At 42.8% G+C, this 286,972-nt stretch overlaps 16 protein-coding genes and 1 pseudogene across 32 annotated transcripts; 9 read left to right on the forward strand and 8 right to left on the reverse strand.

Annotated features, from left to right (window-relative positions):
• Positions 1-1,985: 1,985 nt before the first annotated feature.
• LOC311013433 (uncharacterized protein) lies at positions 1,986-9,786 on the reverse strand. The gene is made up of 8 exons (XM_084009507.1): positions 9,563-9,786; positions 8,540-8,719; positions 8,017-8,205; positions 7,418-7,594; positions 6,699-6,840; positions 4,428-5,038; positions 3,678-3,819; positions 1,986-3,135 (listed from the first exon to the last, which is right to left on the reverse strand). Exons 1-8 carry the CDS (start codon positions 9,656-9,658, stop codon positions 2,417-2,419), a joined length of 2,256 nt encoding a protein of 751 aa, XP_083865633.1. The 5' UTR covers positions 9,659-9,786; the 3' UTR covers positions 1,986-2,416.
• A 2,664-nt stretch (positions 9,787-12,450) lies between these two features.
• Positions 12,451-20,282, reverse strand: taf7 (TAF7 RNA polymerase II, TATA box binding protein (TBP)-associated factor). Its single transcript, XM_084010167.1, has 12 exons — positions 20,096-20,282; positions 19,278-19,354; positions 19,108-19,186; positions 18,596-18,729; positions 18,137-18,257; positions 17,926-17,984; positions 17,411-17,483; positions 16,606-16,719; positions 15,354-15,548; positions 13,851-13,963; positions 13,228-13,287; positions 12,451-12,831 (listed from the first exon to the last, which is right to left on the reverse strand). The coding sequence occupies exons 1-12, from the start codon at positions 20,112-20,114 to the stop codon at positions 12,787-12,789; spliced, it is 1,089 nt and encodes a 362-aa protein (XP_083866293.1). The 5' UTR covers positions 20,115-20,282; the 3' UTR covers positions 12,451-12,786.
• A 621-nt stretch (positions 20,283-20,903) lies between these two features.
• slc9a6a (solute carrier family 9 member A6a) lies at positions 20,904-31,729 on the forward strand. Its single transcript, XM_084010166.1, has 16 exons — positions 20,904-21,332; positions 22,553-22,752; positions 23,380-23,457; positions 23,630-23,706; positions 23,926-24,038; positions 24,540-24,645; positions 25,692-25,832; positions 26,083-26,189; positions 26,611-26,699; positions 27,079-27,192; positions 27,436-27,547; positions 27,726-27,879; positions 28,097-28,127; positions 28,219-28,304; positions 28,796-28,901; positions 29,021-31,729. The coding sequence occupies exons 1-16, from the start codon at positions 21,044-21,046 to the stop codon at positions 29,291-29,293; spliced, it is 2,076 nt and encodes a 691-aa protein (XP_083866292.1). The 5' UTR covers positions 20,904-21,043; the 3' UTR covers positions 29,294-31,729.
• A 5,099-nt stretch (positions 31,730-36,828) lies between these two features.
• Positions 36,829-49,120, forward strand: fhl1a (four and a half LIM domains 1a). Of its 2 annotated transcripts, none has more exons than XM_084009307.1 (6): positions 36,829-36,934; positions 44,995-45,176; positions 46,211-46,388; positions 47,009-47,178; positions 47,325-47,511; positions 48,609-49,120. In XM_084009307.1, the coding sequence occupies exons 2-6, from the start codon at positions 45,021-45,023 to the stop codon at positions 48,761-48,763; spliced, it is 846 nt and encodes a 281-aa protein (XP_083865433.1). In that variant the 5' UTR covers positions 36,829-36,934; positions 44,995-45,020; the 3' UTR covers positions 48,764-49,120. The 2 variants fall into 2 exon arrangements, with proteins under 2 accessions (XP_083865433.1, XP_083865432.1); XM_084009306.1 differs by lacking the exon at positions 36,829-36,934 and adding an exon at positions 42,712-42,860.
• Positions 49,121-50,395: 1,275 nt separating this feature from the next.
• Positions 50,396-75,376, reverse strand: map7d3 (MAP7 domain containing 3). 11 transcript variants are annotated; one of them, XM_084010496.1, is made up of 20 exons: positions 75,260-75,376; positions 67,679-67,777; positions 67,263-67,343; positions 66,954-67,117; positions 66,553-66,664; positions 65,652-65,735; positions 64,850-64,957; positions 64,235-64,336; positions 63,698-63,796; positions 61,714-61,839; positions 59,821-59,936; positions 57,877-58,007; positions 57,537-57,757; positions 55,354-55,483; positions 54,981-55,266; positions 54,655-54,708; positions 54,500-54,572; positions 54,112-54,268; positions 53,376-53,668; positions 50,396-53,276 (listed from the first exon to the last, which is right to left on the reverse strand). In XM_084010496.1, exons 1-20 carry the CDS (start codon positions 75,303-75,305, stop codon positions 53,269-53,271), a joined length of 2,490 nt encoding a protein of 829 aa, XP_083866622.1. In that variant the 5' UTR covers positions 75,306-75,376; the 3' UTR covers positions 50,396-53,268. The 11 variants fall into 11 exon arrangements, with proteins under 11 accessions (XP_083866622.1, XP_083866619.1, XP_083866623.1 ...); XM_084010493.1 differs by having other exon boundaries at positions 59,821-59,960; XM_084010497.1 differs by lacking the exon at positions 65,652-65,735 and having other exon boundaries at positions 59,821-59,960.
• A 1,578-nt stretch (positions 75,377-76,954) lies between these two features.
• On the reverse strand, positions 76,955-78,759 carry LOC311013722 (annotated as a pseudogene). The gene is made up of 9 exons: positions 78,754-78,759; positions 78,555-78,662; positions 78,424-78,462; positions 78,326-78,378; positions 78,124-78,233; positions 77,783-77,884; positions 77,539-77,683; positions 77,286-77,453; positions 76,955-77,135 (listed from the first exon to the last, which is right to left on the reverse strand). The product of its transcript is annotated as an uncharacterized misc_RNA (transcript).
• Positions 78,760-80,714: 1,955 nt separating this feature from the next.
• adgrg4a (adhesion G protein-coupled receptor G4a) lies at positions 80,715-91,030 on the forward strand (the record flags this gene model as incomplete). The annotated part of the gene is made up of 23 exons (XM_084009904.1): positions 80,715-80,781; positions 80,998-81,624; positions 82,521-82,575; positions 82,958-83,106; positions 83,901-83,957; positions 84,118-84,201; positions 84,294-84,379; positions 84,461-84,528; positions 84,929-85,071; positions 85,145-85,274; positions 85,840-85,946; positions 86,020-86,145; positions 86,365-86,510; positions 86,699-86,851; positions 87,528-87,656; positions 87,737-87,782; positions 88,025-88,128; positions 88,396-88,517; positions 88,617-88,885; positions 89,456-89,555; positions 89,791-90,071; positions 90,433-90,534; positions 90,639-91,030. 23 exons carry the CDS (start codon positions 80,715-80,717, stop codon positions 90,785-90,787), a joined length of 3,300 nt encoding a protein of 1,099 aa, XP_083866030.1. The 3' UTR covers positions 90,788-91,030.
• A 3,040-nt stretch (positions 91,031-94,070) lies between these two features.
• vgll1 (vestigial like family member 1) lies at positions 94,071-97,454 on the forward strand. Its single transcript, XM_084009522.1, has 4 exons — positions 94,071-94,298; positions 94,929-95,125; positions 95,217-95,573; positions 96,233-97,454. Exons 2-4 carry the CDS (start codon positions 94,942-94,944, stop codon positions 96,268-96,270), a joined length of 579 nt encoding a protein of 192 aa, XP_083865648.1. The 5' UTR covers positions 94,071-94,298; positions 94,929-94,941; the 3' UTR covers positions 96,271-97,454.
• Positions 97,455-101,149: 3,695 nt separating this feature from the next.
• Positions 101,150-106,551, forward strand: tmtops3a (teleost multiple tissue opsin 3a; the record flags this gene model as incomplete). Its single annotated transcript, XM_084009979.1, has 4 exons — positions 101,150-101,534; positions 102,390-102,718; positions 105,375-105,608; positions 106,051-106,551. The coding sequence occupies 4 exons, from the start codon at positions 101,150-101,152 to the stop codon at positions 106,258-106,260; spliced, it is 1,158 nt and encodes a 385-aa protein (XP_083866105.1). The 3' UTR covers positions 106,261-106,551.
• A 1,238-nt stretch (positions 106,552-107,789) lies between these two features.
• cd40lg (CD40 ligand) lies at positions 107,790-112,895 on the forward strand. The gene is made up of 4 exons (XM_084009034.1): positions 107,790-108,074; positions 108,541-108,574; positions 108,665-108,760; positions 108,855-112,895. The coding sequence occupies exons 1-4, from the start codon at positions 107,874-107,876 to the stop codon at positions 109,232-109,234; spliced, it is 711 nt and encodes a 236-aa protein (XP_083865160.1). The 5' UTR covers positions 107,790-107,873; the 3' UTR covers positions 109,235-112,895.
• Positions 110,749-131,990, reverse strand: arhgef6 (Rac/Cdc42 guanine nucleotide exchange factor (GEF) 6). Of its 2 annotated transcripts, XM_084009032.1 has the most exons (22): positions 131,718-131,990; positions 130,587-130,670; positions 128,627-128,711; positions 126,006-126,127; positions 125,646-125,850; positions 125,441-125,493; positions 124,952-125,046; positions 124,723-124,818; positions 124,061-124,183; positions 122,360-122,498; positions 122,005-122,064; positions 119,902-120,048; positions 118,703-118,789; positions 118,443-118,524; positions 117,431-117,546; positions 117,095-117,274; positions 116,078-116,098; positions 114,284-114,380; positions 114,097-114,189; positions 113,900-113,999; positions 113,629-113,683; positions 110,749-113,271 (listed from the first exon to the last, which is right to left on the reverse strand). In XM_084009032.1, exons 1-22 carry the CDS (start codon positions 131,880-131,882, stop codon positions 113,149-113,151), a joined length of 2,328 nt encoding a protein of 775 aa, XP_083865158.1. In that variant the 5' UTR covers positions 131,883-131,990; the 3' UTR covers positions 110,749-113,148. The 2 variants fall into 2 exon arrangements, with proteins under 2 accessions (XP_083865158.1, XP_083865159.1); XM_084009033.1 differs by lacking the exon at positions 116,078-116,098.
• A 1,885-nt stretch (positions 131,991-133,875) lies between these two features.
• On the reverse strand, positions 133,876-137,684 carry rbmx (RNA binding motif protein X-linked). Of its 2 annotated transcripts, XM_084009777.1 has the most exons (9): positions 137,395-137,684; positions 137,178-137,303; positions 136,714-136,820; positions 136,461-136,626; positions 136,167-136,307; positions 135,930-136,047; positions 135,517-135,645; positions 135,301-135,431; positions 133,876-134,496 (listed from the first exon to the last, which is right to left on the reverse strand). In XM_084009777.1, exons 2-9 carry the CDS (start codon positions 137,284-137,286, stop codon positions 134,180-134,182), a joined length of 1,218 nt encoding a protein of 405 aa, XP_083865903.1. In that variant the 5' UTR covers positions 137,287-137,303; positions 137,395-137,684; the 3' UTR covers positions 133,876-134,179. The 2 variants fall into 2 exon arrangements, with proteins under 2 accessions (XP_083865903.1, XP_083865904.1); XM_084009778.1 differs by lacking the exon at positions 136,167-136,307.
• A 1,688-nt stretch (positions 137,685-139,372) lies between these two features.
• On the forward strand, positions 139,373-147,523 carry tm9sf5 (transmembrane 9 superfamily protein member 5). 2 transcript variants are annotated; one of them, XM_084009484.1, is made up of 18 exons: positions 139,373-139,660; positions 140,083-140,150; positions 140,277-140,370; positions 140,484-140,611; positions 140,766-140,895; positions 141,392-141,519; positions 141,624-141,738; positions 141,868-141,947; positions 142,058-142,163; positions 142,827-142,877; positions 143,229-143,361; positions 143,781-143,900; positions 144,008-144,065; positions 144,226-144,385; positions 144,511-144,662; positions 144,768-144,879; positions 145,033-145,204; positions 146,844-147,523. In XM_084009484.1, exons 1-18 carry the CDS (start codon positions 139,523-139,525, stop codon positions 146,909-146,911), a joined length of 2,013 nt encoding a protein of 670 aa, XP_083865610.1. In that variant the 5' UTR covers positions 139,373-139,522; the 3' UTR covers positions 146,912-147,523. The 2 variants fall into 2 exon arrangements, with proteins under 2 accessions (XP_083865610.1, XP_083865611.1); XM_084009485.1 differs by lacking the exon at positions 142,827-142,877 and having other exon boundaries at positions 139,375-139,660.
• Positions 147,524-147,676: 153 nt separating this feature from the next.
• On the reverse strand, positions 147,677-151,953 carry gpr101 (G protein-coupled receptor 101). The gene has a single exon (XM_084009486.1). It carries the CDS (start codon positions 151,258-151,260, stop codon positions 149,908-149,910), a length of 1,353 nt encoding a protein of 450 aa, XP_083865612.1. The 5' UTR covers positions 151,261-151,953; the 3' UTR covers positions 147,677-149,907.
• Positions 151,954-167,144: 15,191 nt separating this feature from the next.
• LOC311013442 (uncharacterized protein) lies at positions 167,145-253,009 on the forward strand. 2 transcript variants are annotated; one of them, XM_084009521.1, is made up of 9 exons: positions 167,145-167,184; positions 179,786-179,844; positions 185,210-185,258; positions 231,091-231,160; positions 233,978-234,090; positions 248,461-248,665; positions 248,784-248,799; positions 250,062-250,090; positions 250,449-253,009. In XM_084009521.1, the coding sequence occupies exons 6-9, from the start codon at positions 248,661-248,663 to the stop codon at positions 250,648-250,650; spliced, it is 252 nt and encodes an 83-aa protein (XP_083865647.1). In that variant the 5' UTR covers positions 167,145-167,184; positions 179,786-179,844; positions 185,210-185,258; positions 231,091-231,160; positions 233,978-234,090; positions 248,461-248,660; the 3' UTR covers positions 250,651-253,009. The 2 variants fall into 2 exon arrangements, 1 of the variants encoding a protein (XP_083865647.1); XR_014597125.1 differs by lacking the exons at positions 167,145-167,184; positions 179,786-179,844 and adding an exon at positions 173,642-173,783.
• zic3 (zic family member 3 heterotaxy 1 (odd-paired homolog, Drosophila)) lies at positions 211,137-216,326 on the reverse strand. Its single transcript, XM_084010296.1, has 3 exons — positions 215,121-216,326; positions 214,175-214,338; positions 211,137-213,626 (listed from the first exon to the last, which is right to left on the reverse strand). Exons 1-3 carry the CDS (start codon positions 216,109-216,111, stop codon positions 213,444-213,446), a joined length of 1,338 nt encoding a protein of 445 aa, XP_083866422.1. The 5' UTR covers positions 216,112-216,326; the 3' UTR covers positions 211,137-213,443.
• zic6 (zic family member 6) lies at positions 223,594-227,259 on the forward strand. Its single transcript, XM_084009699.1, has 2 exons — positions 223,594-224,720; positions 226,401-227,259. The coding sequence occupies exons 1-2, from the start codon at positions 223,763-223,765 to the stop codon at positions 227,000-227,002; spliced, it is 1,560 nt and encodes a 519-aa protein (XP_083865825.1). The 5' UTR covers positions 223,594-223,762; the 3' UTR covers positions 227,003-227,259.
• Positions 253,010-286,972: the final 33,963 nt, after the last annotated feature.

Genomic DNA, 286,972 nt, shown 5'->3' on the forward strand with positions numbered 1-286,972 from the left:
AATGCTAGCAGTAGTAACATTGGAGCTGAGGACACTGAATCTGGAAAGGATGCTGAGGAAGATGAGGCTGATGGAGCTGAGGATGCAAATGATGGTGAGGGAGTTGAGGCTGAGGATGCATCACCTAAACCATCACCATAGAACTCAAGGGAAAAGGACAGGCATTGCCCTGGCTTATAAAACAGTATGTAGAGTAGGTTTCCTTGCAGTAAAGCTAGCCATAAAAACATTCAGTGTAAGTTAGTCCTGGATGAATCGTGAGCAAGAGACTTGAGAATCTATACAGGAGAGTGAATTCCTCAATGCTGTTTTAGTTATGCATTCATAAATTAAATAATTTTATAGTTCACATGAAAATTTCACATTTCAATACACTATATTATATAGATTTATTCATTTGTTTATTAAATACGCTTCTACAAAAAATGCATGCTGTCCACCTGAGTGTACATGTAATTATATCTTTATTACATATGGGTTGAAAAAAAATAACGTTCAAACCTTGTATTTCATGCCTAAAGATGACTAAAAACACTTAGTAAAAAAATCCTGACTGAGGTTATCATAATTCATGCATGAAAGGGTTAATCCACCTTCTGCCACAATGCGATGTTTAACGCTCCACATCCATTTCAAACCCACATTCATGTAGGTGTAGCATGTAGCATGTAGGTTTCTTTCTCACCGTGTCTCCCCCGCGCTTGCCTCCCCCACTGACTGCCTTGTTGTTGGGAGCCAATGTTAAACGCTCCATCCCGGGGTTTGGTCTGTCAGCATGTTTGCCGTCGTTTGTACCGTTTATCGCTTTTAGCGCGCTTCGCTACAAGCATCCGCCTCAGGCGTCGCCATGTTGAGAGCTATTGACAGGCAATCAAAAAATGCTCCCAATCTCTTATTATGCACCTTTAAGGAGAAGTAAGAGAGGGCGCCCTTTTCCTCTTCCTCACTTCCACCTCCTCTGACACCTGTTGCTGTTCAGCTGCCGACGATGGTCATCATCATCTGTCGCATCCATCTCCATCGGTTGTTCTGAAGAAGCTCTTCAGAAGTCAGAACAATGAGCAGCAACACGGCTCGTGGAAGTGGGGGGAAAAAAAAAAGACATGACAAGCAATGTTTATTCATGGACATTAATTTATTGGTATTCACGCACCTCAATGATGATCACACGTTTATCTCCCTACTTTGTATGTGGGTACACGGAATGATGCAACAGTGACAGCGTGTGAATAAAAGAAGCGGAGGAACTCCCCACGGGGCCGCCTGTCAACACCCATCGTGTTCAAGACTATTTAGAGGAGGCAGGGTGAACTAAATACACCAGGTGGTTACACGACACACGCTTTGTCCCGGCGTTTCACTCTGCTGCTGTTTGACACAGGCGGCGGCATCTAAATTGACTCTGATGGTCATCCAGCCACAGCAGAGTGGTCGGTCTGTCATCCATGTGATCATCTGATCCATGTATTAATTTCCATACTGGTAGTGGGCCCCCTATATTCCCCACACATGCTGAAATACACCCTGCTCACTGTAGCGCGACTGAAGCTGTGTGATTTGAAGAAGAAGACTCGGCAGAGTCATCCCAGAGGACGCCGCTCTCTCTCTCTCTCTCTCTCTGTCTCTCTCTGTCTCTCTCTCCCTCTCTCTCTCCAGACTTCTGTTGCTGCATGTAGCCAGCCAACAGGCTAATGATCATCACTCCCCTGACTTTGTTTCACAACCTCCACGCTCACTATCGTGCATATGAGCTTCTGTGTCACCTCTCACACAATGACTTGCCTAACCTCAAACACTAACACGTGTATATATATATATATATATATATATATATATATATATATATATATATATACACACACACACTCATATCTTTACTTTTTTGTTGTCGTCTGGACTAATATACCTCATTAATCATTCAAATGTTTCTTGTTTAATGGTTTTTGGATTTTATGTTATTGTCCAGCACTCAATCACTTCTTGCCGTCTGGAGTTTTAAATCTGTATTTAAAAAAAAAAGTTTTCTGGAAAAAAAGGCTTTATACTGTAATAACAAGTGGGTTACTGGCTGCTTTCTACTCTTTGTGTACAGAAATAAAAACTTTGTATTTGGCAAACTCCTTGTCTGAGTGTGCTTTTTGTGTGTTTGACTGCAGTAACGGTTATCCTATGGGACCTGAAAGACAAAATTTAACTCGGAATGGTGCCGAATGCTGTTTATATTCTTGTTTTCTCTTTTTGTACTTGGCAGGATCAATACGCCCTGCTGTTTATCACTCGTCTTTCCTGCTGTTTCACTTTCTACATTCGTACTGATGTTAGTTAAACTACTGATGTTAGTTTAAGGTCCATGCATCTCCTCCCTCAGCTCCCCCCCATGTTTGTTTGGATGGTCACCTTACAACTCCAGCCCCCTCTATTCTGATTGAGCGCCACTGTTTCCCGTCTTATCACAGGTGGCTTCGTCGCCATGGCTTGTTGTGCTCGGGCCCAGTGCGGCACCTGATTGGCATTTGACCTTCTCCCTGACCTTATCCTGAGCTGATCTCTCGCTCGCTACATTATCTTCGCCTGTGCCGGTGGGCGCCGGATCGCTATCTTTATCCGCCCCTCCATTATCTGGTGCACCCTGCCCGTCCTCGTGAACCACGACACGCTCTATCTTTTCATTATCTAACCCCTCTCCACCCGCTCTCCCACTCTCTCGCTCTTTATTACTCTGTTCTGCCTTCACATCTGGATCCTTCTCTGTTTCTGCGTCATCCGCTCCCTCGGTCTCCGCAGGGGCGGGTTTCTCTGAGCTCTCTTCGCCTTCTATCTGATTGTCTTCAGTCTTCTCCGCTTCAGTTTTTTCTTCTGTGGCTTTCTCTGCAAATTTGACGCTCTTCTTACTCGCTGCAGACTTTGCCTTGCTTCCACCGGGCCCCCACTTCTCCTGCGCCGTGTCCCAGTAAGTCTTCTTCTGGCGGGCGTGCATGATGCGTACCCTCTCACCCAGCTTTTTCAGTTCCTGGCGGACAATGGGTTTGAACGCGGGGTCCAATTTCTCCACCCTGTCGAAGTCCCTCTGAGCTTCATCCTTGTTGCACAGTGCAGCGTGTGCTCGTGCTCGCTGATACACCGCCTTAAAGTTACCTACGGGACAAGAGGAGACCTCATGATGTAAACGGAAAATAGGAGGCCAGCATGATCAGGAGTTAGAGGGTAATTAAACCACCGTGGGGGGGAGGAATAACAGCGGTGAGACAGACAGTAGAAGGCAGAAGGGAAGAGGAAAAAACATAAGAACAACCATTTCACATGAGCCTCGACTATAAATAATTCAGTCATTGCAGAAACAAAAAAGAAAACAATGAATTCATTTCGACTGTGATGTCCATGGGTGGGCGCCGGGGGAATGAAAGAGAGACTCAGCAATGCGCTTGTGAATGTTTGGTTTCGTCTTTCCCTGGTAAACAGAGAGATCAAGGATTGTTGCAGCGAGAAGGCAGGAGTTAGCTGAGGGCCAGGCATTTGTACTTGCAACAGATATTTTTAACTCAAAAATGAAGGTGTGTGAGGAAAAAAAAATCTAAAAACCGAGCATGTTTATATATATATACTCATGTAAAAAAAAAGTCTTTTTTTTTCTTCCCTCCCCTACTTCAAACCCTCATCTTCACACTAACATTTATTACCTTTATGTTTCCTCAGCAGCTTGCTGTTGAGTTCCACCACTTGCTGGTATTGCGTGAGCTCCAGCAAACACTGGCTGAGGTTAAGTGTCAGCGGCAGACGCACTTTCTCCAGCGAGTCCCAGTCCTCGCCCTGTTTATCCACCTGGAGAGCACACGGAGAGGATGAGGTGGGTGGGAGGCAATCGGCTGATGAGGGTGTAGGAGGTGGTGGGGACGGACGGCGGGGGGAAACGTTGAGAAGACGAGAGGAGAGAGATGGAGATATGGGGGGAGGAGTGATGGAGGAAAGGACAGGGATGAGGTAAAGTGTGGAGGATTGTCAGAAATGAAGATGGAAGGGGGTTGAGGAGAAGGAGGGAGTTTGACGGCGAGGTGTTGCAGTGAGTGAGGGACAAAAGGAGCACAGGCGAGGGCTGTCTCAGTGTTATATTTAGCGCTCTTAGCTCTTCACTCGCTACCTTCAACGCCACAGCTGCTCTTCAGTAAAAAATAAATAAATACAAAAGAACAAAAGATGATTTTACTCTTTGAGCAACACTACTTTTGAAGGACTACTTTCTGGTCTACAATGCATTCATCACAGTGATTTAGTGGCCTAGTATGGTTGGCATTGAGCTGAACGTCCACCTGGACGATCGTTGTCATGGTAAAAGCTTTTATCCATTCTTCATTTTCAGTTTCATTTTCCCAGAAGATGCTACGGTTATTATTTGTGTGCCTTTGCTCTGCCATGTCATCAGTTACACTAACCACATTCTGAAGGAAGTCCACGTATTCTATGGCCTCCTTGAACTTTACAGAAGCCTCTTCAAATTGATTTTCCTTAATGAGGAAATTTCCTTCATCCTGCAGCAACATGACGAGTCGTAACATCTGCTGCCAGTCCTTCCCCTCTTTGTTATTGGCAGCGCTCAGATTGATCCCGGATTGGTTTGCTTCTTCTTCGTCGTAATCTCTTCCTTGTGTTGGCGTCACCTTATTTCCCCCGAGTTCCTCTTTATGGGTTTCGGCACAGAGGATGGATGGGGGTTCTTCTTGACTTTTTTCATCCCCCACTTCATCTTTACTCTCTGTTGTCACACTTTCACCGTCTTCTTGTTTTCCTTTGTCTTCCACTTCTTCTTCTTCCTCCTCCTTCACCTCATCATGTCCCTCCTTTTTCTCCAGCATGTTCCAGTATTTCTCCTTCTCCTCCCAGTACTTCTCCTTCATGCTGTCTGACAGGGTCTTCATCTCTCGATTGACAAGAGAGGCCAGAGTGATGTCCAGGTGGGCCACCATGTGGAAGTCTCTCCTGGCTTCTTTTTCATTCCACACGGCGGCGTGGGCCTTGGCTCTCTTGTAGAAGCCCTTCACACAGTCTGAGGAAAAACAGAAAGGCAAGCAAACGTACAGAATGATGAGAGAAAAGCATGAATAAAAACAGACTAATTCATGTTTTCACCTTGAGATATTGAATAATAAAACCTGATATGTCTGCTGAAGCTGAGTTGGCGATTTGTCTACATTAAAGTCAGCGTGTAGGTGTGTAAAATTCTAAATGAGAAATCCTTATTCCTCACTGAAGTCTTAAAGCAAAAGTGATTTTTGAATACACGCTTGTTTGCTTTAGAGGGGAATTTATACGTTGTTTAACGTGAAGCTGCAGTCGGTTGGTTTAGCTTACAAGCGTGAATAAGTTGTACCATTTTATTTTTTTTAGCGTGTGGACACTCATGCTCGCACATATCGATTGTGATTCCTCTGTTTCGGCAGAACGGGCTCGAGTGCGTGGTTCGTTACCCACTGATGGCTCAGTTTCTCCTCTTCTTCTGCATTTCATTTCCCTCTACACTAAATCTTCATCGGCCAACACTTAAGCAGTTTTCTTTGTCTCCTCTGGCAGAAGCTGAGAATCTGCAGCGAGCCACCAGTCGGGAGCTGGGCTGTGATAATATGGGTTTGATATATGGAGGAACGACCACACGAGTGGGTTGAGCTCAGGAAAAGGATTGAAGAAGGGAAAGTGAACACCTGGTGACGCTGGTGTGGGATGGATGACGGCGGCTCATTACTGGGACTGAGTTCAGAAACTCCTGACCATCATCCCCAGTTCAAAAACCAGTTTACACCCTTCCTTCTCCTTCCACACAGGCTCAAACACTAACATCATCCAGTTCACAACTGTACGCCTCCCCACCACACACACACACACACACACACACACTCTCTCTCTCACTCTCTCTCCAAGACCAATATAAAAATCTGGGCTGAGGGACAGAGTAAAATAAAGGCTGCCTCGGTGGATCCGGTCTCTGGGTGAGGGGCATAATTCATAAGGCTTTGAAGTGGAGACTATGGCAGCATGTGAGCTCCTCTAGGATTATATGAGTAGCCATGAGTATGACAGTACAATGCCCAGGGCTGCTCCAACTGTAAAACCCTTTGTGATGTCAGCCTCAGCCTCCCACACGCGCTCAGTGAATACACAGCAGCAACATACAACAGCCAGTGCAATAAATCAGAGCCTGACCCGTCAGCTTTTTACAACATTGTGAAATTAGAGGACGTTATTATCCAGTAATAGTAACTCTGTACAGGCATGTTTCTCGTCTCTGAGCAGATTTTCATGGACAAATAGTTTGACATTTTGAAAAACACTTGGTGTATAAGCGTCATTGTAGGTTAAAAATAATAATAATAATAATATTAAATGGACCTGGGGAAGGGGCTGCAATATTCAGAGAAATTGTACGAGAAAAAAAACTTGAATATTATAGAGATTATAAAGTCATAAACTCCAGACCTTGAGGATGGATTTATTTGATGATCTGTTGTATTGCGTCCTCCTCATACCCAGCAAGTGAGTTTGTTTTCTCGCAAATGTATGACTTTATAATGTCAGAGAATACTCTTGTTTTTTTCTCTTAGACTTGTGAGGTTTTTTTCTTGTATATTTACCCGTTAAATCTGAGTTCTTTTCCTTGTAACTTTAATCCAGAAAAGTCCGATTTTTTTCTCTGAATATTGCCAAATATTTACCTTTGTGTTTCTCCAGTAATTCGGTGGCGTGGTCTATGACCTCATAATACTCCTCCAGCTCCAACATACACTGACAGTAGTTCAACTCTAGGGGGATGATCATTCGACCCAAGTTAATGTAGTCTATGTCACCCGGCATCTCCTGCAAAGGCACAGATGGAAGAACAAGAACATGATCAGCATTCTTGTATTTGTTGGCATCTTCTACACATAATTGAATCATTTATAGGAATTCTGTAGGATTCAATATGTTCACACAGGCTCAAAGATGACATGACAGGACACTGGGACACCCAAAAGCATCAACTCTGACAAACAGAGCTTTTATAGCCGTTTGCACACCGGCCAATATCTGCAAAAACCTCCAACATCAAACTTGTGAATATGTCTCACACACAATAGAATCCTCCACACTCTCTCATCTAAACATCTCATACATAACTCCCCCTCATGTATTCCTCCATCCTTACAACCCCCTCTCATCCTAGACAGTGCTCCACAGATCTCCCCCCTCTTTCCTTTGCCAGCCCTCTAACCCTTCTGCCTGTAATCAGGGACACAGTGAAGCAGAGCAAAGCAGGAACACAGGAATCTCCCACTGGAAATGAGCTGGAGTTGCGTGTCCCAAAAACCTCAAATTCTGAGAAAACATCATCAACAGTGCACATCACACATTTTGCTCCCTCTCTCCTGTCTTTCTGCTCTAATCCTTCACTCACTCTGGACTGGACTGTTTTCAGCAGCAGGACGGCCTCTTTGTACTTGCTGGCAGCCTCTCTGTATTCTTTCTGCTTGACCATCACGTTGCCCTGCATGTGGAGAATCGGCACCGTCTGCAACTTCTCATCCTTTTCCATCATCCAGGACTCTCTTTGGTAGGACATGGGGTCTCCCACCTGGAAGCCGCAGGGGCAGGAGGCGAAAAACGGCAACAACAAAAAATAGTCAAGTCCACCGATGTAAGCACAAGAGAATAAGAGAATAAGTACAAAAAAATAGCTGTGGGGGAAAGAAAGGAAGTATACTCAACTCAAAATACTTGATTTCAAATTCAAGATACTTTATACCTCTATTGCTTGTTACTATGGCTTTACATGCAAAACATATGATCAAAACATGATACACGTACAATCAAGTACATTTTCTAAAAACCTTTGAGCCTAAATTCTAGGAATGCTGGCTGAATAGGAACATTTTTGCTGTGAGCTTATGTTTACGGATGTTAACCTCTGAGAAAAGCTGACAATTAGAAGCTGCTTGTTCTGCAATATCATCGTCTGCTATCCACTGTGACACACTGTTGGCCACTGGTGCTTACCTGCAACAGCTCCATGATAAATATAAGCGGTTGAGGAGTCCTCATTAGCTCATCCAGCTCTGGGAAACCGGTGGAGTGATAGTTGAACATGTTTCCCATGCCGCACATGTGTCTCTGGCCCTCTAGTGGGTCTTTCCCTTGAGCAATTAGCCTCATTCCCTTGGACACGATAGGGTACAAGCCTGTGTGCTGCAAAAATGAAGTCATCAACAAAAGCAGAAACAACTGGTCTGCAATAAGACACAGAAAACACTTAATCATGCTAACCCCCCCAGTGCTGTCAGTCCTAGAAGGAAAACACAAGGAATGGCCACAATTTAACTTGCAAATTGTGTTTTTTCTCCTGAAGGAAAAACCACTAAACTTGGCACAGATTCCTCTGTTGTGTTTAGAATACCGAGCATGTAGGCTTCAGAAGATTGATTCATAATGAAGAGAAAACGCTTCCCTTCCTTGCTCATAAACACTCATTAAGACCTCTTACAGGGGCCTGATATTCCAGCGTATGCGTGCGTGAACTCACAACGGCATCGCACCAGAACTCTGCCACCTCTCCGGTCCTCATTGACATCAGCAGGGTCTCCCAGACTTCCATCTTGAACATCTTTCCGATGAAGATTTCCGCCGGCCTGCCAGCCAATCGACTGTCATCAATGACCGTTCGCTCAAAGTCGTCCAGCAGCGTCTGGAAATGGAAAACCAGCTGGAAGATGGAAGGAGGGAGCAGGGGGACAGGAAGAGTTAGACCCCCAAGGCTTATATTGACCCATTATTGGAAAATCCTGGGATTGTCTTTCAGGAAATCCTGGAATAATACTGCCTATGTACATTTATGCATTTTTTTATTTCTCCTATTTGTTTTATATATCTGACATTGATGCATAACAGAGTACAATATATTAAAACATATAACTGTTTTACTATATTTCAGTCCCTCCCTGTGAACTTCTTACATACATGCTGGTTTTCATTATGTCTTCCATCTGTTTGGGTGCATGTGGAAGACTTAGAAAGCCTTCTCCATTGGTCTGACAGTAAAATGATGCTGGCTTCATGTAACTTTCTATTTATAGCTTGACAGATTTTTGTATAATGGCATGATAACTGTGTGAGCAAATGGGAATCACCCACCCACACACACACACACACACACACACAGGTGAATTCATGCTGGCATTGTCATGGAAAATGTTTGTCACAGTGTCCAGGCTTGGTGCCATATGGCTGGATTTGACTTGGAAGGGAGAAAAAAGTCGGCGACCAGCGGATCAGAGGATGAACAGAAACACAGACACGGTGCCAAAAACATGTTGCAATTTGGTTGACCAAATGTTTGCTCTGTGTGTGAGAGCCAGATACAGAATAAATTCCCTCACTTAATGAATAATTCAACAGAATGTAATTGCATTGGGCAATACAACATATGGCTAAAAATAAACTAGGAATATTAATACATCACAATGGCAATTATGCAAAAGACTAATTTCCTATCAAACTGAGTGAATCTATTACATTTTAGGTTATCAGATTAACTCTGACTTGCTACCTTTGTCCCAGGTGCAAAATGTGGCAGCGGTCCTTTTCCTCCTGCAAGAATCTTCTTCTTCACTCCGGTGTGATCGAGAAGGTATGTCTCCTCCATTATCACTCTGCCTTGGGCAATACCAGACAGAAAAAGCGTGTGGTTTTTAATGTGTTTTTCCTCTCTGGATCTGTGTTCTTCTGGCTTCCTAATTAGCCGAGTGGAGAGAGTCTTGGCTGGTTAGCTGCTCTCTGACAGATGGTGGGATTAGGCCGGGTTTGGAGGTGGACACTTTAATCTGGGGAGCTAATCTCTTGCCTACCCCTGTGATTGGTGGGCAATCCCCGCAGAAAGGAGCAGGACACGGGCGGGGATGACCGCTCTGCCCACGAGAACGGCCCAGATCACTCTCGAACAAGTTAAGATCATTCTGGAAGGAGAGTAATTATGGTTTAGTGATGCAGCTGGTGGGAGGCCTTTACAGCATAGAAGCGGGTGGACAGGAAGCAGCTCTTTAACCTGTAACAGTGACGATCTTGGTGTCATCACAACTTGAACAGTGATTTTGGGGGGGATGCTTGACATAAATGACAAAAACGACACACAGAGTTAATAGTTAAATAGTTAAACATTTGGTTGGTCACCCTGTCGATTATTAAACAAACTGTCTCAGCTCTAATTTGAACAGGAAGCATTTCAATATGTGAGAATATCACGTAAGCCATTCATACAATGTAGAAAAAAGACACATAATTGACATTTTGCTGTATTTGATTTGTTAAATTTAAGCAGCTCTAATGTTAAAATCCAGTAAGCTTACTTTGGACCAATCATGACTGCAGCCAGCCCTGTCTTCTGATTGGTTGAAAGGTAAAACATGCTGCCTGTGATGGTTGGATCATTTAGTTGAAGCTATGGAGCCTGGAGAGCACACTTATAATTAACCGTGCTTAACCCGCTTACTTTGCTTATCATATTTGTGCAGTGATGGAAAAAGTATTCAGATCTTTTACCACACTGTGATAATACTCCAACAACAAGGAAAAACACTGAATCCAAAGCCTTAGTTAAGTAAAAGTATGCAATAATTCTCAGTACTTAAAGTCATTGTGCAGTGAAATGTAATGTTAAGTATTTAAAGGTGCTGTGTGTAAGATTTGATGAAGTTGCAAATTTACTACAACTTCCCGGCTGGACATGCTGTGGTAGCGATCTGTCAATCATAATGTAGCCCCGCCCTAAAACATACACTGCTTAATTGTCTATTTTCTGTTAATGGGATCGTAATTTACCCAAAGAAAATCTTGCTATAGAAGATTAATGTTTATAATTTCATGATTACATTGTTTAGGGAGGGAATTAATCAACTGAGGGTCATTTTCACATAGACATCTACACAATCAAACTTCATTTTGCAACCAGAGTCACTGCCCCCTGCTGGTCATTAGAAAGAATGCAAGTATAAGTATAAGCCTATTGTTTTTGGAGTAATACTGCTGCACTGATGTATATGTTGCATTGCACTGCTGCAGATGTTTAAGGCTGTGCTGATTCCAACTCCTTTATATACTGTTGGGTAATGTATTCTAAAGAAATGCATCATATTCTACAACGGTAGTGCCGTTGTACTGTGAGAAACACGTCATCTTTTTAAAAGCTCAGAAAAACCAACCTGTTTTAAGCTTTGTGGCGATGCATTTCCCAGCTGATCAACCATTAAACAAAACTGGAGATACATGATTTTCACTGGAGGTGGAGAACTGTAATCTAAAAGGTCACTCAAGCTGTCGGGTTATTGCAGTGAAGAATATTTCCCTGAGATGCAAACTACTGTAATGTTACCGCTTCATGTTCATCTACTTTGAAGACACAGTAAATGTAATATTCCAAGTTCTAATCCTGTTCATGATCTTATTGCATGCATATTTTAGTTTTTGTATCAAAATGCTTTTTTTTTGCCTTGTAAAATGTAAAAATATATTTGATGACTCATCCTCCAGGTGAGAGGCCTCTGTGGAGGCTTATGCGGGGTGGAAGTAACCAAATTAATTGATAAAAACGGAGGTGGTGAAAATGCACGTGAGATGAAGAATGGAGCTTTAAAAATGAATGTAATAACGTTTCAAGTGATTTGATTAATTTAAGAGTGATGAGATGAACACAGTGGTGATATGATGAAAGCAGCCAGCGTTCATATTTCCCCCTATCTTACATTCATCATTCATAACACAAAAATTCCATCTATCATTTATGGAAAATGATCTCAAGGGTGGGAGTAACAAAAAATAATTGTAGAAAAGGAAAACGATGAAAATGTATGTGGACTATAAAATAGTGATTGATTTGATTGACATTTTCTTTCAGTGTTCTGCTAATCAACTTTGGACCATTTATCATTCGACATCCATCAGATGCTCTTTTAAATGAAATGTCAATTAAGTTCATCAATTCACATACACTTAATATTTCATATTAATAATTTGTAAGTATTGCATCACATCCCCTTTCTTTCATTTTTTTTACCACCCCCCACAGGCCACTTTCATTAAATCACGAATGGAAATTTTGTGCTGTGAATTAGGAATGTTAAAAAAAATGATGAAACATGGCTGTTTTCATTATATCATAACTGTTTTAATTTCTTGAAACACCCATTCACTATTTTACCTCTCCATTTTTAAATTCACCTGCATTTTCAACACATTTTCATCACTAATGCCTCGTTACTTATCAATCAACCAATCACATTTCATTTAATTCCTACAGCGATTAAAACATGGAAACATGTCACATTACTTTGGAGACGCTCTGACTTCCATTTTGAGGTATTTATCACTTTCAGCTCACGGGAAAAAAAATCTTTATTATGACCGTCATCAAGTTGGCAAATGCAAAAATAATGAGTTTGCAAATCTTTGTCCCATAATTTATTCGTCATACAGGCAATGAAATACAAAGATGAGCTGACTGCAAGTACGGTCACTTTAAGATAACAAGCAAAAGTATTCACAGTTGAAACCAAGCAAATACGCAAATCATACAATGATAAACAATAAATGTTCTCAACCTAATTAAAAAAATACTGCCTTTTAACACAAATCAGAATGCTGTATGAGTCATGTATGAAAACTAAAAGGAATGACGCAGCAAGTAAGCCAATAAAGACGTCCTCCTCCCTGGATGAAGGCTCTCCTCCTCTTCATGTGTGTGTGTGTGGCTGAAGATGACATGAGGCTGCCCCCTGGTGGTCACTTCTCTATCAGTGAGTCCAGCTGCTCCTGCAGGGAGGCCAGCTGTTGGAGCAGAAGATAAAAATGGTGATTGATGCCTGACAGCCCCGGGATGTAATTTGAGAGTAAGTGGATGATGATTAACATGTCTTTTCACATTAATTTGCTGCTGTCATTCGTCAATACAAACAACAACGCAAGACTGTGGGTGGCTACTATGCCATAGCTGCAAAAAAAAGGACTCCGCTGGTAGCTGCTGTCAAATTAAATTCCGTGTGATTGAATTTGCTATCAGGCATGAAAATGGTTGGGGTCTAAAAAGGACAGGGAGCACAATGCCCATCTTCTAGCATGGTATTTGACATTCAAGATACATTCATGTAAAGTGCTAAAAGCTGTGGTGAGCCGACAGCGAGGCGCTGATCCTCTGCATTTAAGGGGGGGAAAAAAGCTTCTTACCTGCTCCATCTCCCGTTCCTCCTGCTGAATAATCTCATCCAGCAAAGCTTGGAAGCGGTTCTGTGAGAGGAGAAAGACAAACGAGAGATTTGTTAGAGTTGACACGCTGAGCCTCATTAAGTTGTGATGGCTTTAAATGTGTGCGTCTGCCCGGGCCGCTCACATCACCATCTCCTCTCTGACAACTTGGAATGTCAGTCAGAGACAGCTGACCTTTTTCGCTGCAAATGTGATAATAACGACTGAAGATGGGGCTTTGATGGTCCCAAAGAAATGGTCAGCGAGTTCTAAATGCAACATAAAAAGCCCCAAGTCCACTCACGTTTCAATCATTGTAAAGTCTCCACCAAAAAATACTGATTTTTGGACATACATATATATAGTAAAGGGCTGACGGGAGAAAAAAAATAAAATAATTCACTGACAATGGCCTCCAACACTGTGTGTAATCAGCTGTTTTTATGTTTTCATTTCACTGTTGAGAGGACTTGTGCTGCATGAAGACTTCTGCCTCCAAGCTCATCTGCATGTTCTTGTTTATGTTTCTGTACATGCAGACCTAGTTTCTGAATTAGTGAGACAAAAAAAAAAAAAGAAGAAAAAAAAGTGTGTTGACTGCTTACTTTGAGGGCCTGGTTTTCCACTTTCATGATGAGCTCCTCCTGCTGTTTCTTTCGGGCACGGGTTTCCTGAAGCTTGGCCTTGATGGCATTGATCTGCACTTGATACTCCATAACTGTGAGGGAAAACAGCGGGAGGTTTACACGTTACCACTGTCACTCATACAACACGCAATATCCTTTCTTGTGCAGGAAAAGAGCAGACCGAACAAACGAGCGAGAAATGATGTGGCATAATTCGAGGGCATCGCTCCACTGACAGAGCCACGAGGATGAGAGAATGCACCTTAGCCCGTTGAACCACAAGGATGCCACCAATTTAGTTGACAAATTACGGTTAATTGGGAACAACAAATCCATTTAAAAAGGACGTGAGCCAGCAGTCCAAAGCTCGAAAAGACACGACTGAATCAGTCTGCTCTGGGCTCCGCAGAGGGTACTCATTAAATCCAACCAAAGTGATAGTGCTTCACAACAACAACCTGTGCCACCATCAACTATCTTGCAAACTAATTGTGTCGATAGTCCGCTCCCCTCCAAATGACTCTATCCTCTAGATATAGCCCAGCTAATTTGCAAAATGAAGATGCAGACCTATTTATTACAACTTTGCAGGGCTGCCAGAGACGCACACAGCCAGACTCCGTTACATCAGTTAAGGCTCTGCCGGGCTGCTACATTCACGCGGATGTGTTGCTGACTGACAGCCCCATGTATGTAGATAAGGAGGCATTGAGCTGTCAGGCTGGACAGCTGTCTGAGCCGCACGCTGAGCCACAACACCTGTCAGACTGGTTAGTTGAGGAGGAGAGCGGTCTGTGTGGGCGAGGGGCGCAGCATGTGTGTTTAAGTGAAAGTATAGCTACTCGTGAGAGTGTGTGCGTGTGATTTTTGACCTAAAAACCTCAGCTCTGATCAAGTCCAAACACCTGGTTATTTTTGACCTCCGCTTTGACAAGTATCCGAGGAGGTTTGACTTAATTTAAAGTCGGACTGTCTCCAGATAACGAGTCCATTTTGAATTCAGCGAGCATGTTCTCAGCCACGACCGCTCCAACTGAAAAATTTAAGACTGCAAGTTGTCAGGAAGAATCAACATTCACACAAATGCAAGTTGTAATGAAGTGCATGAAATGTTGCGTAATTCTATTGCTACTATTTCTTCCTCAACCTAGGTTTACGCACGCAAACAACTGGCTGCAACTAACAATTAGTTTTCAGTTACTACTAATCTGTCAATATTATTTCAAATCAATTCATCTAGTCTAAGAAAATGCTGATCTTATGTTCCCAGAAACCAACAGTCCAAAAGCCCAAATTATTCAATCCAAAATGAAATAAAAAGAAAGATCAGTGAGAAACTTGAACCAGCATATATTCACAAGTTTTCCTTGATAAGTGATTTAAATGATTACTCAATTAGTTGTTGTTCTTGTCATGATCCATAATAATAACACATTTTATGTTGTTTCCCAGCTCTGTATAGAAACCCTGACATCCTCTCACCTATCTGGTTGTTTCTATCACTTTCGTGCTGTGCAGAATCGGACTCGTTGAGTTTCTCTTGGAGCTGTCGGACCAGATCATCCTCCGTGTCCATGATATTCAGGTCCTCGTCCTCATGCCGGTCCCCTTCGTCCTCCTCATCCTCACTGGAGCTGCTGATGTCATTGAAGATCTCCCTCAGTTCGTCGCGCTGGGCTGGCCATGCGGAATGCACATTCGCGTTATTAGCGTGGACACAAAGATGGAAACGGAGAGAACACTTCCTGGGATTCAATCTAGGTCACAGAGACTACAGTCTAGTGAAAAGCACAGGTTAGGGATACTGTCTCATATGGCATGAATTAATGTGGACTTCAAACACCTAGAATGCCAACTATTACAAATAACAACTGTGCTCCGACTGTACTCTCACTTTGGTGCTACAGAATTATGAACTAGCAGATTGTTTCACATAGCAGGACATGAATCAGTGAATTTTTTAAAATAAATATGAGTCATGCCACTTATGCACACCCCTCACTGAAATACCAATAAGTGTAGGCACTTATAATGCACCTCGGAGCTAAGAAGGTCTTCTGAGGGATCCAGAGGCAGACATAATAAGAGTAAATAATGCTTGGCTGCGCTCTATTTCCATGCCAGACCACTGGGGCCGAGGCTATCGAGTGACACGGGTGGGTTCAGATGGAAGACTGAAAGCTTTGCTGGTGAGTATCAAAGAAATATTTGCAGTCGGTTCAATCACGATGGCAATCCATGCCATTTCAAAGTAGCTGCACATTCTTTAACCAGAACACAAACAGACGAGCCTAGTTTTATCGCAATTCCAAATTACACAGCAATCTATACTGAGTTTGCTTTGTAGAGCTCGACCAATCGGATGACATCTTACTGCAGAATATATTGATCTGTGTGTGCCTAATCATTTTAGGGGGATTATACACTCAAGAAAAGAAGACTTAAAAAGGTCATATTTAGTTTTCAGTGCATATATTGGTCATATTCTTAAAAAGAGTAAGGAACCTTAAATGTTACATATTCATGATAAAATATGGAAATGAGATCCTTCTATAATTACAAAACAAATGTAAACTCTTAAATGTCAATATCTGTATTCGCCTCAAAGAAACAGTATCGATCAGGCTTTATTAACACGGCCCTTTAACAGCTTTAACTGAGTGGAGGATCCTGCACGCACTCTGAGATCACATGAGCTTACTCCCTTTGTTATTATAAAACATGTTTCCCTTACCAGAGGACCCATGACCCATCTTGTGCCCCGAGGTGCCAGGTGAGGAGTCCAGGTTGGCCAGGGAGCTGTGTTGATCTGCTTCTTTGGACTCATCTTCCGCTATGATCTCCCACCCTGAACATCTTGTTTTAAGGACAACATCCCCTCCACTTTCAGAAGTCCTACATGAAAAGGCTCACGGTCTTTCAAAAACTTCTCTTTGAAGTAGACTTGAAGGGTGAAAAACCGAGTGATACGCCACGGGAGCGGCCTCAACTTTAACATTCATTAGTGTGTCATGTGTATGTCTGCTGCTGCTGCATGCATACGCTAAATTTATCATTAAAATCCAGCTTCACTGTGAGCAACTGAGCAATGATAATGAACAGTCCATCTCAATTAAAACACAGCAAGTAGGCACTCAGAGCAGCCCTGCTGTGCTCTTATTCTGTCAGGCAAGTTTAGAGTTTCATTAGAGCGCTAATAGCCTCCTCGCAAAGTGCATCTCTCTCACAACGGCATTGGACAAAGTCAAGTCAGGTGAGCCAGGCAGGAGTCAGGACACCCACTCGGGCATTAGCTCGACCCATTGCGGACGTCAGATGGGCGTGATGTTATGTTTGTCCTAACGCGCGAAAACAGTGGGAACTATCAGACGCTGGAGTCACGGCTGGAGGACTCCAGCTGATTCTGCATTACATGCTGTTCTTGCTGTTACATGAGATAAGCGCCAGTGTAGTTTTGCTTGGATGCACTACTGTTTGGTTATCTTTTTGGGCTTCGCGAGATGGCTTCGCCGAATATCGGTAGCCGTCTGAAAGGATACGGACACTGACGGCGTCGGCATCTGTGCTCAGCAATCTCTTCACCTCCTTTTCCACATCAGGAGATTCAATGTACTACGAGAGAGAAAGAGATTGGGTTACATGTAATGTTAGCAACACACACACACACACACACACACGGTAGCAGCTGGCCGCATGCCAGGAAGCACATTAGCGATTAAAAACAGAAGGGGCCAAATCAATATGGCTCGGCTGTGCACCCTCAGGAAGATTTATTCAAAAGACAAAGTAGAAGTGTAGTGCTCAACCACACTCGCTTTCACTTTGATCAAGGCAATAGTGAAATTGCTTTTTCGCATGCCTTTGGGGCAAACTAAGACGGAAGGCTTTATTTATATGTTAATCTTAGTTTTTCGCTTTCACCACAGTTCCTGTTTTATGAAATGTAAATGTCTTGTTGGAAGAGAGCCTAGGAAAGAGATGGATCATCAGATGGGATGCTAAAGAGATTGAATGGGAAAGGGGAGCGCCGAAGGCGAAATGGAAATGTCAAAACCTTCTTTTTTGCAGTTTTGCGAAACCTCCTCTTGCGTGTGTTCTTCAGAGGGCAGGTGACTGGAGACCAAAAATAACAGGATTAGTTAGGCTAAGTCAAAATGATTCAATCAGCTGTAGAGGGCAAATTAATCTTCTTGCATCGCTGTCGTGCCAAGGTTTCAGCACTGAATGCTCAAAAAGCGGTTGTGTGTAGATATTAGTCTACTTACTGCCGTGGTTCCAAACAAATTTCTTGTCCTTGTCTTTGTCCTTCTTTTTGCTCTTGGGGTCGGTTCCAGTTGGCTCCTCTAAAGGAGGGTAAAGGTCTCCATCTAGTGTACATACCAGCATCTGACCCATGGATGGAAACAAATGAATGGTAAATGACTCTGCATTCTGCCGATTCAGATTTTATTTCAGTATAATAACAAACAAGCTATAAAAGCTGAGATAAAATCTTAGTTTTAAATGTCAATGTTGAAAGAATGGAGAAAAAAAAGTATTTTTTATTTACAATTGCTATCCTAAACTTAACAAAAGTATCCAATTTAATAATTTTTTAGGTAAACTTCTAATGCCACGGTGCTGCTCTACCTGGCTTTTTATTCACAATCATATAATTGAACAAGAAATGCATCGTATGAAGAGGACGCCGTAAAGAGGAGGCCCCTGCCACTGCAGCGGTTTACCTGACAGACATCAGCCGTCTTGTAAAATGTCTTCTTGTCCACGGTTTTCAGAGACTCGATCATACAGGGCAGATCCACCAGTTTGCAGGCCAAAGGGACACGGTCTACTCTCACGATGCCATGACGACCATCAGCTATAAATTAGATGATAACATAGTCAATTCTAATGACATGTTGTGTGTGAGAAAAAGGTTACCATTGCCATTAGGACACTTCGGTCACTGTCAAGTTAAAAAAGCAAAGTAAACATGTTTCTTAGACATGTCAACTTTAAGAGTATTTGGCTTGTTTAGTAGTTTGAATTTGGAGTACGAAGATATATAAATGCATCCATAATAACAAACTACAAAGACTGAAAATCTTCGTTTCACTGATTACATTTTACTAGTTCTGGACTAGATTTCAAATCAGTAACAGCTTTCATACGATGCTGATTTGGTAAAACAAATTCAACAGTGACGTCACAAAGGTCGACATAAAATACAGCTAAGAACACAGTTAAATCAGCTCACGGTGCAACTCGATGGTCAGTCTGTCTTTTATGTTCATACTGCTTGACTGGGCGATCCTTCTCACTGTTGAGGCGTACTCCTGTAAAAAGAAAAACAATGACTCCAGGGCATTTTCACCAAAACGGTCACATTTGAATTTCATAGAAATATTCGGTTTCTTCATGTCTCACCAAAGGAAGCCTCATGACGAACTGGCTCTCCAACTCATAAGGAGCATCCTCCTTATTCTTTGAGCCGACCTTCCCAACTAGAATTAAATATCAGCATTAAACAAAGTACGGCTGTAACTTATGCAGCTATACAGTTGTATATCTAGTTTCAGTTTTAAAAACTTATTTTAACTAACATGAGAAATAAAGCATGTTACTGCTTGGATGAGTTGGTCTTTTAACCAATTTCATCTCAATTAAGGAATCGCTGAGCTTTTAAGGCCCTTTAACTTTTTTTTAAAATGTAATCTCTTTAGTGATTTCATTAACTTATTTCAAGTGTGAACTTGTAACTGTACTGGAAATATATGAGATTTTGTTTCTATTTTCTTAATATTTGATGGTTGACTTTTGATTCCTGCTGGTAAATAATAAAGTGGTCATACTAATCATTAGTACAACAGTCAAAAATGGCTTTCTCAAACGTATTACATGTACAATTACTTCAATAAAAGGCTGATTTAGATTGATACATCTTACTATGTAACATCTGTGTTTTGCTGATAGAAGTTAACGTGAAATCAAGTGTGTGATTTAGATCGAGTGACTAGGACACTGAGTAGCGTTACATTTACCCTGGATTACACTTCTTATAAAGTAGCATTAATAATAACATGTCAAACATTGAGTAAATACAGCTATTTAATAGTTATAACGTTGTTCACTGTTTTTTATAACGCATTAGCATGGGGCAGTATGTTTGTAAAGGAGAGGGCTAGCTATCGTTAGCTTTGTAGTTAACGTTAGGCTTAATCAATAGGTGCTGACTTTAAACGTACCTTTCAGTTTAGACGTCATCTTCGTTTTCCTAATTTGGACCGTGTGGCTGCAAAGATGTGCTTAAATCATGAAAAATAACACTCAGATATGTTGGTTTTGATGAAAAAAAAGCTTCGCGTCGGAGAAGACCGAGACGAAAAACGAATGGTGGTTGTATAGACTCTCGCCTCATTCAGGTACTCCTCGGAAATTTCTAACGTAGCTAGGATTTGGAACAAGCACGATGCTGTGTTTACCTATCTCAAACGACGAATTATTCTCGCTGTACACTGTATTTAACTTTTAAAATAGCTAACTCACTAACTATTCATATACCGTAGAGAAAAAATGACTATGGACTATAATTCGTTCATATATATATCTGCAACAATAATTTCCGAAAACTCGAACGCCACATTGATTCACTTCTTGTATTCTGTGTCGGAAACCTTGTTACGCAGACGAGTTTTGGTGGAGTTAACATGAAAATATTTAAAATTATGTTTTGTTTAACATAAAACTGTAATATCGTATAAAAGCCAAGTGGTCAATATAACAGAAATACACAATAATGTAACCGCTGTTCATCGCACTTCCTGTTGAGAATGGCGAAAAAACAGGTTTCACAATAAGACACCCTAGATGTAACACGTATCGTCAGCTATGGAAATATTCAATGAAAAACGATCATATTGATATATTTGTTCATGCGCAATCGAACACAACACGCAATGACATGATTTGTAAATCATAATTTGTTTTAACTAGCGACAACCCGCCATGATGCTTTTACACTGAAACAAACATCGTACACTTTCTGGAATACTAGTTTCACTTCCGGGCCAGAATCGATACCTCTGTTGCTGTCGTCTTTCTGCTCTGTACTCCCCCCCGTTCGTGAGTCATATCAGCAAAAGTTTGCCTTTATCTACAACGAGAGTGTGGCGTTTGACTGCGGGTGAGCCGATATGGGGTTCAAAGTGACTGTCAGCGGCGCCCGGAGGGCAACGAGGACGCTGTGGCTGCTAGTGCTAGTGAGTCTGTCCGTGAGCATCTGTGTTTGCCGAGCATCTCCGGAGGAGGACAGTGCCATGGAGAACATCGTTACGGAGAAACAGGCTGAGGAGAGCCACAGGCAGGACAGCGCGGACCTGCTCATCTTCATCATGCTCCTCACCCTCACCATCCTGACAATCTGGCTGTTCAAGCACCGGCGGTTCAGGTTCCTGCACGAAACGGGACTGGCGATGATTTATGGTGAGATGCTCCAGCCTGACTGACACAATCCATCTATGTCTGCTGCTATCATTTGCATACCGATACTCAGATTTGAAAATGATTTGCTTAGCAATAAGATGTGTCATTCGTCCAACCCCGGCGATAAGTTACTAAGATATGGCGCATTTTTAGTGCAGTCATTTGTAGATGCTGAGATAACGAGCTCAGTTCCGCCAGTATAAACACCTCCTTGCTCGGTCTTGACATTTACATCCAACCTGCAAACTATTTTTTTGGCCCACGCAGCACATAAAAGGCCAGTCCAAAATGTCTCTTCCCACTCGTGGTGTTCTAAGGCCAAGGATCGACGTGGTTTGAAGCAGACGTCATGTCGACCTGCGCAATGATGTGATTGACACCAAAACAAACCTTCATACAGCTGATCGGACAAACAAACACCTCTCACTCTCCCTATGCTCTGTGATTTCTAGGGAGTTATTAAAACTCTGACTTTTAAAATAAGCTTCGGAATGAATGAGGCAAAATAAATAATAATAAAATAATTGATTAATGCAGCAACAATTGGTCATGATTGATTGATCCCATTGTGGCCTGATCCAGCTATTTGAGTCACTATTGGCCTGATATCAGTATCAATGCATCCCTAGTTCGTATTAAGGTTTAGGTTAGGGTGCTGTTCATTTTCTCCATCCAGATTTATCCTGCCGGTCCAGGGGGACACATTTAAACGTGTCCGGGTATGACCATGCTGTCTCACTGGAGCACCTAAATGGAACAGAGCCATCATGCACAGTGTTAGCTTTTCCTGCTTGATAAGCAAAACGATATGAAAACTCTTAAAAAGAGCTGGTGTGTACAAACCGTGCTTGCTTGACATCTGAAGTCTCTGGTTAGTAGTGTTGCACCTTGTCAGACGTGAACTAAAACATTATTAGTTTCATGAGCACAAAATGTTTGGTGACATCTATTAATTCCTAAAATAGCCTCCCTCAACTTCCCCCTGAATAACGGACTAATCACAGCTAAGAGGAATTGAAAATACCTGCATGTATCCTCGGAGCACATAGTATTTCTAGTTTTAAAATCTGACGGGCTATTCATTCTCAGATGGATGTTTTTCAGACACTGGCACAGACACTCCTCTAGTAACACCTCTACATCAGTGTTGGCCTCCTTGTAGCACCCATTCACATTAATCAACTCTCCCCTATGCATCCCCCCCCCCCCCCCCCCCCCAGGTGTACTTGTTGGCGCAGTCTTGCGGTATGGCATCCATGTTCCTCGGGACATTAGCAACGCCACCTTGACCTGCCACGTTAACGCCAGCCCCGCCACGCTGCTGGTCAACATCAGCGGCAAATTCTACGAGTACACTCTGAAAGGAGAGATCGGTGCCAACATGGTGAACGACGTGCAAGATAATGAGATGCTGCGAAAGGTAACAAGCTGTCAGTCATGTTTGAAGTGTTTGTTTGTTGTATTTCTATCTATCTATTGGCAGGTTTAATGTTTTCACAAAGGGTCACGTTGATACTGTAAAATGTAGAGCCGAACAATCAGTTGATTAAATGGAGATTAATTGGCTAACTATTTGGAACTTTTTTGCTTTTGGATTGTTGTTCAGCAATTCGAAGACTTTACTTTGGGCCGTGGGAAATAACATAACATTTTTCACCTCTGTCATTTTATAGACAAAATGAATAATCAGTTATTCCAGAAAAAAAAACATTGCCAGATTAATTTAGAATTGGAGTTAATCATCAGTTGCATCCTCAGTAAACTTCAAACTTACTTCTGATAAAATAAGTGTCGGGATGCTGCTCTCTGAGAGCCGTACATATAAGAATGTTACAGAAACAAGGTGTTAGCCTGCATATAGAAGCTGTCATTTTACTATTCTAATACCTTTTTGTCGATTATGATGAAAGCGACTTTAAGTCATCTAATAATGCAACAGCCAAGAAGTATCCATTCAAATAATGCTGTCTTTTGTTTTGCTTAATGCCCAAATCTTGTGATTCAGAATTGTATTGTGATCAAGTTTTTTTGTTTCTGTGCCACTCAGGTGACCTTTGACCCTGAAGTGTTCTTCAACATTCTGCTGCCACCTATCATCTTCCACGCCGGCTACAGCTTGAAGAGGGTACAGTAGTATCTCAAGCATTCTCTCTACTATTCAAACTAAATGCTTATTAAATACAAAGTGAATACTTTTGACGCATGCTTGACTGTATAAAATGCTAAAATACACATATGTACATTAAACAAAAAAAAGAATGATGATGATTGATGTATTTAATCATTTTGTGTTTTAGAGACACTTTTTCCGCAACATGGGTTCCATCCTGGCTTATGCTTTCCTGGGGACTGTTGTTTCCTGTTTTGTCATTGGGTAAGAAAATTAATCTGCAAAAAACACAAAGAAAAACAACCGCTGTTCCGATTTTCCAAATATATGACTCACTGTTGTAGCCACAATAGTTGCACAAAGTACCTAAAAGCAGAGCCGTGTTTATACACGTCAGTTACTGTGGTGGCAAAGGGCCCTTAATGCCACTAAAGTTGATGTTGTGTTTGATGATGTGGGGACCGCCTGCTGTTCCTCCGTCAGGTTGCTGATGTACGGCTGTGTGGTGCTCATGAAGCAGGTGGGACAGCTGGCTGGGGACTTTTTCTTCACAGACTGTCTGTTCTTTGGAGCCATTGTCTCAGCCACAGACCCCGGTATGTCTGCTTTATTCTCACTCCTCAACGCTTTTCATGCTTACAAGTTACACTTCTTATAACCTGGATTCACTTTTCCCTGTTGAATTTCTTAATTTAACATTATTACACACATTTTTGCAAACAGGACTCATCATGAAAGTAAAGAGTTGTCATATGTGCCTACAATATAGAATGCCATAAAGAATAATTAATAATAACAATTAATGAATTAATAATCACTATTACGTCTCTTAGAATCGCTCAATTCTTGGTAGTTTTGATCAACTGTGACGTGACCCACAGCTCGGTTAAAGTCTGTTCCCTATTTCTATGAAGTACAAGTAAAGCAGAACTTTGTAAATCACGAACATACACTGAACAGTATTACTTTGTTGTATGGGATTGAATTTCTGAAATTGACACCAGTGTCAATCTGCTCAGTGATGCGTGTGATTATTTGGTTCAGTCCCAACGCGGAGGAATACCAGAGGGACTAAGTGTGTTCCTCTCTGTTTACAGTGACGGTCCTGGCTATCTTCAACGAGCTGCAGGTGGACGTGGATCTGTACGCCTTGCTGTTTGGCGAGAGCGTGCTCAACGACGCGGTGGCCGTGGTTCTGTCCTCGTAAGTCTCCTTGAAATCTCATCACAGTCGCGCCACGAGCCGGCATTCGTCCCCGACCAGCGTGAATGTGCAGCGAGCTGCTAAATTATGAGAGGAAAATTGATGAAAGTGCAAGTCATGCCTTCGTATGGATCAGCCAGTGGCCTTTCAACTAACCTAATATCAGATTCTCATTAAGGATATGCTAAACATCCCAACATCCCAAGTTTGACCAGAGGTATCATCGTATCCTTTTTATGTCTAACTTTATTGGGATTGTTCAGTCTAACTAATAACTTGATATATAACAGAGATATGTTAATGAGGTTGTTGTGTTGCTGCCTTTTGGCACACTAACCACATCCTTTTGAAATGAAAGCTACATCTCCTCATCTGGACTAAATTCTATTAGAGGAAGGAAATGGCTCTGTAGTCTCATTTCCCTTCCAGCAGATATTCCATCTTTTACAAAAGTATATTTAACAGCATGTAAAGATTTCCAATCCTTGTTTTTAATTACAACAAGCTGCTATTCTTTTCAGTGGTAGCTGTTAAGGTAATGGAGGTAACACCATACCATAGTATTTTATCGTATTGTTCCACCCCTGCACAGGATTTATGGGAATATCTTGAACTTAAATTTACCTGAATATATGCAATCTAAAGGCTTGATTACATATCTATACTTATCACTCCAGTAGACGTTCAAGAAAGCCACTTTGTTATGAATTGATTATTAACACTGAACTATCCAAACAGAGTCTGAGGCTCTTTTTCTTTCTACATTGCTCTGCTTTTCTCTTTATCTTGACTCTGTTATTAGTGAGAGTTTTTGCGATGAAAGCCTCTGAAAGCTGTTATCAACAGAACAATGTTATCCAAAAAGTCTAGCGGTGGATTACAAAAATGTGCCAATAAGAAGGCTATTTATAGTACAGCTCGGGCTGTTGCATCATATTATGCAAACGCCTAGTAGCCCATACAAATGCATATGTGATACTCTGTAAATGTCATGTTTATGTTAATGTTTGATGTGATTTACGCTCTCTGTCCACGTGTTGCCTCAGGTCGATAGTAGCGTACCAGCCACAAGGTGACAACAGTCACACCTTCGAGGTCATGGCGCTGCTGAAGTCCTTTGGGATGTTCCTCGGAGTTTTCAGCGGCTCCTTCGCTCTGGGAGTGGCCACCGGGGTCGTCACCGCTCTCATATCTTTCATTTATTCAGAAGAAATGGCCATTTTTGAAAACATAGCTAAGAAGTCATGTCCATCCACTGGAGCGTGTTTACAAAGTATAAGCAGTTAAATCAAATTAACTGAATTATTACTGTGTTAGTTATACGTGTTACCATTTTGGTAGCGTTACAGTTTTGTAAAAGTGCATGTTTTAAGAAAAGATGTTGTTATGAATTCATTCTGAAGCATCTCTGTTAAACTCCTTGACTTCTTGTCCGTACGTGACTAAGTTCACTAAACTGAGGGATTTCCCGCTCTTGGAGACGGCTCTGTTCTTCCTCATGTCATGGAGCACATTCCTGCTGGCTGAGGCCTGTGGCTTCACAGGTAAATCACACACACACACACTCACACACACACACACACACACGGCTAAGACAGCTCAGGCAGGACAGTAGACAGTATTTCATAATTAAGTTGCAGAGACGGTGCTGCAGCTGCATCTACATTCAAAATATCTTTGAGCAAAGAAAAAAAGCACAACAACAACTTAAAGTTACAATCTGGAAGAACTCCTTTTTGTTCTCTATAGCGGCTCCTGTGGCCATAAGCGGTAATGTAGGTGTTTTTGGATCTCACTTCCCGGAGATCACCGCTTGTGATGTTTCTGTGAATGTCACCACAGACAACCATTTCATAACAATGCAAACAAATGCAAGGGCTTACATCACCATCAGTCACCATTAATAATCAGTGTTTATTGATATTCCAACTCTTCTGTTCGACTGTCCCTCCTGGTGTGTTGCAGGTGTGGTCGCTGTGCTCTTCTGTGGGATCACTCAGGCCCATTACACCTTTAACAACCTGTCTCCTGATTCCCAGGACCGGACCAAACAGGTCAGACTGGACTACAACCACACCACTGCTATATATATTATATATAATTTTAAATTATTATATATTATTATATATATATTATATATATATATATTTTTTTTTACTGTCAAGTACAATCCAATTGTATAATTGTATTGTGTGTGTGTGTGTGTATATATATATATATATATATATATAATTTTTAATTATATATATATTTAATTTTAACTATTTTTTTTACTGTCAATTACAATCCAATTGTATAATTGTATTGTGTGTGTGTGTGTGTGTGTGTATATATATAATTATTATTATTATTTTTACTGTCAAGTACCATCCAAGTGTTTTTTTAACTGTTTTCTACTGTAAATCAATGTATGTCCTTTCTCTTATGTTGCAGCTGTTTGAGCTGCTAAATTTCCTGGCAGAGAACTTCATATTCTCCTACATGGGTCTGACCCTGTTCACCTTCCAGAGCCATGTCTTTAATCCCATGTTCATCGTTGGAGCTTTTGTATCTTTTGCACATAAGACTATCTGGTGATCACAGAACCTGCTATAACATCACAACGGTGACTCTTGCCGTTCTCTTGTTAATATCGGCATAGAAGAAGAACGTTCCCACAGCATTATAACTAATCATCAAAAAGCAAGTGGTAATTGATTTAAAGCGGCAGTAAATGAGCTTGGCACCGGGTGAGGAGACTTCGCTAGCTCTCTGTTTGGTTGTCCTCTCCTTAACCCCATTTCCACCAAGGTGGCGGTGTTCCTGGGAAGAGCTGCCAACATCTACCCTCTCTCGTTCCTTCTTAACCTGGGACGACGCAACAAGATCAGATCCAACTTCCAGCACATGATGATGTTTGCAGGTCAGTGGTATATGGAGAGAGGAAGATGTTAAGAATAAGGGCCCTGTGCATGCACCAGAACATTTTCTAGTTTATTGCAGCTCACTGTGTGTGGATTAGAAGATATCCAACACGGGCTTGTGAGTAATGATCTCCTGATTTTGTACTACATACTTGTTCTCCGTGCTGTACTCTGCAGGACTGCGAGGCGCGATGACCTTCGCTCTGTCCATCAGGGACACGGCAACATACGCCCGTCAGATGATGTTTTCCACCACTCTGCTCGTGGTCTTCTTCACTGTTTGGGTTTGTGGAGGTGGAACCACCCAGATGCTGTCCTGCCAGCGCATAAGGTCGGCCTCGCCTTCACCTGTCTAACCGAGTCCACTGTCAGATTGGATTTGCAGTCAGCATTTTGTTGAACACGTTGGTTTATTTCAAAGAAATGTCCACTTTCCAAAATACTTTTTTTGTCATTAGACTTAATAGCCCCCGTGTTCATCATATTCATCTGGTGAACGCTTGAGGCACTCATGACTGATGTACTTGTCCTTGTATTCCCTTTCACAGAGTGGGGGTGGACTCGGATCAAGATAACTCTGTAAGTGTGGCCCTTGTGAAATACTTGTAGCTGTAACGTGACGGCAAGAAAACACCTAAACAACTTAAAAACCTGTGTTTTTTTTTTACAGATGAGCTTCACTGAATGCCCAGAGAGAAGGAGCACCAAACAAGAAAGTGCCTGGCTTTTCAGGATTTGGTACAACTTTGACCACAAGTATCTTTTGCCAACAAAAATATTTTTTTATATATAATCGATGTCATTAAGACCAACTTGTTTTATTTTATTGTCTGTGCTGGACACACAGATGGCGAGCAAAATGAAGACCACAAGATGACTCATGGTGGCTTCAAACATCCAGTAGGGTTGACTCCTGTAGTTCACAGTGTCAGACAGAAGAGGGAGCACCGTGTATAGACTTGAACACTTTTATTGGCTGTGTTGTGTGAAGGTCATTGATGTATTTTAAGCAACTTATCTACTAACATGACTTAAGTTCTGAGAAATGCGTTTGTTTCACAACACTCTCTTCAAGATGAATGCCTTTGTGCTCTATTTGATGGTGAGAGAGTGCGAGACGGCCGGACTCGAACCCGGCCAGCTGCGATTATGACTCAGCGCTGCTCTCTTTAAGCTACCAAGGCGCCCCCACCACTCTCTCTTTGTGCTTGTTTTCTATACGTCCTTGACTCGAGCCCCCTCTCCAGCTACCTGAAGCCCATCCTGACTCACAGCGGCCCCCCTCTCACAGCCACGCTGCCTCCCTGCTGCGGCCCCCTCGCCCGCTTCCTCACCAGCCCTCAGGCCTATGAGGTCAGACACCGGTTCACACAGGAGCTATTTTTGGTTGAACTGTGTTCGTTAAGTTTTATCCGGTATTAACAGATGAAAAAACGTTATTGTTAAGTCACATTTCTCCTCCCTCCCACCAGAACGAGTGCCAGTTGAAGGATGACGACTCCGACCTCATCCTGACAGACGGTGACATCAACCTGACCTACGGTGACATCACGGTCAGCACAGATGCCTCGGGCTCCCACACGAGCGGCGGCGCAGCCTTCGCCGGCGGCGCCACCTCCGACGACTTGGACCGAGAGTTGACGTATGGAGACAGCGAGCTGGTGATGAGGGGCACGCGTCTGGTGCTGCCCATGGACGACTCCGAGCCGCCCTTTACGGACCCCCACCACCGCTTGCGGATGTGAAGATAGCCCTTACAACGGAGACCCAGACAACCGTCCGACTCGCACCGACCCAAGCCATCGAGCAAACGACCAGTACTTGACACTCCTCTTTTCACTCCTCTACTTTCCCCCCCTTTTGCTCTCGCTTCATTCTCCTTTTTTACCCCACTTCGTCTAGCGGCAAATCACTGTCTCTACCTCATTCTCGCACTGCTCGTTCCCACACCTGTCTGGCATCTGCCATAATTGTAATATAATCTTATTTATTTGCAAATCTTTTGCTATTCAAATGAAAGTCCGTTTTTTTGCTTAGTTTGGCTTAAAGTTGTGTGTCAGTCACCTTACAGTAGCATTGCACCGAGGTCTAGCAGCATGTGTTAGTGTGTAAATGCAAGTGCCAGCCACTAGCTGATTTGTGGATGTACAGTATATCACAAGAGTACTATAACTTTGGTATGCATGCTGAGGATGCTCGTTGTTTTTCTTCATGTGGGAGGTTGGGGGCGTTTTCGTGTTTGGGTCTGACCTTGAATGTTGCTGCGGATCAAAGGCACGCCGACCCAGTGGACAACTTTACTGTACATTTTGTTACAATCAAGTGCCTGGGAATTGTAGTTTTAAGCCTGGCAACCTATATTGGATCCGCTCTTTGAAGCAGAGCAGAGTAGATTTTCTTTGTAAAAAACAAAAAAAGAAGAAAAAAACTAAATAGACACCTCCGTCCATAAGGTAGCAATATACTCCGTGTGTGTCCGGGCTGTCGGTTTGTGCTATTCGCCTGTAAATACGGTGCAACCATGTGACGCCACTGAAGCAGTGTAACCTGGCAGTGAAAGTTGTGGATCTCTCCCAATGACCTTTGACTGTGACATAGAGAGGGACTTTACACCTTATTTTAGACGCTGATGTCGCTCCCAGCAGAACGAAGGGCTGTTGTTCAGAAAACGAGATCCAAATGAGTTTTAACGGAGAAAGATTAGTGCCATTTCTGTCCTGCATTATGCCATTTTGTGAAAACGGAACGCAGACGACCTTAAAGTGTTTTGTATTATTTTTCCAACAGAGCTTAAGAACGAGTCACACATTTGTCATACGCATACATTTGTGCATACATTTTCTATCACAATCTTGCATTAACGTTGAGAATTTGGATGACAAATTTCTCATTAAATGAACCTGAAAAACACATATAGATACATGAATTTGATACACAAGGAACTTGTTGTAGGTAAGAACATGATTCATTTTGTGCATATATCTTTGGCAAATGAGAAAATTGATTGTCGTTTTATGTGATTCTATTGGAGCTGCAACCAATCAATTCATCTGCCTGCTATTTTTTGTGTGTAAATGCTGAATCATTGGGCCTGTGTACAAGTGTAAAGTGTCCATCACAATTTCCGTGAGCTTAAGACATATCCCAATGTCTTGTTTCATCTGATCAACAGTAGAAAACATAAGAAATATCTTTGTAATCATCGACTAAAAAGTGCAGATATTTATATTTGAGGAGCTGGATTCAGTGAATGTGAGGCACTTTTGCTTAAAGGATTAATTGATCAAAATTGTTGTTTGTCGATTAACTAAAGTATGTAATTGACCAATTGTCCTAGCCTCATATTATACAATGAAGTCCATAAAGAAACCTTGAACAAGACATGAAAGGCCACATTATGATTATTCTCATCAAGAGCAGAATAGAACAATCGTTTATGTGCTTGATGTGTTTCTCTGCTGTACACTGTAGTTAAACAGGAGTATATTATATACTGAATTAATGCGAGTATATAATGTAATACCATTAATTCAGTGCGTGATAGCATTAAGATGCATTAAGCCATACAAACACTATTAAAAGTGTACCCATTGATAGGCGTGTTACATTTAACTTGTGTACTTAGCGGAAGAGTTTCTTGAGCTCCTTTTGTGTGCAGAGTTAAGCAGCTGTTAACGCGGGTTCAACAGGAAACGCTGATAGGGCGTCGCCGTGGCAACGCCGTGTTGACGTGGACAGAAGCCAGAAAACACTCAGAACATGGTGACTTAGTTGAACTGAGCGGTTTTGTGGTTCGACGTCTTTAGTGAGCCAAGGGGGGGGGGGAAACTTGGGTGTATGCGGAAATGGATGTAAGAGGATGATGACAGGGTTTGAGAGAAAACGCTGAAAGAACTAGATGAGAGAAATGGAGGATGGATGGTTAGGCCTGTGTGTGTTTGTGTGTGTGTGTGTGTGTGTGTGTGTTGGGGGTAAAATACAGAGGTGGAAGGAAGCGAATCTCTTTTCCTTCCACAGTTATCTTCTGCTGTGCAGGAACTTCTAAATGAAAATGTTGACATCCGGCCTCTTGACGCCACATTGTTCTTTCTACCATTTTATACTTTGTGTTTGTGCAAAATCTTTGGAATTTTATTTTGTGGTAGTAAAAAAATTTTTTAATAATTTGCACTCATCCATTATTATTTTGTTCATATGTAATCTCGCAGCTGCTTTTATATTATTTTGCTTTTTTATGTTTTTGAAGGTTGTGGGGAAAAAAAATCAACAAATTCCAGTCAGTTTGAGGAATCTATAATGAATGTTCAGTGACTTCATCGATGTTTCTTTGCAATGAATGAATCCCACGTTGCGGTGGCAGCCGAGATGAGTCGTACTGCTGTTCCGTCTCATCACTTCACCATTCAGGTACTTTGTGTGTTATGTTTGAATGCTGTCGCCATGACTCCCACAGAGCATTAATCATTCATCTGAAGGAGGGGGGGGGGTAGAAAAATATATACAAGCAGAATTGTGTGCCACTGTTTTCTTCAACTGACACATGAAATACTGTGAAACCCACCGCAAAAAGGCCGATATAGGTTTTGGTGTTTGCTCTGCCCGTGTGCGTTCTCTCTCTCTCTGTACTCTGAATGGTGACTTTTGATGAAGGCTTTGATCACTGGAAGTCCTGTCTGAAGTAGCTGACCAAAGAGGCCTGCTGTGCTTTGTGTTTTCAGACAGTCTTTATACCGCAAACTCTCTCTCACTCTGTGTGTGTGTGTGTGTGTGTGTGTGTCTGTGTGTGTGTGTGTGTGTGTATGTCAGGTACTGACTGTTTACATCTGTGTAAATATACTCTCACCTGTTCATGTGCGTGCAGCGGTCAATAAACAGAAGCCTGTGCTTTTGATTAAAGCCCTCACTGTAATGGACTTCTCATTTACCTCGTTTCCTTGTTTTACTGGACGACCTGGTCGTGTAAGAACGCAGCTGTCGAGCTCCGGAGGTCATCACATCCATCCTCGAGATAGGAAAGAAGCCGGGCGACAGAAGTGATTTTTATTTTCATCCATCCCTCGTCTACTGCTTACAGGATGCCAGTTTATCACAGGGCCGACATGTAGAGACAGACAGGTAACCAGTCTATCACAGGGCTGACATGTAGAGACAGACAGGTAACCAGTCTATCACAGGGCTGACATGTAGAGACAGACAGGTAACCAGTCTATCACAGGGCCGACATGTAGAGACAGACAGGTAACCAGTCTATCACAGGGCCGACATGTAGAGACAGACAGGTAACCAGTCTATCACAGGGCCGACATGTAGAGACAGACAGGTAACCAGTCTATCACAGGGCCGACATGTAGAGACAGACAGGTAACCAGTCTATCACAGGGCCGACATGTAGAGACAGACAGGTAACCAGTCTATCACAGGGCTGACATGTAGAGACAGACAGGTAACCAGTTTATCACAGGGCTGACATGTAGAGACAGACAGGTAACCAGTCTATCACAGGGAGACATGTAGAGACAGACAGGTAACCAGTCTATCACAGGGAGACATGACAGACAGGTAACCAGTCTATCACAGGGCCGACATATAGAGACAGACAGGTAACCAGTCTATCACAGGGCCGACATGTAGAGACAGACAGGTAACCAGTCTATCACAGGGCTGACATGTAGAGACAGACAGGTAACCAGTCTATCACAGGGCCGACATGTGGAGACAGACAGGTAATCAGTCTATCACAGGGCCGACATATAGAGACAGACAGGTAACCAGTCTATCACAGGGAGACATGACAGACAGGTAACCAGTCTATCACAGGGCCGACATATAGAGACAGACAGGTAACCAGTCTATCACAGGGAGATATGTAGAGACAGACAGGTAACCAGTCTATCACAGGGAGACATGTAGAGACAGACAGGTAACCAGTTTATCACAGGGCTGACATGTAGAGACAGACAGGTAACCAGTCTATCACAGGGAGACATGTAGAGACAGACAGGTAACCAGTCTATCACAGGGAGACATGACAGACAGGTAACCAGTCTATCACAGGGCCGACATATAGAGACAGACAGGTAACCAGTCTATCACAGGGCCGACATGTAGAGACAGACAGGTAACCAGTCTATCACAGGGCTGACATGTAGAGACAGACAGGTAACCAGTCTATCACGGGGCTGACATGTAGAGACAGACAGGTAACCAGTCTATCACAGGGAGACATCTAGAGACAGACAGGTAACCAGTCTATCACAGGGCCAACATGTAGAGACAGACAGGTAACCAGTCTATCACAGGGCTGACATGTAGAGACAGACAGGTAACCAGTCTATCACAGGGCATGACATGTAGAGACAGACAGGTAACCAGTCTATCACAGGGCTGACATGTAGAGACAGACAGGTAACCAGTCTATCACAGGGCTGACATGTAGAGACAGACAGGTAACCAGTCTATCACAGGGCTGACATGTAGAGACAGACAAACCAGTCTATCACAGGGCCGACATGTAGAGACAGACAGGTAACCAGTCTATCGCAGGGCCGACATGTAGAGACAGACAGGTAACCAGTCTATCACAGGGCCGACACGTAGAGACAGACAGGTAACCAGTCTATCACAGGGCCGACATGTAGAGACAGACAGGTAACCAGTCTATCACAGGGAGACATGTAGAGACAGACAGGTAACCAGTCTATCACAGGGCCGACATGTAGAGACAGACAGGTAACCAGTCTATCACAGGGCCGACATGTAGAGACAGACAGGTAACCAGTCTATCACAGGGCCGACATGTAGAGACAGACAGGTAACCAGTCTATCACAGGGCCGACATGTAGAGACAGACAACCATTCACACTCACATTCACACTTACGGGACATTTAGAGTCACCAATGAACCTATCCCCATCCTGCATGTCTTTGGACTGTGGGAGGAAGTCGGAGAACCCGGAGAGAACCCACGCTTACACGGGGAGAACATGCAAACTCCACACAGAAGGAACCCAAACCCAAACCGGGAATCAAACCCGTGACCGTCTCGCTGTGAGGCGACAGTGCTACCCACTACACCACCGTGCAGCCCAGGTGATGTAATTTAGGTTGCATAAATCTGGGATTTTCACATGATGAGAACAGATTTCTGATCTTCACAGCCTTAAGCCTTTTAAAGCTGGGCAAAGTGAACTTCAGACTGGTACTGATCAAAAGCATTTGGGTCACAGTGGTTTCCAATATGGAGAATCGGCCCCGGGTTACAAGGTAAACATCTTTTGAGACGATACGCAGGAAAGAACAAAACGTGCATTATTCCTTTCTAGGGAAAAAAAGCTGTCTGGTGTACATGATCGCGATATCTCAGGAATGCCTGGAGGGAATTCCACCCACATCCACCTGAACTCAAAGGTTTGGGAGGTTCAAGCATTCTCATGAACGTGATATCTCATGGAAAGCCTTGAGCGACTTTCTACAAATGCTCACTTGTACTCAAAGCTGAACAAATGTTTGGGCGTTTAAAGCTCACCGTGACCCCAGAAAAAACAATGTTTTTCACTCAAGAACGCAACAATGTCCCACTAAAATGATGAAGTGATGACATTAACTGGTTGGCAGAGGCACACAAAGTAATTAAAAAATGTTCTTATATTAAACTGGACTGTTTTATCCCCTCAGGCCTCTAAAAGTTCAGTAGACAGAAGAAGTGAAAGAAGAAGAAAAAGGGGAAAAGTACATGTTTTGGGTTGGAATTATGCACTTATGCAAGTAGTGACAATGGTTCACTTTGATTTGAAAGTTTGGTAATCACTTCCATGCTAGACCTGTGAATAATGATACATGTCCATGGATTATTCCTTATTATAGGCTGTCAGTTTTGACCCCAGATGCATCAAACCTTCGTTTGTATGTGATGTGAGGGCTAAATGACTCACCAAGTGTATATGTCATTGTTTATTGATCCAACATTTTCCTATCATATTTTGTTGTCAATTATGAAATGAAGAAATCCCCCCCCCCTTAAGTTGATATGACAACTTAAGTAGCAGAATGGTGTTGATTTTCATTCATGCGTGACTCACACAGCCAAGAGTGATAGCATTTTATTCTTCAGGCCCAAGTTGTGCCAGATATCAGGTAACGTGTTCCTAATATGGGCACAACTCCCTCCAGTCTGCTCAAGAATGTCTTTATAGGAGTTACAGTCCAGAGAGGAAATAGCAGTTTTAAAGGGCCACTTAGCTTCGGCTTGAGTAGATAACACGTCTCCTTTTGCTTTACTGTAAACCTGCTTTGCACACGAACGTTCATGTTGTGGGTTGTAACAAATCTTCATGATTATTCCACCACTCGCAAACTCATAATGAATTGCATAATTCTATTAAATGAAGAAAAAGGTCTTCCATGTTGTGAGAAAAATGACGCTCTTTACAACAGCAGATGAAAATATAGCATTTAATGCAGTCTGTTGCATTTGGAGTGGATTCTCGTTTGTTCGGTGTAAAAGCACCTTTCATAAAATGCTAACCTGCCTTTAGCCTTGCACAGTCAAACAGCCGGATGTGGACCAAACATGTGGCTCTCATCAGTGATGATCCAAGGTAACAACAGGCTTTAAGGTGTCTGTTGATTGTACCAACAAGTCCTGTAGAAAGCTTTCTTTTTGAATATAAAAAGAAGACAGATTTATTACACCCTTCATCTTAATTTATTACACCCTGACTGTAGAAACAAAAGCATCCTCCCTCTTACCTTCAGACATTGTCTCTGCGCAAGGATGCACTTTGGATGCGGCGCAAATGGCTGTTTAGTCTCAATGACCCAAAGCTGGCGTCTGTGTTGTATAAGAGGAACACCTTGTGGCCATTTCATCATCCGTTTGTAATTGTAATGGATTAAGTTTGAGGGTTAAGTTTACGGGCCGCGTGTGTTTACTTCGGGGTTAAGAATGAGTCATCTTGATGCGATTCCTCCGCTACCAAAGAAGGAAACGAGTGAGACCAGAAGAAGAAGGACCACATGTGTCAATTTACACAGCAGAAGTGTTAAAAAATGTTGCAAGGGTGATACAGACATTACACGGACATCCATTCACAGCCTCTCACGGAAAAAAGTGCCATTGTTGGGAGTCGGTGCTCGCGGATGCAGAAAGTAATTACTTTATTTTCTTCATTTTGCTTGGAGCGCACTTCCAGTGAAAACCTTACTAAGAGAGCTCGTGAATTCCTGGCTGAGGTCATTGTTTGTGAGAGAGGTTTGGCTCATGTCCTCAACTTCTTTTTTTTTTTTTTCCTCCTCAGCTCCCTCTGTCTTTTAAAGCTGCGCAGACTGCACCTCTCCGCTAAACCCACCGGACACCAGCAGACATCTCATCTGATCACGTTGGAGAGGTGAGTCCAGAGCCACAGCTGTGCGCCAGTCTAGCTAACCAGGCAGCTCTTCAGATGATGTTGGACGGGTTAGACGTTTATCACAGGGCGGCTATTTGCTCCATTTAGTTAGATCTCATGCGCCATGGTTCCGTTACCTTACCGGATGGGGGGTTCAGACATCATTTCAGTCCGTTGCATCTTCAGTTACACACGGAGGGTCCTGACTGGAAAGTAGGGCTAAGCGCGACTTTAATTTGCCATTTGACCAGTTTGGGCACGGTGGTGTTTCGCTGCGCAACAGGTGATGCGCTTTGTTTGGCACTGCACGCTTCGGACTGTCTATCAGTATTCACATACATCTCTACATCTCCACCTTATGTGTTGATGATCATATTGTTTTGACCAAATTAACCTTTGAGCTTTTATTCCATGAATAAACCTTGATCTGAGTCAGTGGTTGCTATCCCCAGAGGGTTCCTTGTAAAATACAAACGATGCTGTTGTTTGTGACCAAGTTGCATTTTCATGTGATGCTTATTTATACTTCCATGCCACGCTTGAAAAGTTTACCTTTATTTATTTATTTATTTATTTATTTATTTATTACTTAAACTGAGTCACAGCTCTTTCTTTGTCATCCGTTTTATTTTTATTTTTAATATCAATAAACATGTTTTCTCACGGGAAAATGGACTTTTTAGTCTATAAACAGCTTTGTCTTAGTAACTTTTCATATTAAGGTTCTACAAACAAAACTAAGATTAATTTTTATGATGCACCGTTACAACCAAAATCAACCAAAAGTATATAAAGGAGCAGCATCTTACTTAAAAATATTAAATATATAAATATTTGTACATCAATTTATATGATCCAATAACATACATTTTGATTGACTCATTTTTGCTACTTTTACTAAAGTAAAGGAAACTTCTGCCTCAAACAGACTGCATACAATGTACTCCAGCACAAATACTACTCAGATATCAGCTTTACTTATCCGGTTGATCAAATATACAAGTTATATTATGATGGCACAGGCGTCTGTATAATGAGCGACAGAGCCCAAATGCACCATGAAACTGTTAAAACATGCATCGGTGCACAGTCTCCTCCCTTTCTGGTTTGAACCACTGCCAAACCAAATGCATGATGTCATTAAAGAGACCTGGAGATTACGGTCCTTGCTCTGGCACACTGGTCCTCCTTGTGGCTCCAGTATGACTTCACCATCCTTCAGAAGCCATAAAAAACTTTGTACTTCACTTCACAGCAATAAATGAACCCACTTTCAACTCGAATAAGACGACTCTTTCTTTGGGCTTCTTTTTCCAGATCTATTTATGAATCACTTTGAAGTCTTTTTAATTTAAATGTTTGATATGAATTCAGCTACAAAAGCAGCGTGAGCTGCAAACAGTTACATATGATTCATTCATGTGAGCCTGGTGTGTAGTGTATCATTGATATCGGTCTTCTGTGAAGCTGGTCTGTCGGTGCCTGTGAGCTCTCCTCTCTGTCAGACCAGCAGTGGGACGTTTGCCACATTAAGGCGACCGAGATCTTTTTGGTGCCTGCAGATTCAGGCTTCTGTTGAGAGGACACTTTCATCACTTCTTTTACTTTTGCAAACGGAGCAGAGAGACGGACAGAAAATCCGAAAGGGTGTGCCTGAGTGTTGGTGATGAAACACATGAAACGGCGCTCTCACCAGCCTGGTGCTCCTAAATAGGCAATGCTGCTTGTTTGTCTGTGTGGGCCGAGTGGGGGCGATATTGTGGATGTCAAACTGCTCCCCCCCCCCTTCAAGCAGAGAAAAGCTCATGAATTGCACATGATTGCTTTGTGAATAAAAGAGGAAGAAACTGAGAAAGAGATGATGAGAGAGCAAGAGCCACAATAAGGAGGAGTGAAACAGAGAAGAAGAATTTTAAAAGAGAGGAAATGGAAAAAATGGTTAGATCCTTTACTTCAGTAAAAGTAACAATAACAGTACAAGTTACTGTAGTCATGCATTCAAAATGTGTGTAGTGTATAATTATAGATTAATTAATGTGTATGCAGTATTTCACTGTTGTAGTTTATGTAGATGGAGCTAATTTGAACTACTATACACATCGTTAGGCTGAAGTATATAACTAATAACTGTAATGATACCAAAGTACAAAAGTATAACATTTCCCTCTGAAATGTCAAAATATAAATACAATTAAAATAAAGTAGGAGTACCCTTTACTTAGTTACATAACTTGAATGAATGTATTTAGTTACTTTCCACTACTGATGGCTGTTAGTGGGAGGATACAAAATCATTTAGTTTTGACCATTTTCATGTTCAAACTGAAAATGTGACTTGAGGGATGCAAGAACCTCACATCACAGCAACTGGCATGCACTGTGCATGAAGAATTCATGTTTTCTGATGTTTTATTTGCATCCTTACTGACATTGAATCCATATCAATCCATCAAAATAAGGCTTCACACATCAGCAACAGGGACGGCTTTTTTCTGCGTTTCGAGGTTGGAGTCATGTGAGACCAATGAGGTCTGAAGTGCTCGCTGGCCTACAGTGAGGGCTTTATCTGAAAGTGTGTGTGTGTGTGTGTGTGTGTGTGCCATATCCGTGGGATGGGAGTGTTACTGTGTTGATAGAGTTCCCCTTGTGACCTTTTGTCCACACATATTTGACCTCAGAGTGTCTGGGTCTCGCAGCCTCTCCACTCGATGAGTCACCGTTCCCCTGACAGAGATAGAGCTCAGCCTGTCACTGCTCTGTCGGCTCACTAACCAGATTTGGAGGATGACCGAGACACACGGATGTCCAGGGCAAGAGGTCACGTTGAGAGATGAGCTCTCAGACACGCAGCGGTAACAGTGGTAACCGTTGGTAACAGTGAAGTGAGAGCCGTTTGCTCTCATTTGTTCAGGAAGTACATTCGGGTTTGTGGTCGAGAGGCAACACCCACTAAATACTAAATAATGAAAGGCAATATCTCATGATGGGATGTATGTGAGAGAGCATATTGACTGTTTGTCTGTCTGTTTCCATTTGAAAGCTTTTTTTAGATGTCAAATGAGACACATCATCAGCGGTTTTCTTTTTTGGCCTTTTTGCCTTTATTCAGAGAGTGAGAGAGGAGGCGCCGGTCAGGCTCGAACCTGCTGCTGTGAAGACTTTACCAACTGAGCTATCTGGCGCCCCATCAGGCGCGTATTAAGCCATGATTCTCCTATTCAGAAAGAATATATTTATAGTTGTATTTGTTGTTGCTCTATTACGATGCAGCTTTGGAGGAGGCAGGTGAGGAGGTGGTCAACAGCTGTCAATCAGGAGTCACTAAGTAACTTGAGTTCTCAGCAGACTGTGTGAAACCAGATGTACTTTATATTAGCGTTGTCAGAAACTTTAAACAGGAAGAAAATACATAAAAACAAACATGCTCTGCAGTAAAAAAAAAAAAAGTTAATTTAAACAAAAGTGATGTGACAATTTTTCAAGTGAAAACATTATTCCATCACTGGACCTTTGCTGTTTATATATAATGTCAAAACAGGAAATATGTAATTTTCTTTTAGATAAATAAGAGATTCTTTCATTTTTGACAAATAGCCTAATTAATAATATATTAATAATAATATTAATAATTTGATAGTAACTATTCATGATAATTATACTGCCATTTTGGAACAGTAGTATACCGTATATCAACAAACATTCCCTCAGGAAAAAACAAAACAAATTTATTTCCGTGTCATATTGAAAATACATACTTGCCATTTGATTATGGACCCTTATGTACATAAAGTCTGGAAAGTGTGTCATAAACCTACAATGTATTTGTGTGTGTGTGTGTGTGTACACACACACACACACACCTTTTCTGTACACACACACACACAAATAGAAAAGGTGTCTGGTTAGAGATTAAAACCTTAAAACAAGAACAATCTAAATGTGAGGAAACAGGAGTGGGAACAGATTTCCTGAAACACAAAGTACACCGGGGAAGTTTTTTGAAGGCCAGAGTCACGGCGCCTTCCTGCTCATTAATTAGCCTTTATGGGTTTAGAGTAATTGGGTGACCGATTAGGAAAGGACAAACGCAATGCTGTGCTCCATGGTAATGGAGCAAATCAAATCTGTAATTACAACCAGATGCCCTTTATACAACCAAGCACACACACACACACACACACACACACACACACACACACACACTAGCTGACTGCATTGATTTGTCTTGTGTCTGACATATGAAGAGTTTTATTTAATATAGTTAAGAGATGAGTCCGTAAGAAAGGAACGAATTTAAGCTTCCGAACTGAGGTCTGAGTCTAACAACTCTATTTCCTTTCTCTTGAGGCTCTAAGTCTCCTCTCATTTCCATTATGATCCTATACGTCTGTATTAAAGCTCGTCTGACACCAAAGGCCCAAACCAATCAGAGTAAAGTGCCATCTGTGGAGCATTCGCTCTTCTGCAGAGTAAATGATGATGACAGTCAAGATGGGTTTGATCATTATTGATAGTTGGCGGTAACAGAATGATACCATTTAGCTGGATTTAAAGGAGCTATAATCCGTACAGTAACAATGGATGAATGGCTTTAATGCATATAATGTGAAAGGTGTTGCTTGTCGTGAAGAAGCCACCAATTCTTCCTTTTTAGCTTCTTTCAGCTCATCGTTTGTGATTTTTCAGCCTAAAACTATTCTGTTTAGCTGTTTTAGCTCAAAATAAATCTAAGAACATAGAATCTAAATACATCTAAAAACTCATTGTACGCGACCTGCTCAGCACCAACAGCAGACAGACACATAGCTGAACATAGTGGAGCTACAGAGACCCTCCGGAGTTTAAAACAGAGCTAAAAGAGAGGGAATCTTGACAAGAGACACAACTGTGACTGTGCTATTGTGGTCACCATATCACCTTAAATGTAATTATTTGTCAGTGTTTTGTTCACCACTTATTTCTGCTGCCCCCAAAGTGACCAAAAATGTGTTATTGCAGATGTAATTACATGCATTATTAGGAATTTAAACCCATTATTATTAATATTTAGCTGCAACATATAATATCAACTTTGGAATATTTAAAGTTGCGGCTCAATGCATCATATAGTTGTCAGTCTGAAAAGATTGTACTGATGGAGGAAGTATTTCCTTTGTGAGAGTATTCATGATGCCGCTTGCCTTTCTATCAGAAATGCACTGGATGTTTCCTGCAGCTCAGAAAAGAAATATTCTCTTTCGGAATAAGAATCACAATAAAAAAAATAAATAACAGAGAGAAAAATTCATCACTGACAGTCAAAGAATGTTGGCCCACTCTAAAATATTCTACTCTGACTCACTACAGTTTAGTTTTGAGCACACACACATTGTCTTCTGGAACATCTGACATGCCGAGTACATACACAAACAGAGACATGAACATATAAACAGAGATACTTACAGTAACCACCGCGCTTTGTCTCTCCTCGGCTCGGCCAATAACATCAACTGTGAGTCATCCCTCTAAGTTACGATGTGAGCTGATCCATCATGTCATCTGTACATGAACACAAAACATTTTAAGTCAGGGCAGTGGGAGTATCTGTGATCCCTGATGGCCGTCAGTCAAAGCCTTTTTTTTTTTTACCTTCCGCTGTGAATTCCAATCTCTATCACTTAATCTATCTCTTCATACTCTCTCTCGGCCGCTCTATTCTCTAATGCATACCCTAAAAAGGAGCGGAGGGCTAGGGTTAGGGTTGGATTTGGACGTGGGTTTCGGGACACAGAGGGGTATATACAGCCCCCCATCACTTAACGAGGGTTATGGTCTCTGAGCTTGACCCTCTGTGGATGCTACCATCTCCTCCCGTCCTCCAGACTGTCTTTGTTTGCTCCTTTTTTTGCCTCCTGACTGGAACCAAACATGGCCTACAGACACTCAGGTAAAAAAGTTCCTCTTCTATTGTGATGTTTCCATTCAAAGCTCAGGATGAAGTGTCTTATAGATTTAAAGGGGATTTGTCAAAGACTTTGACAAACATGATATTGTTGTCAACTATTTATGAGCCTAGAAAAACTGCCCTGACATGTAAAACCATAGAATCTAAGCTTTTGTTGACGTGTAACATGTTCATCAACCTCTTGCAGCAAAATGAATGGCTTCACTGCTAGAATATCCAAATATCTGAATATCTCTCGTGGTAGAGGACTAATTTAGAAGTAAACCGTATTATGTTGTCTTTCCGATGAAGTTCATTCCAATGAACACCTGCATTTTAGCATTAATTAATGCTTCCCCCCCCCCTAATGAACAAATGAACTCATTTTAGATATTGGGAGATCTCTTACATTTATTATTTCTTGATGCATGTTGGAGAAGGGTTCCAGGCTTTACTCTAGTCGCTTTGTTTTCCTATAAAGCAGTTCCGATAACATTGGATTATATTAAAATGATCTGATTTTGCAGTGGACCTACTTTTGAAAGAGTATTGAAAGTGTTGACAAGGTTGCTGTTGATTTGGCTGATATACCGTTGGGGTCACTCTGCCTTTGATCACCTCACACCACTCTGACTCACCTCTCAAACTGGTCTCATGCTGACCTTTCCTGCTCCCCAAAAGGGACGACAGCGGTATACTACCCTCCACAGCTGAGCTGAGTACATTCCACGGCTGTTTGACAGGGAGGCAGCTGTCACACTGTCTGTAACAAAAGATTAAAGTTGCTGGACTGGTCTTGACAGGAGCCACAATAGCTGCATAGTCCCAGTAGTCATCACTCTGCATCCCAATCTATTTGTCCCCTCTGGAAGGGCAGCGGGCTTTAAATAGAGCCTGCATGTCTAAAATAGATCTCGGAGCTCAGTAAACAGACCCGAGCCTCATGTGTGTGACTGGACAGTGTGGGAGTGGGTGGGTTTGTGTTGATATAGTTCCATGGAATGCTACAAGGAAGTGAGTGTAGGCAGATAGGGGTGGTGTCAGGTCACTGTCTGCAGCACAGCTGCAGATAGAAATCCCTCTTCCCTCCATCCATCCACCACACACACACACACACACACACACACACACACACACACACACACACACACACACACACACACACACACACACAGGCACCAGGGGCACATACCGCGCTCCAGGAGGCTCATCTGTTTCACAGGGCTGTTTGCCACACCCCACTTAAATAGCCTCAGTCTCCTATCATAAATATTGTCCTTGTTCCCATGGTTACTAGGACAAACATGCCATTCCACCCATTGTTTCCTCCATTTGTGCTTACCGGATTAAAAATGATATACCGATCACTTTTGCCAAAGTTCAAACGCCGCTCAGCTGCTCTCCCCTGACATCCTGAGAGAGAGAGACGCTTTAAGGTGATGGAGATAAAACACACACACACACACACACACACACACACACACACACACACACACACACACCACCCAACGTTCCAGGGAACTTCTCAGGCTGCTCCCATGTGGATGAGCAGGAATGTGGATGAATGAAAAAACAACTTATTCTGACGGCCAATAAAATGACCGGGCTAAAATGCAGACAAAAGAGAGCTTGAGCCAGACTAGGGGGGGGGGGGGGGGGGGGGTTGTTGTTCTGGAAGGAGTCAGACAGTCTAAAAAATATGACTTAAGCTTTCCAGGGAGAGCTTGATAAAAAAAAAAAACAGGCCAGAAAGCGCACACAGACAACAAGCAGACATTTGTGGGCTCACTCGCACGTCTCTCATCAGTTTGGTATGCTGCCCTTAGAGCTGCAGCTCACTGTGTCTTAATGATGTGGGAAAAAATGCAAAAATATGCTGTGCACAGATTATTTTTTTGCATTTAAAGATACAGACATCAGATTATTAAATGGTGATTTTTATAGTTTTCTGTTCCTTTTGTTTGTTTTCCCTGAGCTCTAAAGCACTTTCAATCAACTACGTGTTGTTGTAAACGCTATATATATCACCCGACTTCAGTTGAGACTCATGAGGACGATAGAAAAAGCAACACTGTCCCCATCTGGTGACTTGTAGTCATGGAAACTTTAAGTCTGACAGCGTCTTTTGTTTCTGCAGGTCCCAAGAGTTATCTGTCCTCCACCATGACGGACCGCTTCGACTGCTACTACTGCCGGGACAACCTGCACGGGAAGAAGTACGTGAAGAAGGACGAGAAGCACGTGTGCACCAAGTGCTTCAACAAGCTCTGCGCCAACACCTGTGCAGAGTGCAAACGCCCCATCGGCGCCGACGCCAAGGTGACAACAGCATAATGAATGAGGAAAAAATAGTGACCAAACTCAAATTAAAAAAATAAATACGAGAGAGAAATCAACACTAAAGAAAAGGTAAACAAACACAAATCATTTACTTGGAATCCAAACTGTATTTCTACAGTATGCCATATTTATACTGTAGATACCAAACCCTCATAGTATTTTATTAAACACAAAGGAGAATTTTATTTCACAATAGTTCTGTTTATGTGAAACATTCTAAATCACCAAATTTGGAGGTGCATAATTTTTGTTTTCGAAATAAAAAACCCACTAAACTCACAGAAAAAAATCAACGTTAACCTGAACATTTGCTAGAAATCCTGATATACCGGTAAGTAGCTTCATGTTTATTATACAGACTCACAAAGACAACATTAGAATAAAGGCTTCGATTTCACAATAAACACACGTGCATCTTTTAACACACAACACCTGAAACTTTTGTGACTTTGACCCCCTAAAAATGTGAGTAGATTTAGAGTCTGTTCATAGGCCTTTTTATAATATTAAAAAATGGCTTTGTTGCATTCAGTGTCTCAGTAAGCCGTCACAGTGAGTTAATAGGGGGGCCCTGAAACTGAAGCATCTAAATGGAATTCAATCATCACTGCTTCTATTATTTACCTGTTTTTCCTACTGTAACATGTCAAAACGTTGTCTGTGAAAAAGGCCGTTCTAACTAGATCACACTCTCAAGCTGCTATTCAACTTGTCTCTCATCCGGCTTCCAAAATACTCTCATCACTCAGTCGCCGGCAGTTTGAATGTGTAAAAAAAGATGTCATTACTGCTAATGAATGCTTCATATAGTCTCCTAACTCCTTGGTGGCTGGCCACATTCCAGTTCACTCCATCTCCACTTCAGCGCCCGCCACACGGGCTCGTCCGGCATCCTGGCCCCGAGCCTCGGTCCACATGGAGAGCAAACAAATGCCACTTTAATGAGGTCTGCATGAGGACTTAGCGAGGGCACCTCAGCTCACCCCGAGCCCACCTCCCCCTCTGTGTTTCAGGAGCTGCACCATAAGAACCGCTACTGGCATGAGGACTGTTTCCGCTGTGCCAAGTGCTACAAGCCGCTGGCCAGCGAGCCGTTCAACGCCCGGGATGATGGCAAGATAATGTGTGGCAAGTGTGGCTCCCGGGAGGACGGGAACCGGTGCCAGGGCTGCTACAAGGTGGTCATGCCAGGTGGGATTGCTGAAATACTTTTTAAAACTTATGTATTTCTTACTGGTTTGAAGTGGTTCGGGGTCTGTTGGGAATATTTGCCAAATAAGAATTTTGATCAAAATTATGATAGGACTTTTGTCCCTCATGTTACCAAACACTATCAGTTAAAGCTGTTTGAAACACCCCTGATAAGCAGATTACCTCAGAGTTTCATATTATCTGAGTTTTTTCAGCAGGATTTTCACAGGAAATGATACATGTGTTTTTATCTAAGCTTAGACTTTGACTGTTGCTTATGTTGTCACAAGTATTTCCTGTTAAAGAGAAATAAGTAGCATTTGAAAAACACATTTGTAATGGCTTTACAGAGAGAACAGGAAGATGTTCACTGACATCAATTTTATAAACATTCAGGTTAGGTTTACTAAAATCTTAGTTATTTACATCTGGCTATTCTCATGTTATTTTTGCCTTACTTAACCTCATATATCAACCTCTTTTAGGCGATCCCAATGATACAAAATGTGTTACACTTAGAGAAATGTGTTGTATGTATGTACAAACTGATGAAAATGTATGTGATACGTCCAAATGATTTTAAAAACCACAACATTATATCATTCATGTTTGTATTTTAGGGTCCCAAAACGTGGAGTACAAGAACAAGGTGTGGCACGAGGAATGCTTCACCTGCTTTGAATGCAAGCAGCCAATCCGCACACAGAGCTTCCTGACCAAGGGCGAGGATATCTACTGCGCTCCCTGCCATGACAAGAAGTTTGCCAAGAAGTGCTTCCACTGCAAGCAGGTACATTCAGTGGTTATGTACATTACGGTGTCCTGTCTATCCAAAATAAAGCTGTGGTGCAGATGGTTGATTTCCAGCAGAATGCGTTAAGTTCCAGCTCTGTAGTATTTGAGATTGTGATCAGAGTGATCCTCTGTTCCTCTAAGCCTATCACCTCCGGAGGGATCAGCTACCAGGACCAGCCCTGGCACTCCGACTGTTTTGTGTGCCACACCTGCCGTAAATCTCTTGCCTCAACTCGCTTCACTTCCCATGAGAACAACGTCTACTGCGTGGACTGCTTCAAGACCGATGTGGCCAAGAAGTGCCATGGATGCAAGAACCCAATCACAGGTCAGGACAGCATCGTTGTTGGTAGCTTTCTGTTGCAAACACACATCAGATTCTTCTCAACCATAACATAATGCATAACAAAATAATTGTGTAGTTTAGTATCCTTTCTTTCCTGCACAATTATAATGGCTTCTGACTGATTACAGCCCAATGACAGATGACAAAGTAGAAAACAATATCCTGACTGACTTTTTATATGAATTATTTTTGAAATAGTATATACTGACTTCTTATACTTTATTATTTTATGACATGCTAGACTATGACTTTTTTTAAAATTATTTTATGACATACTAGATTATTACTTTTATATTATTTTATGACATGCTAGACTATAACTTTTATATTATTTTATGACATGCTAGATTATTACTTTTATAATATTTTATGACATGCTAGATTATTACTTTTATAATATTTTATGACATACTAGACGATTACTTTTATATTATTTTATGAAATGCTAGATTATTACTTTTATATTATTTTATGACATGCTAGATTATTACTTTTATAATATTTTATGACATGCTAGACGATTACTTTTATAATATTTTATGACATGCTAGACGATTACTTTTATAATATTTTATGACATACTAGATTATTACTTTTATATTATTTTATGACATACTAGATTATTACTTTTATATTATTTTATGACATACTAGACTATTACTTTTATAATATTTTATGACATATTAGACTATTACTTTTATATTATTTTATGATACACTAGATTATTACTTTTATAATATTTTATGACATGCTAGACTATTACTTTTATATTATTTTATGATATACTAGATTATTACTTTTATAATATTTTATGACATGCTAGACTATTACTTTTATATTATTTTATGATATACTAGATTATTACTTTTATAATATTTTATGACATGCTAGACTACGACTTTTTAGTTACTAAGCCTCCTTGTTTAAATATGCAAAGAAAACATTCAAACTTAATTCCAGATTTAAGAACGCCATTTTTGTCATGATTTAAGCCCATCTGTCTACAATATCAGTACAAAGCATGATTATGTTTCTTGTACTGCTGACTGACAGACGTCCTTCTGTCTCCGTGTCCGCAGGGTTCGGCCACGGCACCAATGTGGTGAACTATGAGGGATACTCCTGGCATGAGTATTGCTTCAACTGCAAGAAGTGCAGCCTGTCACTGGCCAATAAGCGCTTTGTCATCAATGGAGATCACATCCACTGCCCCGACTGTGCTAAGAAGGTGTGAAGTGCAAAACAACTGTGCAGATAATGCAGTTTAAAGTGGAATTACACCAAAACTAACTTTCAGGCCATATATTTTGCTGAGTAAAACGTTTCTGTATCTGAATTAGCAGGAAAAAGTACAAAACTGTTAATTTTGGTGAAACTTCTCTTTAGGTGAACAGACTATAGAGGTTATTTACGTTTAATATGCACTAGCTTGAATCATTTATCTACATATGCGTTACTGCGACTTGATTTGGAGTTTGATACTAACATGGCAACAGAATTTAATTGTGATGTGCACTATTAGTCTAATCTAATCCAGGATTCTGTGTAGTTTTATGAGAAGAAACAGCCTCATAAATGCCTTACTGGAAAATATCAGAAAATAATATGCTTTCTACGTGCATAATGCTGCTCATACATACTAATCTATTACATTCAAGTTTGAATGGACTATATCTTGACTTTAAAATTAGGGCTTTGAGATTGATGCAGACATATAAACTACTCCTGTATTCAAGACTTTGTGGGTGAAGTTATATGTTAAACAAAAATAAAAGGAGGAAGTGATGTGATGTCTTTTATTTCTTCTTTTTTCATGACATTCTGTACAATGATTTCTATGAGATTTTCATGACTTTTATGGTATAACTATGACTTTTTTTTCATGGCTTTTTCGACATTCTATACTGACTTTTTTTTATAACTTCTTTCGACATATTGTACTATGACATCACTATTTTTTCAAAGTACTGTGCTATGACTTTTCAACATACTATACCAACTAGACTACCGTATACTATTTTGGACATGCTGTATTTAGACTTTTTATTTCTTTCAACATACTAGATTAAGACTTTTTTCATCACTAGTCAACATGCTATACCATGACCCTTTTTTAAAACTTTTTCTGACATACTATACTATTACTTTTTTTGGCGCTTTTTTTTTTACATACTATATTATGACTTTTTCTATCACTTTTTCGACATACTATACTATGACTTTTATTCATAACATTTTTCGACATACTACTATCATACTTTTTTTGACACACTAGACTGACTCTTCAATACATTTTTTGACATACTATACTATCATACTTTTTTCCGACAAAATATACTGACTTTTTTATCACTCGACATACTATACTGACTTTTTTGGATGTACTATACTTTGACTTTTTCGACAAACTATACTACCGGTATACTTTTTCTCCAACATTCTACTTTTTCAACTTACTATCCTGACTTTTTTCGACAATACTCTTGACTTTTCCATCACGTTTTCCAACAAACTATACTATGACTTTTTTCATCACTTTAGTCAACATACTTGACTATGAATGTTTTCATCACTATTTTCAACATACATACATTATACTGAGTTTTATCACGTTTATGGACATGCTATACTATTTATTTTTCTGACATACGACATACTTGCCCCCCAAAGGCTGAGAATTTTCAAATTAGTTTTGGCTGACTTTGTAATAAGGTCTTTGAGGTAGCTAAAATGTCAACTGTAAAGCCCTTGTGCATTCAAGTTTGTGAGTCAAGTTAAATGTAAAACAAGAATTAAAGGAAAAAGTGATATCTCTAATGAAGTCTCTAATTTCTCCTAGTGAGAAATTAAAAACATGGCAAGGCAGTATCTTTGCAAGACTTTATTTATTTTTAACAGTTTGTATCATCACAGTACACTTTAGATATATTTACAGTACAAATTTTACTTGTGAACAGGGCGTTGTTACGTTTGTAAATCTTCCAGAGAAATATTCACATTCACAAAGTCGCCCGGTTGGGTAGACTTGATTGTCGAGGCCGAGTTAAGGAAAAGCTTTCTTAGTTAACTGTGATACAAAAACAAAAAAAACCTAAATCTCAATCTAAGGCACCATTCTATCCTATTGTTATAGACAACATTGAGGACTCAGAGCAGTCAGCTCTGTCCTCAAAGATGCAGCAGGACCTGGAATAGATACAGTATCTGTTCGAGCAGCTACAACAGCCCCCCCCAACAGATGCTACTCATGAGTGGAAAGAGGAGTAGGAAAGGCTGCAGGGGAGATTGGGTGTAGGCAAGTTTTAGATTACAAATGAGACCTCTAAAAACATATGTGAAGGAACAAATAACTTTATTTTCTTCCAGAATATCAGATAACTCTCTTATGAGTCTGTACAGTAAAGCTACTCCTCTGCAACCATTCTTTAAACACAGCGAGTCATTTGTGACAAAGAGTAATGAATGAATGAATGCCAAAAAGGCGGGCAACTGAGAGACGTGGTAAATAATGAAGGACGGTTTATGGAGTCTGTTACATTCTTTGAGCGTATAAATCAAAGTTTAGATCTAAAGCTCCTAGTCTTTAAGTACAAAAAGATTTTAGTTAGCCATCAGAGAACAAGGCAAAGATAAAAGGTCCCCAAACCTCGTGCTTGGACTGTACAAGCATAGGGAATTTCAAGATTTCAATACAGTTCATGGAAATTCCAGAAGAGACAGACAAGTCTGACCCATGTCATCTTGTTTAGTGGATATGCCCTGCATCCTCAAACTACAAAGAATAGTTAGCTGATCAGATATGTCTACCATAACTATCCTACAGCATCCCCACAGCATTTGACATCATACAAAACAGATTTTGATGACATTAAAAGCATCAGGAAGAGGCACTACCTTGTCTCAGATCATGGGTCAGACATGTTGCTGAGGGCTGTAATGACTGGCCATCAGAATGTAGGCAAATATTAAAAATCAGGCCTTTGGGATATGGGGCTGAAAGCGCTCAAACATGCACACACCATATTTCCAGAAACATATAGTGGGTCCCCACTTGGCCCCCTTGTTTTTTTCAGAGCTCCTGTGGAAGAGGGCTTTATGTAAATGTGTCCAGGCTGCTCAAATGTAACCTGACAGCCCGTCACAGGGCATGAGTCGAACATGAAACCTAACTTATAGCACAGTAACATACACAGTGACTTCAATTATCCACATCCTGACACCACTCCATCCTAAATATGGCTTAGTTTGCCTAATACTGATTATATACACAATGCAATAACACTTAAATATATGTAGAAATGTATTTTCATATATAAACAAAACAGCCAAATTTTATATCATAGAAATGAAATGCATTTTGTCGGATGTAGCAGCTGGTGTGTTGGGAATTTTCAAAGACTGTCAATGAAGGGGAAGAAAATTTGAATGATCATTGAATGTGTTGGTAAAGCTCAAGTTAAAACCAGATAATTGAAAACCTGATTTTTAGTTTCAGCCTAACATGCAAGTTCAGTTCAGTAACAGACACATGCTGTCTCAAGAAGCACCTATGAATGAAACAAATAGAGTTCACCGGTTAAGATGGCCTGTTGCAGTTATTGTTTTTTAAACAGTTGTGTGATGGAGATGCAGTAGAGATGAGACTAAAATTGAACACAACTCATATTCTGATGAAAATTACAATATTATTAGTAAACATATATTCTATATACATATGTAAAAATGAACAAAACCTAAACAAGCCCCTAATGAAAAAAAACTGCAGAAACATTGCTTAACATGTGACTTCACTAAAGTGTTGTGAATGAATCTCAACACTGTTCAGCTTCAAATTTAATAGCTGTAGTTTTGCTCCAGAGGCCCTCCTAGTGGCCAAAGAAGGAAACACATGAACACATGGTGAGGGAAGCTGGGAGATGGAAAAATGGGCTGAAGGACAGAGCTTTACAAAGTGAAGTATGAAAACAGAATCCACTCCCAAGTGTAAGCACATGACGGGCGATTGTTGAACTGTTCAGCACAAGCAATTTAGTATAGTCACACTTAAAATTAGAAGATGGGGGAAAATGGTAAGGCCATAGTGCTGAATGCTGCAGTAAACAGCCGGTCAAGTAAATTTAGATAAATATAATGTGAAGCCTGGGACACTATCCCCAACAAACCCCCCCGACAGAACAGAATGTATTAACGTTCCTTCCTTCAACTCACAATATTCAATTCAAAAAGCCAAATGTGCATCTGTCCTGGAATATTCTCATACAAGAGAAAACAAAATGACTAAACATATCATAACAATAATTACAATAACAAAGAAGCCAAAATTAATAAATTACAACAAATGCACCCCTGACGAAGACAAAACTCTTAAAAAACATCATCAAATTTGGACACGACATAGAAAAAAAAAAAAAATCTGGAGAACTAAACACAAGAGGAAGAGGAAAGAGACCTGGAGCAAGCTGTTGAAGGAATACATGGAATTTCCCTGAAGCAAAATTTATATATATAAAATGTATATATATATATATATATATAAATTTGTTTCCTCATAATGTAGGCTGCAAATGTAGCACTTTGGGTGGTCTTTCCGCTTCATCTTGTGCTCCTCCCTCTGGAAGAGGAGGAGGAGAAAGAGCAGGAAGCTGTAAGGAACTGGTAGAGGACATTTTTTAAGGAGCTCAGCTGGACAGGAACTTTATGAGTGCAACAGTAAGAGGCTTCTCTGCGACGGCAGCAGCATCAAATCTCTACAGAGACACAGGAGAAAGAAGTTACGGCCTTATCTTGTAGAAGACTATGTGAAAAAGTACACACCCCCATACTGGTGGACTGCAGCGACTCCTCACCTGACAGGGCTTCTATGGGTTGATTCGAGGAATGCAGGGTGTTGACGGGGGTTCCCTTGTCCTCGAAGGCTACCCTGGTCCCATCTGAGCTCCCGTCACAGTTGATCAAGACCTGGTTACAGTCCTCTGCCTTGGTGAGGGGCTGAGTCTTGGAGTGGACGTTGAGGTCAATTAGTTCCTCAAAACTCCACTGGTTGGATTTACCATTGAGACCTGAGACCAACCCCACCTTGGCGGAGTCCTGCTCATTCAGGAACTCTGAGCCCTCGACAAGCCGGCCCTTTGGGACTGGACTGGAAAGGGGAGGGGGGAAGAGGTAAGTGGTTTAGTAAGTGATGTGGAAGGTGAAAGACAGATTTCTCCTAAATAAATAAAAAGAAGCTAAAAATGTGTTGTCCATCTCAGTTACAAGGCCCATCTTACATACTGACAAAGATAATCCTTAAAAAAAAACAGGTCACAAATATGTATGTTTGTTTTTTGTAAAGTTATTATGGGAAACAGCGGGGTGCTGTAGTATTTCAACAAATGATGAAAAACAGAAACAAAAAAATGCTCCATTAACATGCATCTGCTGTTAATGGCAGTGCTCAGTTTCAACCCCTGTTCGTTATTTCAGACTACATTGTTTTTCAGCAGATAACACTGAGAATATTATCAGCACCACTGAGCCGTTCCTGTGAGTGATAAATGATCTTTTCTACAGTTCCTCGTTATCTTTTTTTTCTAGTCGTACCTTACTGCCTGAGGCTCATCTGTGCTTAAGCCATTGTTATTCTCCTTGTCGTCCGTCTCTGGTTTTCCATTCACGTTGCCATGGGGCTCCTCTTGTTGTGCTGCCAGCTCAACACACTCATCTTTGTCATCGTCCATGGCGATGTCATCTGTCTGGCCTAGGATGTCACGGGAAGAAACAGAATTGGCCGAGATGATAAATAAGTCACATTGAGAATCATGTAAATTCTCACTAACAAGCCAAGTATGTAAAGTATATGAAAACAAATGCAAAGAGGGGGAACACGCACAAGTACCACATTCAAAAATGTATTGATGCATTAATCGTCAAGCATTCTGATATCCTGAACCTTCCACCAGCGTGAAAGCCTGGAGATGAGAACACTTACTCTGGGTGTCACCGTCCTCTCCCTCCTCTCCCTCGTCTTCAATCTCCTGTCTATCGTCATCTCCTGCATCACTCTACGCAGGAAACACAAACAATGCGTTTACAAACACTCAGTGTAGATGATGTTCTCCACAGGCTAAATGAACGTGAACTCACCTTCGAGTCACATTGGTCCCCTTTTCTTGTTCTTTTCATTATTTCTTCTATTCTCTGAAATAAAAAAAAAAATAGCATATCTTTTGTAAATCATTTGTTTAATTGAGATCTACATGATGAGGGGACACTAAGAACTCTGTTTATGTTGGTTATTGATTAAATAATGTAAAATAGTGTTGCCAATCAGGTCAGGATTTAATTTGAAGAGAGCAACATGGTTAAATAATAAACCGTGTTTAAAAAAAAGTGTGCAGTAAATTCCTGTTTCTGCTAGTTTTCTGTGACCAACTTATTACGTCAAGTATCCTTTGTCAGTATATCCATACCTTCTTCCTCTCAATTCGTTCCTGCTGGTTCTGCTGCATGACGCGGTCTCTCTCCTGACGGACTCTCTCTGCCTCTTCCAGGGCCTTGGCCTCAGCCTCCTCACGTTCCTTCTGGAGCTCGGCCTGTTTCACTGCCTCCTCTTCTGCCATTCGCACCCGTTCCTCCTCTGCTAGGCGAGCGTCTTCCTCGTCTTTAATTTTCCTCTCCTCCGCAAGTATCTTCTCCTCCTCCAGGCGTTTCAGCCGAGCCTCCTCAGCTAAACGCATCTCTTCTTCCATTCTCAGCCTGGGAATGTGAAGAAACGGCAGCAAATGGTTTGAAAGCATTCTCACAAATACATACAGGTTAATTTCTAAACGTTGTTGATCTTACTTCTCCTCTTCCTCCTTCTGTATCCTGAGCTGCTCCTCCCTCTCTTTCTGCTCCCGCATCAGTCTGCGGTTCTCCGCCAGGATCTTGGCTGCCTCAGCGGCCGAGTTGGTGCCCGTCGAGGTTTTAGAGTCTGGCAGGTGGAAAGACAAATATAGAAAATATGTTTATTGATACGTTTTTGTCTCCATGTCACCCATATCTTAATGCAGTGCTGACCAGGGCATCTGGCCCTCCATAGGAAACAGTGACCGGAGGACAACTGATAACTAAGAGAGGAAAGAAAGCCAGAGCAGTGGAGGAGATTAGCTTTAAAAGAGAAAGACAGGAGCAGAATAGAGAACCGAGCCGCCTGATACCAAGTAGTGCAACTTTCACATGATCTCTGTACCCTTTGAAAGAAATCCATACAGTCACATACATTACATGGTGTTTAGCAATAGAATAATATATACCATAGCAAATTTAAGACAAATGGTAACAGTTTTTCATGCTAAACAAACAGAAACTTACTTACTGTACAAGGAATAACTTTCATAAATAAAATTGCCTAGATAAAAGCTTAGGCCAGCTGCCCCTTTCTTCCAGAAGTAAGTCTCTGCTCTCAGTGACGACAAGAATAAGTTCAAGGTATACAAAAAAAAAACTTCTGTTCATAAATAAAATTGCCTAAATAATAGCTTAGGCTAGCTGCCTTTTTCTCCCAGAAGTTACAAAAATAAACTGTACACAAATAACATAAATTGGTGTTTTGTGTGATTTTTCAAAATAGAAAAAAGCAGAGACTGGGGAACGTTAATAAATGAAATCGTTTTTTGAAGTTTATGAATCGATTCAGAATTGTGGATGATTAGAATCACGATTCTTATGTGAATCAATTTTCCCCCCACCCCTACTAGCCAATGTTGCATACCGATGAGAAGAACTGCTACAAGGAAATATTGTGCTTTCTATCTGATTTTTGTATCAAAGTCTGGCATTTCATTTGGTTGATAAATCAAACCCAGACAGACATCCCTTTCTTCCTTATGTGCATACCAACAACACGTTTTTACATCTTTCTGATGCACAGCGGACAACAGTATTTCTCCAGTTGCGTGTAGCATTAAACCATTATCTTGCAGAGCATGCTGTTCTCCAGGAGACGGCAGCAACAACACCCACAGATCTGTAACAGGATGTGACTCCACCTGGAACCTAATATGTCTCCTGCTCCACTGAGATTTATTGCAAACTGAGCTGTTGCCACGTCAGTTTGCAACACACACACACACACACACACACACACACACACACACACACACACACACACACACACACACACACACACACACACACACACACACACACACACACACACACACACACACACACACACACACACACACACACACACACACACACACACAATTCTGTACATTAGAGGATCATATTTTTTCTGCTGAGAGTCATCATGTTTAGATCGAGAAATTGCAGGAGGTCAAAAGGAAACAAGGAGTTTTCATCATTCTGCTTTGTCACTGTGCAAAGTGGCTAGGTAGGCTACCATCATGAAAAGACAATAGTGCTGAAAATTAAATGATGGCAATATTCAGTCATTTCTACAGCTTTAATGGTTTGGTTTACCAAATAAACTTTGTTGTTCCCTCCTTTCATTCCCTTTTGCACTCCCTTAGATGAGTAAGTATAGTATACAATGTAAATGAGAAGGTGGCTGGACAATGAATAAGTGGAGAATGACCAGCAAGAAGCCTTTGTGTACGAACAATCTCTACTTGCAACAGAATAAGGGACACAATATTATTCATATGTAATTATCTGGAACAAGATATGCCTCAGTAAACTGAAAATGAAGTAATTACTTAAAGCTGTTTGGTGAGACTATGTAGGGTTGACCTGCATCAGTAATAATTATATAGTATGGATGAAAAAGATAGCTCGCTGCGTCACTTCTCTGAAACAAGTGCAAACATCCTGGTTGCCAGAAGAACGATCAGCCTTGGTAAATATTGGTACTAACTAATTAAAAACCGTCAGCTTACCATGGTTGTTAAGCCTTTATATGGACCTGTTGTACATGTTTTGTACCAATATGAAAGGCATTCTATAGTGTTCAATATATTTTTCAAAGTACAAAAAAAAATGTATATTGGTGGACTGTATTCTTATCCCTGAGAATTGCTCACCATCTTTCTCTTTAGTCTTGCTGGAATCAGAGGGCTGAGGAGACAACGCCTGGACAGGACACAGATCCTTAGACTTGGAGTCCCTCTTTCGCAAGGTGGGCGGCCCTGTTGGAGTAAGCGCTGGTTTCTGGATAGGGGGAGGTTTGGCCGAGGGAGGCTGGGGGGATGGGGGGCGTTGCTTCATTGCACCCGGTGAAGGTGGGCGTGTTCTGGGACTTTGCCTGTAAGAAGACATTGTGAGTTATGTCCATTTGTGTTTTAAATTAAATCAGAATGAAAGACTTAAGGTAAAATATGACTAAATCACTAAAGCTCCATTGGAAAAGGCTTGTAGTCTTACTTGGGTACTGATGGGGAGGGGGTCCTCTTTGGGGCTGGATTGGGGGCTGGGGATGGTGAGCGGTTACGCCCCAGGGTTGTAGATGGGGAGGCGGGACGTTGCCTTCCAGGTGGTGTAAACTGCTTGTCCTTCTGAAGTCCCACAGAGATAGGACAGAAGTGAGGAAATCATTCACGACAATCACTGAGCAGGGATCATTCAAAAAACACACAACATTTCTATTTGAACTCTTTTTTAAATCTGCCTCTGTTAGTTTAGTAATACAAAGCGTGAAGGAGCCATGGATCAGGTTTTATTTCATCTAATTTTAATGCTCATCATGTGCTTTGTTTGGCACTGTAAACATGATGACAGAGGGCACAGCAAGGTTAGCCATGTGACACTCAGGCAGACACAGACATACAGTACTGTCCTACTGCGTATACCCCTTGAACAAAGGAGAGGTCCACAAGTCATCTCAATGATTTACACAGCAATAACTTCAACCCTTAACTCCTAATAATACAATCTGATCAAAGAAAGGAAGCTTGCAGAAATCATACTATGTATTTTTGCACACATTTTTTGATAATTTCTTAGAAGTAATACCATGACTGTAGACAGGCAGCGTAACGCAGCTTACTTAAAGATCAAATTTCAACAAAGTGTCTTGCAATGCCTGAATGATAGTCTTAATGTCTTAATCTTTGCACCAATCTGTGCATGTGGTGGAGATAAGACAATGAAACCGGCTCCAGGGTCAGGGCGGGGTCTGCTTTGCATGGACTGATCTATCCATAACCAGGCCACTGTGGATCCCTTTGTCCCATGCTGCCACAATGAGGGCCTTCACAGCCACAGAAGAGGACGGGCAGGTTATGAGAGGGAGAATGCCAGGCACAAAGGGCCAGGCACAACTGGCCACCAAGAGAACATCTGAGACATCACGTATGAGTAGCAGTAAATAGGAGAACATGTTGGCAATGTATCAACAAGTTCATATTATGAGTGACCAGCGAAAGCCAAAGAACAGCTGGAGGAACAACATTTCCCTATGGTTACCATCCGGCAGAAGTAATTTGACAGGCAAATGTAGCCGGATATGTGCATATAAATCAGAGTCCTTGGTGCCATCTGCTTATATCTCTAACATTTAAATGTAGGAAAAGAATGCAAGTATTTTCACTACGATATCTGGTAATCTCTGTGCCCTCATTCCCTGCTACTAACAACTGAATTGTGTGTCCACTATTAAAATGTTTTTATTTATTTTCTATCCATATTTTTCAAGTCAAATTCAAGGACTTTCATATGGAAATAAAAGCATAGTATTGCTGGCAATTAAAAGGCAACATGGTTCTTCAAACACAGCTCTATGTTATACCTTGCACTGTATAATATTCTCTAAATTGTGCTTTTCCACAACATTTTTGATAATATAAAATATCTATCATCTTCTACACCAGATGTCATACTGCCTGATCAAGTTCTCCCCATCACACACATGATACTAACTTAAATGTGTCCATTATCACTCAGTAGTTTGAAAACCAACAGGTTTGAAAGCTAGGTTACTCCATCAGTAAATGCAACCTGACTGAATGACACAGTGCTGTCAAATAATTCAACGCTATCCTTCTGAACACATAGTTGTCTGAAACTGAGAAATCACTGTTAATTGTTAAAATCTAACTAACAGATGTCATGTAAGAACAAGGTCTTTCAAACTAGACTCACTAAATGAAACATTATCAAATTGTTGCATTCCCTTCCGATATTGAACAAGCAAAGAGAAACAATTTCAGTCTGTCAGCTACCTCATTCATTACCGTTTTACACACACATCTCAAGTCTGCAGTGAAAGTGTTCACTTTAGGTAATTAACAGCATTACACATGTCTTTTTTGGAAATGTCTAATTCAGGCCCGTGGTATTAGTTACATTAACGTCAAGAGAGGTTCTCACCATTGAAGGGTCTAGGGCTCCGTCGGCCGACACAGAGGTGGTCATGCCGCTCTTCTGTCGGTCAATGCTGCGGCTGCGCACGGGTCCCCGCGGTGGGTGCAGGGGACTGGCAGAGGCTGAGCGAGGACACAGGTGACACTCTGGTAAAGGACACAGTGATCGCAGGGCCAGGGGAGCACAACCAATCGGGAGGCGTGATAAGCGGGCAGCAAAGCAGAAAAGAGCCAAAAGAATGAAAGCAGAGGGAAAGAGGGAGAGAAAGAGAGAGGAAGGGAGGGTAGATGATGGTTGAAAGAAATGCAGAAGAGAGTTTTTGTTGTTTTTTTAAAAAGGGAAAAGAGCACAAAAAGGGTGATGTGTTAGATATAGCACTTTAGGCAGGCAACAGCTTGATCTCTGTAGCTTTGATTGGGCTGGAGATTATAGAAGACATGACGAGCAGAGAGCAGCAATCTCACAAAAACCCAGACACTCCACAGGTACCAAAGCCGCTGGACACAACATGAACACACCCGAACACCAACAACCAAAGCACAGCACACACTACACAAAACCTAACACCGACACAGTACAAACACCGACACCGCAAACAGATATCACACAGATTTATTAGTACACTAAATACACAATGAATCTTGATAGTGTCGTTTTTTGTGTTTTTTTTCCCAGTTATGGTAACTAAAACTGAGAATCATTTGTAATATTTCAATATTATGTAACATAAAATGCTGCTGGATAACTATTATGGCTGTAAGACTGTCCACTCCCTATGATCTTGCTGTGTCAAATCGAGGGATAAGCCATGATAATCCTGAGACCTGGAGAACTCTCGCTGCCACAGCCTGGCCACAAATGTGTATTGTAGGAACTCTGAAAGTTATCCTGACATGAGCCACCACTGCTGCTGCTGATGCAGATGTGTCATGTTGCTACTGGGGCTATACTTAGCAGATCTATACCTGCTAATGGGTTTGTAATGGCCGCTCAATAAACACCACAACCTAAAACCAACATGGGGAATACAATTACAGCTTTGAAGTGAATCAGTGCTTTACAGTATCTTGTTGAGTTTAGGATTCTGTATGCCAACTGCTGCCTTAGGTACTGTAGATCACGCCCTTTGTAACATAACACAGAAACAATTCACTTAAAATGTAAAGCATGCAAGTCATCCGGTAAGACATAAAACCCCACCCAAACGGTTTACTGCAAATGTCAGACCAACATCTAGTGCCAGAGTGGGGACGTACTGAATATGATCAGTATGATTTAAATTCCAGTAATCTAAAACTAGTTAACAACGTGTACTGAAGTCCATAGCACTCTGGTCTCACTACCAGAACACATGCAATAGCACAAGTCTCATTCTGACGTAACAAGAACCAACAGGTAAGCAGCTTAGAGCAAATCTCCCAGCATGGACTCTGAGACTCCTCAGATGACGAGAAATGCTCTCAGCAAAGTCAGCCCTGCTCTGCTCAGCTCTGCACACAACAGCCAATTGTGTCAGCTCTGCGAGTGCATGTGAGCTGGACCTGTGTGTGTGTGTAAATATTTACTGAGTAACTATGCTCTCTCACATGAGTGTACTTTGCTGCAAATAATAACTGTACATACATAGCATAAACAACTGATCATTACAACAGCGGCTTTTAAAAACAAGGAGCTGTGCAGGGACTTCAGTAACCACCACCACCAAGAGTACACCATTAACTTTGAGAGGATCTTTCCGAAAGCATGAAGGTCTGCAGCAGGGCAATGGCATATGAGCTCAGCTCTAGTGATACTGGGAGCAACTCGGCTGACTATCTACTGATAAAAATGAGGGTAGATAGGGAGGACCAGGGTCTGTGTCTAGCCATCCTCTCTTTCTTTCAGGGTCTCCGAGGTTACCTGGAGCATCTGTTCCTTCAGCTGACAGGGCGGCGGCGCTCTTGCTCCTAGCTAGTGAGGCCTGGGTGGGGGTGAGCAGGCGACTAAGGACCCCTCCGTCCACAGTGCCAGCCGGTGGCCTGCGAGCTACACGGCCGAAAAAGCACCCGAAAAACAGAGGAGAACAAAGAGGCCAAGAAGGAAAGAGTGGATGAGAATGGGGGATGAAGGCAAAACAAAGAAAGGGGGAGGGGGGGTTGTCACCATGTGATTTTACCAACAGGAGCAGATCAACATGAACAACCAAAGGTTTGTCTCTGTAATCTTACATGGACTCCTTATCAACTGTCTTTATCCTGTTAACTGTCAGTGATAATCAATAACATGAGACTGGTCAGTCATAGACAGTAAGGAAAGGATGCCATGGAAGAGTGCTGAGACAAACCAAAGGCTGATTGTGTGGTAACTGAAGATCAGTTAAAACAGTAGTCAAAGTAGACAATAAGGTCAAATCAATGGTCCCTTGAGGTAAAGGGAGGTGTGCTGATGGGAAAAAACAATCAATTAGTGAAGTTCAAAGTCAGCAGAGGAGTAATTTGGGGTAGGAAAATCAAAGAAGTGATAGGGCAAGGGACTGTGACCAGGCAATAGTTCTTAAGTTTCTGCTGTGCAAAATATTCTATGGTTAATATAACCAATTTGATTACAATACAGAAGATGACTACAATAGTCAGAATGTTATGAAACATTATTTGGTGGACATTGATTCCACAACAGAAACAAAAGAGCTCTTCTTTCCATGAAATGAAAGTATGAAAAAAATAAATACCCATTTAGGCCATTGTTGCTACGTAAGCTACAAAGTAGAAGTCATACCAGAAGAGGCGTGTGGTTGGATTCATTTTGCCTAAATGCTAGCTCATACAGAGTCACACACTTCCCTTTAGAGCCCCTTACTGAGAAGACATCTGTTGCAGACAGACTTGTTTGTTAGCTGTTGAGTTCTCACCCTTGGGGCATGGTAGCGCGGCTCACTGCTCTGCAGCCAGGTATTAAGAATCTGGACTATTAGTCTGAGATAGGGTTATAGTCATGAAAATGTGTTATTTGTTGGTGCTTTGGGTGTTTAAACGGTTTAATAAAGTGTTATTTTTGCAGATGGGAAGTATTAAGTCAGTATGAATGATGGTATGTGTTTTGTATTAATGTATAGGCGTAACCACATAGAACAAACGTGTATACAGAACAGGAACATTCTGATCATCCGCACAAACGATGACATGGCTATAGGACAAACAAAAGCATCGGTGGTGAATGGCAATACACAGACTTCAGTGAGTTGCTGTAGGCAGTTCTGTGCTCTGGGATCGCTATGGTGGCATGGCACTGACACACACCACACTTAAGCACGAGCCTAGGGACTTAAATCCAGTTATGACGTCCTCGTGGAGGGAGAAAACAATCAACACTTTGTGACAAAAAAACAATACAGTGTTAGTGCAGACATGGCACACGAGAAAATCATTCCTGGGTTATCGCTTGAGAAGAAAATAAAAAATATGGTTAAAAGATAAGCTGTCGGTTAGAAACATGGCACAGTGCAGCACCTGGGAGTTTAAGACAGCAGAAAGGTTAAGGCATACACGGAATGAGCGCTATGTTCCCAGTAAATCACAGACACACAACAGTTTAGAGAGGCTTAGCGGCTGCCTGGGGGTTATTCAACAGTCGGTTAGCAAGACTTAATTAGAAGACGGAAGGACGGACCACATTGAAAGAAGAGTTCAAAGCTTATAGAACCATATAGCTGATGACAAGGAAATGAGCCAAGTGTTATCCCCAACACCTTTTAGTAGTCAAAAGTATTGAAAGGTTTTAAAACCCGAGCAAATTTCGAATGAGCAAGCAGTTAACATCATAGCAACATGCTTGTTATCCAAAATAGCGAGACCTGGTGCAGATAGGGGCATGACAAAACTGATTACTGATTGTTCATGCTAGCCACCTTGATCATCCGTTGTCCCCTTATCAGGCTTGGGAGGGGTCTGTGCTCTGCCCTCACTTACTCGTGTGAGGGAGGAACTTCTCTTCTTGATGGAATGGCCTATGGACATGAAAGTGGATTTAAAGCCAAGCATGCACTGCAAAGGGGTCAACAAGGGATCCCCAAAGACAGTGAAGAAGTCATGTGCACTTCGTTTAGCCTCATGTGAGTCACAGGGTAGGGCAGACAGCAGCTGATGTGAAGTGGCCTAGACATGCCTACATACATAGAGTGTTGTAACGGCCCAATCTGATAATAATTCAGGGCATAATGCTGGTCCCCTGTTGTGATATTTATAACTCTGGGTGTTTAATCAATTAAGGCATAAACGCACAAAGTCAACTTACTATGTGGTTAGCATAGCTGTGACAGAGCTTAATTTATAATGGAACATATTGAAGATGTTCTCTATAACCTGTGGTGGTTTGCTAAATTGAGCACTGTATCCCATCTTTGTTATGAAAGCATGGTGTGGGAGGAAGAGGGCATCTTTTGCACCTGTCTGTTCCACCTGAAGCTTTTTGCCGTCTTCCTTACTGGCCTGAGCAGCATTGCCATTGTTAGGCAACCGGTTACAAGACGAACTCCTTGGCTTAAAACCTGAGAAACAATAATGAAACACCCAATGGTGAATTTACTCAGCGCTCTCTTGTGAATGGTATAATGTCTCTTCGACTTTTTCAGAATAAAGTCATAGGTCGAGGAAAGGAAAAACAAAAGTATTAAAATGGTTGAGTGGTATATAGCAATCAACAATATCAGAAAGAAGAAGTAACACTGGCAAACTATGGAAGCCGTGGGGAAATATGAATCAACTGATTGTGTTGATTATTTTTACCATAAAAAAACTAAATGCAAAATCCTGCATATGGAGAGCACAAAGGTCAGAGTTCACTCCATGCTTAAGAGTCGGAAGAGAAAATGGGTTTGTTCAAGATAATCTACAGTTTTGTAAATATATTTACATGGCTGATAAGACTATTTAGAACATACTACTTTGGTTAAGACACAACAAAGGAATGCAAGGAGCGTAGGGAGGGAGGGAAGGAAGGAGGGAGGGAGGGAGAGGGGGTAGGAGGAGTAATTGAGGAAGGGGGAAAGAGGGAGACTTACGTTTGTCAGGAGATTTGATAAGGGTGGCAGAGGAGGAGGATAGGCGTTTGCTGATGCCAGCCTCGGACAGCTGTTTCAGGTTCATGGTGGATGTGGAGCGCTTGTCCACTAAAGGGGAGGAGGAAGGACAGACAGGGAGGCGGGGTTTACACTGGAAGCTGGCCAATGGAGGAGGGCATTTGGGTCCACACACACGGGAGCACAAGGTTCTGCAAGTGCATTATACCCCTAATATGCAACAGGCGATGTGCTGCTTCATTAATATACCGAAAAATAAGATCCATAAAAACTACATAAACTGAAACACTATCCCCATTAACCCATTCATCCAATATGCTGCTGATGCAGTGAACATTTAGTGACACTAAGTAAAATAAATGATATACAGCATGAATTTGCTGGAAAATATCATGTTTAACATGATGATTTTAACAAACCATAACAAAGTTGTTGTGGTTTTAGGTTAGTAAACAAGAGATGATATGTTTGAGCTCTCCAAAGTAAGCATCACCAAGGTGATATTAGTCATTCAATTTGCCTTCCATGCAGAGTCGCCTGTGTGGAAGTGCTCGACTGTGAGTGAGTGGAAAAACCTAAAAGCTGTACTTACAGCTGTTCACCCAGCACAAGGCACAATCAGAACACAGGCCCCATACAAAAAACGGTTAGTGAAAAGCTTCCAGTTAGAGTGCAGGTGGGGTGGGGGGTCGGTGGGAAGCATAGTAGGTAACCAAGCTAAATAAGAGTGCCAGTGCCAGTCCATGCTGTGTTGCTACATTGGTGAGCAAATTATCAACAAAACCTTGTCGACTCCTTGGTGGCTTTTCTGGCGAGGCAGGGGAGATAACTATTGTTACTGGAGATGAGGCGCTGGCATCAGAGTCTCCTGTGGGAAAAGACAGCTCTCAGATAGGAGCACTAAAACACAAGATGCTGAGGAACATCCTTCACACAAGGAAAGATAAAATACTGAGCTGAGGATTTACAATTTTGGAGAACAAGAGTCATCAGTTAGTACCTCGACATTATAAACAAAATGTATTTTAAATAAGTTATGTATTTAAAAGTTCTGCAGATTTTTACAGAAGACTGTGGTTTATTGTAGAAGTGTCAAACTGTGGGAGTGCTGATACCGAGGGGTAAAGTGATATCACATGCGTGTAGAGTCAGAATGAGAGCATGACAGACCGTTTTCAAATGGCATTTACATTATATTTTCGGAGTTTGCTTTACTGCATGAAAAACAGGGATTGTCAGTACTATTAGCAATATATGATTTTCTTTTTTTTTTTGCTTTAACTAAGTTACATTGTTGAGAAAAGAGCTGTCAAAAATAAGATGCAATGCATTAACACCGGACCAATAATAGCTTAGTGATTATAGTAGTTGGTGATCGATTCCACGCAGGCGAGGCTCTTCTCGAACGAGCCTAATGTTTTTTTTTACCATGACAAAGCACGTTTTGTCTAGGTGGCCGCATGCGCTCTTCTCCACCCTGTGGATCTGGCATCATCATCATCTGGCAAAAAAATAGTTTTAAATTGCTTTCATATACATTGCAGCTGGATTTAAACCTAGATGTGGTGAAGAAATTAGGCGCTTTTGGTGTATCCCAGCTGGCTCTTCATCACAAGTGAGCGAAAGTCAAAAAGAACAGAAGAGAAAGGATCAACTGTTAATTCAGGTGAAGAAAAGACCTCTACCTGTTCGTCCATCTGAGTCCCCGGACAGTCCTCCCCAGGACCATCTTTTCTGCCTCTGTTCCACTCGTTGACTACGCTCCAATGTCCGACGCATCATTGCCTCGTAGTGCTCCTGCAGCATTACAAAAAAGTTAAGTAAATTACAGCACAGCAACATTGGTCTCTAAACCAGAAGCAGTGAGGACAAGACCTGATGATGTCATAATTATACTACAATGAATGCATTACTGTACTGCCATAGCCATAACACTGTCCTTATTCCAAGTTCCTTTAAAAAGAAATTCTGCTACATAAGCCCGTGTTTATGTAAATGATATTCTTCAAGTCACAAGAGTCAAATCAACTGAGCAACAACAAGCACTGCTCTGAGGCTCTCAAGACTACAGCTGTATTACAGCTACCTTTTCCTCTTCCTGTTTCTGCTTCCTCTTCTCCTCCACAGCCAATCGTTTCTGCTCCTCTTTTCTGCGTTGTTCATCAACCTTTTTCTGACGCTCCTCCATCTGACGCTCCACTTGCACCTTGGCCTTGCGCTCCCGTTCCATGATCTGAGTGTCTCTCAAACCTGACCCCACATACAGTATGTGCGTGCATGCATGTAGGAGAGAAGTCACTTGTTAGCATGTTGTCTGAGGATAGAATAACTGGGGTCACTGGTATGTTGTCTTAGACAAAGTTATGTCACAAAGAAAGTGGGATTGCCCTCTTACCCTGTTGTCTTTCTGCCTCCTCTCGTCTCTCTTTTGCCACTCGTAGTCGGTCGTCTATTCTAAGTGAAGCACCGTCAATGACTGCAAAAGTATACATGTGTATACGTGGTTAAAAGGCAAAACATATGCAGCAATGCACATTCAGAGAACAAAAAGGGGGATTACAATGGTGCATAGTGTTACAACAGCTTTGCATCAGGCAGATGTGCGCATGTGACTATCATTAATGAGCTTTGTCAACTGTCAAAGTAATACGATGATGACGAAGGTTTACTTGCAGTAAGCTACACTGACAGGGCGGTGGAAGTGGATTGTGTTGCAGCTAATGGTTCAGATTATGGGAGACAATAGAGTGGTGACAGGGCAGTATCTGTGGGAACCAATCGGTTTCCATGTTACGGTCTGGAGTCATTTACCTGGCCTACTCCCCTGAGATTTAGATGCGTTGGTTGTAGGTCCTGGGCTGTTCCCTGACAGGCTGCGCCGCTCCTCGGCTTGTGCCTGTGCAGCTGCAGCTGTAGGCAGGATAACACACAGACACCAGCATTTTACACACACACCCACAGAGGAAACTAGAGTCATATCATGTCGTGGCTGACATAGCAGGTATATCAAATTATATCCAGGAAACAGAATTGCTTTGGGCACATCGTTTTTCTCTGTGCTTTGTTTTGCATAGGAATGCTAGTTCTAGAGGGATCCAACGGATTTGAAGCTACAGAACAATCCAGCTATTCAGCCATGTGACATAACCCCCCCACACTCATGGTCAACCCTGTAGCCAGCTATACACTGATTTCTGTGACAAGCTCAGAGGGATGGGCTGCTGTGAGAAACAAGGCTGGAATCAAAACTTTTGAGCTCCCTGGTATACGGCGTATACGCCCCGGGAGTACGTGATTTTACAAAACTACTCCATAAAACATCCAATTGGACAAATGGACAGTTTTTCTTTAGGGGAGTGATGTCTAGTACCAGAGAGAAAATGCAATACCCTACATTTTGTTTTAAAACCCATATTGAGCAATTTGAGATGAAGACAGGGGTTAAAAACTTTTACGATAGCAAATACAGCAACTCTTCCACCAGGACTACCCACAGGGTCATCAGCACTTTCTTCGGTTCAAAACTATTAACCGGAAATCATAGTTAGGAGACACAGGGGCAGGCAGGAAGGAAGCAGTGAGGACATGATCAAGCTTAATGCGCCCTGGTATCAGCCTTTTTCTCCCGTCTCTTTCCTTCTGTGGCGGTGTGTATTCAGCATTACAGAACTGCTGACAATGAGGCAAAGCGATAGTCAGGCATGTGATGTTAACATTACTGATGAACACTTCTGTGTTCTGAAAGTCTCTCAACGTCTCTATCTCAAACACAAAATCCTACAGAAAACAGATATTTGTGATTAACACTTTCTGGAAAAAATGCTGTTTATCATTTCATCTATACTTGAATGTCTGGAATGCCCCGTTTTCCTTTATTTATGGTACTACAACAGCTGGTGGCACTTCATGAAAGCAATGGCTTTGGAAAAGATTTACTTGTCAAGATGAAAACCCCACTGATATGTCAGATGTAGTGTCGCAGAAAAGCAAATCTAAAGTTGACCAAATGCACTCAAAACACAAGAGTACTGCTTCTCAGTCATCTTTCTGGGGGAAAACTAGATAAGAAATGACCCATTTCCAATGCTTGTGGGATGATGTGCCAACTCATGATCATATGCACCCTCCAAGCAACGAATAACCACACTGGAAACTACTCCTGTACTTTTCTACATTCCTGTTCTTTCTTTCTTTCCAACAGAAAACAAACTGTACTGGTTTCAAATAGACTCTTCTTTGCCATTAATAGTATCTTAGATAGGGGTGAAGCTAATTATATTTCACAATACAGATATACTGTATATTACAACATAACTGACGTTAAATAAAATGTAGTTATCTTTGTGTTATATTGTCACTTTTCTAAAACCTAACTGGAAAAGTTATTAACATGCTGCTGCTAACCAGATATTTTCAGCTACTTAACATCAAACACTTTCCAGCAGTGAATAACAGAAGGGTTTTCTTTGGAAAGCAGGCTCATAGACATATGTCTTCCAAAGAAGCAGCAACAGTGAATTTAAATATTACACAAAGACGCTTGTTGGACATCATCAAAGTAAGCAACACCTTTTACCCTGCTGTCTGAGCATATGGAAAACATTCATGCTGTGCCCACCACAGGCACTGATCATGGTACTGCAAGTCCTATCTGTATGGAAATGACATAGACCTTAGTCTCTGGAAAGCAGAGCGGACAAAGGGCCCTTCCCACATGAAGTGACACTGACAAATTGAGCGATAACATGTGTTCACTATCAAATATTGCTCGCTTGTGGCCTTGAATCAAAAGACAAGAAGGAATAAGAAACATGGCAGGGTATGTGGACAGATCAGATTTAAAACAGATTTTTTTTTTTAACCAAAAACTGTGACGAAGCTGCAAAACAGAGATATCACAGTTATCAGTAGCTGGACAAAACAAAGACAGCTGACAGGGCAGTAGTCATGCACTGATTTTCTGTATTCTGTAGCAGCATTGATGCTTTCCAGTCAAATAATAGCTTGGGGGTTAAAGTCTTCTGCTTACGTCCAGTGGGAGTCTACTGGTAACTCTACTTTAGCTCTAAGACTCCTTTCCTCTTTTATTTCTTTTACGAAAGAAAAGATCAACTAATTATTCTTACTATTTGTCACCAATTCTTTGTCATTAAATCAAACATAAAAAATACACTGACCTCATTGCAATCCATTTATTTAGTATGTTGTGGAGCATGTAAGCAGTGTACCACATTGTATGTACAGACAGTGGAGGTTAACCTTCTGACAACACAAACAATCTCCCTTACTCAAGAGAATAGACAAGAAAAACAGACGGGACACTGCGCGCTACAGGAGCTGATTTATGTTCAGAGGAAAAATCCAGCCAGTTCTGCATGAATGAATCGCAAAAAAAACCCAAGCTATTGAACCTTCATGGCTCAGGGATCAATTATGCAGATCATGTCATTGAAATGTCCTGGATCTAGCCCAGAATCATAACTCATCTCTCTTCTCATGTTTCTCTACACCCTCATTTAGAAAGGCAAAACATTTAAATAAATTAATGCCAAGCACACTGTGTGACAGGGAAACTGTTGCTAAGTGACACACATAGCAACTCAGGATGGATGAAGAGCTTCTCAAATATTACGCCTGTGTCTATGTAGACATGGACTCTGAAATGAGATTCTTCATAGTTAAATAGACAACAGAGTGTAAACCATTAAAGGCTCATCAGACTAATGTGTCTAAGTAACTACTTAGTTGGGGCTGTACAATATACAGTAAAGTATATAAACACCTTGTGAAAGACAAAATGCTGATATTGCAATGCAACCCATATTCGGTAGATTTAGGATTAAATGTATGAACGGGCATCTTAAACTGTTTTAACTTGCACAAAATAGTATCTTAAAGACAATTTTGTTGAGAATTCAAATATTAAGTGTCAATAGTATGACTTTGTAGTGTATAGCATGAGAGGCTTTAGACTTAATTCAGCATTCTTTGGTCTTTAGAAGGAAGTAAAAGCAGACAGGAAAGCAAAGGGGTTAAATCGGTAACAACTGTTTTTCTAAAACCATGCAGCCTCTTTCTGTAGGAGCAGGTCATTTTATGCGTAAAATAACTGGATGTAATATCCAGTTTAATAAGCCTTTCTTACTGAATTTATGGGTGCCGCAAGTGGATGTACCAACTCCCTGAAGTACATAAGACCAGGTCAGAAACAGCATTTTGAAATAAAATTAAGTAAATAAACAAACTCTCTGACACACACAATTAAAGTGCTTAATTGAGATGGGGGCCTGCTTTCCGAACAGCCCTCAAGAGAGCAAGATGAGCTCATAGAAATGAAAAGAGACTATCATCAGTCCATCACTATGGAGATATGCACACATTAACATAATCATTGCTGCTGCATTGACAGACTCAGCTAAATGCTTCAATAGGTTAGAGGAACAAAATCACTAATAATTAACCTGACCTCAAATTATAAAACTGGCTGATCAATGGTATTATCTGAGCTAGATAATTTGCTGTTGAGGTACGTGTGGCTAGTCATGTTGGATGCTGTTAAAGATCCAATGGTCCGACCACGCTAGCGGTGTAACGGTACACTGAAGTCACGGTTCGGTACGAGATCGGGGCAATGGAGGGGACAGAAAAAAAATGCATTGTGCATGTCTCAGGTTGTACCACCTAGTGTCATACAGTCTCTCTCCTGAGCTAGTTGTAACAGCCTGAACTGCGTAATATAAGATGTAAAAAGTAGCCAGGAGGCGGAGATCTGAATCCACTGAAAATGAGCACATATTCCAGGCCCTTATGTGGCGCTGTTTCTGCTACAAAAATACACCAAAAACGCAGAAGAAGAGACAGAGCTTGACTGGATGTTTGCCGTTACTATGGCAACACGTGAAAGCTACGGCTACTATCCACCCACCCACCCAATCAATAAATATCCATAAGATGACAATTTGGCCCGTATAAATAAAACCAACAATAAGCATCAACAGCCGTCACCCTAAGGACCTTAATTAGACGTTGTCACACGTTGTGATGGATTAATTAGAAAAATAAATGCGTTGGTTGTTTGTTAGCATTGTAAAAAAGTAGCAATTCTGCGACTTTTTCCCCCCGGAATATTGCCCCCCTCTCTCGGCTCCATTTTTTTCATACAGTGGCCCTAATACGCCGTCATACAGAGGAGCAGAATATCTGCTGCAGCACGTTCAAGAGCACGTAGGCCGTCGTTGTTGTTGTTGTTGTTACGAGACGTCGTGGGGGAAGAAGTCAGGCTCGAGGGTCGAGGAGCAGGGCGATGACGTCAGCGTATGCGTTTTTGCTGTCTACATGAAAACGAACACGAAACGGAGGGGTGCCGTTTTTTTTCTTTTTCACCCTGGCCCCGAAAACGCTGGATGCGTATGGACGGTCGCCCGAAAAACGTTTCCGTGTGGACAGCCTCTAACAGTAGTTCCGTAATTAATTTGCCAGTTTTATTTAATTTTATACAGTGTATTCTCCGTGGAAATCCACGCACCAAACCTAGACCCTAGAAATGTAAAATGACCTAAATGTAAATGTAGACCCCCGTACCGTTTCGGTTCAATACGAATACATGTTTCATTACACCCCTAGACCGCGCCATTTCAAACTCAATCATCCATTGGTCTGATTAATCATTTTAGTAACATTGTGACATATACAGTTGATATATTGAGTGCAGCTATTGTGATACTGATTCCAGCATCATCCAGCAGTTCCAGGTAGTAAGAGAAGCTAAAAAAAAAACTGAGCAGACTCTGTCACAGAGACAATGGTTGTAAAGTTGGGAAGCAAGAGTGGGTTAGGACTCTTTTGGTCCCTCCTTCCAACTGCAGTCTTTAATGAGCCCTGCTACATGGTACAATTAAGCTTGTTGCACAGGAAGTGTGTCTGTGTTGCTTAATGCATCGGTGGACAACCATGAGCCACCGAGTACTAAAGGTACGTAGGGATTTTTAAGCCCGTCCAAACACAACAGGTTACCTTAATTCACTGACAAAAAAACTACTTGAACCAAGCATTCTTGGCCATCTATGTCACACAGAGCTTCAAGATGTGGCTCAAGATTTCAGGTCCTCAGATAACACTGCTGACACACGCTCACACAACACACACACATTAGATCTTCTATGGGATTACTCAGACCTGTTCATGCAAAGTTAAGCCATGGCTATTTGCAGTACTGGAAGGATAATGATGACACAGTCACAGTCCCTAGTTTCGTAGGGAGTCTCCTCTGCCAGGTGGACGATATTCTCTTGTGGATATGGGTTTTAAAAAGATCTGATCATATACAATTACCAATACAGTTCTTGCTTGACATTTATCAATTTCTTTATGATAAGGCATTGAGGGAGTGTTGAATTAATTTTTTTGCAATCTGCCACTCAAGTATTACAATTAATCAAATACTGACGCTACACCTCATTGGCATTGTGCATCCCAGTGATATGTAGTTCTTTACAGTGTGCCAACATTATTTTTCAATAAAGGGATAATGGGGCAATTTGGAACTATCTGCAAATTAAAATTGATCTTCAAACCCCCAAATTTCTAGGCAAAGCAGTAATAATGACGATGTATAAACGTACCAACTGATGCCTTAACAAAACTATTCTGATGATAGACTGACCTTAGCTATAGCCAAAACAAAATAACATGTTTTGCTATTCAAATCTTTGGTGTGTGCATACACTCATACTGTAACACATCCTGTCAGCCAATTTAAAGGTTGAAATAAGACAGATATTGGAACTTTGGTGCTAGATCCAAGAAACTACAAACACACACTGAAATTGAGGCCGGTCCATTTCCTCTTTTGGTTAAATCAGACCAGCTCAGAAATACCTCTCATGCTTTTAATTCTACAGCAGCAATTGCTGAGCCAGGATCAGGGTAACCTTGTTGTGTGACTTGCAGTAGTGTGATCTCTCCTTCTAATGGCAGGGTACATTTTATCCTTGCTCACATTCTTGTGGAAACGATCACACACATGAGTTAGATTCCTAACATTATTTTATTATTGTCATTTCCCTGCCTTGACTGAAGGCCAAGCAAGCTGACATCCTTGTATTCCTTTCACATCACTGCAGATACTTTCATAAAACCACAGAATTTTGTTGGATTGAAAATACTGAATGGAAAAGTGAGGGGAAATGGGAAGAATATATGGACTACATATGGTCCAGTGGCTGCCAGGAGTAAAACAAGCCTACACCCACACTGGGTATGCAGAAAACTCCCTCTTACCCCAAAACACTAAAAAACTGTCAGCCCAGAGTCATGACAAACTGTCCATTCATGCCCACAGATGCAGACACAGCAAACATCGATGTCTAGGGGTCTCGATGGGGCCAGCTGAGGCCTGGATGAGAAGCATTGATAGTGACTTGCTGCTGCAGTTGGCACACATGGTGGCATTCACAAAAAAAAATGCAACGTGCTACAGCTGTCTGTGACATAGGGCTGCTGGGGCCAACCAAAACCCCCTTTATCACCTCATCGAGACTCTTATCAGATCTCTGTGTCTGTCGTTGGCTTCATCTCAAATCCAGGTCAGACATTGTTATAGTTTCCCTCCCTGGAGAGGGAGGGGTTGTGCCATATGTCAACAAATAATCATAACTGTCCGGGGGGACACAGGAGAAAAAAGACCACTTTTGCGTTAGATGAGGGGAGTTTGGAGCAGGAAGCTAACGACGCTGCTGATACTGTGAAGCGGCTGGTTTGTGGCGAGACAAAAGCCGCCTGTTGGTTTCAACTGGAGGCATCAACTGTGGCACATGAAAGCGCTTCCTGATTGGGACAGCGGATGATCACTTTTGACAATAATCCCCAAGTGAGCATGCGACGTTATCTAAGCGAATGTCAGTCACAACGCGGTTAGCTTCGTTAGCCGAGCAGTTGCAACCCAGTTCAACACCTTCGCACTACAACACTTTGTTTGACTTATAATACACGTTAGCTGGGCGCCAGACAAGTCAACGTTGGAACCGTCATGTCAACCGGCTCTCAGGCTACGATATGAAACGTTTCAACTTTAGCCAAGTTAGCTACAAGTACTTTACGTAGTTTAGCTTCTCTCCTCACAACGTATCGACACAGCTATCCGCCAAAACGGGTTGTTGTAATCCAATGCATAACGTTTAATGCGGGAAAAAGTTGCAGCTATTTTCCGCACCCATTGTCAGCAGATAACCGGACAGCTAGCTAACACCACTAGCCGGACGAGCTCCCCGCGTTACAACATGTTCAAATCACCCGGTTAGCGGCGGCAGTTGCCAGCAAACTCTACAAAGTGATTACGACGTCGTAAGACACGACTGTGGGTCAAATAAGCACGACTGCCAAGATGTTTCTTACCCATTTGGGCTCGCAAGCCTTTGAGAGTCGCAGTACCCTCCGCCATTTCTATGAAGTTTTCCTTCTCTGTTTTTTTTTTTCTAAAGCAGGGGCGCGTAACACATAGCAGCCGGTAGGACTCGGACACCAGCGGACGTGGACATCAAAGATGGGTCAGGACATGAAGAGGTCTCACTCTGACCCGTTTCTCGGAAACCAACAAAGCCTTGAAATGAGCTGCTCGTATGAATTCAAGGTTTTCATATGGTCAGAACAATTTTTTTCCACAGGCCTCACTACGGTTCACACTTAACACCAATCATATCGTACTGTGTCAATGACCCCATAAAATTAAACCATACACTGTGCCACCAAATTATAATGTATCCTCACTATCAAATATATAACATTACATGCATATACTTTAGGCTATAACCACCCACTTCATGTTTATCCAATAATTATTATTTTATTTACGTATGAAGTATTTGTTATACAATTTATAGGCTTGACTTAGACTATATTTTCCACCTACTCCTATGTACATTATAGTTTACCTATCTTTGTTCAACTTTGTTGTCCTTGTTATTAACTCTATGTCTTTCTATCTCTTTCTTTTATACTTTAACCGTGTGTAGCATTGAGAGCGACACAAGACGGAGACAAATTCCTTCGCCATACTAACATAAAGTTGATTCTGCACATAAACTTAACGTTGTGCAAACCGCAATGTATACGATTATTCGTGACTAGTCGTGATTTATCTTTCATAGACGATCTAAAGGGTTGCCAGTAAAATAATAGGTACGTTTGCTATGTAGCGCCCCCTAGCGTTTTTGTGGCGGTTGTCACATGCTAATAAATCGAAAGTTTATCCACATAAAACAGTTACCACACCAGCAATTACGTTTCGGCCCGAGTTCATATCCTGCATAATACTTGACACAAAAAGCTACAGTCAAATAAATTAATTATCGTCATGATATAAAATATTTTTCATTCGACTTCTGAGATTCAGAGAGTTTTCAGAGCAGAAGAAAATAGATCTCAGACAAGACATTATTTACCCCTTTTACTGAAGATTTGTTCAGCATTTTTCCCTATTGAGGTAATAAGCGATGGGGAAATAAAATGTAAACCTTACCGGATTGAGTGTGCTGAAGAATCTTCAGAGCTTGAGATCAGGGGGAAATGCAGATGGCAAAATTCTCCCAATGAGAGAATAACATTTTCTCAGGGCTCTATGCCCTCTATGTCTCTTGCCACGAACACTGTATCCTCTGTCCTGGTCTGTCTCACATGCTTTAGCCAGAGGGCCTCTCATCTATTTTACATGGTAAACAGGAAGTAACACGACATGTAGGGTTCAGTTTCAATGGCCTGGATATTCTGTTATGTAGCCGAACACTGAAAGCACAATAATGACTCATTCTCACCATTCAACCTCATAAATCATGTGACATACGAATGATATATATACTGTATATCCATACAAATACGGTACAAGGACAAGAGAATGGCGAGGACAATTTGGTGAAGGAAATGTTATTTTTCTTAGTTGCAAATACTACTAGCATTCATTATTTCCACTCAAAATGAATTAATTCTAGAAGAATGTCTTTGTGTCCCACCAATTGGGCTTACTGGGTGACAAGTGGGTCAGAAATACTGTAGAAGAGGTGAAGTCATAACGAATCCTTAGGGTCTAAGTGGTCACTAGCTCACCACAGCTCTGTGTATCCTAGCAACAACCTGAGAGTGAGGCAGAAGCGCTGCAGCCTGGGCCACTAGGGGCAGCAGAGTGTAGGTGGAGGTGCACAGATACTGAAAGAGGTCCTTGAAGCCTTGGAGAAAATCTTTGACCTGAGGTGGGACACCCAAAGACTGTCCCAGTCTCCTCAACAAATAAAACTAAAACCGTCTAGATACCACAAAATGATTCATATTTGTTTGTGATTTGGGTGAGCACCGTTCTTATCGTTTGTTTGCTAACAAATGGACCCTATGGCATATTCATTTAGAGGACGTGTTATTTGAATCTTCTGACATTGGAACCAACACCTCCCGACAGAACGATGAGTTACACCACGTTACCTCCTCCATGGAAGAGCAGCTCCGCTCCTCTTCCCATGTCGTGTCCTCCTCCTGACCGGAGGGCTTAATGCTGGTGGTGACATTAATCACAATAGAAGTAGGAGGCGCCTCATTCTCGTGGCTTCTGGGTACAAATCAAATTAATGTGAATAATTACATAGAGACTGAAAGAGGTCCATTGAATTAACTTTGTGTTTACAAATCACCTTAGGGGCCCTCGAGCTGGAACAAGTGTCTGTGAGGAGGCCTCTAATTGTTGGGCTGCTCCGTCTGTGGTGCCGGACGAAGGTGTGTCCTGAAGGTCGTCTCCAGACAGCAGTCCTTCAGGCCCGGGACACTCAGGGACCTGCTCTGAATATTGCAACAAGTGATCTCAATTTGCTCGAGCAAACAAAAGACAGATGGTGGGGGAAACTTGCAGAGACGTGAAAGATTAAGTGTTAAACTCACTGAATCTCTCAGCAGTCAGAAGGACGGCCCAAAGCAACAGAGCAATCAGGAAAACCTAGGAAGCTGCTGTCAGCCCCACTGAAAAGGTTTCTTCTTTTACACCTTGGTCAAACAGAAAATCAGCCGAGTCGGAAGGGTGGAAATAAAAAAAGCTACTTGTGATAGTCTGCAGGGTTACTCACTCTTCTCATTAGTTCCTTTGACATGTCCCCTGGAAGCCGTGATGGCACTCGCTATGAAAAGAACAGTTATAACTTTTCCTTGACGTCTCTGGAAAAATCGAACGTCAGTAAAACTATTAATACGAGCTTATTAACATTGTCATTCAGTCTGGTCCGTACCTCCCTGGGAGCTGTGAGCTGTCAAAAGCAAACACTCTTTATGGACTGTGTCGTAATTGTTACAAGGCAAACAGGGCAGCTCCACTTCCCCCGTCATGAGTTCATAATACCTGTACACACAACCACATTCACACACACACAAAAAAACAAAATGCTTGCACTTATCAGAGGACTGGTGTTCAGGCTGGGAGGTGTAGCTCACCCTCTGAGGCACTGACCACACTGGGCGTCGCTGGCAGGCGAGCACGGCATCTTCTTCATCAGCAGATGGCATTGGGTTCAAACTTCCCTTCTCCACACAGAGAGCAGACGCCTCTCCCCATCTCCAAATCCACAGTCCTGAGGATGAGGTGCAACACCACACTTGCAGTCAAGTGGCCAGACAATAAAAAGAAGGGGCTGTCTCTGTAATGTGTTATGATGTGTGTTACCTCTGAGAGCTGTTCTCCTGGTCCACATACAGGACATGCAACACAGGTACCATCAGTGTGGAAGAAGTCCTTCTGATCGCAGCTGGGCTCACATTTCACCAGCCAGACCTGAGGAAACATTTAGAAGAAGTTGTTCAAAAGCCTGACCCGAGTAAAAGTGGTACTAGTACATTATTAAAGTAAAGGCCCTGCAATGTACAGACATATTGCCGGCAAAATGTCAAGTGACATGTAGAAAAATGGCTTAGTGGTGCCGTTTTTATTAAATACATGTATAATATAACTGGGTTCTGAATACCTTAATATCCTCTGTTTCATTACAGTAGGGGTGCAATATTGTTTTGTTATTGTGTCTGTAGCTTAAAAGAAGAATGAATAATACAGAGAAGTATAGAAAATATAGAAAATAAGTTGTAAACTTACAAAATAAGTTCATAGGAAAATATAATAGAATATTCTTACTGTATTGGCAGATTCTCTCTCTTTTTTTTTTTCAGAAACTAGGACTTTAAGGAAATTAGTCAACACGCAGGTTTTGTGACCAATGCATCATATCATGTAGAATAAACAGTAAAGTTTATTGTGCTTGAGTATTGTGCATGATAATTTGTCCTTAGTTACCCAACATTGAAAATAATGATAATCTAGAAACAGGATCAGAGAGTCAAAGTTGTAAATCTGCAAAAAGAAATTGCTTGGAGGTCAGACAACAACGATCAGAGCAGCATAGAGACGAGCATCTATTGACAAACTTAAATACTACAACCGGTATTGTTGGTGGTTAAAAAAAAAAAAAAATCAGTTGCAATATACTGTTTGACCATTATGTGGTAGTATGGAGCCATAAAACGGACTAAAAAACATGTCCCTACCATTCACCACCCAAGCAGGATATAAGGGGTGTAAAAAGGAGATATTGACATACATGGTTGTTTGAGTTGTTTAGGCTTAAAGCAAGGCTGGCAATCTTACTTTAATTAGATTTGTTTGACTAGTTATCACTTGAGGAGAATTGTAAAGCACAAGAGTAGAACAAGAATATTACTTTTACTGTTTGCAGACCGGAAGACACACACACACACACACACACACTCACACACACACACACACACACACACACACACGGTGTCACAGTCATAATGGACATATTGAATCTAAAAAGATGTTCTTTTCATATCCAGCATTTGTTGAAGCCTATATGCAGATGATGATTTATGTTTAGATTCCAAAGCATGCCATCTCTAGACGACCATTAACGTCTATTAGAATCAGTTCTCAGCAGATGTGTCAAAAGTAAATGAGTAAAAAGTAGAAGTAGGAATTAAATTTTAAATGTCTTTACTCGAGTAAAAGTGACGGCTAGGCTCTGAAAAGCATTAAAACTAAAGTAATGATGAAAGGAACAAAGTAATATTTTGAAAATAGAGTAGAAAGGACAGGTTTTTTTAAAATGTAAAAACCTTGTCAGAAAAAGAAGTACTTAAGAACAGATAATGAAAATTCTCCTTAAGTACAGTCATGAAGTATTTGTACTGCATTACTACACACCTCTGGTTCCCAGAGGAAGTTAAAAAGGAAGCGTATGCACAACACAACATCCCTAATTGTATAGCTCGTTATGTATTGAGACAAGCCATTGTCATAATGTTACAGTAAATCTGTGTCATAAAAATCGATAAAAACAAGGGTGTGTGTCGAGTATTTCTCAACACCCTACAGCAGTATTCTTCAAACTTAACACCCGTTAAGAAAGGTATTACCACTAAAACCCCAACTGAGCCACTGGAACACTAAAAAAGGTGTATTTTTAAATTCACATGTGCAAAGGTTTTTTTTTTAAAGCTGGAGCGTAACGTTATCACGCCTGTTAGTTATGTTTATTGGAGGTGATTAATGAGTAACTCGGGGGAATGGGAAATGAAGTGACACTAGCAAGCAGACTCATGGCTCAGCCAGCGTCTCATGAGCTGACATTCATTTCATTTCTCACAAGTTAGCTTCAACTTTGACCATTTGAAGGAGATGCGGTGAGTCTAAATTATGTATTTAGCCACATAAAGATAAGTTACTGTTTATTTATTATTTCAAGGTGTTTCATGGTTTGTCTTATTGTCACCTTTCAGCCCTTGACTGGCATCGATAGAGTTTCTGTTTGCTGTCATGATCTCCGTCAGAAGCCCGTCTTCTCTCACTCTCATCTGTCTGTGTTTGCAGCTTCTGGGCTCAAGTAAGATTTCAGACCAATTCAATGATTTTTAAATCGCTGGATAACATTGAAAAGTAGTGCAAAATATCACATAAATTAATAGTTGTAAATATAAAAAGTGTGTGCACTAGCAGCACTTATTAATGTCTTTTTTTTATTCCCTTTGGTGGGACAACTTAATGTCTTTAAGGCTCTCTTTTCCATCATGGTTGTCTGTATCTACCCCTGTGGTTTCAGCTGCCTCTGCCAGTACCAGCCTGTGGGGTCAGAAGCTGCCGTTCAGGGGTCGTCCGTGTTTATGGCAGCTCCATCCAGATGCCGTGGTACCAGCCCTGGAGGAGCTGAGTGTGTGCATGCTGTTACGCCGCACCCTGACATCAGAATGGACAGGTTTTGACTATAAAGCCCCGAGGGGAGTCCACACAGAGCTGGGACTTGGGGGCACGGATATACAGCTGTCGGTGTGGCTGTTTGGGAAAAAGCACAGTTTGAAAATGGATTTGAAATTGCACGAATGGCACTCTGTGTGTCTCACCTGGTCTGGACGAGCTGGCAGGCTGCAGATCTACATTAACGGAACCAGTCGGCTCGAGGCCCCCGTGAGCCCCGACCTTCCCCGGCAACTGGCCCCAAACGGCACGCTCACTCTGGGGGCCTCTCACTACGTCAACACCAACGGTGAGGTGCGGCTGCAGGACGGGAGTGTTCTGTTTGGTGAGATCGGTCTGTTCAGGATCTGGGCCAGGGAGTGGAGCGCCGAGGAGCTGAGAGGTCAGAGCTGTGCAGACGGAGACGTGGTGAGGTGGGACCTGCAGCAGTGGAAACACAACTGTCAGCCTGAGCCGGACAGCAACCTTCAATGTGGTAAACATAGGATGGCATTTTCATTTTTATACAATTTGAAAGTTAAACTAGTGGGAAGATAATACACAACCTGTTAATAGGTCTAATGCAGGTCTAGTGCATCCTTTCTAAAGCAGCCATTTTTTCCTAGCATGGTCGCTCTACAAAATCAACATGTGGGCATTCATAGCTCACTCTACAACACCTGCAAATTGTTCGGTGTCCCTGGAAGAAGTCACAAGAAACTGGGTATGAAGCATTATGTGATTACGTAAAATTTTTGGCGTCAGGCGTGCCGATCAAAAATAATTCATCTCGTATCGTTTTCATCAGTTGCAGAGGATTTTCCCTCGCAACATTGCTGTCCATACGATCCTTGTGTCATCTCCAAGGTAACGTAACTGTTTACAAAACACTCCTCCCAGCAGCTGGCAGCTGTAGGAATTATTGTAATCCTTTACAATACTGCAATATAATGGTGCTTGATTAAAAGTCCTGCATTGGAAATATCACCATCAGATATCTCAAGTATACTCAATGGTGTGTTGTGCTGTAATATATTATATTATTAGATAGTTATTCAGAGAAAAATTGGATAACACTAAGTATTATATATGTGTGTGTGTGTGTGTGTGTGTGTGTGTGTGTGTGTGTGTGTGTGTGTGTGTGTGTGTGTGTGTGTGTGTGTGTGTGTGTAAATTAAAGCAGCTGAAATTTGAGTGTACACTACTTATTCATAGAAATGTGTTTGATTACTTTTCACCACTGTGTGTGTGTGTGTGTGTGTGTGTGTGTGTGTGTGTGTGTGTGTGTGTGTGTGTGTGTGTGTGTGTGTGTGTAAATATATACTGCGATCAGTGTTGCAACCCTCGACAACATTCCTGTCTGTATGTTCTCTTATCTGTGTTCCCATACAGCCGTACCTGCCATGTGGTTAATTATTCTGCTGCTCGACCTGCACAACAACTTCAGGTACACCTAGACGCACTATTATGTCCTTGGTTTGATTTTCCACCGAAAGAAAGAGCAATATCCTCAAAGACCAATTGATCAGAGGACAGACGAAAGGAAATAAATCCCTTATGTGAGCACTGAGGTCAGTTTAGAGGCAAGGTGTCAGTGAATTATATTAAGAATAATCAGATGTAAGTAAGTACAAACAAACAACCTTTTAATAAACATGTGGGAGGGGATCTGTTTTCAGGAATCAAGAGCAAACTCCACCTGTGACAAGTGGTAAGATGATTTCCAGACATAAAAATTATTTATAGTATATATACATATATATATATATGAGGGCTGAATGGCACCAGATGCATAAAACCATCCAGATATTCTCTGTCCCTGTGATTAGTTTCAGCTGTGAGGTCTTGGTGAACCTGAATCCTGCTGCTAATGTGGAAGTGGTTCAAGCAAATGTCGCCTCCCTGCTGAGTTCGACCTTTTCTTCTGACTTCCTCAACCTGACGGCGGACCCTGACAGCATCAGCGTCCTGCCTGTGGGTACGTACGGCACACTTCAGTCTTCCACTGCATCAGTCAAACATTAACCAACGGAGTTATATGACCCTTATAATTGTCTTAAAAGAGGACGTATGTTACATAAAGCTGGCCGTGGTGTATTTACGCACAGGGGAATATAGGAACAGAGCTTTAGGGGTGCTGAGCACCCAAAGATCCCATAAAATGTTCCATAATTATTTTTTTAAACCAAAAACTGTACATTGTAACGTTATTTTAGACTATTGCCACATTTGTGAATGAAGAACATCAGACTTTTAGGGTAGGGGAAATCACTGTGACTGGAAATGTTACTTTAATGATGAGAAGAAAAGACATCACTTGGTTTTACAAAGTATTACAACTTAAATTGTATTAAAATGAAAAGATAATGAGGTATAACGGGGGTGAACGGGGCAGGTGGGAGAGAGAGAGAAAGTGGATTTAAAAAACAGGCTAGATACGCCTATGTTTACGCACATCATATGATATTTGTTTAGTTCTTGGCTTGGCTACTTGGCTTAATGCATCAACATGAACAAATCCATTAAAGTGATTCAATTTGCCATGCACTTTCACTGTGATTAATTGGCTGAATCAAACGGATGCAGCATAGATACAGTAGATACATTAAGACATCAGTTTCCAAAAATACCTGATAGACTTAGTTATGCACTCATTATGAGAAAATTACAATTCCATAATTGGATTTCCATCAGACATCAGGCTGTTTCAATTATTTTTGAGTGTTCTTCTTGGAGCTTTTTTTAATGAGCAATCTCTATTGTGTCTTTCAGAGTTACTCCCTGCAGTGTCACCGCTACCAACCGCCAGCACTGGTGCACCTACACCAGGTGAGCACGCAACAAAGAATAACATCCATGGTGCTTTGCAGCAATATGGAATGAAGAAATCACAAAGCCTTTTGACAAGCTTTAATAATATGAATTTAATTCATTTCAAGACCACCTCTTTAGCTAATCATGTTGTCTTGTGACGTCATCTTATCCACAGAAACAGATCCAACTCACAGTCTGCCGGCTCGACCCGCTAACATGTCAACAACGGGGGAGCCTCTCGATCTCAACGAGACTGCCTGTCAGTTCACCAAACAACTCAGAGCGCATTTAATGCAAAAAATACACATGCATTGTAAAGATGTGTTATCTGTTGTCTTCTCACTCCTGTAGTCAGACCGGACACATTTTTCAGAGTGAATCTGACATTAAGTGTGACTGGCAGCGCAACAAAACCAGAGGATATTATTGAGAAATGGGTAAGAGACTCACATAACCGCATTTTAAAGCTGACTTTACTTAAAAAAAATGAATTAATTATTCTTTTTTGGGGCCAAAAGGTGAAACAACTGCAGGTGAATAAAACCATGACTGTGCTGAATCTCATCATAAAGGAGAACACTGGAAGGTGGGCTGTGTGTGTGTGTGTGTGTGTGTGTGTGTGTGTGTGTGTGTGTGTGTGTGTGTGTGTGTGTGTGTGTGTGTGTGTGTGTGTGTGTGTTTGTGTGTGTGTGTGTGTGTGGTATGAAATATCTGGTTAACTTATTACTCATTTGTAACTTGTAGGAACACGGAGCAGAACAATGGACTGATGGTGAGTGGACACTTAAATATTATAGCAATATAAAGTCATCAGAATAATATCTCATCCCACTGCAACCATGGATATTTACAATACAACTTCTCTGGTTTCCCTTCTTTCAGAGTTTCCACAGCCGACAAAAACTGTAGGTAACTGAAAAGAGAGGAGAATAAGGTGCAGAAAGGCGCCTGTTTTGTATTCCACTAATTGTGCGTTTCATCCACAGATATCATTGCACCTTCCACGTTCAAGAATACAACATAAACAGTGTGGCAGAAACTCAGACTTTGATTAATGCCACCTTGAGATCAAAGTATGAAAACGACTCTATTGTTCTCCAAACTATGGATTTGGCGATGAAGCACATAGGTGAGCTCAGCCGGATCATCATGGTGTTCAGTTATGGAATAAGACTTGACATCGTGTATAAATTCTTTCTCAGTGCCAGCAAACTGTTTAGAAGAAACCACTTCGACAATCTACGGATTATACATTTGGCCCGAAGCGTTTCCACAAGTCAACCAGGAAATGGGATGCAGAGAGCCAGTATCAAAGAGAGCCTCCAGGCTTTGGTAAGACATTAACTCCCATTGAATATTTGACCAGAGATAATGAAATTATCAAGACAAAATTATGAACTTAACACTCATATTATAAATGTCTTTCATAGAATAATAAAGCGCGCTGTGATTTACAATTGAGACAAAGTGTAATGATGTTCATATAGTGCTCTATTCACGTTCTCTTGAACCTGTTTCCATAGAGACAGCTCAGCGAGAGAAGACGATTCCCTCTATTACAATGTCCTACCACTCTGCACACAAGCTCTCACATGTAATACTGATGGATCCCTGCCAGCCGCAGCTCAGGCAACAACAAAAAATCAATTTCCTCTAAGGGAATTATTGGTGTAATGAAGGGCCAAATTTGATATAGAAATAAAAACGAAGGGACAATATGGGTAATCAGTTTTATGGTCTCTTAGTGGAATTGTTGCCGCTTATTAAGACTAAACACAATCATCATCTTTATCAGCCTTTGTCCGACAGTACACCAAGTTTAATTAAAGCAATCAGGAACGGAGCAGAAGGAATATTGTATCATCCTGTCGTTTCTGTTCCCTCTGACCCTCATCAGCAAGTTAGACATTGAGACGGACACGACCGGCTGGGCTCATCCTGATATGAAAAACTGCAGTCAGCTATTCACAGTGTCGGACCTCAACAACATCACCGTCACTACTGGTAACAGGATCACTCGTTGTTTTCTATTGCTTATTTTCTAGTGCATGACTGACACTGCTGATTCCTGCTGTAGGAAACGCGGCCGAGGTCGTGGACATGATTCGGGACCTCGTGGAAGTCCAGTTTGGTAACGGTGCTGAGCTCTCCTCCTCCGATCTGGATACAGTGGTGGTCAAACTCGGCCAAGTGGTTGACATCGGTAGCGTCAAACCTGCAGTTGGTGCCAATATCGTCAATATCGTAGCAGATATCCTGCTTTCTAATACTGACATCACTCCAGTGGCTGGCGTGTAAGTGTGTCTGGTTAATCTCAGTAAATGTAGATTACATTCCTTCGAAATCTTGTATTTTCTAATTGTATTTTCTTTGTTAATCTATGTGTCTTTTGTTTTTGGACAAAGTGTCCTGAATCTGACAGACAGGATGGGGAACCATATGGATTTTCCAGATAAATCTGTGAGTGTTACAGCTCCCTCGCTGGCCCTGTCGATGGTCAACGTAGATCCAAATGAATTCCAAGGCCTCACATTCGGTGTGTCCTCTGTTTCCACCGTGAATCCAGAGGTGAGATACTATAATATGTAACACGAGGTGCAGCACATGTGACTCAAAAGCTGTTTTTGTGAAGTCCAAATGGAAGATATCGACCAGCAGTTTTTCTTTTAACTCTGAAGTTCCATCAGACTGATCGAGGACAATTTCTGTGACATGACAAGAAAGCAGATGACAAGGTTGCTTTTTTTCCCCCACAGATTTTCGTCAACTATAGCTTTGTGAGTGAATCAGTTCCTGACACAAATGCAACAATCTCTTTGCCATCTGAACTCCACGAGTATTTCTCCCCTGGAGAAAGAAATACAACACGTGTCCAGTTTCAGTTCTATGGAACAAATGAGCTTTTTAAGGTATTTAATCTTCTTTTGGCATCTTGTACTTTGTTTTTTTGTTTTTTTTAATTTATTGTCAAATGCTGGAAAAAATCCAATATTATATGCAAACCACGTAATGCTTAGAGTTGTGACATTTTGGGAAATTAGCTAATTTGCTGACTGATCAGTCTAAAGGTAACAGATAAATACCCACTCTCACTATTTAAGCACTTTATTTTATGTTTGTTTAATCCGTTCAAAAGCCAAGCTGTAAAAATATCACATTATGGTTTTATAGGTTTTATAGGGGGTTATGAACCCCCTATAAATATTGCTTGGTTGGGCACAGCGACCTCCTTGGGTTTTGTCATCACCTTATAGTTGCCAGGCAACCAGCAGAGTTTGAGTGAGGATTAAAGAAACAAGATATGATGTGTTGACCTGTAATCTAACCAGCTGATGACTGTAGCTCTATATTTACCATACAAACATGAGAGTGCTATCAATGATCTCATTTAACTTCAATGTTAAAATATTCCTAAAATGAATGTGGCGCTACAATAATTATATTTTCATTTTTAGAGATTAAATTATCAATAAAGTTTAAATATGACAATTATGCTCTCTCTCACTGTCGTATATTTTATTCACCTGTGACCTTAAACGTATCCTGCCTCTTACTGTAATGTGAACATTGTTATATTTTTAACAGGATCCACTAATATCCCATGCAAGCTGGACACTGAATCCCTATATAATATCTGCAAGCATTAATAACAGCCATGTCAGCAACCTAAAGGATCCCGTGGTGGTGACCTTCAGCCACCGAACACCCAAGCAGGTGAGATATGAATATATTCAGTTCATTAGTAAGAACAAGGGTTTGCACGTCATCACTTCCCTCTTTGGTTTATTTTACAGCCGGGTGAAAAAGTGCAGTGTATGTTTTGGGATTTCCAGCAAAACGGTGAGTTCATAAATATTTATTGCAAGTGGATTTAGATGAAGTAATTAAGAGTCATAGTAGTTTTCAGAAACTGGTGACATCAATAAAGGTCCCTTAATGCAGGACACTGTGTATCTGTTAATAAACTTCTTAAATGTGTGTGTGTGTGTGTGTGTGTGTGTGTGTGTGTGTGTGTGTGTGTGTGTGTGTGTGTGTGTGTGTGTGTGTGTGTGTGTGTGTGTGTGTGTGTGTGTGTGTGTAAGGTGGGCAGGGCGGCTGGAACAGCAGAGGTTGTGAGACCCGGTGTACTTCTGCTCATCGAACCAGCTGTGCCTGCGATCACCTCACACATTTCGCCGTGCTCCTGGTGAGTCACTGGCCAGCTTTTTATAAACCAAACCAGGGAGAAAACAACTCCCACAAGCACCAGCATACCGTGTGCAATCTTACAGATTTTGTTTCTGCTAATGATGCAAGAAGTTGATGCGAAGTGTGAATTTTCTGTCTTATTATATCATAATATTTCAAATAGTGACGACGGGATGAGTTTTAACAGCTTGCACTTCTGGTCCCCTACTAGGAAGGTTTAAACATAAGCAAACAATAAGCATGCAGTTTGTCTGTTGTGTTTCAGGATGTGTCGAGGACACCCATCGGTGAAGTTGACAGCCAGGTTATGACAGTAATCACGTATATTGGTTGTGGTATATCCTCCATCTTTTTGGGCATCACAATTCTCACCTACCTCGCTTTTGAGTAAGGCGCTCAGACCGACACCAACATGCTCATCACATTGTAATTTTGTACATTCTGGGCTGAAATCCACAGAGTTGTCCCCCGTCTCGTTCACTTTAGGAAGCTGCGTCGAGACAACCCATCTAAGATACTCATCAACCTGTCAGCCGCCCTGCTGGGCTTGAGCATGATCTTCCTTCTGGACTCCTGGCTCTCATCCTTCTCCAACTACGGTCTGTGCATCGCCACCGCCGCAACGCTGCACTACTTCCTGCTGGCGTCTTTCACCTGGATGGGCCTGGAGGCCGTGCACATGTACCTCGCACTGGTCAAGGTCTTCAACATCTACGTTCCCTCCTACATCCTCAAGTTCTGTGCCGTAGGATGGGGTAAGACAGGGGTGGAGTTGGTAACCCTTTATTTTACAAAGGTTTTAAACATTTCCAAGAAGTATCATGGAAAGAACTATTGTAAGTAAAAAAGGCATTTCGTTTAAAGACAATTCAGCTGATCTACTGTGCTGTGACTACAAGACTGAATCTCATCAACTGGACCTGTAGACCAAAGTTTCTATTCTATTAGATTAGAATGAAAATAACAATTTAAAAATAGCAATTTAAAAAGATTTGCAGCATTTTTTGCCTCTCAGTGGCTCTCACTATGGCGATGGCTGAGCCTCTATATCTTTCCATAGCAAATAGTTGTTTGCTGCTATATTATAACTCTGAATGTGTTATATTCCACCTCTAAAATTAACTAAATTAATTGTATTTAATTTGAGGATTAATTCAAGAGCGCAAACGTCAATATACAGAAAATAGCACCGAACACTTGATTTTTCTTTTTCATTATTAGCGGCAGGTAGAAAAAATTAATTCAATGTTTAACAGTATGTGATTATGTTTAGTTAGCTTTGATTTGAATTTATTTTTTTATTTTTTTTCTGTGTGTTCTTACAGGTATTCCCCTGGTCATAGTCAGCCTGGTGCTGGCCATAGACAAAGACGCCTATGGCAGCACTCAAGAGGCTACAGTGGCGCTTCAGTCCACTGACCAATTGTAAGTACAAGCTGTGTGTCGTTTAAAGCAGGGTGAGTCATCATGGGAGCATCATGTGGTTGATGAATAAATAAATGGTATGATAGAACTGTGAGATTGGGTCATACGAGTGTCTGATAAAATGAATAAAATGACAAGCAATAGACTCAGCAGGGTCATACACAAGGAACGCATGCAGCTAATGACATAAAATCCCAGTATAAGTGACATGGTGACCCCCCCTCCCTCCCTCCAGCTGTTGGCTGCAGAATGACGTCTTCTTCTACGTGACGGTGGTGGCATTTATCCTTCTGATACTGTTGTGCAACACCTCCGTGTTCATCGTGGTCCTGATTCAGATCAGACGGATGGGGGCCAATAAGCAGTCGACAAACAACCGCAGCTCTCTCCATGACTTCAGAGCGGTGGCCAGTCTCACCGTCCTGTTAGGCGTGACGTGGTCAATGGGCTTCTTTTCATTTGGGCCAGGCAGAGTGGTAATGATGTACCTGTTCTCCATCTTCAATACCTTTCAGGGTAAATATGAGCTGCAGCTGGTCTTATGTTTCAGCACATCTGCAATTCCATTATGTGAATGCAAGAACATGTCTGAACTCAGCATGTGTCTGTGCATTTTCTACCATGCATTTTACAGTATTCTTGTTTTAGCGATTTTATTCATATCGAAGGATGTAATTTTTTTTTTTTTTTGAGATACTAATGTGAAGAAAATGGCACTTTAAAGAATACAGTTAAAGGTTTTGTGAAATTATGAAATGAAACAATAGGTGAGGAGAAACCAGAAACACATGACACCCAAACACATTTGTACTGCATTTTATTTCTATCATGTTGTAGTATTTTACAACTGTCTAACATATTTGCTCTTTTGTCCAAGGGTTCTTTGTCTTTTTGTTCCACTGTTTGATGAAGGAAAATGTGAGGAAACAGTGGAGGATCCACTTGTGCTGCGGACGTTTCAGACTCAATGATTACTCAGGTAGGCAACATCGTGGCAAGGTGGTTGGGGGGGGTCTATTTTCAAGATGGAGGATACATTGTTTTCTCCCCTTCTCCTCCTGTTTTTGTCCCCTTCATGTTCAGACTGGAGCCGCTCTGTGACGGCGGGCGGTCACTGCAAAAAGAAGCATCTTGTCAACTCTGACTCAGTTGCTTCTGACAACACTTCCACCCTCAGAAAGGTCTCTGACTCCTCGACAGGATTGGCACCAAATCACCACCAGGGGGCGTGAGAGGGCCTTTGTATGAGCCACAATGTGCCGTGGACGCCTCAATCAGTCATGAGCATTCTGATACAAATAAAATCATATTATATGTTCATAGAAACAGTAAAAAAGACTGCTCTGAAAAGTGCCCATATTTTTTAAATACTCAGGTTCATATGAGTAGAAGAGAAAAAACGGAATAACAACAACAAAAAGAACAAAACATGTGAAACAAAACAGCTTAATAGCTTGGTACATTCATGAGGGAAGAAAACACAGAAAACAAAACAAACAGAAAACAATATTTAGATATAATGCAGCTACTAGCAGAGAGATCTATTATAAAGCATTTGTTTAGTGTGGTTGTGAGAATGGGAAGGAAGAGAGCATTATAATAACAATAGAAATACATAAAAATGTACCATGACAATAACACACATAATACATGTAATGTATCATGAATATCATATAAAAGTATACTAGAACAGTATTTATATTGTGATATGCATCATTTAATTTAAAAATAGCATTAACATTCAAATCAATTGTAACAAAAATGAGATTGACATGGTATTAATAATACATGGAGAGGGAAATGAAAAATAAATACATCTATATTTATTTTTATATTATTATTATTATTAATATAATTGACAATATAATGATGTATGCCATCATAATGATAATTATATTAATAATGCATGTTTAGTAACATTGTTAATAAATGGGGAATGGATTAATATTAATATTTTAGAGGTATCTCTTATATTTATATTGTGTGAGGGCGGGGCTTAAGGGTTGTATCTGGGGGGGGGGGGCAACTGAGTCACCAGTAGGGGGAGATTCTTGTAGTTTATTGAAGGATGTGTATCTATAATAGACTATATTATAATAACAGATTATAATTAAGCGACCATCTGTGGTTTTGTTGCAGTATTGATTGTTTTTATTTATCAGGATGCCAGTTCCTCTTTCTTTAGAGTTGTATGATGCTGAGAAAATGTCATCTATCTTCAGTTTTAGATGTTCTGGCTCTGTGAGATGTGTTTCCTGTGGGAGGGAGAAACTGGGGATCTTTTTAGCAAGATGATTAGTGATTTTAGAGTGTTCCAGCTGATAAACTTAAGAGATGAGATAAAAATGATGTGGTGGGTTGGTGTTAAGAATCCCCACTGCCAGTCCCCTCCCACAGTCCCCTATGTAGATCAAGGGGGTATTTACATACGCATACATAAGACTTGTTATGCAGAAAAAGCAGGCAGTATAACAATCAACAACAATCAACATGAAATAAAGAAACAAGACGTAGTTACACAAATCTACACAACTATTTGGATGAGTAGTTTATTTTCCTTATTATGTTTCTGTGTGTGTTAATGCCTCTTTAAATGAGGCTGATGGAGGAGTCCCTTTTATTTAAGAATATGTGGCCCGTTCACCCTCGGGTACAGTCGTTCCTCCTAAACGCCGTCCCTCTTCAGCTCCCTTCCCTTCCTCGTAAGGTTTTATTGTGGGTTCATATGTGGTGGGACGGGGTCGGGTTCCGGGTCGGTGTATGCGGTGTGAAGTTAGTTTGTTTACGGTATTTACGACGGTTGCAGGGCGGAGAGCAGGACGTTTCTTTCCGTTGTGTTCTCGGGGATAAACGGGAAATATGAGATGGTCCCTATGCTACGTGTTTGAGTCTCCAGCACAGTCCCAGTCGGCAAGTCCGGCGGATCGAGGGGGGGTCCGGGTTGCTAGGTGTCCGGGTTGCTATGGTAGTAGTCGTCGGTGAGTCCGTCTAGGTCCTTCACTCTGAATAGCGTATTGTCCCGGATGTCTGGATTTAGCGGTTTGTTTTGATGTGTTTTCAGTCAGCAGAGATGTTTGGTGTGATCTAGCAGCAGCGCCCCGCCATGTTGAATTCCAAATCTCGCCCCAGTGGTCTCGCGATACCAGCCCATCAGCGCTCTTGTGCCTTCTCTCTCGGCTTCTCCTCACTCTCACTATAAGCATCCCATATTTAATCTGCAGTTCGCCGTCGAGGTGAACGTTATTGCTTTCTCTGTAGAATTAATATAAAATAAAACAAATATTTAGTAATTTTAATTTTTTAACTTTAACTTTTAATAATAATAATGAGGGAAGCAGTGGAAATAGTATTTTATATAATTATTTTATTGTATTTTTGACATGAAGCCATCTGTCTGCCTGTTTCTAGTCTGCTTTAAAAGTCTGCTTTTTGTTTTCCCGATGTTTTCAAAGTAGACTTAATGTCAATGATAATAAAATATTAATGTAAGTTTCTTGAAAGTCTGAAGATTCTCTGTTTCAAACCATCAAGTGCACCTGTTTTTTTTGGACTGACTGGGAACTCAGCATGTTGCAATTTTATTATTAATTTGTTGTATTGATGTCCTGTATGAAATGTTTCAGCAGTTAAACTAATATGATCATTTTCTAACATTACATCTACAAAATTAACAAACATGGTTAAAGTACAAATACCTTATGTAGAATTTTCAGGTATCTGTAATGTAATTATTGATTGAGTATTTATTTTTCTGACAACTTTTTACTTTTACTCCATTAAACACAGAACCTATAAAGGTCATGCATTCTTCAGATACTCCACTTTTACTACATTTTAACACATGTCTGTACTTTCTCCTTACATTTTCAAAACAGTTACTTAAATTTGAATGCATTTGAGGGGAATTATAGATTTTTCTTATTAATCTTGTAATAAAACAGCCAGTAGAAATGTGTCATGTCTCCCCTCATAGTGATACTTTGTACTTTATACTTTGAGTATATTTTAGAGCCTATACTTTTTCACTTTCACTTGAGACGTTGAATCAGTACTTCAGTACTTTTACATTTTTTAATCTGTACATTTACTTGAGACTACAATGTCTGTGATACAGCAAGCATGAAGAAGCAAAACAGAAACATCACTGTCCAACACTGAGTTATTGCACTGGAAACACAGAGAACAACAAGTTAACCACAGAACCTATAAAGGTCATGCATTCTTCATATAGGGAGGTCCATTTAAATAAATAAATAAAATGCTGTTTGTTGTATAGGTGACATGTAAATGAGGTTTAACTGTGTGTTGTAGTGTAATGAATTTAAAAAAATACACAACACATGAAAATTCTCTCTCTGGCTTGAGAGTTGTTGTTCAACCGTGTAGCTTTTTGACAGTGCGCTTGAGGAATGTTTTAATAAGGTGTCAGTCAGGTTCTGGAGGAACTTGCTGGTTGACATTCTGTTCATAGCTGTCTGCGTTCAGGAAGATTCACACACCCTCCCAAGTCAAACACATCAAGCCACTTCAGAGGCTCGGTGAGCAAAATATTCTGTCTGTGGAGGAACGCTGCCGTCGGTTGTTTGTATCCAGTCCATGACTCTGATGTTTAAACTCGAGCCGGGTGACACATTCTTCCAACAAATTTGCCTACTGCTCATGTAGGCGAACACATCGGCTTTGATCAACCGGTCAATGTCAAGGACGCACTTCCTGGTCGTTTTTGTTAAATCGTCAGGTCAGGTAAGGGAAGCAAGTTACTTAAAATATAACTGTGGTTCTTTATTCACAACAAGTAGATCAATTAAGTTAATCCACTACCGGATGGGTCTAATCTGATCATTTATACTCCTTCGTGTAGTTCTCAGTTATAGTGGCTTACATCAGGTTTTTTCCCAGAAATAGAGCACAATCACTATGCAGTTCATTTCCCTTTATTTAAACATCTGCCGTGCAAATCCATCCAATATATTTCTTATCAAGTAATTTTCTAGCTGACAAAGTGAATTCCTTGAGACATTAATGTTTCTCAGAATGGCTCATGTACTGCTGGAGTAAAATATATGAATACTGAGACGTACAATGTAGCAAAATGAAAGCTTTCCATTACACTTGTGTAAAATGTTTGTACACGTTAAGGGAAACACAAATCCATTTCATTCAAGGGCAGGTCAGCAATGAGTCACGCAGGGCAAATCGAGTGGAAATTGCTTCTGATAAATAAAAGGGGTTAAAGGGATCGCAAAGGAAGGCCAACTGAAAACGTGGACTGCTGCGTCGTCCTTGCAAACATCAAACTGTTTTTGTGTGACTGTAAATAAACAAGAAATATGAAATCTGTTGTTGCTCTGCGGTAAACAACCTCGTCTTCAGTCGCAGCTGACCCATGGAGGACCGAACAGACAGTCCTGTGAAGGTGGAGGAGCATTCTCGCTGTGTCATCCTGACTTACTTCCAGGGTGACACCAACAGCATGGTGGACGCTCACTTCAGCCGCGCTCTCAGCAGAGTCTGCAAGGCCAAGGCCCCGGCAGCGAAGGCAAAGAAAATTCGGAAAACTATTAAGCTGGGTGAGCACATGAAATCAACTGCGTATGACCTACTTGACTACAAACAGGATTCATCCTCACTGCGTGACTTTTCTTTCTATATCCCCCTCAGAGGAAGCCGGCCCCTGTAAGGGGAATGCTGTCGACTGTTACTCGGGGTCACAGGGCCTCCCTCCTGAACGTCTCCTGAACTTCAGCCCAGCGGACGATCACCTCGCCGCGTGGCACTCGTTCCCTGGCAGGGTGGGAGAGGGCCCGGGGCTGCCGTCCGTCCCCTACTCCCTGTCCTCTAATGAGTTGGGTCACACCGGGCAGCAGTACACCACATCCCTGCTCAACCTACTGCATACTGACCGGGGCGTGATGGGAGCGAGCATGGCCTCCAGCTCCAAGCCGGACCTGCATTCCAGCTGGACCGTGCCTGAAGGGTTCAGAGACTCCATGGACCCTCCTGTGGGCTATGAACCTGGTAGGACTACCGCTGCAATATAACATCTTTAATCTTCCAACAATCTATTGATGAGCTTCTGGAGATTTGTGAATGTGCATACTGATGGCCTTCTCACTGAATTCAACCTGTTTTAAGGGAGTTAGATGTTGTGGGGAGGACCTTTTACCAGACAGATTAGATTCCAACAGATCTTTAAACATAGAGACTAAAAGTGAAGCTATTTTGAGCCTCTGCTGCATTTTTGTGTCCCCTTGAGTGAAGTAGAGCCATCACTCACCAAACAAGATGACACTGATCTGCTGTTAGTATTTCATACAAATAATATATATACAGAGGCTGTTAATAGTTACACCCATTTGTTGCAATCATTATGCATGGCCACTTAACTTCAAGTGACACAAAAATAGCAAGTAATAATGTGCCAGGCTTACAAATAAGTAGGATTTTATTCGTCATAACATAGTTAATTAATAATCCTATTTAGATTAATTTAGGAACTATTTGTTGAATCCTTGACTTCTTGTTGCTTCTTATTCTGAGAAATCTAACTGTGTGACAAGGATTAAATTACAGGTATTAGAGTTCATTTTTATTCAGTCAGCGTATTCCGAACCAGTTCATTTACATCCATTAGAGCTGCTTAGAAACCGCTCACATTTTGTCTCCCCCTCCGCCAGGGCGGCGTCTGGACAAGAAGGACTTGTACTGGTATTAAAGAGAGAGAAGCAGAGCAGCAGAGACGAGAACTACGCCACATACTTGCGGCTCTGTAAAGCCGCCATGGCTTTCTGTTCAGCTGTCGGACGTTTCCTCGTAAAACAGGCCTCACCAAGTCCCACCCGCGAGGAGAGACACTGCATCGCTTCCATTCCCTTGTTTATACTTCTGAGAAATTACCTCAGTGCATCAGCATGTGCAAAGTGGAGCCACCTTTCTGACGGGAAACGCTCTCCGACAAACCTGTTCTTCAACTCTGTCACTCCTCCTGTAGATCTCCAAGCACTGTATATTGTATGTCGTTGCTCCTGTTGGATGAAGGGCTTTTTCTTAGTGGCCCTACACCGTTATGGACCAGTATTACAGTAAGTTAAAGTATGAACATTTGTGAGTTTGTAAATATCGATGTTAATATCTACAGTTCACCCTTAAAACTCTTCAGATGCTACGAGAATATGCGATGTATTCAAACGAACAATGACCTAATGACTTGTTTGCTCTCTAACTTGTGTCATGCAATGCACACAAATGTAATCATATGCAATACTGACACATGATGATGCAGTGTACACAATCTTTGATATACAAATACATAAAAACATACGATCAGTGGTGGAAATGAACTCAAGAAGGACTTAAGTGTGACTTTACTTGAGTATTTCCTCTTGATGTTACTTTATAGTTCTACATTTCAGTGAGAAATATTGTATATTTTACTACATTTATCTGACACCTATAGGCCAACACGTTTAAATTAACACAACTAGAGCATTAAATGAGGCTATTACTTACATATTAATGTACCATTAATGATCCAAAAATATATTATTATCCTCTATAATGACTACTTTTACCTTTTTTATACTTTAGGTGTTTAAGTACTTTTTTTTGCTCATACATTTGTACTTAACTAAACTAAAACTTTATATGAAGGACTTTTACTTGTAATTGAGTGTATTTATATTATGGTATGTAAATATCTGTGACGTATGGCAGTGCAACGTGTTGTAATATTTAATAAATACATGAGACAAATAAATAAATGATGCTATGAAGAAATACATATAGTGAAGAGTCACCAAATGCCGATCACACACTGTAACTTGCTCTGCTCTGTTTGTCTTGATTGGTGGACAAAACTTGATGATTACAAATGGCATTATGAAATAAAAGGTTTTTGGGGAAAAACATGGCGTTGGGACTGGGACTAATTGTCCTATAGATGTATTCAATATTGAGCACTTAGATTGATATTTTCCTCCACAAAGTAGCTGAATGGAGCTCTGCTGCTGTGCGAAGTCAAAAGAGCAAATCCATTAGAGGTGCTGTACATTACAGTGCCATTCAGATGGCGGATTAACAACAACAGGAAGTGTGACTCTACAGAGTCTACAGGCTGCTTTTTGACAACTTCATTTCGTCGGCTGCATTCACCTGTTTGTTTCTCTTCACACCTCGAGTCTGGCTTGGTCAGTAAAAGGAACTTCGCTTGAGTTCTTTGTGAGGAGGGTTATTAAAGTTTCACATCTTGATGACACTTTTTCAAAGGTGTTAAAAGCGGAAGTGAACAAGACGAGCAAGACGTTTATGTCAGTTTCAGAAAAGAGGAAGCTTTGAAAGACAAATAGGTCCTGATCTAAAGCCGGATCTAGAAGGACACTGGTTATTTCTTTAGAACTTTATGCGATGTATACATTTGAACGGAACTATTCAGCCTTAAACCTGCGCCTCTCTGAATTGTTTGATGAGTCTTGGAAACTGTGAGGACATTTTCCTGACAAAATCGTGAATCTCAAAATATCTTAAAAGATGGGTGTTAAGGAGGTCAAACTTTAAAGATAGCTAGCAAACATTCTATCTATTCTTCTTCTTCTTCTTCTTCTTCTTCTTCTTCTTCTTCTTCTTCTTCTTCTTCTTCTAATCCCTTTTGTAAACCAGAATAAGCCATTATCAGTATTATGTATATGTTAGTATGTATTTGTATTGATTATAGGATTATAGTTTGGATGTTTGTGTATTAAAGTTAGTGGTCAGCAGTGTAAGGCTGTCAGGGTTTCTATATGCCCATGTTGGAGAACAAAGTGGCAGTGTATCCAGTAAAGGATGCAGTGGCCCCATTAATACATTAATATATGGGAATATAATGGTTAAAATGATTAACCGTTGGATAAATGATTGAATTAATTAATCTTGGCAAGATATATATATATATATATACAGTATGTACCATTTTCGCTGCATTGTATTTGGTTGTGGACCAGGTGGTAGATGCGTTAATGAGTAGATGTTGTGCAAATCCAGCTTGCCATAGGATGTCAATATGTGGTCTATTTATAGACTGGGCAGGCATCCGATGCTCATTGGAAAGAACGTGTGTGGTTGACTCACATTCGTTGGGAATATAAAAACTTGTGTCCATGTTTACAAATGAATAGATTCAATTTCATGACTATTTCTCAAACATCGAGCATGTTAGCACGCTGATGTTAGCCTTTAGATCCTGACATTGTCCTTAACGCCGTGAGAGCTGGGTAGACGATGTGCACAACGCTGTGATAAATGCAACAAACACACGGGGTTTAATATCTCGATAGGTGTTACATATCCCTCTTTTCTAAGCGTACACGTCTGTTGCTTAACAGTGATGTCCTTGAACACAGAAATGATAACATGCAATTATAAAAACCATTCAGCTGATGTTTTACAGGCTTTTCATGCTTCTATTATTCTGAGAAAACACTGCAGAATAATAGGGTGCATATACATGATAGCAGCAACTAGACCAGGGTCCAGGTAATGTTTCTATTTAAATGGTAATTGGTCATTTGGCCGCACTGGAAAGTTATTAAAGATGGTCTTTAAAACTCTGTGATCATTAAGACACTATAATTAACTGTCCTTGAAAAAGGTTTGTTTTCCGGCTGAATACTGGATCAATGTCTTCCTGAGGCTTTTCAGAGCCAACTCAAACAATATAATATATGCTTGACAAAACAATCCAGAGATATAATCTCACTCAGCGGCTGCACTTTGTAGGCATTCAACTGCTATCCCTCTGAAATGATATGGTTCTTCTTATTATTATTCATTTATCTCTCCACTCTCTAAACTTTACTTTGGTATCAGCCAATATCTCTCTATTGATCTGCTCTGTATGTCTGAAAAATGTTCATTTTATCGTTGCACAAAAATAGCTGAAGGGCAAGGGGAGGAAATCACAGTGAGGCGCATTTTTGTTGTGGAAGATTAGTAGTGGTGATATGCAAAAGACTCATGAATGTTTTTCATATCTTGTTTTCCAAACAACTTTGCTGGATCTTGTTCTTTAATCGATAGTCAGCCCGATGAGTGTATTCTGTTAGGAACGTAGAGGGAACCAGTCACACAGAAACCATAATCCCTTCTCCACACTGGTGTCAGCCATAATCAGACTGATCTGAGGCCCATATGGAGGGGAGAAGATGATGCCTGCATTGATGACTGCCCATTGAGCTTCCACTAAGCCAGGGATGCTGGTTCCAGAGTGAGAAGAGGTATTAAGTGTTTATGGTCTTTCCATGTGGGTTCCGGCTGACACCAGGGACTAGTTGAGATTTACAGATATCTCCCCCCGCGACGACACGGTCGACTGACGTCAGTCCCCTGCAGCCATGCATCCGTTGGAATTGTTGGATTTCACATGAATGTATTTTGTCTTTACAGTAACAAACTTGAACTGAGCGATGTCTAGAGGAAAGCATAAAGTGTGGTGTGTGGTGTGTGCTGGGTCAGATAAAAGGCAAGGAAACAGAGGAAACACATTGATTTAATGTGCTATCAATGTTTGTTTCCTTTCATTTGGGTCCAGTTTCATTTCCGTTTTGATGGAAATAATAAAACTTTTGCTTAGGCATCAAAGGGGCATACTGGTGTTTCCATTTACTACAACTTTCTTACAGCCAAACTTTTCAATGCATAGTGTTTTATATTTTTCATGATGTTTGTTTCTGCACTTACAGACGTCCATAGGTTTCCATTCGCTTCACTGTGGTATATAAATGCAGATTTGTAACTTGCTTGAGTCAACTGATCCATCTATTGTGTCTTATTGAGCCGGATATGTAGATTACTTCACATCATCAGCATGAAGCGTAACTGAACTGAACATAGACTTTAAATGCTAATATATCCCAAGTGAGCATCATCACAACACAGAAGTTTAAACTAGTGTCCTTAAAGACTATTAGATAAAACTTGAATGGTCCTTTACTGTTTTTGTAGAACTTGTTAATTCCTTAAGAGGCTGTGCAGAAAAGAAACAGGTGTGTCTTTGGTGACCTACTTTGTGCTCAATTGAGCCGTGTGCAGCTATATACACAGCAGGAACAGTCTGGCACAGAAAGCATCAGCGAATACAAAAGCAAAGCTTAGAAAATCATGCAACCAAAGTTTGCTTTTCTGGAGCGGAACGGCCTGACTAATTGTCTCCAGACTGGAAAATGATCATTTCATATTTGGACAATCGCTTAAGCTGGCCTATATCTTGAATGGAAAATCCTAAAAGCCGCTCCGCGCACCACCTTGAAAGGCATTTGCTGCTGGAAAGCAACACATTTGGGGGGGATTTACTGTATTTACACAGGCCACTGTGATCAGAAGGACTTGGAGAGCTTCTGAGAAAGAAAAAGAAAGAAAGACAAACAGTGAGTGTTTGTGCATGGCAGAGAGAAGGGTGGGTGGGTGGCTTACTTGCATACATCATCAGGGTGCAGGTATAAAGAGTGCACAGGGCATCAACTCTCTTCATACTCCCATAACTGATGTGGTGGCCCTGTAGTGACTCTCTATCTCTCTCTCTGTTAATTCTCTCCAGCCCTCTGCTCGTCTCACTCACTGCTATGGTCGTCCACACACGCGGTTGGAACTTCAGCACCACAGACAGCTCCCTGTCCAGCTCCAGCCTCGGCGCCGTCGCCACCCTGCGGGACTCCCCGGCGTCCCAGAGCCCCGGCGGGCTGAGCCGGAGCGGCCACACCGCGGTGGCAGTATGCCTCGGCTTCATTTTGGTGGCGGGAATCCTCAACAACTTCGTCGCCCTCCTCATCTTCGCCAAGTTCCGCTCGCTCTGGACGCCCATCAACGTCATCCTGTTGAACATCAGCCTGAGCGACATCCTCGTGTGCGTCTTCGGCACACCGTTCAGCTTCGCTGCGAGTTTGCACGGGAGGTGGCTCATCGGAGAGCACGGCTGCAAGTGGTACGGCTTCGCCAACTCCCTCTTCGGTGAGTGGGATCGGTGCAACTTTGTGTCCGGCGACTTTTTTTTTTTTTTTATGTAGAAAGTTTAAAAAAAAGGAAAAAAGTGTGTTTATTTTGCCCGTATGCAACTCATACCATGTCACCATAAATCATAACTTCCTAGAGGCTCGCCATATCATTCAAAAAGTAGCCTACTGCACAGGGAGTCATTTATTGTGCTCACCTTTCTTGTTCATTTGTCCTAAACAGCCAACAGCCGTATTACTTATTAGTTATTATATTAGTAAATCATCATTTTAAGGGCATGTAATGTCTTCTCATGTTCTTATCTTTCGCCTCCAGCCACCATTTAAATCAATTCTTTTTAAATGTGAATCTAAAATATAAAGAATATGATGTCTGAAAAAACATTTGGTCAATTTGGAATATATATATTGAATTTAGGGTATTTTTTATTGGGGGGGGGGGGGGGGGGGGGTGTCCCATTTAAACTTTTCTTTCTCCATGAAGAAGGAAGAAACCATTTCACACAGCTCAGCTGAACTGCAGTTCAAAGAGCTGTTATTCAGTAATGCCTGTCTCTCCTTCTCTGCTGTCGTGAACATATAACAAAAAAGTGTTTCCATTAGGAATAACATTACAGAGTCTCTTGTTTTTGACAAACAGTACCTACCTTCAAATTTAAAAAGAAACTTTAACAATGGATTCATTCGTTTCCGTTTCATTCAATTCAATCATAATCATTTGGTGAGAATTGTTTTTTGAAAAAGGTGAGGAACTATTTCTCACGTTACAGCGGGTTGGGTTAGATCCTCAACCATGAGTTGTATTCCGACAACTTACTGTTCTGTTCTGTCTTGGCCTCTCTTGATCTTTAAGGCATCGTGTCCCTGGTGTCCCTGTCTGTCCTGTCCTACGAGCGCCAATCCACCGTGCTGCGTTCCACCCAGGTCGACCTCTCAGACTTCAGGAAGGCCTGGCTCTGTGTCGGAGGCTCCTGGCTCTATTCCCTGCTATGGACCTTGCCGCCCTTCCTGGGTTGGAGCAGCTATGGGCCGGAGGGGCCCGGGACCTCCTGCTCCGTCCAGTGGCACCTCCGCTCGCCCAGCAGCGTCTCGTATGTCCTGTGCCTCTTCATCTTCTGCCTGCTGCTACCCCTGCTGCTCATGGTCTACTCTTATGGCCGAATCCTAGTGGCAATCAGGAGGGTGAGTGAGTTCATACTGTTGTTACACAAAAATGTGAATAATGTGATTCATACATTCACAGACAAAGAATATGAATTGAAAGAGTTCAGACAATTGTTCTTTCCATTGTGTTTTAGGGACAAAAATATACATGAAAGCAGGGTAATGATAGAGCACAAAACGTGGAATGTAAAACATGTAAAGGGCTTTTATTTGTCTATTTGTCATTATGCATTTCTCATTCCTTGGTACGTGGGAAGGAACACCCTTCACTGAATAGCAGCTCAGAGTTTAAAGTGTCATTCTTAGGAAAATGGTGCGTATTTCAATTATTTCTCTCGTGCTTTCCCCACATTTTCAGAGAAAATCCACCCATTAGAATTCATGTGATCAGTGGTCCCTCTTCTTCTGCAACATAACGATGCCACAGAAACCGTCACCGCTTACATCACCTTCAGGAACAATTCCCAGACAACAAACAATGCAAACATGTACAAACGTTCAGTGCAAAGCACAGGTCGCATGCATAAGCATCGTCATTTTCTCAGGATAAAGTGCTCAAAGTGCCACCTTTCACCAAGTCCATCTGCGGTGGAGCCTTAATAGCTCTGCTAAAGTGGGCTCTTAGGCTATTAAAGGTGTTCTCAGGACATATGAACGTGGCTCAGAGGTTGAGTGATCGGTGTCAGACTTGCATTAACCCTCGCTGTTGTGTTTTTGAGGTCATTTCAAGGAACATCAAACCAGATAATCCTAGAATAATCCTCCTGTGTTTACAAACTAACAATCAATTTATCCAGCGGGAGAGGGAATGAGGGCAATGTCTTCGGCACATTCGAGCTGCGTTCTTGGCTGGCTGTGTTCTTGGATGAGCGATGATCCCCCCCTTGGTTGTCAGTGACTCACCGTCACCCTGGTGGGGTCTTACATAAACCTGCCACAAATAATTGACAAATTAGGGCTCCCAATTGGTGTAGGACCCCTCCGTGCACGCCACGGCTACTACTCCTATCAATGAATCACCCTAGAAGGTATTTTTAGATCGGGGAAGGAAGCCGTTACTATTGGATACCTGCTATTGTATAAGCTCTATGGGCTTTTTTTCTTTTTTTTTAACTCTGTGCACCCACGGGAATCAGAGAGCTTTGCAGACTTGATTACTGTACCGGTGAATGGGGGGCTCAGCCACACACCCGTCTCCCTACGACTGCGAGACCCGCCTTAGGCTATTCCTAGAAACTGAGCAATCAGTCTGTGTAGCCACTGCTTGCTTCCCCGAGGTGGCTGAAAGTGACACATCTGAGGGAGAGATGACGTTTATATCAACAGCGTCAGCGTGGTTCAAGGTTGTGCTTTTTCTTCCTCCCCCTCTGCATCACAGCACCACATTTAGAACCAATTCATGACACTGTTTATAAAGCACGCACCCTTTTTGAGATTTACTGATCCATAATTGTGTCACTTGATGTATTTCAAAACAAACATTTTATTCATTTATTTCCAGTTCGAGCACAATTCCATTACACTCCGAAGTTTTATTGGTTCATATCTTATGCGAAGAGAAATGAGACTATGCGTTACGTTTGGCTGGTGTGATTCTTCTGTGATGCTTCTCAGATTTATTATGTCGACGATATTCCAAACGTAACACAAGTTCAGCCATCCAGAAATGATTGCTAATTGAACATTGTCAGGATACATATTACATGGCAGAGGAGCGGGGAGACGGGGCAGCAGGGGTTGTGACCTAATGCCACGCAGGGTGAAGTGTAATGGAGTGTGTGAGCGATGTGCAGTAATTTGACAGTCCTGTCCTTCACCAGCCCGACGTGCTCACGTATTTATGAAGCCCTGTGATGCTTCATAAATACCCCCGTGGTAATTACACACGACTGTGACCACAGGGGTATGAAATCAATACCGCGGAGGTGACAGTCACACATGACATGCTGCTGTAACCACTTGGCTCATGATATGTGGGCTAATTTTAGCACCTCGGTACATCAGGAGAAACCGGCAGGACACATGTAATGAAGCATAAAGTAGCACTTTGATATGAATATGTATATGGTTACTCTAACGTGAACCTTGTTGAGTCGTAGACGTCGGATCTGTTCTACTGATCAACCAGTCATTATCAAGTTTTACTAGTTTTAAGTGTCAACCCTCATTTTGACAACATTTAATAAAAAGTGCAGAAAGAAAAAAGTAAAAATGAGATGAAGCCCTCATAGATATCAAAGGAGTGCTCCATTGATTTTATACATATAACATTTCACATTGCTCTGATGGGTAAAGCTTTACTTTTTCATAAAAAAATCAACAATCTCAGTGAAGAGCAGTGCTGTCTATCTCCTCCTTTCGGCCGATTCTTTCTTCTGAGTGTCCCAGCGTTTGATCCATGAGGGAGGGGGAGGAGTTTCTGTCTTTTCCTTTCATACTACCACTGGATGGTGCCATAAAAGACAAGTTCAATCAAAATAAAAACAGAAATGCATGCGGGAGAGGCATGAAAAACCTACCCTATCTACCTTTTCTCCTGGCTCCACATACCTTAGACCCCATCCGTGTTGTAAATGACACAACATGATCCATGCCTTTTCTTTAACTACAGTATTTAAGTCAAATTATTGTCACAACCGGGTTTAACCTCTGCATCTCCCTCCTCCTCCTCCAGGTGGGTAAGATCAACCTGCTGGTAGCTCAGCGCAGAGAGCAGCACATTTTGGTCATGGTGCTGTCCATGGTGTCCTGCTACATGCTCTGCTGGATGCCCTACGGCGTCATGGCGCTGATGGCCACCTTCGGCAGGGCGGGACAGATCACTCCCATAGCCAGCGTGGTCCCCTCCGTCCTGGCCAAGTTCAGCACCGTCATCAACCCGGTCATCTACGTGTTCTTCAACAACCAGGTGAGGGGGTTAGGGGAGAACCAGGTCCCAGAATGTGCCGTCTCCATTGTATTTGTACAAGTGCATACTGCTACTCAGCTGTATTTGAATATGAAGCAGGGAGGGAAATAGAGTGGCAGTAGTTCATCCACAGGCGCCTCTGTGACACTGAGGATGCGGTTCAGTCTCAGTAATTGTTATCACTCTCAGTGTCTCTTCAATACCACTTCCCCGGTTCTAGATGCAGCTCAGGAGATGGTCTGTTCCCTCCTGTTGTATATGGGCCACATGTTGTTAAATGTTGAGTATGCTTACTGATTTGTAGACTGATTATATTGAAATGTAACTTTTATGTCCAATTCTTTTCAAAGCAAATGAATCCCAATTTTGTGTTGAAGTATTTTGTCCTGACACTCACCGTGCTTCCTGGATATGACTGTAGACCTTTTGTATTTTTCCACAGTTTTATAGATGCTTTGTGGCCTTATTGAAGTGCAGAGTCGAACCCCAGTGCGTTCACGACGAGGAGCACCCGACTCCAAGAACACGGTTCTTCGGTTTCTTCTCCGTCCAAAGACAAACCTCCCTCAGTTCTTCACAGCGGCAGATCCTCAGAGGCTCCAAGAGCCGGCACAATGACCACCACACTCTGGTTGTCCACTACACTCCATGAATCGACCCTTTGACCCGACAGACTGCCGAATCTAAAGCAAATGTTTGTTCTTCTGAGTCGTGCAACTAAAAGACACACATCTCACCCTGCTGTTGATTTTACAAGAGAAGATGAATGTCGGTGCCATGTCGTGCTTTAATGCATATTTTATTTGGTCGACCTTGGATACAGTGTATGCAAGTGCCAATGTTCATGTTTTCAATGAATGTTCTGGAAATACATGTGTTTGCTGCAGGTTTGAGGGAGTTAAGTGTTTTTTTTTTTATTATTATTATTATTTTGATACAATAAACAACCACAGCAAACAGGAGTATTGAATCCAATACTGACACAAGAACTACAAGATCTTCACTTTATACTATTAATAAAATGATGACAAAAATTATACAATAAACTGGATGTTTATTGATGATTCTGGGATTTGTTATCACCATTTTTCATATGTAGTGCATTTATATATGTAAATATAAACATATTTACACTTGAGAATATGTTTAACCACTAGGGGAAGTTATGAGCCGTTGCATAAAAAGACAACATGAAACATGAGCCTCATGGTTGCATCACCATAACTATACATACGTGCTTTACATATACGCTGTATAAATAACATCATAATTATGTGCATCTGGAGTGCATGTGTCATTTGGCAGCATCGATTTAGAGAAATTAAGCTTTTATGAAAATGCATGAGTGTATTCTATTGTATACTCAATCCAATTTGCACACAGTAAGCACACATAGTGTACATTACTGGAACATAATTAGGAGGATTGAAGCACAAACGGATGCAGGACAAAGACAACACTAAAAAGGTAACCCAGTGTGGATTGCCATGGCACTTACGCAATACTGTGTTCACTTTAACTAATATCACGGGATTGTTTTGACCAGGTGTTCATGTTATCTCTTAAAATTCCTGTTTAAAAAATGTAATGTCTAAAATATTGATTGAATAAGCAAGCTTTCAGCAGGCCATTATTCTGGACTTTACTCACTGCACACTTGTTAAATGACTTCCCATCTGAATTCCTTGTGAAGTAACTGCAATAATCAAACAAGGATTGGGAACATTTTCAATACAGTTTCTTCAGTGGTGACTGAGCTGATGTTTTATTAAGGGGAATGAGCGGTAAATGTGTTATTTCCTGCTTCCGGTATTACTCTGTAAATCCACCTCTGTTTATTTGCTGCTGTCTCAGAAAAATACCCACAGCATCAAAACTGCATGAAAACACCATTGAGGCATCAGGAATACTCTTTAATGTCGCCTACTTTAAATATTAATATGGTAACTAATCGTCATCGCGAATTATATACTAAACGTCTTGGGAATTTATTTAAAAATAGAAGTATTGAGATAGAAATACTGAGTAATACAAGGCCTCATGGCATTGTGTGGCATTTAGAGACAGACAGGTAGGAAAAAATGCAAAGAGCTATGTGAGACAACCCGCACACATGAACTCACCAGAGGTCACAGATCTGCATCTCAGAGCTTCCAGGAAGTAGAGAGAGAAAAACTCAGTTGCTCGAGAGAGCAGTGGCTCAGAAGTGCATGGGATGTCACGGACCCCAGGCCATCATAGGATTCACCACTCGCCACCACCACCATGATCAACACCTACCAGACCAGCCTGGCTCCACCGCCGGTGCCTCCGCGTCTTAGCGGGTCCCATCCGATCCTCATCCCAGCTCCAGTTCCACCACGAGGCCACAGCAGGTCTCTCACCAGGTTCTTGGTTGGTGTCGTGTTGCTGCAATTATTTCTGTCAATTGCAGGATTCATCTTTCTGTACCACAAAGAGCAAATGGTAAGAAAAAATATATATATTTTGTTACTTCTATTATTACAGTAATAATCATCCAAGCAATTACAAGCTAAAATATTTGACTTTGACAAAAGGTAATTAGTTCAAGAAAAAAAAAGCCATATTATTTTGTATTATTATACACCGCTTAACTTAAAAACTTAAGTTTTAATTTAATTATAAATCAACAGATCTTTGCATTTCATTGTGACAAATTAAATATGACGCAAATCCTTCAAACACTTGGCTTTGCAGCGTTGAACGAAAGCAGTCGGGCCAATAAAAGGAAGGAAATGCTCTTGAGTAAACAAGTGAACTGTGAAATTCACACCTTGGGGTGAATTTCACAGTTCAAATGCACATTTTATAAACAATATAACATATATCATAAGTATCGTAAATACACATTCAACATATTGCATGTATTACATTCCTTTCCCTGATCTTCCCCTTTTTTTCATTCCATCAGCTTTCATTTCAACTTCCATCAGATGGAAAAAAAGGTACGTTCATTTAATTCCTCAGAGTAACAGTTACACACAAAAACCCGATCTCCACAATGTCTCTGACCAGATGTTTGTTCTCTTCTCTAGATTACATCTCATCTGAAAAGCAGGAATCGTCCACCAAAGCCTTGGCACGCATGGTATTCAAGATGCGACCAAACACATTAGTTCAAGACCCTGCAAGTAAGAAATTATGAAAATTACTCAACAAAAAATATCTTTTTAGAAGTTCGGAGCAAGAACGATTCTCAATAAACGTGTCCCTCTATCTGTCCAGCGGGTTATCTCCAGTGGGACATCCCCCACTCGGTTCTCAGGAACATCGGCTACTACCACAGCAACTGGTTGACTATCGAGCACTCTGGGGACTACTACGTCTACTCCAGGGTGACCTTCTCCAAGGGCAGCTCCGAGCAGCCGCTGGTCAGCCGGGTGAAGCTGAGGGAGGACGTGAAGGGGGAGGAGAAAGTGGTGATGCAGGCCTACTGCAGCCTGGACAGCCACAGTGGGTCTGCGTTGGTCCCCCGCCTGTGCACGGCCACGCAGGGGGAGGTGATCACACTGGAGAAAGGAAACCAGCTCACTGTCTGGGTGGAAGACCCTTCACTGGTGAACTACGTGGAGAGAGCCACAACCTTTGGGATGTACAAACTGTAGGGCTCCTGTGTGAGCATGTGCACAGATCCGACAGCAGGAACTCATCAGACGGATGTACTTGGATTTCATTCTGCCGAGATCGCTGTTAAACACACTGGATCAACAATCAAACTAATGGATTCTGATCTTTTATCATGGAGATAAAGACTACGTTCCTCAAAATTTAATTTATTGAATAGCATGCAAATGTGATATTTTTTACTATTTTAGTGGCATTTGTGAATGGTTGTACTGTATTTATTTTTTTTATATATATAACAGATGTCTAAGTTCTGGAGTTGGTTGGAAGTAAAGGAGATTAAATATGAACATTCAAACTAAAGCAGCATATTTGATGTTGTACTGTGTGCATGTCCAAGTATGGAGCAATCCATAGTATTTTAAATGGTGGAAAGGAACGACGTGCAGATATTTTCTGCAAGTTTTAGTCAGCATTGTTTGATAAATCAGAATTACAAGAGGTGATCAGGCGACCTTATACAATTTAAAAATACCCAGATTCATCACCGGGATTAAAACAGCAAAGACTTTTCGGACAAAATTATGGACTCCCCAGAAATCGTGCTGCGTTTTCAGTCTAGCTCAGCACGTACCACTGATTCTCAATTTCTAGGACACGAGAAACCACATAGCAAAGACAAATTTTCTCATGAAGCGAAGCCACAAGAAACGAGCCCACTTAGGATGTAGGTTACCACTCGAGAGGTGGTCAGTTTCATGCACGTAAAGACATGCATGCATCAAACTGCAGGTTGTTTTCGGTGGTACATGAAATACCATTTGGGAAGCAAATTCACACTTCAATTAAATCCTTGATTACATATCGTATACGCGTTATTGAGGGCGCGTTTGTTTTCTTCCAAGCGAGCTGCAGACATTCCACTTTTGCGCTGGATTTTCCTTTCTTTCTTTCCTTCAAAGCAGCCATCGGTTACCGTTATTTTCCATAAAGTATATGAATCATTTATCAAACTCCTGGAACATGTTGAAGGTGTGAAATCCATTACAGTAAACCCATAGGTTTCATTTCTGTTTTGTCATGTGGTGATACATTTTAAATGCTGATTCATTAAAAAATATAGTTCCTACCTTGGAATAATAAAACTTTGACAAAATGATTGTAGATGAAACATTGACTACGATACACTACACACCTCAAGCATCGGCCATTGGATTATTTATACTGTATAGAATTTAATTTAGTCTAACGGCCCCTAAAAGGGAAAGGAAAAGAATTCAAAAAGCAGCAGCATGGTTTGAATTATAGCATTCAGCAATGTCATGCAGGATAGTAGTAAATATACTAAAAGACAGGCTCACAGGATGTCATCTATTCTAGTCACGGCTTCCATCCTGTGATGTTAACAACCCACAAATTTCTGAACTGCACATGCCGAACGCTCTTGGTGGATTTTCCGGTGTGAATGAGGAAACATGCAGTTCAAGCTGTGTGGTTTACACACCTTTGGAGCTTTCCATTTCTCATTTGGTGAAATTCATGTCAAAAACCCATGTATTATATTATTTTTTTAATAAAAGAATGACCATACCAAACACAAGGTAAAGAGTGTCTAGAAAAAAAAAAAAAAAGCATTACAATACTTGCAACAACAGTAATTGCATAGAACCGTTCAAAAACAATACACACAGTGGTCTGGAGTTAAGCGAGCGCGCTGAAGCTTTTGGGAATTGAAAACGACAGCGTGTGGTGCTTAATGAAAACTATTTAGGATACAGGAACGGCAATAATGTTAATCCCGACATAGAACCAACAATGAGACGGAGTCACACATCTGTACAGGAAGCAGAGCCTCTGTAACGCTGAAGAGATTCTGGCTGCCGATTCAGCGTCACATTAGGAATTGAAGATCAGCTTTTTTTTTTTCTTGCCAAAGTGTCCTTGAGCAAGACACTGCCTCTGCTGCAGATGTACCACTGCCACCTTGTACCCTACATGGTGCTCTGACCCCTCTGGAAAGAGGTGCACGCAAAAAAAACAAACAGCAAAGTATTACAATATTATTACATTTTGGATCATTTGGGATGAAAACTGGGACCTGGACAGTGATCTTTAAACACACATCAACACCAAGAGACTTGATTAAATAAAAGGTGTAAGGAAAATAATGACTAGCCTAACTGTGTGGTGGCTTAACCACATGTTCCGGCCCTTTTTTTTTGGTTAATAAATTGGGTTAATTCATTAATTATTATTGCAATTTCTCCAAATCTGGCCTACCACGCTGGGACGAATCCAGAGGTCAGTCAATAAAGCAGTCACTTATTGCATTTCATTAGCATCCGCTGCTGCTCTGCAGTCCAGCAGATAACAGTGTTGACAGTGCACACACTCAACCTCATGAGGAAATGTACCGTGGTGGGTCTTTTTTTTCTTTTTCTTCTTTGTTTTTTTTAAAAGGCTGCATCTTAAAAAGCACACAACACCCTGCATGTTTCTCAAACCCAATATAAACCCATGAAGCTTGAGCCATTCTTACTGAAATATTACAACAAACCACCTGTGACACTTTCAGTATACATCATGCATTTAGTCCCAGTCCGGTCTTAAACTCTGAGTTAATCGACCCCTTCGGGAGGCACTTAAACAGGTGAGCTCTACTCTACGCCCACAAATACATTTCTCCGTTGATTTCCTGTCTGCATCAGCCCTGCGGGAACCTGTTAGGAGACCACAAACAAAAACCTCCTGACGGACCCGACAAAAAAAATCATCTTCCCTTGGCCAAGGACGCTTTTTTCTGCCTTTACACGCCAACGTAGTTTCATAAAATTCCAGAAAGATGTAAAGGCAGCAAAAACTCTATCTTTAAGGCTAACACCACAATTAAATGCTTGGGTGAACAATAAATAATTTTAAAATTCAAAATAAAGCAAGGCTATGGAGTTAATACGTTAAAATCATACTCGAGTATATTTTAGTAAGAAGGGAAGGGGGCAACACCTTTGTCATTACTTGCGTACTCGCGTATAGAAAACGATACATAGTTTTTCCCATTTCATTATGCGGCTGCATCCCTGATAGCTTTGGACTATAGATCTGAATATCTTGATTATCACGTCTCTGAAGCAGAAGTCCTACTGTAGAAACACTGTACATTCATGCAGTTTTTAAATAAACAGGTGAGGGCTGCATCTGCAGACAACAGGATGTAACACGATGAGCGAAGCTTGTTTGAATTGCTTGAACGCCGACAAAAGAGGCGTGGAAAACTTGTAGCGTGAATGTCCACAATGGTACAAAAAAGAATGCCAATCGCACATGACAGCACATGGATGCATTTCCCCCCCACTGGGTTGTTCTTGTGACGAAGATCATGACAGAGTCGGGATGTGAGGTGAAGAAAATCAGTCCCCTTAGTAACAGAAGTGCATGCAAGAGGAACGCCTATTGGACTTGATGGCTTCGTACTCCTTATTCCATTTCCTGCTGTAGCAAAAATATCTTTTTGTCCAAAATGGTTCCATCTGCTTGTGGGGAGCGTTCACAGTCGCCCGGCGGCGAGAGGCAATATGTTTGAAACATCCCACTTTAACGGTCTTGGGTTGAGCCGAGCTGCTTTGTGAAGAAAAACATATTTCTGGTCTCGTTGAATGAGGCTGGATCAGGACGCCGGATTAGATTTCATCATCATCATCATCATCAACAACAACAAAAAAAAAAAACACACATCAAGCTCCAGCACTCGAAGTGAAGAAAACTCCAAGCATCGTCGTGTCAGCGAGGAAGTTCAACTCTGCTATGTGTGATTGAAATATGGAGACGCAACATAGACGGATACACACACACACACACACACACACACCGGACCCTCCACAAGCACGCTTACATAAATGTACACACACACACACACACACACACACACGCTAGGATGAAGGCGACCGTGTGGGCGTGTTCAGTGGCCGACGTCGTCCCAAGCACAATCGTTCTTCTGCTTGGCCAGTTTTCGAACCACCCTCTCCAGCTCTTTGCGAGACTTCTGTTCCTCCTCCAGAAACTGCTTCATCCACTTATTCTCCTGTAAAACACACAGACCAGTATTTAACCCTTTCCCCACTGGACCGGAACCCCACTAACAACCCACTAACATCTGGCAATGGGAAAAGGAGTCCATCGTCTATTTTTGGTTTCCCCCGTTTAAAAAACCTGCTAATATACACTCGTTTTGGTGGAAAAGGGTACGACATGACTTATATAAATATGACTTTTTTTAGTTCTCGCTTTAAGATTTTCATGAATTTACCGTTGGTATTTTGCCATGATATGGCATATGAAAAAATAAATTGATATTGATATCAGTTGGGTACATAGTGTCTACGTGAACTGCGTTATTGAAACACATTCAGTACATTCGTCAAACTACATTTACTCTTACCTTTTTCAGTTCGTGAACCTCATCCTTTAAAGCATACACAGCATCGACCAGGCTCCTGAAAGAAACACAAAAAATGCTTTATTATTAGACGATATAAAAACCTTTCAAATAAGCTGCTCATGTATCAAGCAGGTAAAACAAACTATTTGGATACCAAGGTTACAATGGCGTTTTCATTCACGCCTCAGCAACATAAATATCACTATTTCAAAGCCCCGTTTGCCAATGTTAGTATAAAAAAGCCTATTTTCCAAATGAATAACATGCTTACTTTTCCTCAATAACCGTCTGCCCGTTGCTCTTCATCTCCTCCACGATGATCTTCTCTTCCTCGGGCAGAAGCACCTGAGGGACGCACTCTTTCCGTACCGCTGCACAAACACAAGTTTTACGAGGAAGCGTGAGTCGTGGGTTGCATCAGCTGCTAAAGACGTGCAATCTCGGCATAAAGAGAAACATTCTCCTTACATAAGCGCACGCCGCTGGTGGTCAGGCTGGCTCCCGTGCAGTACGCCTCGATCACCCTCAGTATCTGAGCGTCCTCCTCCAGCGCGGCCGTGCCTGAAAGAAAAGCCCAAAGCGGGTAAACATCATGAATACACACTTCATATTATAGTCCCGCACATTTCATATTACAGTCAAATAAAACTCCTACTTTTCCTCGTTTGGGCCTCGTCGTCGGAGGGCTTCCGCTCTTTCTTCCTGTTGCCTGGCAGGAACTTCTTCATGGGCCGCGGGCTCTTGCTGGAGTCCTGGAGGAGCGGAACATCAAATTCAGCACGTCGCTCTCTACACACACACTCTCTCTCTCGCTCTCACACACACACACACACACACACACACACACAGCTACAAAACACCTGTAAAGCCACGGCTCCAAACCAAACAGAATGCAAGCTTACGGGGACGCGCGTCCCTCATGAACGAACAACATCGAAAGGACAAAATTCCCATCAACAAACAAGGCAGCAAGCATGTGGTGATGGCTGAGACCAAACCAGCCAGGTGATCTATCTTTGCTACCCTGCCTAACAAGGCATAAAGAATATCAAACACACATATTTTCATGGTATCATATAAAAACATTTTACCCCCCACTGACCACCGGCAGGGGAGAGGTAAAAAATGCTTGAAATATTCAAGCTTTACAAAGCTACGGGAGAGGAAGTCGAGACTTTCTACATTCTATCACATCAAAATGATGCGGTTTTATGAATGAGATATTTTCCATTGCTGATGCCATGTTTAGGTTTCAGCTCTAAAAAGAAGCGCAACGTCTGTTTCCTCCCCTGAGCAGAATAAAAACTGGAGGTGTGAAGAAAAATTAACGTGCTGAAAATGACAGTTTATTCATAGTGAATTCCAACGCAGACGGGTGGTAAACGAAAGTCCTATTCTTAGATTACTTTATATGAAGTCATTTGCTCCGTGCCCTTCGCTGGAATAGAGAGGCTTAGTCGAACACGTAATGAGAAAATAAGTTAGTAATTAAGACATTGAGCATCCACTCTCACAAACTCCCTCATGTGAATCAGGAGGAATAATTATTAGCATTATATCTCATAGAGCCTTTGAAGTAACTCCCCCTAGTTCCAAGGATGTACAAGAGGGGGCGGAAAGGTCACGAAGGCTGGTATGCAATTAATAGCACACTGCAATTTGTGTGTCAAGATTTAGCTCCACCCACCTGCTTCAGGAGTACATTGATCGTGCATTATGCTTAGTGCACACATGTTGGGGTCCTTCTCCCTTTCACTGTCTGGAGCGGCTCCACACATTACGCCTGATGACATCACAAGTTTGAAACTTACCTCTGGTTTCTGGCTTTGAGGGTAGCCCAAGTTCACAAGTATCGATAGAATTTTCCAAGGCCGGGAGAATACAATTCTTAATTTAGGTGGCGTTCCCCTTTTAAAAGAGATGTGATCTGAGCGATGACAGCATATTCTGGCAGCTGCTTGTTCAAATAAGGCACGTGTGCAAAACTAGATTTACTAGATGTCCAAAAAGAGCAGGACATATAGAAATGACGAGGCTGCAGTTGTTGCATGAGAACGTTTTTAACTTGATTCCCAAAAGGGAACGAAAAAAAAAAAGCAGACACGCAGGGCCACAGAAAACAGGAAACCAACAGATGACAATGAAAGAAGTGAAAGAACAGAGCAATGGCATGCCAGCTCAACACTGGGGCAAACACACACACACACACACACACACACAGGCAACCCCATCCCTCCCCCACCCCTAGGCCACATCGTTAGCCACACACACACACACACACACACACACACACACACACACACACACACACACACACACACACACACACACACACACACACACACACACACACACACACACACACACACACACACACACACACACACACACACACACACACACACACACACACACACACACACAGGAACTGAGTGAGATCTAACCTTACCTTCATGATATAAGACATCCTCTACAGAAGGCAGGATGGAGAAAGAGAGAAAAAGTGGAAATGTGCATGAAAAATACGACGAGAGAATGGTGTGATAGCGAGTTAATGGTGAACATTTTTATACCCCCCTCTGCCATCCACCTACTCTTCTGTGCAGAATAGGGTAATTACTTAAAAAAAAAAAAGACGAAGAAGAAGAAGAGAGCTAGGCAGGGCAGAGAAAAGGAGCCTAGATGCATGTTTACTGGACGGTCCATGTCTGAACATTTCAAAGTCGAGCTGAAACGGCATTTCATTCAACTCTGAACGATTGGAAGAATTGGATTTGATCATTAAAAAAATTGCCCCAGCTGTCTTCCAACGGTGCAATACCAAAGTTGTAAATAATGTTGGATAGATGTAATGATGTTATTGGTTGGTCATCTAAGCATTAGTCATATTTTGTCTTCCAGGAAGAAAAATATTATATATATATTTCAGCTCAAATTTAAATTGCTGACACTGATAACTGTGTTAAAGTTTCTACCTCCCACATGAACCACAGAGTGAGAGCACCATCGCACTCAAAGCCAAGCTCATAACCCCCGGAACAATCAATGCCAGGGAGACTTACTGCATAATTAATCATGTTTTCAAATATTCGTTGCTGCGTTTCAGTCACCGTGGACTGTGTTTTGCTGTGCAGAGTATTAATCTACATATGAAGAGTTTCCCTTTGTCATCATGGTACAGGATGTTTTTAAAGATGCCGTATTAGTGATTGTTATTAACATGTCACTAAGGTGACGAATATGCATCAATATTTGTCCAATTACTGGATTAAAGGTGTGTTTGTCAACTTCACGCATGTTTGGTGGGAAGTTTGTGTTAAACAGGACAGTGGAGGTAGAAAAGGGGGGCAGAGGGGGACTTGTATAGGAGGGGGGACTTCTAACCAACGATGTACTACATGACAGCTTGCAGGAGATGCATATAGAGCTCGTGTAGGTTTGTCTGAGCAGCTCTGCGGCCTCCTACCTCTTTGTATCCCAGCGCAGCAGAAGGTTTGAGGGGAGGTGCTGGGCGCAGGCAGCTGAGAGACCAGGGCTTGCTGACCTTTGGCGGCTCCAGGGGGCCGCGACTGATGGCGCTGAGGCTGCCCAGGTGGGAGAGGTGCGTGGGGGTGCCCACCATGCTCAGCGGCTTGCCTTCCACAGTCTACATGATGGGTTCAACGAAAAGAAGACAAGCAACTGTGTGGGAATCATATGTGCAATGAAAGATGCATCTGATGTGTTTTCACACCTCGGCAAGGTTTACTTTTGGTATTGTTTTGACTGTTTACAGTATATGATGGTGTGTGCGTGTGTTAACCTTTGAGATGGTGCCTGCAGGGCTGCCTCCTTTGGTGTAGGGCTGAAGGTGCTCCAGCCATTCTTGTAACTCCTGGCCACTACTGCAGAACACTGTAACACGATCGATCATGCCTCCTGGAACACACACACGGACACACATGTCTGACCGAGTTCAGCGTACCACAACTTGAAATGTTGAAATGCAGGTGTGTTCTACTTCACATGTAGCCCAAATGTTAGCAACACATAGAATAACGTGAACATAATGCTTAAATGCAAAATGAACACTGTCAAACGGATTCAGGAAGATGCCCTAAACTAAGAGATACGGCTACTCAGTGAAAGGCATGTAAAGCAACATGTTTTGGTGAAAATCATGGGGAGACCTCTGTTTCTTAAGGCCTTGGGAGGCAAATAAATGACAAAAGGCAAAATGTTCACCTGCAAATATTATATCTCTAGGGCTTTTATTGTGAAAGGTAAGAACAGAAGGAGAGGATCTGGTATGCCTTTTTAAAGGTTGAACGTTTGCCATCTTGTGTCAGACTATGGAGCCTTTGAGTTGATATAAATACAGCTGCGACTCAACCCGTTCTGCACCGTGTAATTGGTCGATGCCTTCAGTCGCTCTGAGAAAGCGCGGAAAAAACCAACCTTGTTTCGAGTTGGCTTTTTCACTGCGTAACATTCTAGTTCTGTGTGTACCGAAACAACGGTTCGGAAAAAATACACCGACGTGCAAATTAATCGATCAACAAAACAACGCCTCCAGTGTGTACAGGCTTTGATTGTAGAGATTATCTGAATCAAATGCTTTATTTATAGCAACTAGTTATTTTCTTCTTAGGGCAACTCTGATATTCTTTTATTGACTGTACAGCCACCAGCATGAATATTTCACAGAGAGAAGGGCGGCCTCGACAACTAGTTGGTAATTTAAAAATTGTCAGTGTTGTCATATGGATTAGTTTGCTGGGATTGGACACTGCACTCTTCAGCTGAAGGGAAGAAGATGAGCCTCGGATGCAAACCTGTGATGTCCAAGGCGTAGTGGGCATTGTCGGCATCCTCCGGATGTCTCGTTACTGTGGTTCCCGTCAGTGGCAGTCTTGTCTGAATGGGACAAACAAAGGGAGAGGAAATGAGACACACCATATTATATTAATATAGGTCATACTATGTCTCGTTATCGCCTGAAATGACACGGACAACAACACAGAAATGAAAGGTGACACAAATTTTTAATAATACTCATGAAGGACTGATGTAGGGGACGTAGTGTGTAGTGTACCTGATAAATAAAGCCACTCATCCGGGGACTGGCAGAGAGCATCACTAACATATTCGGGAAAAGCATGAGATAGCGCTCCTCCTTTTCCTGCAACAAAGACACAAAAACAACGGCGTTGCAAGGTGGCAAAATGTGGTTCATACAGTCACCGAAAGGAAGGTGGCTAGTCATAAAATCATTCCCGTACTAGTTTTTGTCACACCTACTGATGTGAAACCATCGTTACTGCTGACACTAGCATATTTTAGGTCAAGTTAGCAACTGGAAACTAGTTTGGGGAGGCTGTTGCTTATTATTTCAATGGAAAACAGGATGAAGGCTGGTATGTGACTAGCATGGTGGTTGGAAAGAGGGTGACTCCTTGTTGGGCTGTCTTCCAACCACAGACCCCTACACAGAAACCACACCAGAAAGACGAGATGGTTTTGCAGTACGTGTATGGCCTACATAGGTTTTTGCTTTGACACAGATATGCAGGGATGTTGATTTTTGCACACATGGTTCGTGGACATTGGGAACCCTATAACACATAGAGGCCAAGATAAATGCTTTGCATATGTTTTACATAATGCGGCATCGGCGCCTTTAACTCGTAATAGCAAGACTAGGCATTAGTCAAACAAATCTAGGGCACTTCACCTCAAGGTGTCCGTGACACTTCCTCCGCCTGCTTACCTGCATCGAACGACGCACACTCAATTCTCAATTGAGGACAGCGTATGAAATATAATGACCCAATATATAGCACACATGATATGTGAAAATATTAGCCATTGGAGGTCTGAGACACTTATCGCAATCATAAGAACATAATTAGCTTTATTGCACATTTCATGAACTAATGAAGGTTCTTGTAGCTGTCTGGACTGTAGGCTAAATTTCAAGGCAAACATTTTTTTTTTTTATGTGTGACAACTGCATGTTTAACTGCTAGTATATGTGATAGAGGAGGAATCCAATAGGCGTCATTGAGAAATGGATATGGTCATTTTTATGCTACAAGGAATGACTCCACTTTTCTATAACTTTTAGAGTTGGAAAAGAAGCACATGTAAGTCCTCACAATCTGTTTTGCTTAGCAATGCAATAACTCTCGTCACAGTTTGCCTTATATGGCGCTCATCTATCCCCTTTGACTGAATGGAACCCTGGAGACTCTAGCGCTTTCTGGACTGCGTCAAACCCGGCGTGTCTCTCACCTCACTGGAACCATTTTTCACGTGCACCTGGGACATGTAGGCCACGTGACCCAGGCTCTTCATGCTGTCTCCCTCCCAGCCTCGCACTGGTTCCGATAAGATCTGGAGCTCCAGGTTCTTGCGTTTACGCAGCTCCTGGCACTGGGTCTTAAAACACACACACAACACTCAATTTACTGGAACAGTAAGATACATAGGGAAACTTTGGATCAATTTTGAAATAACTTTTGGCCGATGTGGAAAAGCTTTGCTATTCATATCTTTTTCTAGATTTTACAAAGTTCAGTCCACATCATACAATGACGAACATGTGACAGGTACTCTTCCAAAAAGGTGGTTTCTCGTTTCTTCTTGGCTTCTTGAAATGTTGAGTAACGAGCAGCAGAGTTCCACTATGGATACGGCTTTAGACAATGGAACCATTTACTGTGTACCTGGGTTTTTTTTTTTTTTTACTTCTTTGGCACAAGTATATGAAGTAACCTGCAACTTAAAGTAGCACACTTTCAGGTGCTAGGCAGGGGCTCTCCCTCTTTAAACAGGAAAAGTGACAATGCAACAGTTGCCATTTTCCGCTGCACACAAATGAGATTCTGAACACTTCACAGGAGATGTAACTAGCATGTCTAGAGCGCCTGCCCACCCGACCACACATTCAAACACAAAGTGAACAAATACCAACGCGTGTATGTTTTTTTTTTCTTTTCTCCCCACTTTCCTGTGCAGCTCTGCTGCAGAGACATGTGTGAGTCACCCCGTCTATTTTTACTAGGAACTCCAAGCTAGAACGTGGAAACTGTGTCTTGGGGTTATGTTCACTCAGGTACAATGCGGTTGCTCATTTCTAATCACTCTTGGCATTTCAGTTCGCACCCACTGTAGGAACAACATGATCACTCAACATGCAGTGCACACTTCCATTATCCCCCCCCCCCCCTCACCCAAGCTATGCTTGATTATGAAGCGCTATGTTACATTACACTGTCATTTCATAAACTCTTAATAGTTAAAAATAGCCCACATGAGACTGATTTAATTTGAGTGTTTTAGTCAATTAATTAACATTAGAGACAAAACATCAGTATTCAAAAAGCAAATTTACTTAATGCTGGGGAAGGCAAAATTACAGGCGGGTAGGTTGGAAAGAACGTTTTGATAATAGTTTAGCTAACTGTAGCCGTGAGCTAGCTGCAACTGTGAAACACTTGTGTTTTGTCAGCGCTTGCATAGCAACTCTTCCTGCGTGGTGCAGGCTTTTCCGCCACAGAATCAGGCTTTCCCCCGTCGTGTGAGAGCATCTGCATTTGTAGAAGTCAATAGGAATGTCTCTCAGAAATGACCTGTGATTGGCTTTACCATGATGGGCTAGAAACCAGTAAAGAGAGCCAGACGAGTGCAGAAGTCTAGTTTTCCCTCAGACAACCTGACAACCCCTTATCCACTAATGTCAGAATCATACTGCCCACTCCTGCTTAAAGCAACATCTTAACCTTTCACACAAAAGTGTCGAGGATTTAGTTGGGAGGATAAATCAATAAATGGTTAGAAATGGGAAATGACAAGGAAATAATGGACAATTGACATGAGAGGTTTAAAGGATGTTTCACTTGTTCCATTGTGAATACGCCTAATCCCTGGTGGAGATGGACAAAGAGGATATAGTTTAAAAGGAAAGGTGTGAAAAACACCTGCCGTTGTTATTAATGTTCTCTTGTGTCTCTGGCACAGCTGCAACATCTGTAGTCCTTCTGAACCGGTGTGACATACTTGGTCTACCAAACAACTACAGTGTTGCTTCAGCTCTGGTTTTAGTGGCGCTCCTTGTTCTCGTCACTTGTGTTCTGTTTCCAACAATTAAATGGCATCCCAAATATGAGTGCAGAGGGTGTTGTCGACGCAGATTAAAAAAATATATATTTTATTTTGTTTCTGTTCAGTTTGAGCAAAGTGTGTTTTACGATGAGTTAATAAGGTAGTTCAGCCTGTCTTAGTTCGGCGTAAAGAGAAACTTGAATTCAGAAAGTGCCCGGTTTTATTTTTCAGTTTAGGTCTGAGAATATGGTGGCAGATGTTCCCCTTAATGCATGGATGTCCCAGACTTACCACTAGGCTCCTAAATGCTGCTGTTGCCTTTACAATGTCAGCATAGTCTGGGTGGGCTTCCTGCGGAGGAAAAAAACAACACAGCCGATCAACAATAGCAGCCTAAATCCTTGAAATGTTAAAGCACATACAGTACATGCGCTGGGATATAGAAAGGAGGTCAGAAACAGATGAAGACTCGAGGGTTTCTAACTTTCCATTGAAAAAGATTATAAATCAAATCCACAACATTTAAAAGCCGTCAAAATGTTCACAGTACGGAAATACAACAGCCAGTTAGAATTATTTAAAGAAACATATGGAATCATATATCAATTCAGTATGTATGAAAACATAACACATTCATTCTCTGTACCTCCACGTGTCGCTCCAGCTCCTGCAGCAGCGTGGGGTATTTGTCGAGCCTCATGAAGGGTTTACTGAGACTGGTGGTCAGGGTGAGGATCCCTGGAGCGCTGGCTCCTTGGCTCTCCATGAACTTGTCTAGTTCCTCACTGTTCAACACAGATAAACACTTTTTTATTCACAGTTAAGGCTTTTAGATTATTTTTATGGGGATAGATTACAGTGCACAGGGAAATGACGAGAACTTGATATTGTTTATTATTTTTAACTATTGTGTGCACGGAACACTTATTGGCAATAAACTCCTTTCTGATTTCTGTACTGTAAAACATTTTTAACTATAACTACCCTCATTCACTACAATAATGGTTTTACCGTGTGTGCCTCCAGAACATACAACATTTATATATCACAATACAATGCAAATAAACTTGTACCATAAAACTGAAAATCATCATTTAAAAATACATAACTTAACTTTATTCTGTACTCATTCACTGCATCACCCATGAAATAAAAAATAACCCACTTTCTAATGAGGCCTGGAAGGTGTTTCTCATATGCAACAACAAGGTTTCTATTAATTTGTCATTGCTGTGAGAACCACTAACAGTGATATAGTGACATAATGGACCGCAAGCGACTGTAATAGTGTTAATAACGTATTAAAAGATATCACAAATGAATCATAATTTTTGGCACTTTTCCTGTTGCAACACTTCACAGCAAGCGTGAAAACGTGCTTTGAATGCAACACCATTCATGAGTTTCCATGACCCAAAAAAATCAGTCATAGGGAATCCTGTAGCAACCAGAACTTTTAACATTGTCTAAATGTGAATGTCACCTTTAAAAAAAGGCCCCTGAAACCAGAAATGCAAATGTGCTAAATGTGAAAAGGTCTCGCTTGCCTGTCAACATGACCACAAGTCTATGTATCCTGTCAACAGTCAGTTTCCTGTGTGTAATTCAACTTAAACTGCAGCTCGCGATGTAGAATCAGACAATCACATCTGCATTTCTCAAGAACAACTCAATGCATGAAGCCATTTCACTGTAATCTATGCAATACAGATTGATAACACAGCCAGTCCCACTCAATGAGAACGATGCCTTTTAATAGCACACAGGATAAAGGAAACTTGCAGCAGTCGGGGAGGACGAGGTGTAACTGCTCACACGCAGTTTAGCCTCCTGCTTATTTACAGATGGGAAGCCTGACACCTTGTGGTTCAAAGCTACAGATCAACAGAAAACAACATATGATATGTGAAATTAATTACTGCAAAGAAGTCAGAGGACATTTAGGTCGGTTACATTAATAGTTCCCAACCTTTTGTCCTTTGACACCGTGACACAGGGTGCATGTCTGAGTTTTGAGCAGCTCAATCAAATATTGAGTTTTCCTTTTCTTAATAATTTAAAGGGGCAGCAAGAGGTTAAAGTAAATTCACATATTGTGTAATTATTTTCTTACTTTCTATCCAGGAAATCATCTCATGACTCCTTCAGGTTATCTTGTGACCCCTGCTGGTTTCGTTGTAACACTCATGAGCTGGGCGACTACCACCACGAGACACAGTTAAAGCCAATCAAAATGACTTCACGCAGATGCCATTTCGCAAAATAGTTTCATGGTTCAGAATAGGACTTGTCTTTGTTGTGGTAAACGGCTGTGGTATGCCGGATTTGTGTGCAGCGGCTGACTGACCTGTGGTCAGTGAGGATGCAGACAGCTGAAGGATGGCTGCAACAGTAAGCCAGGTACAGAGTCTTGATCTGGCACATCAGGTTTAAATAGCAGCTCGCCACTCGCTGCTGGCCCTCTGGGACTCTGCATGGTCAGAGCGACAGAGACAAGGTTAGAGAGCAGAACGAAGATGGAAGACAAAAAAAAAAGTGATTGGAGAAAGACGGGGAATAAAACGCATATTTGCCATTCAACTGATTTCTCATCAGATTAACACAGCATCATGAAATCATAATATCTTATATTTACATTATTTCTTAAACTGAATTTGAGACTAATTTAAAACATTTCAATGCCCTGAGCTATAATGAAGGCGGACGTTTGTTACTATTATTTTAGATGTCAGAGTTTCCCTTTCAGCGCATGAATGCACCAAATCAATGTGTGTAAACATAGTGAACTTGAGAAAAATACATGGGGCTGCATGTTTACTACGATGGTTTAACCATTTAAAAACACATTTCACTCATTGCAAGTTGGTGTCTGTAGTGAAGAAATACGTTGAGGGGATGTCTGGGAGGAAGGAAGTGATTACAAAATTAGAATCAAGTACAGTATGCTTTGCGAGGCACTTGGCAGTATCGTATAGTACGTGTGGAGTGGAGTAGTCCAGCATGACTTACTTGGTACAGTCCTCCAAAGCCACACATAGACCCTGCTGGAAGGTGAGTATCTCCTCCAGGTTTCCACTCAAGGTGGCGCTGTCTGCACTGCTCAGCCTGAACGTACAAATATTTAGCATAAGCAGAGGGAATAGCGACTGTTATAGAACATGCACGACGAAAGGAAGTGAACCATGAATGCACAGTAGCCGTTATCTGTCCATACTGTCACACATGTCGGTGCTCTTACTTGTCGCTGGCTTGCAGAGGTCGTAGGTAACAACTCAGCACCGTTTGTAGTTCTTTAACAAACTCGCGCTCATGCTCCAAGATGTCCTGTACCACCTGCAAAAGAAGCACATTCAGGAGATTCCTTCATGTTTGCCTGCGCTGGGCAGTAAGACGTTCCTCAGTAACACCTTACTGAAATATTATTATTAATTAATCCAAGCAATGCTGCGCTACCATAGTGCAATTTGTCTTTTGTGGCAGGTGGGCTTGTGTTACTATGGTCACGACGAGTCCTTTATACGTCTTTGCATCGCGTCGTGTTAAACAAAGTAATTATTAAAAAAAACGAGTAATAAGTAAAAAATAGTACACTTTACTGGTTAACTTGCCCAACACTGGTGTTGGCAGATTTCAAGAAAGCACAGTATTTCTTAAGGGTAAAATGTTATGTAAGCGAAGTGACATTATTAATAAATATTTTCACATGTTCTGCATCATTTTCACTCACCACGCTGAAGTAATTCTTGGTCAGCTGAGTGCCTTTAGGAGACACCGGCTTCTCTGTAAGAGACAAGTAACAAGGATGAGACAGACTAATAGACTAATAACACCTCAGTACATCACACTTCCAAAGTAAGGTGTTTATATATTATACAAAATGTCAATCTAATAAACTCAGGAATTCTTGATTGCGATGGCGTGGTCCAACTCACCGCAGGGTTTGATCTCTCGGACGTAGTTGCTGGGGAACCAGCCTGTCTTGCAGTTAAGCGTGCCCTCCCACCATCCTCCGTCCTCCTGCCGCATCACGTGGATCAGGTCGCCTTTATTGAAGGACAGCTCGTCCTCATTGTTCTGCTTGAAGTTAAAGCGGGCCTTCACCATGAACTGCCCACCTCCACCGTTCTCAGACATCTCCTGTCACAGAGATCACACACACACGTATTTTTATCGGCATCTGGGTAAAAAAACAACAACTAATATTCAGTGTAAATATGTACGTGCAAAGTGTGGAACGTCAAATTGGAGTGAACTTGAAAATGCAGATATGCGGGATATAGAAGGTACCATACCACTGATTTGGATTGTCGACGCAGAGAGCCTTTGGATTTGGCGGAGGAGAGTGTGTGTGAAGATGTCGACTGACTAGGAGAGTGGCCACCGGACTGCGAACATGACCTCTCAGCAGCACAGTCTATGGACACACACACGGGAAGCATTACATCATCATCATCATAATCATCACAGCTGAGGCAGGTACACAGTCTTTGGGTGCTGACATCTTGCAGGTATGATCCATTGCTCCAGGATAAAAATACACACATGGTGCGACACGCAAACGACGCCTGATAGAATCGTAAGAATACCAAGACTGGAACACTGCAGCAAAATAAGACAATGCAGCTTAATGAAGAAAGGCAGCACGCAGTCATTAAATTATAATATAAACACAGTATGCCTCAGTGAACCCTAATACCGTTTGCTGGTTCAGCAAATAAGTGATTTTAGACTACTCGGCACATATTTAACAGAAGTTCCTCCAGCTCAGTTTCTTATCCGTGCTGCAGTTTGGTGAAAAAAGCAAAGATTTATGTTAGAGACGCTCAACCCCTCTACAGTCTGTCATGGCTGCACCGCTGCAGAAGAGAAGAGTGATTTACGGTCAGTAGCTGCCAGCTGTCCTGCAGTGTAAGTGCAGTCCTTCAGGTGCACTGACAGAGGTATCAATTTTGTTGCCAATACTCGCTTGAAAACTGACACATGGCCGCGCTGCAACCTCTTACACGCAGAAACACATTCACTGAGGGCCGACTCCCCATTCAAATGCCAACTGGATGGGAGCCACAGTCTAATCCTCGAGCGAATCACAGAGGAATGGAAAATAAATATCGTGCATCGTTAGCCTCGGGAAGTTGTTATTCAGATCCAATTAAGGAGTTCAAACTCGATAAAACTGTCAAATGCGTTTGGGAACCTTCAATTAAAGGTGGTGTAATGTGCTAAGGTAACGCGTTGTGTAATTTTGTTTTGTCAGCGGATCAGGTGGAACCTATGTAATGTATGTTAAGCTGGAAACAGGCTGGAGATCTCCTACTGCTTTCCATATGCTGAGACATCAGGGAAGGCGAACCGATTTGATTAACAGGACACTGAAGGCAGCAGGGTAGTATGCATGTACTGCAGACGGGGCTCACGCTGGACCCCACATGCCACTCCCCACACACACAGCGAAGCCTAACAACCCCTTCTGTCACCTCTCTGTGGTTACTACAGCAATATGTGCATGCAGCCTATGTTCAAAAGCATTAACCCTTAACCAACATTCAGCCTGAGCAAAGAACCGTCAGGAGCAGAGACTTGGACGAGGACAATGAGTAAAACCAGAGGCCTCTTATGTTCAATCATAACAACTAACGTGACTAATCCACTTCAAATCAAGTTTACTTTTGAAGATGGGAGTACAGCTGCTGGGCATAACCAGCCTATAAACGATTTGCATATCCAACAGAGCCAGAGTATTGATCCACATCTCACATTCTGGCATAAATCCCTTCATTGAAGTGCATTAAATAGATTGATCATGCATTAACAAAGTCATACCAAGCATAACATCCCCAAAGGAAGATAATGTGAAACGACTGATGGGTCCAAAACTACTTAGAACATTAATTCATTTATTCATTTGTCAAGCAGACGTGCCAAATATTTGTACATCATTCTCAAAACGTAATTTTCAACAATTTTCTGAGATGTATAGAATAATCGATTCATCAGAAAATAATATAAATATATATAAAAATAATCACCGCAGACAGCACCGATATCATGCTCCATCTCTACCGCCATTAAAGCACAAGTCTACTACACTGTTTACATACAGGAATGCCATAAACACATGTTTATTCTCAAATGGCCTGGAACATCATGCATTTATCATAAAGCATGCAGAGGTGACTCAACAATGCTCTGATCCAACAATGCTGACTAAGACATTCTAAGGCCCCTGGTTCTCTGGCAGCTGTGAGCTGGAAACTAGAGGGCGATTGGTGTTACCACTTCAGTGCCCCAAACAAGGACTCCTGTGCAAAGTAATTAGCCTATGGGGATGCTGCACTGCGTAGCATTTTATGCTGTGTTCCTTATTGAAGAAGTGTGCATGCGAAAGCATGCACTCGCATTCAGTCACTTAAAGCATTTTACGAATGGAACAAAAGGACGCAAGATCAACAAAAGAGGAAATTATTCAGGGTGTATCAATGGATGCACAGGAGGAAACATGGCACTCAGCATGACACAAACACACACTGCCATGGCAGCTGGCGGAGGGTTACGCACTCTATCATGACTTACAAACAGTCGCATGGACAAAGTCTGTGAAAAAGACCACCATCAAGCACAAAGCACATGGATGTGGGGAAAAAACAAATCACCTGACATGTACATATGATGCAAGCTTGTTTTTTTTTGAATATTTCATCGATTTAAAGGGGAGGGATGAAAACCCAAGAAGCATTTTGTGCAGTATAAACAGATTTTCATTGAAGTCGTGATTTATTTTCATACCGCGGGATACCGTACAGAGAAACCTAATTCTACTGCTCAAAACGATTTGATTTTTTCCTTTCAGAAAGGACACATTGTTATCAAGCAGTCCTGAAAACGAGGCACAGAGAAGGACTGAAAAAACTCTCACCTTGTGTGGCAAAGTTGACTGCCAGCAAGGTGGTCAGCACCTTGCCGAAATTCTCACCGGTGTACAGCCACTCTGGTTCAAATCCCTGGATGGAAAAAGAACAGAGAAGATGAAATCAGACCTAAAAAAAAACTATTTATGCAAGATGGAATCCATCAGTTATGGAGGAAGAGCGTGTCAAAATTGGAAGTTTTCCGAGGATAAGTCCTCACTGCAGCAGCCCCGGGTTCAGCAGCACTTTCTGCACATCCTTCTGCCCTTTCAATCTCGCGCTGTCCTACGCAAATAAAGGCAAAAAGGCCCCAAAAAATATAAAAATGATTCTACTGACAGCAGAGATCGGAGGCGTAAGGCTTGCTAAGTGTATACAGACACGGAGGCAGCGAGAGGCTGCAGCACAAACAATAGATGGACACACAATGAAACACACAGGGATTTGAATAAGCCTATAACAAGACAGATAAAAAACTGACATGTTGAGCATGACCTATATTTTGTGACTCAGTGGTTTGTAATAAAACAGACAGTGCCGGACGCATTCGCAATTGTTGTGCACTTGTGCGCACATGTTGACACTCGCTCGCGTACACACACACAACGTGAGGCTGCTTGCTCACCGTCTCAGACAGCTATCTTCTTTCCTCCCGCAGATAAGGTTTCACATTTTAAATAAAACATCTTAAATATGGAGTTTGCTTTAAGGTTGTACACAACGCATCCCAAAGGCTGTACAACACAAAGAGTTAAAGCAAGTGTTTTTCTTTTATATCACATCTCTAGGTATGGGGCCAGCTGTGTAATCGACATGATTACTAAGTTTTAGTCCGCGTCCTTTTCATCATGTAAAAAAGTATCATTGTTTTTAAACTACTGGCTTCAAAAGCCCATTAACATTGATAAAACAAAATCGAGTATGCAGGCCATTCATCACAGTATTGATCTGGAATAATGGTTGCCAATATTGACATCTTGACCATGGCTAGAGCCCGTCGTTACAGTGAGTACTGTGGCAGTGTGTAAGGTCAGAACAAATACATCATGCCGTTTATAATGCGGCACAAAATATGTAGCCTTGAGCAGTAATTGATGCTTCCTCTTTATGCATCTCAGGGCAGAAGTGAAAGCAGTATGACTGCTGCCTTTGTGCAGTCATGGGACAAACAGGCACTATTTGCTATGTCCAAAAAATAAAAAAAGGAGAGAGAGAGAGAGAGAGAGAGAGAGAGAGAGAGAGAGAGAGAGAGAGAGAGAGAGAGAGAGAGAGTTCTCTAACCATGATCACATCACTGACCAAAAGGATGGGTAGGGTTTGCTGTAGCACCACAGACATCCCCTGATTTATACATCTGACAGAAGCCAAACTTCTGCCCATGAGCTACTGGCTGGCCGCAAAACGGTCTAATTATGGGCCGAGGCAGGGCTGGTGGATGAAAGCAAAGGGGACCTCCCAGACATAACAAGCCAGCTGGGCAGAACTACTGAACCACTTGACTCTGCAGCGAGCCAACCTCGCTGACTCAATTAGCTGTTTCAAGAAACCAAACTGATGTGACTCAAGACCAGAAAGGATTATTTTTATAAAGCCGGAGGAGAAATGACTGTCCAGTGTGGCAGTCGCAAACTCCCAACATCTGGGAATGATTTGGACATCTTTTAAAGCAACGCAGCCTTGCAATGTGTGCCCAGGGGGATTGTATCAATGTCGCTGCAGTGATGAAAAAGTGAATTTAAAAGGGAAGTAAACGTTGAAAAAGTAAGTTGTTTGTATTTCAAAAACACCTTGAACAGAGCCCTTGCTGTCTGGTTGAGTGGGAGTGACTGACAGCATGGACGTGTGAAGGGAAAAACATAGTCCAGCAGCAGCAGAGAGAACAGATAACATCACAAGCAAGAGTGTGTTTAAAGTCTAACGTCACCGAGGACTGCAGTGGGCTCAGAGCATCAACACACAGCGACTTACCTCCACTTTCAGGGACGAGCATCCTCTTAAAAACTCCCTGGTGTTGGCAATGCAGTCGGCTTCAGTTCTCGGATCCTGGCAATACTGAGAACACACACACACACACAGGAGAAATAAATACACGAGCAGCAACCAGCCAAACGCGTATCTAACGTACTGTCATTTCAGACACACGTAAAACAAGTGTCACTGTCGTGGCATATCCAAAAGTGGTCACCAACAGTTCACGAAATAACTGTGGATTGTTTCCTGCGTCTCATTCGCGCATACATAACCATTAACGCCGCAGAAACGTCAACGCGGATGGATTCAAGCTAAACATCCGCTCACTTGTCACAATTTCAAAATAAAGGTCGAGTCGTAACGTTGGAAAGTGAAATGCGGATGACGCGTTTGGCTTTCCGCCGTTTGTGAGAAAAAGTCCAGATTATCTGACAACCAAACAGGAAGAGCAATAAGCGGAGCTAGTTAGTAAATCATAGCCGAGATACGTTACTTCTTCCGGTTTTATTGTAGTTCGGTTATCTTGACGTCGCTTCTTTTACTTTTTTTTTTTTTTTAAAGGGGGAGGTCGCACGGGGAAGAGTCTCTCAGGAGGAAGTGACGAACCGTCTTTGCAACTGTTATTTGTCACTATCAACTTTATCACCTCAACAACTAAGCTAAGCATGTTTTTTAAACGACCCCCATCACTACAAACAAAGTAATCTAAACCCGAGTCCCGTGCCGTCCCCCTTTTGCTCGACCTCCCCAACGGCGGTCTCTGTCCAACGTTTTCACACACTCTTCCTGCCGAGTTTGCCCTGGTTTGGTGGGTGTTCACACCGAGTCACTCATGTCAAGAATGCGGAACATTTCTCCTCGCTTCGCAGGAAACCACATCTCGAAAATGTCCCAAATGTTATACTCAGAACTTTAGTTCGACGCATTTGTGGGGCTTCCGTAACAAAAATGCACGGGCGGCTACTAAAACTTCGCGGCTCGAGCACTGCGAGCTACACAAACACGAAAAGGCCCCGCTGCGGGGAGAAGTTCTGGTGTCGTTTTCATCAAACCCCTCCCTTCCCTCCACCGGGAGCCGTCGATCATTTGCCATTTGTTGACTTAAGTTAACTTAAACCAACAACTCACCTTTGGAGTGAAGCCAGGTACGAGCCGCTCCGCGAGCTTGCACAGGACGACCCCATCCTTGAGCGAGGTTTTCAAAAACTCCTCCGGGTCGGCGATGTTCTTTTTGGGCGAGCTGAGCACTCCTAGTGATATCAACCACGTTACCGTCTGCTCCTCGGGATTCATGGCTCCACAAAATGTGCATTGCCTAGGCACGCATCGCTTCAAAGGAAAACAAACAAACCCAAAAACTGGCGGCCTGTTCCGTATCAATATGCAACTCACATCCGCACTTCTGCTAGAAGTAAAAAAAAAAAAAAAAAAAGAGGCGGTGGGGGGAAGGACGACGCTGTTTCTGCGCGCATAACTGATGATCACCCCTACTGGCAAATAGACACCTCAACAATAGACAGGAGTCGTTTCTCTCTGCTAAAGTAGGAGATGCTGGCAGAGGCACCGTCTGTTATATTATGTTACAGTTTAAAGTGCAGCAATGGTCAGGAGACGCCGCCAGGGAATCTGGCGTGCAGCTGCAAAATTATTACAACGTACTGTACGAATAATTCTGTATATGAGATCAGTTGGCATGACATGTAAATAGCCGGCTAACATTAGAACACCAGTATTGAAACCCATAGATCTATCTACAGTATAGTTTATCATTTTGGGCAGGATGCTGATGTTTTCAGACATAAGCTGTGTGACTACTGCCAATTTAAATAGTTTTATTTGGAGGAGGAAACATGATAGCTTCTTTAACACACACGCTTCAAAGGTTTGTTACAAGCAGGTACCACAAACACATAAGCCCAATTTTTTTTAAGTTACATTAGCCAATGCAAGAAAGTGCCAATTCTTTCATGACGAGTCAAAATAGTCAACCACAACATTTCCTTTAAACTCTTTATTGAAAACACAAAAACTTGAATAAGGGTTAATCCACAGCCTTTGTTTCAACACGCATTTCCACTTGAAGATTCGACCAGCACTCCCAACAGAAGCCTCTGCCAGCACCTGAAAGACAGTAAACACAAACTAATTACATCAAGTTTTATTTTTCAGCAATAATCATAGAGATTATTATTTCTATGCAAGAAAATAAAACTTTTATTTTGCAAATAACGTAATAGACTTACTACAATTAGTCTGGTAGAGGTACCCACTCTGATGCAGCATGGTTTCATTGGTCCAACAACTTGAAGACACAGATCTGGTAAATTGGAGGGGCAGTTGCCTCGGAGTGTTGTTCATCCTGCAATGAGAACATACAATTAACCCATTGCCCTTCACTTAATCATGTATTCATGAAACATCTCAAAATTATTTTATAGTCCTTGGTCCGACTGGGAATTTGCTTCAACGGTGTCTCCAGTTTGGCAGTTTGGTGGACGATTGTGCTCTTCCAGAGGTCTCCGTTGTTTGGCATGCTTGTGGAAAAGGTTTTGATACTGAGAGAATGGCTCTTAATTATTAAAAAAAAATGTTTTTTAAGTTTCACCAAAAAAGGTTTATAAAATTCTTATGATTTTAAAAATGCTTCTGTTGCCAATCATTTTACTGAGGTTCGACGACTGGTGAGGCAAAAAGGGTCATTTTGAGGGCTCAGTTGGCAAAATCATTGATGAAAAGGGACAAAACTTCTTGGGATGTTGCTGCACTTTTGACAATGCTATCTGGTGAAAACGGACTACAATGAAAAAGGCACATTCAGTTGGGCCTCCTTTTTTTGTCTTTTGTCCTCTGAGGCAAAAGTTGTCTTGAGTATCACCCTTTGTGTGGGGGTTGCAATACAGGACAAAGAGAAACTCATTTACAGATGAGAAACAAAGAGGTTTGCTTTGCTTACCAGCAGTTGACTACCAGTCGAGTAGCATTTGGTTGTTGTTGCCTTTGGTTTTGTCGTTGCATGCCATCAAATGGCCCTAGGGTGATGGATCCATTTCCAAGGAAACTACATTGGAACATTTTGACAGTGACATTTGCCTAACCCTTGAAAACAGTAGCGTCCAGGTGATGGCAACATTTGTGTAAGAAGGAACTCAAGTCACTCGACGATTTATAAAAGCATGAGCAGAAACTCACCTATGCTTTGCAGAAAACGTTGTAAAAGGCGATCATGTTGCAACTCAACATTCATGTTACGGTCCCTGGTCTCATTTTGAAAATCCATGAGCAGTGGTCAATGTACAACTAAAAGCTTTATTAGAGTAGGAAAGCCAGACTGATAGGGCATTGCAGATTCCAACAGCACTGAATGTACAAAAAGTAACACTTGGTAACTGTACGGTTACATGACCAAGAGAAATACTAAAAAAAAAAAAAAAAAGTACACATAAAAAACTGGAAAAGTCAGGATACAGGTCAAGGCTAAGCTTCATACTCCACAGATTTAGACATGGCTAATTTGTCGTGTTGTCTTCCAAAACACTTGTTAACTGTGCACGGAGACTAATGGTTGCTTTAATGTGATTTCCAAGTCCAGTTCAGTATCTGCTGCGAGACATCCCTCTATCAGGTCGATTGCCACCACGGCCACCACGTGGCCCTCCGCGACTTGAGCTGCTGTACGATTCACGAGGAGGGTAGCCTCTCTCAACAGGGGGAGCCGGGCCCCTTTCCTGCCTGCCCATTCGCTCACCACGGCTAGGTGGATATGGTTCACTCCGACTGCTGGCGTAACTGTCACGACTGCCATAGCCATCCCGGGAACTGCTGCCATAGTCATCGTAACGACTGCTTCCACTGCTCCCACCATAGGATGGTGGGGGGCCCCGTGAGGGTGGGGCGCTGCGAGAGTTACCTGCAGGGTCAATGGGTCAGGTAATTGGCAAGGTTCAATTTATACATTTTCTTGCACTGTGAAGTGCTCATTTTTTGCCAATAGAATTCATTTGCTGAAAAATAAATTAAATGGATGACATATTTAAATGTCCCATCACGTTATCGAAGTGGAACATGGATATTTAGTTGATATGGGCATTAATATATCCGAGCACAGGGGGGGAATGGGCAGAATTACCCATTTCAGCATGCCATTGATTTGAGAAGCCGTTTTCCTTTTAGAGCTCCAAGTGTTAGAACTGCAGGTAAGGCCGAGGTTTTCAGAGTTCTCTTGATGTTTTTTTGAACGTTTCTCCTTGAGGGAGTGCTTTGCTAGGCAACACATACTCAGTGGTCAACGGATGTTTCCAGGACTTTTGGGGGTTCCTTATGGTTGCAAACTCTCAGGGCACATTAAAGATTCTGCATGAAATTGCGCCAACAGATTTTTGGTCGAATGCAGCGGTAACATGGACTGTGGTATATGGACACAGCTTTTTTGAATGCAATTTTGTTTTTCAGTTGAGATGCCAATGGGCATATATTTCTAATAGCATGAAAATATGCAACTTGGATTGCAGGTCGGGTTGCTGCAAAGGGAAAGAAAAAAGCTTAAAGAGGCTGCCTGTCATGCTGTTTCCTCTTGGGAGGAGAAAAACTGCAGCGTCTTGTGACTGGAGATCGCGGTGGTCAATGCTGTGATTTGGCTGGTTATTTGGGCAGCTCTTCTTCCTTTGTGCCAGTGATTATCTACTGTCATTACACTCATGGAGTCATGTCTTACCGTAACCATCATATGAATCTCTGTAGGAGCCGCCTCCGCTGCCGCCGCCACTGCCACCACCACCACCACCACCACTTGAGCGATCCATATAGCTTCTGGGTTCCCGGCCTCCACCATAACCTTCGCGGTCACTACATAATAGAAACATTTATTATTTTAAGGACCAGCTGAGAGCCAGTCTTGGGCTTTAACGGTCATATAAACCCTCATTTATACCTGTATCCTCTTGACATTGAGCCATAGTCATCTCGCGAACTGGAATTGGAGTATTCTCTGCATGAATATTCTCTTTGAGGAGGTCCATAGTCCCTCGAATCTCTGGAATTATAATCCCGACTGGAGTAGCTGTGAAACATAGCACAGATAACTGCAAAACTGCAACCATGATATCTTAAGTGGGCTTTATGCTTTCTTGTCTAAGATTTATAGTTAAGTTTCCCATTTTGCTAAAATAACTTAGTCTAGCTCATCTTCTCAGCTGTCAATGAGTTTTCAAACAAAAGTAAAATAACACTTAACAAATAATAAATATGAATCCCAATTTTAATATTTAAATATTACAATGCCCAATTTAATTTTAAGTCGACAAAACTTTTAATCACACTGTGTGTAAACATGAAATGCCTCACCTGTCCTTGGAGTTGTAATGGTCATCTCTTGGTGATGGATAATCATCTCTTCTGGACATCATGGAGTCTCTGCGAGGAGGGGGTGCACCATAGGGTTCCCTGTCCCTTGACATGGGGTCTGGAACATAGAAGTAATGACGAACATGCTCACTTATCACTAAATAAACCTGAGATGCATGCAACCCATCGGGGCACTTGCAGGAGACCTGGTGAAGGCAACACAGCCAGCACACTTACTTCTGCTCATGGGACCAGATGGGGCTGATCTCTTGGGTGGGGGACCTCCATTACGAACTGGGGGTCCTCTCTTCAATGGAGGGGGACCCCTGGATGACATCCCTTTAAAGAAGGGTTCTACATTCCCTGAATTATCGTAGTCTTTCCACAGACAAGAAATGCAAATATTAACACACTACGCTCAAAACAAACTACAAAAAAATAATTAATTTAGAATATTTTACTATAACACATTTTGTTCAACAAACTCAGCAGATCAAATAATACGATCTGTGCGAATTTCGAGGAGTTTACCTCTGAATGGTGGGCCCCTCATACCACCAGGACCTCCCCTGGAACCACGGGGGCCTCTGGGTGGACCACGACTGCGGGAGTGCATGGGTGGCGGTCCTCGCCTGCCCCCGCTCTCAAACTGAGGCTTTGTTGCCTGCTCCACTTTGATAGGTTTGCCATCAAGAGACTGTGTGGTAGAAGAGTTCAAATTACAAATCACAACATTGAGTGGACTTCTTTTTTAAGATAATGGCTGGTTAAAGAATATCCTTACTTTTCCATTCATCTCCCGTGCTGCATCCTTTGCATCAGCCGGACTTTCAAAAGTAACAAAAGCAAAGCCTCTTGATTTGTTTGTTTCGCGGTCTTTCATCAAAATAACTGCAAAGAAGAAAGACAGAGTGAGCGGAGGGCGTGTGCTTTGTGACTGATAGTATCTGCTGATAACATTAACGTCTTACACAGATACAACAATAATGTTTAACAAATCCAGGCTCTTATCATCCCATTTAACCAACTGTAAGTAATACACATTGTTAAAAGGTGTAGAATGAGCTTCGGACTGATTGATCACTAAAATGACTAACTAAAATAACGAATCCTCCTTAAATGTGCAATGGCAGACATTTGACGCCTTTTCAATAACAGCCAGGCCACACGCAGCTGGTATGCATTAACAGCGAGTATTAGCAAAACCTGCAATTTGAAACAGCTGTGCATTGACGAAAATAGTCACACCTTCGACAATTCTGCCATATTTGCTGAAATACTGCTCCAGGGCCTTCTCGGTGGTCTCGGTGTTCAGCCCACCGATGAAGAGCTTCCCCGGTCGGTCTGCCTCTGCCATGCTACAAAATTCACCACCTGCAACACAAACAGGATCGTACATAAGCATTGGAACCTGGATGCAAGGTTGTATTTGCCCTTGGTATCCGGATATTTCTGCGGTGGTTACCTTGCTACTGGCGAATGTCTCGGGCTGCTGAAAGCGCAAAATGGCGATATACGCGCCAGCTGTTTTAGCTACGTACTTGGCCAACGCTAGCTAGCGCGTATTCAAGCTAACTAACGGGCGACTCGAGCTTTACAAACGCCTACACGTTACCTTAAAAGCATAAAGACGCAACACTGTTGTGTAATATATATAGAGTATGTAAGCACGCAGCCAGTTGTGACCTGAATCTACTACGTCGCGGCTTTGTGTAAGCTACGGCGTGCGGCGGTTGTTTCTCTCCACTCGCCCTTCCTCCTTCTTCTTTTCTGTTTCCGGAAGACCAGACGCCACAAGACGTAATGCTGCCGCCTACAGGTCAAACCCGTAAACACATTCAAAACGACAATCTACTTGAAAACACGGAACAGTTAGTGTGTTATAAGTAACTAGCACACTTTAAAAAAAATGCTGGAAGTTTCAAGTTTCTCAATCACACACACACACACACACACACACACACACACACACACACACACACACACACACACACACGTGTAAGTAGGATTTTCAATCACAATTGGCTTCCAACTAACTTGGATGTGTTGTGATGTCACTAAATGATGTGTGCACACTAGTTCCAACCTAGGTGGATGAAAACTTAAAGAAGGTTTTGTTAGATCTATTCAATCTTTTATTCAAAAATAAATTCCTCAACCGCAGTCTGGTCAGCCCTCTGTACCTTCTCTGAGCGTGACCTTCAACATGGATGTAGGCTTTGCATTCTTTTTTTTTTTATTACAGATCCTTAAGCCCCCTTTCAGCCACATGAAGAAAAACAATTCTAATACCTACCTGGCAACTGTGAAGGTCTAACCAGTTTTATTATCAGTTTTAGTGAATGTGATTTTTGCCATTGTCCCAAGGCCAACAGGCATCTAGGTTTCAGGCCGCACCCCACGTGATGCCTGGCCGGAGATCTTTGGAGGAAGTTGAATGCCAGGGCCCTCCAGCACACAGCACAAGAGAGCCCCCCAGATCCCTCAGTGCTTACAATGTGGGACCCCTTGGTGTTTAATTAATCATATGGATGGATGGATCATATGGCCCCTTGGCCCCTGGGATTTAAAGCATGAATTGACCACTACGGCCCCCGGGCCCCACAGTACTTGCAATATGATGCCCCTTGAGCTGACCACTGGCCTCCAGGTCTCACGGTGTGTACATTGAGAGTACAGAGTTTATAACATAGAGCGAGCATAAGACCTCTATTACTGTAACTGTAAATGTAACGTAGCATATTAAAGAAAAATATATTTTCTTTCTTTAAATTGTAGAGGAGTGTAATTAAGCATTAGACATATGTACTACACACGTAGTCAACAAATAGCTCATGTACAGTCAAACACACCTTGTTACTTTCAACAAGGCATAGACAAGTTTGACGGGTAACTGCATATATGCTTTAAGATGTACCCGTTCCAGTTTTTCTAGTCTGCTCTCTTTAAAAATGATTTCTAAAGTTATTCAGCAATGGAAATGTGTTCTTACTTTTCTCTTTGCTCTTATACCTTGAATGTACACCTTTCACAATCTTCCATGAAGCGTTTTTCTAACGTATGTTCAGTATAAAGACATGATTGTTCTGTCAAGAAAAGGATGTTTATGTAGGAATGGTACGCAACGTCAGTGTTACTTCCACGGTGTCAAGTCGGTCACAACGAAGTAGGATGTCTGATTTGTATCCTTTCAACTTAAAACCATTGGCGATGTACTTTAACGCTCGGTTTGAAAATGTAATTGTTTATAGTCGTATTCATAAGAAAATCATCCCACAAAAGACGTCATCGGTGTATTAACATCAGTTACACATGAATAAATCGCACATACTTAACGATAACTTATTATGCGTATCTTATTGTGAAGGTGAAATCGTTTAACTTCCGGTGTTATCTGGGTACTTCCGCTAAACTTGATGGAGCTGAACGTCACCGATGCTGATGAGCCCCAGACAGCTCAGCTACTGCGTCCCGAGTAGAAAGACGTTACAAGCTAACAGTGTACCGCGAGCAAACACCCTTTCCTTGGAAGAAGGAACCGTCTCCTTGGATTTAAGTACACCAAATCTGAGGTGAAGCCTGTCCGCGGTACAATGAAGAGGCGGTTACAATTTAGCTTTGTGCTGGTTTATTCGCTTGTCTCCTATTTCTGTTCGTGCTCGGCGTTTTATCTTCCGGGTTTAGCCCCTGTGAGTTTTTGTGAAGAGGGCAAAGGAGGCGAAGATTGCCAGGTATGTTGAATTCATGCAACTCGCAATTTGTTTATGCAGTATAACGTAAATGGATTTCCATCTGTTGTTGGAATTGGCACGTTCGTTTCAATTCGTTATCTGCCTTAATCTTGCTAGCTTACCAACCATTTATTTAGGCCCCGACTATTACCTGGAACCGGAGCCCTGGCAAAATAACCTTATACTAATGAATTAATAATTGATGTTGTTGTCAAGGGAGTGTATAAACTAATTGGGCGGGAGAGAGTTTGACATGACACGAACCGTTATTTAACAATTAATTATGAGAGCTAATAGCCATAATTTTACCTATCTCGACTGGCCAGTGCTCTGCTAGCTTTACCTGACCAGGTAGACAGTTTTATTTTTTAATTCAACAACACAGATAGATTGACAGACCATCTGTTTTTGCCTCTTTACAGACAGTGATTCAGCTGTTTGTCAATCGCTTGGACTCAGTGGAGTCCGTACTGCCTTATGAGTATGATGTGTAAGTAACCCTTTAGTTTCCTTATATTTGTGTAATGTCTGGATCATTGTTTTCCAGCAAAAAAACATATTTTAATTGTGTGTGTGTGTGTGTGTGTGTGTGTGACCATTTGTAAATGTGTTATAGGTTTGACTTTTGCAAAGATGCCAAGGAAACGAGGCCTTCTGAGAACCTTGGACAGGTGCTATTTGGTGAACGAATCGAGTCTTCACCATACAAGGTAGGTATTAACCAGAAACTCTCAGCCCGCATGCTGTTTTCCCACAGGTTTGTTTAATGTATTATTAATTATTAACTATTAATGCAACATGCCTCTCATTTTCCCTTTTACAGGTGAACTTCAAACAAGATGTACAATGCAAGGCCGTGTGCACCAAAACCTACAGTAAAGGCAACCAGGAGGATGTAACCAAACTGGATTTTCTTAAGATGGGAATGCAGCTGAACTACCAACACCACTGGTAAATGATGTGATGTGACACGCATCACTGTACTGTCTTTATTTACTTGTGAGTCATGTGTAGAAGGGGTGGTTTGTTTGAACGAAGGTTAATAGCGGTAAAGCAAACAGTATATGAAGAGGTTTTTTTAATGGTAACCAATTATTTTGTCCAGGATCATTGACAACATGCCAGTGACATGGTGCTATGATGTGGAGGATGGTCAGAAGTACTGCAACCCGGGCTTCCCCATTGGCTGCCTTGTTACCGTAGATGGCCGAGCTAAAGATGCTTGTGTTATCAACGTGAGTTCTCATTTCGGACTTGAATTTGTGCACACTTCCTAACATACAATGTGTAACCTAGCTGGTCCTCTGCTTGTGAAGTCATCCTCAGAGTGTCATCTTTTCTAATTGCTTTAGATCTCACTTGTCCAATTATAATAATATTTTTTTCTTAGTTAAGTGAACATTTATCGAGCATATTAGATTATTGTGTCGTATTTACAATTAACTTTAAATTTAAAATCTCAAACATTATTTGATTATCCTTATGGATACACTCTTAACTGTCTCATAATTATTGAAGCAAAATCCCTAATATGATCAGAACAGTTGGGTCTAGGCCACACAGACACAGAATAGTACACTTGGCGTACATAGGATAATCAAGTTGGAAGTCATGTGATACATTTATTTGAGGTACTAGACAATAACAATATAGAAGATACTCAACATAACCTACAGATGTGTGTTTACAAATCGTACACGAGAAATTGAATAGGTTTTTTTTTTTTTTCAGTCCGAGTTCAACAAGAAGAATACGTTTTATGTCTTTAACCACGTGGACATCAGGATCACTTACCACAGTGGAGCATCAGAAGGATGGAGAGGCGCTCGGCTGGTCGCTGCCACTCTGGAGCCAAAGAGGTAATTGTGGTTGGTAGTAGATTGATAAATCTTACAATTCAGAACCAACACCAGTTTTATGAATAATTTAACGTTATGTATTCTGTGTGTTTTTTGCACAACAGTATCAAACATGCTGATGAAAAAAACCCAAGTTGTGAAGGAGGTAACCCAATGGAGGTCCCTGGGGGACTTGATAATGACGTGTCGATTATTTACACCTACTCTGTCACATTTGAGGTAGGCACCCAAACAATATGACCAACTGTATTATATCACTTATTCTACTTAACTAATATATAACAATTACTATGTGACAATGAAAATTAGCAAATACATTTTTTGCAACTATTTAACTTCTTTTTACAGGAAAACAATTCTATCAAGTGGGCCTCCAGGTGGGACTACATCCTGGTCTCCATGCCTCATACCAACATCCAGTGGTTTAGGTATGAAGATATTTATTCACATTGTGCACCACAGAAACGTTTTCCCTAAAACTCTCTGGGTCTCGGTGCTTGTTAGTTGATGCTAAGGTATGTCTTGTGTGTTTGTCCAGCATCATGAACTCCTTGGTCATTGTCCTGTTCCTGTCTGGCATGGTTGCCATGATCATGCTGAGAACCCTGCACAAGGACATTGCCAGATACAACCAGGTGGATCAGGTAAAGGCACAGTAGAACTCTCTGTTTGAGCTGATCTAGACAGCAGCGTAACGTAGTTATGGTGGACCACAGTGCATACTATTATGACGGGCCCCGGAGCTCGCTTGTTACCAGTTGTGAAACACACACAGGCCCGCACACACACAGACACACACATGCACCATCACATAGTCTGTCACATGATCAAATACAGGCTTTACATTGCACAATATCAGCAATAATTAGTCTCTTACTCTATATGACAACATTACCAAAGACTATAAGAATAATACGAATCATTCATCATAAAAAACAAAAAAAGTGTATTTCCATGGTGGCAATCTAAATTACTTACAAGGCCCATTGTTTGCACAACACATTTGCCCCCCCCCCCCCCCCCAAAAGAACTATGTAAAGTAGATTTCAGTGGCAGCCTTGTTTTAAGCTAGATACATGATTGAGGTTTAAAAGGTCACTTCATGTCTGTGGTTGTACATTCTTCTTATCCCACAGTGGATAATGAAATTAACTCACAAATATCAGAGGGTCAGGATGTCACCTGGCAGTTAAGTGTGTGTTTACTGGCCATCTTTATGACGGCTTCATGGCTCTACAGTGCTGTAATTCTGCAGCACGCTGGGTGCAGATTATCCAGAATTATAAAAATGTTGTTACATTTTACAGGCAGACTTGATAAAGATTCCACCGACCAAGGAAAAGTCCTCAGTACTCTACGTAAGCTTATTGAAAGCTGTTTTGAACAGAACCTTTTGTGGTTATTTAATCAGGTGTTTGGGTGTGTGATTGCGGCAAACCGGCACATTAGTTCACAATGTAAAATATGGTGGGGATATTTCCTTCTTTAGTTCATACTAATAACTTGACTGAGTAGATCTTCCACACCACATTTTACAGCTTCTGGTAAACCAAGTTTTCTCTGTCTTCACCTTGTTTTTCTTTGCTAACAGATGAGGTAGTATATCACTGCTTGGTGGTGGGTCAACCTTTAACTTTCATCATTTTCAAATGTCAAATGCTTCAGTGATTGTGAATCTTGCTGTGTTGCTTTCTGCCTTCCCTTCCCAGGAGGACGCACAGGAGGAGTCGGGGTGGAAGCAGGTGCACGGGGATGTTTTCCGTCCCCCCAGGAAAGGCATGTTGCTGTCTGTGTTCCTCGGACAGGGCACCCAGATCTTCATCATGACCTTCATCACTCTCTGTAAGGACTATTTCACAATAGGCTGTAATATGTAATAGTTACACACACTGAGTTTCCCTCCTACTAACGTCCATCGGTTTCACTTTTCCTTTGTGCTCTTTGCACACATTGTTACAGCCATTTACATATTGTGTAATCTGAATTACACTCAAAGGCGGCTTTGTTGTCAGTTAAGGTTGAATATATAATACATTTAAAATATAGAACAAAGTTGAAGGCCAATCTGTTGGAGCTTCTGAAATATTTAGGAGTGAAACAATATCGAGAAGAAACATTTAAAGGCACATCCATTTGCAGTGTAAAGTTTAGGTGCAACAGATAGGACTAGCATTAAAAGCAGTCTTTGCCGTGATACTTTATTAAATGAAGTGATGCTGTTATGTCTGAATGAGTGCACTGATGACTGTTTGTCCTTGTAGTCCTGGCCTGTCTGGGTTTCCTGTCGCCGGCCAACAGAGGAGCTCTCATGACGTGTTCCGTGGTCCTCTGGGTTCTCCTGGGCACGCCTGCTGGCTTTGTATCTGCACGCCTCTACAAAAGTAAGAGTCCTCTGAAACCTTTATAGTAAAATGTTATTAAAGTCTTGAGGGTTATTTCTGATCTGTCTCCTCACGATATCCTCATCCATGTCTATTTCTGCTCTCAGCTTTTGGAGGTGAAAAGTGGAAGACCAACGTCTTGCTGACAGCACTCTTGTGCCCAGGGTAAGTTCACTCTCTAAGCAGCTTGCCGTGTCTCCTCTTTGGTTTCTGCCCTGGAATGACGCGTTGATCTGTATTGCCTTATTTTATCTTGGACACTATCTTGCTATGATTCTCACGTCTTATCTCCGTGTCTTGTCCGTCGTCCATCTCTCTTCCCTAGAATTGTTTTTGCAGACTTCTTCCTGATGAACCTGATCCTTTGGGTGGAGGGTTCCTCCGCTGCAATCCCCTTTGGCACCCTGGTGGCCATTTTGGCTCTGTGGTTTGGAATCTCTGTGCCGCTCACATTCGTCGGTGCCTACTTTGGATTCAAGAAACCTGTGAGTTAGGCCTCCTAATTACTCACATTGTTAAATTCTCTAGCTTGAAATGATTGATTGTGGATTAAATGTTTGTGTGCCCTTTTGTTAATAATCATATCCTCTCTCTTTGTGTTTCCCTGCAGGCAATTGAGCAACCGGTGCGAACAAATCAAATCCCCCGTCAAATTCCTGAACAATCATTCTTTACAAAGCCTATTCCTGGTATAGTCATGGGTGGTATCCTGCCCTTTGGCTGCATCTTCATCCAGCTTTTCTTCATTCTCAACAGCATTTGGTAAGAAGACAGAAATTAAGTCTTTCCTGGTTGGTCTGCAATCTCTGCACTCTTTACAGCAAGTTCGGCTCTTTGTTACATGTTCCTTTTTTATTTATCCTTCAGGTCTCATCAGATGTATTACATGTTTGGGTTCCTGTTCCTGGTTTTCATTATTCTACTCATCACATGCTCTGAGGCCACAATTCTGCTCTGCTACTTCCACCTATGTGCTGAGGTACATCTACAAATGTTGTCTCATTTATCTAACTAGAGCCTTTGAATATGTTAGTTGTCAGTGATTTAATTGTGCAGCCCTCACTATAAGTTATCCTAATAAGGTCTTCAGTGAATATATTCTGACATGTCATCGTTTGTAATGTGTGTCCAGGATTACCACTGGTGGTGGCGTTCCTTCCTGACCAGCGGCTTCACAGCAGTCTATCTGTTTGTCTACGCTGTGCATTACTTCTTCTCGAAGCTGCAAATAATAGGAGCTGCCAGCACCATACTCTACTTTGGATACACTATGATCATGGTCCTCATCTTCTTCCTTTTCACAGGTGAGGTTTTGAGATAAGTGACGTGAGCTCTTTACAAAGCCTCAACGATTTCCTGCTTGTCTTGACACGTTGCAAGGATACCTAGGTATCATAAAGTAATCGGTTTCTCTTATTGGTGAGCTCAGTGTGAGTACACATGGATATCTATACATCTAAAAATAGTTTCACTGCTGTGTGTGTGTGGGAATAAGCACCAATAGTTGATTGTCCAAAAGGCAAAAAGGCATGTGTAGTTTGTAGGTGGGAATGACATTGTTTGCTCAGCCTCGGTTAAACATTGTGAAGATGCAGGACCTTCATCCTGTTCCAAATACATAAAACCCTAGGCAGCACTGTGCAATATTTCTTCTCTCGTCATTGAGCTTTATTTCTAGACTGGCAGATACAGAAGTTTAAAGTTTAATGAAAATCAAGAGAGACCGTGGGAAATTTAACTAGAATGTTCTTCTAGGTCAGATGTAGTTTTTCCAGACTTATTCGGGTCAATTTTGCTCTCTGTAATTTGCTGTTTGACAAGCCAGAGCCTAGTTTTATCAGGGAGCTTCCTTTTCTGTAGATCAAAAGGCACAGACACCACTTTTACTCATTGCCATGGATGATAATGGGTCTGTATGCACTCAGGATTCCTGACCAACGCTGAATTCATCTGTACTTGCACTTAAAATCCAGCCGTGTGACTTAAGGTTGTGCTGATTTATGTACCACGCACGTCACCGCAAAGCTACACCTTTGTGAGGACAGCTTTTCTCTCCGTGTTAAAAGAAACAAAAGATTGACACATGTTGACATGGCAACAGCACTCTCCAGCCATGTCCAGGTCTCTTTCACACCACTCGGATGAGAGTAGGCGTGTGCGCAGAAAAAGGATAAGCACAGGCCTAGATAACGGCGTAGCCTTCAGATGCACTGCTCACCATGATGTCAGAGGATGCCATGTTTCCTGGCGTTACACTGTCATTAGGCCTGATAAAAGTTAGCCTGTAGCCGTGCTCATCACTGCAATACTGCTTGACACTATCTTAAGACAGAGCTGTAAGTAGCAAGGGGACGAGATGTCAAAAGATTATCATTAAGAAATAATCCAAGGATTCAAGGAAAAGATTATCAGTTTCCCTCCTTGCTTCAAGTTTTCATCTAAATAATCCTGATCTCTCTCTCTCTCATTCCCCATCTTAAGTTTTTATTTTTTTGTCTGTCATTTCACCTCATCCCAACTTTGATCACAACTTAATTCGGGATTGGGCTGCGTGGCCCCTGTTGAGCCGTCAGATAGGACTTTTATACCCACTTGAATTGATTTGGGATTTTGACCAATCTGGCTTCTCAACACTGGGGGGAGCATATGCTCTCTCCCTGACAAAATGAAGTGCTGGTGCAGTTCCAACTGTCAAAAGTTATTTTTCAAGCTTTTAGAAGATGGAATCTGGTCTTGCTGCAACAGCAAGCTGGCTGTACTATTTGTACTTTTTTAATTTCAGGAGCTTGCGGCCTTTCATTCATTTTGTGCTTGACTCATATTTTTCCCAGATTTCTTCTCGGATTCTCTTGGGTGTTACATCAGTCCAAGTTTGCTTTTTGTGCTTATTTTTAGTAACAACTTTTTATGAAATCATTACTCTAACCTCTTTTTTCTTTTCAGGTACAATTGGCTTCTTCGCCTGCTTCTGGTTTGTAAATAAGATCTACAGTGTGGTCAAGGTGGACTAGAGGACTGAAGGAAAGACTGATTTCTTCCTGTTTCGGTGCTGGCTGGGTGATAAGGTGGTCCGAATGGTCCTGAACTGAAACCATCACTTATCATAGAAAAGACCCGAAGAGCGGAGCCCGTCCTCTTTTGTGCTTTAAACCTTTGTTGCTATTGTTTTCTTTCTTCTTTTTTTTTAATATATATGATTTTGTCTTCACTGTTGAGCAGTAATATTTTGAGTGGCACCTTGGAAATCAGTGTGGGTTCCAATGATCTATCTAACTGTCATAGTGAACAGTTTGTTTCAGTGGGTTTAACAAGAAAATGTCTTATTTTGAATTTTCTAAAGAAAGTAAAATGTTCCGTTTGTTTGCTTTTTTTATTTCCTTATGGCTAAATGTTTTGTTTTTCATTACCTGTATTGTAATGATGAAATATGTGTGTACATATATTGTATAGAGTGAGAGAGAGAGAATGCTAAAGATTGTCACCGTTATGGAATCATCTGTAGGAGTTACTTTTTCTTCTTTTTTTTTTTCTGTTTTGTACGGTGAAGAAGGGGCTATACATCCTTAAATATCAGCCTGTATTGTAGTTCAGAAATGATATATAAAACACTGACATTGCTATGATACATGTCCATTCTCTTGTTTTTGATGGCTACATGCAATGAAACAAAGGGTACACTTGGTTAAGAAGCACAGCTGTATCATAGAATACGCTACAGTGCGTTGCACATGAAGGATGACCTCAGTCTGATGAGCGGCGACAGGCGACTCACTTAGTTTTCATAATGCAGTCCATTGATTTTACTGATTAAGTACATATGCACCCTTTCAGATTTTAATAAGCAGTTTGCTGAACTGTAACTACATGAAACACTGCTGCCTTTTTGCTTCAAGCAGTGTGAAGTCACATTTTTACAAATAAATGCAATCAATTCCAAATGAAGGCCACATGTTTTTTTTCTTTAAGCCATTAGAATTCATATGAACATTTTACACATTTAACCATGTTCTTACTTTTTTGCGCTTTGACACAGCGATGCGTAAGATGAGCTGTAATGCACTGAGGCAGAGAGAATCTTATTTAAGAGGAGGAAGTATGCTAACAATGTAGGTGTGTGCTATTTGATGAATGTGGTCTGATATGATCGACGGTCCCGAACAATGACAGCGAGGAGATTATGATCACATGACAGATGAGTGAACTGTAGGCATAAGCATGATAGGTTTCTATCACATGATGGTTAACTTTGTCCCAAGGGGAAAGTTTCATATTTAAAAAAAAAAACCCCAGATGCGTTGAATTGAATATAAAACTTTACATAATTACAATTAGTTTACCTCTATTAAACAACAGACAACTTTTCAAACCATAAATAATACAAAAGCACAATAGAAATCACAAAAATATACAGCTTTAAAGCACTTAAAACATTTTGTTTCCTCTTATTAGATGATAAACTATATTACATACCATACTTTACCCTTCATATTTTACAAAGCAATACTCTGACAAACCGATCATCCATGTTTGATTGTCATTTATAATACTGTAGTGTGGACAGCGACCTCATCAATAAACCAAGGCTCTGAGCCAAGTCAGTCCAGTCAGGTCCAACAAGTTGTGAATTGTTTCCAAGAAAACTATTGTAATCCAATAGTAACAATAACAACAACAACAACATAATGGGTGCATCCTGGCTCATTTTTTCTCAAAAGCTTATACAATCTTGACACACATTTCAAATAATGCACATCGTCTTGTGAGATGTGAGACCCATGAGATTGTTTGGCAACACATCATCTACCTGCCTTTCTGTGACATCAGCCATTGCAAGCATTTACCACTGTTCCATTACAAATACTGCGACAGGAGGTATCTTTTGAAATCTACACGTGGAATATAAGAAATCCGTTACATAAGATCTTGCGGCATGCAGCCTACGTTAAACGACTGGTGCGAGGAGTTTTCATCACACCCGGCTCTATTTTCTCTATTTTTTCAACACAAATACTGAACTTCCTCGAAGAAAGGCCGACTTTACAAAGGCAGTACATATTGAATCCAAGTATACAGCTGCACTCTGCAGTAAGATGCAGAAAGTCAACCTTGGTTGAGCTGGAGAGAAACAAAGAGCTAAGACAATGTGGCGAGAGTCATCAACTTATGTGTGTATTCTGTTACTGCAGCACAATACATCACTAATCAACTCGTTTAATCTAAAGGCGCTTCAAGACTTTTCCAAACAGTTACAGTTTACCAGGACCTAAACGCACATGTTCACTTGATCTACAAGGTTCGAGAGCTGAGACTATATACATTTTTCAACGAGTATACCCTGAGTTCATTGGTTGCAGGCAAAGCTTGCTTGCACTACCACAAGGCCGGTACATGCTGTGCCCTCAGGCAGGATCACAGAGAGAGTTTAAAGGAGTTATAGTTGTTGTGCAGATACTGCAGATCGATGCCTTGTCAGAGAAATCTACGGCCCACCATTAAGGAAAATCCCTTTGATCCAATATAACAATTTCTGTCTCAATATGGGAAGATGAGAGGAAAAAATAAATTACAATAGGCCTGTAAAAAGATGTAAAATAGAAATTAAATGTGATTTCACTGTAGTTTGAATCCTTTTCAAATTATTTAAATGCCCGTTTTATGTAAAAAAAGCAGCTAGTACAATACGAACAACGGTTTGTAGAGACAAAACATAAAGAGCCATAAAAATACAGAAACAGCTGCACACATTGCGACTAATATGACACCCGGTTACTCTTAAAACTGCATTTACATAAGAAACCATCAAAAGAACAGAAATGTTCTCAAAAGCTGAACAAATATAAAATAAAGCTATTATACATTCGTAACAATGATCATTTAACTAGGCTTAGCAACAGTAAACTCTATTAACATTACGTTGACAATTTCTAGTGGGAGCGAATTCAGAAGGAACGACCCCTATTAGCGTCTGTGTATGACGCACATGATGGATCCGATGAATCCTCCGGGTTTATGTGCTTTGCCTGCTGTGGACCGTGAGCTCCCGCTCGGAGCTGACGCTGGTGGAGGCCGTCTCTTTACGGCTGTCCCTTGACTTCCTCTCAAAAGTGGGAGAGGACGATGTCGTGCACTCTTCCCAAGTCCGCAGGGGGAAGACTCGAGCAGTGAGGCTAGGCAGGTGAGAGTGGGCGCCCAGGCGTCCCTCGGTGGTTGTGAAGCAGCTCTCCACGGCGGAGCTCTGGCTGGGACGGCCCTGTTTGCAGAACAGTCCACAGAGCAAGGCGAGGAATTCCTTCCTCACGCTGCGGTGCATGTAACCGTAAATGTACGGGTGGAGGCAGCACTGCAAAAAGAAGAGCACAAGGGCAAAGGAGGACAGCCAGGGGGGCACGGCTGCTCTGGTGCTCATAGATATAGTATTTAGTATGCTGTAAGGCCCCATACTGAGGATATAAGAGGCCACGATGACGAAAACGACCCGAGCTGCCTTGCAGTGGTAGTGGAAACGTCTGTGCCTGACTCGAACAGGGTACCCCCTGGTTGTGTTGGGGCCGTCGGGTGAACTGGCCTGCTGGGGTTGGGGCTGGGGTTGAGGCTGCCGCTGTGGACTGCTAGGTCCCTGGAAGTCCTGTGGGCAGGGCTGGGAGTAGGACTGCGTCTGGATCGGGTGCACCAGGGCGTTTTGCCTCCGAGCCGCTCTAAACACCATCCAGTAACAACCGAGCATGATGAGTACAGGAAGCCAGAAGGAGAAGGTGGACACCACGGCGGAGTAGGACAGGCTGGAGGACCACACCACTGAGCACACGTTGTGATGCCGGTCAAAGTCAATGGCCCCCCAGCCGTAGAGAGGAGGCGTGCTCTGCAGGAAGCTGAGCACCCAGGTGCAGATGATCAGGTTCGTGCCCAGGTGAGGGGTCATGCGGGTGGGATAGGACAGAGGGTGGATGATGGCCAGGTACCGATCCACGGAGACCACTATGATGGTGTTGACCCCAGCGAACGCAAAGAGGTGCATGAGCACCACCAGGGCCTGGCAGAGTCGGGCATCGAGGGGCCACACGCCTGGCACGGTGGCTGCGATGGCAAACGGCATGACTAGTATGGTCTGGAGGAGGTCCGCCAAGAGAAGGTTGAGGACGAAGCGGTTGGCCACGTGCAGGAGTTGAGGCTTCCTCTGGAACACCAGCAAGACCACCACGTTCCCAAACAAGGACACGCACACAATGAGGGATATGAGCAGCATCTTCACCGCGCTGTTCACCGTGGAGGACCAGACCGAGTTTTCACCGGAGATGAAACCAGGATCCCAGGGAACGCCAGTGAAATTCGTGCCCACATCGGGCTCCTGAGAGCTCGGCATTGTTCACTTGTTCACGTGTTGCCTTACATCCAGCTGAGGGTTCACATCCAGTCAGGTTGGACCCATCTGGATCGGGAAGATGTCAGGGGAGAAAAAAACACCAGCTCATGTTTTCTTTGCTTTGTAGAGCAGCTCCTCCTTTTTCAGATCAGGTGCAAACATTCAACACACATCTGGCATTGTTCTCACATCTCACCTAAACATGCCATAACACCCATAAGCCAGTCATGATGATGAATGAGGAGGTTATTAATACTGATTTGCTGTGCATCGTGATCAGTGATTAATCCCTCCACACAGCCGAACAGGCCCCGTTCTTCTCGCAGCCCACATCTGCACAGTGGGAAGAGGGGGAAAAAAATGGAATTTCTCCGGCGACAGTAAATGCCGTCGTCATCGACCGACGACGTCCAGACAGCTCGCAAATATCGCGGATCGCTTATCTGCAAACGACGTATAATACCTCGAGACGATCCGCGCGAGGATGCTCGGCACGAGGACGCTCTGCTCCGTTTTCGCTCCCCCCGTTTCCAGCCTCCGAGGCGACGGCAGCGAGCTTTCACGGCTCAGCCGACATACGCTGCGTGTCTTCACCCAGCGGGGGTCTCTCATCCGGACGAGCACCTCTCCCCCATCGCTTCTCCTTTCGGGATTTTCATGCCAGATCAGACGTTTATTATTTTTTTTATCAGCGCTGATTCCCCCTCGGCGGTCTTAAGGCTACTTACGGTCGGGTCTTGTCTCCGAGGTGTCAGGGGGAAAAAAACACACAAGGACACCTGCACCGAAATCCCCCCCCTCGCCGCCGCAGCTTGTCACCCTCCCTCCCAGCCGCTGTCTCGCTTTTGTCGTGAATGTGCAAGTGCGTTTCACGGTCCTGTCTCACACTTACTCTACCTGCTGGAATCACATTATATTTGTCATTTTCTGATTATTTTACACATCAGGAGAAAACATCAAATGAGGACTAAACATAAAACGCATTATAATGTCTTCCTTTCAACAACACTATAATAATAACAACACTAAAAATAATAATCCTATTTAGATCAAATCAGGCTGATTTTCCAGTTAGCCATATCTCCACCAGTCTCTCAGATCTCCTTAGTAACAACAAGTGATTCAATTAAGTGGCTGTTGATGTGATCTTCACATAATTGGACAGCAGTCAGAGGACAACACAATAGGACTAAAGTCGACCTAATTTCTGCAGAGCATGTTGTATCACCATGAAATATCCCCAAAAATTATAATACAAACTAGATTGTTTTCAGCATTTTTGAAAGAGTCCAAAAACAATTAGGTCCATTGGCTCATTGGATGTTTTGGTAATAACACAGCACTGAGATGAAGTTGGCAAAACAATCTCACCTCAATGTCCAATTTCTGCTTGCTCTGGAGCTTTTGATCATTTTACATATCTTGAGTTTATTCTTGACTTTGGAAGAATCTGGTCCATTTTGTAGCTGTAGTCCCACCACTTGAGCTTCATCAGCTATTTCCCTGATGATTTCCTCTTTCAGGTCACATGATTCCTAGAGACAGACAGAAGACAAGGACAGAATTACTCATATACATGTTTTAGTTTTGCACTTGTCTACCTGATGTACAGTGTTTCAGCACCAATCTCAAAGCTTTATCTTAAATGTTTGCTTTTATATTGTACCACATCTGTGCCTGACTTGCTCCATCAAAACGCCAACCTTTTGAGAAACACTTGGCATAAAGAAAAAACGTTTATTGTATTTGCTGATGTGAAAAGGGAGTGAGATGCTTGTTTTCGTTATCACAGCTCATTATTCAACCACTGAAGGGGACGAAGCTGAGCTGGATTCGTTCTTAATTCAGCCGAGGAGAGATAAACATGACTGGAGAGATAAACATGAGCCCAACGGTTCTATTAACAAACACAAAAAAAGCTTTCACATTAAGTGTTCATGAATATGTGGATGAGTCCGTTTCCATCAAATAAACACAACCTCTGAATGACCTATGAATGCTTGTATGATATATACATTTGTATAAGCCCCCTGTTTTTTGTATTGCTGGAAACCAAAGAAATGCTTCAGCATTTCAGCCCCGCAAATGAAAAGGCTTCATTAAGACGAACAAAAAAAATGAAGCCGTTGTGCAATCCAATTAGGCTGTAGCTTACGTGGGCTACTAATCAACCCTCGTAATTAGCCATTTTATTTCAAGTCTGTTCTAACCGAGCTATCAAAAAGCCCTTTGATGCGAGTTTGGAGCACCCTGTGTTTTAGATTTAGATTGCATATGAAATGGTGGTGACAGCAATGGGGTGGGCAGATGTTCCTCTGTTCTTCTGTTGAATGGACTGCGGTTCAAAGGGAGACCCACAGGCCTGCTGCCTGGTAGGATTTCTAGACTGCTCACACAGCAAATATTCACAGTGGCCATCCCTGTCTTCAGTCATGTAGTCATTCACTGTCACTCACTAACACCTATGGACCAATAAAATCAATCACACAAGGTGCAGGGACGAGCTCTTCAACTTGTTCTTATTCTCTCTTTCTATCTCTGTGTCCATTTTCAGGTAAGTTTATCCTTCAGTTAATGAGGGCTTAACTGGCTTTACAGTAAATGTAAAATTTTGTCTGATGAATCATGTGAGATTATATGTATATAATGAAGAGAAAAAGAATGGGCCTACATTATGGATCTATTCAAGACCTGTATTCATTGGAACATTACAATTTATAGCGCTGGCATGGATTCCATAACTGAAGTTTTCTAACTGTGAAAAAAACAAAATCTAAAGTGGATATTTTTGAATTAATATGGCATCTTTATTACAGCCTCCGTGCCCTTGATGATCTGGAAGTGATGATCACCATTATATATTTTTTAATATTTTTAGGTCTTAGATAATGTGATAATGATAACATCATAGATCACTTAATTCCTCCAAAGTTCCCGTTCTCACGTTGAAGTTCACAAAACATGCTGAGACTATCTGAACATCTAGGTCTTTACCTTGCTCTTTCTTTTATCTATACAGTTCAGTTGGTTCGGTGTACAGTAGGAGCCTATAGTAGTAGTAGCCTACAGTTTGATGGAAACAGCTCCCTGTTGCTGCTGATTTCAAGAAAGCAGCAACAGAGCTTGGACTCACCTTAGCTAGTTAGCTAGCGAGCTAGCTCGAGCTATCTGTCCAACACCAAACGGCAGAAAAGAGTTAGCTGCTCAGTCTGGTCAACACAGCAGCTAGTGTCGAGCAAGCTAAAGAGTTGGATATTCTTCGTCACAAAAACACACCTAATAGGTGAGTAAATGTTGAGCTTACATTTGTCAAGCGACCAGAAATGGACTCCAAATGAATGCTAATGTTGTGCCGTGTCCGTTGCACGTGAATGTACTGGTTTGCTAACATCGTAGCCATTTTGAATTCTTAGCATTCTGTGGTTTTAGACCGCTATGCAGCAGAAGAACTAACATACACACCCTAACATAGCGCCAAATAAAAAAAATATTGGGTCTGGTATATTAGCAAACGATTTTAGCCCCCCCCCGATGAACCTGCTCTATTTAGATTCCTTTTTATTTTATTTTTTTACTCTTACATTTAAAAGTGCGTGTGTTAATAATTAAAGTAGGCCTATGTAGGCCTACTCACAACTGCTATCACTTTAATTGACTAGAGCTGTAAAACAGTCAACACCATGCGCCTTAGGAAGGGGAAGCAGCCCTCCACCAACACTGTTTACGGTGGAGGTGGGGAGCTGCTGACTTCGACTGGGGATATCGTCGGGCGGTGGAAGGAATACTTCGAGGATCTCCTCAACCCCACTGACACGTCTCCCATTGGGGAAGCAGAGGCTGGAGACTCAGAGGTTCATCCACCCATTACACGGGCTGAAGTCACCGAGGTAGTTAAGAAGCTCCCCGGTGGCAAGGCACCGGGGGTGGATGAGATCCACCCTGAGTACCTCAAGTCTCTGGATGTTGTGGGGCTGTCTTGGTTGACACGTCTCTGCAACATCGCGTGGCAGTTGGGGACAGTGCCTCTGGACTGGCAGACCGGGGTGGTGGTCCCTCTATTCAAAAAGGGGGACCGGAGGGTGTGTTCCAACTATCGGGGGATCACACTTCTCAGCCTCCCCGGGAAAGTCTATTCCAGGGTGCTGGAGAGGAGAATTAGGCCGATAGTCGAACCTCGGATTCAGGAGGAACAATGCGGTTTTCGTCCTGGCCGTGGAACACTGGACCAGCTCTATACCCTCCGCAGGGTGCTCGAGGGTTCATGGGAGTTTGCCCAACCAGTCCACATGTGTTTTGTGGACTTGGAGAAGGCATTCGACCGTGTCCCTCGTGGCATTCTGTGGGGGGTACTTCGGGAGTACGGGGTCTGGGGCCCTCTGCTAAGGGCTGTTCGGTCCCTGTATGACCGGAGCAGGAGCTTGGTTCGCATTGCCGGCAGTAAGTCAGACCTGTTCCAGGTGCATGTTGGACTCCGGCAGGGCTGCCCTTTGTCACCGGTCCTGTTCATTATTTTTATGGACAGGATTTCTAGGCGCAGCCGTGGGCCGGAGGGGATCTGGTTCGGGAGCCACTGGATTTCATCCCTGCTTTTTGCGGACGATGTGGTCTTGTTGGCTCCTTCGAGCCAGGACCTCCAGCATGTCCTGGGACGGTTTGCAGCCGAGTGTGAAGCAGCCGGGATGAGGATTAGCACCTCCAAATCTGAGGCCATGGTTCTCGACCGGAAAAAGGTGGCTTGCTCCCTCCAGGTCGGGGGGGAGTTCCTGCCTCAAGTGGAGGAGTTTAAGTATCTTGGGGTCTTGTTCACGAGTGAGGGAAGGATGGAACGCGAGATTGACAGGCGGATCGGTGCAGCGGCTGCAGTAATGCGGTCGCTGTATCGGTCCGTCGTGGTAAAGAGAGAGCTAAGCCGAAAGGCGAAGCTCTCGGTTTACCGGTCAATCTACGTTCCTACCCTCACCTATGGTCATGAACTTTGGGTCATGACCGAAAGAATAAGATCCCGGATACAAGCGGCCGAAATGAGCTTCCTCCGCAGGGTGGCGGGGCGCTCCCTTAGAGATAGGGTGAGGAGCTCCGTCACACGGGGGGAGCTCGGAGTAGAGGCGCTGCTCCTCCACATCGAGAGGAGCCAGTTGAGGTGGCTCGGGCATCTGCATCGGATGCCCCCTGGACGCCTCCCTCGGGAGGTGTTCCAGGCATGCCCCACCGGGAGGAGACCCCGAGGAAGACCCAGGACACGCTGGAGTGACTATGTCACCCGGCTGGCCTGGGAACGCCTTGGGGTCCTCCCGGAGGAGCTGGGGGAAGTGTCCGGGGAGAGGGAAGTCTGGGCGTCCCTGCTCAGGCAGCTGCCCCCGCGACCCGGTACCGGATAAGCGGAAGAAAATGGATGGATGGATGGATGGATGTAAAACAGTCACTGAATATATTCATGTTAAGCTAGAATTATATGTACATTTATTCAGATATAACTTATGGCAACGTTGTATTTTCATTTATGCTATAGTTTACACTAGCAGCAGAGTATTCACTGTAGTATTACTACTGTTTCTTAAATAGAGATCTGATACTTCTTCTACAACTGTATGTTACCATTAGTTTATTGGAATCACTCTCACTATTTTCAGTTAATGGAGTGTGTTCTGTTTACCTCTCCACCCACTGCTGTCTCTCTCTCTCCTTTCTCTCTCCATCATCTCTAGTCTGTCTCTCTCTTTTCTCTTTCTTTGTCATCTACTGTCTGTCTGTCTCTCGTTTCTCTCTCCATCATCTGTCTGTCTCTCTCTGTTTTCTGTCTCCATCATCAACTGTCTGTCTCTCTCTGTTTTCTGTCTCCATCATCTACTGTCGGTCTCTCTCTGTTTTCTGTCTCCATCATCTACTGTCTGTCTCTCTCTGTTTTCTGTCTCCAACATACTGTCTCTCTCTTTCTTTTCTGTCTCCACCATCTACTGTCCGTCTCTCTCTGTTTTCTGTCTCCATCATCTACTGTCTGTCTCTCTCTGTTTTCTGTCTCTTTCATCTACTGTCTGTCTCTCTCTGTTTTCTGTCTCTATCATCTACTGCCTGTCTCTCACTTCTCTCTCCACCATCTACTGTCCGTCTCTCTCTGTTTTCTGTCTCCATCATCTACTGTCTGTCTCTCTCTGTGTTCTGTCTCTTTCATCTACTGTCTGCCCTCTATCATCTACTGTCTGTCTCTCTCTGTTTTCTGTCTCCATCATCTACTGTCTGTCTCTCTCTGTTTTCTGTCTCCATCATCTACTGTCTGTCTCTCTCTGTTTTCTGTCTTTATCATCTACTGCCTGTCTCTCACTTCTCTCTCCACCATCTACAGTCTGTCTCTCTCTGTTTTCTGTCTCTCCATCATCTACTCTTTGTCTCTCTCTCTCTCTCTCTCTCTCTCTCTCTCTCTCTCTCTCTCTCTCTCTCTCTCTCTGGTTTTCTGTCTCCATCATCTACTCTCTCTCTCTCTCTCTCTCTCTCTCTCTCTCTTTTCTGTCTCCATCATCTACTGTCTGTCTGTCTGTCTGTCTGTCTGTCTGTCTGTCTGTCTGTCTGTCTCTGTTTTCTGTCCCCATCATCTACTGCCTGTCTCTCACTTCTCTCTCCATCATCTACTCTCTGTCTCTCTCTGTTTTCTGTCTCCACCATCTACTCTCTGTCTTGTGTTTCTCTCTCCATCATCTACTGTCTGTCTCTCTCTGTTTTCTCTCTCCATCATCTACTGTCTGTCTCTCTCTGTTTTCTGTCTCCATCATCTACTCTCTGTCTCTCTCTGTTTTCTGTCTCCATCATCTACTGTCTGTCTCTCTCTGTTTTCTGTCTCCATCATCTACTGTCTGTCTCTCTGTTTTCTGTCTCCATCATCTAATGTCTGTCTCTCTATTTTCTCTCTCTCCATCATCTACTCTCTGTCTCTCTCTGTTTTCTGTCTCCATCATCAACTGTCTGTCTCTCTCTGTTTTCTGTCTCCATCATCTACTGTTGGTCTCTCTCTGTTTTCTGTCTCCATCATCTACTGTCTGTCTCTCTCTGTTTTCTGTCTTTATCATCTACTGCCTGTCTCTCACTTCTCTCTCCATCTTCTACTGTCTGTCTCTCTCTGTTTTCTGTCTCCAACATACTGTCTCTCTCTTTCTTTTCTGTCTCCACCATCTACTGTCCGTCTCTCTCTGTTTTCTGTCTCTTTCATCTACTGTCTGCCTCTATCATCTACTGTCTGTCTCTCTCTGTTTTCTGTCTCCATCATCTACTGTCTGTCTCTCTCTGTTTTCTGTCTCCATCATCTACTGTCTGTCTCTCTATTTTCTCTCTCTCCATCATCTACTCTCTGTCTCTCTCTGTTTTCTGTCTCCATCATCTACTGTCTGTCTCTCTCTGTTTTCTGTCTCCATCATCTACTGTCTGTCTCTCTATTTTCTCTCTTTCCATCATCTACTCTCTGTCTCTCTCTGTTTTCTGTCTCCATCATCTACTGTCTGTCTCTCTATTTTCTCTCTCTCCATCATCTACTCTCTGTCTCTCTCTGTTTTCTGTCTCCATCATCTACTGTCTGTCTCTCTGTTTTCTGTCTCCATCATCTACTCTCTGTCTCTCTCTGTTCTCTGTCTCCATCATCTACGGTCTGTCTCTCTCTGTTTTCTGTCTCCATCATCTACGGTCTGTCTCTCTATTTTCTCTCTCTCCATCATCTACTGTCTGTCTCTCTCTGTTTTCTGTCTCCATCATCTACTCTCTGTCTCTCTCTGTTTTCTGTCTCCATCATCTACTGTCTGTCTCTCTCTGTTTTCTGTCTCCATCATCTACTCTCTGTCTCTCTCTGTTTTCTGTCTCCATCATCTACTGTCTGTCTCTCTCTGTTTTCTGTCTCCATCATCTACTCTCTGTCTCTCTCTCTGTTTTCTGTCTCCACCATCTACAGCCTGTCTCTCACTTCTCTCTCCATCATCTACTCTCTGTCTCTCTCTGTCTCCCCATCATCTAATGTTGTCTGCCCCCTGTTGGCCAACACATGTAGCCAACAAGCATTTTGTTAAGGACAAGTAGAGTTTGAGTGGAGGATTCTGGAGGATTTGCTACACAAACACTGACTGTCTTTGTTCTTCTGCTTTAAAAGCAATGCAGTTGTTGGCATAAACAGTCAGGAAAATCCCAACCACGTACCCGGATAACATCACCCAGCGTTTTGTTGCAGGTGAGAAAAGGCCTTTCTGTCTTGGCTGATTGCAGGTGAAGATGTAATATGCAGATGTATTTGCTGTTCCTGTATTTTAATGCAGCAGGACACAGACCTGCTCCTCGCAGCCTAGTTGAGTCTTATATTATTGTCCCAAACACGTTGGAAATGTTTCTACTTGTGCATATATTCTGTTTGTATTTTGAGGAGAAGAGAAAGAACGTCCCGCTTGTCCTGTATGTGCATGCCATGTTTATATATTTTCTCCCTTCTTAAACCATGTTTTATAATTAACATTTGGCCACATAATCCTTTGAAAATATACTGAATGATGTAACTAAAATGTGTTTATAAAAAAATATCTTATTGGTGTGTTTAATTCATTTTTTTTCTGATAGCATGAGAAGTCCTGAGTGCCTTTCCAGTCGAGCCTCACGTGACTTCGTCAACCTGACGAGCTACGTGGTGAAGCTGAGGTAAGCCAAGTTGATGTTGTGTCTGCCTGCCTTCAACAGTGTAATCAAAGCTCATTTCATAACCATGGTTGTTATTTCTTGTCTGTATTTATGGATAATCCTCATCTTAACTGATAATCTTGTATCTCACATATACAGCCATAACATGTGAATGTAGTGTAATGCCTGGAGTGAACCAGTGTTTGATTTTAAAGAGACCGCAATGAAAATTACAGCCTTTTTTCTTATTGTCATATGTTTATAAGATGATGTTTTAGTGTCTCTGTCACAGTAATTTCAACAAGTTTCTCACTGATGAAAAAAAAAATTGTGATTACTGGCAAATAATATAATTACAGATATACAGAAAAGGCCAACAGGTTTTATTAAACTTAACATTAACAGGCTATTTTGATCCCTGTGTGACCCAGCATACTAATTTACTTGTATTATTAATAAAGTGAATGAAACAGACATAGGATTTACTCATAATTGTTGGTTATTGATCTAGTATGCATTTTGGTTTATAGAACTGCCAGCAATCCAAAACCTTACTAAATACACCTTGATCAATGCATTCTGTGGTATTTCTTAGAGTTGGCATACTGTGGGGACAGGAGTTTATCTAATGATAACCATTAAAGCGGTGATAGAGTTGTCCTTTAGTGTTACTGAAAATCCTATAAAATAAAAAGGTGGGTGCATGTGTAATGCATTCTATACCCCTTTGAAGGTTTTTCTAAAATATATAATATTTTAATAACTCAGAGGGATAAACATTTTCATCATTTGTCTTTTTGAAGGTTGTTTCAGAATATTTAATTTAAATCTTGCTGCTGATCTCCTGCGGTGCTCCTACCCATAGTGAGACATACGCTTAATCAACAACAAAAATATCTCATCAGTGCAGCTCAGGAAATTCAAGAAAGACATTCTTCCGTAGCTCTTATTCAGCGTCCAATAGAGGCTGAATACAGGTCTGGTTAAATGCAGGAATGTCCTCAATTAACATACTCTTTGGAAGCAGATGGAACATTACTCTTGTTTAATTGTGTGATTGAAATTAACCGACTCTTCTCTTGAGACATTACAGCGTATACAATGGAAAGTGTCTTTTTGTAAGCGTGATGGATGTTGTCTCTCTGGTCAGGAAATACAGGCATAAAAGTGCACGAGACATGGGGACACATGTACACACACACACACACACACACACACACATATGATAAGCATGGTTGTAATGGGCAACTGCAAAGAGAAATCTCTGTAAACAAACAGATGACAAAAAGATTGAGAGCACCCATCACAGCACTGCTCTCTAAAGGGAGCCTTTCATTTTATTGCACAATAGCAGTTGTCTCCGAAGCCCAAACAGTTTAGAAGTAATTACTAGTGTTTTCCCCAGAAGGTGATTATTTGCCACACTTGGCAGCCATTGTCACCGGCCGGGCACCACACTCATCAGCCCTACAAAGGGGAGAAGTGCTCGATTGATGATGAGCCCTCTGTGGCTCGGGGAGAATTTAAAAGTACTTGTATGAGGCTCTTTCAGGAGATTAACTTGCAATAAGGGCTACCTGCCATGGACACATTCCCTGTATTCATGGTGCCGGCACAAAGACTTTTTTAAGAGGGGCACAGCTGCATGAAAGCAAATGGTGAAAGGGGATAATAGTCACAAAAGACAACAAACCTCAAGTGTAAAGAAATAAAGTGTTTTTTTAAGATGGGAGGCTTCCATTCAAAGCCATTCCTTCTTTTGACCATTGAGGATCCGGCCACTCCACCACCCGAGGCCTCAATCTAATTATTTTAGGACAAGACATGTTATGGTGCAAAGTGGCAAAGAGAGAGCTCTCCGGACCAAAGTGCACTTTAATTCAGTCATTCTTTTGGACAGATTCCCCCTTTAAATGGACGTCACACACTACTGGACTGGCACAATCAAAGGCTCCTGGCAAGGCCTCGGGCCATTTAGCTGAGGTAGACAGAATCACATGCAGTTGTAGATATGAGTGAATGTATAAGTAGGTAGGAGTAGATGTCTTCATTCCTGGTGTATTTAGCAAAAAATACAAATGTTAAGAAGGTTTCGGGTTTTTTTTTTTTTTTTTTATCGGGGGAAATTGTAGAAATCTTCAAAGGCAGATTAAACCGCAGCCACGGGGGCCCGGATCCGATTCCATTCATTAAGCAGAGAGAGAGAAAGAGAAACGGAGAGAGAGAGCGAGACTGCATGTGTCGTTGCTTGCCTAAATGTGAAAATTGCTCATGCCATTATTTCAGATGAGAAAGTGGGAACTGAATGGATTTGCTTTAATATAACAGACATGGGATACCACATACAGAGAGACAGAGGGAGGGCCAGACTTCTTTGCTTTTGCTCACACAGTGGAAAGGCCCTGACAGGTGTGCTTTTGTATGCGTATGTCTATGTGAGGGTGAGGCAGATTGCGTGAATGTGACTGTGTGTGTGTGTGTGTGTGTGTGTGTGTGTGTGTGTGTGCGTGGGTGCTTTTGAATGTGAATAAACATAGCCGTGAGGTGTGTGTGTGTGCGTTTGTGAACGTGTTGAGCCTCTCCACGTTGCGCTGCCACTCCCTGGTGAAGAGAGGGGCCTTCTCACTTCTTCTTGGTCTGGTCTTATAGCAGACCTGGATTCAATGCTGACCTTCTTGGGACTCAGACTAACAGCTCCTTGGATGGAAAGAGAGAGAAATAAAGTGCGAGCATGAAAAGTGATGATGAATAGTCAGCGGTAGCTGAGGGAGAAAATAGTATTTAAGCAGCGACTGAAGTAAGTAACTTGATTCATAAACGGCAGCCTCTCTTGTCTGGATTAGTTTAGTGCAAAAAAGTCATCAGTCCCAGCTTGCGTCTTGGATCTCCGGTAAGAAAACTTTTATTGTCTGCTTTTTGTTATTTGAAATAATTCTTATTATATAAATGTTTTTAAACTATAATATCAGGCAAGTTATATCGCAAAGTGTGCAATGCCAGTTAAAAAATGTCTGTGCCCGTGTGCCAGCTCATGCCTCGGGTGTGAGGAGGCATCAGCTCTTTATTTTGACGTCAATGCCACGGTCAATGAGGTGAATGACACTTAAAGGTCAGAGGTCACCTCACCCAATTTAGTGTTCAGGGATCAGAGATCGCGGAGTAATCCCAAAGCTGAATCTGGATAACCTCTTTGTTGATGGCCCAATGTTAAGTATAAGTTATGTGTTTACTGGTTTACATTTTGACTGTATTATTAAGATACATTGCTCGAGACAAAAGGAAATCAAGATTTCTGGACAGACTTCAAATTTGATCATGGCAGCTGGACACTGATGCAGTTCTATATTTGACCACTAGATGTCAGGATTTGCCAAGTAACAATGCACTACCCCTCCACCCTTCACCAACACCTGAGGGGGAAACTTGTGAGTAGCCTACACATGGTGTGACAGCTTCCCCAGGAAGCTCGGGTGACATTTGCCTCACTTAATGACACAAGCTAATTAATCATTAGCTGTCCCAGAGGTATTGCTGTTTGAGAGGCTTTGCCGTGCCTCTCCCCAGTAGGGGGTCCCAGCCTCAACATGTTATGTATGCATAACTGCCTCATCCCACGTTACAACATCTTAATTCTCACCCGTTTAGCTAGTTTGACTGAACTACACTCGCTCTTTTTTCAACACTTCATCTCGGATAAAGTATAATCTGCTACGAGATAGAGCACCTTAATTTTTTTCGCAGCCTCTTGCATGTGACACAGTGGGCCACGGAGATTTCTCTTTCCCTATGTGAGGTAGGGCTCGGCCAGTGTTGTAACTGTATGCAGTAGTGAAGAGATTGTATTGATGGTTGATTGGGGGTCAAGGGGATGGGGGGGGCATCACTTCATCAATGCCCAATAAATACGTCCACAGACATCAAATCCATGCAGGATTAGTACCGGTAACGTTCCTATGATTGTACTTCGTTGTCTATAGTCAAAGGTTGTACTAACAAACTCAAACGTGTTATTGTGTCTCTGCTTGGTGATGGAACATTTGATATTTGAGTGAATGGGTATACAACCCAAGCTATCAAGGCCATGTGGGTTATGAATAATTATCTCTCATGGGGCGAGAACCTCCCTATATAGCTGGACTTCCAACAAGGATGTGCGAAAAAGCCTTTGTGAAATATGGAGAAAATGAAATCTGCCCCCTGTATGTGTTTCTGCTTCCTCAGCATCATTACTGCCCCCCCACCGGCTCTCAGGCTTGTTTAGGACAGGCCGAGCCTGTTCGTCACGTACTAGGGGCTCCAGGTGATGAACTCGGGTTCCCTCTTCACCCACCAGAGAGGAGTTTTGGGTAGCGCATATGTGCATGGGGCCATCGGGGGCACTCGCTGATGAGGGCCTGGGCTGCAGGAGGGCTTTGAAAAATGTTAGAGGTTTTGGGATGAGACTCAAGGTCCCCTTGGGATGCCGTGACCCCTGACACCTGCTCGCTGGCCCTTGTGCTTTGTTCTGTGACCTGAGAATGGTGCGTACATGTGGAGAAGATCGCCGCCAGCTTACAACTGATCCAAAAGTTTCATCTGGACACTCTTTGCAGTGGAGAGTCACCACATTACTGCCGCATACGTGTGTCCACTCTATAGCGGCTTCCTATTGTGCACGTTGTTACAATGTCTTTCTCTTCCTCTCGCTTCCAATTCTATTTGTATTTAATTTTCTTTTTTTAATGGCTATTTTATATATTTAATCTCTGCCGGCTTCTACGTAAAAAAATAATGATTTTAGTCAAATACATGCATGGATGAATTATTCTGTTGCATGGGAGTGCCTGCTTATTGATATGCAAAGGCATACCGGCGGAGGCTTTAGCCACCCTGCTCTGCCAGGTGCCATTTAATATAACTTGGATATACAGGAGATCCTTCATTTCCACTCTAATCACGGGCAAGGTTTGACTCTGCCATGAACCGCCATTGTAATCCTGCTGGTATAGAGCAAACACGGGCCTCGGAGACATAAAGTAAACTGAAGTTCTGATCCGTGGCGGCGACGGTGAAGTCCGTAAAACAAACACCGGTCCCTGAGTAAACCCATCCTCCGAAGATGAGGTGCATTTATATGCTATTATTGTGCTCTCGCTGTGTCACCTTGGCGAAGCTCTACATGGTTTACGTTACTCTGTTACATTGAAAATGAAGCCTACTAAAGAAAATCTTTGGGCAAGACATCTAAGCCTTGACCTTGTGGATGAAGGCGGTGTAGTTTCCACTGGCCTAGCAGGAGGCCTTTGCACATAACACATGCAGAGACAACAAGAACGCACTGTTCTCCGGCTATAGACGTATCTGCCGAACCTTTAAGATGTCAAAGACGGATCTGCCGCCATGTTTGCCTTCGCCTCTGTCTCGGAAAACACCGGGGCGTGTCCCTCTTCTGGGAACCCCATCTGTAGGCCTAAAGTGATGGCACCACCCTTTCCTCCAAACCCCTCACCGTTCGCTGTCAGTAAGATGAATGCACACACACACAAACACACACATCGAACAGGGGAGGGGGCTGTGTAAATGTACCTGACAGTGGCAACGTTTGTGCCCTGGAACATATTTAACAATGCACACTCCACACCCGTACTGTCTCAGCGGGAGGCCACAGGAAACAGATGAGGACTAGTCAGGTTGATCAGGAAATCTACACCCGACCTATACTTGCCACGCACTGCGCTCACACTGTCAACCTCTGGGCTTATTAACAATGAATCAACATAATTTTCTGGAGAAAGCCGTGTTCACACTTGAAAGAGCCCATAGCATGAAGCTTGCTGGCGGAGCGAAAAAAAAAGAAAAAAAAAAGGGGAGGGGGATCATTTGTCGCTTGGTGCAGATTCCACCCTTCCTGATTTCTAATGGGTGACAGCCAGTCCTCCTGTATCCATCAAGCTCCGTGCATGAAATTACCCTTCCCGAGGTGGTGGATTTGTACCAGGACCTTTAAGATAACTTATTTACGCACTTGTTTATTGTGCATCAAAGTAAAGCAAACTTTTTTTTTCGCTCACACCCCTTCCGCAGTCGAGGCTTCACGGTCCTTTCATGGTGGTGGTGATTCTCTATCTCCAGGAACCCCGCAATTACATCTGGCACAACTCGACATGAAGTAACGCTTTATAAGCTTTTGTGCATCGCGGCTTTGAAGAGCCGTGGCCCTCTATAAGTTTGCTTTTTGTCCCCCCCCCCACCAACCCCACACAATCCCCCCCATCCCCCCAGCTTGGGACAGAAGACAGAATGTGATGTGTCGTCTCCCTCCCCACACAAAGCCCCAGTGCATTGGACACACCTTGGACAGCACAAAGGATGAAAAGCACGACGAGGCTTGGACACGCAGGACCACGCTGCCAAGCCCGATAAAGACGCTTCAAAAGTCGAGCAGCAAACAGTGGCCTTCTTCTCTTCTGCTCTCTTCTTTTTCTTCCCAGGACCTTGCAGTGACAGAGAGAAAAAAGAAAGAGGCTGACTGAGTAAAAAGATATTTTTGTCTTCTGTGTTTTTGCACATAAGACTTGTGAATGTGATTTTGGGTCATATGTCTGCAGCAAAGTTGTCCGTGTAAATGTGCGTGTAAACACCTAGATTAACATTTGTACGTCTGCTTTTGGTATGAGTACAGGATTAACTAAAAACAGCCCAGCTTTGAAGCAGAACGCCCATAAATAAACTCTGCCGCCCCATCTCCAATCCCCTTGTCTCTTCAGCCGTCTGCTCACAGTAGCAGGCCACGGCTGGACTGAAACCTGCCATTTACGCTGGAAATAGACGCCATTTTACCTCTTGCCTACAATAAGTCACTATTGTGTTTTTAGTTAGACAAAGTTTGCTTATAGGGCAATCATTTTCACGCCTACTTATTAATTTACTTTATGGCCATAAATATTTTTTATGCATTCAAAGGGAGTTTTTTGTTTTTAAGACAAACAAGAGAGTTACTTTTTCTTCCCCTTTACGTCCCCTTGTTAGGACACAAAATTGTCCAGACATCATAAAACATGACTTTTCACCGGTACCTCCCTCCTCCTTCCTCATGCCCGTCTCTCTCTCTCTCTCTCTCTCTCTCTCTCTCTCTCTCTCTCTCTCTCCCTCATTGAAACAGATGGCGTTTTATGCTGGGCACAATCAGGACTATTCAGCGTCAGGCAGGGCAGGCCCTCCCCACCTGCGCTCAGCCCAATCGCAACCTAATGAACACATTGGGAGCAGTCTGTTCCAAATTACTCCCAGTTGGAGCCAGGGCCACAGGTAACCCCCCCCCCCCCCCCCTCCTCTCTTTCGATCACACTCTGCCCCTTCCCCTCCACCTCACCTCCTTCCCAACACTCTCCCTGCCCACCCGCCCGAGATGATATTGGCACCAACGTTTAGCCCCTCAACTCCGACTCTTAATCAAATCAAGATCCATATCTCTGTGCTGTCAGCATTCCAACACAGCTCAGAGGGGCTGCGTATGCGGCGTCAAGCATATAAGTTACATGTGGGGCGATATAGATTGACAGCTAAGGTGTTTATGTGTTGGATCTGAATTGGTTCTGTTTGATATGTGTCCGAGAGCTGTTTTCCCATATGTGTATGGAGATCTGGGCTTTTACTATTTATCATCTCACACACACACACACACACACACACACACACACACACACACACACACACACACACGCACACGCACGTGCACATCCGTACACATATGAAGTCAAGGTCCCTGTAAATACTGTGGTGTTAACCACGTCGGACTTGTCTGTCTGCTTTATCAGCATGTTTCCACTCCTTCCAAGGGCATCATTTATGCATTTGTGTTCACATCATCCATTGCGCCCTGACCACACCATAAACAGCATACTATACATGCATGTTTTATTCATGTTTTTAGGTTGGACAAAAAATAAAATTACCTTTTTTTTCTTCTCTGATGCAAAGTATACCTGTACGCTACAGCTGCTTGAATACCTTTTCCTCTTAGTGGTGTGTGGGCAGGCAAGGGGCAGTTGTATATCGTAGGCAGTTGACACTAGAAGTGTGCTGTAGCCAAGAGCCTCTGACACTCCGATACACCCTACAACGTCCCCGGGGACAAAAGAATGAAAACCAGGGCGCCTGCCTCGTCATGTCCCATCAATTGCTATAGGACCTCAGAAACCGCAGGCCAATTACCAGCCCCCCCCCCCACGTGGGTGTCCATCATTGGATTTGACAGGAGCGCTGCCCTGCTGGCTGCCCTTCTTCCACTGTCCCTCTGGTCAATCTGCACCTCAATTGGCGCTGCACTGGTGGGTGATGCCTGCTCCTTCTGCCGCATGTCAAAAAGAGCCAGGAGCCACAGAGGAAGTGCAAATATCCTCTAATGGCCTTGATCCAGATGGATGCGCCCATGACAATAGGCCCCCGTGCCTGTGGTTTGGGTTTTTGTCAGTGAAAAACACAGAGGCCACCATAATAACACAGCAAAATTATGCATGCAGGCCAAGTACCATTGACATGTTAAAGAGCACTGCCAGTTGCTATGATAATTAAGTTAGCTCATTCCAAGGCACAGCTCTTTTCTCTTAACATGTCTTTAAAGGGACTTCGGTCACATGAGGCAGGCTTTAAGACAATGGATAGAGGAGGAGAAATAATGGATTCAGGGGGTCACCATTTCTCTGACCATTTGCTTAACATAGGGCCATACACCTCTCTGTGAATGCTGCTTGATGGGATTGCCTTAAGGGAGGTGTTTTGTGGGTTTTAAATTCTATCACTCAAGAGATTGACACATTCTATGAAGTCCATATGGACGTTTTAAGGATAAGGTAGATTAAAGGGCAGAGCATGAAATATTCAGATGACCGCTCTGCTTCATGACAGTGAAAAACGTTGGATTCTCTTTGTAGAGGCCTCTGGAGTTGAACCATCGCTCACAAGTATGATATTACTTTGTGAAATTGAACACTTTGCCATGAGTGAACACTGACCTGTTTAAGTAAGCAATAACATCAGTGGAATCCCCTCTGTTCCCTTTGCTTTCAACTAGGATGTTTGGCTACGTCACGGGGTGTCTGATCTCCCTATGCCTCCATAGGGTCTCATTGAGAGTGGCCACTTTGTGTACAGCTGGGGCGTGTTTGGCCAGTAACGTAAAACCAGGAAGCCTTTGAAACTTTACCAAAGGAGGAGGTTGGAAGTTCACTCTTATTTGGAAACTCCAAAGCTTTCCCCTTGGACACGTTGGGATAGGTCAGGGACACCAGGAGCCACCTTTCTTCCTGCATCCATGCAGCTGTAGAATCAACTTAAAGTCGGGGAATGTATCTGTGTCCAGTTTTTCTCTCTTCCAATATGTCCATGTCTAGATACGTCTAACTTGTACTTCTTCCGCCATTTTCTGCCAGTACGTTAGGAATAGGCCATCAGAATTGCCTTCAGTTGTCACTATCCTGTTCATTCAAACCAGATACCCATGCATGAGGTGTGTACACGCTGCCACGTTCATTTTTATATTCCCTCTAAATGGTGCCAATCTGCCACAACAGGCAGGCGCTGAGTGAAAAGATTTTTTAAACGCGACTCTAGCACTTTCAAGGCAGGTCCTCTGTGTTAACAAGATGGTAGTTAATGGTTTTTCTTTTATGGCGGTGGTCACATGTATAATTAAGCTGCTGTTGTATTTGTCATAAAAATCACCGGGGGTGCAGGAAATGTTGCAGGAGACATTTTTTTTTTTACTTTGAGCAGTGGAAAATTAAAAGCGTCAAACCTCACAATGTTGTTTTGACATCATTCCAATGTTTATGGATTTTCCTGTGTGTGGTTGAGGTTTCGGTATTAAAAAAAAAAACACTTAAGGGCCTCACCTTGTGTTTGTTGAGGGGAACAAACGTTGCAATGTTTGCACAATGCAGATTGTCACTTCTGGGAGGTCTTGCCTTTGGTGCTGATTGTTGAGGAACATGTTGCATGTCTGCCATTAATTTGACCTGCATTGTTCCCAGACCATAGCGCTCCTGTAACAATATTTGATATGTTTATGGTACAATCATTCATAACGCCATCATACAAAGGGGATTTAATTCACTAGCATGCAATGGGTATAATGCCAGGCCGACACATTGGGATGGGAGGGCAATCCTATTGACACAGGTTTTGCAAAGCCACACTGATAACCTCTTACCCCAGATATCCCATCTCCAGCAGATGTGTGTTCATGCACGCAAGAATGAAGGACAAAAATAACAAAACTGAATTCTTAACAGCCTTTACCAGGAGTTTTAAAGTGGTGTTTCATTTTCTGTGTTGTGGAATGGATCTCTTTTCCAAGGATTACTGAAACTTAAAAGAACAAACAAAAAGCTGGCAGCTTGTTGGCAGAACTTGGTGTACTCCAGACGTACCTTAGATAAGCCTGATGTATGATTTACCTGCATGGCCCCAGTCATATCTATGGAGATGAGTCGGGGTGTCGTAGCCCTGGTGTCACCTCAACAACACCAGTCCCCTGCTATGCTGATGGCTGTATCTATGCTAATATGGGGATCAGTAGGGTAGAGAGCTCATCTGCCTCGTGCTTTCGCTTTATCTTATCAGTCTTCTCGCCCGGCTCCTTCGTCACCGCATCACCACATACCTGGCATGCTGCGCACATGAAAAGAGCTCAGCCTCTTCTCACACTTTCTCCATCTCTCACCTTAACACCTTTCCTCTATTTTTGAATTATTACATTTCAGCTTTTGCTCTCACTTCAACGACTTCTCAAAAGCTTTATTCAATTAACAACTACTGCTACCATACATAATTAATAATAATATAATTACTGTATGTGCAAAAACCTTGTATTGGAAATCGCAATAAGAGCCCAATGAGATATAGTTTTATTTAATTTCCTGATATCCTGACAACATAGCAATGCTTAGGTTTGCTTCTGTGAGAGTATCATTGGAGCACACTAACAACCTAAACAATAAAATCCAAAGAACATCCGTAAAAGTTGTTGCATCATTTTTTGGTCAAGAATTGGTCCGACCAGACAGTAAATCCTCTCTGACTTAAATAACCTCCCCGCCTTGTCTCTCTTAGCCTCTTTGTCTCCATCGCGCCCTCCCTCCCTGGCATGATTATTTCTTATCATGTATTTATTTGTTTAATCCACCCCTCCCCCCATAACACTTGGCGGCCCTCTCCCTATGCACGAGCTGCCTGTCTGGCAACGAGGCCCCCTCATCCCCCACCTCCTCCTACTTGTCCATATCCAGTCCCCATCCCCACCCAGCTCCACCCCAGCCACAATGGGCGGATGTTGCTTCTAGAGCCTCGGAGCTTCATTCGGGGGGAAGAGACCCCCACCTCCTCACTTCATCCTTACATCCCTCCCACTTGCATGTGGCCACCACTAGCCAGCCTCTATACTCACTATAAATAATGGATGCATTAGCATGCATGAATATCTTTTGAGAAGGGGGTGGGAGTGCCTTAATTCATTATTAATCCCCTTCAAGAAAAAACAAATGGACCGTGGCTCTGGTAGACTAACTAAACCATGCTATAGGGACTTTACTTGTCCATGCTGTACTCCTCTTCCTCCCAAAATTGGTGACCAGCTCCACCCAGCCAACTACCCTGCCCCCTCCTTATCAAAGCTCCTCCCTGTGCCCCCTCAATCCCTGCAAAAACACATCTGGAAGGGTGGGGTAATCTGGCATTTTTGGGGGGGAGGTGGGTGGGGGCAAAGTGTGATTGTAGGACAAACGTCTCCGACAACAGCCTGCCGAGTGTCAGCTGGTTGGCTGGTTGGTGGACACCACTGCTCAGTCAGCTGGCCTGGTTCCCCTTCCCCAATATTCTATAGCACAGGCAAAGGGATGTCCCTTTTTCAAGGTTAGGTAGTCACAGAGCTCCTGACTTTGAAGTTGCCATCCGTGCCATTTGGTTCAAGAGCGCGGCTTTGCTGTGGGAGTACAGAAATGGGAGAGGGGGGTGCTTGTAAGGTGGAAGGGCTAGGAGTGTGGGCTGACATAACAAATGCGTACAAACCTGGTTAGAGAGCGTTAAGTCATGTTGCCTATGTGGGTGGGTGGTAGGGAATTATCTGTTATTTTTAAATCTGGAAGACAATGTTGAATGTCGAGGACATTAGATCAAATACATGGGTTAGAGGTTAAGAACATGTGTTTCAAGGAGATAAATTACTGTACAGCAAATTAACTAAGCATGCTGTTTGATTGTGGGTGCGTGTTTGCGTGTCGGTGTGGTCTATGAGCAAGATAGGAAGTGTGTGTGTGTGTCGTGTATCCGTGCAACTCCCCTTTGAACCACACACACCCCTCTTCCACCACTAGGTCGCACTGCCTGCCTCGCAGCCTCTCCTCCTGCTTACCTCAGCCCTCTGACTAATCCAACCAGTCGTAGACCCTCACAAACCCGTCTTCCTGTCAATAAAAATAAATAAAAAATACAACCCAACACACATGCATGTATACTGGTATTATACACGCTGTACTTGTACTGGATACCTGCCCACCTCAGTCACATTGATACAATGTACATAATCCGGTTGGTTTTAATCACCGTGGCACATACATATGAATAATCCATATAACAAAGTCACACACAGCTTCATTATCCACGTGTTGGTGATACAGTACGAGTACATTTTTATTTTCAGAAAATTCTCACAGTTTATGAATAGATATCAGTCGTGAAAAGGCCCTGCAGACAGGACGTTCCCTTGTGAATAAAACAATCTCTTCTCTTTGTAATGTTGCACTCTTCAAGGCTGTTGGGTCTCCCGTCAGTGTCCCCTGCCCGTCAGTGTCCCCTGCCCGGCTGTCTGTCAGGCAGGACGACGGCAGCAGGGGTTGTTTTGTTGACACGGAGAGGACCTGCTTTCTGGAATGTTCTCGGCCGAGCGTTTGCATGTTGGGTCTTTGGTGTGAGGCCGGGGGATGGTCGCGAGCTGGAGGCACCACACTGTGCCTCTGAACTTCACTCAACCCCTTAAATTCCACTTCCTGGGCAGGAAATTGAAATATTGTGCAGTATTGGCACACTGATGGTCATCTATCATGGGGGCCTGCGAAAGGGGACAGGGGTAAGGGGAGATGCTCTGTAGATCAGAGATGGGCTGCTGGGCCCGGGTTCAAAGGTAAATGGGAGAGAGACATTGTCCTGGGTGACGAAAGAGGATAGCTGTCTTAGCAGGAGTTGACTCAGACCTGCCAACCTCTCATCAGACAGGAGCAATCAGTCTTCTGGCATCCACAACAGAAATATGTGTGCCCCCATTATGACTCTTCCGGGTTACCTTTAAGGACACGTAGACTTTTTAAAATAATGAGCGGTTTAAAGCTTAAACAATATGGCCACATAAAATATTTCAACAGGTGTCCCATGACGTTGTGATAAACTACCTTACAGAGAGAGCCCGGGTCGTATTCTGACCGGTCATATGAGCAAACGTGATGATGCCGCCTTCGTCATTGCATAACCGTGCGGCCGTTAATGCGCACAGAGTACCAGGAAATTAAACTCGGGAGGGGGGGATGATGTGGACGTGTTACATAAAAGTTTAGAGCACATTAGAATGAAAAAGAGTGTCTTTCTTGAAGAGACTAACGTGCTTCTTCTCCGGCTCTGGAAACGTCGCTCCTGGCTGACCTCGTGAACTTGCCTGCCGCGTGACCTCGAACATTCCCATCATACGGCTCCCTGAACACCCCTCCACGTCCTCGCGCTCATTCGGCCGGGCTATTTCCGAAGCAGGAAGTGACATCAACGGGTCCAAACTAAAATATGTCGCAGGACGGGGCTGCCCGGGATGGCCAGGGAGGACCGGTGTGTTTTGTTAAAAGAGAGGATGCCTCGCACCGGCTCAGGCAAGTGATGCTCACTGAAGGGATGCAGGAGAGCGCCACACAGGCGAGGCAGACAGACAGGCAGGCAGGCAGACGCACTGCTGAGTTTGTCGCCTGCTGACTTTGAGTGCTTTAATTCCATACTTTTTCTCCTGAAGCCGGTGACGCAGTTGATAGCAGAGGCGAAACGACTTGTTGTGTGTGGACGAATTATGTCGGTGTCGCTCTTTATGAGGCGGGGGGAGGGAGGGGGGGAGGTTTGGGTGCGATGCAACAGAAAACACCACTGTTTTGACTGGGATGGCATGTGCAGGAGGGAGGAGGGAGATCGGCGCAGGGGTGGTCTGTTGTGCTGTTGCGCATTAAAAAAACAAAAACAATAAACAGATTGTTTAATGACTGATTCGTAATTATACCACTAATCAAATCAAGCGCGTAGTGAGGAAGTTTTACCAAGTCGGGAGCGCATCGTGTAAAGCGTCCTCTCAAAAACATGAATGGAGTCTATTTCTGTGCCGTCCTCCTCACCAGGGAGGCTCTCTGACGGACCCTGCCGTGCGTACGGACAGTGCTGCAGTCACGTGGTGTCTCCTATTATCCACACTCACGTCAGGTACAGCCTGCTGTGAGGAAGGGGTTTGTTCCGCAATTAAAGATTAGAAGTTGAGGGAAATTGCGGAGGCTGTCTCTCAAATAGGTATTTATGACAAAAAGAAAACAACGAAATTGTATTGTCATATTAAGAGTTATAATAACAATATTGATCATATTAAAAGAAAAGAAAAATATGTGTATCCACATATTCAAATCTCACTTCACTACCCAAAGAAAGATGAGCAGATTGACATTATTTTTGATGATGTCAAAATCTAAATTATGATATTAGATTTCTGATGATGATTTGCTTCTGTCACCTTACTACATGCTTCCCTGACTGCCAGGACAGTATACCATTTAGGGCTATCTTCAGCTTTACCTATGATTTCTATCTATCTATTGCAGATGTTATGTGTCTCCTTCTAGTCCAATGTGAAACTTTAACATTGCATGTAAACGTTCACTTGTTCTTACACAGTTAATTAATTAACCTATCACGCATGTTTTTAGACTGGTACCCACGCTAACACGGGGCTGTCATGATTTGAACCTGGGCCCCCTTGCTGTGAGCCGACAGTGCTAACCGCTTCGCCAACGTGCAGCCATAAATATGTCAGGTGTTCTGTAGTTGCGTGTTGCTCTGCTCCTGGTTGTCTGGTCTGATGCAAACTGTGTGTGCTCCCTCTTCTTGTGCCCCCCTCTTCCTGTCAGCTACACACACAACCCTGTGTATCTAGAGAACATTATAATGACCAAGTGTCCAAGATACTGCAAGATAAAATCTAAATATGATATGCCGACAATAAACCTAAATGGCTCCTACAAACATATTCATACATGTTGGACAGATAATTGTGTTGATGTCTTATAATATCAACCACGCTACATTCCGGTGCTGATTGCTTTCTGAAAGACAGTAACAAATAAGTCTTCGGTTTGTGCAGGTTTGTACGGGACATCGTTATTTGAAGTAGTTTCCAAAGGCACTTGTGCAAAATGAGTATGTAGTGGGGCTATGTGACTCTTCTTTGCACCTGGGCCCCTAGGCTTTCCACCTCAATGAATTGTCCTATTGTGAGTTGCTAGTAAAGCTAAGTTGAAGAGCTAATATTCAAACTCACGGCTCTTGAAGCTCTTTAACACACTCTAAGCGAGTCTTCTGCAATGTGAAATAATGCATGAGCTATACAGAGGTGCTGCTACTGTATACTGTATGTTTGGCACGTGTGTGCAGCCACCTATGGGATTACCGGTGTATATAACTCACGCTGCTGTTGCCTGCCTGTCTGGTGTGATAGCTTCATTATTCATGGTTGCGTGTAGACAGCAGTGCTTAATCTCTGAGTTGAATGGGGCAGCCTGTGACTCTGGAAGTAAATGCTTGTGCTCGGTCAGCCTTATCTGGCCCTTGTTGAGAAATGGAGGGGCACCAGAGAGAGGGACGGATTGCTGAGCTGGGCCTCCGGGTGGCAACGGCAGCTAAACGCCGTGGTCTGTCGTGGCATTTGGGGGCCAGTTTGAGGCCAGCAGCAATTAGCCAGACTGGACCAGGGAGCAGGGCCATATATTCTCTGTGGTGAAAGGGTCCGGGCAGGGGGTCTATTGGCACTCGACAGGTGCAGCTGGAGGTAGGCGTCAGGAGTTTAGGGAATCGAAACCAGAGATGAGGCCAAACAGCAGCATCTCTGGCTTCTGGGGTCAGATGCTCTCTTTAACCCCTGGAGGCTCCAGAGCACAGCGAGAGCCTCTTCCTGCCCTGACACATACGTCTTTGTGAACGTATGTGCATTAGTGCATGTGTGCATGGTTATCTTTGTGCGTGGAAAGGCGTGAGCGCTGAGACGTGCATGTGTGTGTGTATGGAGTTTTATGGGTGTGTGACACCGGGGTGAGAAGATCAGGCGGGCATGTTTTGAGTCGCGGTAATCATCTGTCTTACTTTATCTAGCTCATGCTCACACAAAAGAACACTGGGAACACTTTTTGTCTAAACACCCATATGTCCACTTGTATTATACAACCCCCCCCTTGAGGAACTTTGATCATTCAGCTGTGAGAGCCATGATGTGTGTTTTGACATGATTTTGATGCCAAAAGTTTTAGCGTTGAATCTGCTGTGAAGGATAATCAGGACTTTTCTGCACTGTAGAAGGGGCACACACGAGTCGTTGCACTGACCCGTTAGAGAGAGGAAAAGCAGTGTTGCCGACCACGTCATGTTTTTTTCTTTCTTTTTTTTCTCTTGCTTCCTGGCTGTTCTGCTTGAACTCATAATCCAGGATACAGCCATTACAAATCCTGCTGTCTTGACTTGAGACCCCAGACAGGAGACAGGCTCTGCAACTCGGTTTCATTTAGCATTCCTCTGGGCTTTACGGGCAGGTGTTTAACATTACTGGCAGGATATTTATTGGAAACTTTAAAGGCAACTTTTTTGCTTACCTCTCAATTAGGCACACGCACATATAATGTGTGTACTGTAGATGCGGGCGCACACGTACACGCGGACATAAACACATAAAAAACGTGGACAAAGATGTTTCATACACGCAACGATCGGATCCTTAACGAAGCATATTCTCACTCCTTTTTCCAAAACTGTCACGCCTTTTGAGGTTCAGATCCACATCCTTAGAATCCACCCCTGACCCGTGACTGTCCCTATCTCCCTGTGTGTGCCCCCTTCCCCTCCACTCATTATGCCCGGTCAGTGTATGATGTGGGGTGGGAATAAGGTTGGAGGCATGATGGGATGTGTGGCCTGTAATTACCGAAGCTTAGCGGGGCCAGTGGCTGTGATGTGCAATTCTCAAATCAAGGTGCACCCCGAAGACTCAGCCGGGCCTTCTGCTACTTGATTGCTGGCAGCTGGGTGAGCCATGTCAAGTGGCAGGCTGGGAAATGTGAAATCCCAGATAAAGCACAGAGCCCTAAAAAGCCATGAAGCTCCAGTAATGAGGAAAGTGATGGGGTTTGGGGGGTTTGGGCATGCTTAGCAAGCAGGTAGCAGCCATCGGTAACTATTTCCTATCTCTCTCCCCGCTTGGTTTTTTAGAAAGGGAGGAGAGGTGAAGGTGTTTGTATATTTGACTTTGCTAATCCTGGATTTGGAAGGATCTGCCAAAGTCCAACAATACAGATGTGGTGGGTAGGTCAGCATAGCTCTAGACATACCCAACATAAATCCTCCCGGGTCACCCTCAAACATAAATCATAACCCCACACTGCATCCTACCTATGCCTCCCATGTTTTTCCAGGGCCAGTTCCTTTTTTCAAGATCACGATAAAACCCCTCTAACATTCACTGCTCAAGAGCAGCAGAATAATTCCTGATATTAATGGGGGCAGTCCGATTTTTAGAACGATTCCGGAGCTGCTGTAGCAGTTAAACACATTCCTAGTTTTGTGAAGGCCATTATTCCTGCTTCTTAATCACCCCCTCGGTTTTTATAACCTTCCCGAGCCTTAGTGTGTGGCTGGGGGGGAACCACATGTGGGCAGAGACCAGGAAATAACCGCATTGCCAGGCCCTCCTCTTATCTAAGCTAACCGCAGCTAACACCGATCAGGATACCAGCACATATATCATCTCTTTTTAATCAATTTGCATGAATCATACTCTGCCATTATGTTGAAAGCCAGTTTTCATTGATGTTCCATGAATCATGTCATCGTAGAAATGTACACAAACCTAGCTTCTTCCTCCCCGTTTCCTGTTTCACAGAGGGTATCTTTGGGATTTGTTGTGGAATATTTTCAGTAATACACATTTGGTGCACGTTTGGGAATATTTACAGCTACAGGACAGTGTATGTGGGACTCCAAATAAATGTTCATGGAGCTGCCATTCAGTTCACATTCTGGGACAATGATGGGTTTTTAATAGTTCCTGAAGATATAGCAGGCGTTGGCTGCACAGATGACTTGATGAGAAGAATATCGCCATCCTTCTCCTTCAGATGTCTTTCACCTTTGTGCTGAAGCGGTGTGATTATAGTTTGAAAATGTAAAAAAAGTACATTTCTTCTGACTAAACAGTTACTTATTGGCAATGAGGCCAAGGAGGAGAGGGAAACAGACCCAGAGTGGAAGATGTAACTAGACTCACTTGCTCCCAGGTTTGCAGAGCCGTGATTGATGGAGAGCTGTGATTGGCCTGCATCAATTTTTTTTTGGCCTGTTACTGAGCTGTTGATCTTCCACTCAGCTAACCTTTAGCCTCTTGTGTGTAGTTCACCGGATGCGGGAAGCGGCTTGTCTGATGCTGTAGTTACAGTTAAGTGAAACACCTGGGTCTTCAGACACCAAGCCGGCCCAGATCAACAGGTGACACACTGTCATGCCAGACTTGATGGCATCTTTTTCTCAGATCCCAGCCAGGGTGGAGGCATTGAAAGTCATTGCTGGTTTACCCCACGCCTGGTGACCCCCTGCCAGCAGCTACATCAATTATCACCTTGGAGGAATGTGGGACCCTTGTGTTAAATTCCCTTTAACCCCCCCTGTTGGAGGAGGTCAGGGGGTGGGTACTCTCTCCAGGGGGGCATGCAGTTAGTGGGTGCAGGGTGAGGACTGTGTGTGTTCATGTCTGTGTGGTGGTCCAGGGAGATCCCCTGGATCCTCAAGCTCAGACCTGCAACCAACCAGCAGGCCTGCAGACCCCCGACATGGTAAACAAGATTTGCATGGTGGTGTTTACAATGTAAATTGGTTATCTAAAGGTCTTAATTTTGAGCAGGGATGCACCGAAGGTGGTCTCGGAGTATTTACTGTACATGAGACTGAGGATTCATGCATGATAAGTGGGGCTCCAGAGAAATTGCAATAAAAACTTGTTCCATGTACTGTAGTATGTGGGGAAAAAAAGGATTGTGCTTGGTTTGGTGCATAAGCTTTTCAGAACCACTTTTTTGCCTCCCTATTACACAAAGGGTGCCTCAATAAATTCGCTCCACTGCTGGCACAGTTTGAAGACCTTAGCATTTGTGATTTTAATGTGTTTGTTTGTCTCAAGCTGTTTTTAGCACACAAGTGTAAATCACAACTTTACAAGTCAGTGCAGCGCACCGTAAAGGTCTGGCGGTTAATGTGCATGCATGAGTGAGAGAGAGTAAGTGAAAAAGAAAAAAAAAGAGAGAGAGGTTTCGCCATGGATATAATGTCTGATACTCTTTACTTCAGAAGGGAATTAGATGTGAACATATGACATTTTTGTCTGTACCCTGACACATGTCTTTCCCCCCCCCTCCATCTTCCTGTGGCCCATATCAAATGTCTCTGTGAGTGTGGAGAAAGTCGTTGGGAAATAGTATCATATGTGCTGTAGGGAGGGAAGATACCATGGAAATCGATTGGGAATGGAATCATTTTTTTCTGACCATGATTGATGTTCAGAGCTTATGCATTTTTATCTTCTCTTTTACAGGCTCTCTATCATGGCTGTCTGCAGGATGTGTTGCTGTCTGCTGTGCAGTAATGGCTGAGGTAAAAATACCAAAATCAGGAGGTTTGGCTGCTGCCGTGGATGCTTTTTAGATGACAGCGTTGACGTAATATATTGGTACAGCTCCCTGTGTGATGTACGGCTGAAGGTACAGCTTCTGTGTTGTAATAGCTTCAAAGCCAGAGGCGGAAGTAAGTGTCTTCCTGCAGTGTCTTGCTGAGTTTACCCTCAGTTACCCCGGGACCAGTAACTGTGTTCTGTCCCGAGTCGTCTGCATTAAGCTGTGCATCGATTAACTCCTCCTTGAAGGCAGCCACCCTTGAAATGTGAGGGGCTTTACACGTTGTGACAAACCAAAGTATCCCTGCAGTGTCATCAGATCACCTCGCCACTTCCAATTAGCGGTCATATCGGACCCTTTTTTTTTTTTTTTCCTCACGTAGTCGACTGGACGGCAAAGCTGCAGCGGGACAGACCGGCGGCCTAGCCCTGCCCCGAAGATCCAACACTCATCATTTATTCATCCACACGCAGGCAGACAAAACAACACACGCCCATCCTATACCAGGACCAACAGCTGCCACCAGCTAGAAGAGCATATAGCAGTTATAGGGCGGGGTAAGGTGGGGAATGGGAGGCCAACGCACACTCTCACACACAAGGCACAATCAGCACATCAACTGCACCGTCTTGTCAGTATAGTTGAGCTTCTCCCATTGTCAGAGAGGTAATTTTGTCCTCCAAAAGGGGCTGTTGTCTGTTTGAAATTACACTGTGATACTGGTGGTTGGGAGTAGAGGGAGGGGGGGCAGTGTGCACTTGACTGTAGTCTGATAGGGAATTCTTTCAGGATAAGGCTACGATGTGTTGAACTTGAGAAAGCTTTTTGATCTGAGTTTGTATGCTAATGAATCGGGCCTCATGTATGCATTGCAAAGCAACCCTTTGGCTTTGTTTATCAAGATACGTGCCTTTATCCTTCAGACGTTATTGTGTCATTTGCATTACCCTCATTCCAAAGATAATTGCGGCGGTTGCAGTGGGTTTTCCTTTTTAATTTGCCGGTGTTGTGCGTGCGGGGGCCGACGCAGACGAACTCCCCAACCGCGGGTGCTTTTGCCCGTTTGATAGCCTGACTGTAAGTAAGCCCCTCTGACTTCACAGACTTCTGTCTCCCTCAGCACACTCGCTCGCTCGCTGCAGCACTCATAAACGAGCAGCGCAGTCATTCACACGCGCTTTCGCATGACTGCACAAATGCACAAACGGGGACTTCAGCCCCGACTGGCTCACGCACACGAAACACACTCGCTTGCTCGCACAGGAATTATCGTGGTAGTAAAACGAGAGAGGAAGAGCGAGAGAGACAACGAGAGGGGAGGAGGGACAGAGACAGGGGGGGGGGGGGGGGGGAAGCAGAAGGAGGGAAAACGAGAGCGATTGCCCCAACAGAAGTATTTTTCCCCAAGCGGTTTTTAAACGCTGCCATGTCCGTGACCCAGTCATGAGGACAAGCCATTGTTCTCTCCCGTAGCTGCTGTAGCAAGGCAGATGTAAGAGAAGGAAATGTGCAGGTTATCCTCATTGAAAGTGAAGACATGAATTTGTATATTCCACACTTTGCACTAATGGGAATACAATTAGAGGTTTGTCACAATTGTGCAACGTCACTGATTGACTTTGAATGAAAAGGCCGCTCGGCTCGGTGGCTTCCTCGTGTTGTGCTTTGAAGGTGACAGACGTGTTCTGGAGTGTGTTGTTCTGCTGCTCTCACTTTCCCCCCCCCTCTCCGTCTGTACTTCCCATACACTCCGGCCGTGTGTGTGTGTGTGTGTGTGTGTGTGTGTTCTCTCTGGTCCGCTGCTTTGGCACAAAAAGGATGGCCAGGCCACCCCATTCTTTGTTTTGCTTCTTGTAGGAAACCAGCAGCAAATTGTGGCTCAATGAGGCGTTGCTGTTTTGTATGGTCTGATAAAGTGCAAACGAAACCGTCTGGACCCGCATTGGCCTGCTGCAGTGTTTTCCATTGTAGCTGTGAATGTAGGTCTGTGTGATGCTTGGTTAGTGTTGAACATTAGGTGATTGGGGGGGGGGGGACTGCTGGGGGTAGGGACCATTCACAGAGTTTTAAGATGTCACCCGGTGTTTGGAGCTGCTGTCCGCTGTGTTTAATTGTGATGAGGGATGATTAAAGCTCAGCTTAAGACTGGAGGAGAGTTTTCTGTCTTGCTTGCTCTCAAAGGTTTTTTAAAATCCAAATATTGTAGAGTTCTTAGACAGGGCCAACATGACACACTTGTCAAAGTGATCAGAGCGGGGCATATGTGTGTGGGTGTATTGATGTTCGTGCAGGGAAATAGCTCAGTTTTTACTTGAATTCATTCATCCAGCACCTGCAGGAACTACTTACATTGGATATGAAAAGGGTGACTCACTAAACATGCAATCATTTCGGATTTTGTACTTGAAATTTGAGCAAGGCACGCCGCAAGCAAACAACTATGTGAGTTGATACATTACCGAGCAGAGACGTATGGATATTTTTAATATTTGATTATGTGGGAATGTATGCCTTTTTACAATACATGTGAAGGTATACTTTTCTTGGAGCTGAAAACACAAGAGAATTGCGTTTGAGGGGGGGGAAAAAAGAAAGAAATCATGATAAATTTAAGCGGGCTGCCTTTGCATATTGCATTCTTAGAATTGTTCCGATGCTTGATTTAACATTTTTTAACAGCGCTGGGATGCACAAGCAACACACTCCTGTGAAGATCCACAGATCAAGCTCTTTGAGTCAAGCAAAACAAACACATAGCTTGGGAGATAGACAAAGAAGGAGGTTCTTGGGTGTGCCATGGCCCTTGTCTAAAGCGGTTATGGGGCCCACATGGGCGTTCTGCTCTCCAGAGGCTGTTGGGGTTAATTATTTGCCAGGGTGCACGTGTGGGAGTGTGTGTCACATCGGCAGCGTCTCACCGTTGTCCTCGATGTGCACATAAGATTGGAGCCACTGGTCGTTTTTCCGAGCATCCTGTCCTGCGTCCTGATGCCGCGGCCCCCCATCAGGAGAAAATGCATATCCACTCAACCCTATATGCGTCGTCACGCTTGTGTGATCTATATGTGCCCTCTCCGCCCAAACACGTAACCACCCACATGCTTTATGTCCATCTTTCCCTTACAGTTGAGAGAGGGGATTTGGGGGTCTCAGAGGAGGAGCGTGCTGGGGGGAGAGGCTGAGGAGCCATCTTTGACATGGTGCATGAGGCCCGACGGCACAAAGCCCCATTCTCTGCTCCTCCATGTGGAAAATGGCAGGAGAGCCAGAGGAGGAGGCAAAAAAAAAGTGGAGGAAAGAGGGAGGAGGGAGTGAGGGAGCGACAATTAGTGGGATCTGCTAATCACCAGGGCAACACTCATTTAATTGACATGTGAAACTGAATTCATCTAACTAGTCGATGGGCACTACGACAATGGACCAGTCGTCTAAGGTCTGCTGGTGGAGGCCAAGGAGGGGCGGCGGCAGCTGAGGGCTGAGGCCAAGCTCTTTGTTATAGCAGTGTTGTTGGGTGAGAAGGTTGTCCACAAGGAGATTATAACCATTATGCCTTTTACCCTTTTGGATGCGTATCTCCACGGCAGCCCACTAACACACAGCAGACACACACCATAGCAAGGGCTGTTTATGTGTTTTTATTTTCAGCAGAAGGCAGAGTGAGTAAACAAGTATTTTCTTATACCACAATAAATCTGACCCTGATAATCCAAATGCCTTGGAAGTGGAAAAATACAAAAGGAGGTGGGCAGGAAAAAAAAAACCCTGCAGTCTGTCCATTCCTGCTTCTACAGAAATCAATAAGCCATTTAAGGTCATCAGGAAGCAGCATCACTGTCACCCAGCTGCTACGGGAGGGGAGCACACACACTCTCACTGCTGACTCAAGAAGTGATTTGGAAAAGATGCTAACCTTTTCTCACAGTTTTTTTTTTTTCTGGATATTACAAAAGAAACAGGAAATCACTTTTAGCCTCATGAGCAATGTGGCAGTGTGGTTTGGCACTGATAGTCAGGCCACTTAGCTTTAAGGCACAATGAGTAGGAGTTGTTTGTTGGTGTTTGCAAACACAACTATGCAATGTCACCGGAGGTGCAAGTCCCTTGGCCATGGTTAGGGTCAGGGTGCTCACATGTGGGTGAAAGTTGGTCCAAGTTTTTTAGATATCCCAGATATCCAGATATCCTGACCACAGCAAAATAATAAAAGACAGGCGGAGGGCAGGGTCTCTGCAGATACAGACGCTGCCACACACTTCTAGTAGGTCGATAATTGAGAGGGATTATTGTTATATGAGTCTATACATTGTTTTTTGTCTCATTCTTTTCAAAAGCCAAAGCAAAAAGAAGCAAGCCATGTTGATTTTAATATTCCAAACTTTTTTCAAGTGGAAAGGGCCCTTTAAGTTAAGACACTCCCCCTCCCCACACAGGAAATGCCAAATGACTTAACTCATAATAGTGATTTATCAGTTTCTCAATAGATACATATAATAAGTTAATAGTCACCAAATCACACTAAACACGTTAAAAAGATTAATCAGAACTACTCAAAAATGTGTATTTTATCAAAATGCAATGGCGAAAACACATTTTGATACCCCCCCACACATTTACCACATTTGGTGCATTCCCCCAGGAACACCTCCATAAAAGGAGTCCAACTAGCCTAGCTTCTGTTTGGCATTTCCTGGGTCTAAACTGCATGTTCAAGTGCTGCCTAACGGAGAGGTAAGGAAGTCAAACATGCTAATGAAATAAAGCTCTTCAAATATACAAAGGTTTTGTGATGTTTCCTGTTTAAGAAACAAATGTTTGACATTGAGCAAGCATGTCCACTCCAAACGAGACCAACACTTTTGTCAACAGGCCTCACAGTCAGCACCCATTACCAAATAGCAATTAGCAGGGTGGCAGTTGAATACAACCTGTAGTTGCGGCCTCCATTGCTATTGGTTCTAAACACAGACTTCTACATGTTTTAAACAAACCACAAGATTAGCTGCACTTGTTTGGAAGACGGAACAAAGATGAAAGCACAGTTTTCAGACAGACATCCCAGTATGACTTCGGCCTACTCAGCTAGCATGCACACTTTTCCTGCGCAGTAAGAAAACATGCTGTGTCTTCAAAATAAAAGGTTGAGATTGGCTAGCTAAGCTGTTGCCTTGTTTGCAACCCGTCTGATTGTTCTTGTCCTGTGAATGTGCTTTTTTCCCCAAACCCCATAATTTGATAAATCCAATGTTATCTTAACTGATAAAGCCATGGAAATAAGACCGGGCTGTAAAATAGTGGCTAATAAGATGAAACTAACTATGATTGTATTTGTCCTTAACCCCTAACAGACACTGATTGTCTTCCTGCGGCGCATCCAACCACCTCTCGATACCACTGGTGAGTCCCGTCCACACTGTAAACCACCATGTCCTCATAGTCAACCCCACAGGCATCACCTCACCTGTCTGTTCTGTGTCACGCGTCTCTTTACGTGTGATTCGGGGCATTTGAACGCCCTCTACATCGCTGCAGTGTACTTTCCAAATGCACTTGTATGATTTTGATCTGTTGCTCTGCTAATGGATGGTTCCATTGTCAGAGGTGACTTTGTTGAAGTGGCAGAGAGTCAGAGGAGACTCAGGATACTTCCAAGTCTTTCAGCCAGTGTAATCCGCTTCCTTTATCTCTCTGGCTGATCTGGGCCAAAGCTCACTGTGTGAGAATGATTCAACGACTGCCTGCTTTTCTGTTGATCTCAGTCACGTTTTCTCTCCCTCACCTACTGTCTCTCTCTCTCTCTCTCTCTCTTGTTCTCTAATTCTCCCTTGTGTGTGTGCTGGTCTGCCATCTTGCAGAGCAACCTGCACGCTTTCAGCGTTCACCTCCTGTCTGTTCAGCGACATCAATGGACGGCTGGTTCTCCTCTTTTTTTTTAATGATAGGAGATCATCTCTTACACACACACACACACACACAGAGAGAGAGAGAGAAACCACCTTGCACCATGCACCAGACAGGCAACTTGGATTATGTCCAAGAATCACAGCTGGATGGATATGTGTGTTTACTGTAGATATGTGTGTGTGAGTGTCCGTGGGGGGTTGGGGAGTGGGCTGCATCGGGGGCATCTGATTGGCCCACTGGCACCGGAGCCAGTCTAAATGCTGATTGGATAGATGTATGTGGACTAGCGTGCAGGTTGTCTGTGTGTCATGTGGCTTTGCCTACCAGAGCGCTGGCTGATAGCTCCACATATTGGATGCGTTACAGATTAGAGCCAATTCAACTGTGCGCACACTAATGTGTAAGTGTGTGAGTGTGTCTATACAGTTTGTCTGTGCAAGAGCACCTTTTTTCCCTCTGAACAAATCTGCACTGCCTCCGTTCACAGACGTGATTACAGAATGCATTTACCTCTCACAGCCTAGTCATTAATTATGAACAGCAGATTATACTCCGTGTCCCAGATCAATCTCGTCGCCCCCGACTGATAAGACCACTCTTAAATACATTTTCAAACAATCAAAATGTGAACTCAAATGTTTTTTTTAAAGATTTACTGCAGCTTGTTTAGCTCAAAGTGAGCCATTCCCAACTCCGGTTTTCAACTCTTGAATGTGCACCATCAGATGATGAAAATAACTGAGGCAGGACTTTTTAGCCAGCTTAAAAATCTGTGCCGGAATTGATCAAGGGTTACAGCAACTTCAGCTTTGATGTCCCAAACTCAGAAAACTGCGATAAAAGCTAACCCAAATGTGCTGTTGTTGTTTTTGTTGTCTGCGACAGTTGTCATGGCCTACTCCTTTGATTGAATATTTCATACTTTCACCAGATGAAAATCCATTTCACCTTCGCCGCCATCAAAGAGATTCACCATCGGTGCAGAACATAACGTGAAGTTATTAACACCCCAATCCAGAACCTGTAGGTACACACATCACCCCAGCCACAACCTGGCATCGGGGGAAACTCCCTCATTTAAGGCCGTGAGACTATTGAACTCTTGAGCTCGTTTTCCAGCTTCTCTGTTTTTGAACTTGAACCATTCAATTTGAGCTGAGTCATCAAGCCTGATAAGTCTGACCTTTTAAACCTGAGAACAGACGAGAAGAAAGGAGAGAAGTGAAAATAAAAGCCAAGTGAGAAAAAAAGGGGCAAAGTAAGAATAGAAGTGACAAAAGAAGGGGACGTGAGGAGTGCTGAAAACAGTTACTTATGTCCTCTCAGTGACAGTCATGCCCATTAGAGGTCCTAAGTATGTCATTACACTTGTCAACACAGTCCGCTGTAATTGATGCAAAGGCAGGGCTAAACCACGAGGCTCACCATGCTATACATGGGATGCATATGTACATGCATGCATTGAAAAACAAACACATACTTCCCATATGGACACGCACAAACAGAATAACAGACACGCATACATATTCACACCATTAGCGCGGCTGCACATGCCACACGGTAGGGCACACACACACACACAGACGCACACACAGACGCACAGACACACACACACACACACACACACACACGCACGCAGGCAGGCAGGCGGCACTGTCAACCCCAGACGGCTCTCCTCGGCCCACCTGTCAAAATAATCGACAGGAGAATTCACCTGGCTGGTATCTCAATCTTCTTCGGTGCTTAGCTTAGCTTAGACCAACCATCTGGCTCAGCAGCTCCGCCTCCCTCTCTCTCCACTAACTCTCACTCTCTGTTAGTCTTTTTAAAGCGTGTCAGCAGTTGCGCTGCGCAGCGGTCTAAAGGCCTTTGGTGAGGCTGCTAACGTGGCTAAGTGTCCCTCGGCCTCTTAGTTAGCGGTGCCGTCTCTCTTTGTGTGTGTGTGTGTGTGTGTGTGTGTGTGTGTGTGTGTGTGTGTGCTTCACAGATGGCAACAGGAGGGGAGGGGTAGTTGGAGGGGGTGATGGAGAGAGCTGTCTGAGGCTCCAGCAGCTCTCATGTCTCTCAGGCAAGGCGGTCTGTCTGCGGGCATCTGCACTGGCAGCACCCACCACCACCACCATCACCACCAGTCTCTGAAAGACGGCTCCCCTTGACCTCACATGTACAGCATCACTCCCTCGCCACAGCTGCATATGTGAGAGTGATGGTCTTTGATTCAGAGCCGGTCCCGGGGTTTGTGTCAGGTTATGAGACTCTGAAGATGATGAGATGATGTGTTTGTAGTGTACCTTATAGATGGCTTCGTTCCTCCTGCCGCTGGATCATTGATCAGTGGCAACGTGCTATTTAACGACATGACTCCCCCATGATAGGTAGAAAGGTCAAGATACTTTTTTTTTCTCTGAATTTATAGATTCTCTGAACTTAAGTATCCCTCATTAGGTTCCTTTTCAATGCTCCTCTTCTCTCAGAGCCAAAAGTCTTGTAGTTTGAATTCAACAGTTATGGACAGCTCTTTGAATTTCATTTTATTTATTTTGTCCCCTCAAAAATATTTTAGGTTTCAACCGTAGCTTTTTGATTGTCACAGCATGTCTGACTACAAAACATACTGTAAGCACTCATGCGTCCACACGCACTGTAATTTATGCGGCCATTCTCTATGAGTAACGCGGTTCCGATTGGCTCAGACACCGCAGCGGCACCGCTTAGGGGCCGCCACGGTTGACACATCTGTTCCTGAGAAATTCATGGAGGTTTGGGCGCTAGAGGTGTTGGTATGCACTGATTAGCACAAGGCTGTCTTTACCCAACCACCGGGTTTCCTACTGGGCTTCCATAAACTGTTTACTAAGGAGTCTGTTGCCATGGTTTTCAGCCATGTTCCAATCAGTCTTTTTTATTTATTTATTTTTTTGACCACTAAGCTTTATTTATTCCTCAAAAAAAAAGCCCATGCCTTCTGCATCAACCAACTGTTGTTCCTCTCCGACCAATTGTTCTACATCATGCATACTGAATTTCATGTGTCTGCAGGAAAGGGGGCTTGGATGAGGATTTGCGCCTGATTGGATGAGCTCTGGAGAGAATCTTTACAAGCTGACACCTTTGGCTCATGGGTGGGTTTGAAACGGGGAGGCTTTGATGAAAGAAAGAGATCACGATCATAATGACCTAATAACATCGTGCATTGTGCTCAGGCTGTAGTTCTAGTTGGAAACACATGCTCGTCGCACTTTTTGATCTTCCTCGAACACCATTTTGAGGGGAAGATACAATAAAAGTGAGATAAGACTGTTTTTTTTTTTTTTTACGACCAAATTTATCTTTAATCTGATCCTGCATGTCCTTTCCCTTTCATCCTTTTCAACTTCCACCCTCTCTCCCTCTTTCTTCCCCGTCTCTCTTCTTATTTTCTCTGCTTTCATAATGAGGAAAATGTCTTTCATAGATCAAACCTGGAGCAGCACAAACATGAAGCGGCTCCCAGGGGTCAGGTCACACCTGAAGTGGGCCGATGCTGTGTGTTAGCAAGGTCAGGGTTTTGTCTTCCGATGGGCTGCAGACTGCATCTTTAGTGTTTAACAGTCTCGTAAGCTGTTCATTTCGACCCCTTTGCACCTCTCTTAACAGGAAGCCGTGTCCCTCAATTGGATTACAGCTAATTAAACACGACACACGTGTAGAGTCAATAGATAGAGGTGTCGTGTAGCCCCGTCGCCTGCCTGCCTCCTCTGGAGCAAAGTTCCAGCTGTAATTTCAGTTGTTCCTTTTACTCAAAACAATCTGCTCGAGTATTTTGGATTTTTAAACCCACTTTTATCTCTCCGCTCAAGAATGTCTTTTTTGTTTTTCTGTTTTATGAAGAGATGTTTTCTCTCCATAAAACATCACTTATTCTCTGCATATATAGAATCTGTAGGCAAGGGGATGAGATTTTATCGGAAGCTTTCTGGGAACAAAATTAACTTATTGATGAGGTTTAATAGTTTAGTGTTTACAGTACAACCATTCTACTCTTTGACCCTCTCCTCACATACAGCACCTACTTTTACTCTTCGGGTTATCAAGTTATTTCAAGTGACCAACAGAATCCAGGTATTTCTTTTATCAGCCAGCCCCTCCCAACCCCCCGGCCCGGCCCTTCATTAGCCAGTTTGTCGGCTCGGTGGTGACACAAGGTGACGTGTGACTGTTTGCGGAGTGTAAAGATAATCATTGGGCAATTAATGGCCACCAAAAGGCAACCATTAGTGGAGTGTGAACTTGCGATACCTGCTCGGTGCGTGATGAGAGCTCGGAGGAGGAGAAGTCGGAAGAAAAACAAACTTGGAATGTAAATTGCACTATGCAAATGCAATGAATGGAGACATAAAGTTCATTGGTCTCCAAGGCATGTTTATTTGACTGTATCACCGACGGCTGTATTTATCTGCTGAATGAGAACAGCTGTAGAGGTCTGCGTAAACTGGTGCCAGCTGTCGCACTGCCGTCCTACTGTTTGTCTTGCATTTGGGTCTTCAAAATTTGCAAGGTCAAATGCAGTATGTGAAATACAGGGGGTCCCGAGACCCCTTGATTGACTCCTGAGACCCCCTGAAAATCTTAACAATTTTGTGGGGTCTCTGGAACTTTTTACTAAAATGTCTCTTACTCTGTCCAGCAGTATTAATGATTCAAATTGCAAAATATTTATTCACAAATATGACAGAAAATGTTGTTGTGGTGCTGTAGTTGGTCATACTGTATATTGTCATCAAATACCCCGTTGTTAGGGCCTTATTTTGTGTTTCAAATAACCCGCAATGTAAATAGAATGATAAACGTTACCCCTACAAACTAAAAAGCAGTGCTGTGTGACATCATCCTCTAGGCCTATAGCCTAGTTAATGGTTAATCTTGAAGATTTTCACTTAATAATGCCTGTTGAGTCTCTGTCTGACCCACTCGTGGAAGCCGTCGCATTTGCTAAATTACGAGCTGGATGTTTGTGGCGACATTCCCGGGGAAAAAACGAAATGGCGATCTCTGGGGACGCAAGGTCGAAAAACACACAATTACTTCTTATCGACATAGGTGTCGCCAAAGAAACTGAAATCTTCAAGATGGTAATTTTAAGTTTACATTGCAGTTTGTTGTCTCTATATACATTTTCTCATTCCATACAGTGTTTTTTTTTCTATTAGTCAGCTAACTAGTGTTTCAACATTCCTTCCATACTGGAAAACGAAGAAATGAAACAGGAAATAGGTGAAAATTATGGTCTTCAACAACATGTCTCCCCAGCAACAGTCGGTTGCCACTCCTTATTCTTTCCCCTCCTGGTTGTTGTTGTTGTTTTTGTTATTACTGGTTTGAATGCTCTAGAAAAAAATGACAATTTTGCCTGAATGGATGGAAGTGAGTGACAGTGATCACTGAGGAAAAGCACTGAATACAAGAACTTCAAGGATGCTGGAAGCTAAAAGAGTCTTATCATCATTCCCAAAACCCCTGCATGACTTGCCTAGAACCATACACACACACACACACACACATATGCACACACACACTCGTTCTCTCTCTCTCTCACACGCAGACAAAGCCTTTGAAAGACTCAAGAGAGTTGTTTTCCTTTTTTAAGTCTCTAAATCTTTTTATTTCCATCGCTGTTTCAGTATTGTACTCTTGAGTGTGTGTGTGTGTGTGTGTGTGTGTGTGTGTGTGTGTGTGTGTGTGTGTGTGTGTGCATGTATTCATCTGCAATCAAAGGCATCTATTTTGTGTTACTACTGCCCTACATTTCGTAGCTGATGTGGAGACCCATCAAGGGGAATGTTTTAATTAACAATGCTGCCATTCTCGCTGACACCTCTATCTCTGGCAGTATCTCACCAACTTGCAGCATCCTCGGCTCAAAAGCATACATTCAACAGGGAATGCACCAAAACACACACAGGGTTATGCTTATTCTTTGCTGCGAGGAATATCCCGAACGCTCATCTAGAGACGAGTCATTTTGTTGCAAATAGGACAGTAAGGTGGGGGTGGGGTTCCAGGCAGGCAGGTTGCCACGAAGGGGAAATACACACAGATGGCTTGACAGACTGACAGACAGAGGATGACAAAAACGTAGACGAACAGACAGACACAAAGACACACGTACAGGATGTGCATGCAGATACCTGCGCAAAAGTGTGAGCACATCTGTGTGTTGTTGTTTCCCTTTTTGGCCCGTCGGTGAGACAGAACGAGAAATTTTGAAAAAGTCAGATTCTGCATTCATGTATAGAATCTGAAGGCAAGGGGACAAGATTTTTATCGGAAACCATTCCATTTTGTAGTCCAAGTCGTGCTGACCGATCACATAGAAGGCTTTAGTTGAAAGCAGGTAAACCGTCTGAAATCCAAAAAGTCCCGTCTCCTAGAAATGCACATTTGCGTATTCAACACAGCAAATGAATTTTAAAATCAGTATGAGACCAGTAACTGAAACGACAATCTTTCCTCAACATTACCAGAAGGCTTTTGTTGCCTGTACCAACATGGAGGAGTCAGGATGCCATCGCTTTTATTTCAGTGGAAATAACATCACAGCTGCACATCATGGCAGTTACATTTTTCTTCAAAATCAGATTTGGTCAAACAAGCAGGCAATATATAAATGTATTTTTTTAGGAGACCCAGTTGCCCAACTATATAATCTCCATAACATCCAGGTAAAACGTTCATCTAAAGATGAGACAGAAAGCTGCTATATACAAAAACACATTTTATTTATTCACATTTTCATACCAAAATTCAAGATTATTTTCTTCCTGAAAACATATGACACACGCCCAACCAATAATATGACACCCATCCATCAATCAATCTGCAACGTTGAAACTGCATGTAGGTAGAGAAGGTTATAAGTTCATATTTTGAATGATCAAACCAAATCCTTCCCGCTGTTATGTACCGCCTGTTTCACTCAGAAATACCAGCTGAAGACCGTTCATGAAGGATGTATCGTTGACATTGTATGGCACGGATGTAAAGGTATAGAATATTAGTTACATACGGACACAGGTTGTTGGTGGCGGCAGACAGGCTTGTGGAGGTTGATGTTCTGTCAGGGTTGGGGGATGCGGGCTGGATCCTGCTGGGTCTTTTGTCACCCCTGCTAATTGAGTGATCCTGGTGACCCTGTCGTCGCTGCCTGGTTACACATCAGCAGGCGCCGGAGTCGCCGTCCGCCGCTTTAAGTCATAACTAGATGTCTGGCTCCATGGTGGGCGGCGGTGGTGGGATGCACCGGTATATTGATGGATGGCATGATTGAAGGATGGAGTATAGACGTAAGGTGGATGTGCTGTACCATAGTCAAGAAGGTTAGGTGCGCTTCAGTGGCTCTGCATTGACGACGGCTCTGCTTTGTCTCCTTGCATGCTGACAGAACTGGAGTTGAGTGAAATCAGTGCTTCAAGGCACATTGAAAAGAAAAATCTGGGCCTGAGACTTTATGAATGTGTGGGTGGATGCATGCAAGAAAACAGGTTATTGCTACTCAATGAATTGTCCTTGTTGCAGGTATATGTGAGGGTACTGAGGAGGATGAAGGGACTGTTGGACCATTTTTTGAAATTAGTATGCTTCGAACATATGAGAATAACACTTGACAGATGCTCATCGGGTGATATCGTGCCCCATCTTATGATTTTTCATTAAGTATGCTATAACAGCTGCACTTGTACATCTCACTCAGTGGCGACAGGCATAGCATGCCAAGTCTTTAAAAAAAAAAAAAAAATCACTCATATTTCATTGCATGCCTTTGGAATCTCTTTCAGTGAACATGTGACACTTTTCAGATAAGTATTTTTGTGTTAACAAAATGGAAATCTTAATTTTGCTAAGCTAATTATAGCTTGTGGCCCGTTGCCAAGCAACCTAATGACAGGAGACAGCGGGGAGTCAAGAATCTAACCTTTGGCTGGATAGAGCCAAGAGGTGACATTTGGATTTCCTTCATATTACTTTCTATTGATGCGCTGCGGCTGTATTGCACTTTATATTTCACATGGTTTAAAATGCGCTTTAAAGTAACATTATTTTTTTATATAATAAGGAAGGATAAACAGTTTGAAAATGGAAAGCATTTAATCAGTGCCAGGCGGCTTTAACAGGGTGCTGTTATGAAAATGATGGTCTTTATATATGGATGTGCGTCAGTCACCCTGCGATGTAGGAATGAGTGTTTCGTTTTTTACGTCATCGGTGGCTTTTATTTCTACTCGCAGGGCATAAAACAGTTGCTTTGTCTGAAAATAATAATAATAATTAAAAAATGGACGACGGCTGATGGGCTGCGTTATGAGGCTGAGGGTCGTCTGTTGTTGCCTTGTGCCATAATCGTGCTCTTGGAGCACAACCGCATGAAAAAGTAGAGATTCTTAACCATGGCTTTGTGTTCCATGAATACTATTCATTTAGAAATAGAGAGCTGTAAGAACAATACAGGAATAACGTATATGGATCTCTGTTACAGCTTCATATATGGATGGATTGATATGTCTTACTCGAGTTAAATAGTATTTTTCATCCACATATAATGCAGCACATGCATAATCTTTCCATCTGAGATCCCCCAAAGACCAGGTCTGTATGCTCTGAAAATGTCTTTGTGGGTGTCTGATTTTATTCCTCTTATCGAGGGGGAGTATTGTGTGTGTGTGTGTGTGTGTGTGTGTGTGTGTGTGTGTGTTGGGGGGGGGGGGGGGGTGGCTCAGCGCCAAAATAGTTTTGAAGTATCTGTGAAAAGACTCCTCTTAATCCGTTTTATTTGCTCTGCTACCTCCGAACCATTTGTCCGAGAAGAGCTCCCCGAAACCTCCGCTCCACCCAACCATCTCGGGGATTTAGTTTGGTGGAGCAGAGGTGCAAGAGCCCACAGACAGTTAAAAAAAAAAGCCATCTGGCCGGAGGGGGGGTTTTGGGGCGGAGGAGTCGTGCTGGGCAATCAAAATGACGGACAGCAGTGAGAAGTGTTTTGCGGGCTCCCACATACATGCAAAGTAGCCCGACTTGTGAGCTTTCACAGCTCCCTATGGTCTTCAGGTAAACACTGGCCGGCAGAGGTATGCGTGGTCTTTCTCCACCCTCAGAGTGTGTGTGTGTGTGCGTGTGTGTGTTTTTGTTTGTGTATGGTAATAATGTGTTTGTTGGCTTGCTCGCGAGAGGAAAGAGTGAACTTTCTTGTGTTGACGTCCATGTCAGAGGCTCATGTATTTGTGTGTTCTACAAGAAACGCTGCCAGGTTTATTTCTGTAGTTTCTTATTTTTTTTGCCAGCGATAATGTTTGCCAGTGGAAGGTGTTTGACCAGAGAAGTCAGGGTTAGCAGGTGAAATCAACAGCATTCATATTTCATGAAGCATCAAAAAAAAAAGAAAAAAAAATCCCTCCTTGCATTCGACACAGGCTCAGTTCTAAGGACACTGTGAAATGGGCGCACAATTGTTCCTCTTCGCTCTGAACAAATATTATAATCCCATTCTCTTATGCTTTCCATTTTGCCCTCTCTCTCTCTCTAATGTTCACCCCGATGGCGGCCCCTTTCCCTGAGTGAAAAACCCCTCCGAATGTGTGGAGGCTTCATTTTTCACTCTCCCTTTGGGGCTCTGTTGTCAGAGAGCAGCCCTTAGGAAGTCTTTATTTCTGCCAGGCAGGGCCTCTTGCGTTCCTCCACCCTCTCCCTCCGTTCTCATGGCTGTCCCCCCCACCTGCTGGGATCCTGATCCCAGCCGGGGCAGGGCTTCAGCGGGGGACAATTACTGCTGCTCCCCAGCTTTGATCATCTGACCACATGGAAGCATAACAGCTGACCACATGTTTCAACAGACAAGAAGAAGAAGAAGTAAAGAGAGAAAGGAGGAAGAGTGAGAATAGGGCGAGAAGAAGAAAAGAAAACCCCCTTTTCATTTAAGTTGAGCCCAAAGTTCCCATTCCTCTTTGGAAGCTTTACGGGAGTTTGCCAGAACGGTCAAATCTGTGTTTCAGTCGGCGTTTCTTTGATGGTTGATTTATTTATTTGGATCAGGGGCGACCATACTTATTACGAACTATGTCTTGACTACAGCCGGCAATAAAGTTCAGTTTCAATTTGCCACTCTCTCTCTCTTTTGCGAGAGCGAGAGAGAGAAAGAGAGAAGCAATTTGAGGCAGCCCTTGTAAAAAGTGAGTGCTAAGTCTGCTGGTATTGTCGGCCAAATTGTCAGGACGCCAACTGGGCTCTGCTGTCGTGTTCTGAGCACTGTCTGGCTTTTTTCGCAACCTAGGCCACATCCACGCCGCAGATGATAAATATCACAGGGGGAGCAGCTACCAAGATATTGAGAGCGTTGGTCGACATCGAGTTGAGAGACATGTGTTGTCAATTAGCTTAAAAATAGATTCAGAATATCTGAAGAAAATGCAATAAAAAGTGCTTGTTATTCTGGTTGCACAAACTAACAGGGTGGTGTAACTTACAGATAACGAGTTCTGGCCTATTATTAAATGTTGATGAAAGTATCACGGTTCTCTCGTAGAAGTCCGCCATGTTGGGGGGCGGGGGGGTGTCTACTCACAGGATCCGGGCCGTGGGGGTTAGAGGGGAAACTGACAAGGCTGAGGGAGAGGGGAGGGAGAGATTGCTTTGCTCTGGTTGTCAGGGATGGCCTCTTGGAGTGTCCCGGTTGAGGAGGAGATCACTTTACCACATTAAGGGCGCCTCAAAAGAACCTCTTCAACAGCACTTTGGCCCAGCCTGGAAGAGCGAGGCTTGTTTTGACTGGTCTGCCACCTTTTATTGTCACCACTCCGCCGACCAACAGCTTGCTCCTGCCTCAGCTACGCTGCCTCTGTGGCTCTCTGAGAGACGCTCACGCAGCATATGTGCAGACACACACACACACGCACGCACACACATGCGTGCACTGCAGAGCTGGAACGCAAATGTGCGTATGCAACCATGCAGACGGACACGCACGTGCATACGTGCACACTCACGCATGAAAAATACTGAAGAGATTGGAAAGACTGGGATTGGTTTAGATGATGGTGATTTGGGAGTACTGGTCAAAAAAATCAGAAGTTTAACGTACTGGAGAGTGAGAAAGAGATCCACTTGTTACCTTATCGGTGTGATGACCGAATCAAAAGCAAAGCAACACATTTGAAAGGTTCAGTTCGTCAGATTCTGCTTATATCAGAATTAAATGTTAAATGTTCTATACACACAAATTGCGATCGCAACTATTTGTAAAAATGATCGGTGCATTTATTCAAGAAAAGAATCAGGAGAACTGCTCTGGCAGGGATGGGAACACACACACATAATAAAATCCACAGATTTTTCTCTGAAGCACTTTGTGTGTCTGAATGAAAAAAAAATAACTTAATTAAATTGTCTATTAAATTAAAAAGACAATCGGGATGGATCATCTTAATTATTGCTGTGATGAACATAATATGTCAGAATAAATTGAAAAACGGTATCGAGTCGATGTCGTGAATTTTTTATCACCATTTAATACACCACAATTGATTTAATGTAGCTCCATTTTTTCCTTCGTTTTATGATCTGTTAATAACACACACAAGCTTGAGAAATCAGTTGTGCATTCTGGAAGAGAAAATAAATTAGTTTTACTCCCGTCTAATCAAGCAAGAAAAACAAAATAAAACCAAAGTTAGTTTTTCCCTCCAAAGACGGGGGTCATTTTATGATGTGGCCTCAGCCATATTTGTGCATCCTGCCTAACTTCATAATCATTTTTATCCGGCAGTTAAAAATAATTAACAAGTCATGCTCTTTTGTCGTCCACCATTTTAGGTCCTTGCTGCAGCAATGAAAGGCCTTTCCATCAACATGGTCGCGTAATAGTGTCAGGATGCATTTTAAAGTGCAGTAATTCAGCGGTTTACATGGCCTCATAAAATACCGACATGCCCCGATAATGAGAAGCATGAATGGAAACTTGGAGTTCCCTGTGGCCTGTGTGTGTGTGTGTGTGTGTGTGTGTGTGTGTGTGTGTGTGTGTGTGTGTGTGTGTGTGTGTGTGTGTGTGTGTGTGTTCAAACCAGCTGCTCTCTGCTCCTTTATGACAAACACAAGCGGGAACATATTCCTTAGATTCTCGCATATTCTCCCAAAATGCAGTCTGAGACCGGTATGCAGGTCCAGGACGGCCCTGACTGAGGCCGGTTTCCTCCTCTGGGTGAGATCGGATGAACCAACTGCAAAGGTCACAGACGGCTCAGCCGGCCCCGACACTCTTTATGGGGCCTTGACCCGCTGACAAGCAGGCAGTGTGGACATATAGGCAATGTGGATGAATGTAACTAGTAGGGGATATAGAGCAGGAGTGGAAAGCCTTTGGGAGATATTGAAGTGCCCTCTCATCCGCATGCCAAATTACCTCTTTTAAATGACCTCTTTTACATCTGTGTGGCCTCCTATTTACAGTAGTTTGGTCCCCACACACACACACCTGATCCGCCCCACTCTGCATCTGATTGGCTGGAACTCGTTGGCTTCTTTGCAAAATGTGTTACGTTTATTGCAGATGAACTAGACGGAAGGATGGTTGGATTAGTGATTTCAGATGTGGATGTTTTCAGAAGGATGGCAGCCTCCTTGTGGCGCGATCTAATATAGAATCGCAATTATGGGTGAACATTTCTACTATATAGCTATGCCGGAGCCTTTATGGATAGATCTGTTGAAGATTAAACCTGTGGTGTCATAACTGGAAAAATGTCACTTCTTATGAAAAAGGTTGCCGACCCCCGGTGAGGTGTGTGTGCTCGACGCCCGTCTTGCGTTTTGTCTCTCCAACCTGGTGATCAGTGTCAGGCATCTCGAAAGCGGCATCTTTATCTTACAGTCCCGACGTCGTGCTGTCATGGAATAAATCATGACGCAACGTGGAGGTGGTGGCAGGCAGCGTGAGTCAGAGGAGCAGTCTGCTTGACTTCACACTCGCTGGGGATCTGGTAACTCAGCAGGTAGTCCGAGTACAGATTGAAACTAACGCTGCCTTTCTGCGCTCCACACACCCAGAGAGCCCCCATTCAAGAGCATGACTGTTCCTTTATTGTAGGATAAATTGCGGTAGTTCTTTTTTTATTGTGTACAGATGGGGATAAGTTCGGGGTTGCTCAGCTCCGAGTCGTTTTTCTGCGCGTACGTGTCAAAAGAATGGATGCCATTCAGATTTTAGGGGAATAACCTGTGAGACTGCAACTGTTAAATAAAAAAAAAAATTGCTTAAGCGACGTGTTTAAAATCAAGGAGTGTTGAAGTCGTGGCTGGGCCGTTGATTTGTTAGTCTCAGATGGTCACTGGGCATTAGTGAGTTAATTCCTGGAATCAGCCTCCGACCTTTCGGTGAGGTTACCACCACAAGGTCTGTTTTTCATCTCCCCCGTGTTTTTGTTAGCACTAACAAGATTGACTTATAGCAGATTTGCACTTCTGTGCATGCTGCAAACGCTGACTAACTAGCAGTTATTCACGCGCCGAGCAGCATAGCGGCCGGCACAAGCGGGGATTTCTGATTTATATGAACAGCTCGGCAGTCACATCTGTGTTTAGCAGCTTTGAACGTGACTCGGCCAATCAAAAACTATCTGTTTTCTTATATCTTCTGTTGCTGAGGTGGTGTGTAAATCAGTATTTCTGTAAAGCGGGCAGTTGCTGGGGCTGCTGCCAATGAGTGTGTGAATTACAGTCATGCATAAAGCTGTCCTTGTGTCCTGCTGGCCAAGAGCTACGGGGAAGCTGGAAATGATCGTAAATTAAGCAGCACTTGGCCGAGGAAATCATACAAAATCTGGGATTGAATGGAACATTTGGAATGATTACCAGAGACCACAAGAGGAGTTCCTATAAAGTGAGGAAGGCCGACAGAGGTGGGGCACAGTATCAGAGCGCCAGACTACATAACCGAGCGGCGGAAGACATTGAGGGGAGGTCAGCTTTGGGATACGTCCCTCGTAGTAACAGTAGTAGCTATAAACTGCTGTCCCAGCTGATGCCTGCCACTAGAGATGAATTATTCACTCACTTGTCAAATCAATAATGACCCGGTCTTTAGTGGCCTACTCTCGCCATGCCCTACTTATCGGTTTTGGGGGGAAGAGGACAAATCATTTTCTATATTTTAGTGGTTTGCATTCATTCAAGTGGACACACGGCCCCTCGCTGAGGTAAAATTGCTTGTCATTTGTTGCCATTTTGAGGATTGTTTCTGGAAAATTGGAACTTTGAATGGAGCCTTAGCAAAAAAAAAAATAAAGAAATAGGACAGAAGCTGGATTTGAAGTGAGCACACATGATTAATTTGGCAGTTTTGTTGACGGAATGTGACAAATGTAGGTAGGGAGGGGTTGATGGGGATCAGAGGTCTGGCAGGATTGGGGGGGGGGGGGGGGGGGGTGTTGCCATGGCTTTTAAGGGCATGGGCCTGTTTGGATGGCACGGCCCACCCCCTGCCCCTCCGCCTCTGTTCATGTGTCACTCACTGTCTTCCAGCCTGTAATTTTCCATCTACTGTAACAGTCTGGGCACGTCACCACCCAGGGAACTTTTAAAATAAATAAAGAATTCATTAAATAATTAGTATCTCCACAACAATCTCTTTTGTTCTGTCAATCTCGGAGCGTTCAGAAGTCACCCTGAGCAATGGAGAGAGACAGAGGCTATGAGCGAGCGAGCGAGAGAGAGGAGGAGAGAAAGGGAGAAATTAGTGGAAAAATCAATGTAAAAAAAAATTAAAAGCATTGAATTTTTGAAATGCTTTTTACTTATCCGCCATTGATTACATCTAATTGGACCTCATTTCCTGAGGAAAAAAAAAATGGTGTGTGTTTATGTGTGTACTTGCATGTGTGTGTGTGTGTGTGTGTGTGTGTGTGTGCTCGCCGGCTTGTGTGTTTGTGACATTTCCTAATGGTTGGGTGCATAGATGATAACCACTTGGCTTGAAGACAGACGGATATGAAAGGCTGTCACTCTGAGCAGAGACAGCTATAATGGCCCCATGAGTGTCTCTCTGTGTGTGTGTGTCTGTGTGTGTGTGTGTGTGTGTGTGTCTTTCTTTATATATACGTGTGTGTGTGTGTGTGTGTGTGTGTGTGTGTTCATGAAAGGGTGATGATAGGGGCCACTACTTCGGGCCCGGCCATGCTTCCCAATCAAAACCCATCCGCTCGCCGGGTGCTCGTGCATCAGTGTGTTTGGTGTATGGTGTTTACATTGGGAGAGACGGAGCAGAACCACCTCTTTGTCCCCTCAGAGATTTGACATTGCCCCCCCCACCCCCACCACCACCCCCCTTGCCTGCCACCGTGCTGTACATGAGGTTAGCAGCCTGGAACATCCTTGTATTTATGAACAGCTTGCACAGTTATAATGTAAACCTATCACACATCTCTCAGTCACTTTTAATCACGGACATTCCTTCAAGTACAAGAAGAAGTAAAACGTCTGGCCATGAGCCACGGTTTGTCATCTGACAACTCCGATGTCATCTTTGTTAAACTTCCAAACTTGCTGCGACTACATATAACCATGTGTCTTAATGCATCAGCCCCAAACAGACACTGCACCTGCTTAAATGCTTCTTTAAATGCATTCAAAAACAAACCCCGAACACCCCAAAGCTACCAGCTATTGTGAAGCTGGTGAAATGACCACGTTGTGTTCCCGTAACCCTTAAATGAGGCTTATCAGACTATATTTTCTCTATTGTCGTTATATTGGATGTTAAACATTACGGTGTTTTCCCTCCCAAACAGAGATGTCGAGTTTTGGAATGCTGCCTTTCAACACTTTTCGGGCAACCAAAAGCACTTGTCGCTCCTGTCTATCACCCCTGTCTTTTTAGTTTGTGTAAGGCACCACATCAAGTCGACATTTCATGTTTTTTTTTTCTGAATTTAATGGGGAATTAATGATTCCGTTATTCCCCCGCTGTGCGAGGAAGAGGGGGGGTATGGGATTCTTTTTTTTAATCGCCCAACCTCTAGAAACTGATTGGAGCAGAAAAAATACGCCCAGTCCCCTTCTGCCAGGCCTCACAATGGAGGCGCTGATTTTTTTGATAGGGTTCTATGCTGCCAGGGGGCCAGCTGGAATTAGAAGTGGATTAATAATTTTAAACAAGGCTAAACCGCTTGGACTGTCTGTCTGTCTGCTCTTTCCAATGCTTAGCCAATGGTCCGTCTGCTGCCCGTCCACATCAAAACAATCTAAAAACACTATATCTTCCTAATGAAGAGGGTTGGCTTTAGTTTACGGGCTTGCGAGAACATGAAAACATGCTTATTCCGACAGATTTCACGAGGTTCTGGGTCTGAGAACGAGCCAGGATTATCAGAAACATCAACATCCTTAAAAGAAGTATTACTTCCACGTTGAGTGTATAAGCACTTTATCAAACACTTGATCAACTTTTTATCCACTTTTCCACAGTTTCTCTCCTTTCATGCTTTTGATGAAGCAAATCCTGGAACGTCTTTTAGTATTCATTCTTCTTTTACTATTGGTGTTGAAATACGTGATGAATCTTCACCCAAATGTACCTGAACGCTGCATTTCCAGCATCTACTGTGATGCCGCCGCTCCACCCTGCCTGTGTTAACAGATCTGTGGAGGGAAAAAAAGCCCGGAAACTTCTTGTGTCAGATGTGCGCTTTGATGTGAGACAGACTGTTTACCGAGTTGATATAGGAGTTAGTCCAGTGGCTGGAAAGCTAAGACCACCAGAATGGTGACCCCAGTCAGAGGAAAGATTAGGTTTAGCACCAGTGGGAGTGTTAAATGGTGAGTCGCAGGGATTTGGGGGGCTATTTGGAATGATCTAAAAGCAGACGAATTACCAACCGAATTTAGGTATAGTAAAGCCTGACAAATCAGGCCCTGCTGGTGACATCGCCCACGGAACAGAACCATGTCTCAATAATCCCCATGTAATTGATGTGTGTGTTGGAGGACGGGTGCATGCGTGTCTGTGCATGTGTTACAAGGACAGACGGGAGAAGGAAGAGGGTTTGGCGGAGTTTTAAAGTGTCCTCTCGTCGGTGGGACTGGGTGTCTACAGAGGGATGAAGCAGCAGAAACAGCCCTTCATGATATTAATTGTAACAACCGCTCCACCTTTGACCGAGCAGGGTGCGGAGTTGAGGGTCCTAAAGGGCCGGAATGAGGGCCGAGGAAGGCCAGACTGCACCGCACGTGTTATTTTCCATTTTACAAAGTGAATTTTGGATCTAAATCTATTTACACTGCTTAATCCAAACAGGACAAATGCACCTTAAACCTAAAGCACAGATCAAGATGAGAATAAAAAGAAAAAACAGACTATAGCATAAATCCATACCCCGCCCCCCCCCCCCCCTCTTTTAATTCAGTCATTATAAAAATGTTCTGTGAATGTAGCAGGGACATTAGCCCCCTTCTGAGCTATTATCCTGGCTGTCTGGTGTTGCAATTTCACACTTCACTGATTGCGACAAGCAGTAGAGAGTCTGCATGCCCCAGATTTCACCTTATTTAGGTAATACAGGAAAAAAATCATTCCCAAGACGGGGTAAATTAAACTAGGTGCTGGACTGGCACACTGTTGCCAATTTCAATAGAATATCAAAAGTATCGCAGAGAGCTCGACCACATAAAGTTGACTGTAAATGCTGGAGATGAGATTTTTATTCCACTTCATAAACCTGCAGATTTATTTTCTCTATATATTTTGTTTTTATTTCACAACTGAAACGAGGCTGTTTTTAAAAGCAAAGAAAATGAATAAAGTAAGTTCATTTATGCATTTTTTTTTTAATATATAAAAAGAGTTTTTTGAAGGGGAAGCCTTGTTATGGTGGAGGTGTGAACTTGGTCGTTGAATGAGTCAGTTCCCAATGTCACGTCTTATGATATCACCTTTTTACGACACCTTCCACCACCGTCATGTCTAATGCATGAACGACGGCATATTAAATGTGAGTGACAGACAGGCCGAGGCTCTGCATTATTTATGCTGCGCAACAATGAAAAACAAACCGTTTCTCAGTATTAAACTGCATCCTGACCCACAATCACCTTTTTTTTGTTTTATTGAGAAGTGAAACCTATCTATATCATCTCTAGTTGGCTCTTTACGCAGTGGAGAATAAACGCACTGCGCTGGAAACGACCCCACTGCTCATGAAAGAAACACGAATGAGTCTTCTCACGCAAATAAAAGATGATAATGGGTTTGATATTTTTAGTCCTCAGAAATTAGTCGCGAGAATTTCGTTTCTGTCGACGCAACACGGTGATTAAATCAACTTCTCCAACGGTTCCTTTTAATGAGAGGGGCTTTTTTTCCCCTCTCCTCCTCATCGGCGCACGGGACATGTGTTAAAGAGTTCCCCTCTATAGAAATTGGCCATGTTTTGTTTGAACTCGCTTTCCTTGACTTCACTGCGCACAAACCTTTTCAAGGACGAGACAAGTGGCTCGGTAATAATTGGAAGTGCGCACTTTCCCCTTTTTTCTCCTGTGATTTTGAGTCGTTAAAGGCGGTCAGAGGAAGGTTTCTGCAGCTGGAAACGTGAGGCCTTGCGGGTTTCTTTTAACTTAAAATGCGCAACAGACAATCATTAAATTAATAAGCGTCAAAAATGGTGATAAAGTCAGGATTTACGAATAATTATAGTAATAATAATAATAATAATAATATACTAAAATATAAAATATAAATAATAGTAATTCTATGCTAAATATATCAACTTAATTACAACAGTATTAATAGTGATAAAGTTGTATTTTTAATTGTATTAGTGTGTATATGTATGATAATATTTTATTATATGTTACCACAGAAGTTAAGCACGTGTGCTGAAAAATGAAGGGAGAGCTTATTTAGAGGGGAAAAGAGACAAAACAAACTTTATAAAATGACTCTTATTTTCAGAGCAACAAGTCAAACTTTCCATTAACTTGGGAATTTTTGAGGGAACTGTGGAGAGAGGTTTTAGGTTTCTACTAGGCCCGCTGAGCTTCGCTCCCTCCCTCCGCCAGGAGGAAAATATGTCATCGGTCATCATAGCAGAGGATGGATATAGGGTGTCTCAGAGATGCAAATGAAAATATTTGGCTATGTTACTTTTAACAAACAGGAGATTAGTTACAACGTCCAAAAGCCTCCTGGTGGAAAATGTGCAATATATAAAAGGAGAGATCTGCCAATCACTCGGCCATGCACAAACTTCCAAACTTCTCTTCATTTAAAATCCCCCCAAAAATCATGGAATTTCACATGAGATGCTTTGATAAATCGCACTCCGATTTAGAACTATATGAGGACTAAAAATGACTCTGAATGCTACACCACGCACTTTTGAGACCGTTGTGAAAAACAAAGTCCCTTCTCTTTTGTTACCGGCCCTTAGAAGAGAATTGAAACAGGAAAAGCAATTATTGCAGAGATTGTCCCACAGGCATTGAAAAGCTATCAGCATGAGGGTTGGGATTGGCTCGGGGGACACCTATGGCCCCATGCATTATCCTGGCATGAGGTCGCTTTGGCAATCGCCTGCCAATTTCCACCAGCACCTGGCTTTCCCAGCCCCCCACCCTTCACCAGGCCCTCCTACCTGTTTCCCTTTTCTCCTCCTACACCTCCTCCTCCCTCCGCAAACCCTGCTCGCCTATTATTGTCCCAGGATGTTGAGCATTAATAGAAGGGAGAAGGAAAAATAAACATCTGTGGCACAAAGTTGAAAATGTGATCACACTGTATTTGTTTTCCCCATCAGCTGATCGTTGGTCTCGGGGAGAAAAATGTCTTTGACTTCTTCTCTGTTGGTCTAGTTGAGGATAGAACTGTGAAAATACCCAAAAACCACAGAATAATAGTAAGTTGAATGCTGTGAAAATATGAGCCGCTAGTATACGGTTTGGGCCAAAAGGCTCGGTGGGAGAGCCGAGTCTAGATTAGTGGAAAACTGGTAAGAAAATAGCGGGTGCTATGTCTAACACTTTTTATTATGGCTGTTGAAAACCTGTATAACACAGCTGTTGAATATCACTCTCCTTTAGCAGCAGAGCCCCCCCCCCATCCACAAACCGGGTCCTCTCCTGGAAGGCCCGGTTATCCAAACACAGTACCGGATCGGCCCTCATCATGGAGCACCACCAGGGTCGGACCATAACACACGGCTGCATTGTTGTTGCCGTGGTGGAGTCAGCCTCCTGTTCACTCTTATGCGTCATGCTTCCTCTCTCGTCTCGTGCCTGTGGCCATGCACCGCAGCAATATTCCTTAAGTAGCTCCTCTTTGATAATCCCCTCCAAAGATGCCGAAAATGCACAAAGAGACATTTGTTAAAAAGGAAATGGTTCTTCTAATGATTCTTTAAATTACTGAGGACTTTTGTTAATCAACTAAATGGAAACAAAAGACAATTATAAGAAGAAAAAAAAGCCTTTTCACATGTTTCTTTTCAGTGTCACTCTGATTTGGTGTATTTTCAAGGTCAAATCGTGACCCCAGCAGTGATGCCCTCTGTAAAGAGTTATATCCTTTAGCAAAAAACAGGAAAGACATGATTTTACTTAGACCACCTTTAAATCTTTATTTCACATTCTGATGAGCAACTGCTGTGCAAGAAGTCTGCCTGCAAAAAATGTTTTGCTGGAGGCAGCACTTGGAAAGTTTATCATGCATGCGTGAATAGTAGAATATTTAGTCTCACAGAAGGTGCCAATATAGCACCATCGGTTAGTCTGAATCATAACAGGTCTGTTCATCTTTCAGAACTGTGACTCCAGTGTTCTTGGAGAAGTTGCCCAAAGACTGGTTTGAATCTATCTATTTATTTGAAGCCAGTATTCTTAACGGTGGATCTAGAGGTATAAAACAAACTCATTTTTTTACCTTGATGTGAAGCTTAATTTTACATCACAAATATTAGTGTCTATAAAGTTGCCTGAATGATATTTGATAAAAAGACCCATAATGCCCCACCACCTGCCTGAATGGAGACTTATAGAGGGGGAGAAAACTTTAAGAGAACTGATCTCTCATTGTTTCTTTCTGCGTTTGTTTGATGGCAGGAACCGCGCGCGCACGTGCTGAGTCTGTGGCAGGATCAAGCGGATTGTTATTCATAGTGCTAGCCCTGCCTCATGCATATCCATAACGGATTAAAGATTGCGCAAACATTATGCAACAGGGACTCGCCTTTTCTCCGCGTTGATTGGCATTTCTAGGGCACAAATCGGAATTGTGCAAGAGATATGGGCTACTTTAGTTTCCTCACCGTGTTGTAGTGACGCGGTTGTTTTTTAAATTTTTTTATTTGTAGACAAGTTTATTTATTTATTGCTTGTTCATTCATGCACTTGATCCTTACTCCTCCACATACCTATATATATCGCGGGAAATAGCGCCACGCGCCACCACTGTGCAACATGTGTATCTTGATAATAAAACGCGTCCCCTTCCGTTCCCTGCTGCTGCTGCTGCTGCTGCAGTAGCCAAATTGGAGCGTTGCTGAACTCGGGAGCATTGCGCAAGCGCGGGGGGAGAAAAAAAAAGTCATCACGAGAGGCGATGAATGAAGTCTTTAAATAATGGAAGGACACTCTCCAATTCTAATTCATTGTCTAGAAAGGGGGGACATTAACGAGCATTGTCTCCTTTATTTTGAAAGGCTGATGAATATGTGAGCGCCGCTGGTGGGGGGGGGGGGGGGGGGGGGGGGGGGGCTGTCCCGGGACGAGGGCATGCTCACAGGTGAAAAGTTTGCGCAATCTCGTCAACCATGCAATCCCAAACTTTGTTTTATAGACGTCGCCAAACAAACAGGTGTGCTTTGGATGAGCGTATAGTCTCACTTTAAACGTCAACATTAGCCTTTAACCTACAGTGCAGTGATCGGGGAGACTTACTGTTATTGTGGCGCATCACTACCCCATTTACCACCTCTCTGAGTGTTGAAAATATATCTGTCAAAAGACGAACGCAAAGCACAATTGCCGAACATCTGCTTTGCTGAACGAGCGTTTGCCGGAGCCTTCACTCCGGGGACCTATTAGCGTTTATTCCTGCGCCTGCTCTGATAAGGAATTCATCAAGTTTCTGACACCCCGCCAGATGTTGGGGGAATTAGCGCTGTCTCCTGTTGGACACCCTGCTAATAGTTTGTCTTTCAGCCCATAGCGGAATAGAAATATCACTGGAGAGGCGGATGTGTGTACGAGGCTGTAAACGACGGCCTCGTTCAGGCTGTGTTTGTATTCATTGTGCACATTTAGCCACAAAGAGGGAAAAAAACAATGAATTCGACAACCCTTGTTCATCTGCTCGATGTCGTATCAGGTTTATTATTCCCAGTGCAGGGTGGATGCTTTGGGGGTAACCGGGCCGCGTATCCGACCACTTTCGCTCATTTCCTCCCGCAGAAAAACGCCCGCAGGCTACAGTATACAGTACGACGGGGGTACGTGAACGTCTCTTTAGGAGTCAATTGGGGAATAATTGAACTCAAAGACAAAGCCATTGTGTTAACCAGTTTGCATCACAAAAGCCATGAAACACGTTCAGCTATAAAGACACACCGCGGATTAAGGTACTTTGTGAGTGCATATTCAACACGCTGCTGGAGGTGAAATAAGCATCGATAATTGGCAGGCACGTCACCTTTCCGCGCAAATGGAAAAGCCCTCGTCGAAGTAATTATCGGATGTCTGTTAGCTCTTATGCAATTACTTGTTTATCAAGACATATTTTCCCTTATGCTGCAAATCCATCTCACTTCAATCTAATTGTCACGGTGCGTTTAGCGGCACAATATTGTGGTTTAGGCGTAATGTCTTGATTAAAGGAACGATCTGCCATAAATATCTACCTAATCCACTGCGTTGACTTGTTCTGGTGCCATATGTGGGGAAGATAAAAAAAAAAATACATAAAAAAACAACTCCACACTTCACACGCGTTCCCAGCTGACTGAATTAATTCACGGTGATTCCGTTTTGGCAGCCTGTGTCTTGTTTCGAGCAGCGAGGAGATATACAGAGTTTGGTCATGTGTTTGGTGCGCGAGGGCCATACCCGTATCCACAAATGTCTCAGACTCAGATCAAGGGCCAAGTGCCCTGCCTAAGTGCCCATGAGCAACACCCTGCACCCTCTCCCTCATTGCAAAGCGTCAACAGTGCCAAATAAAAGCCTCAAGAGTTAAAGTGCATGTATAACTCACACGCACACACACACGCGCGCACACATAGGGGTTATACTTCTGGAGTCACTGACGGTGTCTGCGTGTTCCTTGCGTCTAATTAGTTGAGCGAATAATTAATGAGTGATAAATTAGCCATTGGGGTTTATTAAGATGACAGCCTCGGTTGCGTGACAAAAAAGCGCCGGGGACCTGCTCGTGTCGGTTTATCCTCTTAGAGCGCGCGCTCTCCTGCTTAGCCAGCAAATCTGCGGCTGAGGAGACGGAGGTAGGGGTCGGAGTTGACCAATCAATCTGATACCAAACTTCAGAGGCAGGTGAGAGTCAGGAGTACGACTCGGTCCTATTTTTTTTATTTCCTACAGAATACAAAAACCCACTTCACTCCCCCCCTCCCCCCTCCAAAAAAGCCTCCGCTGCCTTCCTCCGGATACGAGCAGACCCTACAGAGAGATTACCGGCTACTGCACGCCGCCGTCCTCCGGGTCCAGACACCGCCGCACACTATAGCGGTCCATAAAATAACTCGAAGGCAGAATGAGCGCTAACGTTATTCAGAGCCAGCTGTAGTCTGCTACACAACCGCCAGCCTTTACACGGCTGCGTCCACGTGACCATCGCTGCTTTCTAATCCATTGAGAATTCACCAGAAAGGAGCCTTTCATGTTTTTCTTTAGGATTGAATCGCCTGCTCTGGTTTCCCCCAAAATAATCTGGAGACGATGACTTGAATTGGACGTCAGCATAAAGCACGTTAATGGTGGGAAAACGGCTAAAAATCACAAAACGTTTTTTGTTGTTGTTTTTTTTTTACATTTGCAGAAATGATCCACGCGGTTTGATGTGACACGAGCGACTGATGTAATCTGATGTAATGGTTTGGGAAACGCATAACGCTCCGTGTTCAAAAGCGAAACGTGTTTACGTTTTTATTTATTTCCGTTTTATGTTTTGCTTCTTCCTCTTTGATGGTCGCCTAATACTGCAGGTCAAGGGCGCAGCCACCTTTTCGGCTCGGCACGTCTCGCAAGTGTGCGTAAAAGTGCAGCCTCCATGTGAGCCCGTCGTGTTTCGGAAGAAGCCGGGTCTCGGTTATTTGACGTCACGGTGTCTGAGAGGGGGGAACTTAAAATGTGCGACTAGACGAGCCGGGAGGGGAGGGGAGGGAGGGAGGGGAGCGCGGTGGGGGAGAGGGGGGAGGGAAGAGGGGGTGAAAATAAATTAAATCAAACGGAATGCAAAGGTTGCGCTTGCGCAAAAGTCAGAAACCGAATTTGAATCAATATTCCCAAATCTGCAGAATATTGGGTGTGTGTTGGTTTGAAACACCTTGTGTGTGTGTGTGTGTGTGTGTGTGTGTGTGTGTGTGTGTGTGTGTGTGTGTGTGTGTGTGTGTGTGTGCGTGCTCCGCTTTAGATCAGTAAATCAGTAAAAAAAAAAAAATGTCTCTCAACAGCAGTCATTCAAATGATCCAGTGTGTATGGCTATCTGTTTTTCTATTTCTGCATTCATGGCGTTGTAAAACATTGGGCAATGCCACTGTTAGCGAAGCAGAGCCTGCCCCTTGTTGTAATTCAAACAGATTTTTTTTTCGCCGTTTAAATGCTTATTATGGCGTCCATTGATGTGCGGTAACTCCTTTGGTTGTTTTTATGAAGCGGTTCCTTGTTAATCGGGTAGCGGGAGACGATGAGGCAGCGCCACATTTGGCACCGTATCCCTCTCCACGTTTACGGTCACACAGTGTCCTCAGTTGCCCGTCTTCCAGCCTGCACGTCAGGATTGTTATTTGCAAGGACTCGTTTAATAATAATGATAATAATAATGGAAGAAAAAAAACTTTGAATGCGCAACTTTTGCATCCATAGACGGATGACCCACATCCCCCATCTAAACCCCCCACTCGCTGCCAAGAAGTGTTTCTCTAACCCCCCTCCCCAATATTCCCAGTCACACACATACACACACAGCCAAGATACTAAGATGGCGCCTTAATCAGTGTCAAGTTCAAGTGACTCCTACTAGTCTGATACAAACAGCATGGCAAACAGTGTCGGCTATAAGCGTCAAGATGCAGGGAGCAGAACAACAGGGTGGTAAAAATCAACGTGGCAGTCTGAAAGTCGCTTTTCATAAGGTTTTTTTAATTTCAGTCAAAATTTCCGTTCACATTTCTTCATAAATAGTTGGTAAAAACAAATCAACCAACATACAGTAGCCTAAAAAGTACAAGGAACCTTTTGCATCTGGCAGCTAAATAGGCTAACGCATAGGCCTGCTGTTGTAACATGGTTTGATTCAATGTGGCACAGTGACACAGTTCATCAGTAAAACAGTTTTGCTCTTCAGGAATAACTTGGAGTGCGACCCATTTCTCCAAAAAAAAGTGTTACAACATCACATTCTAGTGTGTTTGTACATCCGATTTTTTTTTCTCGCTGACCTCTGGACATGGGGCAGAAAGGTGGTGGGAATAAGAAAAAGTACTTCATTTAAATTAAGGTATAGAAAATAGCATATAAAACATATATTCCTTAAATTATTTAAATAAACTTATTTCATATATCACTGTCACGAGGTACCGTTTTTTTACATTTTATTTTAAAAGTAGTGCTGGTGGTCTGAAATTGTTCTCGTACGAGTACAATATACTTTGTGTATGCATAATATTTAATTCTTGAGAATAGGTTACAATGCAATGCTGTAACTCTTTTTGCCACTGAACGTATTCTCCCCCCTCCCCAACCCACATAGATCTAGAATTCCTTCCACTAAATTTTTTGTCAAACACAAAAAAAATGTCATCTTGACAAGTTATTCACACAAAACAAGCAAATGTGTAATCAAACTGCTCTATATGCAACACCACAACAAATAACACGCTTAGTTTCACAGAAGAATTACATTTAAAACAATGCAAGCTGACAGACAAAAAAACTTTTTTTTATTTTTGAAGATACTGTGTTGTGACAGTTCCATTGTTGCCGATGCACACATTTAAACATACTTGCACAAAGACATTGCTGGAACTATAAAAGAGTGCCATACTGGCGCATATATCTGGGTGCTTGACCCCCGAATTTGAAAATACTCAAAAATGCTGTCACCTTGATTTGGGAATCATGAACTTCACACACTCGTCTAAGACCTGTATAGGAGTGCAATAGGCTGATGGGTTTGTTCCTTTTTTTTTCAGTACTGAGTTTATGCTACGAATTGACCTCTATTTCTGATTCTATGAACGTAAAATACACAAAAAAAGTTTAAATTTAACCAAAAATAAAGATATCAACAAAACCGTTTTATAGCTTCTCAGCTCAACTGAACTCAGTTCTACAATGTCAATGATTTACATGTCAATGGTCTTCATAAAGAAAATAAAAGTGACGGAAATATCTGCATTATATATAGACAAATCCATAATATTCATATAGATGATTTCTTCGATCCAAATAAGACACATATAGGCCTATTGGTTAAAAAGGGAAAAACAAAAAAAAAAGACAAATAAACAGAAGGATACAATCGCGATGTTGGAGCTTTAGAGTTTATCATTTGTTCAATGTTAAGCTGGTTATGACCAAAACTGTACAGTTCTTCTTGTTAGAAAACATTTCCATAAATATCATTTAAGTTTCAGAACTTATACCCATAATTAAATTACAAATTGATAAATATGGCATCATGGATATGTATTTACAACGGTATTAACAAAAGGCAACGTTATATTCAACGGTAACAATCGTAACCTAATACCACATTTCTCCACCTGAAAACGGACGTTGACAATAGATTCGACCCCATCAAACAAGGAAATACATTCACGAGTATAATATTTATTTAGGATTTTTTTTTTCTGTGTTCAAGTTCATGACAAAGACTTTGGCACGTTTCTTAAGACTGAAGTTCCAACAATCAATTGAAGAGGCGACAGTAGCGCGTCACCGTCATATAAAACAGCGTGAAATAATCTTCCTTTTTTTTATTCGCGTTTTTAAATAAAAATTTGAGAAAATACATAAAATGAAAAATAAAACATTTTTTTTCTGTAAACTAAAAGATAAAAAAACATTTATTTATACTGAGAAAGTATTTACGTTTTTATTCATTCGTGGTTTCTTTTTTTTATATCCTCAAAACTGCGGAATAAAAGTCCCAATTTGCGTGATCCTGAGAACGGACGTGGCCTGCTTGGTGCTGGCTTTTGCCCTCATCTCCTGTTATTGTTGTTGTTGTCGTCCCAATCCCGTGTGTATGTGTGGGTGTTTTTTTGGGGGGAAGTGTAGGTGTGTGTGTGTGTGTGTGTGTGTGTGTGTGTGTGTGTGTGTGTGTGTGTATGAAGAGAACAGGAATAGTGTTTTTTATCCTCGTGTGTCCTCTACCCTGTGGTCCACATTGAGAGAGGGGTGTTTTTTTTTTTTTTTTTGCTCTTCTTCTCACTTCAAACGTACCATTCGTTAAAGTTGGGTGCCAGTCCTTCGCTGTGGCCGGACGTGTTTTGTACGGCTAACGGCGGTGTTTTTGTCGGGTCTTCGGTGCCGGCTGAGACCAGCACCGGCGGCGTGGACGACTCGTATCCGGAGCTCGCTGCTGGAGACGACTCGGATCCTTGAGACTCGTGTACCTGCAGAAACAGGGAAGAGAGAATGTGTGAATGAAGCATAATATTAAAGCATTCCCTCATTCAAAGTAGCTCTGTGTTGAACTTAAATGCGGATTAACTCTGGATGTTATAAAGCTACTGTAACAGTAAACACAGGGCGACTTCGTAATGCGAAACACAGCCACATCAATGCGACATTTACGTGCGTCTGAAAATGTCGTTTTTCTTAGTGATTTAAAAAAAAAATGTCAAAACGTGTATCCAAACATGTAACGTAAACACAAAAAAAAGAGGAAAAAATGCTTGAAGCTGTGAGTGACAGACATGTGGAATATTCACAACTAATTTAATGATATGTTGATAGTTTAATTGAGAGTCTAAGTGTTACTAATGGACCAAATGACACGTGAGGCAGTGTGGCGGTGCTATAACATTAAGAAATGCCTCAAGTTGTGTTAGTGTAGTTCTTGGATGTGTGCGCGCGTGTGTGTGCGTGTGTGTGTGTGTGTGTTGGGTGGGGAGAGGAGTGTGCGTTAATGTGTTTAAGGAGTAATGAAGACGTTAATTACCTTCATGTGTTTCCTGAGAGAGCTGGGGTGTGTGTAGGACTTGTCGCACACTTTGCAGATGTATGGCTTGTCTGACGTGTGCACGTGCATGTGCTTTTTCCTGTCGCTGCTGTTGGCGAAGCGTCTGTCACAGCCATCAAATTCACACTTAAACGGCTTCTCACCTGCGGGATTAAACACACACACACACACATCATGAACATTGCACTCACACCAACGCGCAAACATCCCCTTTTTGTGAGACAGACACACACACACTTATGTGAACCCGAAGCCCAGAGATGTAGATTGTCTGCAGCCTGTTATATAACGAGAGTAACCTACATTTTGAAAGGTGGGGGCTCCACTACTACACTCTCTGTCAGGCTTTATTTATTCAAGAGGCCTGCTCACTTCGTGCTGCTGGTCTGCTCCATATAGTAAACACTGAATCAACAGGGCATCTCCTGCACTGCGTGATAGCTGAACTATTACAAACACAGCCAGAAACTCAACATCATTAGAGTTTGTATGTGAGGCCGAGAAAGCAGCGACGCTTTCTCAAGTCTCTCTAAATATCCCTCCACTATAAAAACAGCAGAAAGCCTTTTAACATTCACAAGTGGGCAAAGTGTCTTTTGTGTGTCGCACCCGAGAGGAATCACCGAGTTGCCCAAAGGAAGCACATTTTTACGCCTTACATAGCCAACGCTTCTTTTATGCTGTTTAAATACTAGAGAATAAGGTGCTCTAAGAACAATTTGGGAAGTGTGCGGAGTGATAAATGTGGGCCCACGTTCTCAGATGGTAAACAACAAAAAGGAAAAACACACGCACTCTTTTTTGGAGAGGGGGGGTGGGGGGGGGGCACTCTCAAACAACACACGCGATTTCCCCCATTCAGAACACTTTTTATGACACAAAATGCTCTTCTACTCACGCCTCGTGATAATAATCGGTGCATTACCTGTATGTGTTCTTTTGTGTATTTTCAAATTTTCCGATCGGGCGAATATTTTCCCACATCCGGGGAACGGGCACGGGAACGGCTTCTCGCCCGTGTGCACACGGATGTGGTTGACGAGTTTGTACTTGGCCTTAAAAGATTTCCCTTCTCTCGGGCAGTCCTCCCAGAAGCAGATGTGGTTGCTCTGCTCGGGCCCGCCGACGTGCTCCATGGACACATGCGTGACCATCTCGTGCATGGTGCTGAAAGTCCTGTCGCAAGTCTTTTTGGGTCTGTTCATCTGGTTCTCGTCGATCCATTTGCAGGAGAGCTCTTGCTTGATCGGCTGCCTCATGTATCTGAAGAAGGCCCCCGGACCGTGGTGCGTCGGCACGTTCATCCCCATGTTCATGTTGATCGGGTGGCTGTAGTTGTGGAGCTGGCTCCCGTAGGGGTCCGTCCGAGGGCTCGCGACCGGACGGTACGGGTCGGGTCTTCCGAAAATGTCCCCGCGTAAGCCGAGGTGCATCTGGCTGTTCACTACGTGTCCGCTCGGCGACGTGTGGTGACCCCCCTGGTCGTGAAGTCCGGGAAACAACAGATGTCCGGGGTTGTCGCTGATCCCGGGCGGCCCGTGGAGGCTCCCCGCGGAAGCCGCAAAGATCCCATGCTGGGCGCTCGGCGCTGCGGGCTCTCCGACGCCCCGGTTCCGGAAGAGAAAGTCCCGCGTGGAATTGAACGCTCCGCCGCCGTACGAGCCCACCTGCCCGCCGTGAGTGTGACCCAGCGCAGCCGCATATCCAGTGGCTTGCGGGGTGAACGCCGACGTCTGGCTGGAGGCGATGTCGTGGGCCACGGGGCTGATTTTGAAAGCCGCGGAGTGGGAGGAATCGGTGAAGGGATTGAGTCCCAGACTCGGGTCTCTGTTCCCGATTTCGTGGTGCCGTGGTGTCCCGAAACCCCCCACTCCTAACGATGCAAACTGCGGACCGCTGTCAAGAAGCATAGTCATGAGCTTGAAGCAAAACTTAGGAGACGGGAAGAAAACAGAAAATAAAATTAAAATCCAGTGTAGCGGAGCGCGCAAAGCCTGCAGACACCGCGGCGAGATTGACCACGCTTTTGCGAAAAATCCTAAAATAAAAAAAAATAACCGGAGCCAAAACGGGGAAAAGATCCTATGCGTAAAAGAGTTGGGAGAAAAAACTCCCGTTGACTGCGATCCGTGAGAAAGAGGATCAAACTTCCCCCCCTTTCCAGGCGGATGATGTCCTTGGACTGATAAAGTCAATCACTCACTCCCAGAACATAAATGAACTCGGGAGGCAGTGCTACGGCAGCCAATCGGCGCTCGGCTACCCCTCTGACACGTGACCGCAAAGGAGGGTGTTAATTGGCTAGATTTCTGGTGATTGGCACAGTTTGGTATTGGAGATGGCAGGTCGTCTCAATTGGTTTCATTTGATTGGCTCTTACAGGCATTATTTTGCAGGTATAGCGGAGCACTCTAGCGCAGAGCCTGCGTGTGTTATGTGGAGCGCATGTCTCATGCAGCCGTGCGTGATTTAGTCTCCTCAAGAAACTCCCAAGCAGTTTTGAATACAAATAAATAAATAAATAAAATAAAATACATTATCGGCGAAGGCTGTTATATCTACTTCAGGTTTTTAACGACCATATTTGTCTACTTTTTTGTTGTTGACCATTTGTGTACATTTAGAGAAACGGTCATTTCTGCAACATTTGAATATTGCCATGTTGAGTGTTTCCGAATTTAGACTCTTTAAAAACTTTTCAATACATTTTGAAGGCAAGCTTAACTTTAGAGGGCCCGCATGTTTGAAAAGTATCTATCTATCTATCTATCTATCTATCTATCTATCTATCTATCTATCTATCTATCTATCTATCTATCTATCTATCTATCTAATGTAGTTAAATATTACCGACTTATGTGTGTTATTTCTTTTTCATGCGACCACTTTTAGCTCTTATTAACTGAAAACTTGAATGTACTTGGCCCAGTTCCAAACTGTGGCTTTCTTGAAGCCGCTTGAAAGGGGAGGGGGGGGGGGGTATTTCTTTTTTTTCTCCTTTTTTTTTTTTTTTTTGCAAAAGCTCTATAGGGTGTAAGACGGAGGAATAAAAGACAGAAAGAAAGATGGCAGTAATTGTAATATCCTGAGATTTTTTCGCTCAGCCAAAATTTCGTGCCATTGAGCAACTTTCAGAGGGCTGCCGCTGACTCGCTGCAGGACACATAAAATCTGATCAAGTTCAGAGACGCGCTGAGTGCTTCAAGCGGCGCTTTTTAACTCCAAGCCTTTCACATCCTTTCCCCCTCAATCTGTCCCAGGAAGGAGCTCACATTCTTTATTTTAGGGGCTCTGGACCACAAAAAAAAAAAAAAAAGAAAAGAAAAAAAAAAGAATCTTCAAATCAGTCCTTCATCCTGCTTTCGCCCTCATCCCTCCGCATTCACTCCAGAACATTTCCTCGAGTAAGAGTTATAGATTGAAAAGGTGAGTTTTCTTACTTATCCGTCGTCTGTGTGTGTTGGTAACGGGGCCGGCCTCTGTGGTGGAAGGGTGTACGGTTTATTATACGGAGCCGGTGGTGTAGGTTGCATGGGATTTAGTTTTCTCCAAGTGAACAAGCTCAAGGCCTGTTACTCGTGTGATAATGTCAATATTGCGAGGACCCGCGTACCTTTTTCTTTACAGGCGCTTTTTTTTTTTTTTTGCACATAACATCAACAACTTATCTTGAAGCGAAACGACAAATGAGACTCACTCCATCTCCTTTTCCTCCGTAAGCTGCTCTCCCCCCTCTCTCTCTCCCCCTCCCTCTACTCGCCTCTCTTTCTCCTTCTCTCTCTCTCTCTCTCTCTCTCTCTCTCTCTCTCTCTCTCTCTCCCCCCCTCTCTCTCTCTCACCACGAAGGCATAGCCTCTCACAGTTTACTCCTCCCTTCACTCTCACACACTCGTCTTCTCACGCGGCACACAGCCTGCGCGTGCGAGTACACACGCACACACACACACACACACACACACACACACACACACACACACACACACACACACACGGAGTTCACTACGAGCGCGCACACACACCACGGAGCCTACACACACACACGCGCGCGCGGTTTGCAGCGTTGCAGTACGCTGCTAGATTTATGGCGACCTTTGTAAACTTTCACAAGTGACAAGCAGCCCGTTAAGTTTTTCCTGTATTCCCTCCATATTTTATTGGCTTGTTGAAACGCGAAGGGCCCCTTACGCCACTTAAGGTTACGTGCCGTGCATTTGCAGCCACATTATCACAAGCAGCATCGCGGTTTAGATGAGTCACAAATGTGTGCGCGCGACACAGAGAAAAGGGGAGTTGTCATCACCGAGGCCTAATGTAAAGCAACTGTTGCTGGAGAGAATTGGATCGCTTCTGGTGGATTGCTATTTACTGTTAATGATAAAATAGGCCTACATTCATTCTACAAATATGGGATTTGCCGGTTGGTGGCTTCAAACGCTCGTTTCCTAAATATGTCTTCAACAAACATCAAAAGAAATTAGGGACTGCGAGAATATTGGGTCAAATCTCCAAGATTTTAATTTCGTGTTTGGGGGGAAAAATAAATCTCCCTTACCCTATTATTGGTGCTACTATTTTTTTACTGGACAATGGGGAAACAAGGGGGAACTTTTAAAAGAGAGGGGGGAAAGACAGCTTCATAGGCCTTTTTACAGAGCTGCACTTTTGTTCACCGTTTGTCTCACTCACACAGCCATTTTTTTTCACCAGGAGATTTTTCCACCGCTCCCTCGTCGTGCCGCCCTTCCCAATCTCACCTCGATTTTTTTGTCTATCTATGTAATTTAATTCTGCTACATTTTACACAATTACATTTTTTAGTTTTGCAACCAGCAACGATTTTATGTATTTATTTCAACCTTTAAAAATGTTCGCTTTAATTACAAAAAACGATTAAATTAAAAAATGCACGCATGACTAGTTCAGGCCTGTGTTTTTTTTTTTTTTTTTTTTTTAAATGTCCGAAGGAAATCTTTTATCGCTCCTTTTAAACGTGGGCGTCGTGCAACGTGCTACATTATAGCACGTTATTCTGCAGGACTCGTTTGATGATTTAGTTATCTCTGCTGGGATTACCTCATTGGGCGTTGGGATAGCCCATTGGTTATAACATAATCTTCCTCGAACTGAGCATGCGCGTTACCTTAAAATATCACAATATTGTAGCGTGCATATGTGACAGTAGGCCCATGCAGTTGGAAAAGAGCAGAACATAACCATCAGCCTAAATGGTAAACAACTCACATTTATACATTTGTTTTTAGATGTGTTAGTAAGTGAAGGTTATTTGAGTGCATCATTTGATATTTAGACGCATGATTATTATGTTGCTATAAAGATTATTTTTCCCCTATGGCAGCCCAATATTCTGGATTATTTTTCTTATAGCAATGTTGAGTCTTTTTTTTTTTTAGTCCATGTTGTCTGGCCTGTATCCTGCTTGGCTGCAGGCCGCTTGTGCTAGAAGAGTTTGTGGACTTGAGATTAACTCAATAGTGACCAGACAAAAGTGAAATCTTCAGCTCCAAATCAAATCCCACTGCATATGGACGTGTTTTTCAGTATTTCCTTTGTTTAGCAGACAGAAAACGGTCGGTGCAACCCAGCGGTACAGTTGAATGAATATCGCGATTCTCTGTATTACTTAAATAGACATTGTGCTGAGTGAACTTTGCAGGTTTTAGCTGTGGTTTACACCCCCCCCCCCCCCACCCCCCACCCCCCCATGCCACATTTCTCCATTATTTTTCAGAATAAAACACATTTTTGGCTCAGAGAATTCCAATTTGCGTCCACTTGCTTTCTGAATGCTGGGCGTTTTCACGAAACAAGTATTAACATTACGCGTTGTATTTTCACACACATGTAATCAAATGTTATTTTAGATCTCTGTGTGAAACCGTAGCAGCCGATGATGACCACAATAGATGAGGTAGTCTTGTAATTAGGATTTTTTTTGTTGTGATGCTCTATTTTACCACCATTGTGCATACATGTGCTGTGTGCGTGGTTGGTTTTTTTGCTCCTCATCGGTGAAAATGAAAGAAGTTGGGTCATTTCGTCTTTGCATCTCAAGGTTTAGTCCAAGAATGAAACGCACGGACCGCCATTTATATTTCACCCACCGCTTGGTCAGTTGGGTCTTGTGTGGCTGCTATGCTAGTGTTTGCCTTCATATGGCTGATGGAGAGGGCTAATTGACTTCGTGCTGTGATTTATTGGAGCATCTGTCTGCAAATGGAATCATCCCAAACCTGTTAATTCATCTAAATTTCATAAAGTCGTGGCAAGACTGTGCACTGCCATCCCTCATCAATTATAATGTCTCAGCACCACCTCACACTGATGCATGCAGTTGTTTAAACACACACACACACACACACACACACACACACACACACACACACACACACACACACATATAGGCATTCCTGCTTGTACCACATATAGGAACATATTAACTTTGTGTGTGTGTGTGTGTGTGTGTCTCTCTCTCTCTCTCTCCCTCACACACACACACACACACACACACACACACACACACACAGAGATTCGGATACTTGAAATCGTTTTATGCTCCCTATGCTTCCCGCTTTATTATATCTTGTCATGTCTCGTAACACCTGGTGATTCTGATACACACCGGGAACAGTTTTATTACCTTTGTTCAAATAGTTTTCCCAAACAGGCAATGCAGGTTCTCGTTGTTGTTCATAAATGTATTTATTCATCTAACAGGCACAATAAAATACAATGGAACATTAAGGAACGGCACGTTATTTTAAAAATAAACCCTCTCATCACTATCTTGGGTTGAAGAAATTAAATGAGCTCCATGTTCAGTCATGGCTTATTCTGTAACTCTGGTCTTCTTACTGGAATTTGTTTTCTGTTTAATTTCATCTCTGCATATCGCCCTTTGTCGTTCGTTTGGTCCATCCTCGCTGCGCTGAGAGTGACTGGGATCGTATGGATGTAAATGGTATTCCCTGACATGTGTGTTTTGATAGTTGGGAGTGATATTTTGTGTGCAACAGTCACTGGGATTTTGTCCGGCCTGTCAAGCAACCAACCTAAATGACCGCACTCATAAAGCTGGAGGCTTGGGAGGCACTGCAGATGTCAAAACGCTCAAATTTGTTACAATTGAGACATTTAAGCGTGTAGTTTCACGTGTAGTATCTCAATTTAAAATGCTACATCGTCACATATTTGGCGTATTACATCAAATTTTACAAACACTAGTCTACCGGACAGAGAAACATGTGAAAGTCCTCAAATCATGAATATAAAGGATTGCATTTCTTGGCCATCACTATAATCATTTTTTCATTTTATTTTTATTGTTACCGCTCCATCATTAATTATATGAAATCACTTTGCACATTCTAAACATTTACAAATTAAATACGTGTTATATTATCAGACTTTCATACAGTATTGCAGTTGTATGAATAGGCTTATAATTATGATTAATAGGCTACATTCTAATTATGTTATGACCACATTAAGGCTCATTTGAGCATTAAAGCAAATTCACATATGAGCATTGAAATAATCGTATTCCTTTGTATTAAATAGGGTTAGTATACGTTATGAAATGGGCATACAGTGCAAACCTTTTTTTTGTTATTGAAAATCTGAGGCCACACAGCCTCACAGAATGGCTGCATTAAAAAAAAAAGAAAGAGAGTCCTCTTTCTTGTTTTGCATTCTTGCTGCAGATGAGGACTTGGGATGATTTGGGGGCCTTAGCTGTGTGTCAGTCCCTTTCTGCTTTCTGAATGACAGACTGGAAACCTTCGCTTTATTGGCCTTCAACCCTCAATCATTTCCGGAAATGCGTCGGGTTAAAGGTTGACAAACATAAGCGTCCATTACAATCATGACGGAATTAGGCCAGTTCTGGGCATGTCTACTATTTTGCGGCACTTAATGTCAAGTGGGCCCCTTGCTTTGTCTCTGCCTAGGATCCACTGCAGGTGACGTCAGCATAACAATGTGGAAAAAGGTTGTTTTTTTCCTCTCTTTTTTCTTGAAGATATATATTTTTTAATTCTGCCAGCAACAGTCTTTGGAAATTAGGCGTATTTTTTTCTCTCTCTCCATCTTAAACCTGCGAGCTGCAGTCCAGAGCCCACGCCACGTCGTGTAGATGTATATAAAAGCAACAGATAAAGGAATTTGGCTAAACCGACGGAGACGAAAGTGCGCTGATATCAGAGCAACGTCAAAGCGAGGAGACAGAAAGTGTGTGTGCTGCGCCAGAGGAGCGCGGAGAGCTCGGAGCTGCTGTCCTCACAGCACCCCAAAGTAAGAAAGTTTATCCGAGTTCCCCAGGAACACTGGAGCCTATCCACTGCCGTTTGTCACGTTTCGCGATTTACATTTTTACATAACCAATTTTACATATGTGCGAGCCTGCGAGACGCATGGTGCACTTTTGATGATTATGAATGTATTAAAGCGCAAGGGGGGAAAGTGTGTGTGTGTGTGTGTGTGGTAAAATAGTACACTCTGTTCTGTAGTGTTCACCAGTGACACTGCTTGAATCTGAAATAACTTTTTCACCCCAGTTAGCTGTTGCTGGTCCGGTGATGTGTAGAATTGTGCTACTTGTTGCGTTTTATATCTCTTTTGATTATGAGGCCATCAAGTAAAAAAAACACGCATGTGTTAAAAAAATTAACAAAGATGCTGTTGCCTCCAGAGCCCAGATATATTACATTAAACGGGCTTATGACGCACAAACATTAGTATTTTCCAATGGTTCCACATGATTTCCCCAGTAACTTTCACTGTTTTCAAACTCCACTCCAAATGAAAAGTCTTGACAATAATTGGCCTGGACACGCTATGGCCAGTCTGCCTATTCTTCTTGCAGGGCAGGAGTGGGACATTTGCTTTGGCGAGATTAATTCCGCTGATATAATAGCCTGTGATAGTCTTGTGTTTCTCCCCCCCTCATGTCCGCATTTAACCAATTGACTTTCAGATGATTAGTATCACACATTAAGCATTACATTTTCCCCTCGTATGTGCTGATTTTTTTTGGAGACTCGGGTCTCACGAGAAAGCGCACAGAGTTAAAGAGGCAGCAATATTTGCAAGTATCGCGGCACATTTCAAAGCGTTTTCTCTGCGATATTTGAAAAACGGAGTCGTGCGGCGAACGCCTGCGTGTCCCTTTTAAAACAAACCCAGCGCCTGTCAATCACCGCGCATTCCAACCAATCCCAAAGCTCCCTTTTTTTTAAAGCAGGTTTGCCCGCTGTGCTTTTATATTGCACCATGGCCTGTTTCGAAGCATTTTTACTACCACGGTTATTGCCACAAATCAAGAGGGCAAAGTGAACGGCATGGGACTCAAAGCAACTTTAACGAAATTGAGTGTGGTTTCTCACTTCTGCGAAGTTCACGGCCAAGAATTTCACATGCAGATGATATACAAACAAGGGGCAATGGAGAGGGGATTTCTAGGTGCATCCTGAAGCTCCGAATTGGTTTGATTTTGCAACCAAAAAAAGAAGCTCATTGCCAAAAAAAAAAAAAAAAAACCACAACAAAAACATGACAAGCCTTTCGAGGTTTAGTGGCTGCCCTCTCTCTTGCGTCAACCCCGGGGAGAGCAATACTGAACCCAGCGTGGTGCTGCCACCTTTGGCAGGAGAGCACATGGGACTCCCCACTGGCAGTTCCTTAAAACTCTGCCCCTCGCACAATTTGCGAGACTACCCCGAGACGAGGTCCAGTGCATATGTTGACCACTCGGTTCCCAATTTTTCAGACTCTGGATACCACAGCCACCGGTTAGAGCACAGCCCTAGGGGCATTATCATTGGAGCCAATCTTTCTGGAGCCGGCATGCCACCCGTCACTGATCAACTGGCATCAAGAGCGAGCCAACATGGCGGGATTGGAAGGTATCGCGACTTCTCTGGCTACAGGGACAACAGGAGCCATGCTTTTTTCTCAAGTTACCCGGAGCAGGCCCACGCCTCCACCGACGCATCTCGAGATTTCGGCAGCCAGATGATGCTGGGTCTACCTGGCGACCTCCTCGGCCGGACTCACCACTACGGCCAGAGTATCAACCCCAAGGGAAACAGCCAGCAGCTTGTCTCCCAGTTCCTGGGTCTGTACAAGCCCCTTAACATGGCAATTCAGCGTGGCGGAGGCGACGCGTTCCTCAGGTGCGCCAAACAAACAGTGAAGCACGAGCTGGTGTGCAGGTGGAGTGACGGCCAAGAGGGGGCCGGGAAGCTGTCTTGCTCCAGAGCCTTCGGGACCATGTATGAACTTGTCACCCATGTGACAGTGGAGCATGTCGGAGGACCCGATCACTCCGAGTATGTGTGTCACTGGGAGAGCTGTGCGAGGGACAGGAAGCCTTTCAAAGCCAAATACAAGCTGGTGAACCACGTCAGAGTGCACACAGGGGAAAAGCCCTTTCCCTGCCCCTTTCACGGCTGTGAGAAAGTTTTTGCACGATCAGAGAATCTTAAAATCCACAAGAGGACTCACACAGGTTAGTTATAATAATCCTGCTGAAGCACACCATGTGATTAAAATAATAATAATGATTATTATGATAACGCTGCTGATGACGATAATAATACTTATATAATTGGGTTATACATTTTAATAAAAAATGTTCTTATTAGTCATTAATATTTATGAGTTTTGCCATGCTTGTTTATGTAAACGTATATTTTTATGTTTAATTATTTAACTAATTAAGGAAGTTTGCCGATAATGTTTCATTATTATATTATTATTATTATTGTTGTTTTAATTATACACATAGGCCCACGTTGTTTATTTTTATTATTACACCGTGCTGGGCTATTTATGCCATATTATTATAAACAACGTTGCTTCTCGCCGTCCCTGTTATTGTCTGCGTGTTCTGCAAGAGAAACTCCTGTTCAGGCTCCATGCAGGCGCCACAGCCGAGTAGCAGTGAGGCAGTTACAAAGGAGTGTAGTCTGCAGGCCTGGCGGTTTGGGTGCCTCTCCCACTTCATTCAGAGAAATAATAAAATAAATGCCGGGACACCGGAGAGCTGTGACGTAGCCGTTACGCTGTCTCTGCCTCCCAGGGACGCATCTCCTGTGCTCAGGAACACAGAGCTGCATCACACAGTGATGTAGTAGGAAATAAAAACGGCGAGCAAGCGGGTGCCCTCAGTCTGCGAAATGAAATGGTTACAAATATAAACACAATAAGTCACATTTCCTCGTTTAATTTCCATCACTTTGATTGGCCTTTTTTATTACATAAATTGGATTCAATTTGTTTTTAAAAAAACGACTTTTTGGAGGGCCTTTCCTTCTATCCCCCAGTTGAGGACACAATAAAATATAAAAAAAGGGATTTACTGCGCAGTCTTTTTTTTTTTTTACACACTTGAGGGTTTTTATAAACGTGATCACACAAGGTGTAATGACATGCATTTAAATTTAAAATATAATTAACGAATGAAGTGAAATGAAAGGCTGGACAAAAACCTATTTCACCTCTGGTGCTACATTGTTTTACTAATGAAAGCAAAGAGAACACACGCTACGTGGTGTGCGTTACTGCACATGCGTAGTCTGACATTAATTAGACATCATTTACGTCAGGAAAAAAAAAATTAACATTTCTTTGAAATTCCGAAAGATGGACATCCATTGAGACGCAGAAACAGAAACTTGAAAAGTTTTATTTTGGAGTGCAGCGCTCAGTGCGTGCGTGTGCGTGCGCGTGTGCAGCTTTAGGCGATTCTGTGCAAGAAGATCAATTAGCATCTTGATAGCCATAATTCATTCTATTCATGATAACCCCATTTAAACAAACCTTTGCGTTTGCTGTCGCAGGTCTCTCAGAATCTAATGCATGTTAAACAGCAGCCTTGATGATTCGGCCTCACTTGTTGCAGCCAAAGTTTCTGCAACTAGTTTTGACGGCGAGCTTTTGAACGTCGGTGACAATCCACGATAAAGATGTGGATTTTTTAGCAAACATTGAGAGCAATGCTGCACAGCGGCCTGTTGGAACCTGTCGTGTGCGTCCTTTTTGTTTTGCAGCGTCACTTTTCCCCATACAGCGTGCACTCGGATGACTCGCATCAGTCATATTTAGCACATGTGGCCGGATGGAGCATGCAACGGGACCTGTGAGCATTCTCGTAACTCGCCGTCATTTCTCTCTTTGCACGTTTTAGGTGAGAAACCGTTTAAATGCGAGTTCGAGGGCTGCAACCGGAGGTTCGCGAACAGCAGCGACCGGAAGAAGCACTCGCACGTGCACTCCAGCGACAAGCCCTACGTGTGCAAGGTCAGGGGCTGCGACAAGTGCTACACGCACCCGAGCTCCCTGCGGAAGCACATGAAGCTCCACTGCAACAAGGCGCACGTCGCCAAAACCGAGGACGAGGCGCGTCCCGGCGACGGGGGTCACGTCGCGGAGGCCAGGTCCGCCGGAGTCCCGGACGGAGCCCACATCAGCCCTCCCCAGGCCTCAACCCACGACCTACCCCTCTCCCCGGAGAGCCGAGACGAGTCGACCCCGAGGTCACGTTTCCATCACACGTATGACAGCAGCTTGGACTACTCCGCGCACAGGTCGCAGCCCCTCTTGGACCCTTTGTTGCTGCAGAGAGGCGGCTACAGGTCCCAGTCCTCCCAGTACCCCTGCGGCCAGACGGGTCACACGTTCGCCCAGGGCTCCAGGACTTTCCCCTCCACGTCTCCCTTCCAGAAAAGCATCGTCAACGGATGGTACACATGTCACAGCGGCGTGGACTCGTTCCCACCAAAGCAGTAACAACAGTCCGTCTCTGTGAGTTCCCGTCGGGACTCATGCGGGCGCAGCATTTTTTCGGGCCTATTTCTTTTCCTTCTCCCCCCCTCCATGTTAAACACGTACAGCTGTATCTCAACTACTCTCTGTATTTTCGTGGATGTTGTATCAACTATTCTGTGACACTCACGTCGAGTCATTCTATTGACATTTGCAATGTGGCGAGCTGTGTTTGTTGTTGTGAGGCCTGTTAGGCTGAGTCCCATTCCCCCCCACACACACACACAGTGGGTTATAGGAACTATTACAACGTGTACATGCCTAATTGTTAGCCGTGTTGCGTGATTATTAAAGAGATATCTTTCTTAAGTGAGACACACACAAAAAAAGAGGTTTTTAGAGAACTTTTCTAGGCTGTGAGTGGAAACGAAAAGCAGACGTCTTGCTTAATGTAGCCCTGTGTGTAGGGTGTTTTGTTGAATGTAAACTAGTAACGTATGTCGGCATTATCCATGTCTTTATGTGGCCTATGTCGCAAGACGAAATAATTATCAGGAAGATCTCATCTCCAGCTAAGTGTTGGGACCTAACGAGGCCTGCAGCATGAATTGTCTGTAATTAAAATACTGCCAGGCTCAGTAGGTTTTATTTTTTACATCCCTCCCCTTGATTAAGTTTCACTTTTCGCCCCTTTTCATTACACATTCGTATTCCTGTTTGTATTATGTATATATTTCACATTTCTGTGCGAAGTAAGACCAAGTGTGAGCATAAACCAGTGTTCGTGATACTATTAAAAACGTTTAATTAGCATACAGTTCTACTGTACATAAGCCTACTGTATAATTAATTATGTATTCTATATTTTATTAAAGTGTCTATATTCTCTTTGATCAGGCGTGTGTGGTTAAACCCAATCAATGCATTTTCATCACATTCCTTTTATTATTTCTAATTTAATCCTTTCTAATAGCCCACGCCGTGTTTGCAGGTTTGTCATTTTTTTTGTGCGATGACGCGCCGACTGTTCTCACGCGCACAAGATGGATTCTGTGGTTTTTGGTTGTCAGGAAGTGGTCCGGCCTTCTAACACGAATGTATTTAACTGGTTTGATTGAGGTGAATCTCCTTTAGGCCGAAGTGAACAGAAGCCCAATAAACTAAACAATACAACACCATCAACAAAAAAGCAGCGCGAATCAGTAAAAAAAAAAAAAAAAAAAAATGGAGGGGGGTGGAGGGGGGGTACAGGTGTATTTTCACAAGGCCACGCGCATTGTCTTTCAACGGGCGCGTCCTCGCGTGCTTTATGCTTCCACTGCAAGACCATTTTGTTGATTTTTATATCCTGTTCATCCATTTTTATATTTTCATTCGATTTCTGTCCCTCACTAACTCACACACACTCCTTACCATCAAAGTATAAGCAAATACTGATTTCTCCAAACCTGATAACACTCCAGTACACATTAAACCACAGAAAACTTTCTACGTTCAAAGAATTTAAATTGATATTTTCTGGATTTCGCTGCTCAAAAAGTTGCAAGACGACTAATATGGGACGGATATGTAGTGCTATTTATACAAGTTGAAACAGTAGGAGAAAAAAAAGCTTAAAGAAGAGATGTTATTTTTCCGTTTTCTTTTTATTACACACACTACTAATAGTAAAATGTTTGCTTCACTTTGCTCACACTTTGCTACAGTCACGCTCGCACATTTGTTCATGGTTGCTTGTTTATTTTACCTTCTGGAATGTAAATTTCAACAAACACCTCATTATTTTAGAGGAATAAGCGGTGCTGATTTCTGTTTGAAGCCTGTCTTCTTCCTCGGCAGAGCTTGGATTCAGCTCCACCATTAGTCCTGGTGCAAATGTAAACTCATCTGCTGTGAGTTATTATTGTCCTAGCTCATTTTCCCTGTTCCCTCGGTCAAATATGGCACCTGCCTCTAACGATATTAGTTACTTAAAAGGGAGCGAGATTGGAAAAGGGGCGAGCAGGTTGAAGTACAGTTAATGCGACATTTAATGGTGTGTAGCTGAAGATGATGTACACAGCGAGTGTCTGTCCTCGTCCTGCACAGCAACGTACTGAATAGCTTTATTATTGTGGAGATTGGAAGGGTCACAATTATGATGAAGAAGGTAGTGTGGGGGGGGGGGGGCAACCTCTGCTCCACTGCCATCAACGCTTCATACTTTGTACCTGTATGCATAGATGTCAGCATTTTATACCATTAAACACACGGCTGATCACTGCCATCATATATACCAATTTGCTCCACACATATCAAAAGGAAACGAGGTCAAAAGTGCATTAATTTTACCTTTGAAATGCTACAGTGATGTTACGGCTAACAAACTGCTATTTGGATTTGATGGAGGGGCAGTTGTCTGGATGGCCACAGAAATACAAGTTGTGTACGCTCCAGGTTGTAGGAGATGTTTTCCTTCCATTGACGGCTTATTAATACACCTAAGGCTGAAAGTTCAGAAGAGAAGTGCTGTTATTTTCAATACGAAATACAAGCAAGACGATGGTATTATTTCTGTCTCAACTTTCATCTTTCTATATTTAAAATTGGATATATCTAAAACAAATATCCCCAAAGAGTTTTAACCGTCTGTGCTATTCATAAAATGTGCGTAATTGTTGAGATTTTTGCAAAGCTGTGATGAACTTGTTTGTGCGCCGGTCTGGAGAGTATGTTGAAACTCGTAAAGACACTTCTGTAGAGACAGTCAGGTATTTTTGATGACGCATTTTGCAAATCCCTTTTGAATACAACAGAAGTTTTCCATGAGAAAATTTTTTGAAGCAGCCCGTTTTGATAACGGCGTCGTGTTTTCCTTTAATAATGTATTTTTTTTGCTAATTACTAATGAATGTGTACCTGAAAACTACTCCTGCATCAGTGCTGCTCAGGTCGATAAAGATAATAATTTTTCACGGACTTGAAGATTTTGTGGTAAGTAGTTTGATGCGGTCTGTGACGGATCGTTTAAAGTGGTTGATGTTGTAAAATATTTCAGTTGTGAAGTGCTTCTTTCTTCTAGGAAACGGAGGTGAACCGGGTGGCTTTGATAAGCAACTTTAAAGACGAGATGACTGAAATTTTTTCGAGATCCCTTTTTTCTTGTTTTGCAACCTTATCAATAGTTTGCATCGATGCTTTTGGTGTTGCTCTAGCATCAACGTTTTTAAAGTCCTCTCAAGATATTGTATCTCCGAGCTCATCTTCTAAACCCCAACTATTGTATGCACTGCCACATTCTGCCCTTTTGTCCTCCCTTTCTAAAAATAGTAAATCTCTCCACAGAAAGCAGAATAGAGGGGATCAAACACTATTTTGTGCTCAGAGAAGCCTCTGTATTTGCAATATGGAAAAATCTTTTGTGAGGGCACGTACAAAGCCAAAAAACTGTGAATTTCTGTGCCTACAGTATGCCAGCCTTCTGTCGCGTATTCTGACCAAGCCGGCGTAATATTCCATAATCATTGAACCCTGCCACACCCCTCCCCCCCCGCACCAGTAATCACAACTGATTAGACCTCCGCTTCCCAGTTTGCCACTTGCCCACCGCCATCTTTTCTCTCGCACTCTCTGCCTAGCAACAAGCGCAGGCGCCATTTTGGACAGTGTATACGGGGCATACGTCAATTTAATGTAAATACATCCATTTCACCTTGGGATCCGTTGAATTGCCATGCCGGCCCCCCTGCGTCTCTGTTATGCCATGCCTGGGTTGAGCCCCAGCTGTGTGCCAGGGGGTGGGCTGCTTTGTCACACCACATCTTTGGTTTTATGCATCATCATAACCGTGTATGACATCTTGCGTAACTTACACTGTGCGGCTCCCATACTTGTCCCCGCGCACGTTTTAAGCGGCTGGAGAGGCTGTGTCAGCGTTGACTGACTGACCACGTGTGATTTTAATTGGTTCTCTGCCCCCCCCCCACCCCCCAACCTCCCCAGGTCAAGCCAGCAGTGCTGTTGCTCCCCAACTTGCTTTCTTTTCATCCACCCCTCTGTGCTCCCTCTCCTTTTTTTTTTTTTTTAAACCAGGTCCTCTTGTTCCTCCGTCTCATCTATCTCTTTCCCTGCAGCTCCTGGCTATCTTCACCCTCCATGGCTCCTTCATGATGGCCCCCTAATCTCTGCCAGAGCTGCTCCACGGTGAGTACGCGTCCTCCGCCAGATTCTCACCCAAACACGCCTGGAACCCGACTCCTATGCCTGCTTTCCTCTCTATGGAAAATTGCAACCCCACATGGTAAGGTGGATGCAGTGCCACTGCTGCTTTAAAAGTAAAAAAATAAATAAAAATGTCACCTTCTCTTTCCAGTTGTAGAGCTACAGAGTGGTTTGCAACAATGCATACTGAGGGCAGAGACTGATTCTTAAGGAAAAGATTGAACCGTCAATAAGATGAAACGGCGTGAGTGAAGTGAACGCGGAGCTCATGACACATTTTCTCCTCTGACATTGGTGAAGTAATCTGTTTCATGTTTTAAGCCTTGTTAATTTGACGGCTTGACAATTAATGCGCTTTTAAAACGCACCATCAGAGGCAGGCTTCTTACGTAACACAATGCAATCATTACATGTTTAACGTGTTTACAAACCATAAAGTGGTGAATGGGAATGTAGAGTCTGAGCGCTGTGCTCTTTATAATTGAACCAGACTGAGCCTTTAGATTCCACCCCCCCCACACCCCCCCATCTTCATCTGCACTGCAGTTTTCTGATTTCAGCGGTGCCAGCCCCCTGCGTAGTCCAGCATGTACCGGGGCTTATTAAACTAGGCTCCCATTCATTCCACCCAACGGTCCCACCACTGTCAACTTAAGCCCGAGCCCCTCCAACACTCAGCCCTCCAACTATTGTTGCAGAATTTGCTAAAAACCGATGTGCAGCGGGATAGAGGGAAAGGCCCCGCCTACCCTCATATCTAATGCATAATTGTCTTTTGATGCATTGCAATTTACCCCTGTGGATGGTTCTTAAAACGATGTCTTCTTTTCTTCTTCTTCTTTTTTCATTCATTATCCATGCCTTACATAACAGATATTTTGACATTTTCTGATGAGCCAGTTTCTGAGATGGAGACTTTAATCGCGTCCTACGAGCTGCTAAGCTCAGGAGGTAGCCAGATGACTGACAATGATTTTCTCATACGAAGAAAAACCAACAAACTCAGAGTGAAAGTTTCCAGATATGTCCTGCGGCATTTGTTGCGGCCTGTTGCAATGCAAAAAGGGTGAAAATAAATAATTTTTTAAAAGTCTACATCTTTCAAAATTCCTACTTCCAAGGTTTTTTGGGGAGTTAGAGTAGGGGTGAGCAGACCTTTGAAGATCTTTCGACTCCTGTAAGCTCCAGGCCTATGAGATGCAGTGCCATCCTTTTAAGGGAATGACCATAACTTTGGTCCCCTTGCTTCTAATCCCTCCTTCAGACCCTTGTCATCAGAGATCAACCAGACTGAGCCTTAATGTCCTCCACTCCCTGGCAAGGGCAGCTGGTAGCTTTCATGTATGTGAAGGGCCAGATGAATATGCTTATATTTGCACGTTTGAGCAGGAATTGATACCTTTATCATCATCCCTGCTTCTGCATTTTATCAGTAACAATTTTTTCCGAGAGTCTGCTTAACGATTCGCATTTTACCGAACACACTTGAAGTGTTAGAAAATGTTATAAAGGCTTTGATCGTGACGCCTAAAGAGCACAATGCCTTAGATTTTACAAAAACACTGCAAAGGGACCCTAAGTGCCTGTTGTCTTCGCTGTCTCTCAAAACTATCACATTCCATTAGCGGCGACTCGGCGCTTGTTGTGAGATACTGCGTTTGAATACTTTTTGTATGATTTGTCGAATCTCCGTCGTTTGAGGTTGAACTTAAAAAAAAAAAAAAAAACACAGAAGAGAGAGAGATCACATTGATCGCGGTCCAGGATGTTTCAAAGCGGCGAGTAATCGCGAGTGTTTAATTTTATCTGTTGCAGTATGCATTGCAAGGCGGCTGTGTAATCAAGCCTGTGAACTCGACATCTGAAGGAAGCGTTCTGTTTCTGATCACATCCCTATTGAAGTCCATCCATTCGCCCAACGCGGGTGCGTCGCCGAGCCTGCGTACGATGCTGACGTGTCGACGTGTACTGGGGGGGCCACCGGGCTGCAAGTGGGGACACACGGCGATCTCACAGTTAACCTTCTGCATTACAAGAACACCCCAGGGCCCAACTCCACAATGATGGATGTAGGGTGGCGGGGGTTAGGAGGCCCCACACACACACACACACACACACAACCCAGGAATTCCCCTTGGGCCTTTTCAATTACAGTTTGACCAAGCTCCACACTGTGATGATATGTTGCTTTAAGGCTGTGACATTAATGGAGGGGACAAATGTGATTTGGTGTGGCGTTGACCCCAAAGTGCAAGACGCAGACGGAAGTGCTCTCGCGGCGCCGAGGCAACAGGATGAGTTGCCTGTTGTTGTTGCTTTATTTATTCACAATCATCGATAAAGTGATCAAACCCAGACCAGAGTGTCATTTAGGTCCCTCTGAAGTGAAATAACCATCGATGGGAAAAGTTTAGCATTAGACGGCGGCTAAAGGGAGCTCACAAGGGGCATGAGAGCTAGTAATTAGCCCCTCTGATGCTTTGAGCAGCCCAGGTAACGGATTTAAGAGTGGCAAAAGGGATGGACGGTCCCTTCATCTTGTTTGTGATCAATGAGGCAGCCTGACCTCGTATTGGACGTATGCTATGATATGGTAATGGGTGTAGAACGTGTAGGTGTGTGTGTGTGTGAGATAGAGAGCATATTTAACATGAAATAAACAGCTGCAGTGTGTTTTGTCCCAGGATCAGTACTACGCCGGTTTATCTGCTGACATAAACCTGTGAAGTTTGCTCTCATCCACAGATGACTTTCAAAAAAGAACAAGGCAGAACTGACTGCATCTATTTCTGTCCGCAGGGAATAATCCTGTGTTCGAGGCATCTGGAGGAAGCAGGGGATCAAAAACCCATCACCTATGCAAAAGCAGAGCGTTTCATATACTTCCTTTATTAAAGCGGGATATGGCTGAGGTAATTAGCACTTATCCTCCACGTCGCTCCCGTATCTACATTATCTGTAGTGTTTGGGTATGAATTCTGTTATGTCACTGACACAAGCGTGCAGCCCGTGTGTGTATCTGGGGTGCGTCTCCGAAATATTTATCTGCAACAACAACAACAACAAAAAAAGAGCATATTCCCAGAACAAATACATAATCCCCACCTGCTTTGATAGATATCAGGTCAACGTTTGGAGGAGAGGAGGGGAGAGCTAACAACCATATTCTTGTTAGGAATCGCACCATGAAATGTACAAACCCAGCTATAAATGAACCACTAAAAACGTTGCATGTACCACTTGATCAAACGCATCATTAACTATGCTCTGTACATTAACTTAATTCAGAATATACCACGTCTGAGGGGCCATGAATAATGCCAAGGAGCCTGGGAGGGGAAGAAACGATGCCACTCCCTCTCTCCTGCTTATTACCACGCAGCTGTAGTGTAAGTACCAAGCCTTCTTTTCTTTTTTTTTACCCTGCATGTGTTTTGAAATGTTTTACATTTACTTCCTTTTATCAACACGACTAAAGTAAAGATCCCAGCCACGAGTATAAACAACAGAGTAAACGGACCAGGAACCAGCATGAGTTGTTGGTAATACACACATGTGAACAAGATGCCAGAGGCAACGTGAAGTCACTGACATTATTATCTAAACACGTTTTATTATTCATCTCCCTAATAAAACGGGAGTTCCTGTTGTTCCATGTAGTAAATCCATCAGCCAGGATCCATATAGATGATCTAATTAATCATATATCACATCCTATATAATGATATTAATTGATGCGGTTGGTTTTATTCTCTTCTCCGTTTGGTTTAATGTGTGGACAGTCTGAGCAAAGATGGAGGCTAATAAATGTCTTTTTATTGTCCTCTGAGAAAGCCAGATGTTGGGGCGGAGTAGTGCTCTGCTGTGTGTGTGTGTGTGTGTGTGTGTGTGTGTGTGTGTGTGTGTGTGTGTGTGTGTGTGTGTGTGTGTGTGTGTGCGTGTGTGTGTGTGTGTGTGTGTGTGTGTGTCCCTCCACCAAAGTTGAACCTAGGCCACAGCAGCGTGAAGGACTGAAGTCCCCCTGTATTCTCGCTCACAGATCACAGAAGTTATGAAAGACTGCTCTTTGATCATTTCCATTTCTAAAATAATTTCCTTTGAACATTTCAAGTCACTTGTGCTTTTATTTATAAAGCCTATTTAGACAATCAAGGGGTTGAAAATAATTAGGCTCGCATGCACACGAGTGTGGACATGTATTCCCTTTCAATCAGTTAAAACCAGCTCTGTTAATTAAAGTTCTGAGCTGTTACTCTGCCCAAATAATTTTCTTATTAGCTACCGCGTTCCTCAGATCTGTTGTCAGCGGAGCATATTTTTCTTTTGGTTGCTTTCCTTTCTATTTCTTTTCTTCCCCCCCCCCCCTTTCTCACAGAAATCCCACTGACCCACATAGTTGATCTCATTTTTGAAGCGTATAATATAGATTCCGAGTTAAGAGAACGGAGGCTCTATTATTAGTCCCATTTGAGTTGCGCAGCCTCCTTCTAGGTGCTGCTGTGTGTTGCTGAATTCCCTGACTGAAGGCATTACCATCTCATTTGGGTAAGGGTGAGATTACCTCATGCAACCGAGCTGTTTCATCACAGGGAGGAAAAATGCAGGGAGGCTGAGCTGTCGCTGCTGACTGTTTATACAGGCGACTGAGGGGAGAAACATTGCAGATACATTTCACAAACATCACACATGACAACTTGTGATGCCACCTTACTGATGTTTCCCTTGAAAGGTCTCTCGCTAACAACAACATCCTATTGATCCTCAGCACCATTTTAACAACCTCCTCACACCCTCTCACACACACGCACACCTGAGTGGGTATGGATTGAAAATGTTAGCGGTTAGCAGCTAACTTTGCCAACACATCCTTTGCAGGGAGGTTGTCAAGTCATCGTGGGGTTCGGCCCCGGGGGGAGAGAGAGAGAGAGAGAGAGAGAGAGAGAGAGAGAGGGATGCAAATCAGCGGTGTAAATAATGGCTCGGTGCCGAATTCATTTGCAATACTTACATTTGGGTGCTGATTATAAGGCTGCGGCACGTGATGAGCTATCAAAACAAGAAATAAACTACTCGGATTAAAATGCTGCTTTTAATTGGATAGATGAAAGTGGCAATTAGTTGCAGTTGAGTTAAGTTATTTTTTTTTTCTCCCCAAGTCAGCTCATCCTCATGTATTAAGTAAAGAGGAAAAAAGAAATAATAATGCATTTGAACCATTATTCTGTTTTTGTCTTGATTCTCTGTATTAACATGTCAGTGACATGTTTATTACTGAGGTCGTAGTTAAAGGTGGTGTTGGATTAGATGATACTGAGAGGTCTAATGTTCGTCCTCCCAGTTTACAAACGGGAGAGAAGCAGAATATCAGGACCACCTTTGAATATAATGCAGTCCAGTACAACACCGCCTTTAATATGTTGTTTAATCTACACCACAGCACTGAATATAATAACCCCGATAAACGTAGACTTCATGGTGGTACCGTTGTGTTGGTATGCGTTAGATGGTACAGCTTTACTTCATGAAGTGTATTTCTACTAATGGGGATACTGGTCCTCCCTGTTCTAACCTACAAGCAGGATCACTTCAAATAGATGTGCAAATACCACTCAGTTTATTAGGTATCAAAAACTACTATAGTTAACTGATGCAATGGTAAAACTTGACGTCAAGCATTTATAAGCATATATAAAATTCTATTAAAGCGGTATAAACAAAACATTTTTAATATTGATAAATGTACACTGTTTGGCAACAGTTTTAAATTCTGCTTCTGCTAATTTTCTTTTATTACAACTGTGTTCTACTATATTCATTCCTCATCTGTTTATACCAGAGGAGTTATAGTTGTTGACAGATTCAACATATCTGCTCCCAACTACATGATCGTGAGCCATGTATGAAGAGTTTATATATTGCTTATGAATGCTAAACGGGGGCTTAAAGCCTTCTGGTCTTATTGGAGTCTGTACTTCATGGTTCTGATTAATTGCATTACATTTCACTGCGATGCCTTTCCAACTGCTGTGTTGGTATAAATGTGATATTGGACAATATTAGAATCCCCTAGTGTAACGCAACATGCCGCAAACCATGGCCTCTGCACAACCGAATGCTACGACTTTCATGAAGTTAGCATCCACTGCAGGGCTGCATTAGGTTTGAATTTGAGCTGTGCATCTAATAACGGGACCCCTGAGTGCATATGCTTTATGTAATAATAACACTATAGGTGTGGGGGGAAGGACTCGTCTTGCATTGTTGGTGACACTGCAGATGAACTGCCCACAACTTCTCTCTTTCATCCTGGCTAGTGGACAGAAAAAAGGAACGGTCTTCCAACTCGTTGGCCTCCGCTGTACTTTAATCGCTGTGAGGAACTCATCGCATAGATGTACAGTTTCAAACAGGTGATGAGATCTCCGTGTTAAAGGATACGTTTCCTGTTGTGGAAAAAGGGTCTGAGATGACCAGCAGTGTCCTTCTGCTCTGCACCAACCTGACTCGTCAATCAGCAATCAAAGCTCTGACAGTTGCTCACATTAAAGGGCCGCTGCGCCGTGTCCCGTGCCAAGAGGCCTCTTTTCTGTTGAGCATATTAATATACTTTAGGTCACAGGGAAGCTCGCCGCTGATGATGAAGGGGAGGACAGATGCTCCTGAGCCACACCAGGCACAGTCCCAGTCAATATTCATGCTCCAATAAAGTCATCAAGGACAGTGGATCACTGAAATGATTGAAGTGGTTTGACCCAATATTTTTTTTAAAAAACCCCTCGGAAGTTACAGTTGTAGAATTGTTAAAAAAAACAAGACAGAGATCTGTTCAAGTAATGTATAGATAAAATAATACGCTTCCTTCGTATATATGCATCATACATTTCTTATATAAACAGATCATTTTTGAGAAGTATAGCTTTAGTTATTGTTGCTTCACTGATGTCGCCTTAGAGGCCTGCAGACTTGTATTCCAGGCTGCAACCTCACATTAAAAAACAAGCAAACAATCCAATAAAAGTAACCATAATGTCACAGCTGCCGGTTGCAGCTCCGTCACAAAAAAGGAAAAAAATCATCCTCATTCAGGCGATATGTCTGTTTATCTTATCAACCAGCAGAACGTTAGCTAAACCACTTTAGCATTCAAATAGTGTCGTTGAAATCGCACGGAAGTCGGATTAACAATCAAGCTAACTGCTGCAACTGTCTTTGATCTGCTGCTTTAATCACACATTAATAATCTCATTTATATTTGTTATGTGATTCAAACCAAACAGAAGAGTTATTTATTTACTTGTCATTAATATATATTTTTATAATTATAAAATACATGAAAGTATCACATGTAAAATGTGTGATTGTGTGTTTTGTACATTTAAAGCATAGTACTTTTTTTTTTTTTTAATTCAAAGATTAGTGCTTCTGTTAACGTGACTGGCGTCGCTGCTGAAGTGAACAAGCACAATCCATTCATTCCTCTGTATAATATGAGCGCCAGAAATTGCCGCTTCACAGCACCCATCACCAGTGACTAGTGCTGTTTTGGAAGGGGGGGGGGGGGGGCTTCTCTCAGAGTTGAGATGGAGCCATAGAACAAATCCCCAGTTGGACAAACTATTTGTAACATAACATGCATGTTTCATGTTGTCGGCAACAAGACATTCTGAGTTGCACCACGTCTCCAGCAATGTAGTTTATGACTTTTTACCAGCATTTAGAGTAACTTAATTCTCATGCAGAGGCTGTGATTTAGCCTTTTTGTGTGTACCAGGACATGTTTATGGGCTAATAGGCCTTTGTTAGTCGTACTCTATTTATTTAATACAATTGTAGTGGGAACAGAAGGAATAATAAACAGGCTGACTAAACATACGATTCTTCTTTTGGGCTGAGAAAACCCTGTGTAAGGACACAAAAGGGGGACGTTTCCACTGCGGAAAGTAAATTCTTTTGAAGTGGAACTAATCATCTGAGGGATGGTTCTCGTTGTCCTAACAACGCAGCTGAATTGGAATGAGCCTCCTTTTTTGTGGAAGATATGTTTTCTTTTTTTCATTCAGAACTGATGATGATAGTAGTTTCACGCCCTGTCCACCCACATTGTCCGTCCAAACTCCTTTGCAGATAAGTCTTCACTTGGAGACGCCGAACACACGGCGGGTGACTCTTGGACTGTGACGTCAGCCCCTCTCCTCTGTCTTCCAGGCTTTACGCTTTTTAATGCCGTTAGAATGAAAGGGGAATCTCACAGCAAATCCTCTCCAATAACAGTTCTTTCTTGGAGTGTGAAAAGATCAAGACTTTTAAACTACTCCTATATCATAATGTACCAGTCACTCTCAAGATAATACTGCTCCAATGTTTCAGCCTTTAGGTTCTTTTTTAACAAAACTAAGAGTTTAATGTGTACAGTGTATATTTCTATATTAGTTTTAAAAGAAAATATGGCTATTTAGATGCATTTTCCATCGTAGAATACACTTAATAGGTTTTCTTAGTGGTGAAATGTTTTAGGATAGAAGGATAAATAGTCCAATATTCTGCAATTAGTTGATTTAATGCTCTTTTTTATATTAGAATATCATGAATGCTGCAGTTAAAACTGCTATTAAATGTCCATACGGGGATGTTTGTGCTTTAATTACATTTCTCAAGTGAAAAAAAAAATTATACACTTGCTCTCTTTAGAGCTTCTGCATTTTTAAAAAGCTTCAATATGTATTAAATACTTACTTCTTACAAATAAGGATCTTACATTATTATTTTGTATTTTCTTAAATTTTCTGATTAATGGATAAAACATAGTTGAAGGGGTAAATGTTGTTTTTGTAATTAACAACTACCTAAAAAAAATTAAATGAATGACCTGTTGTTTGCATCCTTCTACTGTAAATGTGAACCATTATATTTGTCTAAATGGAGTCTACAGTATGGAAAGCCAGTCATTTCTAATAAATGAAGTGTAGTTTTACTTCTCTACATATCCACGTTGCTACTTCTGATTGTAAACGGTTGCAACAGGAGACGGACTGTAATGTTCTTAAAGACAGTGCATGTCATTTACAAACCGAGTAAGCAATTATAGGCTGGAATGATGAGGTCCCTGATTCACTGCGACAACTCCTTTGTCCCGAGCTGAAGGGATGTAACTGTGTGCTGCAGCTTGAGTCCAGGGGTCTCCTCATGGGCCCTCGGGGAATTGAGAAAGGTAACTTTGGCCGTCTGACCTCAGACTGAGAGAATTCCAATCTCTCACCGTTACTAAATCTTTATCTTCACACGGGCTGTATAGCTTCGCCTCTCTTGAGTTATAAACTGTCGGCCTTTCTGCTAGTCCTATAGTCATCCAGCCGTTTTATTGTCTCAATGGGGGTACAGAGTTCAGGCAGCAGTCATCCCCAAAACAGAGGTGAACTGTTTAGGGAAGCGCTTCGGCTACTGTGCTAACTTATCATTCCGACCTGTCAGGGCTTTGAAGGAGCACAAAACAAACACAGGGTGGATTCTTCATTGTAAACTACTTGTAGATTTTAGTGCGCAAACTGTTTGTCAAGCAAATGCATAAAAAGCTCTTGTTGCACTTGTTGAACGTTTGAAAGTATTTGCCTCTTTAGCTCAAATAAACAGCTAATCTAACATTGGGAATAACACCTTCACTGGTTAAAGATCTTTGGAATGGAAATGTTGGACATCAAATCTCAATCTAACCCAAATGAACCACACATTTAGATTTAACCATCATCTGTTCAGGCACAAGGAGACATGTTTTTTAAAACATTTTTTACTATTCATGCCTTTCTATTCAAAGCTTATACTGTGTTTTCATGCTTTTTGTATATTTAATATATTTCCAGTCTGTTCTGCTACCCAGTCTGATGATTTTTTTGCATGCAAAATCCGAGAAGGGCTCGGATTTGTCTGTCTTCCTGGTTTTTTGGACATTTTGGACTCAAACTGCATTTGTGTTTTCTGTTTTCTGAGTCGTGATAGTTTCTATTTTTTCGGCAAATTCTATCGGCAATGATATGTTGTGGTTTCTTTCTTTCAACAAATAACTTATTGTAAGTCGCTTTGGACAAACGCATCTGCTAAATGACCTAAATGTAAATGTTAAACATATGATGAGCTGATGAAGTCTACATTATTCATACATGATGGCGTCAATGATTTATTAATTGTGATATTGCATTTTGCAGAGAAGGGCATCCAAAGAACATGGTTTCAGATTTATATATATCATTTTTTTCTTTAAATCAATCAGTTTCTCCGTTTTTCCTGCCTGTTGGCAGTGAAGCCCTGAATGTAGCCAGAGATTTGGCAAACAAATTAGACTTAATACCAGTCTGTGTTGATAACTGTAGTGAAGTATTTCTATTACTGGGAGGCAGGTGGCAGCCAAACGAGAAAAAAAAAAAGCTCTCCTTCAAAAACAAAAATTCAATTCATGCAGACTTGTACTCGGCAGTCACGAAAACTGCAGGACGTTGGGTTAATGCGGCAGCGTTTTCACACACCAATTAAAGCGTTTTTTAGAGTGCTGATGCGGGACTCGGCGGCGGTGTGTTTACAGTGATGTCACACAGGGGTGCAGGAGACAACGCTGTCCTCCTCAGCTGGAGACAATAACAGCAGGATTAGCCTCGACTTTTTTATTATTATTATTATTTCTTTAATGGTGAAGTAAATGTAAGCTGAATCCGCTCGCCACCGTCCGTCTGCCACGCGTACACTGCTGCTCTCCTCTGCCGAAGCCTCGCGAGCTCACACGCTGCTGCTGACTGGAGCAGGTTAAGGCAGGACACAGCAGATAAGCTTGTGGCACACTTGAATGTAGGCCATTTTGAGTTCTTGGTGGTTAGAAGAAATTCAGCCCATCAGAGGATCCAAACTTAGTATCCTCAAATAACCTAAGTCCTCTTTTTTTTCTCCAGTTATATAAATTGCCTCTTTTAAAGCGAGTGAAGGCATACTCTGAACGTGGACGGGGGCTGATGGACAAGAAATGCAAAACGCTTCAGAGAGTGATTGATCAGTTGTGTTGCATTATCTTGGTATCTTCCAAATATATTTATATATATATTTCTCCCTTGGCTCGCTCTGTCATGTCTGCATGCCATGCGGTAGCTGGTTGCCATTGTCATCATGGCAGACTGGGAGCCGGGGAAGAGGACGCCAGCACTGTGCCAGTTGGCTCGTCGAGTGAAAACACAAGGCAGACACAGCACCATTCTAATCTTTAGCGTTCCAGACATGAAGGTCACTTTTGTGGCGATTGCGGGTTTTCCCCGCGTCCCATTAGTCACGAGGCAGACTCAGTCCATTCTGGATTTACGGATCTATAAATCTACCTGGAGAGAGAGTCTCCACTGCTTCTCACCACGTGTGCATCTAAGTGAGCCGTGCACGAGATTTAGCACATGTCCACGCTTTAAACCGTGAATCTTAATGGAAGAGGAGCTAGATTAACGTCAAGTTATTCAGACAAGGTTATGTAATACTGAGCCGCAGCCGCTCCAGTCAAAGTGCAAGTATATGATGTATATTACCTTCAGAAATGGTAAATATGTATAATCTTACTTGTAATGTTTCCTGCATTTTTCTCAGAATAACATTGCATGTAAAGAATGCAGTTTTCACTTAATGAGTTCCATCCTGTTCAGTTCAAAACCAAACGAAGGCTTTCTTCTTGCTGTGCTGCATTCACTGTGGCTTCCAACCAATAAAAAAATAAAAAAAAAGATGTGTACCTTAGGTTATTGTATAGCTTTATCGGTTTTCATGTGGCTCTCCAGCCTGTGGACCTATCCTCCTGGCGGTGCTTGGCCTGGTAGACAATAGTCCTGCAAATATCAGGGGCCACGTCATTATCTTCGGCTCAGCAGGTGTAGACATTATTGAAGTGTTGAACTAATGATATGTAATGAGCTCTCTGTGACACATGTCTAGCCACCCTTACTATCACGGGGCCCGTTAATAGATAGCAGCACCATAATTAGCTTGGTTGGGAAGCCAAACCTAAGCTTATATAAATAAATATATCAAACTACATTTTAAGTTGTGTGTGTGCACTTTCACTTGCTCCAACGCGGGGGGCCAAAACGGGTCTCATCCCCGCCCTTTACCATCGTTTGGTGAGTTTAGTGTGTGCATCGACGCGGCGATGCTAACGGCGTGTCAAAGCGCTGCCGCTTTTGCATGGCGACCGACTAGAAACAATTCAGTGACAAACGGAGGAATAAGTCATTAGGCTGTTTGTTAGTGTCTTCAGTGAACTCGGTAAATTGAAAGCCCACGACACAAATACGTGGCTGTCTTAAAAATTTATATTGGAAATGGTTTTTGATGTTGTACCCCACTGCAAACACTTTCAGCCTTGTGCAGGTCTCCTAGCAACAGCAAACAAAGGCAGGACCCATCTCAAGTTTCCCGTGGAGCGGCCAGTCCGGCGTGCCTTTGATCTTGACTGGGAAAATAGCTGAGTGGGCACTACTCGCATTTGTCTTTCATTTACTCCAGCCCCCCCACCACCCGCCCTCCTCCCAAAATGTTCCCCCGAAACAGCCAAATCTTCATCTGTCCCCAGCAACCAACACCCCTCCTGGATAATCAACCATAGCAAGGCAAGTCATTGAAGCACTACAAAGTTGAGTCCAAATTGGAAGTTTGCATTTTGGAGGATGGTTGCTACCTTCAAGGCTGTCATTTGTGGTTCTTCTGCGCAGGCAAGCGAATGTGCGGAGATGGTGTTTTGTCCTTTGTTTCCTTTGTCTTACTGCAGAATGTATCAACCTGTGTCCCAGCACATTCAAATGAAAGCCTACACATAAAGTGCCTTGAACCCAGCCATTGCGAGTGCTTTCAATTCTGTGATCTGCAACCATAAACTGAAAGTATTGCTTTTATTCCATAAAAGTCAGAGTGCCGACACGAAACTGGGCACACAGTGCAGCTGACGTGCTTTTTACAAGTCATGTGGCTCTTATTTTTCGAATGCTACATTTAAATAGTAGGCCGCACAAGGAAAAGGATAGTTTGTGCTTGCTCTACGTGTCTGTTATTGCTTTCTGAGTCCCAGGAATCAAAATATAAATAATGCCTCCATTCAATGCACAAACACGACCAAGGGGAGAGGGGGCAACGTACTGTATCGTAGGGCCATTAAATGTTATCTTACTGCGGTGCTCTGCTCTGCTTTTATCCAAAAGAGCTCAGACGGCTCCGAAGATTTAACAAATTGAAGGGTTTCACACTGTTTTGGTGTAATTTACTGTAATTGATGTTTCTATCTAGTGCCGAGGCCTTGGAAAGCAATTGCTTGTGTTTGTAGGAAGACATGCAGCCCAGTGGGGTGTATTGACTCAGGCTGTTGACTAATACTACTCTATTGGCATGTTTTAATGCTCTCCCATTGTTTGACTAACAGACTCCCCTGTAAAGCTAAAAGCACACCTTGCTGATGGGGATCAGACTATGTTTCATACTTTCTTTTTTTTTCTTCTCCACACTTCTGCAGCTTTGAAATGGAAAGTTTGAAATGGAAAAGTTTATATATATATATATATTATAAGTGAGAATGTGCAACATTGGATCAATCATGATGCATTATAATATTTCAGGTCATTTTATGTGGTAGTATTTTTTTGTCAAATTGATAGCTGAGGAAAGTAAGTGGCCCCCTTGAGTTAAGTTTATGGAGTAAAACTATTGTTTCCAAGGACCAGAGTGAACTTTCACGCTCGGTATCTTTTTATGATCAACATATTAAAATCCAAACACTCTCTCAGAACTATTGTTGCAAAACATCAGCTGCAAGTTAACACACATCACATTTCTGTAAAGATGCACACACCGCAATTAGTCGAAATACTGCAAACCATTTGACATTCTGTGTGCGTGCTATTTGTGTCCCCCCCCCTCCCCCCCCCTCCCCCCCGGCAGTCTAGAGAGACGACAGCCCATATTTCATCTGTTATACAGATGCTTGTTTGTGAGGAACTCTCGTCCTAGCTGGATCCTATTTTCGTTTGTCAAAGCAAAGCTGCAGAACAGCAGGTTTTTATATTTCATCATTATCCTTTTATGAAAGTGACTAAGGTTTGGGTTGTTACACGTGAAAGAGGGGAAAAAAACTGTCCCACTGCTGCCTTCAACTGCCTGCATCCTCCCCTGCATACGCTTTACTGAGGAGTCTTGCGTTCGTTACCTCACCATATTCCTTTTAGTCATATTGCTCAGCACCCTGTTCTAAGCATGACACAGGATGATAAACAAAAGGTTGGGATCGACTGCAGGGACATGGAACGCTCCGATAAGCAGTCCTGTACCTTTCAAGCCGTCTTGTGACCTGGAAAGTCCAGGAAAAGGTTTGCTTTTACCTCCCACCTTCAAGAACTCCTTTTCTAACTAGAAGAGTTCTTGTGGGGAGAAAAAAGAAACAGTTCTCTCTCTCTCTCTCTCTCTCTCTCTCTCTCTCTCTCTCTCTCTCTCTCTCTCTCTCTCTCTCTCTCCCATCAGAACCCATTTTAGCATATTTATTTATAGAATGTTTCTGATTCAGAATCCTCTGCAAAAAAAAAAAAAGATTGTTGTAGCATCAAGTTATCATCACATTACCCCTGACAAAAAAAAGGAAATAAAGCATGTCTTCATGCTTGTCTGCACCTAAACCCCACACAGAGTTATACCCCTCTGATATAACGGCGTGTGCCATCTGACTCTGTTGGGGTGGAGAATGTATTAATATCCTCCTGAGCCCTAAGCATGCGCATTTACTTTCACCTTAATTCATCCGTTTATAAGCTTACCAAATATAGGTGTCCTAAAAGGTACTTTATACTGGAACCACTTCAATATTTAGTCTTATATAGCACGAGGGTGAGGCTCCATGTTTTTGCCAATATCCCAACTTGCTTTTAAAGGAAGAATTCACCTTTTTAAGAAGATGTTGCCTGAGCTCCGAATGGCGTTATCTGGCACATTTATGGAAATGCAGACCCTTTTTATTGTAAATTAGAACTGGCGAATGAAAGTGTAAATTGTGGTGGTGCGTGCTGAAAATGTAACTATTACTTCAAAAAAGGGGGTCAAAGGGATCCACTGTATTAGATGGTTCATAGTCCGTTGCTCCATAATAACATTCTATAAATAATGCATGTTAATAATTACATACTGTAGCCTGGATTCTATAAAAGATCATATGTGTGAAACATTTCAGTGCGTGAATACATTTTTTCCTCATATATATATATATATATATATATATATATATATATATATATATATGATATATGATATTCTAAATGTTCTAAGCATTTTAAACTGCCAGCAGCAGTTCTATAGAGCAGCACTCAAGCAGTGAGAAAACACAGAATCTTTGATTTTACAAAACCATTTAAGACACCCACACACTGTTATTTGATTTTTTTATTGCCACCAGATTTCCTCCATGGGGCTAAAAATGTTGCGAACAAGTTCTCGTTCTGCATAAGACACTTCCAGTATACGACCTGCGTGGGACCACGGTGTGAACAGTGAGCTCCTGATTCAAATCTAGGTTCAAATTTCAAGTAAATTCAATTATTTTTATTTGCTGCTAGTAGTATGTAGCTATGCAATGAGACAAATTCTGTCTTTTTCCTTTCCGCAGACCTCACTGTGGAAAGGTTTCAATGGAACTATTTTATATTGGAGAAATCGTCCTTTTCAGGGTTGGAGGTAAAACTCTTAAAACCCGGACATATTAAACCAAAACTATCTGCATTGCTAGACACCTTTTAGAGGTTTATCTTTTTGTCATTTGAGTGAACTGTCCCTTTAACTGAAAAGACACTCATCTTATCGTAATCACTTCTTGTATTCTGCCCTGGTCCCTTCTCCATCGAGGGGCCATATTGTTCCGGCAGTCCGTTGAGGTACCTAAATGTTTCTCTCCATTGACAGATTAATTGGTCCCACTCACGCTGCCACCAACCTGCAGCTCAGAGTTTAAGTTTCTGTGCAGGAGGATGTTTGAGAGCGGAGGTGTTTAAGAAGGATTTTGCTCTCTTTCCACTGCTGCAGAATCCACCTACACTTTTACAAGCGTATCCCAATACGAGACTATTGTAGTGGCAGATGTAGTCATCTTTGCTTGTCATTGTCCTTCGGAGCCGGAGCACTCAGAAATCTGCATTTAAATTATGATCTGTTGGTTGTTTCTCTTACCCAGCCCAATGTGTTGACACCAACTCTCAGAGGATTCAGAAAGCTGTTTATCGATGTTCGATTTCTACCTTTTTTTTGGTTTTCTGTAATGAAGGCTTCACGTACACAGAAACAGCGGTGCTACAGATGTTCACACATTACTGCGATCTGCAGTAACTTTAACCCAAGAATATGTTTTTTTCCAGCCCTAGGGCACTGCGTTTGAATTCCCCCCCCCCCCCCCCATCCTTTTCAAAAAAAGTTTCCACTGGAATCTCTGAGCAGACGAAGAAGGAGCGAAGCTCTCGTGGCTATTTAGAGTGATGCAAAGACACGTTTCACCATCTCAATCTGTGTCAGCCTATATGCTATGTACACTTGGAAGACGTCAGTGTCTGTTTTTGCCATATAGAATTATCACCTCTTAACTATATGACATTTCTGGAGTGGAAAAAAACAATCATGGCACAGACGGAGTGGGGGTGGGGTGGCATTTGTCAGTGCTCTCATTGGGGTTCAAACGTAGAATGTTAAATGTCTGTCTTTGTCTAATCCAACACATTTTATTTTTGTAACTGAGAAATCTGTTCAGGGACCCCAAGATTTTTTCCAACTGTCAGGGTGTCATTTGTCAGAAAAAAAGAAAGAAGTGAAACTGAATTCCCACCCCCAGTCCTTCTGTATGTTGTGAGGTTATATCTGTTTCAAACACGTAAGGTGGGGGGAGGGGGTGTAAGGGGTGTACACATGGACATTGTCCACACATGGATTTGTCAGCTCAAACATACACACACACACACACACACACACACACACATTGTGCCCTGCAGAAAGCACTTTGGCCAATCCCCTGACTTCCTCTTTGACACCGTTATGCGCGATAGCATCATCCTCCATCAGTGAGCGATGGCTTTCATGGAGCCAAAGCTGCTGGACTCGAGAGTTTTGCTCCCTCATGATCGATATGTTAACCTTCAGCCCAGCCCCTTGCTCTTTAGTGTCTCATTTTCCTCCTTCCCTCTGTTTGTTCTCCTCCTCCTCCTCCTCCTCCTCCCGCTTCTTCCTCCTCTCCTTCACCCGTGGTTCGTCTCCGCCAGCAGACTGCGCAGTGAGGCCGTCAAGCCATTAATGAGTCCCAGCACTGATAATGAAGCCACAGAGGTGGTCTGAGCCGGTGTGGCACAGGAGCCGAAGCACAGGAAGAAGGTAGATTAGGATAATTACCTGGCCATGGGGGAAGGCTGAGAGAGATGTCACGCTACCTGCAGGCATTGATCGACGGAGGAACAAGTTCAGTATAATGAGGTGCGGACACCCTTTGCTAAGAAAAGAACAATGAAGAAAAATGTGTGTTCTAATGATCAAAATGTGAAATGATGCATTTTTCGTTGTGACCGTCATTGCTCATTCTCTGTGTTTGCAGGTGTCCTCCACATCCCGTACGTATTTATTTATATATTAGTCGTTAATGTAGCTGCGCTTTAGGTCTCTCGCACTACTGTAAGTCCTAAATATCCACACTCATGGAGACTTTGAAGGTGAGACGAGGTCAGGTTTTTAAATTATGGTCTGCACCCACACCGAGCTTTCTCTCCCCACTCCTGTAAATCCATTTTCCACACAATGCATTTCAAATCAAAGCGGCGTCACCATAACACGCCTTAGGAAACATTAAGCCATAGTGCAGTACTTTCATGTATGATAGCATAGCCCCTGTATGCTTTGATGTGCTCACTTTTTTTTTTTTTTTTTTTTTTTTGTAATGCTTTATTAATAATAACACACTGGCTCCTTCTCGCAAACCAACATCAGCTTGTGGTGCTCCTTTCTCTCTCCTCCTGAACCACGTCCCTCGCTCCTTCCATGCCTCGACTCCATCCTCCCTCCCCGGCCCCTGAGCCTCGTCTCGGGATTGGCCTGCTCGTATTTGGGAGGGGGATTAGAGGGAATGACATGGGCCTCGGAGATGAAGAGAGTGACAAAGACCTATCAGAGGGCAGAGAGTGCGGAGCGCCGCATCACCATTGGTTGCTGTGGAAATCAGACATGTCTTCATTTCTTCCAGCCATCCTCTACAAAGTGCCCAGCTTTCATTTCCACGCCCGGGGAGGGGAGCAGCGAGGGAGTGGGGGTGTTGGGATTAGAGTTTCTGTTTGTGCATTTAAGTGTGTGTGTGTGTGTGTGTGTGTTTGCTCGCATGTTGTGTGCAGCAAACATCTTAGAGAGACAGAGGGATGAGCGCGTAGACACTAATAGCACTCACCTCCTCCAGAGCTGGCCGGCACACAAACGCCGCACCATATCGTGTTGTTTTCTAGCTGAATGGGATGTCTGATTCGCAGACATGTAAAACCCACTCAGACATTTCTCACTGATTTCTCTCATTATTTCAGCTTTGTCTCCAGATATTTATTTTTTTGTTCACGTTAGTGTCGCAGGCAAAGATACCCCCAAAGCACACAATGGCTGCTCAGTATTTGATAATGCTTTTTCCGTTTCTGACAATTTCAAAGCAATGTCAGCAATTTCCCAGATCACTTACAAGCCGCCGCAACATTCACATGCTTGCACAAACATGCCTGAATTAATTTTTCTCCTTTTGTGTTTCCTTTATATCCGTTTTTTGATGTTTACTTCCTACATCTGTTCGGTAGCGTCTTTGAATCTTGATTCCATTGTTGTTGTTTTTTTCTCATTTCAGCCCCACAGCTGCTGCAGCAGTTTATCAAGGTATTTAAATGCAATCTTGGGTCGTGTTCTGTACAAAAAAAATACATTCGTTACTGTACTGAAGCAACTAATTGCAACTGCATTTTCCAAAGGCCAATGTATTTAATGTGTATACATAACTTGTACCATACTGTGCACACTCGCGCCAATGGACCAGTGTTTGTTGCAATGTTGTAAACACAGCTTTGACAGCATTTTGCAGCAGAAACGCTTCCTAAAGTTCTCACACGATGCCTGTTGAGCTTGTTGTGCGCCGCCAGACTGTTGTCAGTATTTGCCTGCTTGTTAGGATGCAGCCAGTTGACTCCGGCTGTCTGAGCAGTGATATGGGAGCATAATAGATCTGCGTGGTCTGCAGGCTCTCTGGGGGCACCTGGCTCCCCTCGCTGCCGTCTCTGGCCCGGATCGATGGCAGAGGGGCCGTCCCAGCGCCGACACCAGAGGTCATCTTCAAAGGCCTCCTGCCCACTTCCTGCCACCTGGGGTTCCATTGTCGGACAAAGGGTGCATTTCCTCTGCGTTCGCCTCCACCCTCCGTCGCCCTTCTGAGAACAGGTTAAGGACACGGAGCCGGTGCAGCTCCACCCTGTGATCTCCTTCGGCTTTCTCCCCCCGTCGCCCACACAGGGAGAGAGGGTGAGAGATCAGTCCCGTCTAAACACAGCACAGAATCACACGGCCATTTGATGTGGAAAAACCTGCTTTTGAGTTAATTATGGCCGAAGAATGCGGACCTCTACATGAAAGGGATCCGGACATTTTTCATTACGTTTGGATACATTCTCATTGTCGTGGACGGCACTATGTTTAATTTACTGTATATATTTTGCAAATATAGTGCATCCATACATTGTTCTAAATTCAATGACAAAATAAGCACATCGACACAGATTTGATCCATTTATAGAATATATTTTAATCAGACATTATTCATATTATTATACGGTATACAAAAACATTTAATTAAGGTAATGTTCATAATGATGCATTAACTTTTTGGCTCTCACTTGAAACATTGCATTGTTAACTGATCAACTGATCTGCTATTGTATGAATATCTCCATCTCTCTTTCCCTGTTGGTCAAGTAACAAATGGCAGGGCTATCAAACGCACATTTTTATCTCCATGAGGGCTGTCGAACAATTAGCTCCAAGAATACATATTAATCAATCGAGGATTTTCTTTTTTTTTTTAGTATCTGTTTATTGAGCCCAGCCATTTTTTCCCCCTCCAATACATTAGCAGATCTCAGTATGTCCGCTACTCTTGTGAACAGGGATGAGAAGGAGATAGAGGGAGAGGAAATAAAGGTCTGATGAGATTGGCAAAGAGAGGATGGAGGCTGAGACAGATGGCATGAAGTCTGCAGCACTCTGGCGTGGCTCGCCTGGTGCTAAAATCCTCCTCTCTCACATTCCAACAAATCCTACCAGGAGGCTGGGGAGTCTGTCACACCACTCCAAGGATCCACACGGCTCTCTTCACCCCCCCATCCCCTCCCCCCGTCCTCTGCCACCATGGCCCAGCCGAGCCTCTGACCACTCTGTATCATACTTTATCCACCCATATGTATACATCCACACATTAACATGTATAGAGGTCAACTGTTACAGGCCTGGTAAGATAAAAATATATATATTTATATAAGCACCAGGGTGCAGATATGGCCAAACGCTGCCTGACTGCTCTTATGGAAGAGGAACCAGAGGGGGCTTATTGAGAGAGGTGGCCTTTACTGTCACTCCAGTGTAAGGAATCGTATTCAGTAAACACTGGGCCGAATCATGGGGGGACTGCACAATCCATTTATATCGGAGGAAGAAGACATAAGAAGCTTTTTGATTAGTTTCACCACATCCCACATCAGCCCATGGTCTTGAGCAGAAACACTGACGCCCAATCTCAATCCAAACATGCGCTGCTCAGACCCATGTTTGCAGGCTCCCCCGCCGGCCCTACAACCCCAAATGGACAGTAAGTGTAACTGTGATTACACATAGCACAAGACCAACAACTGGATCATGGGACTCCACATGACATCTTCGTCTCCCAACACTGTACGATCGGAAATCCCTTCCATTTCTGAAGCATCCCCCATCTCCAAGTGGCTCATCTAATAAGAACAATGTCATTTATTTTTACACTGTGCTCTCTCTCTCCCCATGCCTCTTTCTCGCCGTCTCTCCGCCTGCCTTCTGTTTGTTCTAATGAATGACTTCTGAGATGAGGTGCTGCTGTGAGGAGGTCACGGGGGTCTTCAGAATCACATTACTGTTAATGATAATAAAAAGAACAATCTGTGCTAAACCTCTTGGATGTCTTCTCTTTTCTCCCCCATATGGAATGAGTGTTTTATCTGCTATTCGATACTCTACATGTTTGAATTGAAGTCTTTGCAATTAAAATGCACAGTTAATATTGTTTTTTTATTTAATGCAGGCATTCTTTATTGACAAAAAAAAGGGCTGATAAAAGGTATACAGCGGTGCACCATCTGGGTTACAAAGGACACCACCAAGCACAACATCAGGCACATCTTAGCAACATGCTGCTGCACGAGAAAAACACATTCCCTATGGTAACATTATAAGTGCACACCGATCAGAAAAACACTCAGAATGCAAACGGCTTCTAACATTTCAGTTGGGCCTTATTGATGTGATTTTAACTTTCTACTCACAAAAAGCTGCAGTTCTCCGCTTTGGGTCCTTCTCCATTCAACTTAAATGAAAGCAATTAAGTGGAGTCAGTTTTAACAATACAACGCATTTGATGGATGACAACTCCCCTTATATTCACACCAGCACTGCATTTTTTACAACTCATATGAACATCTACTCAACAACAAAGTGCTTGTTTTCTTTTTTTCCCCCTTAACTTTAGTTTTTATTGAATTTTCAGTAAATCACAACTGTAAACAATCATTTCCAAATATGAATTAAATTTCCTGTGAGAAAACCTGATGGTAGCCACAAAAATAAATAAAAAAAGCTTGTTTTCAAATAACTGCCTTACATTTAAATGAGTACAAGCTGTGAGTCAGTAGCTTTATATTTTAGTAAAGTTCCCACTTCATCTCGCCGGGGTTGTTTTCATGGATCTGACATTCACAGGCAGATCATCGGTGACTTTCCCTCCCACGGCCACAGTGATGGAGTGCTGGCTGTCCTTCCGACGTGGCAGGGCAGCGCGGCGTCCCTAGGCTCGTTGGCACATGCAGCTGTCACCCACAGGATGGGGAAGTGGCAGGGTCGATGGCTCCGCCGCGTGGCTCCTGGCAGCATCCGGCCCTTCCTGGCCCCCGTGAAAGGGCAGGGATTGGGAACCCGGTCTCTCGGTGCATTGATCGAGGGCCAGCCCTCCATTAGCCACCGTCAGAGCTAAAGGTCAGCTCAGGCCAACGGGTGTGCGCATCCTATATGGTGGGTGCTTCTTTCTCACACCCGAGGAGCGAGTGCTTTGGTCTGTGCTGCCCCCTACTCCTGGTTGCCACGTGTGATAAACTTGTTTTTTTTTTATTGTTTTCAGCCACATTATGTGTTATTCTTCCTATCTCCCGCCAAATTAAAAGCGTCTTCCTTCCAATTTCCTCCAACAGGAATTGCTTAATAAATGAGCGGCCCCCTGATTTTGCACTGGTGATCACAGAGCAACACAATTGCATCAAATTGCTCACTCAAGAGATGGTGCAGCGCATCGTGCTCATCAGTGAGTGGCAACCGCTGCCTGGTGTGGTTTACACGAATGCGGCCAGGCTATGAAAAAGGGGGATAATTGTGGCACTAAATGCTGCAGAGGCTGACAGGATCCATTTCTTGACTTGTCAAGGGCAGCGGTGATAGAGAGGGTCGTCCTGGGGTCTGCAGATGAGTTTATTTGCACCGACACACACACACACACACACACACACACACACACACACACAGGCAGACAAAATCAGCCACACTCCACATAGAGATGATTGTTTCTTGCCTCTGTCAGGTTGTGCTTTTTTTTTTCTTCTTCTTCTCCAGCCACGGAGACCTCATCCTGGGAAATTGAGCAATTTCTGATTGAAAACAGTGGCAGTAATTAGAGCACTCACTATTTGTAACCACTTGGCATTGCATTAGTATGCAAAGCTGGCAGCCAGCTTATCTTGGGGAAAACGTTTGTTTCCTTAATTGCCCTCTTAGGACAAAAGTGAAGGGGGTGGGTGGGGAGGGAAGAGAGAGAGTAAAAATGTTAACGTGCTGCCGTAAGAATGAAGCCTGGTGTGTTGAGGGGATGTGACTCCCTGAACACAGGGGTTAAACTCCACTAATAGGCTGCACACAACACACACACGCAGGCACCGAGGAACAGTGGAGCACTCACACACCCACACATGGGCACACACTGGTGTTGGCACATCGCACGTGGAGCCGCAGACAGACAGGAGGAAAAAAAAAAGCAAAAAAGACAACCACGATGATGTGTACACACATTCCAGGACACACACAATTAGGCACAATTAGCTCCATAGGCACACTAAAATTAGACGTGTAAAAATAAGCATTCGCCACACTAATGAATTCAATGACCCCGTCTTTAAATAAAGAGTCCGTTTAGATGGAGAGCAGTTCATTCGGATGTTTTGATAAATGCTGTATCCTAGAAGACACGTGAATGTAAAGCTTCCCCTGCATTTATCACACCTTACCTGTTTACAATGTTTAATCTGTAAGTGGCCTCTGTCATACTTCCTGTACTTTTTTTCACCGTCACTATAGGGGAGGAAGGAATGAGTCTTTCAGGTCAAATTCTGCATGATTTCCCTACATCTCCTCAGATATGACAGATGGACATAAACGTCTTCACTGGACCCTGATGGGACAAAATCAAACTAACGTCCCACATTGAAATGTTGCAGTAAAAACTAGGATTCAGGTTTGCAAAGATGCACAGATTTCGTTTGGCGTCTCATTCTGCATTTTACTGTGAATATGATGATTGTTGAGGTTCAGATCATCCATTCTCACAAAACACAGAGGATATGTTACAGACTTATAACAATCTATAGCACACATAAAAGGCAGTGGGCATATTTACTTGAACATAATCACCTGTGCACACAGGAGCATCCGTTTCCACAATACTCAAAATAACAGGCTTTCATGAATATTATTGTTTTGTTATTTTCAGAAGAGAAACGCTACTTCCTCGTTCCTCCAGGAAAAACACAAACTTTGGAGTGAAGCTTTATTCTCTGTGAGAAACTTTCTGAGAAATAGTTTCTACTGAAGACAATTAACCCTCCACCAGTCGAGCCTTCCTGGTGTGATAAGGAGAGTGCTATTTATTTTTTATGTCTGTTTTCTAAAAAAATTAAAAAAAAACACTAAAAACATAGGCTAATGAAATATAAGAACCCGTCTTTGAAGATCGCCACAGGTTGAAACTCCACAAACGCACATCATTTCATATTAAGCAGAATCAAAGTCAGTCTGCGCGCTAAAGAAAACAGTTTATTTTTATCTCGACGATATTTGGGTGAACCAGAAAACTCCAAACGTTAATGTTTGTTTTATCATAATCACGATTTAAATACTAATAGTTTACTCCTCGGCCTGTTGAAGATGCTGATTTCTCATAATAAGTGAAGATCATTTACATGAATTCGTTTATTTTTCATGTCGAATAAGAGCGTCTGATTACACATTGCGTGATTTATTTTAAATAAACACATCATGGTGAAATAAATCAGCAGTTTTAAATAACGCGCAGTGGATTAATGACACAATATCTAATACAGTCAAACGAAAAATATGACAGAAGCGAGATAAAACACTTGAGTATGAAAAAACAACATTTTTTTTATTTGTACATTTCAGCGGAAGCAGAAAAAAAGAAGAGAAGTGTCGGAGCTTCGTGCAGGTGGATGAATCCTGGAGGAAACACCGCCCTGCTTGTGGGCCTGTAGGCCTCCACTCTGCTCGGCTTACTCATTAAAAACACCCCGATCAGCTTTATTTTAGTCGCTAAAATGATAAAAGGGTCACGATATTACATTCAGGCCCATTGCGCCTTAATTGGCGCCTGTTGAAATAAAGTGTCCTCTTTCTTCTCGGAGATCGGCTGCAGCACATATTCACAGGCTGCAGAAAACATGGAGTGTAAATAAAAAAGTTTGTGGAGAGAAATAGGTTGATTAAAAAAAAAGAAGAAGAAGAAAACAGATGGTGCACTTCTCTCCCAACGTGTGTACAAAATTAAAAAAAAAATAGAGAATCTTAGTCAAGATGAGAATAAAAATGCCTTCAAAGCCGCCTGACAGGGCTGGGGAGGGGGACACGTGACCGTGAGCGTCCTCTCCTAAATGATTTGGATGAATCGTGTGAGGTGGATTCAAATGAAGATTAATTAGACAGAGCTAATAAACCAGCCGTTACAATGCTCGGGCTTAATTGGTCCAAATACTGGAATTATTAACAGATATGTGCAAATGGGTATTTTACACCTCGAGAAGCAGCACAGGCGCGCTCACGTGCACGCCGGGCAGGTGGGCCTCGTGCACTCCACGTCACTCAAATCAAGCGTCTGCTGATTATTTTACATTCTATAATTAAAAATCTCCACCACGGCTGATTACGATGATGGTTTCACACAAAAATACAATATTTCCTCAAGTCTTAATCAACTATTATGGCAGCTCAGACTCCATTCTATGTTTTTTTTTTGTGTTTTTTTTTTTTTGCATTCCGCCAGAAACAAAGCGGCAGCGATGAATGGTGTGTAGCTTCAAAAGGAGTCCGCCTTTAGCTCATATCCGGCTGGAGGTTTGAGAATGTAAGACTTCCTTAAAGTCGCGAGGGCCAAAATGGCTTTGGGAGAGCTGAATCGGTGTCCGTGTGTACACACCGCGTCCAACAAAGCCGGGGCTAATCCACCTCGTTGACACAATGCACAGGGCCTGTTTACATGGGATGTACCCACAGAGGGCCTTTGTCTCGTCTTCCTGCGTTTCAGACCGGACAGAGGTAGGCTACTGTGTCCTCCCTCTCTCTCTCCCTCTCTCTCTCTCTCTCTCTCTCTCTCTCTCTCTCTCTCTCTCTCTCTCTCTCTCTCTCTCACACACATATTGCTCATTTTCACCTGTCTACATCAAAAAAGCCACTTCTTCCTATAAATAATGCATATATTACATTTTATAGACGCTCACTCTGATTGGGAAAGTTATTATTCAGCTGTTTATACTGGACGGGACAGTAGCGGATATCATTGGCCACCAAATTATTGTGTTCAGGCCTTTTTTTCCTTTTAACTGGTACAAGTCTCAATGCAGCACCTGAACACACCACACAGGAGAGCCTCCAGTATTAGGCTGCATTATTAGCACAATACTCTGGACAGACTCCAGCTTTGTTGTGAGTGGGAAATGATTGAATTCCAAAAATAATCAATTCATTCCCAATACTATTTACAGCATCGAGGCCAGTTTAATTAGTTAGTTGCAGGTTTCTGTGATCTAAACGTATTGTTTGTTGTCTTATGCTTCTATGTATATCCCCCTGTTTATGATTTCCATACATTACTTAAAACTATACTGTTAATCAATCATGATTATATTAAGTTTCCACACACACACACACACACACACACACACACACACACATGCACACACACATGCACAGGCATATTGAAATATATATATAAATATATATTTTTCTGTGTTTCTGGCCTATTTTAAACATGCAGGGGGGGCTTTCATTACTAAACAAACACGAAATAGTGGAGCACTGAATTTTCCTGCAATTATAAATAGCCATTTATCAGAGGTATTCCTTTCCGCTTTCCTTGAACGCAACCAAAAAACTACGCCAATGTGTTAAACCTCAACCTACGAAATCCAAAAAGTGTCTTTTTTCCCCCATTTAATACTGAACGCAGCATTGTAGGTATTTCCATCTAATCGCATATCGATGATGTAGTTCTGCTGCACCTGCTGCACATTTTTTAAATAGCTTTCATTAGAGTCCTAGATTTCCTATTTATTTGTCTTGGAGCCCTTTTTTCTCTATCGTCTCCGTCTGTAGGTGTGTTCTCCATTATAGCGCTTTCTCTTTTCTCCAGGAGGGGTAATTACTTTGGCACAGCCAGGTAAATTCCGCCGCTAAATTGAAATATTCAGCTTTAATCCTCCCTAAATCCCAATTCTCAGGACAGGGAGATGTGAGCGGCGGAGGAGTCATGTGGAGCTCCGGGGTGCTTCTTCAGGTGAGCGGCGCGTCGCAGGGGGGCGGAGGATCTCCTCTCGCCGTCATGAGCATAAAACAAGATTACTAGATCTTTATCACGGAGCCCCCCCCCCCCCCCCCCCCCCCCCAACACAGAAAAGCAACTTCACAATCTCTGCTCCACATAGAAAAATATTGCATAATGAGCAGGAAATGAATTGTTAAATTGTTTTGTTTTTTTGGATGTGTCATAAATAAACTCCTCTGCATGTTTTCAGGGCTTTCGCTCCTTTAACAAAAGAGCAGGTGCAGTTGTTCATGTAAATGAATCAGGGGGATGCAGCAGCATGTAATAGGTGTTTGATGTCTTTGTTTTCTTCTTTTTTTTTTTTGCATGAAAGAGAAACAGCTCCTCACACTTAATAATAATAATAATAATAATAATAATAATAATAATAATAATAATAATAATAGGGAAAAACTCGCCAGGTGAAAGTGTTTCTTGCAAACGCTGAGTGTTCAGCGTTCTGCTTGTCATGGTGCCCGCCTGAATTCACCTTCCCCGTATCTTTAAGTCGTAGTCACCGGGAATAAAAGGCTGAGTCTCGGCTCTGGCAGCTCCCACGTCAGTCTTTGCAGGAGTGGTGTGACAGAGAACAGCAGAGGCAGATAGCATGCTAAAATCGCTTCACTAGAGACCCCACATCAAAGTAGACCAAACCCTCATATTTGAGTGAACTTTTTTTAAGCCAGAGAGACTGTGTGACATCAGAGCACCTAAAATGAGACTGTCATGTTTAGTTTTTTTTGTGTTTTTTTTTTTTCAAACTTTGCCGAGTGCAGGCTCAAAGACCCAGAGAAGCATTTCGATGGCAAGCGCTGTTCAAACACGCGCTCTAAGATTAGCAGTCTTTGTCTTACAGGAACCTCAAAGACCAATTAGATTGAGAGACGGGACGTGGACGAATTTGTCAAAAAACCCAGTGATAGATATGACTTTGGCAGCGAGCAGACATGGCTGGGGATTTCACTCATGCGCAGCCATTGACAAGGCACTGTCAGGAAATGTGTCATCTTCAGCAGACCTGCCAGTTGACAAGGATGCAGCTTGGGATTGAGACTGATCAATTCCCAAACTGCCAAAAAAAGACGGCTCTGATAGCGGCGCTTTATTTTTTGTGAAGTTTAAAAAAAAATCAAATTAAAAAAAAGTACCGCCTTCTTGGGTATATTGTCAACTTTTTATTTGCATCACAAGGCTGCGTCGTCCCAAGATACAGTGGGAGACGGCGTGCTGCAGATTTCAAAATAAAACCATTGTGTGTTTGTCTGTGGTTTAAAAACTGTGGCCCTCACGTTTGTGTTTGGACTTGCTCCCAGCAGAAGTGGCGTGTAGTGCACGTCTGCTCTTCTTGTTTAACGTACACCCCGATTCAACACGTCTAGTACTCCGACTCGTCTTCGGCCACAATTTCCAAAGTGAAATCCGATACTCAAAGCACTTTCCCCTTCAAAGTAGTTTCCTATTGTGCTTTGTGACCACAATAGTGTCAATCTCGTACTTTCAAAGCCTTATCTCCGTGTCAGCTTTGAGTAGCTGTCTATACATGTCTGCGAATGGAGCAGCGGCTTTGATGGCTGGTCTGAAAACAGTTGGGAACGTTATGACAAAATCCCAAAAGGGAAGAAAAAAAAAACGATTCCTATTGATTTGGCTGCACATGACCTGTGGTTTGTGAAAATCGCTTTCATAAGCAAGAAAAAATGCGTTTGATGGGTACGACTCGGAAGCATTGGTTACTAAGCTGAAATGCATTGTGGGAGCTATACGACGGAAATCCCCCACACCAGCTGTAAATTACAAAAGGTTGTCTATAAATCTACGGATGGCAAAACTAGAGACTCAAACTGCTTATTGAGCTCATTAGAATGAACAGCATGTGGTGTCATGTTTGTAATCAGCATATTGATTTGCCTCAACTACTGCTGGATCCATGAGTTTGACAACAAATCAATGGTATAGTTCGATAATTGAATTTGAGTTTGAGTCATCGAGTATTTAAAATCCAATATTGTCGACGGACAAAACAAGCAACTTGTAGACATGGCCTGTACAAACTTATAATGGACATTTTCAAACATGTAAAACAGTTGATCCATGTAAAGAAATCAATAGATAACATGATGATCAATACTTTTAGACCCTGCCTACTGTTGTAACTCATTACACTGTAGTTCTGTTTGAGATGAAAATGCCTTTGTAATACATTTCTACCACCATGAATCACGCATTGTTGTTCAGTCAAAGATATGAGGCTTGTGGCCGCGTCGGAGGAAAAAGCTCTCCGTGTTGTCCCTAAACAATGGCCGTTTTGAAAAGCTGGCGTTTGAAGCCACGCCAAGTGATTGGGAATAATCAAATGACAATAATCAGATGAAAAGCGAGGCAATCTCAATAAACTTTGCCATTCAACTATTCAAGGTTCAATCATATCAGAGGTGTTTTGCATAACTATGAGACCCTGGTTCTAATCCTCAAAGGGTTTGGGGGCTACTTGGCTTTGCACTGTAGTCATTCAAGGTCTCAACCCGGTAGGAAATATGGGCTGCCATAGCAACACAAAGATGGCCTCTAGAGGCTTAGCATAATTCTTCCCTAATAGAAAAATAACAGCGGCAAATCCCGTCCTTAGTGAACTGGCTTATTTGACAGAGGCAGACTCCCACCTGTGAAGCACATAGTCACCACACCAATGCGCTAAGACTATGATAAGATGAAAAAGAGCCCATCTCTGGATGGGGATGGGCGGCCTAAGCTCGAGCCAAATTCTTTCTCTTCTCTGAAGCTGAAAAACAGCCCACAGTGTGTCTCTGACTAGCTTTAGGTTTTTGAAGCCGGACAATATGAGCTGCCAAATGAGTCATACTCTCTATATAGTGCTTAACTTTGATGTGCTTAAGCCACACTCTGAGAAAGTTTTGGCAAGAGGGAGATAGCTTTACGCGGGATCACATCTCAGCCGGTGAATTGTTTTTACCGCCTCTCACCGGGTCTTTTTAACGTTTGCGGGATGTTTCCGGAGGTGGCAACGTGGCATTAGGGCGTTCTTAACCTGCCTAGTAACCGCTCACTCTCCCCTTCCGATTGTCATCGCAAAGTATGTGCACCCCCTCCCTCCCTCCCGCTCACCCCTCCCTCCCGCGTCCTCGCCAGGTACCACGGAGATGGAGTCTTGTCACCGTGTGAGTTGCATCAGGATGATGAGCGCCGTGGAGAGAATAAATTACCGCCACACTTTAGAGTGGGAGGCATGTAAGTATCAGCCGCTACAGCAGTGCATGGCTCTCTGCTTATGGAATCACTAATGAGGGAGCGATACCCCGGCGATGTTGCAGCCATGGTGATCGAGCTAAAAAAAAAAAAGAAAAAAAAGAAAATCAAAGGCTTCATGAAATCATTACTGTCAACGCTAGCTATGGAAATAAAAGGAGTGCCCGACACAGGTTTCTGTAAGAGATGTATGGCGCTGTTTTGTCACACGCAAAAAGGCTACGACGGAGAGAGAGAGAGTCGCAATCGAGACAAGCGTGATGCTTTCTCTGCTGCGCACCTGAGTCAGCCATTTTTAGCTCCAGCGGCTTTCTGTTTGTTCGCTATATTCAGCAGCTAGAGCCTCATTGTCTGGCTCATCTTCCTGTCACCAGCCACTTGTCTTATTCAGCTGCGTTCAGAGGGTATTTCAGTCCACGGGGATGAGTCCTGCTAGCTCATTCCCTGACTCGCATGTATAATCTCATCATTGTGATGTTTTCCTGCTTCATGGTCGTTCAGAAAGCATGTAGTGGAGATGACGGAGCAGAACTGAAGATTATCGTTATATCATGATGTCCTCGCTGCTCGGGGCAGAGGGAGCTACATGCTTTTGGCTTATAACCATATTCATAAAAAAAGATTTGCGACTCAATATCTTAATTTCATCCAAGATAAATTCTCCCTATCTTGACATCTGGCACGTGTGGTTGTGATAACCACGAGGGTGATGTATTAATACTCTAAGGGGACTTTTTTTTGTTTGTCATGCAAATTCGCCAGCTTTCTTTTCTTATCAATTCATCTTTTTTTGCTGTTGGGCAAATATGCAAAATTCACATATTAATATTCTATTTCTCCCATTATGTTAAGCGTTATTCAATATATTGCCATCAAACAATAATACCTTTTTCTTTGCCCTTTTACACCTTGAAATCCTGCTACTGCTACCTTTGGCTAATGGAGGCCTCTTCACTGGCTCCCATACATTCCTGAGGCTTGCCTATATTATGGAGTGATTGGCAGAGGTGCCTTCACATTAAATGAGCGATCATAATGACCATATATGGGGCTGAATCTATTTTACAGCAGCGCCTAAGTGCTGAGGTGAAACGCAGAATGGAGTAATTAAATCAACACTGTACGGGCGACTGTCCAATGAGTGGCCAGAAGGGAATCCCGCTCCGATGTGGGCCTGTAAGCCTGCTTCCTGGTTCAGCCTTACGCCAAACACCTTCCTACATCAAAGCGCGCTCAGCACCGCGTCTCAGCGATTCACATCTCCAGGAAAGAATGGCCTCTGCTGAGATATGGGTACCTCTGGCCCCATTTAACGTGCAGGGTCCCCTCCCCCTCTCCAGGCCTGAATCCGAGGATAGAGTGGCTATCTGACGAGATCACACAGAGAGGTGCGGGAACTTAAAGGCAAAGAGTTACTGTGCATCCTACCAGGAGTCTCCAAAGGGTTCTAATAAAACACGTTCAATATGCCGGTCAGGGCTTTCAAAGTGCTGCACACCCTCTAGCCCCGGCAAACTCAAAGGGCATCCGTGCACATTCAGTGAGGGGAATCTGGCCCCCATTAATTTAATGAGTCCAGGGTATTAGTATGCCATAGCCAGCTGCGATGTCTCCCTTTTTTCATCTCTGGCGGAGTTTTAAGGAAAGATCCACCAACCTGGGAGTGACAAAGGAGAGCAGGGAACAAGGTGCGCTCATCTAATCTGAGATCAATTTCTAGCCGTCGGTCCTCGGAGGGCAATTTCCAGTGGTTAAGATGTCTTTGTGCACGCTGGAAATCCAGATAAAGAATGCGGAGTGGCACTTTTACTGTCACCAGGAGAACTTTGCCGTCTCTTAATCATGATTGCCTCCTCAGAAAACCGACACAAAAAGTTGTAAAAAAAAAAATAATGGGCAGGGGATTGTTGCTCGGAGACATATTTGCATAACATATTTGGAAACATGCTGTGGTCATTATAGCGCCGTGAGCTTCTTTTTTTTTTTTTCTTTCTCCTCCATTCAAATCTCGTACAGTCACTTCACACTTAATGAGCTTGGTAAACAGCAATGTTGCTTTCTAAAGCTCTAACACCTGACAACAACACACAGCCTGCCACCGTACAACGAGCTGACATGCGAGTGACGGTCACCTGTAGGAGATTACAGAGACAGCGGCGTTTGCCAGGGCTCGTCAACCAGGAAGTAGCAGCTGCTGGAGATAATTAAAGGCATAGCAACGTGGTAACGTAGCCCAGTTCAGGGACACATCAAACGCTCCTCCTCATGCCAGTCTGGAGTCTCATCTCTGGGATGTTGGGGCCCACTGTGACCTGTGCCGGCAGCCTGCTGGGCCCTGGGTCTGACCTGAGAGCTGCAAAGTGAATTAGAGCGGGTCAGGATCACTGTGGGGTGCACCTGGAGCAGACTTACCTGCGTCTGTGTATCTGCATACCAAAATGTGGCCATGCGGCTGTGTGGGCGCGGGTGCGTGGACTCTGACCTGCACAACAAAGCGAAAGGGAGGAGCGTGGGTGAGAGGTCAGGAGGAGAGAGGAGGCTCAGGGAAAACACACGGAGGACGCATTGGCTAAACACGATCAGAGGGACACATATGGCCCAGCTGAGGTGGAACCAGATGCCCTCAGATGTCCCGGTGAAACATAAGCTCAATGTAAACACATCACCTCGGTACGGATCGTGCTTAAATTGCGCTTAATTTAGAGATAAGCTTCAATTAAGAGGAAATAACACTGTTTATCTGGTTATCTCCTGATGATTAAAAAAAAAACAGTTACAGATTGGAAAGCTGTTTTTTCCCCGAAAATAACACTGAGCTCAATCGTAATGAGCACTCTCGCTGAACAAAAGTACCTGAGGCCCACTGAGGAAAGGTTGTTCCAGCCAATATTTATAGACATGCGATAAAAGACAAAAGATGAAAGAACGGATAGTTGACTCTCTCCGGTCCGTCTGTTTCTTCTCGCTGTCTGTATGTCAGTCAGAGAGCCGGTGTATAACTAACTAGAGAGGCATATCCAAACAAATCTAATACGAAACCTTTTTCCTCAGATGCAGTTGCAGGAATGGTATGCCGGATGGAGCCGCGGAAATACTTTTATTACACTATTTGTCACCATACTCACATTGGCTCCCCTTATTGAGTTAATCCTACGTAATTTTATGTTCTCCTTCTGAACGAAATGTTGTTGTTTATTGACTTGGAAATCAGCCTTCAACAGTCATAGCGGGCCGATGGGGTTGAGGAGCATGATGACATAGGTGGTAGTTGCAGTGCTGATTCAACATTGAGTCTAAGAGGAGTGTGGTAGTCGTGATCCAGCCCCTGTGATGCGGGAAATGCTCTTTTGCCACTGCTAGGGAAGACATCAGCCGGACGCCACGGTGGCGCGTCTCCCCGGGGGGAGCCCACCTGAAGCAGGTCTCCCTCCACCTGCCACTCGGAGCGCTGACACAGTGTCAGACCTGTCTGCGGGCGTGTCGCTGTCAGCTGAGACGGATGCCAATTTTCGACCTAAAGCACATTTTTAAAACGGCGCCCTCAAAATTCTAGTCCAACACCGTAAACGCTGGATATTTAGCGTGGCGAGCAGTAGGCCTGCATATGAGAAAGCCCTTGACTGGATTTTGGGGGGGGTGGGCCTAATATTATTCTGCCACCCTGGGCAGCCCAGGTTCTCTTGTTGTGTAAAACAGAGTGAAGGCAACTTTCCGCTTCACGTCTTTGTGGCTTGGTGCTCAGAGTGACGGGCGGCGAGGGTCTGAGTGCCGTGTTCTTTCAGCAGTGGTCTCAATCTCTTTACACGTTCCACTGCCAGGCTCCTCTCTACCAGGCCTCCCCAAACTGTGTAATCAGCAGATGTCTTTATAGAGCAGCCCACTGCCATGTGCACACCCTGCACTCTTTGCCAATTTCATTTTTGGCAATATATAATTTTTTTTTTCTTTTAGATTATTATTATTCGACGGTTGGTTCTTAATGTGGCCCGAGGTTGCAAAATATCGCTTCACTCATCAGTTTGAATTCATACGTCTGAATGATATACTTATAGGACGGTCCCGTTCTATTATCCTCCAGACCTGCTGATTTAAACAAACCCATGTAAAGTAAGTCCACAGAATCCCTTGACCTTCACAAAGACAAAGTCAAACCAGCTGAGCAGGTTTTAGCGCTCAACTTCCCTGAATAGTTTCAGTCTATTATGATAGAACACATATTATGATGGTAAAAGTGGATGTGTGATATTGCTAAAATAATGTTTAATCACTGTGATGAAAGCAATGAAATTAGTCATAATATCAGTGAAGCATAATTTTGAGGAACATGTTCTTTACTTGAGTATTTTAAGGGAAGTATTTTGTTGGTAATATTACTCCACTACACACAGAGCTGCAGCTGCTATTCAGATGACTGTGTGATGTTAATACGGATGTATAAAATATCACATTGGTATTGATTAAACTAGTGCTGCAGGTATCGATTAAGTTCATTTTTAATCATTGTGTTATACTTATTTAGTCTATGAAACATTAAAAAATGCACAACGCCACTTCACTGAGCTCAAAGTGATGTCCTTGTTTTATCTGACTGATAGTCCAAATGCAACAAAAAAAATAATTTACTGTCATTGATTTTGAAAAAAAATTAAAAATCAAAAAGGAAATCCTCATATTTGAGAAGATGGAACCAGTTTGACATTTTGCTACACATGCGTCTGACACAAATAATCCAAATATTTGCTGATCCATTTTTTTTTTGTGTGGTTTTGATCGACCAATCCCTAGACCAGATATCAGCTCTAGATTTAACTACCTGGCAGTGAAAGTAAGTAAACTTAGCTCTGCATTGTATAAAATATTGCTTCTAAGTAAATGATCTTTTAATATATGATACTAATATATAATGCAGACAGGTGGCCATACATTTTGCTGCCTAATGAGTACTTTTCCATCTAATACTGTTGCAGTTTTACTTAAAGTTACTTTAAAACATCTCAATTTAATACTGATACCTCTGTATGACCTACATAAGCAAATGAGAACATCATTGGGAAGATTTTCCATAAAATTCTAAATCGGACTAAATGATTTAAGGCACGCCGACTGGAAGAGCCTGCTTACATTTTCATAGTGAGCAATATCTTAGCCAGTTCATACAAAAGAAAAGAATTGATTGACAGTGACTGACAATGGGCGGAATGTCACGAGTCAGCCTTGGTCATTCAACAGACGGAGAATAATCAATAATCTTAAACTGGCCCGGTTGCTCCTAGACTGGTGTGTAATACGTGTTTTTTTTTATTTTAATACATTGCCAGTGTTTCCTCAAGGACGTTTTGTTGTCGCATCAGGGGTCACAGCAGGGTGTTGGCCGCCGTTGAGTCTAACTTGTGTAACGGCTGCAACAGAAAGTTTGCTGATCCCGATCTGCCCCGTCTCCCTGCCGGATCAGCAAACTTTCTGTTGCAGCCGAGACACGAGTTAGACTCAACGCTGCCGCTGACCGGTGCCCTGCTGTGACTCGCTACAGCTGCTAACTAAAGGTCTGTCTCCACACAACACTTTCTGCTATGAGCATGATGACCAGCATGCACAAGCCAATCGATAGTAGTTTTTTCTGAAGTGGAGAATCAGACTATTGGAGTGAGTAAACCTATTTAGGACTCAGTTCTGTCTTAGAGGGCGAACTCCCGCTAGGCGCCCTGTACCGTGCCCAAGCACGTTTGACCCCCCAAAGTCCAGTTTATTTCACTAGTGAAAGTGCACCGCAGCGAGCTCAAGCACGGTACACTTCCTCCGCCCTGGCACACTTGGAAGAGGTGGGCTTCGGCACGCTACGGTATCTCGTGCATGAGCATGAGCACGGGTACGCAACGTGGACATTACATATAATTGATAGGCATCATTATCACTCAGTGCTCCACTCTGAATGCATCCCGCTTCATTCAAATAAATACTGGTGATGACTGTGCGAGACACAGATGGATTCTGGGTCAGGCTTGCTTCAGACTTAGACTCGTGGTGTGAATGCTTGGGCACGGTACGAGGCCCAGTGTGAGGGCACCCTTACACTAGCTTCCAAAACAAATGCATGCGCTAGCCCGATCAAGATCTTTGTGACATGAGGTTGTGGTGCTCATGGAAAAACACTACCGCTTTTGTCCACTGGGGTCGCCAACGCGGCAAAAGATTAAAAAGTTGGTAGTTCATCAAAGCTTTGAATTGAATTTCGAAAGCAAGACGTTTACGTGTAAGTATTTCTAAGTCATTTAAGTCAAGGATCTGGATGCCTCTCCTTCCAATGTCCATATGTTTGTATATAAGTTAGAAACAGCTTGCAAAACTAACTTTTCTGGCCTGAACATGATCCCCACAAGATAACACCCATCGATCCACTATGGGCATGTGGCAGAAAGCATTTCGGCACCACCTGGACACCATCCGGGCACCAACATGCCAGTGCTCCTTGTCTGTCACCATCTTCAATATTGCTGCAGAAGGTGGCAGACTACTCGCGAAGTGAGCTGTCAAAATTAGCAACGTTTCTGGTTTGTTTAAAAGGCAAAATGGGTCACGCGCCGCAGCAACAGCTAAGACCCATGAGGGACGCCGCAATGTTTGTTGCAGAGAAATTATTCATTACTGTATGTTATCACATCAAGAAAATATTTCCAATTTTTTTTCTTCTTCCTCATTACCCTCTGAAATGAACCGTCAGTAATTATTTCCTATGATGGCACCATATTAAGTCACATAATAGCGTTGATACTTCTGCCACTTACTCCTTAATGTTGAACGTGACCTTTGATAGCGATTGTGTTAATGACAACTCCATGAGTTCCCTTTTTTTTTTTATTAATTGGCGATTTTGCTTGTGTAATGACATGAAGATAGGGAGGTGTGTGTGTGTGTGTGTGTGTGTGTGTGTGTGTGTGTGTGTGTGTGTGTGTGTGTGTGTGTGTGTGTGTGTGTGTGTGTGTGTGTGTGTGTGTGTGTGTGTGTGTGTGTGTGTGTGTGTGTGTGTGTGTGTGTGTGTGTGTGATAAGTGGTGATGTTAGACTTGTGGACTTGGCAAGCATTTTTTTTCTCTCCATTTGGTGACAGATTGGGTTTAAATAACATTCTATCTTCACAGTTGTGACACACAGGCCTCAGCATCGCAAAGTCAGAGAGGTTTAGCACCTCGGATGAGGACGAGGGAGGACCAGGTCGCCTCACTTCGTCTTTTAGTTTAGCACGTTCTGCCTGGCCTGATCGAGTGATACGAATGCTGAAGATGCTTTGGAGTGATGTCCAAATTACTTCACGATTTTCAACTCAAGAAAAGGTTTTTGAAAAAGTTGAAATGTGCAGTTAATTCAAAAGCACTAGTGGCCATTTGAATGCCTGCTTCACGTTGATTACAGCATGATGCTTTGTGGGGTGCTAAGCATTGCTGAATGCTTCTTAGCAACCATGCTAGCAACAGCGCTGCAGTTTTTTTTAAATGACTTCGAATTTTTCCGCCGAGGTCATAGCAGGGTGCGTCTCTTCTCTGAGCCCCAGGTAGGAGGGAATGCAAGGGGATCTTTTTATATCGATGCTCTGGGCTCCGAAAAGCCCCTCCGACGGTTACATTGCATTAATTACCTGAACCGGTATAATGTATGTTACGGCCCTGCCCCCCTCATCCGTTTGTTTTTGCTGGTGCTATTACAGGCTAACTGCTTTACAGCACCTCCTGGTGCTCCCCGCGAGGAAACTTTTCCTTCTGGAATAAAGAACTAAGCTCACACATTTAAAGGTAATAACAGTCTGTTCCACTGTGTTTTTTATCATTCTGTTCTTTCATAATTTACCAAAATATTGCAGAGTAGTACTGATTTCACTGGAGGGATCTCGGATCTCGCTGACTGTGGGGCTTTTGAATTAAGATGTGAGGATTTGCGGCTGATGGATTCGTTATAGATCGACTTCACACACTCGACAGAAAACTTCCTGCTCATGACTGCTGCCCTTTAACTTTGCTTTGGCTGAACCTGACTTCATGGCACATGATACATTAAACTGTGACATGTCCCTTTTTCAAGCAGCGAGTGTGTTGTTGTCACAGAACGATACACTGGAATGTGGCCTTTCGCTCTAAAGCTTTGCTTACGCTCTGCTTTGGCGCACTTGTTCTGTCCTGAGCTGCCTGTCCTTCAAATCCCGGGCTTAGAACGAGGTGGGGCACCGAGGAGGGATAAGGGCTGTCACTGCTGCTGGGGTGCCCACGCCAGCAGTGCATGGAAACTAATAAAGACGCACACTGGCAGGACCCCGCCGACCAAGCAATGAGATGTTACCGTAAACAAGCTGCAGGACGTTGGCAGTCGACTTCCTGGTTATATAATGCTGACCCATTTGTTAGCATTATATAACCAGGAAAACACCTCAAGTGTGCTGCACAAATTCTGGGGGAGTAAAAAAAACAAAATTTAAAATAAAAACGCCAACATTAGAATCACGGTTTTGATTATAAACCACGTTTTTGGGGTTGTTTTTTTATATATATTCAGCCATGATTTTAATCCATAGATTTCACTCTGCAGTTGAGATGGCAGATCGACTGCATCAATAGCTGGAATATATCTGCTTTTTGAAAACATGTTTTAAAAACATAAGCAAAGAACTATATCTCCTCATTTTTTTCACTTCCTTGTTCAAACTTGTACATCAGAGTCCTTGAAAATAAGCATCAGCACCGACATGCACACAGGTCACACATCATGTATGTCATCCTTTGCAAATATCAAGTGACAAGCAACGGATATTCCCAGAACAAAAAAAAAAGTGATGCATGGCAGTGCTCAGACAAGTGTCGTGTTGTGATATGTTGTGATGGCAGGGCAGGTAAGACTATTGATTTTGAACATTTTCATCCCAAATTTAGATCAGCAGTCAAAATGGAGTTCTGGTAAATAACAAAATGTGACTCACATGCAGCCCAGAAATGGCTGCATGTCTTCACATTTGAGTGAGACTGTTATAAGGGGAAGAAATGCAGCTTTAATCCGCCAATATTCAAGTCAAAATCTCTTTACACTTACATTGTTTAATCATTTTGCAAAATATATACAATTGGGATCAATTTAATTCCAGAATTTCTCAGGTTGCGTGAATTATACCTATGTCAAAGTAAAAAAAAAAAGCCTGAAGACCAAACAGCAGGAATAATACTCATGGAGCTAAAATATAAGGGTGCTTTAATTTGACGGTGTGAAATTGGAGCGCCTTTGAAGAACGTCCACAAAAACCTACTCCCTATTTATTTCTCATCAATTGTGTGACTCTGACATGTTCCTTTTATACACTAGTATTATGGCCGGGCTCATTTAAGGTACATTTACAGGAAATATGTGACCAGAACCTTCAGGTGAATCAATTTAACTTGACAAACTGAATGTGGGGCCTCTGTGATATCAGCAGGCCTCCCACTTCTTTGAATGTATTTTCTTTACAAATACTGACACTGTGTTCACAATACTCTCAGTCATCATCATCACCATCATCACCATCATCATCATCATCATCATCACCATCATCCTCTTAGTTCCCTTTTTTTCGATGTAGTCTGATAGGCACCAAAAAATTCTGAATATCTATTGCAAAACAAAACTCGTACGTTTTCTTTCTCTCACGTTGACTAAAGCTGTGTAAAACTATTTATTTTGAAATGATATATATATATATTTAAAAAAAATATTACAATGTTTCCAAAATAACGAAAACATTAAAACAATACCACAGGGTGTTAAAATTAAATTTCAAATGTCGTTCGGTGTTGAACTTTTAGTTTTTCAAATAAGTAGTTTTCCATAACCATTGACTTTATAATATATGTGAAATTAAAAAAAGATACAATTAATTTAATATAATTACTTAAATTTAAAGCCGAGGTTGTACAGTGTACAGTTTTAATTAACTTAATTTTAGTTTTGGTCTAAAATAAACTTAAAATGGATATAGAAAAATATTTCTCTTAGGTATATATGTAGACAATGAAATACAAGACTACTTCAAGGAAAGAGCGATAATTAAAAGCAAGGTATTAGATGGGATTTTGTTCTAATTTAAAAAATGCATAGCGTATATCAACAAAAAGCATATTAATAAAATGCGCTATTTCTTTAAATATATTTGTAAAAACTAAATTAAAACAAAATGTAAATAAAATTGTACAATCTGACTGCCAGTGAGCAAAGCTGTCTTGAAATAATAAAAAAAAAATCTTAAAGTGTGCATGAACTTGGTTTTGACCTTGTGTACACACACAAATACTTTTCACCAAAGAAAAACTGTTGTAAATGGAGATCATAGTTTTTTATCATAGTTTCAGCAGATGGAGAAAAGCAAATTATTGTCGCATTGTTGAAAACTTTTCCAGCTTATGTCAGACAAATGGTATTGGCGAGAACAATCGGAAAGTGATTCTACTTTGTGTGAGTTTAGCTGTTTGTTGAAGAAGCCATCTGTTTGTACGTTTCTTTGTAATTCTTTTTAATTGTTTTGTTGTTGTTTTTTTTTTATTTGCAAAACTTCCTGCGCAGCATCAAAAGACAATGAAATTCATTAGCTCTCGATTTCAAGGTGGTATCTAACTGGCAGAGGATTCTTTTTATTTCAAGTCTTTTTCTATTTCTTCAAGGGACATTGTCTAGAATGGGAGGCTCTCATCATAATCTAATAATATGCGATGATAAATAAGAAGCAGGGTTTTTGATCAAAAACTGCGAGTCAAATCAGATGTTTCTCCTACATTGAAATGTGAAACTTCTCTTGGTTTGCAGAGTGAAAGGCCACCATCTGTTTTTCGTATGTTCATTTGTAGGGAGGACATTGAACTGTCAGCGTAGTCCCTCCTACTTATCAAGACCCTGAGACATCTCCACAACACAAATCTTCAATTCTGCACCAGCCTTTTGTGTTGTATTCACATCAGTGGGTCAACTGTAGTGAAAGAACAAACAATTAACATTTTAATGAAAATAGTGTTCAAATAAATCGTTTTTATTTAGCCTCGCTGCTGTGATGTCACTGCGAAAATGTACTTTACAAATGTATTTTTACAACACGGTTAACAACGTTAATATAAAGCAGCAATTTCTATAATTGTGTTTAAGTTTCTTTCTTTTGCTATAACCTACTTTAAACCGTCAAAGAAACTTACTGTAAAAAAAAGCCCAAAAATATATTCACCTCCATAATCTGCACTTTAAAATGTGAGATCAGTAGAAAAGTATACTGGGAGAGAAAGTTACCAATCTTATCCTTTAAATCTCGATTACAAAGAAAAAATATCTCTCACATGATTTCCCAAAGTTAACGCATAGGGAGGGGAGAGAAGAGGGAAAAAAAGGATAAAAAATGTGAAGGCTTTCCTTGTGTCATACTATGAAGGCTTTCAACTGCAAAGACTCAAACAGACTTTCATATGAAGCTGTCACATTTTACTCATCTCATGACTCACAATTCTGGCTGAAAACATTTAAATCGGCCATTCTAATACAGACGTCGGTTGAAGTGTGCGCCGTTACATTTTTTTCCACCAATTTCTTTTCTCAAAAATGGCGTAAATAAAAACAATCTCATGCTAAGAAAGCTATTGCAACATGACTCAGAAGTCAATCTGAAGCTTTAATGTCAGGGGAACGCTGAGAGAGCAAACCGCTCGTATAACACCACACATTCTGAGTATCTGAAACAAAATATACCAGCGGAGGCAAACTGTGTATTAAGCCGCTCAAACCAGCAGGATAAAGTGGAAAAATTCTACCATTCTGTGTGTTTTGCACTTCAATATTATGAAAAGTCAGCGATGAGTGTGCTGCTTCAAACAGCAATGGAAGAGCATCAGCTCCATCTTCTTCCTCCCCTGTTAGCTTAGCAACAGCGGCCATTTTGTCTGTATTTGCATTGGTCCAAACGTCTTTCTCAGGTCATGCCTCGTTTTTTGTAATTCTCGGCCGTGATCATAACATCGATTTCCTGACATTTGTCAGAAACCAGATCTCTTAATTTGTGCACCTTCAACCCAGAAAGATGGTGTAAAGTGTGGATTATATCAGGCGTGCTCCGTCTGTGTTCCAGTAATGCTTTCATTTCCTGCTCAGAACGCAGTTTTTTAGTATTTACCACAGAGCTGTCACACAAATGCACCTACAGGACATGTTAGCGTGCACAATGCTGGCACACACACATACAATAGGATGAGCTGATCCCTTCCTGAGAGTGTGCGTCAGACACCCGCTGCTCCCATTGCCACGTACAAGCAGCCATAGGACGCATGCACCCAGCTGTCCAGAGGTCACCTTGACTTGTTTACTGGCCTGGAGTGGATGCACGGTGGCAGAGTGGACCAGCTCCCCCCACCAACATGAGCTCGGATCTCTTCCTGGATCCCCCAGTGTGGGTAAGTAGCACGATCTGTACTTTTTAACCCAAAGTCAGCTGCACCAGAGAGGAAAAGCTATGATGGACAGACCTGCTGGAGACGGCTCTCTCTAATGTCTTTCAACCTCTTTGAAAATCTGTAATTTACACACAGGTCATCAATTAGTTATCCTTCTACCAATTAGCGTCTTCCTTTTCGACTTTGCCAGAATAATTCACAGGAAATCAATCCATTTTTAATCCAGTGGTTCGCAGTCGTCTTGGGCTACCAGGAGAGGCGAGTGGGAAAGCTTTTCCCCACCACTGCTCTGAGCCTGGGAGTGACCATAGTTCATATCATGGTGATGGATGTTTTCATACATGGAATGATTGCAACCTCATGAAACAGCAGCTGGAAAATGACACAGGGATCAAGAAATAAACACAGATTTACAGCAACATCATGCTGACGTGTTAACTGTCTGAATTTCCGAGGTTTATGGGCCGGTTTTCCTCTCGCAGGCCGAGCCACTGATTCTGAACACACTTCCACGTCCCGAGTAGTAACTCAGCTCTGCACACACACACACACACGCACATGGGCCCACACAAACACTCACCTCTGCACTGCTGAAACACACCACTATGGAAGCTCTGGAGGCTCGTCTGATCGGGTAAGGTCCAAAATGTCCGGGTTGTTGGCACAGAGGGGTGAAAAGACTACGAGGGAGTGAGGCCCGGCGACTCTCCGTGTTCCCAGAGAGCTGCCCTGACCACCCTGGTAAATATAAGAGAGCAAATCCTTTTCAGGGTGAGAGTATGACACGGGACTGCCACATAAATCAGTGCATTCCCAGCCCGGCACAGGCTGGGAACGCCATGGGAGTGGTAGGCGGCACTACGGTGAGGTTTTTGGGGAAGGATTATGGATTGAGACGTACAGCTGGGAGGCTAAAGTTACACTTTTCATTACCACTTCGAGGGGGTCTTGGCTGCCTGGAAGCCAGATTTGTGAAGACCTCTTTCTCCCCCTGGAATGGTTGTAATTCTTCAGGCGCATTCTTCACCTGAGGACAATTGTTTTTGATATGGCAAAAAACAATTTGGTGAAACGTGATGGGAAATGCTGTTTCTTTTTTTTCTTTTTGTTTTTTTTTTGCCAATGGAAGAAAGGAAAAAAAAAAAAGAGGGGCATTGTGAAAAGTCCTCATTCACCAAAAGACCAGAGTAAAGAGAGAGCAGTATGCCCCCTTCTGGCTCTTTTCTTCTCTCCCTCTTTTCTTCTCCTTTTTTCCCTGGCGTCTGGAGATGTGAAGAAATGTCTTTTGATCAGCTCTGACAGAGCTTGGGCCATGTGAAGAGGGTGGCTAGCGGGACTCTGCCAAACCATGCAAGGCAAAAATGTTCCTAATAAGAGAGTAATAAGCTAAGGAGTGCTGGGTGTCTGTCTGATCCACATTCTGGGGACTGTTTGTGCCAGCACACCCAGTGCCTTCTGACGTGTACCCGACTCCCGTCAGCCTTTGGACTGTTTGCCAGGTCACTGCATTTCACCTGGCCAGTCCCATATGCTCTCACCAATGGTGCAATAGTCTGAAATTTGGAACCTCGTGGGTCTGACCAAATTGAAAGTGGGAGCATTTGTACTTCTGATTTTGCACACGTTGCGGCACTGTCGGCGTTCAGAATGTAAAAGATACGCTTCTTTTTTGCTTTGCTGAAAATATATAGGGGGTGGAATAAATAAAGTGTACAGTTTGGTTTTGAGCAAAGCAAATGTGTCTCACCTTGCCCACACAACATCAACTTGGGCTATTTCCACAATTGACTGCTTCCATTGTATGTGTGGATTTGAAGTGGTCACATATCAAAGGGCTCTGTCTCTGCAGGGTGGATTCTCTGGTACTCTGTAGAGCACAACAAGGAGATAGTTACCTCTCACAGCTTCTCACTGCAGCATCCCAGACCAAATAAACACATCACCTCCACTGCAGGGGGAGGAGGACAACAGCACAGCTGCCAACCCCCCCCCCTCACCCCCCCTCCCACCCGCTTTTTCCTACGCAGCACCAGCCAAGTCCACAGTGCTGCGGGGCATCCCAGGCATGAACAGGTGCTCCGTTGGTGGAGTCGGGCCTGGTTTCTAGGCCCGTCTCTGGGCCCTGTGCTAAGTGCTGGATGTGTGAGGGCTGGTGAGGACTGGCTGGCCAGACTTTAATGGTGTGTTAGTGAGTCCTGGGCTCAGCACTGGTAATTATGGTGGGGAGAAGGCGATTAGGCAGTGCTGAGCAGCCCAGCGAGGGGGACGGGCCCACGCCCAGCAGGGAGGGGAGTCCTGCCACGGGAGGGACCAATCAAGTGTAAAGCAGAGCGCAGACCCTGGGCCTTGGTTCAGTGGGAAAAGGCTTGGCCACTGGTTCAGAGCGCCGCAACTTTCACGGATTAGTAGAGACACTATTCTGAAGACTGAAAGGGGGAACACAGCACGGAGGCAGCATCAATGCATGCGTGCACGCAGACAAACACACAGTCACACAGTCTCTCTCTCTCTCTCCTCTCTCTCTCTCTCTCTCTCTCTCTCTCTCTCTCTCTCTCTCTCTCCTTTTCTCTCTCTCTCTCTCACACACACACAAAACCCACCAACAGCTGGGAGGAGGGCGACAGCCATTGCCACATTACCATAGCAACGGCATATCTCACATTTGAGCCCAAATGAAGACACTTTGGTCTACAACAGGGTTTTTTTTTTTTTTTTCTTCTCCCAGTTAATGGAAGTATTTTAATAGTTTCTCTCCATGCTTGTAGAACGCTTCCCCCTGACTGAGTTAATGAGCTGCAATTGGAGGTGCTTGCTGCATCACACAAACATCTTGTCATTTTGCAAATTACAGGATATCTACACTGTGAATTTAATTTGCGTATTTATGTGGAAAAAGGGGGCTTTCAATATATGCCACGGAGCCTTTCAAATTTTTCGGTTAATCTTCATTACTTCCTTAGGTCCCCTGTGAAATGTAATGCAAACAAATGGATCACATTTGAGAGAAGAAGCACTTTCAAGTAAAGTGATTGTAGTTGTAGTCAAATTAAACAATTTTCACTGTTGAGCGCCTTTAGCAGGTCCGACAACTTTGAAGAGTAATCTTATGCTGGGCTCCACATGCATTAGATCAATTATCGATTTGGTTTTAAATGTATTTCTTGAAAAGGTGATAAGAAACTGGAATAGGGAGTTGAATAGCAGGTTTTGGGACTGTGTGGGGAAAAAGTGCCCACATCATGATGAAGTGACTAAAAAAGGCAAATTACACACGAATAAACTTGTTGTGGAAACTTTTTCAGAGGACGTGCTGCTCACCTTGGAGCGCCACACCAACACAATAAATAAATGGAACTAGACCATGTGAATCATCCTATTGGCAGTGTAATCTAAAATTACACAGGTGTACTGTATCCTGCAGGAGTTAAGCATATGAAAACAAAATGTGTCACTATCAAAGTAAACATCTGGCCCCGGCTGCTGCTGCTGAAACATCGGAGGCTTTCATCAAGCGTGACAAACGTCTTCGGCTTCCTTGGCGTGCTTATTTCTGCGGTTATTGTTTTTTGGTTCAGTTTTGTCCTCATTTTGGGGAGAATAAACTCGTAAATGGTGACGCTGATTTGTTTCTGGATGGGTTTGGGATGCGAGAGCTCAAGTCCTGTTCTATTCTGTTTAATGGCGTCTCTTCCCCCAGACTGTGTGTGTGTGTGTGTGTGTGTGTGTGTGTGTGTGTGTGTGTGTGTGTGTGTGTGTGTGTGTGTGTGTGTGTGTGTGTGTGTGTGTGATTTAGCATTCTTTGAGATGAGAAGAGTATTCCTGTATCCGGGGGCCTCCCCCCCCCCCCCCAACACACACACACACACACACACATGATCTCATGCTAGCTTGGTACTATCATCCTGAAATGTCTCTCTCTCTCTCTCTCTCTCTGTCTCTCTCTCTCAGTGCATTGCTCATCATGCTTCGACTTTGAAGTCACAGCTATCTCTTTCCCTTTTTTTTTCCTTGTCTGTGTGGCTTTGATTCACTAACATTCTGTGCATAGTTCCCGTATTGCCTGGCTCCTCGTGCCTCGTTCTTCCTCCTCTGTCGGTGAAGGAACGGTGAGTCTTTTGCCTTTGAAACGACGTCCATAAATTACAACTTGTCAAGTGTCATTTTCCTTGTTTACAGCCATTTTGGGCGCCCGTTCCCCCCATGTTCCTCCCTTGTGTTTCACATTTAATTGCACCAATAATGTTGGTGGTGCTCACCAGCTCTGCACAAGCAGCTCGTAGCCACTAAGGGGGTGCGGAAACTATTAAAATATTTTCCAGGCTTTACGAGTTTTATGTGTGTAATTTGTGTGGATATATCCCACTGTGTTACCACCAACTAGGAGAACAGAATGAGATTGTGCTGTCGCCTGTGTTACAGCGGGGAGAGGGAGTCGGGAAGAGACGGAGGGAACAGGCTGAAGGGTAAGAGGTGGAGTGAGAGAGAGAGAGAGAGAGAAGGAGAGTTAAGTCTGTACAGGAAATCTGCTCTAAGTGTTCCTAAAGAGCTTGTGTTTTTCCAACCCTGCACAAACAGCTTAATTTATTGCATGTCTGCTGAAGTCAACAGCCCTTTATAACCCCACAATAATTTCCCATATGTTCCATATATCACCACAGAGAGGGCGGAGAGAGAGGGAAAAAGACTGAGGCAGCAAATACGTTCAAGACCCAACACACACACACACACACACACACACACACACACACACACACACACATACACACACACACACACACACACGGAGCAGATTTGGCCAGTTGCAACAGGGGCAATACCCTCGTCTTAATCAGGCCCGCATTGGTATGTGTGGATGTATGTGTTATTCCCAGCGCAACGCTACACCTGTGGGTGGGCCATGAAATTAAACACTCCTGCTCACGTTGTTTACTTTCATCATAAAGGGAGAGGCCTTGATAATAGGAAACTTCTTCTCCTCTGGATCTGCAGCAGGGAGTACCTTGTAAGAGTCTGGCACAACCTCCACTTCTCCGGCAGGACCCGTTTGTTCTTGTCAAAGCCCATGTGGCACAGCGCGGCTGACGACGTGTAGGTGTTCGGAACTAAAAGGGATTTGAGTCAGCAGCCCAACGAATCTCCTCCTTAGTTTCCGTGCAGTGAACGAGGACGGCCAGAGTTTTAACTACGCTGTTAAAAGGCGATGAGTGTCTTTGTTTACATTTGACTGTCTGAGCACTTTCATGTCTTAATGTTTAGCAATTATGAGCCCGATTATACTCATTTAATAAAGGGTTTATACAAACACAGGACTTTCATCCAGCAGACTGCTGTTCATGTCCTGTGTGAAATCAAAAGGCTTTATGGATTTTTGATGTAATGTTACACAAGAATGTCTGAGAAAGGTGGTTGTTATTTATTTATGGTAGTTTCATTGTTACATTATTATTTGAACACAAACCATGATCTTCTTTTTTATATTTTGCTCGTCTGAACGCGCAACCTGTTCTGACTCCCAACACGTAACGCCACTCCTCCGTATCTCACACTGGTGCATGGTTAGTGTGAGCATGCGATGCCCCCACCCGCAGAATTAGGGTCAGAGCAGCTGACGTAGTATAAAGTATGGGTGGGACAGGAAGTGAATGGGGGGGTCAAACGAAAGTAAAACTGACATTTTGTCACGTCAATCGGTTGTCATTTGAGTTGTTAGTCAGTCATCAAGTGACTCGTTTGGCACTCTCAAGTCAAGTAAGTCGTTAAGTTAATGTCAACGCGCTCTTTTCCTAAAACAGAAAAAGTGATTTTGTTGCCTGAACATAACTTCCTGTGAAAACTGAAGTTTATTTTGAAAAACCCAATGATAAAGTCACATGGCTTCACTGACACGTGTGAAACCAATGCTAGAGGGACTTCATAGTTTGAACTTCCACTGACCACGTTAATCAACCCATTGGTGTGAGACTGTGTTGGCCAGCCTGATGTGAGACTGATATGAACCAAATATATGAAACATATTTTGAGTTCAGAAATGTTGACTGTGGTTTACAGAAAAGCACAATGCAAACAGTCATTCTGGCAATCGTGTTGATCCGCATACAACTTAATGAACATCTTTTAAATGTTTGAAAGCTGGAATAGATGACAAGGGGAAGTGAATTGTTACAGATAAATGTACAACAAATATAGATATAAAAAAAAAAACCTGATTTGAATGTATAATAAAGTGCTCTCTTATTTCCTTTTGATATATAAAATTATAAAATGATCCTCCTGTCAGCTATTTCACAAATGGATTAATGTGACATATTCATGGTTTGAGTCAATTTATGTTTTATTCATTATTATACCAAGGTGAACTTCACTAAGACCAGAGAAACCAAGAAGCCGGCCCCTCTTGGTGTAGATGATACAGCCAGGGATGCTGGGGGGGGGGGGTGCCGGGGTTGCCGGAGAGCCAATCGATCCCCAGCTGCAGGTGGCCGAGCTTGAGAACAGGCGGCAAGCACTTCAAAACCTGTCCTGACTACCGAGCAAATTGCATGCACAGGCACACACACACACACACACACACACACACACACTAAACACATATAGAGGGACCATACACTTCAGTCCTCATACCATCATTCAGACACATACTGGCTTAATAGTTTAGAGCATGAGACCTGATTCAATAGTTCGTTATGATATGATATCACACAGAATATTCATTATTTCATGACTTCATACATGATAACAGAGCAACAGCTGCGAGGAGCAGGAACAGTAGGAAATAAGATCTCTGCATGAGTCAAGTAAATGATGATCCTTGGCTCAGCCTGTGATACATGATATATAATGAAGTTATATTCCATTTGTTAGTGTCTCATTAAAAGCTCAGAAAATGCCCATAACGGATGAACCTTGTGTTTGGAGATTAAACTTCCCTTTTAACAGGGCACGCGACAGCACCATCATACATAAGTGATATGTAAGAAGCGGTTGATCATACACACGAGATACATACTGGAGCAACAAAATGGTTAAAGCTCTTCCTCCCAGTGAACCTCCCGTATACGGTGAGAGCAGTCCCATCCCCTGCAACGCCTTGTTCATAAAGAAATAGGTTAAGCCTTGATGTTTAAATCACAGGCAGAGTTTAAATCTCCTAAAATCCTTTCATGCTTGTAAAGACAAAAGGCTGTTGTTTTGGGAACGCGTCTTTAAGATCACAGTTTTCAGTGGCAGCAGCAACGTTTGAATCAATACAAAGGTGCAGCGGTGTAAGAGACGGACCCAAAGCCGGAGACGGAGGCAGGAAGAATGAGAGTGTTTTACTTTAAAGTTCGTATACCCTGAGAGCTTTGGCAGCTCTGCAGACGCACAAGTTGGCTTAAAAATGAGAGAATGATTTTGCGCTCCGGCCCCTGGGGATGGAAACTGTCTGGACATAGTACGCACTCAATAGCCGATCAATATCTCTACAATATCAAGCAGACCACAACCTGGCTCCCACCTCCCACTCTCCGTAGCACAAACAGCATGAAGTGAAATGTTATTTGATGTTTCTCTGTGGGCAAATGATTGATGGTTGCCTTAGGCTAAAGAAGATTTGATAGGAAAAGAAATCTTAAATGCGTCCCCGGTGCTTAATGACTTGCTGTACTTAGAGGTGCTGCAGTGAGATGTATCGCAAGCGCTGCCGTATCTTAATTCGGGCCTATTGCTGTTAACCCACTGTATTACCTTGTAGGCCTGAACACTCGCAGGGCGCAAAGGGGAGTTTTACTGCCTTTCTAGAATCGAACAAACAGCCTTTATTTGCTCTTTCCCACCGACACACGGGGAAATTATTATCCCTGACGTGCAGCAGCAAAGCACTGATATATAAGCGGTGATGAATTCAGTATGTTACAGCTGAGGCAGTTGTTAGAATAGAAGAAGGAGAAAATTGGATCCTGCTTGAATCCCAGACTGCTCACTGGATACTTGATGAATGCCATATCCTCAGAAATGTGTATTAATTCTCCCCCAAAGACTATGTGAAGATTAGGGGTAGATATGTGGCAGTGGTTTGAAATGATTCGCAGGCTGCAACTGCCATTCGCCAGATAAGAGGCTCTTCTATTTCACTTCTCCTCGGGATAGATTCCTGTAACATATAGCAAACAAAGACGGAGGAAAAAGAGGGAAATCGTGTAGTTGATTAGAGGAAATGAGTGAAATGTCAAGGACTTCTCTTCATTACCAGAAAAAGGCCGTCTCCAAACTCCTCCCGGTGAATGAGCTCTCGTGAAAAGACTGCAGCATTCACTCCCTATCCTATGCAAACAAGTTGTCCAAGAACCACATTGTTTCAAAAGACCCTGTGACACACCAAAAAAAAGCGGGCAATGTCTTGGACACACATGCTATCCCAGACTCTTTCACGCCCAGGCTAAACGTTTAGCCACCCTGGCTAATTAACCGCTGTGAAAGAGCGTGCATCAAAGGGAGGCGGAATTTGGAGACTCTTTGACCAACCCTCAGGTCCAAGGGGTCAGCCCTCTCCAAGACAGAAGTTAGGACGTCCTGGCCCTGGACCTCTGGACGCTAACCCTTAACCCCTGCTGGAGCATATCAAAGCTCCGGCAGCAGAGGGTTGCACAGACGTCCCCCAACAATAACAGGAGGACATCAAAGAGCCGGTTGGAAAAAGACGAGGGAAAGAAGAAGAAAAAAAATAATAAAAGCCAGCCAATATCAAATTCCCTCTTATTCTGTAGATATTCCAAAAGATGAATATAATTAATCTCTCCAAGTTGTCATGGGTCTAAAGGGCTCTTGCTGTGCTGCAGCCTCCTTGGGGCACTTGAGGAGAATTATGTGATTAAACAGACCTGTGAATTCTGGACACAGGCGGAGAGAAGAAAGCTCCAGTCCTCTTCATAATGCCCTTAATGAAGTGGCTGGTGGCTCCGTCATCCCTGGCTGGGCCTTGTGCAGCCTGTTCACAATCTGTCTAATGACAGAGCGGGGGCTGCCGAGCGCACCAGTGCTTCCCAATGAGCCACAAAGGGAGATCACAGGCTCCATTGTGGCTAGGCACAGGAGCTTAGCACTCATCAGGCCCAATAAACCTGTCTCTAGTCAGGGTAGGACACACCCCTCCCTCCACCGCCAGCCAAGAGCCCCACGCAAGCACACTCCTTCGACCCTCTCGCTGTCATTATGACATCAGGGTGACACGGCCTTATCACCCGTCGAAGCGCAACGTACACCCTCTCTCTCTGCTGTTTATATTTACATGTTGACACTGGAATAACGAGCCTTTTCTCTCCCTCCCTCTGTCGGCCACCGCTGCCGTGTGCGCCGTGATGCAGATAATGTATGGGTATGTATCTGCATACACTGGGGTGTTTACTTGCCCGCCCTTTCGCCTCCATTTTAAACAGGGCCGCTCCTCTTGGCCCTGCGCTGCCTCCCCGGAGCTCTCGCCAAACGTATGCAAATGAGCATGTCCACAATGGCGCCCACAGCTGCACGCAGTCGGCCAAAGACAGAGGACAAGGCGGCCGCCCCTTTCATCCGTAACCCCTGATCCCCTTCTCAGTGACACGTCACGTTCACCCCAACGCCGCCGCCCCCCCCCCCCCCTCCCCTCCCCGCCAAAGAGCCGCGTCGCCTCCCAGATACCCGCTCCCCACCGCCTTTCTCCACACACACAGATGAGCCTCTGGCCCTGGCTGTTGGGAGCGTTTGGACAGAATGGTCCAGAATCCGCTCCGAGTCTTGATTCGCATACCTCCACCCAGTCGATTGGCTCTTGAACCTTTGTCAGGCCAAAGTGAAAAAGGAAATGTGGGGGGAAAAGTAAATAAATTGTGCCTTTTTTTCTTCTTCTCCCCTCCACACTTTTTGAACAGGCTTTTCCTCTCTGGTCATTATTTGGGCTAAAATGACGAGTGGACGGGTACGGAGAGAGGGAGGAGGGAGGAGGAGAGTTATCCAAAAAAGAGTGGGGGTAAAGAACCTGATTGCTTTAATCTCAGCGCTCGCGGCGCACCCCTTTTCATAAAGCTCTTTGGCCGTGTGATTCAGACCCAGGCCCCAGTGTTCTGCGCCCCACTATTGTTCTCACATGAAAATCAATTCCCTTGAAGACCCTCCTTAATCCCGTTTTTGGCGTCAACAATGGCCACTTGTGCACGGCCTGATAGACTAAGAGCCGGGATGATGCGGCTGTCTGCTCTGATTCCAGCCCATTCAGGTAACGGCGGCCCTCATCACTTTGTAGTGCCAAGTGCAGGACTCGACAGGAAGACGTTTGCGATCATAATTTCCTGCAGAGCAGAGGCCCGGGCACCCTACACACCCACAAGACTTTTAATTAGGGCAGACAACCACAGAGATTAGAGATCAGCCTGTAACAATGACTGTCCCTTTGAACGGGCCTCAGCCTCCATCCCCACTGAGCCCATATGGAGAGCATAGTGCCATGATCACGCTAATAACGATCACCTCAGCAATAGCGCGCAGCAGTGGTCTCCACACTGGACTGCGTGTTCTGCAGATCTGGACGTCTCTCTGAATGCAAATGTGAAGGTTGAAAAATAGAGTGATGTTGGCAGTCAGACCCAATCTTACTCAACTAAACTTTCATTTGGGTAAAAGTATAAAAGGAAAAATAGCAGTTGAATTATTTTTTTTTTTTTAAGCTAGATTTTCAAAGGAGGATCAAAGCTTCCTCCTGAGGTGTCTTAAGGACGAGTGGTTTCATAACTCAGTCTCGGGTTTCAGGTAGATTTTCAGATGCTCAGACGTCTGTTTGTGCGTCCCAGACAACGCAGTGGTGTCTCGACCTGTCAGGTATTGGTTTTTTTCGACAAGTTCTGATGTCCGCTGATCTTTTTTTATTGGATCCACACATCAAAACAGCGCTGTTTCCGTGATTGCTGGACTCCAGATATGTGCTTTGATGCAGCCTTCTTCAAACTCTCCAAAGACCAACAGGAAAGGCAGCAGAGAGCTGCATCACAGCAACAATCCCCCTTAATTACAGTCAGAGCTATATCTAAAAAAAAAAAAAAAAAAAATCCTGATGAAGGATACAAAGGCCTAAGTCTACAGGAGAGATTTCATTACTCGTTCCTCTCCTTACCTTTTCTGTGTTTGAAAAAGAAAAGGAACAAAGCAGGAACCCTACTGATTGAAAACTAGCAGAACAGTGAAACAACAGGACACAACTGATCGCTCATGCATGGCTGGGATTAGGATAAAAGTAGAAAGAGCATGGAGAAGAAAGCACACAACAAAAGGAACAGGGGACTGACAAACTTTTTTCTTTTTCTTTTGTGGTGAAAAAAGGATGGAATGAAAGGTCTGGTCATATGAAAAGATAGAGAGAGAACGATTACCAAACAGAGGCGGTCCTTTTTAGCCTCCGTACGCCTCCACTCTTGTTCCTTTTAACCAGCTACATGAAAGATGAAGCCCAGGTCTCTGGTGGCCAATATGAGACAAACACGCCAGATAAAAATGAATTGTTTATCATGATATTAGTAGTAATTCATTCATTATTTGTTTTAAAGACAATGCCAGCCGTCTTCAATGTGAATTTCTAAGGGCAAGAGAATGGAACGTTGTGATTCCTATTGACCAAGTGGCTCGTGAAAGTTGTTCATTACACACTAACTAACAAGACAGCGCTCTTTTCAGCCCCTGCCTCCACTAAGTGGAGATCATCCAACAATACTTTGAGTGGCTCCACTGCCTTTGGCCTCGGTTCAAATCGTATTCTATTCTTTATTTATCTCCCCCCGAAAAGAAAGGAGGGGAAGGCAAGTGATTCGAATTTCTGCCTTTGACTTCTCCTCATTTAAGGGGGTATTTGTGAATGCGGGGAGGTGATGGCTACGCCTCTGTTTCGGCTCGTTTTGAGTGCTGCGCCACTCATCCTCCCTCAGATTGGACCAAGGGTGAGTGTCGGGGTGGAGGGGTGGAGGGGCCACGGTTAACTTGTCTGGAGGTGAACGAGGTCACGGTGTGAAGAAGAGCACAGGCTTCCTAGATAGAGGAGGAAGAATTAACAGCCACTGAACGCCTCAAAGTGTTTGAATTGTTGTCAATGTTTGGATTAAGTTTTATAAAATCACATTTCCTATACTCACGATCAAAGCATTACTCAAGTGACACAGGAGCGCTACAGAAATCTGATGGGATGCAAGATCTTTATTAAACATTTTTTAAGAAGCGCTAACAGAGAAAATAACCCTTGTGGGTTGTTTTTTTTTTCACATTGGCTTTCCAGACTGTTTGTGGTTCCACAGACTCCATTATTTTGTGTGTAAAAAAAAATAGAACAATAACGAAAACATTTTCCTGTTTTCTTTCTGCCAAATACGTTCTTTTCTTCTCTGTCTGACCTGCAACCCAATATGTAGAAAACTCTTTGAAATGGTAACTCCGACCATAATGTGTTATTATTACAGGGAACGATTTCATGTTTTACTTGTCATGGGAGCTATTCATGAAAGAAAATACATATTCAGAATTCATATTGTATTTGAACTCCCTGCAGGCCCTCTTATGAACAAACTTGCATAACTAAAAACCAAATACACTTAATTGGGAATAGGAGGTTAAAAGGCTCTGTCAGCACCAATAACGGATTAAAATCCACTGTATCTAACTATGTTGAGGTCTCTGAAACCCAAAACACAAGTAGTTTCAGGACTTCCGAAACATGTCATTGGTTCAAAATCCGGCTTGTAAGCAATTCTCATATAATTAGGAAACGTCTTGAAGTATTAAGGTGATGTGTTTTTGGAGCTGTGACAGAGGGCCCCGTGTCTCCAGGCCCCCAAACAGAACATGGTGTTAAAAAGGACTCAAATAACATAACATAACATAATAAGCAACGTGAAGGTTTACATTAATGCTATTAAAAGTGCCTTCCCTGCATTTG

The sequence above is a fragment of the Eutrigla gurnardus genome (genome assembly GCF_963514095.1).
Source record: "Eutrigla gurnardus genome assembly, chromosome: 5".
Lineage (NCBI taxonomy): Eukaryota > Metazoa > Chordata > Actinopteri > Perciformes > Triglidae > Eutrigla > Eutrigla gurnardus.

What these genes read in the sequence shown, in the direction of transcription:
- vgll1 (XM_084009522.1), top strand. Translation starts at nt 94,942, where the DNA reads ATGGAGGACCGAACAGACAGTCCTGTGAAGGTGGAGGAGCATTCTCGC. An exon ending in TCGGAAAACTATTAAGCTGG is followed by an intron (nt 95,126 to 95,216) that starts GTGAGCACATGA and finishes TATCCCCCTCAG; the next exon opens with AGGAAGCCGGCCCCTGTAAG. An exon ending in TCCTGTGGGCTATGAACCTG is followed by an intron (nt 95,574 to 96,232) that starts GTAGGACTACCG and finishes CCCCTCCGCCAG; the next exon opens with GGCGGCGTCTGGACAAGAAG.
- map7d3 (XM_084010493.1), bottom strand. Translation starts at nt 75,305, where the DNA reads ATGGCGGAGGGTACTGCGACTCTCAAAGGCTTGCGAGCCCAAATGG. An exon ending in AACGAATTGAGAGGAAGAAG is followed by an intron (nt 54,709 to 54,980) that starts GTATGGATATAC and finishes TTTTTATTTCAG; the next exon opens with AGAATAGAAGAAATAATGAA. An exon ending in GGGACCAATGTGACTCGAAG is followed by an intron (nt 54,573 to 54,654) that starts GTGAGTTCACGT and finishes TTTCCTGCGTAG; the next exon opens with AGTGATGCAGGAGATGACGA.
- arhgef6 (XM_084009032.1), bottom strand. Translation starts at nt 131,882, where the DNA reads ATGAATCCCGAGGAGCAGACGGTAACGTGGTTGATATCACTAGGAGTG. An exon ending in GCTCGTCCCTGAAAGTGGAG is followed by an intron (nt 128,712 to 130,586) that starts GTAAGTCGCTGT and finishes TTTTCCATCCAG; the next exon opens with GGATTTGAACCAGAGTGGCT. An exon ending in TGAAAAATGGTTCCAGTGAG is followed by an intron (nt 118,790 to 119,901) that starts GTGAGAGACACG and finishes TCTTTGTTGCAG; the next exon opens with GAAAAGGAGGAGCGCTATCT.
- rbmx (XM_084009777.1), bottom strand. Translation starts at nt 137,286, where the DNA reads ATGGCAGAGGCAGACCGACCGGGGAAGCTCTTCATCGGTGGGCTGAAC. An exon ending in GAGGGGCCCACCATTCAGAG is followed by an intron (nt 136,308 to 136,460) that starts GTAAACTCCTCG and finishes GTCTGTGGAAAG; the next exon opens with ACTACGATAATTCAGGGAAT. An exon ending in CATTACAACTCCAAGGACAG is followed by an intron (nt 135,646 to 135,929) that starts GTGAGGCATTTC and finishes TATGTTTCACAG; the next exon opens with CTACTCCAGTCGGGATTATA.
- gpr101 (XM_084009486.1), bottom strand. Translation starts at nt 151,260, where the DNA reads ATGCCGAGCTCTCAGGAGCCCGATGTGGGCACGAATTTCACTGGCGTT.
- LOC311013442 (XM_084009521.1), top strand. An exon ending in TGCTGCAGCAGTTTATCAAG is followed by an intron (nt 250,091 to 250,448) that starts GTATTTAAATGC and finishes CGTGGTCTGCAG; the next exon opens with GCTCTCTGGGGGCACCTGGC.
- LOC311013433 (XM_084009507.1), bottom strand. Translation starts at nt 9,658, where the DNA reads ATGGAGGAGACATACCTTCTCGATCACACCGGAGTGAAGAAGAAGATT. An exon ending in TGGACTTCCTTCAGAATGTG is followed by an intron (nt 3,820 to 4,427) that starts GTTAGTGTAACT and finishes TGTGCTCTCCAG; the next exon opens with GTGGATAAACAGGGCGAGGA. An exon ending in GCTGCTGAGGAAACATAAAG is followed by an intron (nt 3,136 to 3,677) that starts GTAATAAATGTT and finishes CTTGTCCCGTAG; the next exon opens with GTAACTTTAAGGCGGTGTAT.
- tm9sf5 (XM_084009484.1), top strand. Translation starts at nt 139,523, where the DNA reads ATGAAGAGGCGGTTACAATTTAGCTTTGTGCTGGTTTATTCGCTTGTC. An exon ending in AAGATGCTTGTGTTATCAAC is followed by an intron (nt 140,896 to 141,391) that starts GTGAGTTCTCAT and finishes TTTTTTTTTCAG; the next exon opens with TCCGAGTTCAACAAGAAGAA. An exon ending in ACCAACATCCAGTGGTTTAG is followed by an intron (nt 141,948 to 142,057) that starts GTATGAAGATAT and finishes GTGTTTGTCCAG; the next exon opens with CATCATGAACTCCTTGGTCA.
- zic6 (XM_084009699.1), top strand. Translation starts at nt 223,763, where the DNA reads ATGACAAGCCTTTCGAGGTTTAGTGGCTGCCCTCTCTCTTGCGTCAAC. An exon ending in CCACAAGAGGACTCACACAG is followed by an intron (nt 224,721 to 226,400) that starts GTTAGTTATAAT and finishes TGCACGTTTTAG; the next exon opens with GTGAGAAACCGTTTAAATGC.
- slc9a6a (XM_084010166.1), top strand. Translation starts at nt 21,044, where the DNA reads ATGGGGTTCAAAGTGACTGTCAGCGGCGCCCGGAGGGCAACGAGGACG. An exon ending in CCCAGGACCGGACCAAACAG is followed by an intron (nt 26,700 to 27,078) that starts GTCAGACTGGAC and finishes CTTATGTTGCAG; the next exon opens with CTGTTTGAGCTGCTAAATTT. An exon ending in GCACATGATGATGTTTGCAG is followed by an intron (nt 27,548 to 27,725) that starts GTCAGTGGTATA and finishes TGTACTCTGCAG; the next exon opens with GACTGCGAGGCGCGATGACC.
- fhl1a (XM_084009306.1), top strand. An exon ending in CTACAAGGTGGTCATGCCAG is followed by an intron (nt 46,389 to 47,008) that starts GTGGGATTGCTG and finishes TTTGTATTTTAG; the next exon opens with GGTCCCAAAACGTGGAGTAC. An exon ending in AGTGCTTCCACTGCAAGCAG is followed by an intron (nt 47,179 to 47,324) that starts GTACATTCAGTG and finishes TGTTCCTCTAAG; the next exon opens with CCTATCACCTCCGGAGGGAT.
- taf7 (XM_084010167.1), bottom strand. An exon ending in AGACGGCTGATGTCTGTCAG is followed by an intron (nt 18,258 to 18,595) that starts GTAAACCGCTGC and finishes TCCATGGGTCAG; the next exon opens with ATGCTGGTATGTACACTAGA. An exon ending in TGGAAAACCAGGCCCTCAAA is followed by an intron (nt 13,288 to 13,850) that starts GTAAGCAGTCAA and finishes CTCCTCTCACAG; the next exon opens with AACCGCTTCCAAGCTTTGCT.
- zic3 (XM_084010296.1), bottom strand. Translation starts at nt 216,111, where the DNA reads ATGACTATGCTTCTTGACAGCGGTCCGCAGTTTGCATCGTTAGGAGTG. An exon ending in ACACAAAAGAACACATACAG is followed by an intron (nt 214,339 to 215,120) that starts GTAATGCACCGA and finishes TTAATCCCGCAG; the next exon opens with GTGAGAAGCCGTTTAAGTGT. An exon ending in CTCTCAGGAAACACATGAAG is followed by an intron (nt 213,627 to 214,174) that starts GTAATTAACGTC and finishes CTGTTTCTGCAG; the next exon opens with GTACACGAGTCTCAAGGATC.
- cd40lg (XM_084009034.1), top strand. Translation starts at nt 107,874, where the DNA reads ATGATCAACACCTACCAGACCAGCCTGGCTCCACCGCCGGTGCCTCCG. An exon ending in TGTACCACAAAGAGCAAATG is followed by an intron (nt 108,075 to 108,540) that starts GTAAGAAAAAAT and finishes TCATTCCATCAG; the next exon opens with CTTTCATTTCAACTTCCATC. An exon ending in ATTAGTTCAAGACCCTGCAA is followed by an intron (nt 108,761 to 108,854) that starts GTAAGAAATTAT and finishes CTATCTGTCCAG; the next exon opens with CGGGTTATCTCCAGTGGGAC.